Source organism: Adiantum capillus-veneris, chromosome 11 (assembly GCF_014529385.1).
Source record: "Adiantum capillus-veneris isolate H3 chromosome 11, ASM1452938v2, whole genome shotgun sequence".
Lineage (NCBI taxonomy): Eukaryota > Viridiplantae > Streptophyta > Polypodiopsida > Polypodiales > Pteridaceae > Adiantum > Adiantum capillus-veneris.
In genome coordinates this window covers 13,072,438-13,360,795 of record NC_140941.1, presented here as the reverse complement: position 1 = coordinate 13,360,795, position 288,358 = coordinate 13,072,438, and the positions used below count along the sequence as shown (strand labels likewise).

General features: G+C 43.4%; 1 protein-coding gene across 2 annotated transcripts; it reads left to right on the top strand.

The window, feature by feature from the left end:
* Nucleotides 1-84,568: 84,568 nt before the first annotated feature.
* On the top strand, nucleotides 84,569-230,960 carry LOC147446904 (callose synthase 9-like). Of its 2 annotated transcripts, XM_086522848.1 has the most exons (51): nucleotides 84,569-85,183; nucleotides 106,786-106,883; nucleotides 107,319-107,482; nucleotides 107,589-107,688; nucleotides 108,200-108,310; nucleotides 109,252-109,374; nucleotides 109,536-109,628; nucleotides 109,719-109,840; nucleotides 109,951-110,062; nucleotides 110,198-110,323; nucleotides 151,301-151,386; nucleotides 151,520-151,598; nucleotides 151,898-152,020; nucleotides 152,107-152,209; nucleotides 152,478-152,601; nucleotides 157,564-157,753; nucleotides 157,830-157,882; nucleotides 157,997-158,057; nucleotides 158,167-158,248; nucleotides 177,194-177,243; nucleotides 177,394-177,480; nucleotides 178,497-178,585; nucleotides 178,691-178,721; nucleotides 178,809-178,909; nucleotides 179,434-179,512; nucleotides 179,593-179,753; nucleotides 179,846-179,966; nucleotides 181,741-181,838; nucleotides 182,073-182,160; nucleotides 215,807-215,967; nucleotides 216,877-216,986; nucleotides 217,425-217,562; nucleotides 217,647-217,715; nucleotides 217,805-217,982; nucleotides 218,085-218,199; nucleotides 218,293-218,412; nucleotides 218,533-218,648; nucleotides 218,726-218,809; nucleotides 218,915-219,027; nucleotides 219,119-219,171; nucleotides 228,156-228,332; nucleotides 228,441-228,488; nucleotides 228,579-228,737; nucleotides 228,815-228,928; nucleotides 229,071-229,159; nucleotides 229,241-229,396; nucleotides 229,481-229,583; nucleotides 229,824-229,943; nucleotides 230,027-230,077; nucleotides 230,171-230,353; nucleotides 230,513-230,960. In XM_086522848.1, exons 1-51 carry the CDS (start codon nucleotides 84,937-84,939, stop codon nucleotides 230,744-230,746), a joined length of 5,793 nt encoding a protein of 1,930 aa, XP_086378974.1. In that variant the 5' UTR covers nucleotides 84,569-84,936; the 3' UTR covers nucleotides 230,747-230,960. The 2 variants fall into 2 exon arrangements, with proteins under 2 accessions (XP_086378974.1, XP_086378975.1); XM_086522849.1 differs by lacking the exon at nucleotides 217,647-217,715 and having other exon boundaries at nucleotides 84,571-85,183.
* The last annotated feature ends 57,398 nt before the right edge of the window (nucleotides 230,961-288,358 follow it).

The following is a 288,358-nucleotide window of genomic DNA, read 5'->3' as shown; positions in this document are numbered from 1 at the left end:
ATCCAATGCATACTGTCTCTGAGACAACCATATGCCCTCTGTCGTACAAATCACCTCAAGTCCAAGAAAGTAGCGCAGCTTTCCCAAATCCTTCATCTCAAACTCCTTCTTGAGAAGACCCTTAACATGCTCAATCTCTGTCTCATTGTCACCCACAATAATCAAGTCATCTACATAGATGGTAATAAGCACAAATCCAACATCACTCTGACGTACATAGAGTGAGTGATCAACATGTGACATACGAAATCCAAATGCGCAAAAGAAATTGTGTAATTCTGTCATGCCACACTCTAGGTGCTTGCTTCAGCCCATACAAGGCCTTACGAAGATGCAAACATAATCTGGATGCTTACCATCTTCATAACTAGGTGGCTGCTCCACATACACTTCTTCTTTGTAGCTTCCCCTCGCAAGAATGCATTCTTGACATCCATTTGATGCATAAACCATCCTTTTGCTGCAGCCACCGCAATGACAGTGCGTACTGTAGCCATCTTTGCTACTGGAGCAAAGGTTTTCTCATAATCTATACCATAAGTCTATGCATACCCTTTTGCGACCAGCCTTGCCTTATATCTTTCACTTGTACCATCAGCCTTATGCTTTACTTTATACACCCATTTGCACCCAATCGCTTTCTTGCCCTCTGGTAATGGCACCAACTCCCAAGTTTGATTTACATCAAGCGCACCCATTTCTTCTTCCATGGCATTTTCCCAATTCTCATTGCCAATTGCATCCTCAAAACATGCGGGTTCTACATCTTGAACAACCTTTGCCATATAAGCATAATGATGAGTAACATACCCATCATAAGTCAACCTGTCCACAGAAAATCCGACCCTATTAGACCTGCGTGGTCCTGAATCACTGCCAGGTGTCCTTGTAATCTGTTTTCTAACACCTAGGGTCCTGACTACTAGTATACCAAGCTCCTCATCAAGACTCTGATCTGAACCATCAAAATCTGCATCAATGTGTGAGGAACCTGAAGACACACTAGTCATACATGGGGGCTCACCTATCTTCTCTTTCCCTTTGCGAGAGACCTGTGGTGCACTTTGTGGTGTAACCTGCGTGCGTAATCTACCACTCCATGGCCTGTAAATAGAACCACTAGAAGAGGACTCTCTTGGTCCACTTAAAGTATGTGACTCTTGCTTCCCACTTGAAGCATCCACAGGCTCTTTTACATTGATTGCCGTTTTTCGGCTCTCTGTAATTGCCATAGTGAGTTATCTCACCCTATCAAATCACTCAAACACTGTGGTTACCCTCACCCTTTCACTGTATATAGGTGCGTGTGAGTTAGGAGACTTTTCCCATATCTCCTTACTGAAATAAAAAACCCTCAATTAGCTAGTCATTGGGCTAGTTGAGCCAAAAAAATACAAAATATAAAAAATATAAGTATATTATGGCCCATGCATATGTAAATATTTCTTTGTATATAGGGCCTAAATAAAAGATTTTTTTATAATTATTTTGGTATTTATTTAAATATTTCTACCTAGGTGTGTGTTATTTATGCTCTGTACATTGCCTCACCGTTACCACAAGTTTTCTTACCATTTTTCATACTCTTTATTCCATATAGAAATATTTTCATGTAAGCTTCTCTTATATTTGGTGTAACTCCACCCCGACAAAAATCCAAAAAAACTAGTTTTATTTATGTGCATATTTTTTCACTATTGTGATTTTTCCCTTCCTACATCTATTTTGTTTTTTTTTTTAATTAGAACACCAAAAATTTTATCTTAGCCTCATAATGAGAGAGATTTCTTTTGACCCCTTTATATTTTTTCCACTTATATTATTTATATTTGACATGTACATATTTTTTAGACCCCTCAATATTTGATTTTCTTAGTTGTACTATTCACTTATATCATGATCTCAACAATATCTTCAATTATAGACCTACCAAATAAGATCAAGGGTAGGTGGCTTGCATACATGCACTATAGAGGGCCCACTCTTGGAGGTATTCAAAAGAATCATCCAAAGAAGGACCCCACAAGGACTTTGTGCAGTGGAAAAAAACAGTCGGTTTTGCTGAATTTTTAAAGTTCACTTGCTCTCCGAATTTGAAAAGGTGATACAAAAAAAGTTGTAGCTCGTGGGCTGAACTTTTGCCTCAAATTTTTTCATATTTTTTTGAGCTACGAGCTGTGAGCTATGATTTTATTAGTGGACCCCAGTTTTCCCATGCTATGCAGCCACACACTCTCTTCCACTTTATCATTTTCCTCTTTCACACACACTTCTCCACTCATCATCCCCACCTCTCTCACCACTCCTCTCTGCACCCTACTCACCTTCTCCTCAACCTTGAAGAATAAGAGAAACCATGGTGAACTCATACCTCCCACACACAATTCCATTCCAAAATTGACCACCTAGTCTCATTTTTCCTCCTCCAATTTACCCATATCTATCAAAAAAAACACAAAATTCAGCCTCTTCTCTTAAAAGACAGCATCATGTTGGTTGATTACTCAGCTTCAATTACCTTGTCTCTCAAGGAAGGTCAAGAGTGGAGAAAAAATGTATCGTCAAAGCTAGTGGACCGTCAACAAGCGTCAAAATTGGCCCTACTCAAGACACTTGGAGCATCAACCTTGTAAGAAATCCACCTTTTCTTACCTCTTAAGAGTTTTTCTTCCTTATTTGTATCCTACATGGATACTCCCATTGTAAATATCCAATTCCATTTGTAAATTAATACTAACTCTACTAACTCTAACCCACTATGAAAAGTCCTATCACCTCCATTTCTCTCCTCTCTCTTTCCCCACCAACTTCTTGATAATTCCAAGCAAAAGAAATTAGATAAATTGCTGAAAATCTAACCCAACCATGGTTAGAGGAGTAACCCTAGCCTTCAAAATTGCTATAAAAGGAGGGTGTAGCTAGCACAAAAGGGGGAGCCATAAGCAAGAGCACTATGCTATAGCTTTAGAAGCCAAGCTCAACCTCTCTAGAAGGAGCTCTTGAGTGGAAGCTCATTGTCTTATGCATGTGCATGTGTTGTAATAGGGGATTAGCAAGGGAACTCTATGCCATTGTAAGAGAGAGAGTGATCATTCAATTGAGAGTAGGAAATCTATCATTTCTCCTACTAGTGTAAGCCCAACATTTTTTGAATCAAGGAGGGTGGATTTGGACTAAGCTTGGATACTTTGTCTCCCTTCCAACGTGAAGTAATGGACAACAATGATGCGTAAGTGTCTTGGTGTTTTTTGTTATGTTCCTGATAGCTTGTCTCTGGTGTTGTCATCAATCTAGCCATAAATCCCACATATTGTAAGAGGGCGACAGGGTGGAGAGGACTCCCCTGGCTTTAAGACAGTGATTGGGGTGGCTTCTCTTGTGATGTGTTGTGGTGAAATTTACGCAAGCTATGTTGAACAAATACTAATCTCACTTTGATTTGTCATGACAGATTTGTAAGAAGGTATTAATGCAACAAGCACCCCCTCCCCCTTTCTCTCTCTTTCTTAAATATATAGTTGTGTTTGCTTGATCATTGCCGATACGTTTCAAAGCAGCCCGAGCACTATCTCTCTCCCTCTCTCTCTCTCTCTCTCTCTCTCTCTCTCTCTCTCTCTCTCTCTCTCTCTCTCTCTCTCTCTCTCTCTCTCTCTCTCTCTCTCGTGTTTTAGTATGTGAGTGTGTTCCATTGGTGTTAGGGTTAGTGTAAATTCCTTGCTTGTTTGTGGGTTGCTCTAACGATTCTCCTCTTTTGCGTCCTAGTTCGCTCTTAAACTAGGTGGTGCCCCTTGTGTAGTTGGGATTTGGCTGTGGGTTTGTTGTTTTGGTTTGTGTTGTGTTGTGCCCCAGCCCCATTGAGCAGCACGGGAGCCTTGAAGGGTGTCTAGAGGTTGCTCTTCTTGTTGCCCGCCCCGGACCGCCTCAAATTGGTGCCCCCACTGAGGACGGCTTGTGTATTTTTGTGTAGAATCAACCTTTAGCATAGTCAAGTAATTTACATGAATCATGAAAATTTGTATGATCCCTTCATTCCCATGGCAAGCCAAAAGGTACACATAATTGTTAGTACTAAGTTGCAATTTCAACGTGTCATTCGTATAATTTTAGGTCCTCTTAGGTTGGCCGAGATAAACGCTTCAGTAAATCCTTTTATTTTGCCTCTCATTAGGTACGACCTTAGTTTGGACGTCTATATTTTTGTTTTGTTTTAAGCATTAGGTCATGCATAGACCATGGATAATGGCCCAGGAATAGAGGTTTTTCCCTTCCATTTCACTCCACACATTAGAATAAACATTGCAATTAGTAGGAAAATCCATTTTCAACAACGTATGGTGTTCATGTTTGGTGCCCAAAGAGTAGGAGAAATTCTCGCATCACCAAACCCTATCATCCTACCTCTTAATTATTATCATAGGTCATTTGATGTGAATATCTTTATTTTGTTGTAGAATAGATTGCAAGCTAGAAAACATTATTGTGTAAATCTTTTTAAGAAAGAAAAACAAAAACGGGTGTCACTTTGAAATCAATTCAATGGAAAGCCAACGCCAAATGTCTGGGTATCCTCTTTTCTTTGGAGAGCCTTGAGAGGATGCAGAATTATTTTTAGCGAATTTCAAGATGTCTTGCCGTATCAAGAGGATAATAACTGATCAAGAACGTGTAGAAATGTTTGAGGTGGTCCTTAGGAAAGATGCTAGCACTTGGTTTGACTCTTTGCCTGAGGAAGTTAAGGGGAATTACGCAGAAGTTTTGAATCGTTTCAAGAAATACTTCTTTGATCCCCAAAACACTCAAAAATTATGGCAAGACATTGTTTCTCATAAGCAAAAAGACTTAGATGACTACTACTTGTACAAGTAAGAGTTTCTACGTCTTTGGGCTCTATGGATACGAAATGTTGCTAACCCTGGTGATGGTGCAGAATTTCTAAATAAGGAGAGGTTCATAGCCGGACTCTTTCCTGACCTTAAGGTAAAAGTTGAGGCGGGTGCACCTGCTACCTTTGATGCAGCTGAAACTAGGGCTGCTGAGAAATATAGGAAACTCAAGTGCTTAAGGGGAGAGGTTCCAATAGAAGGTCTTAGACCCAAAGGTAAGTCACAAGCATCGACATCGAGGGAGCTTCCTGAGGTAACGGCGGAAGTAATTGAGAAATTAAACGAATCTTTAAGCAGCCTGTCAATTCACCTTGCACAAGCTATAGGTCTAAAGGGAGAAGCAAAGAAGTCTGAAGAGCGAGATCCACGACCTAGGAGAGTCTTGCAATGTTGGAATTGCGGAGAGTCTGGACATGGGATGTATAATTGTCCTTGGCCCGGTGGGGAGCCAGGGAGACCTAACTTGAATTACCCAGTGATGAATGCAGGTGAAGGAACTGGTCAACAACCAAGGCTTCTACAAAGACCAAATGGACCAAGACCACCTCCACAAGGGGTAGAAGGAGTTCCACCTTTGCCAGATCCAAATGTGCATGTGGTAGAGGTGACAAACTCAAATGAGGTTGACATGGAAGCAAATGGCATTAAGCGTGGCCGAGGAAAAGGTAAAGAGAAAGAGGGTGTCCCATCACAGAGTGACCATGGACAAGGCAAGAAGGCAAAGGAGACCAAGGAAGCTAAGAGGACTCGACGTCGTATCAATCTCCAAGACTTCCCTCTTGGACATGGTATGGCTCCATACAACCTGTTGGAAGACATGCGACGTAAGGTTCCTGATATCTCATGGCCTCATTTTCTTGCATTATGCCCACAAGTTAGGAGGGATTTAACAAAGGCAGTTAGCACTAGGAGAAAGGTAAAAGAGAGTTTTCCTGATGTAAAAATTGCACATGCTGAAATGAACGAGGATATTACACCTGTGCTAGATTGTTACATAAAAGGAAGATTGGTTAGGAAAGGTCTAGTGGATGGGGGTGCACAAATTTGCATCATGACAGAAGGGCTCATGCAAAGACTAGGCATGCACATCCATGAGACACCTGAAATCAAAGTGAAAATGGCAAACAATAGCAAGGCTAGGTGCGTAGGCATTTGTAAAAATGTTTTTGTGGAGGCCTTTGGCATTAAGAAGGCAGTGGATTTCTATGTCATGTCTACCAAGGGAAATGGTTACCCATTTATCCTAGGAAGACCATGGCTAATGAAAATGTGAGCTTTGCAAGATTGGGAGAGTGGAAAGCTAATTTGCAGGAATGACAATCACAAGAAGGTTGTCTTTGACATGAAGGAGCAACGCCAAGAGGAGCTCCATGAAGAATCATCTCAAAGTGAGACGAAAGAAGGTTGGACCGATAGCACTTCAGAAGAAGAAAGTAGCGGCAGCATTACTGAAGAGGAGTCTTCCATCGAAGTCATGGGGGTAAGGTTTAAGCCAAGCAACCAAGAGACCTCTTGTCAAGGCTTGGAGGAGGTAGGTCCTCAAGAGAACGAAGGTGTTCAACTTGAAGGGATGCTGGAAGGTATGCTATCAACAACACTTACAGAGGATGAAAGAGAGGAGTTCAAATGTGTGCTAAGGAAGTTTCCTAGGCTTTTTGCTAAAGACTACACCGACGTGCGTGGGGTAGATGTTGTTCAACACAAGATTGAGTTAAAGACTGAGGCCACACCTAAAGCTCAGAAGCTACGAAGGGTAGGAGTTATAAAGGAGCAGGCTCTACTCAAGGAGGTAAGAAAGCTTCTAGCAGCAGGTTTCATTTATCCAGTGGAGAATTCAGAGTGGGTCTCTCCTGTTGTTATCAGTCCTAAGAAAAATGGCAAGTGGAGGGTGTGTGTGGATTACCGTCCCCTCAATGAGGCAACAAAGAGAGATCACTTTCCCCTCCCATTCCAGGATGAGATACTAAATGAGGTAGCTGGTCATGAGCAGTACACTGTGTGCGATGGTTACTCAGGTTACTTTCAAATAGGGATTGTATTGGAGGATCAATTGAAAACAACCTTTATCACTCCTTGGGGTTGTTATGCTTTTAAAGTCATGCCATTTGGTCTGACAAATGCTCCTGCAACATTCCAACGTTTCATGAATATGGTGTTTCAAGCATTCTTTGGAAAGTCAATTAGGGTGTTCATTGATGATTTCTGTATTTATAGCTCAAAATCATTGCATCTACAAAGGGTAGAAGAAGGTTTAAAGAAGCTCTACGACATGGGAGGTCAACTCAACCCCGACAAGTGCCATATAGGTGAGGATGAAGTAATCTTGCTTGGTCATAAAGTTTCTTACAAAGGCATTGAAGTGAATCCTTCAAAGGCAAAGGCTCTTATTGAGCTACCATCACCCAAGAGTCTTAAGGAGGTCATCTCATTCATTCAAAAGGTGAAGTATATGTCACGCTTCATTCACTTAGCCTCGGAGTTACTTCACCCTTTGCAAAAGTTGACACAACAGTAGAATTTGCATGGTCTGATGAGCTTGAAGAGTACTTTTGTAACATTAAAGTCATTTTGTCAGAGCTACCAACACTCATGCCTCCTTGTTGGGAGTACACATTCTTTGTTAGCTCTAGTGTTGGGAAGGAAACAATTGGTGCAGTTTTATTACAACAAGATCCCCATAGTACCAGGATGCGACCCATCTACTTTGCTAGTAGGGTCATGAATGCCTTGGAGAGAAGCTACACAGAAGCAGAACTCATGATGCTTTCTCTCATGTTTGCGGTGAGAAAGTTTAGATCCTACCTGCTACCAAAACCTTTTGTAATCCTCACTGCAGAAAATTTGTTCCCTTGGGTGTCATCTCAAATGAATCTTAGTACTAGGATCTCAAAGTGGATTATGGAGTTGCAAGAGTTCCAATACTCTTTCAAGGTAGAAGATAGTGTGCGTGCACAATTGGCAGGGATTCTCACTTATAGGGTACATGAGAAGGAAATTAAGGTGCCTCAAGTAAAGACCCTACCATTGCCACCACCAAAAAGTATATTTAATGCTTTTACCTTGTTCTTTGATGGAGCTTTTTGTCGAGCCACAGGAAAAGCAGGGGGAGGGCTAGTGTTGCTCAACCCAAGTGGGGAGGTGGTCATGAAAGAGAAGGTCAATCTACCAGGTTCAACTAGCAACAATGAAGCAGAATACGACACACTACTTCATGGTTTGAAGATGTGCATTGGCCAAGGGATAAAACGTCTCATGGTAAAAGGAGATGCACTTCTCATTGTTAAACAGATTTTAGGCATTTGGGCATGCAAGAATGAAAGCTTAAGGACAAAAGTTCATGCCATTCGTAGGATGTTTAATCAGTTTGAAGAAATGCAACTATATCATATTCCGAGGAAACAAAATGAAGATGTCGATTTACTTGCACAACAAGCAGTTACATGTATTGAGAGAGAAGTGCAAGTCATCATGGTGGCAGCAGCTGTCAAGCAACCGAGATACCAGGGATTGGAGTCATTGGCTCCCATTATTGGCTACATTTTGGAGGGTGAGTTTCCACAAGACTTCACGAAGGCTCAGAAGAGGAGACTCATGAAGAAGGCAAGTTTCTATCTCCTTCTAGAAGGCTCCCTCTATCAAAAAGGGAAGGATCAAGTGTACCAACTATCGAGGAAATTCCAGCCATTCTAAAAGTTTTGCATGAAGAGGCATGTGGTGGTCATTTTGCCCAAGAATCAACTGTGAAGAAGATTTTGCTTCTGGGGTATGTTTGGCCAAGCTTGCATGTGGACGTTCAACATTGGTGTAAAAGCTGTCACAATTGTCAGATAAATGGAAATAGAAGGTTGGTTTATTGTCCAAGGCAAATCGTTCTTGCAAATGGACCCTTTGAAAAGTGGGGCATTGATGCTATGGGTCCTCTGCCTAGGACAAAAAATGGTAAACTCTACATTCTAGTGGCTGTAGACTATATGACTAGGTGGGTGGAAGCACAAAGTGTGGCAAAGGTAAATGAGAGGACAGTGAGCAAATTCGTCTACACTCACATTTGTTGTAGATTTGACACACCTTTGGAGATTGTTTCTGATAATGGTCCAGGGTTTAGAAAGGGATTGCTCACAGAAGTCTGTGAAGAACTTCGCATTCTACATCGTCACAGTACACCCTACTATCCCCAATCAAATGGTTTGGTAGAAAAAGCTAATGGTGTCATTGCAGGCATCATTAGAAAGATGGTGAAAAACAAGACAAAGTTCTGGGATGACTTCTTGGATGGTGCCTTGTGGGCGTATCGAACCACATATAGGGAAGCCACGGAGTTCACACCATTTCACTTGGTCTATGGTCAAGAGGCTTTACAGCCAATTGAGCTAAACATTCCAACAATGCGACTTCATGGCAAATCAGCACAAGATGATCAAGAAGCATGGATGGATCGACTTCTTACCTTAGCTGAGCTTGAGTGGAAAAGAGAAGCAGCATACGAGTGCTATAAGAGGAAAGCCACACAGACAAAGGAGAAGCTTGACAAGAAACTGAAGGACAAAGGCATCAATGAAGGAGATCTTGTGCTAAGGTATGACAATCGACTCGATAATCGTTTTGATGCCAAATTTGAAACAAGATGGCAGGGGCCATACATAGTCAAGAAGGCTTTCAATTCAAGTTACTATCAACTTATGGACTTGAATGGGAAAGAGCACTCCAGGAAGGTAAACGGCTATCGCTTGAAGCCTTACTTGAGTCGCCTTCTACCAAAGGATCTACCAGAGCAAAAGGAAACTATCCCATGTAAGTATTGTTCCATGAAGCATGAGTGTAAATCAAACCAAAATTCCAAGGGGCCAAACAATGAAGATCTTGTCAAAAACTCTGAAGCACTCTCTTTGAAAAAGATTCTTTATGATGGTACATGAATATACCATCATCCTGGGGGAGGGCTAATGATGGCCGTTTTTCGGCTCTCTGTAATTGCCATAGTGAGTTATCTCACCCTATCAAATCACTCAAACACTGTGGTTACCCTCACCCTTTCACGGTATATAGGTGCGTGTGAGTTAGGGGACTTTTCCCATATCTCCTTACTGAAATAAAAAACCCTCAATTAGCTAGTCATTGGGCTAGTTAAGCCAAAAAAATAAAAAATATAAAAAATATAAGTATATTATGGCCCATGCGTATGTAAATATTTCTTTGTATATAGGGCCTAAATAAAAGATTTTTTCATAATTATTTTGGTATTTATTTAAATATTTCTACTTAGGTGTGTGTTATTTATGCTCTGTACATTGCCTCACCGTTACCACAAGTTTTCTTACCATTTTTCATACTCTTTATTCCATATAGAAATATTTTCATGTAAGCTTCTCTTATATTTGGTGTAACTCCACCCCGACAAAAATCCAAAAAAACTAGTTTTATTTATGTGCATATTTTTTCACTATTGTGATTTTTCCCTTCCTACATCTATTTTGTTTTTTTCTTTTTAATTAGAACACCAAAAATTTTATCTTAGCCTCATAATGAGAGAGATTTCTTTTGACCCCTTTATATTTTTTCCACTTATATTATTTATATTTGACATGTACATATTTTTTAGACCCCTCAATATTTGATTTTCTTAGTTGTACTATTCACTTATATCATGATCTCAACAATATCTTCAATTATAGACCTACCAAATAAGGTCAAGGGTAGGTGGCATGCATACATGCACTATGGAGGGCCCACTCTTGGAGGTATTCAAAAGAATCATCCAAAGAAGGACCCCACAAGGACTTTGTGCAGAGGAAAAAAACAGTCGGTTTTGCTGAATTTTTAAAGTTCACTTGCTCTCCGAATTTGAAAAGGTGATACAAAAAAAGTTGTAGCTCGTGGGCTGAACTTTTGCCTCAAATTTTTTCATATTTTTTTGAGCTACGAGCTGTGAGCTATGATTTTATTAGTGGACCCCAGTTTTCCCATGCTATGAAGCCACACTCTCTCTTCCACTTTATCATTTTCCTCTTTCACACACACTTCTCCACTCATCATCCCCACCTCTCTCACCACTCCTCTCTGCACCCTACTCACCTTCTCCTCAACCTTGAAGAATAAGAGAAACCATGGTGAACTCATACCTCCCACACACAATTCCATTCCAAAATTGACCACCTAGTCTCATTTTTCCTCCTCCAATTTACCCATATCTATCAAAAAAGCCACAAAATTCAGCCTCTTCTCTTAAAAGACAACATCATGTTGGTTGATTACTCAGCTTCAATTACCTTGTCTCTCAAGGAAGGTCAAGAGTGGAGAAAAAATGTACCGTCAAAGCTAGTGGACCGTCAACAAGCGTCAAAATTGGCCCTACTCAAGACACTTGGAGCATCAACCTTGTAAGAAATCCACCTTTTCTTACCTCTTAAGAGTTTTTCTTCCTTATTTGTATCCTACATGGATACTCCCATTGTAAATATCCAATTCCATTTGTAAATTAATACTAGCTCTACTAACTCTAACCCACTATGAAAAGTCCTATCACCTCCATTTCTCTCCTCTCTCTTTCCCCACCAACTTCTTGATAATTCCAAGCAAAAGAAATTAGATAAATTGTTGAAAATCTAACCCAACCATGGTTAGAGGAGTAACCCTAGCCTTCAAAATTGCTATAAAAGGAGGGTGTAGCTAGCACAAAAGGGGGAGCCACAAGCAAGAGCACTATGCTATAGCTTGAGAAGCCAAGCTCAACCTCTCTAGAAGGAGCTCTTGAGTGGAAGCTCATTGTCTTATGCATGTGCATGTGTTGTAATAGGGGATTAGCAAGGGAACTCTATGCCATTGTAAGAGAGAGAGTGATCATTCAATTGAGAGTAGGAAATCTATCATTTCTCCTACTAGTGAAAGCCCAACATTTGCTGAATCAAGGAGGGTGAATTTGGACTAAGCTTGGATACTTTGTCTCCCTTCCAACGTGAAGTAATGGACAACAATGATGTGTAAGTGTCTTGGTGTTTTTTGTTAAGTTCTTGATAGCTTGTCTCTGGTGTTGTCATCAATCTAGCCATAAATCCCACATATTGTAAGAGGGCGACAGGGTGGAGAGGACTCCCCTGGCTTTAAGACAGTGATTGGGGTGGCTTTTCTTGTGATGTGTTGTGGTGAAATTTACGCAAGCTATGTTGAACAAATACTAATCTCACTTTGATTTGCCATGACAGATTTGTAAGAAGGTATTAATGCAACAAGCACCCCCTCCCCCTTTCTCTCTCTTTCTTAAATATATAGTTGTGTTTGCTTGATCATTGCCGATACGTTTCAAAGCAGCCCGAGCACTATCTCTCTCCCTCTCTCTCTCTCTCTCTCTCTCTCTCTCTCTCTCTCTCTCTCTCTCTCTCTCTCTCTCTCTCTCTCTCTCGTGTTTTAGTGTGTGAGAGTGTTCCATTGGTGTTAGGGTTAGTGTAAATTCCTTGCTTGTTTGTGGGTTGCTCTAACGATTCTCCTCTTTTGCGTCCTAGTTCGCTCTTAAACTAGGTGGTGCCCCTTGTGTAGTTGGGATTTGGCTGTGGGTTTGTTGTTTTGGTTTGTGTTGTGTTGTTCCCCAGCCCCATTGAGCAGCACGGGAGCTTTGAAGGGTGTCTAGAGGTTGCTCTTCTTGTTGCCCGCCCCGGACCGCCTCAACATCAGACCCAATATTGTCCTTTACATCACTGTACTAGCCCACCATCTCATCAAAGACAACATCCCTGTTTATACACAATTCACGAGTACCAGGATTGTAACACCTGTACCCTTTTTTCTCATTTGCGTAACCCATAAAAATAACATTTTTCAGTCTTGGGATCTAGCTTTGTGTGCAACTCATCTGGAATGTGCACATACGCAATGCACTCAAACACTTCTAAATGTGACAAATCTGGTTTCTTGCCACTGTACTTTTCCTCAGTTCCTATTCATAATGTAAACACCTGTATGTACTACCTCAGCCCAAAAATGATGAGGCATATCCTTTTCAAGGCTAGAAGCACCTAAATCCACATACCATACACTGTCAACTGGCATGTACATCTCCATTCATAGCATTTACCATATGCTGCATAACAAATAACTGCTCGGACCAATCATCATCATTGTTGTTCCTGTTTGTTGCAGCATAGTTGTTTTGCTGCCTTCTCCCTCTACCTCTGTTATTTGGCCTCCTTCGTGTTGTTGGACATTCATTTGAGTAGTGACCCTGCTCACCACATGTCCAACATTCAAGATCAGATGCATTATTTTGATCTCTGTTTGCATTCTGATTTCCACCTCTCCCCCTGCCTCTACAATTTTGTCTTCCTCTTCCACGACCTTGACTCTGATTTTGCTGCAAATTCTAATAATGAACGCCGCGACCACCACTTGTGCCACGACCTTTTCCTCTACCTCTATTTGAATAGAAGGCTTGCTGATCAGAACTGATATTACTCTGAGAAGAGGATGCACCAAGACCAAGACTCTTCTCTTCACGAATTAACATGGTTGTCAATTTTGTAAAGTTAGGAACATCTGCTCTAGTATTCATAGAGGACTTGAAGTTTTTGTATTCTGTTCCAAGCCCTTCTAATGTTGCAGCAACAACATCATCATCATCAACTGTGACACCAATAGATCCAAGAGAATTTGTTATTTTCTTGATCTTTGAGTCATAGTCATTGATAGACATGTTGCCTCGCTTCACTGTATTTAGCTCTGTTTTGAGTTGTAACTTCCTGACTCTGCTATGGTCTTCATTGAGCTTTTCTAAGCTCTTCCATGCTTTGGCAGGAGAGGGTGCAATCTCTAAGTAACCCATCATACTAGCTGAGACACTCATCGATAGCCAATACATGACTTTGCTTTTGCCTTGCTTCCAATCTTTCAAGGCTTTCTTCTCGTCTGGAGTAGCATTCTCTTCGGGACACCATGGAGCTTCATCATTTTCACCTTCAATGTAATCCCAATAGCCCTTTCCTTGTGGGAAGTTTGTCATCCGAAACCTCCATGTAGGGAAATTATTATTGTCCAACTTCTCACTAACGATTTGGTTGAACTTGTTTGCCATATTCCTACACAGCTCCAAAAATTTGCAACTTGCACAAAACCTGCAACCTTGCTGTACCGGTACCTGTGATCTACTAAACACTCAACAAGAGTGACCACAGCTCGTATACATGTATCCAAAATCAGGCATACATGTACTACCTCTGTTTGCGCACAATTTTGCATGCAAATCTTCAACCTACACATAAACCAGAAAACTGCAAATCTGGTCGTCTCTGTTTGATTACCTATACCAGAACTCTATCTCTCAGATAGAGCCTAGATTGAACCTAGTATCAAACTTTGTGAGAATTAGCCCAATTTCTTTTTTCATAGACTGCTAGGGATCAGCGTGTCAGTACAGTGTGCATTAGCTATAACTTGGCTCTGATACCATGAAAAGAAAGAGGAGAGAAGAGAGAGACCTTCTCCCAAGCTACACACAGAGACACACAGAGAAGAAGATACACATGGTAGAGGGCTGAACTTTCTTCTTAATCTACTTCACAAAATGAGTGTGTATATACATAATGAAAAAATGACTACATAAGTAGTACAACCAAAAGAGAGATGCGGTCCATAATGTGAACTGGCTAAGTAGCTATGCTGGCTAGATAGATATGCCAGCTATGGAATCCTTGCAGAGGATACGCCATGTCGAACACCAACCATATCAGTGATGTAAATGTGGCCAACGGTCACCAAGTCCTACCAAGAGTGCCAACTCATGGAAAGCTCGACATCTCAACACACAAGCATCACATTGGACCTCAAGTGGCTTCGAGAGATCCGGAAGTGTAAGCACATGTTGAGAGATAAGCTTCTTTTGTAGCTTTTTGAAAGCATTATTCTCCTTGGTGGACCATATATACCTAACATTTTTCTTTGTTAGTTCATGCAATGGTCTTGCAATTTGTGAGAAATTTTCTATGAAGCATCTATAGTATTATGCACACATACCTATAAAGCTTCTTAGTTCATGCGGATTCCTTGGATTAGGCCATCCCTTTATTACCTCTAGCTTTGATGGATCCATTTGGATGCCATCTTGAGAGATAATGTGACCTAAATATTGAATCTCATTAAGAAAATTTCACTTTTCTTTTGATTAATATAAAGTTCATACTCTCGTAAAACTTGAAATATTACCTGAAGGTGTTGCTTGTGTTCGTCTAATGAATTAGAGTAGATGAGTATATCATCAAAGAACACTCCAGTAAAGATTTGGTGAGGCATGAATAGCTTCTCCATCAAGCGGTTAAGTGTGGCTGGTGCATTGGTCAAGCCAAAAGGGATGACAATGTACTCATAAAGACCAAATGTAGTGTGAAATACGGTCTTTACAATGTCTTGATCAACTATCCTTATTTAACGGTAGCCACTTTTTAGGTCACTGCTACTGAAGTAGGTCGACCCCTGTAGCTTATCAAATAGGTCTTCTACCCGTGGAATAGGAAACATGTTCTTGATAGTGATCCTATTTAGTGCTCTGTAGTCGACACACATACGATATGTGCCAAATTTCTTTTGCACTAATAACACTGGTCAACAAAATGGAGATGAGCTAGGCCTAACCATGCCTTTCTCAACCAACTCATGCACTTGCCGCATAATCTCCTCTTGTTGAGCTTGAGAAACTCGATAAGGAGGTTTATTAGGCAGTGAGCTTCCCGGAAGAAGTTTAATTGCATGGTCGTCTCATTGCCTACTTTGGGAGGTAGTACACAAGGGATATCGTCAAATAAAACCATCTTGAAACCCCTTGAGAAAATTGGATAACTCTAATTCCTTTTGATTTTTTTTATTTTCTTTTGCTAAATCATTAGGTTCATTTTGAAAATCTTTATTAAAAATCATGTACACCGAAAGAGAGCTCTTTATTGAGTTATTGAAAGCTCACTTATGTACAAGGGGTATGGTACTACACGACTCCTTAGCATCTATGTACATATATTTTTCCCTGAACCTAAAGTAGATTTGCCTTCAGGGAATTTGACATTGGCATCCATGCGATCAAACCAATGCCCCTAGGATTGCATCCTCATGCTTGAGAGGAGAGATGAAGAAATCCTCCTTGTCCACATAGCTTTGGACATGGAGCCTCAATTTTCCAATCAAGGGAGTGATTGAGGCTTCTTGCCCCTTGAAAGCACCATGAGCAGGTAGGACATCTCCCATCTCATAGGTTTGGATGCCTAGCTTGGTGGCCAACCCTGTGGATATGAAATTGTGAGTAGAACCAGGGTCAAAGAAAATAAAAGCATCATGTTCTCTTACCTTTCCCCAAGCATGGCATAGAGGAGATCCTTTGTGCTGAGCACCTTCTTAAATTTCAACCAAGGTAGCCCTAGGAGGCTCATTACGTGTATTGTTGTGGGGGCAAGCACGATAGGCATGCCCTTCCTCCCCGCCCTTGAAACAATGGTTATCTTTACGATAATGCTCTAGCTCTTCAGGAGAGAGTATATTTTTTCCTTTATAAACTCCCTTCTCCTTAGCTTTATTGTTGTTGGGGTTGCCTTTGGGAGACTTTTGGACGTTGTCCTTTCCCTTAGGCTCATTACGGTCCTTGTTTTCCATGGGCCTAAGATTTCTCTTAGCCCCTTTTTGGAAGTTGATTCTTGAAGCCACAATGGTATGGTATATGACCGCATATATGGTGCGTGGCTTTTGGGAGTTAACATACTCCTCCATATCCTCAGTTAAACCCGCAACCTCTAAAGTCCGTCTTTTTGAAGACAGTGGCTTTGAGGTGTACATCCCAAAACTTGTCTACATATTTGTGAATAGATTCATAGGGAGAGAGCTTTAAGCCTTGCCACTTGGTGAGTACTTTGTCTTTGGCATCGGTAGCCAAAAACTACTCATAATAGAGGCTCTTAAAGCTTTCTATGTTGATGGAGCTTCACCATTTGCTCGTAGGCTAGACCACCATTGCCTGGCGGGATTTTGAAAATGCATGGCTACATGACGTAGCTTCGAGGACTTCGTGAAGCCCTCATCTCAAAACACCGCATCAAGTTGTTGGATATAGGCCAAGACTTTGTCCGTAGCACCAAAAGTGCCATCGTAGGTAAGGAAAGAGATGTTCTTTCCTCCCTCTTTGAACTTTTTGAGCTTGGATGACCTCTTCTAGGTAGCATAGGATTTCCTATGGCCTCTTCTTTTAGATGGTTCGGGAGCTGCACCATCACTTTCTTCAGAAGAGGAAGAGTATTAGGAGGATGCAGAAGAGGGCGACCTCTTTCTCATCTTTTTCTTTCCTTGTTCCTCCTTGTCTGCATGTTGGTTCTACCCAGCATCTCTGCATATTTTCTCATCTCCTGAAGAATGTCCAGTCCCTATTTCAAAAAGCAACATTGTGACGCAACTCTGAAAATGTTGAGCTCACATGCAGTTGCAGATTGTCATTTGAACATGGCTAGGCTTCATCAATATACTCAAATCCAACAGCAAAAATACTTAGGCTGCAATTGTCACTTCTCACTTATGAAACTCTCGGGTGTTATTTTATTTTATTTTATTGACCAATAAAATTTTAAAGACATAGTGGCCTTGGACGAGAACTCAAAAGAAAAAAAATTAGCAACTATCTCATATATTTATCTACCAATTTTGATGGACCTTATTTGATCATTTTAAGTTGTCATTTTACTTAAGAATAGTGATTTATTATGGCATGATTTTCACAATTTATTTTAAAAAGACAAATCGGGAAGGATGCTCAACGACTCTGTGAGAGGGGCATGAAAAGGGCTCGCTACTATGGCAGGGCTACTGCTCGAAGTTTAAATCACTTGATATTGCATTGAGCCTAAAATAAAACCATTGATGAGTGTATTATTGTGTAGGTACCATCCATTGCCTTGTACACTACCACAGGCGTCCTCAAGCTCAACTTATAAAAGAAATTTCCAAAATTGAACTCGGATAAGCTAACGTCACCCCAATTAATTAATCCTTATCCTAATGCTAATAGAACTAATTCATAATTCAAAGGTATTTATGTGTATGCGTGTGCGTGTGCATGTGCATGTGTATGCATGTCCATGAATGGCCATAGGATGACCCATAGCCATGGCCCCATCTCTTTTGGAAAGAACTGCTCTAAGCATGGGGTTATATGAGTTGTACCCCAAGTTGGCATGGATGGCCTAGGGAGTGGTCACTTGACACCTTTCTTAGCAAGAAAGGGTACACTTGACACCTCTACAAGTGAGAATAGCAAGAGGGGGTTCCTTAAGAAGGAGGGGGCTAGCTTGAGAAGCAAGGGGACACCTTAAGCATAGCCCCAACTTACCAAAAAGGTGTAAAAAGGACCCTTCTCTCTCTTATTTTTGGACACACGTGTGGGAGAAGAAGATCCTGCTACTCCTATTAGTAACCTTGGTGATTACATCTTTGATGCTTTGAGGGATCAATAACTCTAATGCATAAATGCTAATGGAATCTATTTCTTTTATTTTACCATCACTTTTGACTCTCCTTCATTTGGAATCCTCTCCAAATGTTGCTATACTATCCTATTCTTATTTGCCAATTGGAATCATACAAAAATATACCTATACTATGATGATTCCTTTACATTACACTCTATGAAAGTAATAATGGACTCATTGCTCAATTTCACAACCGCTTGTGTATAACCATATATGCAATTTCTCACCAATGTAGTCTAGATATTTGAAAAATAAGCTAATCTCGTTGGAATTCGTGGTTCAACTAAAGTAATGGAAGTGCTTGCAAGAAATTTATATAAGCTAAACCCATGACTAGTGCAAGTAGCAACAATGGATGGTATGGATGTGAATGTCCTTCAAGATTTACATAATCAATTTTTTCTATGCCATAAAATTGAATTATTCAAAAGGAAGCCTTGAAAATTGATGTAATAATTTTCTTTACCACAACCTTATGGTCAAATGGTTTTTGTCAAATTAGTTCTTACGTAAGTTTAAATTAACTAAGTAGTGATAGATGGTGCCAAAAATGACCCGTGTTAGCGAGACTCATGACGATGAGACTCTGGCACTAGTCAAGAAATTGATTAGGGAAAAATGATTGCAACGGAAGATGTGCCACCAAACTCGTGAAGCATCGATCTTGCAATAGACAAGGTTAAATTAACCTAATTAAATATTGCATGCATTGCATAGACGATAGAGTTGGAAAGGAAAAGAGAAAAAATTATCAAATGGGATTAAATCCATTGTAAACTACAACATATAATTTCATAATTTTCTCTTGTAGGAGAAGATTTTTTGAAAAATAGATCGTTAGTTGTAGGAAAGAAATGTTTTCTCGGGAGAAAAACCCTCAAACATTCTTCATTCAAACTCCTTTACTGATATAGTCAAAACTCCCTTGGATATCCAGGAAGGAGGGCTTAGTAGAGTGAATGCTAAAGCGGTGCATATGGGTGCCCATATCTTGCGCGTTTGTGCCCAAATTGCAAGACAATCTTGCGGGTTTGTGCTTAGATTGTAAGGCAATTTGGTTGTATGGGCATCCAAAGACATAGGGGGTAACAAAACCTCACCAAGAGGAGTAAACTCTTGGGGTTTGGATATTTTAGTGACGAAGGATCATTATTAAAAAAAAATTCTATGTAAGAATGTTTTGGTTCCGATTGATAATGTTTGAAGGGCTATTTGAAGGATCTATGAATCATAAGAAAGGAACTATTTGTTATGAACAAGCAAGTGGTAGTTATTAGGAAAAAAGAATAAAGCGTGAGTGTGGGTGTGGGGGTGGGGGTGGGGGTGGGGGGTGGGGGTGGGGGTGGGAAGTGGAGATTGGCTCAGGTTGCCATGTCTATGAATGGGTGGTCTCGATTGGTCGGGAAACGATGTGGTCCCCTTCATTTAGGAAAAGTGAAATTAAAATGTCATTGTGCCAAGAGCCAAAAAAGTCTCAAATGTTTGTGTCTATGAATGCTATGGGGAAAACGGCATTTGATATTCTCTCTTTTGGAAGAGATCTAGGAACGTTTAAATTCTCTTACTAGTTCATGATTCCCCTGTGAGACAAAGCTAGGAAAACTCTCTAATGGCTCAAACTCAAGTAAAAAAACCACATATTTATCATGAGAAACTTACAATGTCACGTAGAGCTTTCACATGAATATAATGGAGCACACAATGGTCCAAACAGACTATTCATGAAGAGTTACATGCTTGATAAGAAAGAGGAGAATATTATACTCATTCCAAATTAAGGGTTTTTTTACAAAAGTTGGCTTTTATACCTTAGCCAAACATTCCAAAATGTGAAACAGACTCAAATATGGGTATATAGAGGCTAGAGATAACATAGGAATAACTAGAAACTGGAAGCTCTTGGCCCCTGACTATCGACTTTATATTCTCATAGTAAAAATCTAAAATACATCTTTGGACATGATAGGATTTTTATATAAAAAATGACAAAGATTGTAAAATTGGGCTAAAAAATGTGTTGTTGTGTTGAATAACTACAAAGTGGAAGCTCTTGGCCCCGCTATCGACTTTATATTCTCATAGTAATAATCAAAAATACATCTTTGGACATGATAGGATTTTCATACAGAAAATGATAGGAATTGCAAAATTGGGCTAAAAATTGTGTTGTTGTGCTAACTTGCTGGTAACATTCCCCCCCCTCCTATTTTGTGTCATCACGACATAGCATCTATAATGGCCAAGTAATACTTGGGCTTGTGGGTTGTGAGCTACTCTTTGAGAGTGTCAAGGACTTCATAATACTTTATCATGAGCTTCTTGTCACCTTCTATGAGAAATTGAAGGTCAATAGGCGTTTTGAGCTCCATTGCAAAATTAAAATAACCAACAAACCTTGCCCGTAGATTTCTTTGATTGGGCCAAATATCTTGGTTCTAAAAGTGAATAAGCCAATGTGGAAGCTTCTTCAAAGGTTTTCATATTGTAGGATGGAAGAAACATTACGTGTGCATAAAATCCATAAAGTACTTCATCAAGCAGTTGATTTGAAAGGCCATAGCACAATTCTTGGTTGCCTTTGAGGAAGGACATACATGGAGCATCTATCATCTCAGCCTAATGAAAATTCTACATGCATGTTAGAATCATTTTGGCTATTTTGATAAACATGATGCAAGCTACATCCAAAATCCTCTTCCAGATCTCTATGGCATTTGTCACAATGTCTTTAGCACATAGTTTTTGGTAGCCTTTCCTTTGGGTGGAGAGAGTCTAGGGTAATTGAGCCATGTTGGATGTTTCTTTAAGATAAGTAGGTGGCTATCCCAATTCCTCACTGTTGCCACTGGGCAGATAGTTGGATCTTCCCTTATCTCTAGAGGAGCTTGTGTGTATCAAATCATATACCTTGGATGTCTTTAAGATAAGTAGGTGGCTATCCCAACTTCTCACTCTTGGCAGTGGGCAGATAGTTGGATCTTCCCTCATCTCTGGAGGAGCTAGTGTGTACAAAATCATATATGTTAGATGTATTCTTAGCCAAAATCTCCTCCAATCCGGATGCGGTTCTTGAGGACATCATACTTCCTAGAGGGTATGGAAGGAATTGCCAGTGCCATGTTTTTATGATTTGTTGGGAGTTCAGCTATGCAACACTTGTTGAGTTTAATATTTGATGCACCCAAGCCATTGCCTCCTTCCATATTTCCTGTATCTCTTGTTCTATGCTCACCTTCAGATACTTTTCTACTTCTCCTATGAAGTTATCTATCGGCCTTGGCTCTACCGCAAGCTATAGTGGAGCCGTCTCTGGGAATGAAGCAGTGGCTTATGTTTCCTTAATATATTGTAGAAACTACAAGGCTTCAACTTCCTTAGGGAGAGGCTCAGAGGTGTCTTCCTCTTTGAACTTTTGCTTGCCCTTGAGCTTCTCCTTGGCTGCCTTGAGATCCTCTTGTATCTTGGCAATTTGATTTTGGTATTCTTCCTCTTTTTTAATCATAAAGTTAAGGAAAATTTCCCTTCTTTGCATTTGTTCAAGCTTCAGCTCGGTTTCCAAGTCTTTACCTCTCTTTTCCATGGCCTGGGAGGCAAGATCTGATCCTAGGAGAGTCAAGAGAGTGGGATTTGTCTTCAATTCAACTAGCTGTTACTTTTGGTCTTTGAATCAATCCTTTGCTTGTGTTGCCTAGTGTTAGCCAGGTCTAGCTACAACTAAATTCATTGAGTATGAGAATTTGTGTCCGATATTGTAGCACTAAGCTCGTAGATCTTCTTTTCCTGGCTCTCACTTGCTAAAATAAGCTTCTCCACAAGAGTGTTCATTTTTGTGAGCTCTGCCATTTGTTTCGTGTTGGCCTCTTGTTGCCAACTCTTGATCTTAGCTTGAGATTTCTCATATAGTGCACTAAATTCTTCCAAGAAGGCATCTGCTAATTCTAGCCTTGTAGTCAAGTGTTGGTTTGAAGCTTCCACCTTTTTAATCTTGCCTTCTCAAGGATATACATCAGCGTTCATCTTTTCAATGATGTGATTGCAAATTGAGTATATTCTTCTATCTATTTTATGTCATTTGGTCGAGATGTGATTGTCTCGCTAGTCTCTTTCTTTGCTTCCTCCTTCTAGTTATCTATCTTTGGTATATCTTCTTCTTCTTTCTTTTCTCCCTTGCATGTCTCTAAGCATTTTGCTTTGGATCTTGGTCTTCTTGCCGGCTTCCATCTTTGTAGGTACTTGTTCCTCTTGCTTTCCTTTGACTTGGGTGAATTTTGGTACATCCATCATCGTAGTTGGAAGCTCTTGTGTAGCCTCTTTTGGCATCCTCTCTTAGGTTTCTTCTTGGATGTGTGTGTGTGTGTGTGTAGCAGTTTTAAATCTATATAAATATACGCAAACGAACACTAGCTGTTCACAGACCAAACATTCTAGAAAAGTACAGTGGCATTGCACAATAATTTATTTGCAGTTGAAAATAAATTTTGTACAAGGTAATGAAGATAACAAGATATAGTTCAAGAATCCATAAACCCAAAGTCTGGGATAATTTGCGTCACACTAAGATATCCTCCATTTGTTAAGAACTGGACAATTTAATCAAGGAAGGTAGCCCTCACCTGCACCCATAGCCACAAGAAAACAATTCGTTAGCACGTGATTGTACGCAGGTGATGCAGGGCATCCCAGTTGTTATCCATGTCACCTTAAAAAAACATATAGTTCTTAACAAGTATATTGTTCAGTTTTGAAATAAACCTTTCCTTGGCATTTTTGCCAATCTGATAAAGGAAATTGAACACCCATAAAGCAGCTATGTATCTGTTTATTCCTCAATTTAATATATATATATCTCTTTTTTTGAAACATCTTTTGCTACACTAAAGTTTTTTGGAGAAACGAAAAACTTCTTTTTTGATCTGATAGGAGAGAATTTCACTCATTGTCGGTAGGTAAAGTTAATCTCAAGCCAAAACCCAGCTCAATTAGGGACAACCTCATCCTTGTGGTTTGAAAACATTTAGAACAGATCCTACTTTAAGAACCACTTTTAAAATCACCCTGAGATATCTTCAAAAAGGATCATTTAAGATTTTTACAAATTTATAAATCTGAGTACACTCCCCCTGTTAAGATTTATATATAATTTTTTTTTTTAATATAAAAAGACTATATTTCTCAAGAAATATCAATGCTTATCATGTCATGTATGTTATATTGTATCCCTAGCCAGAAATAAACTGTTGTTTTTATTAAAAAACATAAAGCCCTAGGTGAGTCAGTCCTTCGATCAGACTCGGACCTGGTCCGAGACAAATACGACATAAGAAAAACCAGAAAAGATCAGTATAAAGGGAGTTTATATGACTTTCCTTATAATACCGAGGCCTTTATAACCAACTTCTAGAAGCACTATTGTATATACTGCAAGATGCTAGGTTAGAGTCAGCTCATATATACTTTGAGTGTTTTTTGGAAGCCAGCAAATGAAGACCAACAAATTTTATAGAATAGCCGAGGTTCAAACCCGGCCAAGCCCTATATAACTCAATCTCCCTGTTGAAGTAATGGTAAGTCACCAAACATTATCAAAAAACATCATCGCATGTGAAAAAAAACAAGTATCTTGGAACCAGCTTAATCAATCCAGTATGTGCTGCCATACTTTAGCTCCATATACAATCCGAGTATGTATTGCCACTCATATTCAATACCGGATGTGTAGCAACTCTTAGCATTATCACGAATAAGAAAAAGAGCAACATAATAGAAGCTAGTACGAAGTAAATATAAAATAGCTTTTTAGCCGATTCAGTGAGATAAGTATCAGCTCAAAAAACAAGTTCTATCTTACAAGTAGGAGATGTAGTATGGTAAAAAATGGTTAAGTCAATTTCCAAAATTAAACCTTTACTCCTTCACATGGTTATGAGATACTACATACTACCAACTAAATAACAGAAGTCAGGACACCTTTTCCGAAACCTGTATTAAGTGCCCTCAAACAAGTGTACCGTTGATCTAATGGAATAGGAACCCAAACTAGAGAGTAAATTATTCAAGTGACTGTCATTTTACCCAATGGACAACAGTAAATTAGTGAAGCCATAAACCAAAATATCTAATCAACATTATATGATCATTACAACTCATATCTTTTGTGAATTTCTGGTTTTTTTTAATTTACAAGAGTTCATTTCATCTATTGAGCAGTTTTTTAACCGAATCATAACATCATCACCCCAATATACAATTCCTTTCTAATAAGTACCATACAGTACTCTTTCCTCAGTAGCAAAATAGCCTCTTACCTGGCAGTCTCCCCCCCTTTTTTTTTTAACAGATTTTTCATCAGAGAACCAGTTTTACAGCACTGTATACAGCAACCACGCATACTACTACCATCATTCACAAGAATCCAAGCAGTACTTAGTTTAACTGAGCCATTCACTCAGTTTCCAGAACCAGGTTACGACTCAATTTTTTGTTTATTTTACGACAATGACCATCATTAGTCACAAAAGTATATAAATTCCAAACTGTCACAGATCAGAAATGTACTCGCACTTACAATAACTCCCAAAGACCTGTAAGTAAAGTATCCGGAAAAATTTCTATTTTTCCTAACTCTATATTACTGGTTTTTTTTAAAAAAAACCCATTCAAATCTTTTTATCAGCAAAGCTTCATAATAATACATGACATAATAGCTTTAGGTTTAATATCCAGAAACAAAATACCTGGTTTTTTTTAAAAAAATCCAAAAACCGGTCATAGCGAAGCTACACAGAGATTCCAAATGCAAGACAAAGAATTTTTTATATAACCTGTAGATTGGGAGACGACGAGGCGTCCACAGTCTCCTTCCCGTTCTTTTTCGGCATGATTGAGCACACGGTAAAAAATATCTACTAACCCACATAGTATAGAATGCACACAAGTGAATACAGCACGATGCCAAGTGAGTAAGAGTACTCACAATTTTAGGGGGCATTTATACTTTGCTGAAGCAAATCGGGAGCAGATCCGCCACTGACACGGACCAGCTACAGAATTAGACGACACCCATATGGGCCAGATACTCAGGGATAATCCGAGCTGAAGATCCGGTCTAACCTTGATTAACTCACCTCAGTATTTGCAACTACACTCACCTGCCACCTCAACCCTAGCGTAGGCAAAAGCGTGTTGCAGGCAGCCCGACACAACAGAGAGGCAGTAAAAAATACGCTACAGAGTGTACATAGAGAGAGAGAGAGAGATGCTATTTACCTTAAATCAAGGTCAAGTCATAAAATATATAGTCTCATAATGTATACCAACTAGACACACCAATGCCGTCGATACCCGGTTCGAATCGACTATCGAGCTTTTTGAACCTGGCTCAGGTTTAACCACACATCCCAATACAAAATCCACAAACCCTAATACTCGGCATATGTCATGCACCCAACAACTGGGGTACATTATATAGAGATGTTTATTTACCTTAAAGCAAGGTCAAGTCAAATATATATCTAGTCACATAATGTATAGCAACTAGAAACACCAATGCAGTCGATACCTGGTTCGAATCGACTATCGAGCTTTTTGAACTTGGCTCAGGTTTATCCCACACATCCCAATACAAAATCCACCAACCCTTATACTCGGCTTAAGTCATGCATCCCACAACTGGGGTACAGTATACCAGCAAGGAACTCAACAGTGTACGATATACTGCATATTAACAACACTTTTTTGTGATTAATTCATACTTCCAATTCCGATTCAAAGTCAAAAAGTGAGTCTATAAAAGCCAGAAGACACTAATATATAAACCAATCCAAGGTAACAATAAGGAGTAACTGTACAAAAGTAATATACATATCCGCATGTTTGCATATCAGGAGTGTTAAAAAATGGCCTACAATCGAGAACTGGTTTTTTCCATAGCAAAAGCACACCTTTATCAAACAGGTGACTCTACACGGAGAGCAACTTTACTCCGTTATGAACTATATCTATTCCCACAATTAGGAACCTCTGTTTCCCAGACTAAATGGTGGTCATGCAAAAATCGAGTGACTCGTGTAACCCTTTGGGGTCGCGAGCATTTTAGGAATAATATCAAATTGGCGATGGTTACAGAGGCTCTGGGCCTAGGGCCACAGTATTATTACATAGAACATTCAATGAAGCCAGGTTTTTCAAAGCGGTTATACCTGCTAGCCCAATTCCTTCCATCTCAAAAGATCTATTTGTATCGAAGTTATGGTCATCACTTAAGAGGTTATTTTAATTGTACTCCACGCACACGGGAGTATGGGTTAGTCTTGGCGACTCGTATCTTGCCTTTAATAGAGCGCCCAAACACCTGCTATTACTGCGATAGCTGTTTGTGTGATCACGTAATGGACAGTTTAATAGAGATGTAGATGAGGTGCTCCAAAAATACTTATTAGCCCTGCTTCTTTTTGTCCCTTGTGATAGAAGAGTCAGAAGAAAGAACTCAAGCTATTTGTGTGTGTGTGTGTGTGTGTGTGTGTGTGTGTGTGTGTGTGTGTGTGTGTGTGTGTGTGTGTGTGTGTGTGTGTGTGTGTGTGTGTGTGTGTGTGTGTGTGTGTGAGAGAGAGAGAGAGAGAGAGAGAGAGAGACTTTGTTGAGTTTGTGGGGCTTCTATAGTTGTAGAGGTACCCACATCAGGTTTGCATGTATCTACTATTTCACATTCACCCTCTATTATGGGCCATAAATGTGCTTTAAATCTCCAAGTGGGTCCTCACCTTGTCTATACGTGGGGTTCGTGGTGTGGAGCTTGCGAGGGTTTGGTTGCCAAACCTCCTCAAAGTCACCCTGAAGATCTCTATCTTTCTTAAAGGCATTTTTTTTCTCTCTCAAGCCTAGCAGCTCTCTAGGAAAGCTCTTCAATAATAACGAGTGGAGGTACTTTTTTTCTCTTTGAACTTCATTCTCCTACTTTTTTTCCCCTTTTGTGTCTCTTTTCTATTATTCTTCGGTGTCAAAATGGCTCTAGAGAACTCTCAACTAACAATTGATCTTCAAAAAATGGTTCCTCCATCTGAACCTCATTGCTTCCTTTGTATTCATCCTTTAATGGTTGTACAAACTTTCTCTTTGATCTTCTTGTGATAAGAGGGGTAACATCATTTTCTTCCTCCTCCTGCTCTTCATTTTTGACACCAACTATCAACCAGGTATTTTGGTCAAGGGCAAGTGGTAGGTTGTCCTCCATCCTACTACATAGTATGCAATCCAAGTAAGTACTTATGGGGCTCCCCAGTAGGTAATTCCATTTGTTTTATTTGTGATTTTTAGAGTGTTAAGCACATATGAGGCGTGGTCTATTGGAATTAGTAGCTTTGTTTTTAGAGTGATGGTGAAGGCAGATGCCATTGCATGGTTTGGACATGTAAATCAAGGTGTCTCTTTGCAAAGAACTAGAATTGTTGATGGAGGAGGTGGTTGGGTTTCTTAGCTGGCTTATGGATGATGGCGTGAAATGTAGCAACAACCATGTTTATGTGCAGATACCTATCCTCTTCTTCTCCTAGGATCTCAATGACTCCCCTTCAATAGGCAACTTCAATGCTTCTTCCACAATATCCTTTGTGATACTAGCTTAGATATCTTGGTCTATGGAATCTATGATTTTGGTCGTACCATCCTCCTGAATATTGCTAAGCAGCTCATAATCTCTTTGCAAGTCTACTCTGCATGGATCCATTCAAAAGAAAGGTAGAAATCCGAGCTTGCGGTGTGATTCTTTGACTTCTAGAGTCTGGGTTGTATCATCAATTTTTTTAAGAAGCATTTGCAGCTCCACAGTTTGGCTATTAGCACTTCTAAATCTGCCATGGAATATGACTATATTGTGCTTTTCGAGATGTACTTCGCTAGCATAGGTCTTCTTTGCCACTCGTATAGATTCCTCTCTGAGCTGGTATGGTAGTAGTTCCTGATTGCCTAATAGTCTTTTTCTTTGGTACAACACGCAAACTTTGCATTGATCTTGGAGTCAATTACATAGGATTTTGCCATTAAGTACACTTCAAAGTAAAAACTTCTTTTTGATATCCCATTTAAGCTGTGATGAGTCTAATTCTTTGTGATATCCCATTTAAGTTGTGATGAGTCTAATTCAAGTTTAAAGCCAAAAAATTACGTCTCAAACCCATAAAAACAAAATGCAATCACCAAAAAATCAATCTGGCAAAAAAATTACATCTAGGATAATAAGCGTGCTTATTATCTAGGGTTTGACTTTGGAATCACAAATGAACTTTGGATCTGCATATGGGTTGTATGCATTGAAAATATGTCAGATTTGGCTTTTGGGAACTTTGAATAAACACCAAGTTAAGGGTCATTTTTTGCCTAGAAGGCTTTTGAAAATGCCTAACTATTGGTGCAAATTCTTGGGATGTCCACTTCCAAAATTGATATGTAGGCTTGTGATAACATGCTAAAGCCGGTGATAACAAGATTTTGGAAAAATGGGCTCATTTTGACATAAGAGATTATAATCTTGCATGAGAGATAGTTATGTTGCAAATTTCAGGACCTTGATCATGATGGATAGCGATTTTGGTACCTTGCCGGATTGCAACCAGACCATGTAGGATAGTGCCCTTAATACTATTACACTTCCTCCTAAAGTTTAGTTGATTTCACGTCCGTTCGAGTGTTGAAATGGTGTGACGACCGAGATCGATGAGACAAAACATAGACCCATTTTCTTGAGTAGAGAGTGATAGATTTGCTAGTGTTGAGATGATAGCTTAGTTTCATAGGTTCACTTCTTCAGGATCGACAACTTCAAAGAGTCTTCGTGCCCCATCCTAAGTATTGGCATATTATGTTAGTGCCAGATAGCTATGCTACAGACGTCCGTCATCACGGCAACCCGCTATTATTGGCATCGTTGTCGAGGATAGTGATCCTTAGGTGGTGAGTGACCTAATCATATTTGTAGCCTTCTTGTCTTTAGATATTGATACCCATTCCGTTTACACCTTTAGCAATCAAGCAGCTAGATGCGGGGTTTAGTGATTTGTAGAGGTTGGAAGTTGAGGATTTGCTAGATCTACTCCTGGGAGGCATAGAGAGTTGTGAGGAAAAGAATTTCATTTGCATTTTTCTAAGTGCTTTGAAAGTACCGTTTCATTATCCATTTCACCTTCAAATTTGCATTGTTTGTCTATTGTTGTTCTCAGATTCATTTCAGCACATAAGAGTAGGTTAAGTAGCAACCGTTATCATCGAATTGAGCTAAAAGGTTCAGGGCAAAAACTACAGAAAACCATATTTTTGTAACTGAGACCATAACTTTAAACATTGGCAAATTTCATGGTTAGAATTTGAAAGCTAATCAAAACCAAAAAATTGGTGCAAAAAGGGGACTACCAAACCGATAAGAAGCAAACTATAAAGTTTCATCATGTTTGGTGCAAGAACATGGATCGCGATCCATGTACCTCTGTGACATTTTGACCAGAGACTGATACCAGTGGCTCAAGGATAGTTTCTAGCAACTGAATGCACCACTTCATAGTGAAATTGACATTGAAAACACACTCAAATTCAAGAAATTGGACAAAACCTGCAAAAGCTTGAAAAATAGACCAAAATTTGGGGTTTTCCAACTTTTAGAAATCCAAATTCAAAAGGGTTGAAAATTGAATCACCTCTCTACACGGTATAAGCACTCCACTAACCAAGTTTCATGCTAAAATGCTGTCAAACATGGATCGTGATCCATGTTCCTTTTGATCATGTGAGGATGAAATTTGATCAATAGATAGCTGATACCATTTGAAACAACTTTCCCAAAAGGCACCATAGCAAAAAATTACAAAAAGTTGGTCAAATAATCAAAAGACCATTACCTAGTCAAAAAAAACCACACGGTAGACACAATAATTTGCTTTTGATTGACAAAAAGTTATTCAAATCCAAAACAAAGTTGTGGAGTAGACTACTGACACTGCAAGTAACCAACATGCCAAATTTGGGGTCCAGATTTGATGGAACATAGATCGCGATCCATGTACCTTTTTTGATGTTTTGAAAAGAGACCATACCAGCTTATAGTAGAGAACATTACAAGCAAAACTTCCAAAGCAAAGTAACCAAAAAAGTTCAAGAAGTGGATCAAAAGAGGTCAAAATCTCTTCAAGACCAAAAACCACCAAACAGGCCTAGGGTTTGACTTTTGGCTAACCTAAACTGATCCAAATCACACAAGAAGCATATAGCTGAGATCAATAGACCAAGAGCAACCAAGTTTCAGCAAGTTCTAACACAACACTACATGAATCACAATCCATGTTCCTTTATCATAGATTGAGATCAAGCTTGTGCCATAGCTAGAACTAGTCACAAGAAGCATGATAGTCTTTTCAAAATTGAATTTGGAGTTCATTTGTGGATTTTACAAGCAAAATAAACTTTTTTGCCAAAAGTGCAATAAAATTTTGTTGTATTCAGATTTTGACTAATAGAGCAGCTGCAAACTCATATCCACTAAGTGCTTTTTGTATAGATTTCAAGAGCTAGAGTGTGCACCTCAAAGTGCTACCAATCATTGAAGGATTTGGGTGTATCAAGTAAAGTAATAGGTCAAGGTTTTGCAAGAGTGTTTTCTTGATGTATTTGCGATCAGGTAGACTATATCATAGTAAAAACCCCTGCTGCTGTTAGAGATCAATCTAGTCGCATTTTGATTAAAGAGAGTGTCAATCAAGGCCCTTTGCCAACCTTAGAGCCCATGTTATAGAGGAAATCCTTTTTGATACTTCTTCAAAGATCCTACACCTACATGGCTGAAGGGTTCAAGAGCATGAGTTTCAAAGAGGGAACAACCATGGGAGCAGGACCATTCCAACTAGCACCAACCATGAAACTATTGCACTTGAAATTTCAATTTGAAAATGAACAAGGTGTAAAAGTTTACAAAGACGGTATGGATCACTATTGTGTTAAACTAGAAGAGAGTTCAAGCGAGTTCAAGGACATATTTCCTTTGGACTATAGTAGTGATAGATACTTTGGTAACAAAAGGACAAAGTACTTAGTTGCGCAGAATCCCTATATTGGGGACAAGTGGGGATTAATAGGCACCAAGGATAAGGTTAATATCGAGTCAGAAGAAAAACCACCAAAGCTAGACATTCCTAATGCCAATCTTAGGCGAGTGAATATGGCGACTCGAGTCAACACAGACAATACACATGTGGGTTTGTACAAATATGAAAATGGAGAGAAAATGCTCTACTATAAGTGTGACGAGGCCAACATTGGGAAATTATTGGAGCATAAATGCTTATATATCTTTACATACGAAGAAGGTAGAGATACCCAAGTGATCATGCTTAATAAGTATGGACGACGATACTTTGTTGTAAACCGCAAGAAGCTAGAGAGGTATACGTACTTTGGAGGACCTCTTCATCAGTACTATGTCACTCCTAGCACTTATAGATTAGCTATCTCTGAGACAAGACCAAAAACCACAACAGCGAGTCCATGAGATTATGGAGGTGACTAACATTTTGACATATAGATGCATGCTATGTGTGCAAGAATGGTGGGTGTGTAAGAGATCCTTTTTCCCAAAAAAGAGATGAAAAAATTTATGATTTTTGGTCTTCCATTACTTCTACATACGATCTCTCATTTGAGCAAAGATTATAGATTTGTAATCTACACGTTGAGCTCTTTTCATAGATATATTAGCTGATATGGTTTTGCTTGCTAGATTTTAAATTTCATTTTGGGAGGAAAATTTGAATTCAAATGAACTAGCCATTTTTCCTGTCTGAATTCAAAAAGTTGTCCTTAGATTGTTTTCTTAATATGAGAGGTTTGACTCCCTTAAACTGCCAACTAAAGAGGACCTCCTAGACCCCATTCTCTTCCTAATGCAAGCAATATATTGAGAAATATCTTGCAAGAGAGTTACCGCAAGATAAACGATGGTCAGTTCTCTCATAGAGGGCCCGAGAAACGAAACTCTCAAGAAGTATTTGCACTTAAAGTTAAGGAGAGATATCAGAGGATACCGAGACAACCACCAGTAGTGCCTGTTCAACCATTAGCGAGTCATCTACAAAACGCAATGCTTCTACTTCAATCACACAAAATGTGGATCAAGTGGGCAAGGAAGTGATACGAAGAATGAACCAAGCTTATCGACAAAATCCGAATCTACGACAATCACCATAGACAGCAAATGTACCAACAACATAGAAGTGGTTCCTAATCGATAAAAAATATACCAACAACTGGACGAAAGAGTGTTTTCACAATCAAAATTATGTGAAGAAAAGGCCATATGGACCACCAGGGGTGCCCTTTACCACCACCCCCGAGGTACCAAATAGGACCCATGAGGATAGGCCTTCACTAAGTGGCCCATCTGTCTACAAATAAAGCATTGGTTCGAGAGTCTCGAATACTCCACCCTCTAGTATAGCCACTCACCACTCACCCTAGGGAGAAGGATCACCTTCGGGAGGATATGAGTGTCTCGAACCAAAATGCGTACAGTAGGAATACTTGCAACATTGGCAGCAACTAAAGCTGTCGTGCACGGGGTCTGTAAGACTGTCATGACCTCGAAACCAATCCTAGAAATAAGCGGGAGGTACTCTCTCCTCGAGCAATGGAAACACACCGAAATCAGTAGTCCTTGACAAGAACATCAAAAATTGGGTTGAAACCATGGTGCCACTATCGAAAATGAGCCCTGACCGCTCGAATGGCCAACGGGCTCATCAATATGACCTTGGCAACCATCTCAAGAGTCTCAAACCCAATCTGGTAGTATCCTCGTCCGAAAAGTTTTATGTTGATAATTTTTCCCATCTCTGCTAGGAGACGGGCCTGTAGGAGGTCGTCTGTAGGAGGTCGTGCACCGAGCCTGGGTCGACTGCAAATGATCTTGCAAATAATAAAGGTGGCTTGGAGGCACTCCACCTCTGATGAAAGACTTGCTTGCTCTGTTGGCGACAGAGCAAGTATGATCCTCTAAGACAAAGGACGAGCCTCAATTTGTGTCTGCTTTCGTTGGGAGGTGGGGGTGTCGACACTTCGCTTGCTCTTGAGAGCCCTTTCATCGAGGATTTTCGAGCAACAAAAATCAATGCTGGGGAAGAATGGAAAGCGAAAGATGCGCCAAGGGGAGGCAAGCCGAGCAGCTCAAGCGAGGTGGGCAACGAAAGGGAAGCACAAGGGGCAACGATGGCAAGGCGCGAGGGAAGCAGCGGGTGGCAAGACGAGGGGATGGGCTAGCGAGAGGGGGGAGCGGGTTGAGTAGGGGATGCGCAAGCAGGGACAAGGTGAGGATTAGCGCAAGCGAGGAGAGTGTGGGGGTTTTGCAGTGATGGCGTGCAGCAAAGCAACGAGCTTCTTTCAACTGTATCAACATGTACTTATCGCTGTTTTTGAACAACTTGGAGTCCTATCCTAACAAAAACACTACAAAACAAAGACAATCTCATGGGTCTTCTCACCACACCTCTTCTTCCCTCGTCACTATATGGCACGGCTCTAGGTCACAGGGGATCTAGAGCCCTATCCTAACACAAACACTACAAAACAAAGACAATCTCATGGGTCTTCTCACCACGCCTCTTCTTCCCTCGTCACTATATAGCACGGCTCTAGGTCAAAGGAGATCTAAGGCCCAAATTTGGAGGCACGAGGCGGCTTTAATCTCAGCCGTCGGATCGCGCAGTGAACTAGGGGTGGGTGAACTGGGGATGAACTAAGGGTGAACTAAGAGCGGGTAAGCTAGGAGGGGTGGGTGAACTAGGGTATGATCATGTGCCATGCCAACATGGACAACGACGTGCGCTAGCGTGGTGGTAGGACATTCGTGTGGCAACCGAGACGTTCCAAATTCGATCCGCACCCCACGAGGCAGGAGAACTAGGGGTGAACTAGGAGTGAACTCGAGCGCCATTTTTGCCCAGAGTTCACCCCCTAGTTCACCTCGAGTTCACCCCCAGTTCATTGCGTGATCCGACGGTCGAGATCGAAGCCACCTCGCGCCCCCAAATTTGGGCCCTAGATCCCCCCTGGCCAAAGCCGTGCCATATAGTGACGAGGCTCTGCTTCCTCCATAAGACACTTCAAAAGAAAGACAATCTTGTGGACCTTTACACCAAGCCTCTGTATTTAGGCTGCATATCATGGTTGCACGACCATTTTCAAGCCTGTTTTGTCTATAAAAATTGTGTTAGGTGGTCACTTTACTATCATTACCTGGGTGCCTAGTTTTTCATCTGATCGTTTCATTATGCTAGTAATGAGGGTGCACACCTCCATTTGGTGCTCCTCTAGCAAAATATATGCTCACCCCTTGGAGCTCTCTCTAATCTATCTAATAAGGAGAAGGGACATTAACTAAGTCGAGAAAGGGGAGTTTGCTTGTGTGTAACAAGGTATTTGCCACATTTTTTAGCACGCTCATGTACCATAATAATAACCACCTTACCATAGGTTTTATGGTAAGGTTCCCAAATAACATTTTTCTAGACATATCAAAAACATTGGGATATTAAAAACTCGTAGCTGGTTGCTACGAGTTCTCTCCGTCGTTCCCAGCATGTGGTGCATCAATTAGGTGGCCATGGTGATGCCTACGCGTGGCTCTTGCCCGATGGTACGCGGCCCTTGCCCGACCATGTAACATGGCTAATATTTGGAAGGGATAAGCACCTCCCCCTGTGGGCCCTCTGGTGTGTCGGAAAAAAAAAAACATTGGGATATTAAAAATATAGTTTTTCCATAACTTTGCACAAAAAAATATTGACGATTATGCAAAACTTTTCAAATCTTCTGAATTGCATACTTCTAATTCACAGTAAAAGCAAAGCTCAGAAGGTACATCGAAGTTATTTACAGGTTTGCTATGACACCACCCTACAGATCCACTAAAGACACGCCGAAACACATTTCCTTCACCAGCATATTTCCTCTACATATATTGATGCCTTGGAACATTGTCACAAAGTGCTAAAATCTTGCTAGATACCACTCTACACGGCAATGTATGGACAAGAGTACCTTTTTTATGTATGATAAGAAATCCGGCCATTGATTGGTTATAATACAAATCCACATTGACTTACACGTTCACAAAAGCCTTGCTAATATGGAGGTCTTATAGTAAACCTTGGGATTTAACCCTTGCCTATTACCAAGCAGCAGAGTACATGAGGGCATGCCGAAAATAATGTACTTTCTAGCATAGAATATTGTGTAGCTGGACAGATTCACCAGAGTACAACAAACAGAAGCTCAGCCAGTTGGGTGAGTGTGTGAATTGTGTCCGTGTATGGGTTCAACCCCACCTGGGCGTCTCTGCAGTGCTTGACCTTCAGGTCCGTATACCTACATGCGTAATGGCTATTAAAAACAAAACATGACTTCTCTCTTTAGCCTATCTACCAAGGTAGTGGCCTGTAAACTCTTGCTAACTTGATTCCACTTGTACATGATGAAGAATGATTAATATTCTACATGGGTCGAACACCGGTTGAGACTTTTCAAAGCTGTGTACTCGGCAAGTTGATGGAACTTCGCTGGACACTACATCAACAGTAGTCATCCTATGTATATGCCCGAGATCTCAAGCACCTCAAACACATGTACATATCTGGTGTCCTGTAAAAACTGCAAAGCAAGGCCCAAAAGCTGTCATCGGCTACTTAGGATGCCCACCGACAAATGCACTTGCACATGAGATACTCGCTCATGGCATCCGTTCATCCTCGTCGGTTGCCTGTCCAAACGAATTCATGCGCTCACCACAAATAGGCTCAAACTCTTGTTGGGGAGTAAGACTGCTGGCAAAGACAAGAACAAGCTAAAATTACGTAGTAGGAAGATGCAGAAGAGGAGAAAACTGTTGACACTAATGCACAAATGTGACCTCGAAGATGCTTAAATCCTCAGTATTTAAAACAGAGGCCATCACCATACAATTTCAACTTAATTCCACGCAAGCTCTTATCCAAGCACAAACTATACTCATAAATAACCTCCAATCTTATTTGGATGGGTACCACTCTCTTGTTGAAGAGCGCTTCAATGATCTCAACAATAGGTTGCTCTTAATTTCCATCCCCCTATTGTCAAAAGAAGATTGGAGTCTCAAGCTTACAGAATGGAAAACCCACTCTCTCAACCTCTTCCTCTTCGAAATCCAAACTTACATTTTGAATGCCCATCTGAATGCTACCAAGGAAGAAGAAGTCCTTTCGCTCCCTCAAGAGCAAACTATTAAAGAGCTTGTGGAGCAAGTGGTAACGGAGCACTTAAGTTCAAATCACACTAAACCTCGCTTTCCCTCCCCCCCTTTACCAAACAAGCCCTATCCCCCTCCCAAAAAAGCATTTTTATCTCCACATAGAAACTTCTACCCCCCTTCCAAAAAACCCTTCCTATCCCCTAGACCCGCTATCCACCCCACCCCCTTCCCATCAAAACATCAATCCTTAGCTTCTAAAACATCTCAAGCCTTAACCTATAAACGACCTTTAGAATCTCCCCATAAAGACTCTTCTCCTTGCAAGAAAAAACCCAACTTCGTCCACAAGCTCAACACACCTATCAATCCAGCCTACCCTCTTAAACCTCGTAGCCCCCAACACCCCACCACTTTCCACCCCGCTCTACCGCCGGTTTCCTCCTCCTCCCTCAAGAAAGCCTCATCTCAACATCGCACCTCCCACTACAACTCAAAGCACTCGGGAAAAGTGAAAGGGAGGAGGGACTAGGGCTACAACACCCCACCACATGGGTTCATCTTTTCTTCTCCAAGCCCCCCCTCCTCCCTAACCTTTGGATCTCCAACACTGCCTCTACAATACCTTTTGACAAAGAATACCTTGAGCCCCCAACCTCCAAAGGGAGAGTGAGAAGAAAGTTTTGGCTACCCCTCACAAACCCTCATGGCTACAAGCTTCTCCTCTTTGGTAATCTTAAAGCCTTTTCATTTGATAATGGGGTTTCTAATTTTAAAGTACACAACCTTACGCCTAAGGTACTCTCTCTCTCTCGGAAAAGCGGTGTCTAGCTTTAGGATTAAAGTACATCCCCCCCCCTCCTAATCCTTCCCCCTCTTCACTTCTTAAGGCACATGGCGTCATGGCAAGAATTCTCAACCTAAAACTTTTTTTCAAGGATCATCCAACCCCTCTACCTTCCCCTTTCAAGATACCTAATCCTTTTTGGAAACCCCCTTTTGAAAACCCCGCTCTCAATCTAATCTTGCACAATAACTTTCTTAACCTTAGCCGCCTTCTCTACTCTAATTTCTTCCCACCTTCAAAGCCCCCCCGATTTGTTGCACAAGCCTTATGTAGCCTCAAATTGGACCCTTCAATTGTAATAAAACCCGCGGACAAGAACTTGGGCTTGGCCATCTTACCCTTGGATTGGTATGAAAGTAATGCCCTCACCCACCTCAATGATACCTCCACTTATGAGCCTTGCGCTACCATCCCCTTTCCCTTTATTGCCTCCCTCCTCTCCTCCCTTTCCATCCAATTTTCGGCATTACCGGCATTAGAACGTAACTTCATCCTCTCACCCCTTAACAAGCAGCTTAAACCATGCCCCATCTACTTCATCCCAAAGCTCCACAAACCCTCCCTTATCACACGGCCTATTTGCTCCTACAAAGGCTATATTTTTTAAAAAGCCTCCATATGGCTTCACTTTGTACTTTTCCCTATCCTCCTCACGTATAAGCAAAACCTTAAAAACTCTCTCACCCTCATCCAAGACCTTAACAATCTCCCCCTCCCACCCAATACCCTCCTTTTCACTTTTGATGTTGAGGCTCTATATCCCAGTATCCCTATCAACCAAGGACTCTTAGCCCTCAAAGTCTCCATAGCTACCCATTTCGACCCCTCTAAAACTCGCTTTATCCTCTCTCTGGCGGCTCTCATCTTATCGCACCACTACATTACCTTCAAAGGAAAATTTTGGAAGCAAGTTAAGGGCACGGCTATGGGTTCCAATTTTGCCGTAGTGTATGCATGCCTTTTTCTTTGCCATTTAGAAGCCTCTTCCTCTCTTTTGCACAATCCCAACCTTCTTTACTTCAAACGCTATGTAGACGATGCTTTTGGTTTATGGGTTGGCTCTTTGACTTCCCTCACCTCTCTTTTGAAAGATTATGGGAAACCACTTCAAGAACACATTAAAATCTCAAGCCACATTTCTCCCTACCACGCCACTATCCTCGACATAGAATTTTATAAAGGTACAAATTTTGCCTCCTCATGCCTGTTGGACTCCCATTGCCACCAAAAACCCCTAAACGCCTATAACTACATCCCTTGGATCTCTTGGCACCCTACTCATCAAAAAGTGTCCTTCATCATCAATGAACTCAAAAGATATATCATTAGGGAAATCTCCCTGGATGGCTACCTCATTATCCGCAGCCTCTTCTACAAACACCTTAGGACAAAAGGCTACCCACAAGGGTTTTTGCATAATGTGTTCAACAAGGTCACTTATCAGATCCGTACTTCCCTCTTGGAACCATCACTCCGACTTAAGAAAACACCTCCCATGACCTTCAAGCTACCTTTCACGCCTTCCACAAGAAAGCTATTACCCTCTCACTGTATCAGTAACCCCATTGCTCGGGCTTGCCAGTGCAACCCCACACTCTCGCACCTACCTAGATCCACCATTTGTTGGACTTCGGGGCCCAGCATCCATAAACTCCTTGTACATGCCTTGCACCACCCCGATGAACACCCTAACCCTTGATATAGCAGCCCTCTATAATGGTTTTACTCATAGTGGGAAGTAGTCGTTGGTACCTACCTTCCACGCTATCACTTAACTTCTTTCCTCCTATTTTTTCCTTTCTCCATCAAATCCTCACAAATTGCTTTCCCCACCCTAATATAGCTCTCTATACTCCCCACATTTTTGGCATACCCTCTTTAACTCATATCCAATGATCCCCTGTCTTTCTCTCGCTTTAGCAAAGCCTCGCTTACCAAATACATCGTTTGCTTGCTTACTTAAATTCTCCCCCCTACATTGGTTGGCATCAAATCATACCCCCACCCCCCCCCCCCCCCTCCCCTCTTTAATTTTGGCATCTAATCACACCCTCACCATTCTCTGCAAGAAATTAAAGTCTTTGGGTGCAACTTGTCTACCTCTTACCATTAAAGCAAGTACCACCCCTTCTACCTTGCTCATTCCCTATGTACTCGAGTACATTGCCATTAACTTCCCTTTTTTTCTCCCCAAAAAAAACATCCCACCTCAAATTGCCCCTCTATAAAGCCTTGCTCACCCCCTCCATATGTATCTAAACCCACACCACTGATGAGCTCATTATGAGCGAAACGCGTTTGGTGTCCCACCCCCTTGTTCCCTAATCACCCCTTAATGCCCTCGTTAACCAGTCTTCTTTATGGTACTTCAACGTCTCATCGTTTTTTATCCTTTTATATTTGGAGTCGTTTCGCACGCTTGCTTACCGTTTTTTGATCGCAGACGATTATGCAAAACTTTTCAAATCTTCTGAATTGCATACTTCTAATTCACAGTAAAAGCAAAAGCTCAGAAGGTACATCGAAGTTATTTACAGGTTTGCTATGACACCACCCTACAGATCCACTAAAGACACGCCGAAACACATTTCCTTCACCAGCATATTTCCTCTACATATATTGATGCCTTGGAACATTGTCACAAAGTGCTAAAATCTTGCTAGATACCACTCTACACGGCAATGTATGGACAAGAGTACCTTTTTTATGTATGATAAGAAATCCGGCCATTGATTGGTTATAATACAAATCCACATTGACTTACACGTTCACAAAAGCCTTGCTAATATGGAGGTCTTATAGTAAACCTTGGGATTTAACCCTTGCCTATTACCAAGCAGCAGAGTACATGAGGGCATGCCGAAAATAATGTACTTTCTAGCATAGAATATTGTGTAGCTGGACAGATTCACCAGAGTACAACAAACAGAAGCTCAGCCAGTTGGGTGAGTGTGTGAATTGTGTCCGTGTATGGGTTCAACCCCACCTGGGCGTCTCTGCAGTGCTTGACCTTCAGGTCCGTATACCTACATGCGTAATGGCTATTAAAAACAAAACATGACTTCTCTCTTTAGCCTATCTACCAAGGTAGTGGCCTGTAAACTCTTGCTAACTTGATTCCACTTGTACATGATGAAGAATGATTAATATTCTACATGGGTCGAACACCGGTTGAGACTTTTCAAAGCTGTGTACTCGGCAAGTTGATGGAACTTCGCTGGACACTACATCAACAGTAGTCATCCTATGTATATGCCCGAGATCTCAAGCACCTCAAACACATGTACATATCTGGTGTCCTGTAAAAACTGCAAAGCAAGGCCCAAAAGCTGTCATCGGCTACTTAGGATGCCCACCGACAAATGCACTTGCACATGAGATACTCGCTCATGGCATCCGTTCATCCTCGTCGGTTGCCTGTCCAAACGAATTCATGCGCTCACCACAAATAGGCTCAAACTCTTGTTGGGGAGTAAGACTGCTGGCAAAGACAAGAACAAGCTAAAATTACGTAGTAGGAAGATGCAGAAGAGGAGAAAACTGTTGACACTAATGCACAAATGTGACCTCGAAGATGCTTAAATCCTCAGTATTTAAAACAGAGGCCATCACCAACACCAAGATGTTTCAAGGAGTCCTGTTTACACACTAAAAAGGTGTCCACAGATTCGTCAGATGCGCCGCTAATAAAACCTCCATGTTTCACAACAGCTTTCAAGTAATTCACCGCCTCTTTGGAGATCCTCTCTCCAGGAACAAGCACAGGAATGCCTGGCGGGTATGGGCAAATAAGTTCACAGCAGACTCTATCACACGCAGCCTCTGAGTGAACCCTTTCTGAAGCCGCAAAGTATGCCTCCCTTGGAGCAAGCCTCCTGTTTCGCCACTTGTCAGTGCAAAATACACTAGCAAGGGACCTTTCCCTCTTGTTTGCGTCTGAACACAACCCCAACCGTCTACTCTTGGCAAGGACTTTGAATGCTGCAACCAGAGAGTCTACGTCCTCAAGTGTCGTCCCTAAGCTCACTGCAAAAGTAATGGATTGAAGCAAGGGGAGCTCCGCAATGACCTGATGATCATGTCGAAGAATATCATCGGCTTCAAACCCAGATATACCTAATTCCCACAAACCTAGAGTAATACGCAACGGATCCATGGCCTCCACACCTCTTAGGCCTCTATCTCGAAGTCCATTGAAGCTTAAAACCTTCAAACCCTCCACCTGCTCCAGCAATTCTCTCGCTTGCTTTGCAAGTCGAATAGCGTCAGTGAATGCAGCTGTGCCATTTTCAGCTGCATGCTCTGTTGCAGCATCCAGGGAGGCCAATAGCAGATAGCTAGGGCTGGAGCTCTGAAGAGTCTGCAAGCATTTTCCCAAGAAAGCAGAGTCTACCATGTTACCTTGCACATGAAGCATTGCAGACTGGGTGAGGGAAGTCAAAACCTTATGGGTTGATTGAATGACAATGTCTGCACCTTGCTGTAAAGCAGTTGCTGGAAGCTCTTCATGAAACCGAAAATGAGCCCCGTGAGCTTCATCAACAATAAGAGGCACATTGTGCTTATGGCAAGCGTCGGCTATGCCCCTGATGTCACTGCAGACTCCAAAGTAGGTAGGTGACGTTATAAGAAGAGCACCAATCTTCAAATGCTCTCCTTGCCGCTCGGCCTCTGCAAAGGCTTCCTCTACATGAGCAGTATCAACCCCATGTGCAATATCCCACTCAGTGTCATGATTAGGCATCACATAGAAAGGCTTTGCGCCGGATAGAACCAAACCTGAAAAAGCAGAAATGTGGCAGTTGCGAGATAGGATGAGGGTATGGCCAGGGGGGCATGTGGACATGATGGCAGCCTGGACGCCACAAGTGGATCCATTGACAAGGAAGAAAGTAGAGTCTGCCCCAAAGAGGGCAGCCGCGCGAGACTGAGCTTGGGCTATGGCATCGTGTGGGGCGAAGAGGTTGTCAAGCTCGGGAAGCTCGGGGAGGTCATGAGCGAAGGGGGGGAGACCCAACAAGCGAGCCAATGCCGGAGGAGCAGCGGCGCCCCGTCGATGACCTGGAAAATGGAAGGAAGCAACAGTATCCTGCGATGCACAAGCTGCCAAGGCGTCCACCAAGGGCACCCTGCTCGCAGCGGCTGAAGGTGTTCTGCCTGTGCTAGGAGAAGACGCGGGTGCTCCGTCTCTGCCACTCGTTGCTCCAGCATAGCAGAAGGCATGACGAGGGAGGAGCGCCATTGCTGTTGAATTACTGTTACGGTTTAATGACATGATTTTTGGACGAGGCCTCCCCTGTTTAAGTGCCTGGTCGCATGCAGTGGTACCCGGTTGAGTAGAGAGAATGCACCCATTAACTCTCCGTCAAATCGCATAAAAAGGCGAACCTTTTGGTTTGCATTCCCATATAATGATGTGATCGTGGTTTCATTACAGTGATCACCTTCGATGCGATGTAGCCGCCGGGCAGCAGCCCTGTTAGCCTCGTTTATAAGTGACACGGGGTCCAACTCGCGGATCTACGGCAGGGGCGAGTTCACTGTCGGGCGCGAGTTTTGGGCCGTCGGATCTCCGCAGCAGGGGGGGCAGGATTTATATAGACACGGAGTCGCATTGCTTTCAACTAGTCGCGGTAGGGGAGCTGGATAGGGTGTGGGAGCGCGACGGGGCAGGTCGGGAGTTCGAGATGCAGCGGAGCAGGTGGGGAGCCTACTTTTTTTATCCACCGTAGAAGGGATCAACGGTGGATGAAACCGTGACCGTAGATCCCATGAGTTTGGGCGTGTCACTTATAAACAAGGCCCTGCCACTAGTGGCCACAATAGCAAGCCCTTTTCACGCCCCTCTCACAGAGCCATTGAGCAGCCCTTTCGATTGTAATGATGGTTCGTAATGGACCATATTGGTCACCGAGAAACGGGGCAGTAGGGCTGCTTCGAAGCTGCACACGACCAGGCTCTAAGTCTGGACACTCTGTTAGGGTTACTAGTACGACCGGCCGCCGAAGCTCCCCCTTTATCGCGTGAACTGGGCTTTTTTTCTTTTTGGACTTTAGCAATCAGGTCGCAGATTGCGACACGTGTAAAGGGGTGCCCTTCCGCCATATTATGTTAGTAGATGTGGTGCGCCTTTGGCCTCGCCCTCTGCCTCAAAGGGGGGGGTCCTTGGAGGAGAGTGATGCGAGGGACGGTATGCGCAAGCTTCACCGGATTGTTGCGGTGCGGAGGGTGCTGTGTTGCGAAGGGCGGGGTTTTGCTTCGTAGTGGGCACCTGGCTACCCAATCTTCGTCCTTGGGCAATTCCTCAGACAGTCCCTCTCTTTTTGGACATGGTGGAAGGCGCCCCTCCTGGCTTTGGGCAAAAGGTGTGCATGTGCATGCATGTGGAGTTGAGGTCACTCTGGATGTTGGAACTCTTGGTTGGAGCTTGGCCCTCCAAAATGGCCTATGGTGATGCTTATCCGACGATGATTGTTCGCGGTCTGTTGTTGTTCGCTACTGGCTACGACGCATGTCAACTTGGATACAGGGGAGGTGAGGGTATTGGTTATGTTTGTGCTTGGGCTTTCTTGGATCTGGAGTTGTTGCTATTTGGTGATGCATGGAAGCCGGTGGTGGATGACCTAGCTGTGGCAGCCCGCTGTTGTGTTGTGGCACGTCCATACTGAGAAAGCATGCTCGCTAACTAACTCAAATGGTTTCATATACATGGGCATGCTATTAGTGATGTACATGTTATACATATGGCTTGTAGTGTCATCTTTTTGTGAATACTTGAAAGGGTGCATACTGTTTTGAGTTTAATTTTGTGTTGACAAATGCCTAACAGTAGCATTGAGGTTTTGGGTGGACATTTAGAATAATGGGCAATTGACAATGTGATGGCCATCGATAGAATTTTCTCCAGATGTAGTGACATACACTTCAGTGGTTATTGGTTATTGAGGTCTAGGAGATGTGGGTCAAGCACTTTTTGTGACTATTATGTGAGTACCTCGAGTAAAGTGGAAAATCATGTCTAGAGTGCTATAGCGATAAGGTTCAACTCTTGGGGCACATGCTTCTGACTTGTTGTTCTTTTCTTTTGGCCATCCTTGATTGTTACTGAAGCTGCTAGTGATCGTGATGATCTGAGTTGTTTGTAGCGGTGTTGTACAAATCATCACTATTGTTGCTATCCTCAACAAGGTTGCATCTAGCACTTGATGAAATTAGGGTTGCAGAGAATCGCACACAGCTTGGAGAAGACAAAGGAAGCTCAAGGCACACAACAGAGAGTGTGTTACTTAGTGTGAAAATGGAAGTATAGATAGCCCTAGAGTAAATGGGTGTATATACAATGCACGGGGGGAGAAACCTCCTAAAAAGAGGGAAAAAATGTCCCAATGGTCCTAGTGTGTATATGGTAACAAATCCCCCATGGAGTGATGCGGTGAATGAGAGCTAGCACAAGAGTAAAGGGAAGTGCCATGCCCTGAGGACATGATCAATCCACAAAGGGGAGTAAGCCCAAAGCTTTGCGGAAAGCTTCGAACTTCTCACGAGACAATGCCTTTGTGAAAAGATCTGCAAGGTTGTCCTGTGTTGACAAATAAGCCAAGCTGATCTCTCCTGTTGAGAGCCTCTCCCTGACATAGTGGTAATGCATCTCAATGTGCTTTCTGCGAGCATGGGTTCCTCGCAACTGCCAATGCACTCTAATTGTTAGTGTAGATAGTGTTGGCAGTGTCCTGTCCAACATCCAAATCATCCATAAGGCATCTGAGCCATACACACTCAACCATAGCTATGAAGATTGCCCTGTACTCAGCCTCACAACTCAAAGTAGCCACAGTAGGTTGCTTCTTGCTCAACCGTGATATACACAAACTGACAAGCATGAAACAAAAACCACTCATGGACACTCGCGTGTCAAAACAACCAGCCCAATCTGAGTCCGAAAAAGCATGTAAGTCTGTCGGCAATGATCCCCCCTTGGGATAAAAGAAGCCAAGGTGTAAAGTGCCACTAAGGTAGCGGAAAATCCTCTTGACAGCCTACCAATGCTTATACCCTAGGCTATGCATAAATTTTATGACTTGTGAGACTGCAAACTAAATATCTGGCCTTGTGTTGCATACTTAAATGAGGCAGCCAACAGCAGTTTGATAAAGAGCGACATCAACAAGATATCTGGCCTTGTGTTTCATACTTAAATGAGGCAGACAACAGCAGTTTGATAAAGAGCGACATCAGCAAGATCGCCAACATCATGTAGACTTAACTTCAGAACTGTTTCCATGGGAGTGGCAATAGGTTTTCAATCCTCCAGTCCAAACTTACATAGCAATGTCTCTATGTAACTTTTCTGACACAAGGAAATACCACCATCACACTGCTTAAACTGTATTCCCAAGTAATGATGCAACATCCCCAAATATTTCATCTTGAAAGTGGCATTCAAATCAGCCTTACATTCAGCAATATGTTCCTCATTGGGACCAGTATTAGCAAATCATCCACATAAAGAACAACAATGAGAAGTACATCACCCTCACGCTTTACATACAATGTGCTTTCTGTTGGACTGTTGCGAAAGCCTCGTTTGACCAAATGAGTGTGAGATTTCTCATACCAAGCACGAGGAGATTGATTCAACCATACAAAGCCTTCTTACATCTACACACTTTGTCCTCTTGTCCTTTCTTGACAAAATTGTGAGGCTGTGTTTCATAAACTTCCTCAAATATGTCACCATTCAAGAAAGCAGTAACAATGTCTGATTGATGTACATCCCAACCTAAATGAGATGCCAATGCACATAAAGTTTCTTCATAATCTATGCCTTTCTGATGTGCATAACCCTTTGCAACAAGTTGAGCCTTATGATTGAATATCAAGTTGGATTGGCCGATGAGAACTTATGCACTCATTGAGTGTATATGCAATGTGAAATAACCAATTGATAGGTTTTAATGTCAAATTGGTGCATAGAATAATTACTCTCAATCAAGAGAGTATGTCCAAAAGAGAATAAATTGAATTATTATTGAATCAAATTTTTGGATGTATTGATGGAATGATTTTGAGAGATGTTTTGGTGTAGTGATCCAAATGCCAAATGACAGCAATGGTAGTTTAAATTGAAATAGATCAATGCATTACTAAGACCTTATCTAAGGAGCTTAGATGATACCATTGGGATACACTCACGCTTCGTTCTCGGTCATGAATAGAACTCAATTTGTAATTTCATTGATGCCTAGTGATGCAAGACTCATCATACACACATATACTTGTTCTTCGACATACATTGCTTGCCGTGGCTCAAACTCACTCATGCCGACATATAATCAAACACCTTGTCATGGGAAGCTTCCCTTTTAAAAAAACAAAAAACAAAAACAAAAGAAAAGCCTTTGCATGCCAATTGGTCGCCTTGGCGGGATTCCTATTCCTACGGAGTCGCCCCACCACTTGCCATTTTTTGCTCTGCCAACTTTGACGCACCCCGTCCACACGCACACACCCCTTGGGCCCTATCCATTCTCAATCACACACGAGCTCATACCCTGCACTGTCAGCGTTGATAGTTTTTTCGAGGCAACACCCAATATGCCGAGCTTGCGCTGCTAACTCACTTTCTGTGCCATTCAATAGCTTGAGCCTTGGTTCACTTTTGACTATTGGCCCATCATCAGCATTACCCTCGACTTCTCGCAAAGGCCTAGCATTTTACAGCACTAGCTTGGCACGCACACACACTCAAGTCCACTTACCAGCATAACTCCAAACACTCCCCTGATCCTCCAGCCTCGTCCCTCTCTACCTCCCATGTCTACCTTCAATACGCCATACTGCTAAACCACTCACCTGTGCCTGGCTTGGTGACGCACCCCACTCTCTCTGTCTTTGGCGGCCCTACACTGAGTCCTCCTGCTTACGCCTGCGTACCCAAAATGTTGACACATGCTCTAGACAGTCCTCTTGCAAACTGCCAATGATGGCTGTGTATTGCACCTTCCTTGGACCCATTTTAGGCTCCCTCGCTTCAGCCACACAGCATTCAATAGTTGCCAACCATTCTCTGTCTTGTTGTCAATTTTTTTGCAAGTTTCTCCCCACATACACGCTGCACACCGTTATCTCCTCATCGCATGCAGGATTTGTGCCCAACATCCGCGGATTCAGAACTGAATAGGGTGCTCTTGCCCGTGTTGTGCTCTGGAGTCCTGGTTTCCTACTGGTCCCGTGGCTCCCGCCCTGGTCGTCGGACCCTACGCACACACACATGCCTATAAGCTCTCCATGGCCCCCACACAGGTGTATATTTATTGGCATGGACAACAGGGATAACAAGTTTGAGAAAGCATTGGACTTAAAGACGGCCTGGCCTAAATTTCGGACTCTCTGCCGACGTGGCAATGAGTCACGTGTACCGGTAACCGGCAGTGTGGCACCTTTTTAAAAGGGTTAAACAAGAACCCCCCCCCCCCCCCCCCCCCCCCCCCCCGATTTAATCATCATTCATGTTTGAACTCAGGCTGTTGCCAACCGTGGTCTTTACCCTAATGGTTTGACTCATGATTCTCTTCGCGGGCGCATGGGTTCAATACCTGCTAGGAATAAACCAACAACATGTTTAATCAATTTTGGTGATTGAACATATCGCCCTTTGTGCAAATGCAGGGCCTTGCGAAAAATTCAAGTGTCGAGAAGTGACCTGCTGGACCGGATGAATAGGTAAACATAAACGCCACATGGACGACTCTCAAGGATGCCACATCCTTGAGAGTCCGTTATTTAGAGAGAGCCCTCTCTCTCTCTCTCTCTCTCTCTCACACACACACACACACACACACACACAGAGTACAAGGTTTGCAGTTAGCAGGTATATATAGAGGGATTGATCACCTAATGAAAATTTCAACAAGTCCGCAACGCGGGTTTGCAATGACTATATGAGTCATGACGAGGAAATCTAATAGGCGTCTCTCTCATCAAAGCTCCCTCGCCTCCTCACCCTCAGGGTTTGTAGCGAGCAGATAAAGAGATCAACTAAATGGAGATTTTAACAAGTTGGCAATATAGGTTTGGGATGAGCAGAAGGCAAAGAAATTTAATAGGCCATCAAAGCTCCCTCACAAGGTGTTGGCAACTCACAGCAAGCAGGGCTAAAGCAGAGTAGAAAGTGGTCGATCTCGCCGACTGGCGGACAGAATGGCCCTGTCAATGAGACGTAGCAATGATTGATTTAGACTGTGGGGATTTTGCATGTTATGACGATGACAGATCAGTAATTAAGGGTCGTAGAAAATGCTGGGGATGAGCATATGAAGGAGTGCTAGAATTTTATTTTTATTTTTCAAAAACTTGGAAAACGTAAGTAAAAGAGAGTTATTGGAGATAAATTGATAAGGTTTTACACCAAGGCTCTGTAGGTTTTCTCATCCTTAAAATGCACACTTTGTGAAAAGGGCTCAAATGAAAGATTGGTGAAGGTGACTAATTGAAGTATTTCTAGCTAGATACCCCCGCCTATGCTTCCTAGATCTTGATCATATATTTTCATGTTGATGTTCTACCACCCTACCACTATTATGCATCATGATGGCCTTGGGTAGGACACCCATGCTCATATGTAACTACTATTAGAAATACTTAGTAGCCAAGAACAAAACGCAAATCCATGTTAGAAGATGTCTTGAAGCCAAATATGTTCAACTTCTCTCTCTCTCTCTCTCTCTCTCTCTCTCTCTCTCTCTCTCAACCCCTCACATCGACTTCCTACAATTGCATGGGAAGCAAGCAAAAAAGTTCAAAAGCAAGATCTTGAGCATGGGATGGATGCAAGACATAAAGAAGTGGTTTGGGAGATGGGATGCATTACACTTGCTACATGATGCTTCAATTGACTCTCAAGTGAATGAAGCTTGTCTACAACGCCAATGTATTACGGCTTGGCAGAAATCCGGTGGGTCACGTTTCATACATTACACCACCCATATTGCCCCCAACTACAAAACCATGTTCTTTGTTGAAAGTGGAAATCGTACTCACACTTACATGCTTGAGCTATCCCCTTGTCGGTCATACGCACTATCGCAGTCATTCGGCTTAGCTCCCATTTCTTTCAATGCGAGATAGGGCGTTGGGGCAATGGAGAAGAGTCAAATCAACTATGCACATTATGCTCACTGCAAGTTTGAGAGTCTGAGTACCACACACTACTAGAGTGCTCAGCTTTTGTCACATCCGAACTTGCTTCTCTCACATTTTCAGCCATAACTTAGACCTACACAATTTCCTCTCCCAGCCACAATGTGGGCTCTCCATTGCGACTCTCATCACCACGATTTTGGAGCATCGAGAGCCACTCATCAGCCATACACATACTACATCACATGTAACTTTGGTCCTAGAGGTCATATTTGACCTCGGAGGACGATAACAAAATCTCTCTCTCTCTCTCTCTCTCTCTCTACATGTTCAAGGCAACACTATATGCTCGAGCACGGAAGCCAAGTTCACCATCAACTATCTCCCTCTCATTTTTCAATGTGGTGCTCTATATACTTGTAGCTGGTTGAGAACACCTCTTCATGCTCATTGTTCAAGGTGGTGCTCTCTCTACTTGCAATTGGTCAAGACCACTTCTTGATGCAATCTACACTTCCTTTGCTCAGTGTAGTCAAAGTTTGAAAATTGAACTCTCTCTCTCTCTCTCTCTCTCTCTCTCTCTCTCTCTCTCTCCAAATCATGGGCTGATATATGTAAGGATAATGTGGTTTCTACATCTCCTATCACGCAAACCGTTGTCCAAGCAAATAATGTAGAGAATGTGGACACTCAAGGATTGCAAGAATGGCAAAAACGCTCAAAGAACATCGTCATTCGTGGAATCAAGGAAGAAAGCATGGAAACACCCCAATCTCTTGCGGTTGCTATTGAAGAGTTTTTTGCTACACACTTTGGCATGTCTAAAATCATGGCTTATGGTGCACATCGAGTTGGAAAACAAGAAATCCCTTTGTCGGGAGAAAGACCTATTGTATGTACCATGGCTGATGAGGTAAAGAGAAAGATCATCATTGACAATAGTTGGATCTACCTCAAAGGAGCGGGTTGTAATGTATATGAGGATCGCACTCTTATGCAACAAAATGTACGTCGCAAAGCAGATGAGGAAAGAACCAAGAAGGTCGAGGTGTCATCTCAAGAAGAAAAGTCACTTGAGGAGGATGCAAGTCCACCCGACAAATAGGGATACATGATCTATGAGACCAACTCACGCTTGCGAATAAGCTTTTGGAATTGTAACGGCTATCCATGGAATGCGGGAATTGGCATTGATGAGATTACCAATGACTCCGATGTGATACTTCTTGTCGAAACATGGGATCATGATGCGCAATGAATTCTTGGATTTGACAAATATGATGTGCATTCTTTGATGTGGACCAAAAATGCAAAGCAACGTAGAGGCCAAGGAGGTGTAGCATGTATGATCAAAAAGGGTTTGAAGATGTTTCCATTGTCAAAGAAGATAAGTATAAACGCTACTTATGACTGAAAATCAGTCCACCCAATCGTCAAGTCATGTTTGTGGTTGGTTGCTACATTCCTCACTATGACTCCAACTTTTATGCTCGTTTGGATATGAATAGAGATCAGCCCTTTGTTGAACTAGAGGAAGACATTGCTCATTACAAGGACCAAGGTGAGGTCATTGTCTTTGGAGACATGAATGCTCGTACAAATACGTTACAACATGATACACAACAAGTTGACATGCCGCATGTTTCAAGAAGAATGGATGACTCATACATGTATAATCGAAGTTCTAATGATGCAAAATAATTGGATCACTATGGAAATTCACTTCTACATATGTGCAATAGTACCAGAATGCTCATTGCAAATGGTGTATCTTTATTGCAAGGCACCAATGACTTTACATGTAGAAAGCATAATGGTGATACTGTGATCGACTATATGTTGTTTTCAGAAGCCACTCTAGAATGCATACAAAGATTTACATTTGGTGAATGGAATCTGGAATCGGATCATAGGATGCTATGTATTGACCTCAAGTGTGGTAAAAGACCCTAGCATGTAGCCTCCAATCATGATGTGAATAATTTGTACCTACATCTAGACTTCAAACGAGCACTTATAAATGCTGATATGGTGGAGCAAATGTTAAGCATTACAGAGCATCAAGAGAGCCCAACATTAGAATGCAAGTGGAAAGTTTTCAAAGAAGTAATTTTCTCTTGTGTGAGGGAATGCTTTTCGGTGAAACACATGTCTTGCAAAAGATCTAAGAAGGAATGGTTTGACATGGAATGTAGTCAAGCCCGAAAACACTTACTAAGGTTGGATGCAAGCAAAGACAAGGAAAGTTACTTGGAACATTCACACACATACAAAGCACTTGTTCAAAAAAAGAGAAGAAGGTGGGAAGTCAAAAAACAACTTCTTTTAGTGCAAGAGAAAGCACATGCATGTGGCAAGTTTTGGTAAAATCTAAAAGGCAAGCGTGTTGAGAGCTTTGGTGACTTGACTCTTGAGGATATGTATATGCATTGCAAGAACCTCTATGAGCAACCCAATGTTGATAAGATGGAGTGTTGTAGATCCCTTCCGTTTATGCCTCCCTTCTTTACCATTGAAGATGTATCCCGCGCGCTTGAGAAACTCGCTACCCGCAAGGCAGGGGACCTTCAAGGTGTCAAGGCTGAAATGATTAAATGGACAAGCAAGAAAACACGATATTGGATATGCGATATGTTTAACCTTGCACTTCAGCATGGCATGCCTCATGATTGGAGTGGAAATTGGATCAAACCTTTGCACAAAGGAGGAGATGTAAACAATGTGAACAACTATCGCACTATAATGGTTGGTTCTTTGATGGCAAAGTTATTTGGATGTATCATGGAGATAAAGATAAGTGAATGGGCTGAAAAGAACGGCAAACGTGTGCTAGGCCAAGCAGGTTTTCGAAAGCATCATAGCACAATAGATCACCTTGTCACTCTTTGAGTTCTTATGGAAGCGTCTCGATTGAAAGGAAAAAAGTTGTATTGTTGCTTTGTGGATTTCAAGAAAGCTTTTGAAATGGTACCACGAGGAAATCTTTGGAGACGTATGCAAAGCCTTCAAGTGCCGAGAGAATTTATGCATGCAGTCTTTTGCATCTACCAAAAAGTGATATGTCGACTACGTATAGGAGATGGAATTTCAGAATTTTTTGCAAGCACCATTGGTGTCAAACAAGGATGCCCACTTTCCCCAACCCTCTTTGGGCTACTCATTGATGAATTGGAATGCATGGTTCTTGATTTTATGCAACAAGAAGGCATAGAAGAGGTTAATATCGGAAATGCGGTGATTATGCTTTTGCTTTATGCGGATGATGTAGTGCTCTTGGCACATACCTTAGAAGATGCACAAAAGCTTATGAGTGTCTTGGAACGCTTTTGCCTACATAGCGGGCTGATCGTGAATGGATCCAAAACCAAGGTTATGCTTGTAAAGACCCTCAATGATGAAAATCCATGTATTGGTTACAACAATGAGCAACTTGAAGTGGTAGATAGCTTCAAGTACCTTGGCCTTGAGGTTCCATCCAATCATAGATGGAAGGATTGCGCAATGCGTCGCTTGGAAGCCGGAAAGAGGGCTTATTATGCATTTGAGAGCATGTGCAATGCTGGAGAGATCAAGTGTTGGGCTCTCAAAAAGTACCTCTTTGACACATTGGTGACATCGGTGCTTCTTTATGGAGTGGAGGTGTGGGGTGGTAGCATCAGGAAGTCTACTTGGAAAGAGTTTGAGAATGTCCAAAAGCATTTTCTCACCAACTTTCTCCAAGTCAAGACACAAACACCCTACATGCTCTTACTTCTTGAGTCCGGATCGCTTCCCATTGAGGTCTTGGGCATGCAAAGGGTTGTGGTGTACATGCTTAAGACACAATGTAGCCCTTTGTATCGACTTCCTAGAATCTCATATGAAGCAAGTCAAAAGGTCCAAAAGACATGCAAGAGCAAAATACTAAGTTCGGGGTGGATGCTTGACATCAAGAAATGGTTTGGAAGATGGGATGCATATCACTTGGTCAAGGATGCGTCGATCGACTCCCAAGTTAATGAGGCCTTCTTACAACGCCAATGTATCACGGCTTGGGAGAAATCCAGAGGTTCTCGCTTCAGCCATTACACCGCACACATTGCCCCAAACTACAAATCTTTCTTCTTCTCTGAACGCGGTAACCGAACCCATCCCTATATCCTTGAGCCCATCCCATTAAGTGCAATCTGTACCATTGCCTCCATTCGTCTTAGCTCCCATTCTCTACGTTGCGAGATAGGACGTGGGGCACTGGCGAGGAGTCTCATCGACTTTGCACCTTATGCCCTCGTCAAGTGCGAGAGAGTGAGTACCACACACTACTTGAGTGCTCAGCTTTTGACCACATTAGGTCCTCTTTTCCCCATATATTCAACCATGAGCTCTCCCTACATACCTTCCTCTCCCAACCACGATGTGGATTCTCTATTGCGACGGTCATTTCAACCATTTTTGAGCATCCAGAGTCACTTATGACCTCCATTCACACCATGTGACATGTTCATTTGGTCCCATAGGTCATATTTGACCTCCGAGGACAATAATAGAACTATCTCTCTCTCTCTCTCTCTCTCTCTCTCTCTCTCTCTCTCTCTCTCTCTCTTCAGGTACGGGGGGGGGGGAGAGAGAGAGAGAGAGACGGGGGGGAGGGAGTCACACACATTACAGTTCTATGTAGGTAGAGTATGGTATTTTGGAGAGTATCTACATTGAGCATCAAAAGATAGAAGGCAGAGTACCTAGGTAGTTCTACGTAGGCACAGTATGGTAAATTGGAACATATTAAAAGGTCATTAAAAGGTGAGTATCTACAGTGAGCATAAAAAATAAGAAGGGTAGAGACAAAGAGTCATAAATTAGAGGAGTGAGATTCTCCAATCTATGACTTGAGAATTGAAATTCCCATATTTACAAGAGATTTACCTAAGTATTTGTGAATATTTTTGAATAACTTCTCTCTTTTTGACATCCTATGCTAAACAAGTGGCACTGGCATTAGAGGTAGTGCGTCCCACTCATATCATTATTAAAACCTTAGGAGTGAAGTCCACGTGGTTGCAAATCCATGCAGCCATATTGGACCACTCATGTAGGAGCCTACCTAGTCATCGTTTACCTGACCCACATGGGAGCCTCTTGCTCACCAGTACAAGTCCACGCCATCCCTGAATTTTAATGGTGGATTGGTAGGACCTGTACACTCCACCAGCTGCCCATGGAAGATTAATTAGCACTTAGGGCTTGAAACTTTAGGCCACAATTCTCTCTCTCTCTCTCTCTCTCTCTCTCTCTCTCTCTCTCTCTCTCTCTCTCTCTCTCTCTCTCTCTCTCTCTCTCTCTCTCTCTCTCTCTCTCTTCTCAGAGACAGAGCTACACTACACATGTCATTGCCCGACGTACTATGAGATACGCGGCCGCTTCCACTGCTTGTTCAGAGAAGGCTTCATACCTTTTTCTAGATTCATGAGATACAAGGATCAGAGGTGTCTCGGATTGTTCCTACTAGAGTTGCGCAGACTTAGGGAGAGTTTACTGAGGACATCAAGGGAAAGACGGTCTCAGAGATGGATCATAGATTTCTTTACACCGGCACGGGGAGAGCCAGAGGAGCAGTCAGTATAGTAGATCTTAGAGCCCACCCATACCAGAGGTATGTTGCTTGATCAAGCCACTGAGCTAGGCAAATCCAGACGCCCACGACCTCGAAGGGTCTCTTACCGTCACGAAGGCTGCAACAAAAGATACAAATCACTCTAGCTCAACATGCAAGACGCCCAACTAGAGTACTGACCATGGAGGAGGTTGATGAGATTCGACAGCGACCGATGAGGGATTTCATTTGAACCCACCAACCCCTCGCCCCCCTGTATCTCGTCTCAATCCCGAATCAGCTTCAGATTTATTTCCTTCCTCAGTGTTCTAGTGTTTAGTTCTTAGTTAGTTTAGTTCTTTTAGTTTCGTACTCATACATGATATCAGATTCACCAATTGTAACTTTTTGGTCTCATAGGTTATTTTGGCCTTTTGAAGACGTTAATATAACATTTCATTTCATTTTTCATCTCTCTCTCTCTCTCTCTCTCTCTCTCTCTCTCTCTCTCTCTCTCTCTCTCTCTCTCTCTCTCTCTCTCTCTCTCTCGCTCTCGCTCGGAGAGCCATTATGTTTGTCTTTTATCTTGTGGGTGTGGTGCAGTTAGTGAATATGCTACCAAGCATACCCTCATTGAGTAGTAATAAATTGAGAGTGTTGAAGAGCATTGGCACAAAAAAAGTTAATGTGTGATATCTCCACATTTTGAGAGCAAGTTGCCATGGCCAAGCCCATGAGCAAGTAAAAGATAGAGAAGATGGAAGAAGCAGCCATAGCTGCAGTGAAAAAGAGGCCAGTTGAAGGATCATAATTGTCATGTGTAGAGCACCGTGCATGTATGTATTACACATCTAGGTAAACACTTCTTTATTCTTACACACATACACGCACATGCATATCCATGCCTATCCCAGTCTAATCAAAGAAAAGAGAATTCTTGGAGAGTGGTCCCCCCCCTCTCTCTCTCTCTCTCTCTCTCTCTCTCTCTCTCTCTCTCTCTCTCTCTCTATCTATCTATTTATCTCTCCACTCTCTCTCTACCTATCTATCTATCTCTTCAATCACACATATCGTTAACCACACACCAAAATGTGTCCATAAATCTCTCTCTCTCTCTCTCTCTCTCTCTCTCTCTCTCTCTCTCTCTCTCTCTCTCTCTCTCTATATATATATATATATATATATATATATATATATATATATATATATATATATATATATATATATACACACACACACACACACACACCAAAAATTTGTTTTTGAACTGCTTGCATATGCAGCAGTCATGGACCCATCATAACATTTGGGAAGCCAAAAGAACATGGAAGACAAAGCATCCCAAAATTGTATCCTCCCAACTTTCTTACTACTCCTTCACACTACCCCCCTTCACGCCATATGGCTTTGTGGCCATGTTAACATCTCCATCCCCCTCCTCTCCTTTCTTATTCAAGTCACCCCCCCCCCCCCCCCCCCCCCCCCCAAACACACACACACCATGTAGTCCACCTCCGCCTGATAGGCTTCCACATGTAGAGAGTGGACCAAGCCCAAACACTCCTGTCATAAATCTGCTAAAGGTGTACAAACCCATCCAAGAAGAAAGCTTTACACTTGGGTGGCGAGGATATGCAAGAGATTGCACCGACAGCTCCATTAAAGAAGGCAAGGATGTTCAAGAAGAAGGGCATTGTGGAATTTGAAGATGACGAGGAAAACACTCAAAAATCCAAGAGTCAATGGAAGGACTTCTGGGTTGACCGAATTATCCATGTGAGGGAAAGTATGCATGAGGAATTTAACAATCCTCAAAAGCAGGGGTCAATCTATGGGCGAAGTGGTTGCACAGTTCGCCTCCATATACCATGATGTTGATAAAAATAGCGAGGCATGCTGCAAAAAGTGGGGCTCTGTGCTTGGAAAATATAGGTTAAATAAATCACACAATGCTACATTCACAATGATGGGAAACGCACATGTAAATGGTATGATGCGGTAGATGAGTACTACCATGATAGAGCCTTTGTGTATTGTGTTAGACATGCCTCCTCTACCACCCAAGAAAATACTAACACGAGTGAGGCACCAAGCGAAGAAGACTCCAAAGCCTCCCAAATAAAAAGTCAAGCCACATCCGCCACCAGTGGTGGCAAGCGGTCCGTTCTAAAGGTTGAGGAGTCATTAGCACAAATGGCTTGCGAGCTTTGCTTGACCACTTGAAAGACAACGCGAACTGGCAAGAGGCATTTGAAAACAAGCCATTGGATTTGTTGGCTAGCTTTTGCGACACCATGGCAGGGTTCTTAAAGTATGCTAACAATGACAACAACTAACGAGCTACTAACTAATAAAATCTATCGTCTTCAAAGCTTTTGTCACATCTTTTTTCTATCTTATTGATTTTAGAGTTGGATGCTACTCTATCTATATACTATATTAAAAAGGGATGCAAATGCCCCTACCTACAATTTTGAGGCCTTAACCTCCTACCATCACTTGCTCCCCTTGAATATTTTGGTTTGACGCTCCCCTCGATAGGCGGGCAAGTGTGGGCTTCTCTCTCTCTCTCTCTCTCTCTCTCTCTCTCTCTCTCTCTCTCTCTCTCTCTCTCTCTCTCTCTCTCTCTCTCTCTCTCTCTCTCTCTCTCTCGTGGGCAGATAGGCTTTTCCAAACATAGAAGAAGCTGGACGAAGCGGAGATGTGGATTGAGACTGCAAAGGAAGGAAAAGGAGGAATATCTACTACCGCACCCCCATCTACCATCATTAACTTGACCTTGGAGGAGGAGCAAAAGAGGAAGACGAGAGCTCTTCATGTACGTGTCACCGGTCTCAAAGACACTAACAAACACTATTGGGGTGAAACAAGGTTATCCACTTTCCCCTACTTTATTTTTCATTTCATTTCATCCCATTTCAATTCATTCCATTTCACTTTAGCTCAATTCCGTTTTAATTTGTTAGTTTTCAATTTCTTAATCTTTTACACAAACATTGTATTAGATTCACCATTTGTAAACTCTTTTGTTTCGTAGGTCACTGACCTTTTGAAGACGTTAATATATCATTTCATCTCTCTCTCTCTCTCTCTCTCTCTCTCTCTCTCTCTCTCTCTCTCTCTCTCTCTCTCTCTCTCTCTCTCTCTCCCCGTTTTTGACCTAGTAGACAACAGTTCACTCTTTTTATCATAACTTCTTCATCGGAACTCCGATTTGGGTGACCTATAGCCTCAATCAAAGAGCACAAAACCCTCTACGTAATGATGTAAATATAAATAAAATTATATTTATTAAAGGTGTTTCTATAGCATCATTTATAAAGTAAATAGGTTCAAGAAAGGTGCTCCAATGTCGTATTTTACTTTCAATATCTTACCGCACTTGCAAGGGTTCTTCTTCTTCAACAAGGTCCATAATCATTGTAGAAGATAATCCAAAATCTCCTACGTGTGGAGATAGCAACACAACCACTCAACCAATAACATTGAAAGCCATGACCATCATACTTAGTATGGTTGCAAGAGATCGTAAACAAATGACAAGGTGAAGACTTAAGAGCAGTTGTAATGGAGAGTGGCACACTAAGGGTTCTTGTGGTTAAGAATGAGAATCTCAAGAGGACACTTGATATGCAAACAACACGTTTGATGCAACTTGAAGAGGAAGTCAAGGAATGTAAACGCTCTCTTGTGAACTTGAATGCTTTGAAGGAGCTCACGAGCAAAGTAGAGCATGACCATGTATTGAAAGAGAAGAAATTTGACACCATGAGCCGAGATGTATGCGACATGAAAAATGTATGCACAAACAAGTCTTGAGAGGATGTATGTGGTAGCCATGTGGTTCCTAATTCCTCCCTCATGCAAGCTATGGCTCAAACAAAGAATGTTGAGAATGTGGATGTAGAGGAGTTGAAGGAATGGGAGCAACATTCCAAGAACATTGTTATTCATGGAATTTTGGGAAAAGAAGCTAGAGACACCTCCTTCTCTTGCCATTGTTATTGAAGATTTCTTCAACCACTTTGGGTCCAGAGTTATGGTCTATGGAGAACATAGAGTGGGTAAGCAAGGAGCTCCTCGCTCGAGAGAACGGCCAACTGTATGCACCATGCCGGATGAGGCCAAACAAAAGATTATCCTTGACAATAGTTGGATCTATTTGAGGGATACAAAATTTTTTGTATGTGAAGATCGCACTATTAAGCGACAAAATATGCGTCCCAAGGCATACGAGGAGAGGAATAAGAAAAATAAGGAGATCTCTCACAAAGAAAATGTGTCCAAGGAGAAGGCAAGTCCCTCGAGCAAATAGGAATGCGCGACCTATGAGGTCGAGTTACAATTGGAAATATGTTTCTGGAATTGCAATGGATACCCATGGAATGCGGGGGTTGGCATTGATGAACTAACAAGCAAAGCAGATGTTGTACTTCTCGTTGGAACTTGGGAGCATGATAAAGGATTAATGGCTTGGAGGATTACAATGTACATTCATTGATGTGGTCAAAGAATCTCAAGCAACAAAAAGGGCAAGGAGGGGTAGCATGTATGGTTAAGAAAGGATTTGAAGATTTTGTATCAATTGTGAAAGATAACAAGTACAAACGTCATGTATGGCTAAAAATTATGACACCAAAAAGAGCACCCATTTTTGTAGCCGGTTGCTACATTCCTCATCATGATTCCCCTTTTATGCTTGCATGGATAGAGATGAGCCATGTTTTGATCTAGAAGAGGACATTTCTTATTTCAAAGGCGAAGGTGATGTTATTATATGGGGATATGAATGCTCGGGCTAAACAAGGATGTCCATTGTCACCAACTCTCTTTGGTCTATGCATCGATCAATTAGAACAAATGGTACTTGACTTTATGCAAGAAGAAGGCATTGAAGAGGTCACTATTTGCAATGCGATAATCATGCTTTTGTTGTATGCAGATGATGTAATGCTTCTAGCACACACTTTAGAAGATGCACAAAAGCTTATGGTTGTCCTTGAGAACTTTTGCTTGCATAGTGGGCTCATTTTGAATGAATCCAAAACAAAGGTTATACTTGTGAAAACCAACCATAAGGAGAAGTCATGCATTGTGTACAACAATAATATACTTGAAGTTTTTGAGAGCTTTAAGTACCTTGGCCTTGAGCCTTGAGGTTTCGTCCAATCACAAGTGGCATGAATGTGCTATGTGTTGTTTGGAAGTGGGAAAGAGAGCATATTATGCATTTGAGAACATGTGTAATGCGGGAAACATTAAGTGTTTGGTTCTCAAGAAGTATCTTTTTGACACATTGGTGACAGTTCTTTTTTATGGAGTTGAAGTGTGGGGTGGGAGCATCTCAAAGTCTACTCGGAGAGAGTTTGAGAATGTCTAAAAGCGTTTTCTTACAAGCTTTCTCCAAATTAAGACACAAACACCATGTATGCTCCTACTTCTTGAGTTAAGATCTCTTCCAATTGAGGTTATGGGCATGGAAAGGGTTTGTGGAGTACATGGTAAAGATGTGTCAAAACCCCTCACATCGACTTCCTACAATTGCATGGAAAGCAAGCACAAGAGTTCAAAAGATGCATAAAAGCAAGATCTTGAGCACGGGATGGATGCAAGACATAAAGAAGTGCTTTGGGAGATAGGATGTATTACACTTGCTACATGATGCCTCAAGTATTTTGCAAGTGAATGATGCTTTTCTACAATGCCAACATATTACAACTTGGGAGGAATCCGGTGGGTGATGCTTCATACATTACACCAGCCATATTGCCCCCATCTACAAAACCATGTTCTTTGTTGAAAGAGGAAACCGTACTCACACTTACATGCTTGAGCCTATCCCCTTGTCAGTGATACACACTATCACAACCATTCATCTTAGCTCCCACTCCCTTAAGAGTCTCAATCTCGCTACCAACGTGAATCAGTGAGAACTCTCTCTCCTCAATTTGAGATCAAGTTTGTCTAAATCGGTGACATGAAAGGGTTGCTATCCTTGAGGTTCATGGTTGAGAGGGAGCCATCTTGAGGTGCGAGAAAAGGAGGCGAAAAATACAGTCACCGACTATTGGAAGCTAGAACATTCTCTCTCTTGTTCTCACTCACACAATCCATGACACGCACACCTGCAGGGGCTCCCATTCTGATTTTTCAAAGGGCTTATACACGTTTGTTTGCCAACACAAGCCCACGTTGATGTCGGAGGTAGTCGAAGCAACAACTTAACTCATGCGCATGCAACACCCACTTTTGCCACATCTTTTATTCTCTCTCTTATATCTTCAAGAAGAATGCAAAGCAAATGATCTCACACACAATCGAGAGGTTTTTCATGGATGCCTAACCCTCTCTCTCTCTCTCTTTCTCTCTCTCTCTCTCTCTCTCTCTCTCATGAGAATGAGAATCTCAAGAGGACACTTGAGATGCAAACAACACGTTTGATGCAACTTGAAGAGGAAGTCAAGGCATGTAATTGCTCTCTTGTGGACTTGAATGCTTTGAAGGAGCACATGAGCAAAGTAGAGCATGACCATGTATTGAAAGAGGAGAAATTTAACACCATGAGCCGGGATGTATGCAACATGAAAAATGTATGCACAAACAAGTCTTGGGCTGATGTATGTGGTAACAATGTGGTTCCTAATTCCCCACTCATGCAAGCTATGGTTCAAACAAAGAATGTCGAGAATGTGGATGTGGAGGAGTTGAAGGAACAAGAGCGACGTTTCAAAAATATTGTTATTCTTTGGAATTCCCAAAGAGAAGTTAGAGACACCTCCTTCTCTTGCCATTGTTATCGAAGATTTTTCAAAACCCACTTTGACATGTCCGGAGTTATGGTCTATGGAGCACATAGAGTGGAGAAGCAAAGAGCTCCTTGCTCAGAGCACGGCCAATTGTATGCACCATGCTAGATTAGACAAAACAAAAGATTATCCTTGATAATAGCTAGATCTATTTGAGGGATAAAAAATGTTTTGTATGTGAAGATCGCACTATTAAGCAACGAAATATGCGTTGCAAGGTATATGAGGAAAAGAATAAGAAAAACAAAGAGATCTCTCATGAAGAAAATGTGCACAAGAAGGAGACAAGTCCCTCAAGCAAATAGGGATGCGTGACCTATGAGACCGAGTTACAATTGAAAATATGCTTTTGGAATTGTAATGGATACCCATGGAATGCGGGGGTTGGCATTGATGAACTAACAAGCAAAGCCAATGTTGTACTTCTTGTTGAAACTTGGGAGCATGATACACAAAGGATTAATGGCTTGGAGGATTACAATGTACATTCATTTATGCAAAGAATCTCAAGCAACGAAGAGGGCAAGGAGGGGTAGCATGTATGGTTAAGAAAGGATTAAAAGATTTTGTATCAATTGTGAAAGATAACAAGTACAAACGTTATGTATGGCTGAAAATTATGACACAGAAAAGAGCACCCATTTTTGTAGCCGGTTGCTACATTCTTCATCATGATTCCCCTTTTATGCTTGCATAGATAGAGATCAGCCCTTTTTGGATTTAGAAGAGGACAATGCTTATGTCAAAGGCGAAGGTGATATTATTTTGGGGATATGAATGCTCATATAAAAACATTGCAACATGATACTCAACAATTTGATATGCCATACTTTCAAGGGAGTTGGAGGAAGTTCACTTGTATGATCGTACTTCAATGGATGAGAAAGAGCCGGATCACTATGGAAAGTTACTTTTACACATGTGTAATAGCACAGGTATGCTCATTGCCAATGATATATCTTTCACTACAAGAGGCTATTCATATTAGCGACGCTCACACAGCGATGCTCAAAAAAAAAAATATCCCGGCATCGCTATGAGCGTCGCAAATTTACAAGTAAATTTGCGACGCTCATAGTGACGCCGGCTGGGCTAAAAAAAATAACAGAGAGCGCCCAAAAACTCAGATCTCAGATCTCATATCTGAGTTTTTCGACGCCCTCAAGCAAGGAGCAGGTAACGCTCTCCCTCTCTCTCTCTCTCTCTCTCTTTCTTCTCCACACACACACACACACACGAGGAGAGGAAGGAGAGCCAGGTATGCTCCTTCCCTCTCCTCACTCTCATGTTCCCTTCCCCTCTTTCTCTCTCCCTCTCTCTCTCTCTCTCACACACACACACATAGTGTTTTTGAGAGAGAGAGAGAGAGAGAGAGAGAGAGAGAGAGAGAGAGAAAGAGTACAAACATAAACAAAAACGCACACACACATACATAAACAAAGAATGCACACACACATTGAGAGAGGAAAAGAGAGAGAGAGCATGCATAAACAAAAAACGCACACATTGAGAGAGGAAAAGAGAGAGAGAACATGCATAAACAAAAAACGCACACATTGAGAGAGGAAAAGAGAGAGAAAACATGCATAAACAAAAAAACGCACATACATTGAGAGAGAAAGAGAGAGAAACTAATTTAACGTCATATGAAACTAATTAAAATTAAAAGACCTAAAGATCTAGCCGACGAGGAGTTGAACTCAAGACCTATTATTCAAGAGGGAAATGGCATAACCAATCTATCATACTTGGCATGGGTGATAGAAAGGTTATACCATTTATCTCTTTTTATTGGCACACACATCCACACACGCGCACACACACAAGAAGAAGAGAGTTATAACGTCGTAGGAAACTATCCTAAAAGACGTTAAAGATTAGGTTAGATGTAGACTTACGTTAAATTAAATTTAGGTTTATTTAAGTTAAATTAGATTAGATTTAGGTTTATTTTTAGTTAGATTTACGTTTATTTACGCTAGATTTAGATTTACGTATATTAGATTAGATTTAGGTCTCCATAGACTGCGATGCCTGCATGAAGCAGGTGAAGAAAGCCCTCAATGGAATATAGGGTATTGCTGCCTTCACTCAGGTGGGCTCCGTCGATCCAAAAGTATTGGTGGAATGTCTTCAGAAGATAGGGAAGAAGGTGGATCTTCAGGGCGGCAAGAGTCACTACATCCCCGACAATGACCATCTAGACAACCTCTAGTCATTCAACAGCAACTTCAAAGTTAGTAACAAGAGCAAGAACGGTCCAAAGGGCCAATTGCTGTCGTCAGATGTGGATGGAGATGAGGCAGCGTCACCGCTGGAAGTTAACTCTCACATCTTTAGTGATGAGAATGCCAACTCTTGCCGAGTTATGTGAAAAATTATGTGTTAAATCAGTTTTAAGGTTCTTATAATCCCTGTTAGTTTAGTTCTTTGTTTTTAATATAACATAATTTACGTTAGATTTAGATTTATGTTATATTAGATTAGACTTAGGTTTATTTAGGTTTACCCACACACACACACACACAAGAAGAAGAGAGTTTTAACGTCGTAGGAAACTATCCCAAAAGACGTTAAAGATTAGGTTAGATGTAGACTTACGTTAAATTAGATTTAGGTTTATTTTTAGTTAAATTTACGTTTATTTAGATTTACGCTTATTCACGTTAGATCGAGTCCACGCAAGAATTAGTTACGGTTTAGGGTTTAGAGTTAGACGAACAGTGAAAAGATCTACTGTGAAAAGATGTTAAGATGCTGTGAAGTGCTACAGCTAGAGAAGAGGCAAAGGGGTTTTGTCCACTACATGCAGTATCATGTAGACGTGGGTATGTAGATTTCTTGTACCCACAAATATAGGTATTGACCAATAAAGACGAGATTATAACCCGGTGGTTCTGATCTCCGTGCACCTCTAGACCGAGGTGTGCGGGGATTGTACATGACTAGAGAATGTGAGGTAGAGAGAGAGAGAGAGAGAGAGAGAGAGAGAGAGAGAGAGAGAGAGATAAGACAAAGAATGCCAATAGAATATTAAATTTGTTGTCCAGGTTATAAGATTTTTATCCTCATTATGAGTAGTGACGAGGATGTGAGACCGTCCAACCGAAACACCTATCTCTCAACGAGGGTCTTATGTCCTTGTAATCAATGCAAGCATGTTGTGCGACGGACAAGACGTGTTTCTTTGCAGCACGTTCGCGAATTTGGCGAGTTCGATCCATCTATTATAGATCGAGTTGTTGCCAATTATAACTCGTCGGACTCTGACGCTGGCCAACAAGCAGCAATCTTGCAACCCAATAGACGTGTTCGCAGGCGCTTTGGTCAAGCAGCATATGTGAGGCCACAAGATGTAGCCTCTGACAGCTCGGGGGATGATCATGCAGAGCACATTCCCAACGAGGCAATGTTTGAGCCCGAGATTGATGAAATGATCGAGACGATCATGGATTCAGAAAGGCTTATCTATGATGATATGAAAAGTGAAGCCGATACGCCATTGTATAATGGAGCACGTATGTCTAGATTGAAAGCACTCCTGGTTCTTCTCAACATGCAGGCAAAGTTTGGATGGAGTGACACTAGCGTCACAGCGCTTTTCAGGTGATCTATTACAATTAGTTTACTTTAATAAACTCTAAATGTATAATGATCTGATAGATTTTTACACGACTGTATCGTATTTTTATGTTGTGTAGATTGCTTAAAGAGCACATACTACCAGCTGACAATGTGATGCCAGATTCCCGAGATGAAGCAAGAAAGATTTTGCGAACTTGGGGATGGATTACAATTCTATCCACGCTTGTCCTAATGACTGCATTCTTTTCAGAGAGGAATACATAGACATGGAGAAGTGTCTGAAATGTGATTCCAAAAGATATCGAGTAGATCTCCACGGGACAAAAATTCCACAAAAGGTTTCGCGACATTTTCCTCTGCTTCCTCGCATCAAGCATTTCTTTGAATGTAAGTCCATGGCCGCCCTAGCATCATGGCATGAGGAGAATAAATCTTCGGATGGTGTGCTATGAATTCCTGCAGATTGCGCAGCCTGGAAACATATAGATGGAACATGGTCGGATTTTGCCTGGGAAGCTCAAAATTTGCGCTTAGGCCTGGCTATGGATGGCGTAAATCCATTTGGTCAAAGATCAACATCTTACAGTGTATGGCCCGTTGTCATCGTCAACTACAACATTCCCCCGTGGTTGACTACGAAGAAGGGGCACCTATGGCTAAGCTTGATTGTGCCAGGGCGATATAAAGTGGAGAATATGGATGTGTATCTTCGTCCACTATTGGAAGAGCTACAACAATTGTGGATTGGCATAGAGGTGGTGGATATGAGCCGACACACAGGACAACGGAATGCTTTGATCAGAGGCATTCTAATGTGGACCATGCATGACTATCCCGGGCTAACAGAATGCTCAGGTGATCTATTGACACTCCTCACTCAGACACTGTAAATCTTGTTTTTTTCCCATAGTTGATCTATTATCATGTGTATACATGCAGGGCTTCAAACAAGCGGATACAGAGCATGTGTCACATGTGGACCTAAACAGAATGCACGTAGGGTGCCCTCACTGAAGAAGCAAATCTACGAAGGTCATCAAGCGTATCTTCCAGAGAATCATGTGTTACGCGACGGCTTTTTGGGAAGAGAGCCACCAAGGATGTCTGCACAAGCATGGTTAGAGCAGAAGGAGATGTGCGATGATGGATTGCCTCCAGGGATGAAGAGACTATCTCTATGGTACGAGTTACCATACTGGCCCCGACTCATGATCAATCACTTGCTCGATCCAATGCACATATTCAAGAATGTGTGGGACCATCTGACCGGCAAGAAAGATACTTTGGGAGCCAGAGTTGACCTTAGAAATGTGGATCGTATGGAGCAATATTGGCCGCAAACAGCGTCTGATGGATCGATAAAACTCCCTAAAGCAATGGATTTTCACAGGAGCCCAAGAACGCAAAGTAAAAGAGATCATTCGATCTTTGCGGACCCCCATTGGCGTAATGCACTCGCTCCAAACGTGTTTTACTAAAGAAGGAAAGCTTACTGGTTTGAAGTCACACGATTGGCATAAAATGTGTCAGGTACGTTCATAGTGGACTTTAATATCATTGCATAAAATGTGGACTTTAATATCATTGCTGCACATACTTTACAGTTTATTTTACCGGTTGCCATTGAGGGATGTTTGTCTCTCGACATCCATAACACAATCTACAAACTTGCAAAGCTGGTGCAATGGATCTCACAAAAGGAGATCAACGTAGACTCCATACCATTCGCCAAACTAAATGCTGCGGAGCTTGTGTGCATGTTTGAGAAACATTTTCCTACTACCATGCTAACCATTCAGGTGCATCTTCTTGTTCACATAGTTGATGAGGTGGAAATAGCTGGCACAGTTCATTCCAGATGGATGTTCTTCTTAGAACGTTTCATGAAAACGCTTAAGGGATATGTGCGTCAAAAGGCACGTCCGGAGGGTAGCATGGCAGAAGGTTGGTTGGTATCAGAGTCCCTAGTGTACATTGGAGAGTGGCTAGACGGATTTGATAAAGCCCGGGACACGCTATGGCGAACCATAGATGATGAGCGCATATATGGGATTGTCATGTGCAATCTCGGTGTTGAGAAGAAGATGACGGAAGATCTAGAGGCTAAAATCAACCGATTTTGCATGCTTCACAATCCAGTGATGCAAAAGTGGATTTCACAATATGAGGATGCAAAGCAAGAGCGACAAAGGGCACGAATCGAGTGGAGACGGGGAAGACGACCACCGATGCACTATCCGACGGGTCTGGAGAGCCTGCCAACATTCATGAGCTTAAGATGGTTGCACAACCAATTGAAAAGCGCACAACAATGCGGTGACGAAGTGACTGAGGAAGAGTGGGAGTACTCTCGGGGTTGCGCGACCAAGGTAAGTTTGCAATGTACGACTAGCTAGTGACTTTATTTCTAAACGTTTGAACGGCCACTCATAATCTTTGTTCGTTGTAGTATAAGTCATACACAGTAGCATGGTGTAAAGGTCGACATTTTAGTGTGGAACGGATCAACAAAAAGCGTTTTACTCAAGATTGTGGAATCATGGCAAAATTTGAACAGTCTAGTCGACGACGTTCCTCTGATGCAGATCCTATGGTGGCGGAACTCACTTACTTCGGCACGCTACAAGAGATTTTGAGGATTGATTACAGAGGATTTTTTGTCGACTTGTTCGACGTGCAATGGTTCAAGATAATCATGGAGAGTCGCAACGCTACTGTGCGTAGAGGAGAGTCTGGTTTTCTTGAGGTGGATTCTACTAAGAAATGGACTGACCTAAGAGACACTTTCATACTACCCGAGCATTGTGAACAAGTAAGTATGTAAATAGTTAACATCCCCCTTTTACAAGTTATGTGCTTGAAAGCTCTCATGTAAGTTATGTGGCTCTGGCAGGTAATATTTCATCCTACAAAGTCTATATCAAACTGGTGGTACGTCATAGAGGTAGCCCCTCGTAGTGCAAGGACGTATGAAGGCTACCATGTGCCAATCACAACGGCATCAATGGAGGAGATCAGAGAAGATGCTCAATCAGAAGCCGCTGCGGTGGTGCCAGACGAGCATCAAGATGCTACTACTCTATATGGGGTGCATGCAGAGGAGCTACAAAATGAAATAGAGGATATGTGTTTAAACGGAGAGCTCTATATAGATATAGGAAGTTATGCTGAGTTATGCGAGGATGAGAGAGAGATCTCTTAAAGCCACAAATATTGTATTTGAACAATTTTGCTCCGTGTTGTAAAAGCTCTGGCTCTCTAAGTACCTTCCATGGTGTATAACGCTCTTTTCTACTCGCGCTCACATCTTTTGATTGAAAATTCTGAGTTTTCGACTTGCCTCTTCTATCACTCAATTCATTGCGTCATTGTATTTATATGCGTCATTACGTCATTGTATTTAATGGTCTTTGCGTCATTGTCTACTCTATTCATTCAATATTAAGTTTAAATATTCGTGTGTTTAATGCAGGTATGGATGATGAGGAGTTTATTTCTTCTTTGTCACCGTAGTAGAGACAGTGGTACGTGGAGCTTCATCGCTCTGGCGCATCATCGCACGTTCCTATTCCATCCGCATCTCCCTCTCTTTCGGAGCATTCGGCGCGCTTCGAAGCTTCGGTGTCGACGAGACGATATTCACACTCGTCTAGACACCGGCGCTCTAGTGGTGGCGGTGGCGGTTGTTGTGGGGATTCCGCCGCCGATGCATCCACACCGCCTCGTGTTCGACGAGGCTCTTTACCCTCCCCTTCTTTGCCCGCCCCCACACCAGCCACAGCATCGCCATCTACGCCAGGTTCTGCGCGGCTGACTGTTCCTAGCAGCTACACACCTCTACCTACTCCGCCAGGAGCCACCCCACTCGACACTCCTCGCTTCGGGGCCCAGACGCCGGTGGAGACACCTGACGTCCGTACCCCCATCGACACGCCGCAAGAGACCCCTGCCGGGACACCCAGGTTCACGCGTCACCGGCCAGAGGGCTTGCCTTACTCCGTCGACTTCAGCGGCGGCATCATCATGGATGATGACGGCAAGAAGGTGATCTCACACATGCGTGGTCTTTGCTCTCAGCTGTTTAGACACTACATACTAAACAAATGGAGTGAAGTACCAAGTGATTTAAAAGACAGAGTCATCAGGATACTTCATGATGAGTTTCCCGTTCCAACACGGGATCAACGCTTCAATGAAGACCTGATGAAGATTCGAATGCGCGAATACTGCAAACACAAGCGTTCCGAAGTGCAAAAAGCAATCAAGCATGGGTGGAACAGGCCAGATTGGCTGGCCAAAGAAGATTGGAAGAATGCGAAGAAAGCAGCGCGCGAGAATCCCGACAAGTGGAAGCAACAAAAGGATGCAGCCAGAGCGCGAGTAGAGGCAGGGAGCTCGCACCACTTGGGAAGCGGTGGATGGGCATCATTTGAGGCTGATTTTGTAAGTGTTTTTGCATTGCTCTTTATGTTCGATAGTTTAGGGTTTATGAGTTTTTTAATTCTAACATAATGAAATCTTTGTATGTTTTGATAGTGGTCGATGACAGGACGTGATCCCACACCGTACGAGCGCGAGTACGCAGGCAGGAAGGGCTTAAACGCCCTGATGGACATTCTCAGTTCTCGCGGCGGCATGGTTAGTATTAGGGTTTACTCTTTTCTATTTTTTGTATTGTTTTATAAATGTCGTTGTATGTTTATACTTACTGAAAGCTGTCTTATTGTCTTTTTTTGCAGAATTCGACAGATACGCCGCTTGGACGCGATGAGACGTCTGACTAAACGACGTCAGTTTAGCGGTAGCTAGATAGCATTAGTTTAGGGTTTCTCATAGCTTATGTATCATGAGACGGATTTTATACGTCTTTTTAAACCATGTATATTATTACATTTGTCACCGCAGTTCATTTTGCCAATCAATTCTTTATGCCTATGATGTTGTACAATTGTCATTATTACATTTGCCAATCAATTCATTTTGCCTATGATGTGTACAATTGTCAATTTTACGCTTGTCAATTTTGCAAACAATGCGTCTTGTGGGTGACTATTTTGGGTCTATTATCTACCCTTGCACTTTTTTTTAAAAGTGAATCAAGTACAATATGGTTGATGGGTGGCAGGGCATTCAATGCCCTGTCACCAAAAAAAAAATCTCTCGGGCGTCGCTATAACCGTCGCTATTTATGGCTCTGGAGCGTCGATATAAGCGTCGCTATAGATTTCTGTGTAAACGTCGCTATAACCGTCGCTATGAGCGTCTCTATATAGCGACGCATATAGAGACGCCTATAGCGTCGCATATAGCGACGCTATTAGCGACGCCGGGGGTTATAAAAACCCAATGTATTTTCGTCGCTAACAGCGTCACAAGAGCACACAACCTCTTGTAGTGTTTGTGGAGTGGAACCAGTGGATTTACATGTAGGAAACATAATGGAGACAATGTGATTGAGTATATGCTACTCTCCAAATTCATCATGTATCACATAAAGAGTTTTATGTTTGGCCAATGGACTCCGGAAACATAAAACTCTTTATGTGATACATGATGGATTCGGAGAGTAGCATATAGTTATCTTGGAAGCTTTCAAAAAAGCTCTTTGTTCTTGTGCCAAAGAATGCTTTGCCATAAAGCATCTCCATGGTATCAAAAAAGATAGATCACACAAAAGGTGGTTTGATAAAGAATGTCAAGACGCTCCAAAGTCCTTTTGATAAACCTTGATGCAACTATGGATAAAGACAACTATCAAAGTCATTTTGCATACATACAAAGCATTGATTCAAAAGAAGAAAAGAAGATGGGAAGTAAAGCAACAACTTTTTCAAGTCCAAGAAAAGACACATGCATGTGGAAGATTTTGGAGAAACTTGAGGGGCAAGCGGGTTGATAATTTTGATAACTTGAGTCTTGTAGATATGTACACACATTGTAGGCAATTATATGAGCAAGCAAATGCTGAAAAAAATGCCATTTTGTGGTTCACTCCCATGTATGTCCTGTTTTTTTTACTATTGAGGATGTATGCGATGGGCTTGAAAAGTTGGCCACTCGTCGCAAGCGGGAGATCTTCAAAGGATCAAGCCGGAGATGATAAAATGGACGGGATATTCTACCCATGAGTGGATGTGTGATATGTTCAACCTTGCACTTCAACATGGTATGCCTTATGAATGGAGTATTAATTGGGTTAAGCCTTTGCATAAAGGAGGGGATGTAAAGAATGTAAACAACTACCGCACTATAACAATTGGGTCTCTTAAGGCAAAGTTGTTTGTGTGCATAATGGAGATGAAATTGAGTGGTTGGGCCAAAGACAATGACAAGCGTGCAAAAGGACAAGCGGGTTTTTGTCGATGCCATAACACCATTGATCATCTTGTCACTCTTCGTGTTCTCATGGAGAAAAATCGGTTGAAAAGCAAGCGATTGTATTATTGTTTTGTGTACTTTAAGAAAGCCTTTGATATGATTCCACGTAACAATTTGCGGAGAAGGATGGAAGAACTCCAAGTGGCAAGTGAGTTTATGCTTGCGGTTTCTCGAATCTATGAGAAGGTGATTCGTCAATTGCGCATGGAAAGAGAAATTTCAAAAAACATTGTAAGCACTATTGGGGTCAAACATGGATATTTGTTGTCACCAACGCTCTTTGGTCTATGCATCGATCAATTGGAACGAATGGTACTTGACTTTATGCAAGAAGAAGGCATTGAAGAGGTGTCAGGACACCGGCAAGGCCGGACTAGACAAGGGCAGGGCCGGGCTAGGCAGTGTGGAAAGGGAGTCCAACTAGGGCAAAGGGCCAGAGGCTATGCTATATAGTGGGTGGTTGGGTGGTGGACTCCTAGGTTCTAGTTCCCCTTGTCTAACATTGGTATCAAGAGCTTGGTTCTTTTTTTGGAAAGGCATAGCCGTGGAGGAGGGGAGCCACACAACCTTGCATGAGCAAGTTGCATGTCGAGGTCACCAAGCCGTGGAACACCTCTCTTGTGAGGAGGACGACAAGGCAAGCAGCCCGTGGGCAACCTCCCTTGCAAGGAGGAGCCGTTGAGGCAGACCTGCGTCAAAATCGCCCCTTGCGGGCTCTACGGCCGCGCCCCGGGCGACGGGGGAGCACTTCACGACATTGGGCCGAAGCCCCTAGCTCACCACAATGACCGCCATGGTGGATTTCCTTCCTCGCACGCTGCTCTGAGTGGCCATAGCCATTGTGTGTGTGTTTATTTCCCACTACACGGGCGCCCAACCCCCTTGGGGGTTAGAGGCTGCACCCTATTTTCAACAACAAGGGGCGGTACCCACAGTGGGGTACCCCACCCCCTTCCTCGTGTGCGGATTCCGCAAGGCCCGGAGAGGTGAGGCATCTCGACACGGCCAGCACAAACTTCGAGCACCAAATTCTCTGCGTATTATTGGTAGAAACTCAAAGATTTAAGAAAACCATTCCGAAGGGAGTTCAAAGTACAATTACCTTTCAAAATCAATTAACGATTGCAAGTATAATTGATTCGGCTACCAAGGAATTGCAGAATTCCCTATACGGCGGACAATTCGAATCGATTTCCACCGGGATACTATCGATTTTGACGGAATTAGCAAGGCTAATTACACTTTGCGAGTGCTCTCAATCTCATGTATTTTTTCTGACTACTCCTTGCACCGCATTGTGTCGCCATGGATTCGGATATCAATATGACATTTGATTTTGAGCAAAGTACGCCTGATCCTGCCAATGATGGCCTGCGGCTGGATCCTCTCAAGGAGAGTACCCGCGATGCTATGGCAGATGATGACACTTATGAATTGTTCGATATTCAAGAATTTCGTGCACTTCTGACACGCATGACAGACATGGATGAAAATTTTAAAGCTTTAAATGCAAATGTTACTAAACTATCCACGTTAGTAATTCAATTAATGCAACAACAGTCCAAGGGTCCTGCTGACATGCACATGCATGAGCACGTTGCTACACAAGGGCAAGGCCTTCTAATCTAGGGCAAGGCCCAAATGCTGATACGTTGCGTACTCTCACTGCAAAAGAGGTGGATGAATTGTTGAAAAACACCAAACCACCGATTCTTAAGGGAGAAGACCCAGACCGCAATAAGGACGAGGTGAATATTTTTCTCAGCAAGTGGGATGGAATTCACGCCTTACGGCATACTCCGGACGCAGTCAGAGCTCTGCAAACAAGCTTAACTTTGGAAGGCAAGGCCTACAAATGGTGGATGTCTCTCAAGGAGAAGAACATCATACCATAGAGTTGGGTAGCTTTTGAAGCTATGTTTAGCAAAGAATTTTTGCATACAAATGAGGCATATCGGAATTGGACGGCTTGGGACACATGTTCCATGCACCAATACCCATCATTGCTTGAATATATCTCTCACTATCGGGATGTTATCCTCAAATTGGAAGGCTTAGATAACTTTCAACAAGTACGGGGGTTTGTACGAGGTCTGACACAATAGCTTAAGAAGTACGTCAAGACCTAAGAGCCTAAAATACTTGAGAAAGCCATAGTGAAAGCACATATTCATGATGATCAAAATGAAAAGAAAGCACATAATAGTCACGTGCCTGCTAATACACATGGTAATACACGCACTCAGTATGGGTACAATAAAAGGAAATTTATAGTTGCCAATTCAGATGCATCTAGAAAAACCAAGGGGTCCAGGGGTCCTCTCTCTCCTGAGGACTTTGATAAAGCTAAGAAAGAAAAATTATGTTTTCAATGTTTAAGAAGCGATCATGGCAAAAAGGATTGTCCCAAGGGGAAATATGCTGCTCATGGCAAGGAGAAAGCAGTGCACACGGTGCAACTACTACCTCTTGAGTCTTCCTCACGCTTCTCTATAGTGGAAGTAACACACACATAGGTGATACATGAATGTTGTCTCACAGCTTCCATGTGGCAACAAACCTTTGGACCAATTGAGTTAGTACGTATGCACGGATCTCTGCAAGGCCACAAGGTGCGCATCTGGGTAGATGACGGTGCTACTCACAATTTTATCAATTATGGATTGGTGAAAACACTCAAATTGCCTCAAACTCCGAGTACCCACCGCTACAAGGTAGCAATGATGAATGGACATGATACCGAAATCTGGGATACTCAATGCCGAGTTGTTCCGTTGGAAGTACAAGGTTACTCCACATGCTTGGACTTTCAGGTTATGAACATGGAAAGGACAGATGTGGTTCTTGGTAGGGAGTGGTTGCATAGCCTAGGACCATCACTGAAGCGTAGCTATGAGCACAACAGCTTGATGTTTGAATCCCATGGCGCACATGTGTTGTTGTTAGGAGAGAAGGATATACCTTCATCACCATTGATTTATACCGCTGAGCTTATGCAGCTCGTTTCTGATAATGAAATAGATCAAGTTTTCTTGTGTTACTCACTGTCTCATTTTCTTTCTAACATTGAAACTGTTGAACATTCCTCAACGCCACATGCTTCTCTTTCATCTCTTCCACCAATGGCTAGTTCTAAACAAGCAAACATTGCTAGTGAGTTACAGAAATTACTAAAGGAATTTCAAGATGTTTTTTCTAATGATTTGCCACCAGGATTACCACCGACACGATCGGTGCAACATAGCATCGACGTGGTTACAGGCTGTAAAACTGTCAGTAAACCGCCTTACCGTATGAGTTATTTTGAAGCTGCTGAGGTGGAACGTCAACTTGCTGACTACCTTAGCAAAGGGTATATACAACCCAGTTCTTCACCATGGGCCTCTCCTATCCTATTAGTGAAGAAAAAAGATGACAGTATGCGCATGTGCGTAGACTACCGTGGCTTAAAAGCGGTTACAGTTAAGAACAAATACCCATTACTCCGAGTAGATGAGTTATTTGACAAACTCACTCATGCTCGCATTTTTACGAAAATAGACTTGCGGTCAGGATATCACCAAGTCCGTATTCGACTTGCCGATATACCCAAAATTGCATTCCGAACACAGTTTGGACACTACGAGTTCTTGGTGATGCCCTTTGGGTTAACCAATGCGCCCGCAACATTCATGACACTTATGGATAGTGTCTTGAAGCCGTACTTGGACAAATTTGTCATTGTTTCCCTCGATGACATTCTAGTCTACAATGCTTCTGAAGAAGAACACTTACACCATCTCAGGCAGGTGTTTGAGTTGTTATGAACAAACAAATTAAATGCCCTAAGTGTGATTTTCTAAAAGACTAAATTCACTATTTAGGGCATGTCATTTCAGCTAATGGGCTATATGTGGATCAATCCAAAGTGGATACCATCCGCAAATGGCCTTCTCCTAAAAATCTGAAAGAGTTACAGATTTTTTTGGGATTTGCAAGTTTTTATCGAAGGTTCGTTAAAAACTATGCTCATATTGTTGTTCCCATGACGGATCAACTAAAAGGCAAAGGCAAAGCTTTTCGGTGGGGATCCGCTCAACATCATAGCTTTGATACGCTCAAGGATGCATTAGCTACAGCTCCCATACTGGCTATTGTAGATCCTTTGAAACCATTCATTTTGGAACCGGATGCCAGTGACCGTGCTATTGGAGCAATCCTGTTACAAGACGGCCGACCGATTGCATTTGAAAGCAAGAAGCTTGATGCAGTTTAGCAGAACTACTCTGCTTATGAGCGCGAACTCTATGCAATAGTGTCTGCCTTAAAAACCTGGCGGCATTATCTGTATGGTGCTCAGTTTGAGATTGTGTTTGACCATGAAAGCATCAAATGGTTTACACAACAAACGGATTTGAAGGGTCGGAAAGCCAGGTGGGCCGAGATTCTTCAGGAATAAGATGCCAAGCTAAGGTATCGTAAAGGTAGAAAATGTGGTGGCTGACGCTCTAAGTTGTATGCCATATATCAATTCTCTCTTGTTCACGAAACTTCGTAGTGAATTTTTAGATTCTCTCAAAGGAAAATATGAGCATGATGAAGCATATTCCAAAGTATGGAGCCATGTTCAAATGAGGGATCCTTCTCACTCCAATGATGGTAGTGTAACGTTAACCTCCACACCTAGTTCTCCTCTATCGAGTGATGAACTACAATGATGGAAGCATTTCACCATCGACAATGGGTACCTATTCCATAAGAGGAGAGTTTGTGTACTGACGGACACAGACATTCGGCGCCAAATTCTTTATGAATGTCATGATAGTCCAAGTGCAGGGCATCCGGGTATTAGAAAAACTTATTTTCTCCTACGATGACAGTTTTACTGGCCAGATATACATGGCTTTGTTCAAGCTTATGTCTTGCATTGCCAAAAATGTCAAGTTAACAAAGCAGAGCGTCTGAAAGCAGGAGGACTCTTACATCCTTTGGAGATTCCCAATGGAAAATGGGAAAGCATCTCTATGGACTTTATTGTGGGGTTACCAACCACTATACGAGGTCATGACTCGGTATGGGTGGTCGTAGACCGATTGACTAGACTATGTAAGTTTATTCCAACCAAATCAACTGTTAAGACACTAGAACTAGCCAAGTTATTTGTGGACAATCTATACAAACTGTATGGTTTGCTAAGTAACATTGTCAGCGACCGTGATCTCAAGTTTAATAGTCACTTTTGGAGAGTTGTGTTTAACGATTGGGTACACAACTGAACCTCAGTACAGCCGATCATCCAAAAACAGATGGTCAGACTGAACAAGTTAACCAGGTGCTAGAGGATATGCTAAGAGCATACGTCAGCAAAAAACAGTCAGACTAGGAAGAACCTATTCTCGAGTTTGCCTACAACAGTGCTAAGCATGTCACAACGTGATTTAGTCCTTTCATGCTCATGTATGGATTTCAACCTAGGTCACTAGTTGGGGTTGGCAATCGAAAAACTCCAACAGGTTAAGGATTTTCTTCAAGACCACATGGATATGCTGAAACTTGCTTGTCAGAATGTCCAACAAGCATAGGATCGGTATAAGAAGTACGCTGATGAGAAACGTCGACAAGTTACCTTCGAAGAAGGGGAGGAAGTATTTTTACGTGTGCCAGAACATTCAGAAAGTCTGAAAACTGGGCCAACACATAAATTATCTCCCCGATATTGTGGGCCTTTCAAAATACTCAAGCGAGTAGGTGATCGTGCCTACAAATTATTGCTACCTTCACATTCTCGTATTCATCCGTTGTTTCATGTAAGCCGTTTACGTAAGCAGTTACATGGGGACGACAATGTCATTGACCAACAGATTTTGGTTGATTTCATTGAACCTCCTACCTTACCGCATGAACTTGAATGTGTTCTTGATTATCATGAGTTGCGTACACGTCATCATGTACGTCAACAAGCCTTAATCAAGTGGAAAGACCGACCTGAGGAAGGTGCCACTTGGGAAAACATTAGTGTTCTTAAAAAGAAGTTCCCCACTTTTGTTTTCGAGGACAAAAACTCTTCTTAAGGGGGGAGTAATGTCAGGACACCGGCATGGCCGGACTAGACAAGGGCAGGGTCAGGGGCTATGCAGTGTGGAAAGGGAGTTTAACTAGGGCAAAGGGTCAGGGGCTATGCTCTATAGTGGGTGGTTGGGTGGTGGACTCCTAAGTTCTAGTTCCCCTTCTCTAACAAGAGGTCACTATTTGCAATGTGATAATCATGCTTTTGTTGTATGTGTATGATGTAGTGCTTCTAGCACACACTTTAGAAGATGCACAAAAGCTTATGGTTGTCCTTGAGAACTTTTGGTTGCATAGTGGGCTGATTGTGAATGAATCCAAAATAAAGGTTATGCTTGTGAAAACCAACCATAAGGAGAAGCCATGCATTGTGTACAACAATGAGACACTTGAAGTTATTGAGAGCTTTAAGTACCTTGGCCTTGAGGTTCCGTCCAATCACAAGTGGCATGAATGTGCTATGCGCCGTTTGGAAGTGGGAAAGAGAGCATATTATGCATTTGAGAACATGTGTAATGCGGGAAACATCAAGTGTTGGATTCTCAAGAAGTATCTTTTCGATGCATTAGTGACACCGGTTATTCTTTATGCAATTGAAGTGTAAGACAGGAGCATCTCAAAGTCTACTTGGAAAGAGTTTTAGAATGTCTAAAAGAATTTTCTTACAAAATTTCTCTAAGTTAAGACACAAACACCATATATGCTCCTACTTCTTGGGTCGGGATCTCTTCCAATTGAGGTTATGGGCATAGAAAGGGTTGTTTACATGATAAAGATGAGTCAAAACCCCCCACATAGACTTCCTACAATTGCATGGGAAGCAAGCAAAGAAAGTTCAAAAGACGCACAAAAGCAAGATCTTGAGCACGGGATGGATGCAAGACATAAAGAAGTGGTTTGGGAGATGGGATGCATTGCACTTGCTATATGATGCTTCAATTGACTCCCAAGTGAATGAAGCTTTTCTACAACGCCAATGTATTACGGCTTGGGAGAAATCTGGTGGGTCACGCTTCATACATTACACCACCCATATTGTCCCCAACTACAAAACCATGTTCTTCGTTGAAAGAGGAAACCGTACTCACACTTACATGTTTGAGCTTATCCCCTTGTCGCGGTGATACGCAGTATTGCACCATTCGGCTTAGCTCCCATTTTCTACGATGCGAGACAGGGCGTTGGGGCAATGGAGGAGTCAAATTGATTGTGCACATTATGCTCGCTGCAAGTTCAAGAGTCTGAGTACCACACACTATTAGAGTGCTCAGCTTTTGGTCAAATCCAAACTTGCTGTTAAGTATGGAGCCTGATTTACCCTTGTAATCTTCTGTGGTAAAAGCGCACATTTGTAAGGCCCCCATTATGAGGAGAAGCCATCGTGCGTGAAGGAAAATCACTCACCGGAAACCAAAATTTTCACGGACAAAAATCAGGGGCAACTTTAAAGGCCTCGGGGGCGGAGGCCCCCGAGACTTTTTTTTCGCCGGAATATTCTTTTTCGCTGGAATATTATGGCCGGTAGTCAATGGCCGATGGCCGGTGGTCGGAAGTCAATGGCCGGTGGCCGGTGGCCGAATTCAAAAGCGGACTTGTCTTCTCAAGGGCCGCCACACATGGGCGGATTGGAGGGTCCGATTTGGACTTATTCGCACAAGGGCGGCTACACATGGCTGTCTCTCATAAGAGAGGGCAGCTCTTTTGGCCTATAAAAGGAGGCCATTTCTACACACATTTCATAGTGTGAAGTTGATGCAACAAGGTGAGTGTGAGGTGGTGAGAGTGAAGCAAGGCGGGAGCTCCATTAAGGGTATAATCCCTTTGTAAACTACTTCTTGTTTTGAAGTACTAAAGCCATTGAGTGGCTGCTTTCCCGTGGAAGTAGCCCACATTGGGTGAACCACGTATATCGTGTGTACTCTCTCTCTCTCTCTACTCTATAATCTCGTGTATATAAATCTGTCTCTCTCCATTAAGTAATCTACTCAATTATCTATTTAGCTACGTCTTATTTCCTAACACTTGCTTCTCTCACACTTTTAGCCATGACTTAGGCCTACACTCTTCCTCTCCCAGCCACAGTGTGGGCTCTCCATTGCGACTCTCATCACCACAATTTTGGAGCATTGAGAGTCACTCATCATCCATACACATACTACATCACGTGTAATTTTGGTCCCATAGGTCATATTTGAACTCCAAGGACGATAATAAAATCTCTCTCTGTCTCTCTCTCTCTCTCTCTCTCTCTCTCTCTCTCTGTGTGTGTGTGTGTGTAAGGCAACATCGAGCAATCAAGATGTCGATGTTATTGTTGCATGGATGGGTGTGTGTGTGTGTGTGTGTTGAAAGGTGAGGACTCAGGCTGTTGGACGTGATATTGGAGAGGAGAATCAAGAATCTTGGCACTTAGCGTAGATTAGTACACCTACTGATTGCTTTTACTTGCCCATTTTCCTTGCTCAAAACTCGCTATCTTAAGAATCTGACAAATTGATATCATCCTCCAAGTCGTGAGAATGTAATATTTGGGGACATTGAGTGAGAGAGAAATTGTAGATGGTAATAATTGTGCGCTGATTGAGAATAAAGAGTTGAAGTATTTTTCAGTTTCATTTTTCTCAAGTTTATGATAAGGTGTTCTTATACAGAGGAAATAAAATTAAATGACATAAATGGCAAGATATACCAAATGTTAGGCATCTTTGGGTTTAATCATAGACAAAAAATGTAACAAATCAAACTCAACTGAGTTATTGGTAGTTTTTTCAAGCCTTACATCTTTAAAAGTCTCGAATAAGCGGTGGCTTCCACTCATACCTTGGCTCAACGTGAATAGCGCATGCTTCTCCTATTTCTGCTTTAGTATACCCAAGTAACCCTCTCTTTCTCTCTCTCAATCACACACACACACACATGCACACACACACACACACGTACACGTACACGCACACATGCATGCTCAACGTTTAAGCTCGCGTTTAAGGGTGTATGTATGTGTTTGGGAAGGTTTCTCTTCAGATTGCAGGGATTTTGGCAAAACCACAATTATGTAGCACAATGGGTTGACTATCTTGAATGGATGTCTGTAGTCTGTCAGAGAGAGAGAGAGAGAGAGAGAGAGAGAGAGAGAGAGAGAGAGCAAGGGAGAGCATATATGTGAGAGATAAAGAGTGGACCACCATGAGCAATCGGCCATCTAGGCCCTTGGCACCGTTAGTGAGATGCACTTCAGGTGCATGCCTCATCTCTATAGCTTTTAGGGGCAAGTGGATCTCTGATTTCTAGGCAAACTTCTCATAATATGGATTGTGGTTTAGGCACTTCAACATCTTCTGCAAAATCTACCCCAACCAGTGATCCAACTTCTCATAACACTATTCATGTTCATGCAACAAGTAATAAAGAAAAATTTATATTTATGAAGTAAAATGACAAAGAGTAATAAGAGATATAAAAAAACAACTCTCTTTGAAACAATATACTTGATAGTCTTCATCAGATAACGAAGAATTGACCTTAATGGGCACTTTGGAGCTATTTTTTGGGTCTCAAAAAAGCAAACAAATACCAATCAATAACATTGGTCATAGAAATAGCAACGAACAATAACTACCAATCAATAACAAAAAGTGAAATCGCCAAATGGAAACTGGGCAAATGGCGCATGAGTATGGACGTAAAATAACTCAGGCATCACACATCAGGCCTAAGAAAATCGTCCAGCATATTCTATATGCAAGCCTATTTTAGTAATTTTCTGATTGTGGAGATATCAACGGGTGGTATGTTGCTTGCATGCTTGTTAGTTAACCTGTGGAATCCCAAGAGTCCTAGGCATGGACCGGAAGCAGAGAGAGAGAGAGAGAGAGAGAGAGAGAGAGAGAGAGAGAGAGAGAGAGAGAGAGAGAGAGAGAGAGAGAGAGAGAGAGAGAGAGAGAGAGAGAGAGTCCACGAGCCAGTTATGAGACATGCTCCAATGGAAACTTTCCCAACCCCAATTTAAAAACTAATATTTGGAATATGCCCAAGATTTTGATATGTGCCCTTCTCTGATTTGCTTAAAAGTGCTATTACTAGGCCATTGTCTCTAATGCCCAAAGAAGTGGACCAAAAGTAAATTTTATCAAATATAACATCTATTCCACCCTATGGGATCCATGTACTTTTTTCTAAACTTTCTCAATCTAAATTTAACACTCCAAAAGAAACCTCCTTTGTAACGATAGTATTGTGATGCAGGGCTTGCCTTTTGGTTTTGGGGGTCTGTTGGCGAGGTGCCCAATGATAGCATTCTCCCTTTCTTGCTTCTCGACTAATCGAGCATCTGGACATATTATAAAGCTATGTTTATCCCATGCTCATGCTCAACAACTTCCTCTAACAATCTTGATGACGTGATATACACCGTCTCTAAATTTCTGTCTCTCTTGCTTCTATCCATGGTACCTCTGCTCATACACCACCATACATGTGCATGTAGCATGTAGCTTAATAACTTCTCCTTTTTGCTGCCGAAGGCGGCCACTCCGTCGGAGGCGGAGAGAGTCTCATTTGTATGTATATATATATATATAAGTGATAATATTGTGTACATGTGTCTTTTTTGTTGACAAGTTACATTGCTTGTGCAAACCTAGTTTGCAAGACCAATGTTTGGAGAGACGGCAATGCGTTGTGCTTGGCTATGCTCTAGCAATTGAAAAATTGCTAAAGGATGGCCCCAACCAGGATGATGTGGCCTTCTTGCAAACATGGTTGCATTTAGTCCAATGTATGGGCCGATTGATCAACATCAACATTGGCAAAAGAAGAGGTCACGAGCATAGGAAGCTTGGGATTATGCTCGTGGCCCCAAAATATTCTTAACGACTTTCTTCTAAAGTCTTACTCAGATAGCATGCTTAAGAGACACCTTCGAGTAAGCAAGGGCATCTATTGTTATGTTTGTGGAAAGGTGTCCCCGTTTATGTCAAAGCACATCACGAACATGCGCAAAACGATCGACCTTCCTACGCGTGCGACGATGCTATGCTACGATTAAATTCTGGCACACAATTAGAAGTCTTGGTGACTTGAATGGGTGTGCAAAGAGCACAACATGTGGAATAATCCTTGATTTTTGCAAGGCCATCATGAAATCAGGGCTAAGAGATCTGTACATTTGTTGGCCTTCTTCATTGCGCTTTGAGAGGCTAGATGGTGAATTTGAAGCCCTTTGAGGAATACCTTTGTGTTGTTGGTGCTATTGATGGTTCACATATTCCAATCAGTGCACCGAAGGAGAGCCTTGTGGATTACTTTAACCAAAAAGTCTTCCATACAATCTTGTTGCAGTTTACAGGAGCAACAGATTGTTCCATATGGAACTATGATGTTGGATGGGCAAGATCAATCCATGACTCCTTGAACTTCATTTGTAGTGAATTGGGTTGAAAATGTGCTAGAGACGAGCTTGGCAATTATAATTTGGTGGGAGATTGCGCTTATCCAGTTCGACCATTTATGTTGGTGCCCTTCAAAGGGTGCAAGGAAGGCTTATCATGCAAGGTCCATTGGAATTTAATACAATCTAGCCTCAGAATGCCAGTGGAGCGAGCATTTGGCCTACATCATGTGGCAACGTGCCTCGAGCTACACAATTGTAAACGACACAATGCTGCTTTTGACATGGAATGGGTGCGTCATGCCGAAGCCAACTTACTGGTTGGTAATTCACTTGAAGAGAGCCAAAGAACCACAACAAGCTCTATGATAGAAATTCTAGCTCTTCTTTCCACAAGGGTGGAGGATGCAATTGAGTGAGTTCAAAGAGGTGATGAAGGAGGTGTTCAAGGAGGAGTGGCCAATGACCTTGGTTCAGGTGCTATTCGCCACGACAATCTTGCAAGATCATTGTACCAAGAATATGCAAAGAACAAGGTACAACAAGTTTTTCGTGATGCTATGTCTGATGAGTCATCGCCACCAACTTCCACTTGAGCTATTGTAATATGGGTTGGGATTTACACCATGGTTTTTATGTTTTGATGTTTGCAATCTGGAATCAATTTATCAATCTGAATTTATTGAGTCTTATTCCTTAGTATAATCAAAACAAATTTTTAAAACAATTGGATGATTAGGAGTTCCTTTGGTTAATAGATAAGTCGAACTCGAAGCTATCATGTGAACTTTTCGCAAGTAAATCTCTTTTGCCGCCTCCGTGTGAACGGGGCGACAAAAATCCCTCACACGGAGGCGGCGGAAATTCCTCCAAGTTTGCTTCCGTAAGGGTGGCAGAAATTGCCTTTTTGTAATGCTTCCACCTGGAAAGTCCCTTTGCAACCATTTATTTCCGCCGCCATTGTGTGAATCCAGCCTAAATCAATGTAGAAAAGATAAAACCAAAATGTCTAATGTGTTTTTTTTTGAGCTGGAATGTGTCAAATTTTTTTCCCGTTTTCCTCAAGAGACGCTTTATACTGAAAAAGTCCCTCGGAACCCTACCTTTGAGGTCTTGTACACCTTTTTTGTTTAATTAAAATTCTGTTTATCTAAAAAAAAAAGCAATGTGTGTATTGTTTTGCAGATCAAAGACTCACAACTTCACAAGTATCCGCGTTAAGACCCACACAAACTTGCGAAATGGCGGGGAAAGGCTACTGGCTCCCGTAAACGTGTGAGAAGAACTTTCTGCTGCGCTCTGATTCCCGCCATCGCGCCCCCCACCGTCCGCCCCCCCACCCAAAGAGAGGCACTTACTCTTGTACAGGGGTGTGCGCGGATATCTTCCTCAGGTTGGAGATCTAGTTATAGCAGCTCACTCTACTTTTGCGCAATGGGGAGCTAGAAGAGCGATCCACACAAGGAAGATTAGCTGAAGAAGCCACGCAGGAAGGGTAGCTGCAGCTGTCTGCACAACGAATTTTAGAGAGAGTTAGAGAGAGAGAGAGAGAGAGAGAGAGAGAGAGAGAGCAGATGGCTTCTTCACGGGCCTTACCCACTTCCCGGCAAACTCCCAGACCCATTGGGAATTGGGAGCGACTTTTTACTGCCCTTAATTATCGTGACCAGCGTCGCGGATATTCATCCCTTGGCCGTCTAGACAGCAATTCGGCAATTGGAGGTTTCGTTCCCCCGTCACTTGGTCAAGCCTCCAACATCGATTCTATCTTGCAGGTCGCCAACGAGATTCAGGCTGAAAATCCAAATGTCTCTCGAATTCGTGAGTCTACTATCCAAGGAAACTGTTATGTTAAATCTAGGAATCTTAACATGAGCTTGATTTTTAAAAAGTTTGTAGGGCCAGACTGCTGTAATGTTGCGTAAGCTGCTCGATCAAAAAGGTTTAGCTTGTGATTTGTTTGGACTGCTTCAGGGTGTTGAAATTGGTTTTTGGAAATTTATGTTGTTATTTATTCTGATATTTAATGTGATGTTGTAGTCTGAAATACCGGAAAAGACATAATCTACTGCCATTGTAGGACCTGTTTTTGGCTGCAGTATGTGCAGTGAAAACAGTATATTTTGTGTGTTCTTGGCTATGTTGGACACATGTTACTTATCAAAAGGTCAAGGTCTGTGTGGCAAGAGAAGTTTTTTTTTAGTGCAGTCGAATGATGGGTTTGCTTTAGATAGAGGTAGGCAATTGAGTGATGTGTGTTTCGGAAGATGAAAATCAGCCAAGGCAAAAAGTTGACATGGTGCATCTAGTATATTTCAGATGATCTACTATGTAACAGCAGCGGAGGCTTGATTCGTGATTGAGTCTCACATGACTTTTGAGGCATCTAGGTAGCTTGGAGCGGTGGGTGATAGGGTATCATGGTAGACCTATGATGTAGGCACTCACTTTACATGGACTAGATGTAGAGCCCCCTCTCTTGCCACCATCCAAGGTAGGAATATGGACTCATCATCTGTGATGAGTGCTTTGGATTTTGAGAACAATGCGACTCTTGCGGTTGCAAATTAGAAGAGAAAGACTGCATACAATACAACCAAGTTCTTGATAACCAGGAGCCACAACAGAGAGATTTCTTCTATCAATGACTTCCAAATAGACTCCCAAGACCTTTAGCAGCTGCTTTTGAGATGGAGAAGAGGCCAGTTGACAGCCTAGGCACATGAATTACATCACTTGAGACTGAATCACAAGGAGAGATATTGCCAACACCAACCGCAGGCAATATAGAAACCATCACCTGAACTAGTTAAGAGATAGTCGGATAGCTCTTGTGAGAGACAATCAGAGAGTTTGAAAGGAGAGAGTATCTGACAAAAACACAAAGTGTGTATAGGGTGAAAACTGAGTATACCTCCTGGAGAGAGCCTTCAAGGAGAGATCCAATGAGATCAGCTGTAGGGGGAGAGAAACCGCTAGAGTAGAGGAGTCTTTCGTGAAGGAGAGGGGGCTGACCAACTTGTTTGGTCAAGAGGATCGGTATTTAGCTTTTGGCTCACCCACCTCCCTGTTACTCTAACTTCTGATTTCTAGTCAGAAACACAATGCTTTACACTGATGGAGAGCTTCTTTCACAACTAGCATAAGTTTTTGAAGGGTGTTGGAAGTCGTGGCTGAAGATTAAAAGTATCACTTTTTAGTAACCCAAGGCCATCTATTGGGCCACACTGTATCTGCTAGAGGTCTTGCCCTGGGATCCGGACAAGGTGGTTACCATTTTGCGCTTGCCCTCTCTTGTTAGCTGTAATGGAGTACAAATCTTTCTTGGCCATACAAGATATCATCGCGTGTTCATTCCCATATGTGCAGATATTGCCTCACCTCTGTCTAGGCATTTGTACCTTTCAAATGGTAGGAGACAAAAGCAAAAGCATTTGCCTACTGAAAGAGCCATGTAAGGTGCAGCGGAAGTGAATGTTGAACTTTGCTCAAGATGAGTGCTCTGAACTGAGCTCAAGGTTCCTTTTTCTTAGGGAAGGGAGAGCCTTCCGTGCTTTAATGAGAGAGTGCAAGTGATCACAAACAAAATGAATAGACACTGTGCGTGAAGGTGTTGAGACTGAGAGATAGAGAGAGAAGAATACGACACCATAATGTTGTCAAACCCTCCTTCGAAGGCCCCACTCTCTATGGTGAGAGCGGTCTACTTATGATTGCACAATCTCTACAATGCTTGGACTTGCCGACGATGTCGACGACGATGAGAACGACGACGTGACGGGCTGAAATCTGAGAATGCTAAGGGCTGAAATCTGCAAATCTTTATCTGCTGAATTCTGACTCTATGTCGAAGACGACAATGCGACAATACGCGCTGAAAACGCAGATGCTGAAATCTGCGTTTTCCGGGCTGAATCTGCAAACTTCGTGGGATCTGACCGTGTGGCGAGGATTTGCTGCAGGAAGGTGAGATCTGCGAGGTTCGGGACTTCTTCTGCGAGTGCTAAAGGCTGAAAACTGAAAACGCTGATGCTTCTTGGTGTTCCATCGCGGTGGTGAATCTGCAAAACGCCAGGGCTGATCTGCAAACCAAAAACGCTAGGGCTGAAAACTGTTCTACTGCTGCCGGTTGTCGTGCAAATGCAAAACGCTAGGCTTCTTGATTGGTCTTGCTCTTGCCGGGGCTGATCTGTTGTGCACAAAACGCTAGGCTGTCTGTGGATGAAAACGCTAGGTCCTTGCAGATGCAAAAACGCTAGCTCTGTTGATTGGGGGGTCTTGCTGAGAAGGTGCCTGTTGAACGCGAGGTTCCTGCTGCCTCTTCTGCCAGAAAGTGCTAGCGCTAGGTTTCTATTTATACAAACTTAGCAAATTTGCCCTACCTACTTTCCAACAAAAGTCACTTAAAAATAATAAGTGAAAAATGTCAAAAATAGGGAAAATAGGTCTACTGTCTTGTAAAATGATCCTGACGGAATTAAATGAAAATTTGATGATCATGCTGTGTGCAACCAAAGGATATGCATCTAATCTAAGTGTCTGGACATGCACGGTTTGCGAACAGACTCATAAAAGTGCCAGATCACTTCCTATTCTAGACTAACTTCACTGAACGACATCCCCTCCTTTTCAAAGTGAGGTACTGGTACCAAATTGTATGGCTTCGAGGGAGATCGCCAACAACATCCGGAATCCTCGAAAGTACTCTTCGTCGGCTCAATCTGAGGTATGGGTCGTGCGATACTTGAACTTTATAAAGGTTTGCAACGCTTGCTTCTTTGGGCCGCGCCGAAAGCGACACAAAATCATCTGTAGCTCCTTCAATGCTTCAACTTTGTCTATGGACGTAGGTCCATCTTCTTCAAGAATCTCCAAGGCTGAAAATTCCTAAAACCACTTTCAACACAAAAACATGAACATACCTATTCCATGTAAGGTGACTAGAAAAAATCTCGTCTTCCTAAAAGAGTGTGCATGCAATGTAGATGAACAAATAGACGGAGTGTCAAAGTGTTCACCACACACACGCAAACAATAGATTGAATCTTGTCTTGTTGATCTAAATCAATCAACTGTGGCAATTCACAACGGAGTGCCCATACTTGGTGCTCATACTTTCTCGTGCTCTTTCTGCAACTGTGTCGTGCCAAAGAAGAGACATGGAATGGGACTTCCTTGAATGTATACTTTTCAGCTTTTCATGAATAATCCGCATACATCTGTGCTCATTCATGAGTGAAACGTGCTCAACGTACAATATGTCATGCTTAGGAAAAGGAATCACATAAAGACGTTGACTAAAATACAGGAAATGATCACGAATGAAACACTCGAACAATGCGTGCTCACTAATCATGCGAACACACAATACTTCTTGTGAGGGTTCTTTGGACCTAGGCTCGAGAGCCAAGATCGGATCTTCGGAATCTAGCGAATCTTCCTGTGGGGGTTCTATGGACCTCGACTCGAAAGCGAAGATCGGTTCTTCGTGATTGATCGAATCTACAATGAGGTTAGCTTAAAAGTGTCAACCAAACCATCATCCTTGTGAATAATCACATCTTCTTCATGCAAATCATCATGCTTTTCATTGTCATTCAAATCATCATGCTTATCATCATGCAAATCTTGGGTGTCATGCTTTGGAGAAGACGAGACTGAGAGAGTCTCCTTCTCGTGAATCCGTTCAATCTTCGTCTGTACATTAGCAATGAGAGATGGAGAATGGACAACTTGCTCTCTACGAATGACAATAGGAGAGTCACTTTTGGCATTGAAAGTGAACGTATTTTCTGCCCAATCAATGAGAGGGTTATGCTCACGAAACCATCGAATGCCCAAAATCATATCACATCCGGAAAGAGGAGAGACTAAAATTTTTCCTTGGAAAGCAGCTTGTTGAACTATAAACAACACATCGAGGCACTCTTTCGTGATGAGAGAGTCCATACCGGGAGCAAAGCCAGAGACCTCGAGAGGAGATTTTTGACTAACCTCTAGGCGGGCTCTCTCAACAAGAGAGGGACTAATCACAGGGACTAATCACATCATGCATACTGCCTGGGTTAAACAATATGACAAAACGCTGCCCCGTCATATGATTGTAACATTTAATGAGAGACTCATCAATGGGAGGGTCATGAGAAACTTGGGGCACACTTGTGTTGTCATTGATTGCATTGATAGAGGAAGTGGGTTCTGTGGATTCTTTAGATTCATTAGAGTCAAGCTTAGGACATGTTCTTTTTATGTCACGTGACACATCCAACCCTATGTGTCCGTGGACAATCTACAGCATGATCAGGGTTCAGTCAGTCTAGATTAGAAGTGATCTGACACTTTTGTGAGTCTATTCGTAGACCATGCATGCCCAGTCACTTAGCAATAGATGCATATCCTCCGGTTGCACACAGCATGATCATCAGTATTCCCTTCAGAATCCATCAGATTTAGTTAGGGAATTATCCAGTGCATTTAGCCTATTTTCCCTATTTTTGGTATTTTCACTTATTATTTTTAAGTGACTTTCCAACAAAAGTAGGTAGGGCAATTTTGCTAAGTTAATATATAAGCAAACCCAAGCTAGCACTTTCTGGCAGGAGGCAGCAGGAGCTCCCCGCTCAACAGGTACCTTCTCAGCAGGAATCTTCAAGAACTCATCAAGCACCCCTCAGCACTCACCCTAGCCTAGCGTTTTGGGCTTTTCCCAGATCCTTGGCATTTCTTCAGTTGTTTGCAGACCATCGCCATCACCACAGTTGTGTAGCGTTTTTGCAGATCATCGCCAGCATCACATCAGGCACTTCAGCGTTTTACTAACGCTAGGCACACCTACAGCCAGATAGCGTTTTTCAGCCAAAACGCAGCCCAGACAAGCTAGCGTTTTTTCGAGCGTTTTGCCCTTGCTGCAGCGACTTCATTTTCAGCCACAAACGAAGCAGAGCAGCAGCGTTTTCAGCCTATAGCAGAGCATCAGATTCAGCCCAAGTTGGTTGCAGAAGTTCCCCCATTTTCAGCCATAAAAACGCAGCCGAAACAGTCATTTTCAGCCACCGAAACAGTCCCGAAAATCAGTAGTTAGAAGACCACAGATTTCAGCCATCAAGTCGTCGTCGTCATCACCGTCGTCGTCATCGGCATAGTCCAAGTTGCATCAATCCATTGCATACGCATTGTACCACTTTGTGCAATCAAAAAGTAGACCACTCTCACCGACGAGAGTGGGGCCTTCGGAGGAGGGTTTTACAACGTCTCTGGTGTTGTATCTCTCTTCTCTCTCTATCTCTCAGTCTCATACACTTGCATGCACAGTGTCCATTCACTTTGTTTGTGATCATAGCATTCTCTCATTAAGAACGGAAGGCTCTCCCTTCCATAAGAACAAAAGGAACCTTGAGCACAATTCGGAGCACTCATCTTGAGCAAAGCGCAAACAATCATTCCGCTGCACCTAACATTGGTATCAGAGCTTTGGCAGTGTTCTGTATCACTCAAGGAAAGAACCACAAGAACCACAAGAATTTTTTTTGCTTGTTGACATCGCACGAACCCAAGTTCGCTTGGGCGTGTCGATTCCTAATCGTGTTTTTTTGAAGAGTGAGAGGAATCCCAAGAAAGAAGGGCTTGTCTAGCCTCCCCTTGTGTCTCTTTTCACTCATTGAGAGCGGACCGTGCACTTAGCGGCCGGCCAATCGACATGAGGTGGGAAAAAGCAACCTTGGTGTGAGCGCAAGGCCGCCAAGGGGTGCGCTCGCAGAAAGGAGTAGAACTCGGGTGAAGAGAAGATCCTTCTCAAACGCGATTTGCAAGCGAAAGAAAACCTCAAGAACCTCAAGACCCCAAGTTCGTCGTGAACTTAAGAACCCAAGACCCACAAGAACCCACGACTTCAGAATGATCATCACTCGAAGCGGAATGGATACTTCGCTTGGAGGTGATGAGCATGAGGGAGGCGAAGAAGAATTTTTCCCACCAGGAGGCTTTTCCGACCCTCTCCCTTTTCCATCTACGACACCGATTGCACTAACTCCTATGGAGGCTTTCGACAAGAGGATGATGGACAAGAAGTTAAAAGACAAAGCAAGAGATGCCGAACGAGAAGCAGAAAAAAAAAGCCTATGAAGAAGACATGGCAGCCATAGAGCGTCAATACCAAGAAAGAATGGCAGCCATAGCGTGTGAGAGCGAGTAAGCACTCTTGGAAGCCAAAGCAAGACAAGCAGAATATGACCGCGAGACCACGACAAGAATGCAAGCGATGTTGCGACTCTTTTCTCAAATGCAGGCACAGATTCAATAGGATCGAGAAAAGGAGACTCTCAGTCTCTTCTTCTCCAAAGCATGACACACAGAACTTGCATGATTATGAGAAGCATGATGATTTGAATGATAATGATTTGCATGATGGTTTGGATGACAATGACAAGTATGATGTTTTGCATGATCAAGATGTGATTTCTCACAAGCATGATGAGTTGCATGAAAGAGATTGTTCTCAAGGATGATGTGTTAGTGGATGCTTTTTCTAGGGAAGCTAACCTTGTTGTAGATTCGATCAATCACGAAGAACAGATCTTGGCTTTCGAGTCGAGGTCCAAAGAACCCCCACAGGACGATTCGATCATTCAGGAAGAACCGATCTTGGCTCTCGAGCCTAGGTCCAAAGAACCCTCACAGGAAGTATTATGTGTACGCATGATTGATACGCACACATTGTTCGAGTGTTTTATTCGTGATCGTTTCCTGTATTTTAGTCAGCATCTTTATGTGATTCCTTTTATTAGGCATGACATATTGTATGTTGAGCACGTTTCTCTCATGGATGAGCACGAATGTATGCGGATTTTTCATGAAAAGCTGAAAAGTATGTATGTCAGGAAGTCACATTCCATGTCTCTTCCTTGGCATGACACAGTACCCGAAAGAGCGCATGAAAGTATGAGCACCAAGCATGGGCATTTCCATTGTGAATTGCCACAGTTGATTGCTCTAGATCATAAGAGAAAGATTCGATCTCATTGTTTGCATGTGTTTGATGAACGGATTGGCATTCTGTCTCTATGTTCATCTACATTGCATACACAGTCTTTTAGGACGACAAGATTTTTTCCACTCACTTTACATGGAATAGGTATGTTCATGGTTTTGTGTTGGAAATGGTTTCAGGATTTTTCAGCCATGGAGATTCTTGAAGAAGAACAAAGCATGACTCTAGACGCAGTAGAAGCATTGAAGGAGCCACAAAAGACTTTGCGTCGCTTTCGGCGTAGCCCAAAGAAGCAAGCGTTGTAGACCTTTATGAAGTTCAAGTACCACACGACCCACACATCAGAGTGGGCCGGCGAAGAGTCCCTTCCAGGATTCCGGATGCTATTGGCGATCTCCCTCGACGCCATACAGTTCGGTACCAGTACCTCACTTTGAAAAGGAGGGGATGTCACGTGACACATCCAACCCTATGTGTTCGTGGACAAGCTACAACATGATCAGGGTTCAGTCATTTTAGATTAGAAGTGATCTGACACTTTTGTGAGTCTATTCGTAGATTGTGCATGCCCAATCACTTAGCAATAGATGCATATCCTTCGGTTGCACACAACATGATCATCAGTATTCCCTTTAGAATCCATCAAATTCAGTTAGGAGAATTATCCAGTGCATGTAGCCTATTTTCCCTATTTTTGGTATTTTCACTTATTATTTTTAAGTGACTTTTCAACAAAAGTAGGTAGGGCAATTTTGCTAAGTTAATATATAAGCAAACCCAAGTTAGCACTTTCTGGCAGAAGAGGCAGCAAGAGCTCCCCGCTCAACAGGCACCTTCTCAATAGGAATCTTCAAGAACTCATCAAGCACACCTCAACACTCACCCTAGCCTAGCGTTTTGGGCTTTTCCCAGATCCTTGGCGTTTCCTCGGTTGCAGACCATCGCCATCACCACAGTTGTGTAGCCTTTTTGCAGATCATCGCCAGCATCACATCAGGCACTTCAGCGTTTTACTAACGCTAGGCACACCTACAACTAGATAGCGTTTTTCAGCCAAAACACAGCCCAGACAAGCTAGCGTTTTTTCTAGCCTTTTGCCCTTGCTGCAGCGATGTCATTTTCAGCCACAAACGGAGCAGAGCAGCAGCGTTTTCAGCCTATAGCAGAGCATCAGATTCAACCCAAGTTGGTTGCAGAAGTTCCCCCATTTTCAGCCACCTAAACAGTCCCGAAAATCAATAGTTAGAAGACCACAGATTTCAACCATCAAGTCGTCGTCGTCATCACCGTTGTCGTCATCGGCATAGTCCAAGTTGCATCAGTCCATTGCATACGCATTGTACCACTTTGTGCAATCAAAAAGTACACCAATCTCACCGACGAGAGTGGGGCCTTTGAAGGAGGGTTTTACAACGTCTCTGATATCGTATTTCTCTTCTCTCTCTATCTCTCAGTCTCAAACACTTGCACGCATAGTGTCCATTCACTTTGTTTGTGATCATAGCATTCTCTCATTAAGAACGGAAGGCTCTCCCTTCCATAAGAACAAAAGGAACCTTGAGCATAGTTCGGAGCACTCATCTTGAGCAAAGCGCAAACAATCATTCCGCTACACCTAACATTTTATGTGACCCTTAATGTGACAATGAAAATGACCTTCCTTAGAATAAGTGCTTTGCTCTTCCGACCTGATGTATCCTCCGAAAATTCCTTGTGCTGCCTTTTCATATGGAGTGAGCTTAGGTTTAGCAATTGTGCTAGCTTTATCCTTAGGTTCACTTTGAAAGTTCTTTTCTGAGAGACTATTGGAAGATTGGTTAGAAAAGTTACCGTTCTTACCACTCTTACCGTTCTTACCGTTCTGAGGGTTCTGCGAAGTCTGAGAGGTACTTGTCGAAGTCTTGTTTTCCTTAGGCTTTCCCTTATTGTGCTTCATCTCCTGTGCGAGAGCAATCGCTACCGCCTTGTTGAGATCGATTGGATCGAGCACCTCGACATCATACTTGATATACTCGTCCAATCCATAAAGGAATGCCTCTTTGCGCTCATCATCCGACTTGCGTAATTTGGTACCTAGCTGCAAAACACGATTAGAGAAAGACATAACTGGCATATCATTTTGCTTGAGACCACGCCAATCGTCCTTTAAACGTGCGAGGTACTGAGGTGGCATAAACCGTGCCTTGAGCTTGTTTTGGAAATCAACCCAATTGAAGGAAAGGGATGTGAATTCGTCGGCTTCCTCTAGGTGCGCGGCTAATTGTGCCTCTTGCCATGCGTGGTACCAATTGATGGCATCACCGGCAAGGTACATAGCTGCCGTCAAAACCTTGCTATTTCTTGTCTTGTTAGTTGTCGCAAATAAGTATTAAATTGATGCAACCAAGAATGAATAACCGTAGCATCAATCTTACTATCATACTTACTGAACTGGATCTTCTCTGTGACTGGGTTGTTGGAGTCCGAATCACGGCTTGCGCCACTTGAGGAACTACCAACATCTTTGGTTGGTTCGGACTTCGAGGCAAAAACATGTCGAATGTAAGGTGCAGCGGAATGAATGTTTGAACTTTGCTCAAGATGAGTGCTCCATAATGTGCTCAAGGTTCCTTTTTGTTCTTATAGAAGGAAGAGCCTTCCGTTCTTAATGAGAGAGTGCAATGATCACAATGAAAGTGAATGGACACTGTGCGTGCAAGTGTATGAGACTGAGAGATAGAGAGAGAAGAGAATACGACACCAGAAACGTTGTAAAACCCTCCTCCGAAGGCCCCACTCTCTATGGCGAGAGCAGTCTACTTATGATTGCACAAATCTCTACAATGCTTTGGACTTGCCGACTATGTCGACGACGATGAGGACGACGACGAGACGGGCTAAAATTTGAAAACGCTAATGGCTGAAATCTGCAAATCTTTATCTGCCGAATTCTGACTCTGTCGGTGACGATGTTGATGACGACGATGCGACGACGACGCGCTGAAAACGCAGATGCTGAAATCTGCGTTTTCCGGGCTGAAACTGTAAACCTTGCGGAAACTGACCGTGCGGCGAGGAGCTGCTGTGGGAAGGTGAGATGTAAGGTGCAGCGGAATGAATGTTGTATTTTCTCAAGATTAGTGATCTTTATTGCTCAAGGTTCCTTTTAGTTCTTAGGGAAAGAGAGAGCTTTCCGTCTTGTGGAGAGTGCTATGATCACAAACAAAGTGAGTGGATTGTGCGTGCAAGTGAATGAGACTGAGAGAGGGAGAGAGAAGAGATACGACACCGAGAGGTTGTAAAACCCTCCTCCGAAGGCCCCACTCTCGTCGGCGAGAGTGGTCTACTTGATTGCACAAATGTGTACAATGCAAATGCAATGGACTGATGCAACGGAAACTATGTCGGTGAAGATTTCGGGGCTGAAATAGATGCTTCTTTTATCTGCTGTCCGCAAAGGGCAAAAGCTGAAAACCTGTGCCACTTCCGGGGCTGAATTGGCTGGTTTTTCTCTGCTGTATATGGCTGAATTTGACTGCTTTGTCGGCTGAAATTCTGAGGGAAAAACGCTGTGGAAACCCTACTCCTTTAAGCTTGTTTTTGGTGTTGACAACTTGGCTGAAAATGCTGCCACAGCAGGAGGTCTCAGGCTGAAAACGCTGCCCCAATGATGGTCCAAAAACGCTGCAAGGGCTGATCCTTAACGATCCCAAAGACACTGGCTGCTGTAAGCTTGAAGGGGGAAAACGCTGCTCCTGATGATTGCTGGCTGGCGTTAGTACTTCTTGGGGGGGGGGGCTGTTGCCAGGGAATGATGGAAACGCCAGGCTTGAGGGTGGAGGGATGGCGATGTTGATCCTGGAAACGCCAAGGGAAGGGAGGGCCTCACCAAGGGATTGGAGAGGGTCTTGCTGAGAGAGGGTGGGACACCTGTTGCTTGGGGAAGCCTGCTGTGTCTTTGCTCATCTGCCAATTAGTGCTAACTTGGGTTTGCTTATAAATTAACTTACCCAATTTGCCCTACTGAGTACCCAATAAAAGTCACTTAATAAATAAGTGAAAAATGTCAAAAATAGGGAAAAATGGGATAAAGTCATCTGAAAAATCCCCAAACTGACTCTGATGGAATCTGATGGAAATGCTTATGCTTATGCAAGGTGCAACCAAAGGATATGCATCTACACTGAGTGAGTGGGCATGCACGGAGACTCACAAAAGTGCCAGATCACTCCTAATCTAACTTGACTGGACTTGACGGAAACCCTGTTATGGTGTAGCTTATCCACGGACACATAGGGTTGGGATGTGTCACGTGACATCCCCTCCTTTTTAAAGTGAGGTACTGGTACCGAGCTGCATGGCTTCCTTGTAGTCTGCCAACAACTCTGGATAATCCTTGAAGAACTCTTCGTCTACCTACACCGCTTCATGGGTTCCTCGATCTATGAACTTCAAAAAATAATGTCGTACTTGTTTCTTCGAACCATGGCGAAACCGATGCAACAAGACTTGCTGCGGCTCCATGACTTCTGCTTCATCGATGATCTCTGGTTCTTCTGCTTCCGAAATGTCCTTTGGAGGTGTTCCGTGAAACACTTTCAACCAAGAAACATGGAAAACGTTGTGCATTGACCATGAGTTAGGCAACTTGAATTTCATTGAAACCTCATTAATCTTTTTGATGACTGGAAATGGACCATACATACGGAAAGATAACTTAGGACATTTCTTTCCAACTTGCTTAAGACGCTGTTTCATAATCCGTAGATACACCCAATCTCCTTCCTTGATCGAGACCTCCTGACGATGCTTGTTAGCCTGTCGAGAATAAGATTCGTGAGCCTTGCTTAGCCGAAGCTTCACACTCTCAGAAATCTCATCCAATGACTGACTCTCAGCATTGGCATCAGGCATTTGACTGACCGATCGAGTCAACAATGACTGGAATCGGCGGCCAAAAGCTGCCTCATACGGAGTTCAACCAATAGCAGAAGAGAAGGAATCATTGAGAATAGCCTGTACCAATGGGAGATAGAGCTTCCATTGAGACTGGTGATCATGAACATAAGACTTCAACACATCAAAAGCCAACTGATTATAAATTTCCGTTTGACCATCTGACTGTGGATGAAAAGCGGATGAAAAATTCAACTTTGTGCCAAAATTTTCAAAGAGTGCACGCCAAAAGTTGGACGTAAACTTGACATCCCTATCTGAAACAGTGGACTTTGGCAAACCACAGAGGGGGTACCAATGCTTTATGAACAATCGTGCAACATCTTGTGCAGTAACTGTGGCCTTACAAGGAATCAACATGCAAAATTTGCTGAAACGATCAACAATAGTTAAACATTGAGTGTTCCTTGAATGTTGACTTGGTGGTAAGTTAGTCACAAAATCCATAGAGATATCCTGAAAAGGTCCCTCGGGAATAGGCAACGGAAGCAAAAGGCCTTGCTGCTTACCTCGAGGAGCTTTTACTTTTTGACATATAGTGCAATGTGTGACATAACTAAACACATCTTTTCGCATTTTAGGCCAATAGAAAAATCGTTCAATCTTTTCCAATGTGGTGTTCATACCCCTGTGCCCACCCGTGAGAGAGTCATGTGCATCATGTAATATGGCTGGCCTGAGAGAGGGCAACACACATAGATGCTGACCAAAATATAACAATCCATCATGAATGAGATAGTTGCTGGGCCCTTGGGAAGCAAGAGCCTGCAACCAATACTTACCAAACTCCGAATCTGCATATTGGTTCTTCATGCTGTCAAAAGACTCACCCTGTATAGAAAATGTGGTTCTTGACTCAAGAGCCAAAATCTGTCCTTTGCGACTCAACGCATCTGCAACAGGGTTAGCTTTTCCAGGCACATACTCAATCGAACCGCCAAATTGCTCAAAAAATTGTGACCACCGCGCTTGGCGATCACTCCAATGTGCACTAGGCATAGACTGTAGCCACTTGAGGGCTTGATGATCTGTGCGCATTGTAAACTCTCTACCATACAAAAAATGCTTCCAATGCTTAAGAGAGTGAATGACAGACAAAAGTTCTTTATCATAAACTGAATAATTCTTTTCCGCACTATTGAGCTTCCGGCTAAGGAAAGCTGCTGGGCGACCATGCTGCTGGAGCACAGCGCCTATGGCGACATTGCTCGCATCCGTCCATACCTCAAAGGGGTCATCCCAAGAAGCAAGGATAAGACACGGTGCTTCTGTCACCGCAACCTTGAGAGTTGCGAAAGCCTCAATGGTTGCCTTGGGCAAGTCTACGCGCTGACGGCAAGTCTTTACCCCTTTCAAAACATCAGTCATAGGTGCAGCAATGCGTGCAAAATTCTTTATGTGCGAACTATATGCTTGACATAAACCAAGAAAAGGACGCACATCATATGCAGCTTTGGGCAAATCCCAATTACGAACCTGTTTCACCTTCGCGGGGTCTAGCTTTACGCCATCTGCAGAAATGATATAACCCAAATAAGTGACTTCAGTAAGAAAAATTCAGACTTCTTAGATGCAATGTACAATTGACACTCATCCAAACGAGTTAGTACCCTTTCAACATCTCTTTCATGTTGTTCCCACGATGCAGAAAAAATGAGAATATCATCTAGAAAGATGAACACACATACACCTACCATGTCGCCGGAACGACCTACCATGAGATGATTGAACGTACCCACGGCTCCTGTCAATCCAAAAGGCATAACAATATACTCCCATTGCCCTCGCTCGGTGCGAAAGGCGGTCTTGAAAATGTCGCCTTTGAATACCCGTACCTGATGGTATCCACTTTTGAGATCGACCTTGTTGAAAACCTTTGCCCCATTGAGCCTATCGAGGATATACTCAATGCGAGGCATCGGAAACTTGTTCTTGACGGTCATCTTGTTTAATGCCCTGTAATCAACACACAAATGAGACGAAGCATCCTTCTTGCGAACGAACAAAATAGGGGCAGCAAAAGGACTTACACTAGGACGTATGTATCCTCTAGCCACCAACTCCGTGAGTTGTCGCTCTAACTCTAACTCTGTGACTTGTTCAAACGGTAGGGAGCCTTACTGACAAGCTGCGCTCCCTCTATAAGCTCGATGCGATGGTCCTCCGACCCATCCGGTGGGAGACGAGGTGGAGATCATCGTGCGAAAAAGAGATGTTTAAATTTCGTAAACAACTCCGAATACTTACCTGGAGCCTGAATGCTCTGGGAAACTGGGGCAGCATAAATGAATGCCACTTGTGCTCCTCGTCGTAATTCACGCTTTACCTGTACATGCGAGATGAGAGGCAAAGAATGCAAGCCCTCCTCAACACGAATGATGAGGGGGGAATTCGTTTTGGCATGCAAAGTGAGAGTGAGAGCCTCCCAATCAACGAGAGGGTTCAGTTCACGAAACCACTTCATGCCTAAAATCATATCACATCTTGAGAGAGGAGACACAAGAAATTTCCTACGAAAAGAAGCTTGTTGAACGGTAAACATCACATCAAGGCACTCCTTCGTGATGAGAGAGTCCATACCAGGAGCGAAGCTAGAAACCTCGATAGGAGATTTCTGACTAACCTCTAGGCGGGCTCTCTCAACAAGAGGGGGACTAATCACATCATGCATACTGCCTGGATCAAACAATATGATGAAACGTTGTCCGTTGACATGACCATAACACTTCATGAGAGATTCATCAATGTGTGTGTCAAGATGCAGGTTGTGTTGTGACAGAGTTTGTGGTAGTTGCGGGTGCCTTTGGTCTTAGGACAATTTTTCTTAATGTGACCCTTAATGTGACATTGAAAACGTAGTGTCTTAGGACAGTTTTTCTTAATGTGACCCTTAATGTGACATTGAAAACGTCTACCTTCTTTAGCATAAATCACTTGTTCTTCAGTCGTGATGTATCCTCCTATAATTCCTTGAGAAGCTTTTTCATCAGGGGTTAGCTTAGGTTTTGCAGGTGCTTTAGCTTTACCCTTAGATTCATTGTTAGAGTTCTTTTCCGAGGAATTAGAGGAAGAAGGGCTAGAAGAATTACTATTCTTACCATTCTTACCGTTCTTACCATTCTGTGTGTACTGAGAATTCTGCGGGGCTCCTTTAGAAGTCTTGTTTTCCTTAGGCTTTCCTTTGTTGTGTTTCATCTCGTGGGCGAGAGCAATGGCTACTGCTTTGTTGAGATTGGGTGGATCGAGTACCTCGATATCATCCTTGATATACTCGTCCAATCCGTAAAGAAACGACTCCTTGCGCTTCTTATCCGATTTGCGTAATTGAGTGCCGAGCTGCAAACCCGATTAGAGAAAGACATAACCGGCGTACCGTTTTGCTTGAGAGCTCGCCAATCGTCCTTCAGTCGTGCAAGGTAATGAGGTGGCATAAACCGCGCCTTGAGCTTGTCTTGGAAATCAGCCCAACTAAAAGAGAAGGGCGTGAGATCGTCGGTTGCCTCTAGGTACGCGGCTAGCTGTGCCTCTTGCCAAGCCTGATACCAATTTATGGTATCACTGGCAAGGTACATAGCTGCCATCAAAACTTTGCTATTGCCTGTTTTCTTAGTTGTCGCAAAATAAGTATTAAATTGATGTAACCAAGAATGAATAGCAGTAGCATCCATCTTACCGTCATACTTACTGAAAGTCAACTTCTCTGTGACTGGATTGTGTGAATCCGCATCGTGGCTTGCGCCACTTGACGAACTCCCACGATCTTTGGGTGATTCGGTCTTCGAGGCTAGGACTTGGGAAATAAATTCTTGATGACGAATCTCCCTTTGAGCTTCTCGCTCGGCGTCCCTTTCTGCTTTGCGTTCTTTTCGTTTAGCGCGCTCGCGTTCAAGAGCAAGTCGCTGTTCTTGTCTTGCGGCAAGAGCAAGGCGCTCACGTTCCTGAGCAAGGCGCTCACGTTCCTAAGCAAGTCGATTCTCTTCTTGTTGTGCAACAAGTTTGTCGTTTCTTTCATCGCGCTCGCGGTCCTTGGCTTCTTGTGCACGGTCCTTTGCTGCTTGTTCATCTGCTTTGCTTGCGAGTTGTGCCAAGGCAACTCGATTCGTTACTTGTTGTTGTGCCATCATGTCCAACATTGACTTGACCATCATCTCCATAGGAGTGAGGACAACTCGTGGTGTAGATGGCGAAGGGGGAGGGTTGGAAAAATCTCCTGGTGGGGAGAATCCTTCGTCGCCTCTCTCATGCTCATCACTTGAATGCGAAGTATCCATGCCGCTTCGGGTGACGACCATGCACTAGGATCTTTGGTTCTTAAGTTCACGAGGAACTTGGGTCTTGAGGTCTTGAAGTTCTTGAGGGTTTCTTTCGCTTGCAAATTGCGTTGGAGAAGGATCTTCTCTTCACCCGAGTTCTACCCTTTTCTGCGGGCGCACCCCTTGGCGGCCTTGCACTCACACCAAGGTTACTTTTTCCCACCTCACGTCGATTGGCCGGCCGCTAAGTGCACGGTCCGCTCTCAATGAGTGAAAAGAGACACAAGGGGAGGTTGGACAAGCCCTTCTTTCTTGGGATTCCTGTCACTCTTCAACAAAACACGATTAGGAATCGCCACGCCCAAGTAAACTTGGGTTCGTGCGACCGCAACAAGCAAAAAAATTCTTGTGGTTCTTTCCTTGAGTAATGCAGAACACTCTCAAAGCTCTGATACCAATGTAAGGTGCAGCGGAATGAATGTTGTATTTTCTCAAGATTAGTGATCTTTATTGCTCAAGGTTCCTTTTAGTTCTTAGGGAAAGAGAGAGCTTTCCGTCTTGTGAAGAGTGCTATGATCACGAACAAAGTGAGTGGATTGTGCGTGCAAGTGAATGAGACTGAGAGAGGGAGAGAGAAGAGATACGACACCGAGAGGTTGTAAACCCCCCACTCTCGTCGGCGAGAGTGGTCTACTTGATTGCACAAATGCGTACAATGCAAATGCAATGGACTGATGCAACGGAAACTATGTCGGTGAAGACGATGAAGATTTCGGGGCTGAAATAGATGCTTCTTTTATCTGCTGTCCGCAAAGGGCAAAAGCTGAAAACCTGTGCCACTTCCGGGGCTGAATTGGCTGGTTTTTCTCTGCTGTATATGGCTGAATTTGACTGATTTGTCGGCTGAAATTCTGAGGGAAAAACGCTGTGGAAACCCTACTCCTTTAAGCTGGTTTTTGGTGTTGACAACTTGGCTGAAAACGCTGCCACAACAGGAGGTCTCAGGCTGAAAACGCTGCCCCAATGATGGTCCAAAAACGCTGCAAGGGCTGATCCTTAACGATCCCAAAAATGCTGGCTGCTGTAAGCTTGAAGGGGGAAAACGCTGCTCCTCATGATTGCTGGCTGGCGTTAGTACTTCTTGGGGGGGGGCTGCTGCCAGGGAATGATGGAAACGCTTGGCTTGAGGGTAGAGGGATGGCGATGCTGATCCTGGGAACGCCAAGAGAAGGGAGGGCCTCACCAAGGGATTGGAGAGGGTCTTGCTGAGAGAGGGTGGGACACCTGTTGCTTGGGGAAGCCTGCCGTGTCTTTGCTCATCTGCCAATTAGTGCTAACTTGGGTTTGCTTATAAATTAAGTTGCCCAATTTGCCCTACTGAGTACCCAACAAAAGTCAATAAATAAGTGAAAAATGTCAAAAATAGGGAAAAATGGGATAAAGTCATCTGAAAAATCCCCAAACTGACTCTGATGGAATCTGATGGAAATGCTTATGCTTATGCAAGGTGCAACCAAAGGATATGCATCTAGACTGAGTGAGTGGGCATGCACGGAGACTCACAAAAGTGCAAGATCACTCCTAATCTAACTTGACTGGACTTGACGGAAACCCTGTTATTGTGTAGCTTGTCCACGGACACATAGGGTTGGGATGTGTCACGTGACATGAGATTTGCGAGGTTCGGGACTTCATCTGCGGTGTCTAAGGGCTGAAATTTGAAAACGTTGATGGTTCTTGATGTTCCGTCGCGGTGAATCTGTAAAACGTTGGGGCTGATCTGCAAATTAAAAACGCTAGGGCTGAATTCTGTGCTTCTGCAAAAACGCTAGGCTTCTGTTGTGTCTTGCTGTCGCCGGGTTGGTTTGCAATGCAAAACGATGGGGCTGAACTGCAATGGAGAAAAACGCTGGCTGTCCTTGGCTGAAAACGCTAAGTCTCCTGCCCGGGGGGTCTTGCTGAGAAGTTGCTTGCTGAGCAAGGTGCTCCTGCTGCCTCTTCTGCCAATTAGTGCTAGTATAGGTTTGCTTATATACAAACTTACTCAATTTGCCCTATCTACTTTCCGACAAAAGTCACTTAAAAATAATAAGTGAAAAATGTCAAAAAATAGGCTAAATGCACCGGAAATTCCCCTGAAGGATTCTGATGGGAATGCTTATGATCATGTTGTGTGCAACCAAAGGATATGCATCTACACTAAGTGACTGGGCATGCACAGTTTGCGAACAAACTCACAAAAGTGGCACATCACTACTAAATCTAGATTGACCGGACTGATTGAACCCTTGTTATGCTGTAGCTTGTCCACGGACACATAGGGTTGGATGTGTAATGTGACACGAACCAATTCTTGAGTGTGAAGGTCCCTTCGAACCTCACGATCGGCCCCCAAGGCCGCTCGTCTTGCTTCGGCTTCCTCCTTTCTTTGTGCTTTTCTTTCTTTTCGTGCATCGCGCTCACATTCCAAAGTAATGCGAGTCGCTTCTTGTTGTTCTGCTTTTCTTTCTAGTTGTGCCATCGCAATGCGATTCGTTTCTTGTTGTTGTGCCATCATGTCCAATATCGACTTGACCATCGCCTCCATAGGATTTGGTACAACTCGTGGCGTCAATCTGATGGGGAAGGGGGAGGGTTGAGAAAGCCTCCTGGTGGGGAAAACTCTTCTTCGCCACTCCCATGCTCACCACCTCCATGCGAAGTATCCATTCCGCTTCGGGTGATGACCATGCACTGTGATCTTTGGTACTTAAGTTCACGAGGAACTTAGGTTCTTGTGGGTCTTGGGTTCTTGGGTTCTTGAGGTTCTTGAGGGTCTTCTTTTGCTTGCAATCTGTGTTAGAGAAGGATCTTCTCTTCACCCAAGTTCTGCTCTTTTCCGCAGGTGCACCCCTTGACGGCCTTGCGCTCACACCAAGGTTGCTTTTGCCCACCTCACGTCGACTGGCCGGCCGCTAAGTGCACGGTCCGCTTTCAATAAGTGAAAAGAGGCCCAAGGGGAGGCTGGACAAGCCCTTCTTTCTTGGGATTGGTGTCACTCTTCAAAAACACGATTAGTAATCGACACGCGCAAGGAATCTTGGGTTACGTGCGACCGTAACAAGCAAAAAAAATTCTTGTGATTCTTGTGGTTCTTTCCTTGAGTGATACAGAACACTGCCAAAGCTCTGATACCAATGGAAGGTGCAACGGAATGAATGTTGAACTTTGCTCAAGATGAGTGCTCCGAACTGAGCTCAAGGTTCCTTTTTCTTAGGGAAGGGAGAGCCTTCCGTGCTTTAATGAGAGAGTGCAAGTGATCACAAACAAAGTGAATAGACACTGTGCGTGAAGGTGTTGAGACTGAGAGATAGAGAGAGAAGAATACGACACGAGAATGTTGTCAAACCCTCCTCCAAAGGCCCCACTCTCTATGGCGAGAGCAGTCTACTTATGGTTGCACAAATCTCTACAATGCTTGGACTTGCCGACAATGAGGACGACGACGAGACGAGTTGAAATATGAGAATGCTAAGGGCTGAAATCTGCAAATCTTTATCTGCTGAATTCTGACTCTATGTCGACAGTCGATGACGATGATGCGACGACAACGCGCTGAAAATGCAGATGCTGAAATCTGCGTTTTCCGGGCTGAATCTGCAAACTTCGCGGGATCTGACCGTGCGACGAGGATTTGCTTCGGGAAGGTGAGATCTGCGAGGTTCGGGACTTCTTCTGCGAGTGCTAAAGGCTGAAAACTGAAAACGCTGATGCTTCTTGGTGTTCCGTCTCGATGAATCTGCAAAACGTCAGGGCTGATCTGCAAACCAAAAACGCTAGGGCTGAAAACTGTTCTGCTGCTGCCGGTTGTCGTGCAAATGCAATACGCTAGGCTTCTTGATTGGTCTTGCTGCTTCTGCCGGGGCTGATCTGCTGTGCACAAAACGCTAGGCTGCCTGTGGATGAAACGCTAGGTCCTTGCAGATGCAAAAACGTTAGCTCTGCTGATGTGGGGGGTCTTGTTGAGAATGTGCCTGTTGAACGTGAGGTTCCTGCTGCCTCTTCTGCCAGAAAGTGCTAGCGCTAGGTTTTATTTTATACAAACTTAGTAAATTTGCCCTACCTACTTCCAACAAGTCACTTAAAATAATAAGTGAAAAATGTCAAAAATAGGAAAAATAGGTCTACTGTCCCGTAAAATGATCCCGATGGAATCTGATGAAAATATGATGATCATGCTGTGTGCAACCAGAGGATATGCATCTAATCTTAAGTGTCTGGACATGCACGGTTTGCGAACAGACTCACAAAAGTGCCAGATTACTTCCTATTCTAGACTGACTTCACTGAATTGAACCCTGGTCATGCTGTAGCTTGTCCACGGACACATAGGGTTGGATGTGTCACGTGACAAGCCCCTTTCTGAGGCTTCGATTTTAGTTGCCCTAGATAAGTCAGCCACCTTCCCTGTTCATACTGATGCTAGCCTCATTGATGTTGGGGCTGTTCTAGCCCAGCCTAGTACTGAGTACAAGTTGAACTGCTTGGTCTACTATGGAAGTCGCCCTCTAACCAAAGGTGAGAGGGAAGGGTTGGCAAGTCGTTTTCCATGGCCTTTTATGGCCGTTTTTGCTTTAAAAAGCATGAAAGGCAAGCCCTTTGATGCTGTTTTGTGTTTTCGAAACTTCTAGAAATCTCTGAAATGGTTGAGAATTGGAAAAAGTCAACATTTATCCTCTTGACGAGTCTATCCATTAAGGTGAATCAATTCTAGTTTTCACTAGCCAAAAAAATTAGGGTTTTCAGCATGGGTGTGATTTCTATTACTCGATGCTCGTGATCTAGAGCATGCCACAGTGGAGACCTATGACGTTTTTCTTGGTTCTTGTTGGGTTTGATGGCCTCATATATAGAAAGCCAAGTTAAGCAAGAATTGCTTGGATTCCAAGCGCTTTTAGAATGGCTGTTTTTAATTTGTAGGCACAGTCTCAGTGTTCCATCTTCCAACTTCTAAGGCTGTTTCATTTGGGAATCGAAGCACTTTGGTTTTGAGTTGGACCTAAAAAAACGGAGCTCAGCTTACGGTAGAGTTTATTAGCATACTGGAAGTAACTGATGGCTGCTCTATCAGAGTCTATCTTGTGCATTGTACATTACATGCATTATGTGATGAGAAGGCTGCCGAATGCATTAATTCATCGCCCCATATAATTGACTTGATGTTACCTGCTCGAGTATTGACCACCAGGTTTTTGTGTTTTAATGTGCAGTCTGCGAACATGCTTATTCTTTATCTCAAGATCTTGATCCAAATAGTGAAGGCAGAGGAGTTTTACAATTCAAGACAGGGCTCATGTCGGTTATCAAGGTACTAGACATGTTGGATTAGACATAGTTCATCTTTGTCTGCTTTGGTTTTCGAAATTTTTGTTCATTTGTGTGTGTATGTGTGTGTGTGTGCAAAATTCGCAGGCACATGGGAATATAATAGTTATTAAATCCTTGACATCCCATATTATGGACGTGTGTTGCCTAAAATATCATTCTCAGGATGATCAAGGTTTTAATTTTTTTGTCTTGATTGTGTGTTTTGTGCAACTGTACTAGCTCCTCTCATTGTTTGTAAGGTCATTCTTTCCTGAACTGATGAAGTTATGTGTATATGCTGTAAATTAGTATAAATGTTTTGCTTTCTTTCTCTCTCTGCATGTGTTGAAATTGACATGCACTGTAAAGAACAAGAACACTTGGTTTAGGAGCTAACAGTGGCTCTATCTTAAATTTGGACCTCTGTTTTCTGCAGCAAAAGCTGGCAAAAAGGGAGGGTGAAAGTATTGATAGAACACAAGATATTGCACAATTAGAAGCATTCTATAGGGGTTACAGGATGAGACACAACATTGATGAGCTTCGAGAGCAAGAGCGGCTTCGTAGAAGCTCCGGTGCTGGTGGCATTGATCCAAATGAGTAAGGGTGGTTACATTTCTGATTTAAAGGCTTATCTTCTGCTCTCAAAGTGCACTATTTCTTTTTTGAATTAGGCTCTCATACTTCATAAGAAACCTTTTGACAGATTGGAGCGAAGGAGTTTGAAGATGAAGAAAGTCTATGCAACTTTGGGCGTTTTGAAGGGTGTCATTGATTCCCTGCCTCCAGAGCTGATCTCTGAAGATGTATATATACTGAGCCTTGACTGCTTGCCTTTGGCAGCTGATATTGAAGTTTTGAATGACGCTTAATTTGTTGTGTGATGACACTTCTTATCATGTCAAATTTTTAGTGCTGCTAAAACAATTAGTTTTTCCATACTCGAACCACACGGCAATGCCACACGGGTATGGAAGTACGGACCGGCCCTGCCTTCCGAATCATATGTGATCCTAATTTTATAGACAAATATGCTCAAACTAGTCAACTACTAAACATTGAGAACATCTTTGTGAAAGATACTTGAGGCTTGAGAACTAAACTCAACACTTCAAAATCGGACTTGAAAGCTTTAACAATACGCATATCTCACTATCAAGAAAAGGACAAGTATGGTTAATGTTTTTACCCTTTTTCATGTGGGTATGGAATTGAGCCATACGGATAGAATCCAACAATGGTCTGGAGATTGTGCACTTTTAAATGACTGAGGTTAAATTTTTTGAATCTAGCAGTAACGTAAATCTTTCATTGCAGTTCAAGAAGATGCTAGAAGCAGATGCTGCAAAGATTGAAGAATTTAAAGCTTACAACATTTTACCCTTGGATGCTCCAGGAATAGCAGATGTTATCCTTGATACCTTGGAGGTAAGGATGTGGAATAATTTGATCTATTGTTATCAGGATTTTGCCCATGCCATCCAGTCAGGCCACTATGGATGTGTTGAGCTTCTTTAGCTTTCTACTCTTGAACCTAGAGCAAAGGGTGACTGTTGTTGGTGATAAGGTTGCTAACCATCAACCCAAACAGCTAGCTAAGTAACCAATTGTTAAGTTAATTTGACCATTAGCTTTTCAGGTCTTTGAACACAAATAATTTTACAGGGTCACCCACAGCTTTTCAGCTAACATGTGGATGTAGTATCTGATCAATGTCTGCAGTTGCTTATTTCGCCTGTTTATGAGTTAAACCTCCCTTTTATGTCAAGGATTGTCAGCAATGTGTATGTTTTGCCTAGTCATAAAGGGCCATAAGCTCAACAGGACACTTGCTTAAGTGTTTTAAGGGCAAGCGCCCTGACAATTTGAACACATGAACTGAAGGTAGGTGTCCCTTTTACTGTGAAAGTCCAGAAGAGCTTGAACGTACCATTTTTTAAGCACAAGCCTTTATCATGGGTGCATTCATTTCAGACTTCTGCATTGAAGATCTGTTCAATATGCCAATGATGGCCCTGTCCCCTTGTCCTCCCTTTGGGAGGTGATTTGTACCTTTTGAACTTCTCTGTATTCTGATGTTTATGAATGCTTAGTAAGCACTGAACATTTCTCATGTTCTTTTCACAAAATTTCCTCAGTCAGGATGATTGTAGTCTTCAAAAATCCTTGATAGTTGTTTACAGCTACTGATGTAAGACTGTGCCGTCATACTACTCCATTTTCTTCACGTAAAAGCTAAGTTTGTTGTTTCTCTAGTGTCATCTTATTGAAAGTGAGTGCTGTGGAACTGTAATTTCCTTTTGTAAAATACGGTCAGTGAGGGAGGGAGCAAGAGAATTTTTGGTGGGATATTAAACAGTTTTATGCAGATCAAAGCTGCGGTGAACTCATTGGAGGCACGTGGCCTGGCTTCCTTACCGGAGGATTTTGAGATTCCACACTATAGACGAATCGATATGTTTGATCTTCTGGAGTACATTTTTGGATTTCAAGTAAGTTCTTAGGGCCATTTAAATATCACTCTTCTATAGCATGTGCAAGGGAGTTAATACTTATTAAAAAGCAGGCTGTGCTTTTATTCAACTTCTGTTGAATTGAAGTCCGCTTCTTTTATTAGTAGTCAGTATCTCATCAACATACACCTGGATTTCAGAAAGACAATGCAAGCAATCAACGGGAGCATTTTGTCTTGTTGCTTGCGAATGCCCAATCGCGTCTCAATGTACCTCAGGGAGATCCAAATCAAGTCAGTTTTCAATGGCACATTCGGTCTGGTTTGAAATTTTCAACTGCCTCATTTTCTTTCTTATACAATTCTGGTTTAAATGGCTTGAAGATGCCTGAAGAAGAGGGTCTTCAGCAACTTGATGAGAATGCCATAAACAAAGTTTGCGAAAAAGTTTTGGACAATTATTTTAAGTGGTGTGATTATTTGCAGCAAAGCTCATTTTATCTGAGGTAAACATCTTTAGGCATTGTTCAGAAAAGGAGTTTTGTTGGAATAACTGAATTTAAATCTGAAACATGCTTCTCATAGGGTTTTTGTCATTTTACTTTGATTATTGCAGCAATGCAGATAAGCAGACCAAACTTTTGCTAGCCTCTTTGTACTTGTTGATATGGGGAGAAGCTGCCAATGTTCGATTTCTTCCTGAATGCCTGTGCTACATTTTCCACCAAGTAAGTTCGATGGTAGGAAATATTTTATTTTTTTCCTTGATGAGAAAATACCATTCTAACTGCAAGATGGCAGCAAATTTCAAGGGCAGAGGAACTTTAAACTGTAGTGACATATGTGATTCCACAATTCTGCAGATGGCAGGAGAGCTGCGTGTAGTTTTGAACGAGTCTCCAATACAGCGGGCCAAAAGCTGCAAGGAAGAGATTGGTTCATCATTTCTAAACAGAATCATTTCGCCCATATACTCTTCATTAGCAGCGGTAAACAAAGTTGTAATTGTTTGTTTCTCTGTGTGACATTGATAGTGATGATCATTCTCTTTTAAGTGGTTTTTCTTGGTGTTGCTTAAGCTTTTTTTTGTGTGCACTTAAGTGCTAATTCAAAGCAACAAGAGTGCTTCTAAGAGTATACATTATATTTCCATGCCCTGAAATTGCTAAAAAGAATGATGTGGAACACAGCGTTGTTGAAGTTTGATTGGCTGAAGACAAAGAAACTAATGATGCCACGTATTCAACCCAATATAAAATGTTTTGAAATCCTATGCTCTATATTGTATTTACTTTTATAAGAAATACCTAATGTGACCATTCAAACTTGATAAGTGCAATCAATGCATGAGCCCACGCATCTTAAGCATTCGAACGTGCCTGCTTATAGTAAGCGAAACAACTCTAGTAGTAGAATTGCTAAAAGATCCTCCATAAACGTATCGGCGATACAGATTGCGGGGATACCCGTAATACTGCATTCTTTGAGGGCAATAGATATTCGTGTTGATTGGTAGTTATTGCAATATCGGGTGAATCTGACATACATGTTGACATTTTTAACACTAGTCAGATGCCTTCCTTGCCTACCTAAGAACTCATTACATGTAACGGGAGGGCACTACGTGCCAACAGGAAAGAACAAACTGAACAACTTTAAGCAATTCAAATAACCATTGAACTGAAAGAGATGCACAACTCACACTGACCCCAAACCCACACTGGCCCCAAACCCAGGCACCCCTTTTGGTATTTCTTTATATTGCTTCAACTCAGACACAGTACAAGCCGGTACTCTATCCTCTGCACTCCCACGCGGAGATGTGTTAGAGACTGAGCCGATGGCACATATTTAAAGATCGTGGGCCTATCCAAAAGCAGTAAATGAAAAGCATCTAATCCTAAAAGCATCTGGCCTCCCAAAAGCAGTCAGCGCAATTTCAGTGAATTATGTACAACCTGCCATCCCATCAGCCACCAGTGTCAAATGTAGAATTCCGCACACGTTGCCGCGTGGCACTTTCAACGCAAATTGTGGGCGTCCATAGAACTGCCACATCATCATTTTTTATGCAACATATTATGCGTGTGTGGGTAGTGCTTGATTATTTTAATGCCCTTAGGTCCCCATTGGAGGGGGTCCTATAAGTTGGTGGGAGCTTTCTTTAAAAAATGGACCACACGGCAAGACTTTGTAAGTTGGTAAAACTTCTTCTGCTTCTTTTTGTCACGTGCACATCTAACCCTATGTGTACGTGGACAAGCTACTTCATGACCGGGGTTCAGCTTAGCCAAGTCAGTCTAGAATAGGAAGTGATCTTGCACTTTTGTGAGTCTGTTCGCAGACCGTGCATGTCCAGACACTTAGATTAGATGCATATCCTCTGGTTGCTCACAACATGATCATTAGATTACCATCACAACCCATTAGGAGCATTTTTACAGTGCATATGTCAGGTGACACATCCAACCCTAAGTGTCCGTGGACAAGCTACACCATAACAGGGTTTCCGTCAGTCCAGTCAGTTTAGATTAGAAGTGATCTGGCACTTTTGTGAGTCTATTCGTAGACCGTGCATGCCCAGTCACTTAGTATAGATGCATATCCTCTGGTTGCACACAGCATGATCATCAGTATTTCCATCAGAATCCATTAGAATCAGTTAGGGGATTTTTCCAGTGCATTTAGCCTATTTTCCCTATTTTTGACATTTTTCACTTATTAATTTAAGTGACTTTTCAACAAAAGTAGGTAGGGCAATTTCGGTAAGAAAATATATAAGCAAACCGAAGTTAGCACTAAATAGCATATAAGCAAGGAGAACAGCAGGCCATTGGCGACAGGTTCCCCCCTCTCAGTAAGACTCCCCCAAGAACCTCTTGGCGTTTTTCCTCACCCAAGACCTAGCGTTTGCAGCATCGCCAGCAACGCCCCTGGCCTTGGCGTTTTCAGCAGTTACATGGCCGAACCCCAACTTTGCACTTAGCATTTTGCATCATTGATAGCAGGCTCTATAATCTGGCGTTTTCAGCATCAATTCGCAGCAGATACAGCAGCGTTTTCAGCATTAAAACGCAGCACCAGGCCAGCGTTTTCGTCAGGCAATTTCAGCGTTTTTCTTGCAGCCTAAAGTCAGCCCCGAATTTCAGCGTTTTACTTGCAGCAGATTTCAGCATTGAGCGTTTTTGGACAGCAGTCAGAAGCTTCCAGTTTCAGCCCCGTTGTCGGTCTCGTCATTCCCGTCACCACCGTCGACATAGCCTAGATTTGCATCAGCCACATGCATCAACATTGTACCACTTTGTGCAATCAATCGTAGACCACTCTCGCCAACGAGAGTGGGGCCTTCGGAGGAGGGTTTTACGTCTCTGGTGTCATATCTCTCTTCTCTCTATCTCTGAGTCTCATATACTTGCACGCACAGTGTCCACTCACTTTGTTCGTGATCATAGCACTCTCCATTAAGAACGGAAGGCTCTCCGTTCCATAAGAACTAAAAGGAACCTTGAGCAAATATGGATCACTCATCCTGAGAAAGAACAACATTCATTCCGTTGCACCTTACATTGGTATCAGAGCTTTGACAGTGTTCTATATCACTTAAGGAAAGAACCACAAGAATCACAAGAATTTTTTTGCTTGTTGAGGTCGCACGAACCCAAGTTCGCTTGGGCGTGTCGATTCCTAATCGTGTTTTTTGAAGAGTGACAGGAATCCCAAGAAAGAAGGGCTTGTCCAGCCTCCCCTTGTGTCTCTTTTCACTCATTGAGAGCGGACCGTGCACTTAGCGGCCGGCCAATCAACGTGAGGTGGAAAAAAGGAACCTTGGTGTGAGCGCAAGGCCGCCAAGGGGTGCGCCTGCAGAAAGGAGTAGAACTCGGGTGAAGAGAAGATCCTTCTCAAACACGGTTTGCAAGCGAAAGAAAACCTCAAGAACCTCAGATCCTCTAGAACCCAAGATCCTCAAGAACCCAAGTTCCTCGTGAACTTAAAAACCAAAGATCAAGCTTGGTCGTCACCCGAAGCGGAATGGATACTTCGTATATAGGTGATGAGCATGAGAGAGGCGACGAAGAGTTCTCCCTACCAAGAGATTTTTTTGAACCTTCCCCTTCGCCATGTACGCCATGAGTTGGACCAACTTCTATGGAGGCGATGGTCAAGTCGATGTTGGACATGATGGCACAATAGCAAGAAACGAATCGAGTTGCGTTGGTACAACTAGCAAGCAAAGCAGAACAACAGGAAGCTAAGGACCGCGAGCGCGACGAAAGTAACGAAAGAATTGCCGCACAACAAGAAGCAAATCGCATTGCTAAGGACCGCGAGCGCGACGAAAGAAACGAAAGAATTGTCCCACAAGAAGAAGCAAACCGCATTGCTTTAGAACGCGAGCGCAACGAACGAAAAGAACGAAAAGAAGAAAGAAAGGAGGAAGGGGTAGCATGAAGCGCGGCCTTGGAGATCGAGCGAGAGACTCAAAGAGAACTACGCCCTCAAGAGTTGATTCAACAAGTACTTGCCTCGAAATCCGAACCAGCCAAAGATCGTGGGAGTTCCTCAAGTGGCGCAAGCCACGATGCGGATTCCAACCATCCAGTCACAAAGAAGTTGACTTTCAGTAAGTATAATGGTAAGATGGATGCTATGGTTATTCATTCTTGGTTGCATCAATTTAATGCTTATTTTGCGACAACTAAGAAGACAGGAAATAGCAAAGTTTTGACGGTAGCTATGTACCTTGCCGATGATGCCATCAATTGGTATCACGCATGGCAAGAGACACAGCTAGCCGCACACCTAGAGGAAGCCGACGAACGCACGCCCCTGTCCTTCAGTTCGGCTGATTTTCAAGACAAGCTCAAGGCGCGGTTTATGCCACCTCAGTACCTCGCACGATTGGCGCGCTCTCAAGCAAAATGGTATGCCGGTTATGTCTTTTTCTAATCGTGTTTTGCAGCTAGGTACCCAATTACGCAAGTCGGATGATGAACGCAAGGAGGCATTCCTTTATGGATTGGACGAGTATATCAAGTACGATGTCGAGGTGCTTGATCCAATTTATCTCAACAAGGCGGTAGTGATTGCTCTCGCACAGGAGATGAAGCACAACAAGGGAAAGCTTAAGGAGAACAAGACTTCCACAAGTACCTCGCAGACTTCTCATAACCCTCAGAACGGTAAGAATGGTAAGAATGGTAACTCTTCTAACCAATCTTCCAACAGTCTCTCAGAAAAGAATTCTTCCAATGAATCTAAGGATAAGGCTAACACAATTGCTAAACCTAAGCTTACTCTAGATGAAAAGGTAGCACAAAGAATTGTAGGAGGATACATCACGTCGGAAGAGCAAAGCACTTATTCTAAGAGGTCGTTTTTCATTGTCACATTAAGGGTCACATAAAAAGAACATGTCCTAAGCTTGAATCGAATGACTCTAAAGAATGCACAGAACCCACTTCCTCTGTCCTTGCAATTAATGATAACACGAGTGTGCCCCGAGTTTCTCATGACCCTCCCATTGATGATTCTCTCATTAAATGTTATGGTCATATGATGGGGCAGCGTTTTGTCATATTGTTTGACCCAGGTAGTATGCATGATGTGATCAGTCCCTCTCTTGTTGAGAGAGCTCGCCTAGAAGTTAGTCAGAGATCTCCCATCAAGGTCTCTGGCTTTGTTCTCGGTATGGACGCTCTCATCACGGAGGAGTGCCTTGATGTGTTGTTTGCAATTCAAAAAGCTGCCTTCACTAGAAGATTTGTTGTCTCTCCTCTCTCAGGATGTGATATGATTTTGGGCAGTCGATGGTTTCGTGATGCTAACTCTCTCATTGATTGGGAGGTTAACACTTTCACTCTCAATGCCAAAAGTGATTCTCCCATTGTCATTCATGGAGAGGACATTGTTCATTCTCCATCTCTCATTGCTAAAATGCAGGACAAGATTGAACGGATTCATTAGAAGGAGACTCTCTGAGTCTCTTTTTCTCCAAAGCATGACATACAGGGTTTGCATGATTGAGAGACAAGCATGATGATTTGCATGATCAAGATGTGACTTCTCACGAGCATGATGAGTTGCATGAAGAAGATGTGATTGTTCAGGAGGATGATGTGTTAGTTGATGGTTTTTTTAGCGAAGCTAACCTGGTTGCAGATTCGATCAATCATGAAGGATCGATCTTGGCTCTCGACGAGCCTAGGTCCAAAGAACCCTCACTGGAAGTATTATGTGTTCGCATGATTAGTACGCACGCATTGTTCCAATGTTTCATTCGTGGTCGTTTCTTGTATTTTAGTTAGCATCTTTATGTGATCCCTTTTCCTAGGCATGACATATTGTATGTTGAGCACGTTTCTCTCATGGATGAGCACAATTCTATGCGGATTTCTCATGAAAAGCTGAAAAGTATGCACTCAAGGAAGTCACATTTCATGTCTCTTCCTTGGCATGACATATTCGTAGAGAGAGCACATGACAGTATGAGCACCAAGCATGGGCATTTCCGTTCTGAATTGCCACAGTTGATTGCTCTATATCATAAGAGAAAGATTCGATCTCATTGTTTGCGTGTATGTGGTGAACGGTTTGGCATTCCGTCTATATGTTCATCTACATTGCATACACCGTCTTTAGCGAAGACAAGATTTTTTCCACTCACTTTACATGGAATGGATATGTTCATGGTTTTGTGTTGGAAACGGTTTCAGGAAATTTCAGCCATGGAGATTCTTGAGGAAGGAAGAAGCACGACTCTAGACGAAGTTGAAGCATCGAAGGAGCCACATAAGGCTTTGTGTCGCTTTCGGCGCGGCCCAAAGAAGCAAGCGTTGCAGACCTTTATGAAGTTCAAATACCGCACGATCCACACAACAGAGTGGGATGGTGAAGAGTCCCTTCCAGGATTCCGGATGTCGTTAGCGATCTCCCTCGACGCCATACAGTTCGGTACTAGTACCTCACTTTGAAAAGGAGGGGATGTCACGTGATACATTTAACCCTATGTGTCCGTGGACAAGCTACACCATAACAGGGTTTCCGTCAGTCCAGTCAGTTTAGATTAGAAGTGATCTGGCACTTTTGTGAGTCTATTCGTAGACCGTGCATGCCCAGTCACTTAGTATAGATGCATATCCTCTTGTTGCACACAGCATGATCATCAGTATTTCCATCAGAATCCATTAGAATCAGTTAGGGGATTTTTCCAGTGCATTTAGCCTATTTTCCCTATTTTTGACATTTTTCACTTATTAATTTAAGTGACTTTTCAACAAAAGTAGGTAGGGCAATTTCGGTAAGAAAATATATAAGCAAACCGAAGTTAGCACTAAATAGCATATAAGCAAGGAGAACAGCAGGCCATTGGCGACAGGTTCCCCCCTCTCAGTAAGACTCCCCCAAGAACCTCTTGGCGTTTTTCCTCACCCAAGACCTAGCGTTTGCAGCATCGCCAGCAACGCCCCTGGCCTTGGCGTTTTCAGCAGTTACATGGCCGAACCCCAACCTTGCACTTAGCATTTTGCATCATTGATAGCAGGCTCTGTACTCTGGCGTTTTCAGCATCAATTCGCAGCAGATACAGCAGCGTTTTCAGCATTAAAACGCAGCACCAGGCTAGCGTTTTCGTCATGCAATTTCAGCGTTTTTCTTGCAGCCTAAAATCAGCCCCGAATTTCAGCGTTTTACTTGCAGCAGATTTCAGCATTGAGCGTTTTTGGACAGCAGTCAGAAGCTTCCAGTTTCAGCCCCGTTGTTGGTCTCGTCATTCCCGTCACCACCGTCGACATAGCCTAGATTTGCATCAGCCACATGCATCAACATTGTACCACTTTGTGCAATCAATCGTAGACCACTCTCGCCAACGAGAGTGGGGCCTTCGGAGGAGGGTTTTACGTCTCTGGTGTCGTATCTCTCTTCTCTCTATCTCTCAGTCTTATACACTTGCACGCATAGTGTCCACTCACTTTGTTCGTGATCATAGCACTCTCCATTAAGAACGGAAGGCTCTCCCTTCCATAAGAACTAAAAGGAACCTTGAGCAAATATGGATCACTCATCTTGAGAAAGAACAACATTCATTCTGTTGCACCTTACAGCATAGACCTATTTTCCCTATTTTTGACATTGTTTTTTGTTGGGAACTATGTAGGGTAATTTGACTAAGTGAATATATAAGCAGAGTCCACAACAGACAACAGATTTTCCTAGCGTTAGTAGATTTTCACCGCAAGATCAGTTTTCAGCCCTAGTCATTTTGCATCACCTTGGCGTCCCGGTGTTTCTGCAGATCTACCGCGACAAATCCAACGAGAAGAATTTTCAGTTTTCAGCATAGATCCACAGCAGAACAATTCCCGAACCTCGCAGATCTCATCTTCCCGCAGCACATCCTCGCCGCACGGTCAGATCCCGCAAAGTTCGCAGTTTCAGCCCGGAAAACGCAGATTTCAGCATATGCGTTTTCAATGCGTCGTCGTCGCATCGTCGCCATCGACATCGTCACCGACATAGAGTCAGAATTCAGCAAATAAAGATTTGTAGATTTCAGCCCTTAGCATTTTCAAATTTCAGCCTCTCTCGTCGTTGTCCTCATCGTCGTTGACATCGTCGGCAAGTCCAAGCATTGTAGAGATTTGTGCAATCAATAGTAGACTGCCCTCGCCATAGAGAGTGGGGCCTTCGGAGGAGGGTTTGACAACATTCTGGTGTCGTATTCTTCTCTCTATCTCTCAATCTCATGCACCTTCATTCACAGTGTTCATCCACTTTGTTTGTGTCCATTGCACTCTCTCACTAAAGGAACAGAAGGGTCTCCCTTCCGTAAGTAAAAGGAATGAGCACAATTCGGAGCACTCATCTTGAGCAAAGTTCAACATTCACTTCCGCTGCACCTCACACTTTTGCTGCTTCTTCTCCTAGGGTTTACCCCTCGGCCAAGATCTGCAAGTTTACTCAGTTCTTTAGTGGCTTGACACGTTAGCAGTTTGTAACATTACACTTATACAAAAGGAGGGAGATCACACACTGCTTTGGCATTCGCATCCCATGACTCTCCTCTCTTCTATGTAATATCCTCATCTGTGAGATTAGTGCTTGACATTGGCCTTTCTTACCATATTTGATACATGCGTCTCGAAGGGGTTTTGTGCATGATTGATGCATTTTGGACAACATCTACACATTTTATAAGGCTGTCACAAGTTGGTGACGTGGCATGCCCAACTTGAAGAGCTGGCCGTGAGTACAAGGGGTTAGAGCTTAAAAACTCTAATCTAGAAGAGCTGTAACGATATGGCTGAGGAGCCTAAAGGGGTTAGGGGGTGTAAGGTGCAGCGGAAATGAATGTTGAACTTTGCTCAAGATGAGTACTCCTAACTGTGCTCAAGGGGCTCAAGGGTTCCTTTTACTTAAGGTGTCACGTGACACATCCAACCCTATGTGTCCGTGGACAAGCTACATCATGACAAGGGTTTAGTCAGTCCAGTCAGTCTAGCTTAGGAAGTGTCAGTCTAGCTTAGGAAGTGTTCTGGCACTTTTGTGAGTTTGTTCGCAGACCTTGCATGACCAGACACTTAGATTAGATGCATATCCTCCGGTTGCACACAACATGATCATCAGCATTCCCATTAGAAACCATCAGAATCCATCAGGGGAATTTTCCAGCGCATTAAAACCTATTTTCCCTATATTTGACATTTTTCACTTATTTATTAAGTGACTTTTGTTGGGAACTAGGTAGGGCAATTTTGCTAAGATAATATAAGGTTAGCACTCTCTGGGAGAAGAAGAAGGAGAGCATCAGACACTCAAGTGCAGCAGGCCTCTGGAGACCCTTCTCAAGCAAAGACCTCCCCAACCAAGCTGGCGTTTTCTCTCTGGCAAGCATTAGTATTTTCAGACCTTCAGCCTTGGCGTTTTCCTCAACAAGAACCCCAAGCAGATTCCCAACGTTTTCTTCAACCAAAACGCCAACACATCAATAGCGTGTTCAGCCTCAATAGACTAGTGTTTTCAGCTTCAGTAGACCAGCGTTTTCAGCGTCAGAAAACCAGCGTTTTCAGCCTCATCATACCAGTGTTTCAGCAACCCATAATCAACGTTTTCAGCAACCCTTAGCCAGCGTTTCTAGCCCCGGTTGGACAACGATTTCAGCCATCGATAGCCATCCAAAACAGCCATCAGATTCATCGATTATCAGCCGTCAGATTCAGTTTTCAGTCATAGTCTCGTCCTCGTCGTCTACCCCGCCGGCATCGACATAGCCATTAGACTTGCATCAGCATCATTGGATCAGATTGTGCAATCAATAGTAGACCACTCTCGCCATCGAGAGTGGGGCCCTTGGAGGAGGGGTTTACAACTCCCTGGTGTTTTATTCTCTTCTCTCTCTATCTCTCAGTCTCATGCACTTCCATTCACAGTGTCCATTCACTTTGTTTGTGTCCATTGCTCTCTCTCATTAAGAACAAAAGGCTCTCCTTTCCATAAGTAAAAGGATCCTTGAGCACAGTTCGGAGCAGTCATCTTGAGCAAAGTTCAACATTCATTCCGCTGCACCTTACATACGGAATGGAGAGCCTTCCGTTCCTTTAATGAGAGAGTGCAATGATCACAAACAAAGTGAATGACACTGTGAATAAGGGTGCTGAGAGAGAGAGAAATGAAATGTTATATTAACGTCTTCAAAAGGCCAAAATGACCTATGAGACCAATCAGTTACAAAATAGTGAATCTAATACCATGTCTGGGTACAAAAGAACTAGAAAAGAACTAGAAGTGGAACAAAATACTACTACTACTACTACAATCTAAAACTACGTGGGTGTAGCAGCTGATACAATAGGTACCCGGTAAACTGGATGTAACAGTGTGTGAAACAAAGATGGAAGAAATGGTGAGGATCCATCCTCATCTGCACTCTGGATGTCGAGAGAGTATGGCTCGAATCTTCTGTTGTAGTCTCCGTCGATGCTGTGTAGCTCCTCTCCTCAGTCGCGGTCGTCTGTATCTCTGTAGCTCCAATGCTCGGTCGATGAGAGTGCCAATAGTGGTCGAATGAGTGTGGGACGAGCTCTGTAGTGGTGGCTGCTCCTCTGGCTGTCCCATATCTAGTGAAAAGAAATCTGTAATGTGTCTCTGGGACTGCCTCTCTCTAGCTCTCCCCAGTAAAGTGTCTATACCTGTGTAACTCAAGTAGATATAGTCCAAGACATCTCTGATCCTCATAACTCATGACCCTAGATAGAGGACCAAAACCCTCTCTGAATAAGCAGTGGAAACGCCCCCGTATCTCATAGAACACTGTGCAATGACATATGTAGTGCAACTCTGTCTCTGGCTCTCTCTGGCATAATCGGCATATCCTGTTGTCTGCTGGTATCCCTCTGAATCTACCAGTCTCAATCTCGAGCTGATGTGAGGATGTGCGTATCTGACCAATGGCACAACGCAAACCATGAGACATATGTGTGTCCATGTAGCTGGGTCGAATCACAAACCCATCTCCTGTGAGGTGGAGAAGATGCTCTCTATAGAAAGCCATCTTCGTGCTCAACTCCTGAGGCGGCTCTATCCATGTCCTCCTGGTGTCGAGCTGGATCAGGTCCTGACGAATGAGTCTAGTGATCTCCGCCCGTGTAAGAGACAGCGAGGGTGCCTGAAGAGAATACTGGAAAGGGGGCAACCTGTCCATGGTGAAGCCATGCGTCTGAAACCATGAAGTCATCTGTGCATACCAGCATGAAGTGTCCCCCTGTAGAGCTAACTGTCTGGAAGACTCAAGAGCCAATCTAGCATATCTGTCTCTAGTAGTATCCCATAGGCTGTGCACAAAGGACACTGATCTGGTAAGCGCCTCAATCTCCATGGGGGGGGCAGTTAGCTCTGCTCGAATGATCGCGTGAGGTACGGAGGCCTTGGCTCTAATCAATCGGGAGATCATAGATACCAAGGGCCTCTCCATACGTCTCCAACCATCCTGGCCTACAGAAGGTCCCCATACCTGTACCCCATACATCATAGCTGAGGCTACTAAAGTATCAAAGAGCCATAACTTTGTCCGAGGTTCCTGGAACTGAACCTGCGAACACATCCTCTCCAAGCCTCCCAAGGCCGCATAAGCTCTGGTCAGTCTAGTCTTTGCTGCTCTCCCCAAAGAAAACCTCGGCCCAGTGAAGACTATCCCAAGGTAAGTGTATGCATCTGTATACTCCACAATCTCTTGACCATACGTGAAGGTCGGTGCCGATCTCCTGATCCACTGCGGTGTGGTGTTAAACACCATGACCTTGGTTTTACCAAGGTTTACAGACAATCCACTATCCTCTGCAAAACTGTGTAATGCATCCAACTGTCGCTGCATACCCTCTGGTGAGTCAGAGATCAAGACAATATCATCAGCATATAACAACAATGGGATCCACGTCCCTGCCAGCTGGGCACCTCTATCACCCTCTCTGTCAATGTAATCAGACACCTCATCAACATACATACCAAATAGAGTAGGAGACAATGGGCAACCCTGTTTCACCCCGATAGTGGAGTGAACTAAGTCAGATATCCCCTCTGGGGTGCGTACATGTCCCATCACTGATCTGTATAACGCCATAATCCCCCAAATCAACACTGTGGGCACCCCCATCTCCTGTAGTCTGCGCATCAGTCGAGCTCTCGGTACCATGTCAAATGCTTTGCGGAAATCCACAAAGCTACAATAAATCCGTCTCCCATGTGACCTGCCCTCCTCAATGATAGCTCTGAGTGTCAGAATATGGTCAAGAGTGGAGAAACCCCTCCTGAAACCTGCCTGTCCCTTTGCCCGTACAGCCTCACCCTCTGCCCAGTTACTCAACTGCTGCTCAATAATGGATGCATACAATCGTGCCAGTGTGTTTCCAACCATAATAGTGCGGTAATGTCCAGGCTCTGTAGGATCACCTGCCTTGAATATAGGCACAATAGTAGACAACCTCCAAGTCTCAGGTAATCCCTCACACATGGCACGATTGAACAACACTGCAAGAACCTCCATCAGCATATCCCTAGCATGTATAAAGTGCTCCGCTACTAGACCGTCATGATCGTAAGCCCTCCTGGTCCTCATCCTGTCAATGGCTCTCTTTACCATCTCAGTGGTAAAGAAGGTGCTCGTAGGTGGACATGGCTCTGTAGGATCTGGAAGGGGATCCTGCCCAGGAACCGTATATAACGATGTCGCATACTGGCCCCACACATCAGGAGAAGTAATCACTGGGGGAGGGGAGTGCTCATGGAAGAGTCGCCATGCCTCGCCTGAGTCTCTACTCAAGAACAACTGATACAAGTCTCGCTCCATCTGGGCCAGGTAAGCTCGTTTCTTCTTTCGCACAAGGCGCCGGAAAGCAATCCGCGACTGTCTGTAGGTGATGACTCCTAAATGAAGATCCCTCTGAAGCTGGGCTCTCATCTCTCTGCACTCCTCATCATACCAACTATTCTGGGGCATGCTCCCAGAATGTCGCCTCCGATCCGGTTGAGTGTGTGGGTATGCCTCTGATGCTGCATCATGTAGTGTCTCAGTCAATAAAGTAGTGCACTCCTCTACTGAGAGGCCTGGAGCAACTGTGCATAGACGATCCCAGATCGCCTCTGTATAAACCGAGTCAGTCTCTGGTGTAAATGTATAACGGGTGTGTGACCTGCCTCCTGATTTCTGGGCTGTACTAAACTGAAAAGATACGGATAGTGTCAAGAGAGCATGATCCACTGCTACGCCCACTGGTCTGGCTCCCACTGTGAAATCCTGAATACAAGGAATAAAGCTCGGCTGTGTCATAACATAGTCCACTGTACTGGCCCCATGTCTGTGTGGAAAGCATGTGAAGCCTGTTGCTCCAGGAAACCGCTGTAATGAGAGAGAGAGAGAGAGAGAGAGAGAGAGAGAGAGAGAGAGAGAGAGAGAGAGAGAGAGAGAGAGAGAGAGAGAGAGAGAGAGAGAGAGAGAGAGAGAGAGAGAGAGAGAGAGAGAGAGAGAGAGAGAGAGAGAGAGAGAGAGAGAGAGAGAGAGAGAGAGAGAGAGAGAGAGAGAGAGAGAGAGAGAGAGAGAGAGAGAGAGAGAGAGAGAGAGAGAGAGAGAGAGAGAGAGAGAGAGAGAGAGAGAGAGAGAGAGAGAGAGAGAGAGAGAGATGAAATGAAATGTTATATTAACGTCTTCAAAAGGCCAAACTGACATATGAGACCAGAAAGTTACAATGTGGTGGATTTGATACAAAGTCAGAGTCAGAGTAACAAGATGACAAATGTCACAATAAAATACTATGGAATCCTAAACTACTAGGTGTGAACTAAGCAGCTAGCTGGGATAGCTAGATCACAAGAGATCCAACATCGGCTCGTTGGCAGATCTCATCAATCTCCTCCATGGTCAGTAGTCTGACCAGGCGTCGTGCATGTCGAGCCAAAGTGATCCGAATCCTTTGATGCAACCTCCGCCGATGTTGTGTAGTCCTCCGCAGTCGTGGGCGTCTGGATCTCCCCAGCTCAGTCGCTCGGTCAATCAGTGTGCCTCTGGTGTGAGACGACGAGCTCTGCTGTGGTAGTAACTCCTCCGGGTGTCTAGTGGCAGCTCTAAAGAAATCCGTGATCTGTCTCTGAGACTGGCTAGTCTCTACTCTCATCAGGCTCTCTCTGTGTCTGCGTAGCTCGAGCAAAAACAAACCCAAGCATCATTGATCCTCCTACTGCATGACTCTGGAGAATGGTCCAAAGCCCTCTCTGAACAAGCAATGGAAGCGGCCTCGTATCTCGTAGTAGACGGGGCAGTGGCATGTGTAGTGCAACTCTATCTCAGGCTCGATGTCACACAGGGGGCATGTCTTGGCCTCTCCTAGTACTCCGCTGTATCTCCCAGTCTCGATCCGCAGTTGGTGTGAAGATGTGCATATCTGGCCGATAGCACATCGTATCCCATGAGACAAGTGGGTGTCCATGTATCTGGGCCTCGTCATCAAAACACCATCAACCGTAAGCTGGAGGAGATGCTCTCTGTAGAAAGCCATCTTCGTGCCCAGCTCCTGTGTTGGCTGTATCCGTGTCCTCCTGGTGATCTCGGACTGTGTAAGAGTCAGAGAGGGTGCATCCAGTGAGTACTGGAAGGGAGGCAATTTGTTTATGCTGAACCCATGCGCCTGAAACCATGATGTCATCTCCCCATACCAGCATGCTGTATCTCCCTGCATGGCTAACTGTCGAGAGGACTCAAGTGCAAGGCGGACATATCTATCTCTGGGAAGTTCCCACATGTGGTGTATGAAGGAGACAGACCTGGTGAGCGCCTCAACCACTAGTGGGGGGGCAGCTAGCTCTGCTCGAACAATAGCACGTGGTACTGAGGCCTTGGCTCTAATGAGCCGCGAGATCATAGAGACCAGAGGCTTCTCCATGTTCCCCCATCCATCACTGCGGCCTGTCCTCCCGTGATGATCCAATGAAGGTCCCCAAATCTCAGCTCCATAAAGCAATGCAGAAGCACCCGAGTGTCAAAGAGCCAGAGCTTCGTCCGAGGCTCCTGAAACTGAACCTGTGAACACATCCTTTCCAATCTACCCAATGCTGCATGGGCTCTGGTCAGTCTAGTCTCTGCTGCCCTCCTCAATGAAAATGCTGGCCCACTAAAAACCACTTCGAGGTAAGTGTATGTATTAGTATACTCCACAGTCTCCTGGCCGTATGTGAATGCTGGCGCTGACCTCCTGATCCACTGTGGGGTGGTATTAAATACCATGACCTTGGTTTTACCAAGGTTGACGGACAAACCACTTTCCTGAGCAAACCTATTCAAAGCATCCAAGTGACGTTGCATCCCCTCCGGAGAGTCGGAGATCAACACAATATCATTAGCATATAACAATAATGGAATCCATGTCCCTGCTAGCTGTGCACCTCTATCACCATCTCTCTCAATGTAGTCAGAAACCTCATCCACATACATACCAAATAGAGTAGGAGAGAGCGGGCAGCCCCGCTTCACCCCAAATCGGTGTGGATAGACCCTCTGAGGTGCGTACCTGCTCCAATACTGACCTGTATAATGCCATGACCCCCCAAAGGAGCTCTGTGTGTACTCCCATCTGCTGTAATCTGCGAGGCTAGGGGCGGGATCTGCTGTGTCTTAAATGCTGAAAACTGAAAATGCTGATGCAATGGCTGATCTGACGTAGGGAAACTGCAAAACGCTGATGCTATCTGCAAAAACTGCCAAGTCTGATCTGTTGAAAAACGCTAGGCTGATTCTGTTGCAAAAATGCTATGCTGATCTGGAACGCAAGGGCTGGGATATAGAAAATACTGGCTGATCTGGAGTCCAAACACCAAGCTGTCTTGTTGGCTGAAAACGCTAGTGTCTCGTGCCAGTCTTGCTGAGAAGGTGCACTGCAAGTTGTGAAAACTTCTGCTGCGTCTTCTGCCAGTAAGTGCTAGCGCTAGGTTACTTTTATAGATGCTTAGCAAAATTGCCCTACCCAGTTTTCCAACAAAGTCACTTATTAATAATAAGTGAAAAATGGATAAAATAGGGAAAAGGGGTTCTTTGCATCGTAAAATGCTCATGATGGGTACTGACTATCATGCTGATGATTATGTTGTGTGCAATCAGAGGATATGCAACTACTCTAAGTGCTTGATGACAAACAAAAGTTCTTTATCATAAATTGAATAGTTCTTCTCTGCACTATTTAGCTTCCGACTAAGGAATGCAACTGGATGGCCGTGCTGCTGAAGCACAGTGCCTATAGCGACATTACTCGCATCCGTCCGTATCTCAAAGGGGTCATCCCAAGAGGCAAGGATAACACATGGCGCTTGTGTCACCGGAACCTTGAGAGCTACGAAAGCCTCAATGGTTGTCTCTGGCAAATCCACGCGCTGTCGATGAGTCTTTACTCCTTTCAAAACATCTGTCATTGGTACAACAATGCGTGCAAAATTCTCTATGTGTGAACTATATTGCTTGACATAAACCAAGAAAAAGAACGCACATCATATGCAATTTTGGGCAAATCCCAATTACGTACCTGTTCCACCTTCGTGGGATCTAGCTTGACGCCTTCTGCACAAATGATATAACCAAGATAAGTAACTTCAGTGAGAAAAAACTCAGATTTCTTAGCTGCAATGTCACAAAGTGATGATGTGGCTGCCCAGAAACTGAAACCCTAAATGTTGCTGAAAATCCTAATTCTGGAAACCCCAACCCTAAAACCTACAAACCCTAAAACTTGCCAGAAACCCTAATCCTAAATTCTGCCCCGACCTAACCCTAACCCTAACGCTAAAAGGCAGCAAGGGTTGAACCCGAAAAAAGCGTTGAGATGTTGACGTGGCACCGTATGGCAGGGCTCGGAAAAAGCGGTGCAATTCACGACGGCCAGCAGCTAGCTTTTTCTACGCAATTGGAGAAAGAGAGAGAGAATACCTTTTGCTTTATTTTTCTAAAGCTCAAGAGAGCTCGAGAGAGGGAAAGAGACTTTGCTTTTATTTTTAGGCTTTTGATCTAAAGCTTTTCGGGCTCTGCTTTTGGCATCCCTTGTGAACATTAAAGAAGTGGTTTGGGCTCCCACTCTGCGGAGTATTTGAATGTAGAGTTTGAGAGTGAGACCCAAACCACTCTTGTACTATGAACTGATTAATAAATTGATTAATACATAAAGAAATACCGAGAGGAGTGCCAGTCTTTTGGGGCCAATATCTCTAGGCACGGAACTCCGCTGGGCCAGCGTAAATCTATTGTGAACTGTGAACTGTTTTGAAGTGGTTATTTGGTGCTGTCGTGATTGATTCTTGACTTGGAGTGTCCAAGTCTGTTACAATGGTGTCAGAGCACGGCCGATTTCTCTTCTATGGGAAATCTGATCCCAAATTTCTTTCCGCGGCACCTATGGTTTTACGCAAGGATCAATCGACTCCCTCTGCATCCGGAGATGCGGGCAGGGATCACAACGAAGATTCCGGCAGAGAGTATGGCCCGCCTCGGCCTACTCAGGGGGAGCAACGAGAGATGAAGCGTCGTCAATTGATCGGCGATGCAACAAAGATGATGCTCAGTTTTGCAAAGGACCCAAAATTGGCAAAATATATGAGCGAGACTTCTTTTCAGGAAGTGCACGAGCAGTGGCAAAAAACCACAACACCACCCCTGAAACCCGCTCTCAAGAAAGCTTCTGCTCACAAGCAATATTCAGAGAAGGAATTAGAAGAGGTGGTTGATGCACGGATTGCTCAGCTTTTTGACGTGCAGAACAAAGCGCAAAAAGCAGAAGAAAAGCATTGACTTTCCGGGTTATTTGGGTCGTCTGTCGACATTTGATAAGGCAAAGAAACAAAAGAAGCGTGTTCGATTTGAAGGAGTACCCAGTTCTTCTTCTTCTTCGGACAGTTCTTCTAGCTCTTCAAATTCGAGCGAAGAAGACAGAAAAGGTGAAAAACGAAGCAAGAAATAACGCTTCGAAAAGGGCAAGAAAAAGGCAAAGAAGTCTAAATCTCGCCAATCAGTGACAGTTCTACAGAGGACTCGTCTACAGACAGTTCGGACTCTGATGACGGAAATTTTTATGCGAACAAGAAGAATTTTTATAAAGCCAACTAGTATGACTTTCTGGAAGATAAAAGCAAGAAAGTCCGAGAGTTTAAGAAAGGTGGACAATTGATCAAATTTGACACTTTTTCAGGATATAAAGTTGCTTCGAAGGCTTTGTCTTTTATACAGCAGTTTGACATCGCTTTCGCGGGAGGATGCTACTCAGAGCACTCCAAGATTCCGAGAGCTGCCTCTTATTTTAAGGGGAAACTCGAACTTGGTAGTCCACGCTTCTTTTAAACAAGACTGCACCAGTTAAATGGCTGAAATTTACGAAGCTTTTTATTTCTTCTTGGTTGACTCAAGAGTATGAACGCGACATACGAACTGCTTGGAACCATCTTCGGATGACCAAGAGAGATACAATGGATGCTTATTGCGAGAGATTTTGGAGCTCTTTTCTACCCGCCTCTTCATTCAAGAAGATCTCGTGTAGAGAACAGATTGAGCGGTTTACCGTGGGTCTACCTACAGAGATCCGAGATCACTGCTTGGAATAGAAGTCAACTTCTATTCAGGTGTTGATGAGTCATGCGAAGCGGGGTTTTGCCATTCACTCTGGCAGTCCGACCTACCCCACCGATGAGGTCATGACACAATGAGTCGAACAGACGTTCTACTCGAAATCCCTTGGTTCCACAAGAGCTATGCCGTGGTTGACTACCTGGCCGAGAAAGCGACTTTGACAAATGAAGGGCTCAAAGATTGTACTTGATGAACTTCAGTTTCTTTACTCATTGTTTTGGGAGAGAACTGAACGATGGATAAAGGTTAAATATGTTTTGACCTGAACAAAAGAACGCCAAGATTTTTCTCCACTCATGCCGATCGCTTTCTGGAGGGCTTGAAGATCATACCATTGATCTGATACTTGGAAGCACACCATCGAACTGGCCACCTTACCGTGTAAGCCGAACACAGAATGAAGAGATTATGAACCAAGTGAAAGACCTCTTGGAAAAGGGTCTTGTCCAGCATAGTACTTCAACGTATTGCTCTCCAGTGTTGTTGGTTTTGAAGAAAGACGGATCTTGGTGAATATGCATCGATTATAGAGCTCTCAACAAATCACCATCGAGAACAGATTTCCGATTCCTAGGATCGATGATATACTCCACAGATTACAGGGATCCTCGTGCTTTAGCAAGATTGATGTGAAGAGTGGATATCATCAGATCAGAATCGCTTTTGGGTTATTTAAGTTTTTGGTTATGGCTTTTGGCTTAACCAATGCTCCTGCGACATTTAACCGGATCACGGACTGGATTTTTCAAGAGTATAGGCTATTTGTTGGCACTTTCTTTGACGATGTCATTGTTTTCTCCAAGAATGAGGCAGAACACAGAGATCATCTGCTTCAGGTCTTTCAGGCATTACGAGATCACAAGTTAGTGATTAATGCAAAGAAAAGTGAATTTTTCCTACAAGAGATATACTTTTTGCGACACATTGTCTCAGCAGCAGGAGTGCAAATGGATATGGCCAAGATAGAGACTATCCGTGATTGGCCCGATTTGAAGAATGTCCATGAAGTTAGAAGCTTCTTGGGACTGTGTTCGTACTACAGGCGGTTCATTCGAAAGTTTGCAGAGGTTGCTTCCCCTTTGCATATCTTGACACAGAAAGGAGTCTCTTTCTCGTGGGGATCCACAGAGGTGACTGCTTTTCAGACATTGAAAGAGAAATTGACTACAGGACCAGTTTTGACTTTGCTGGACTTGCAGAAGTCATTTGAAGTATATTGTGATGCTTGTGGTCGTAGTTTGGGTGCAGTCTTAATGCAAGAAGGCCATGTCATTGCTTACGAGAGCCGATTGTTCTCAAGGCCAGAGATGACAACATAGATTTATGAGAAAGAGCTTTTGGCGGATATCCATGCTCTTACTTAGTGGCGCTGTCAGGCATTTTTTGGGTGGAAATGAAGTTGCTAATCCATGCTAAAAAGCTTGCTCACTAGCCCGGGTACATAGATGTACATAATGCTTTGAGTTTTTGGAGTGCTCTTGTAGAATTTATGTACAAAGGCTTGGTTTTGGTCAAGCTGTTGGTTGAGTTTTGGGTTGGTCGAGTTTTCAAAAAATAGTTTTTAATGAGCATTCCTAGCCGTGCTTGATAGCTTGAAAATCGGACTTCGATATCACGAGTTACACGCACTCGAAGTGGATGGTTTTTTCACTTAAAAAGTGGCGGTGGATGCACGTGGGAAGACGGCAAGTGGGCCGACTTGATGGTTTTTTTTATAGCAATGGTATGTTTAGAAATTTCTGGAGTTAGCCGGGGTAATAAGCTCCAAGCCATGCTTTACGGCGCTATATTTGGTGGTCGGGGTCACCCGCTACGTCTCCGAGAAAATGGCTCAGGTTGGGGGCAAAACAGAAATTTCAGGTTTGGACATGGGGAAGTTAGGGAAGTTGGGGAGAACATGCCAAGTGGCAATGGAATAACCCCACATGAGAGGGAGCATGTGAAAATTGGAGTGTATAAGGGGGGGAGTGGGTATCCCCTAAGGGTGTATCACAGGAGTTAATGGAGCTTTTTGGCCTTGCTTGAGAGGGCTCGTGGGCTTTGGGGAGAGGAGGGGGCGCCCAAATTGTGTTCCCACTGCCTGGACAGGCGCCCTTACCATTTTTTGGTCCCCGGACACTGTTCCCCCCACTTGCCTTGGTCAAAAAGTGGCCGACAGTCCATTTTTTACCCAAAAAGGGCTCAAAATGGACCAATAAAAAGGTGCCTAAAGGGGGAAATGAAGTCGGCTAAGAGGGGAGAGAAAATCCCTTGGGATAAGAGCCAAAAAATCCCCCTTTAATAGTTGCATTTCTCTGCACACCTGCAGACACTTTCCAGAGACCTCTTTTTTGGAGCTTTTTGAAAACCCCCGAACTTCAAATGCTTGTAATTTGCTCATTCCTTATCGGAATCAAGCATATGGATGCTCTATGGACATCTACGCGAGCCAATCTATACACTCATGTTCTCTAATTCTTCTAATTCCAAGTGTGGTTTTCGTTAGAGCTGTTTTTCTCCAAGCTTTACAAGTGTTTAACACAGGTGAATTCGACGGTGCAGCTGTTGTTCTTTCCGACGGTGTGATCGGTGCAAGGCCATAGGGGCATTCATTTTCATTGTCGTTTGCACTTCACATCGTTTTGGTGCCCCCACTGAGGAGAAATCCTCATGTTCTCCAATTTTCGCAAAATTTGTCCACTATGCAGGCAGAGAATGTAAAGGGGATGTGGGTCCTTATGGACAACCGCTTATGTATGTGCTATTTGTGGATAGTATTTGAGGCGGTCATTTAATTTGGATTGCAGCCTTTGTGAGGGTCGTGAGGTTTTGTGAAGCCGAGCACTGGGGGCCGGGTTACCCAGTGTGAGGTGGATTAGGTACTGGAGCGATCCATCGACATTCCTTGAGTTTTCGACGTCACATGTAAGTGTTTTTGTGGCAATCAAACATGGCAGATGAGTTCCCACAGTTTCATGGATTGCCTAATGAAAATGCACAGACGTTTATTGAAAAGTTGGAAGTCAATTGCTTATTGCGCAATATACTAGACCAAGCTATAATGTTGCGGCTGCTGCAATATAATTTACAGGATGAGGCAAAAGTTTGGTTACACAATTTTGAGGAGTTGATGCAAGCACCAAACCGAGGGGTGGTTTTGGACTACAATCGTGTGAAGCAAGCTTTCCTGGCACAATATCGATCCATTGAAGCACCTGACGAAGTTTGGCATGAAATTTTGGGGTACACTCAGAAGGCTAATCAAAGCGTGGATGATTTTGTCATGCAGTTTACCCGTTTATGGGATAAATGGGCTCGAGCTTTGGGAAATGAAATTCCGCCGGCCATGTTAAAGAAGGACCGTTTTGTTGCCAACCTCAAGGACGGTCTGAAGTTCAAAGTTGAGCTGAAAAGGCCCGTTTCTTTCGAAGAGGCAATCGCGATTGCCAGGGAGAAAGAATGGAAGGCTCAACGACTCCATGAGTACGGCAAGGCGGTACCTGTGTAAGCTAATGGTGGCCAAGGTGAAGGAAATCAGGCAGAGACTGGAGTCCCACCCACTCAAAGGGTTGTAGACCTCGAGCAATTACAACGTAATATGCATGACATGATGAACATGATGCAGGAATTACGGCTCAATGTCCTTGGAGGTGGAGGTGGTTGTGGTCGCGGTCGGGGCCGTGGTAGAGGAATGGCCTAGCCATATGAAGCTCAATCTAATGCTAATGCAGGTCATGGACAGGGTGGCTTTGAGCCACGAGGAAGGTTCATTCCAACTTGTTATAATTGTGGGGAACTTGGTTATATCAGCACTCATTGTCCAGGACCAATAAGGATGGGAGGTGATATGTTTCCACTTCCTCAACAGATCCCTAACAGGGCCAATGATTATGCATTGGATATACGGGGAGATCAAGGTACTGGACAGGAAAATCAAGCCTCAACCTCTGGTGGTTATATGGGTATTGTGCGGGTAGAAAAGAAAGACGCAGATGTGTTGCCAGTAGGCAAAAGAGAAAGGGAAGGCTATGAAGCACCAAGACCTAGTCGAAAGAAAGGGAAGGAGAAGGAGGGTAAAGATGCGAAAGCCAAGAGAAAGAGAAAGCCTCGTAGACGATTTGAAGTGGCAGATTTGCCTTTGGGAGAAGGCCAAACAGCTTACAATTTAAAGGAAGACTTGATTGGGAGGAAAGTAGATTGTACTTTTGGACAGTTGATGAATATGGTGCCCAAACTTAAAAGGCAGTGGAAGTCATTAGTAAATCCAGAAAAAGAGCTGAAGCATGGACAAGTTAGAGTGTTGTCCGTGGGAGAGTTACCCGACATCTGTCCTGTGGTGAACGCTTGGCACAAACATGTGGGCATGGGAGAAGCCTACATTGATGGAGGTGCTCAAGTTTGTGTGATCACATAGTCTTGTGTCGAGAGACTGGGTCTCATCACATGCGGAAGCTCTGGGTTTAGGATTCGACTAGCAAACCATGCTAAGGTGAAATGTTTGGGGATGATCAAGAATTTGGAAGTTGAAGTCTTTAACGTGAAAGTTATGGTGAACTTTCATGTTATGCCAGTCGGTCTGGGAGCCTTTTCTCTTATTTTGAGACGACCTTGGTTGAGAGCCGTTGGTGCCGTGCAAGATTGGGGCAAGGGCACAATCGGTGTGCATGGCAAGAAGTGTTTGATATGACTACCAAACAACCTATGGCACTTGAAGATGTGAGTGAGAATGATGAGTCCGGAACTACGAGTGATGATAGTTCTGAAGACTCAGAAAGTAGCACTACTTCAAGTTCCAGTGATGAGGGTGAAGTGTCATTCTTGTTGTTGGACGAGGAACAAAGAGAAGTTAGTGAAGTGCTACAATTATCAGGGAATATAAATGCTTCAAGCCGTTTAGAGCAACTTGAAGAGTTGATGCAACCTAAACAGGAACTGCCAGTGAAGAAAGAGTTGATTCAAAATATGCTGAGTACTGATCTGACACAAAGAGAAAGAAGGGAGTACTTAGCAATGTTGGACAGGTTTCCAAATCTTTTTATTACCTCATATCAGGAAATAAGGGGTTTTGTTGGGAATCTTGTGAAGATCGAGCTAGTTGAAGGGGCAAAATCAATTAGACAGAAGTTAAGGAGGATGGGCAAGGAGCAGATGAATGCTTTAAAGGAAGAAGTGGATAAGCTTTTGGATGCAGGGTTCATTGTGCCAGTGGATAATGTTGAATGGGTAAGCTGTGTAGTAGTCACCCCCAAAAAAGATGGGCGTCGGAGAGTATGTGTTGATTACAAGCCACTAAATGCGGTGACCAAGAAAGATGCTTACCCTCTGCCTTTTATTGATCAATTGCTAGATGCACCTTTTATTGATCAATTGCTAGATGCAGTGGCTGGTTTTGAGAGATAGTGTCTGTGATGGGTATTCAGGATACTTTCAGCTTATCCTTGCTCCTGAAGATAGGAAAAAGACCACTTTTATCATGCCATGGGGTTGTTTTTGCTTTTGTTGTCTTCCTTTTGGGTTGACAAATGGGCCAGGAGCCTTTGAAAGAAAAGTAGATTGGATCCTTGCCCCATTTCTCGGGAAGTTTGTCAAAGGATTCATAGATGTTTTTTGTGTATACAGTTCAAGGAAAGAGCATGTTCAGAAGCTTGAAATGACGTTTTCAAGGTATGATGAATGCGGGGGTCAGTTAAACCCCAAAAAATGTCATTTGGCGCAGCCAAGGGTGAAGCTTCTTGGACATGTGATTTCAGAAAATGGGATTGAGGCAGATCCAGAGAAAGTGGAAGCCTTATCATCCCCAAAGGATACAAGACAATTGGCTACTTTCATTCAGAAGGTTAAATATTTGTCTCGATTCATACCTTTGGCATCACAGTTATTGTACCCACTGCAGCAAGTGGTTAAAAATGATCCATTGGAGTGGACACAAGACTGTGAACAAGTTTTCGATAAGGTCAAAGAAGTTTTGAGCACACTGCCTATTATGCAAGCTCCTGACAAGGAGAAAGAATTTTATGTTAACCCGTTAGTTGGAGATGATGCCATTCGGGCTATGCTATTGCAAAGAGGGAAGGAGTTTATTATGCTAGCCGAGTTAAAACCCCTCATGAAAGAGAGTACTCAAAGATTGAGTTGGTGATGATCAGTATCGTCTATGCTTGCAGACGATTCAGGCATTACCTATTGCAAAAGTCGTTCACTTTTCTCACCAGCTATTCATTGCTGCCTCAGTTGTTTAATAACTCAAATATATCAAAGACAGTGATGAAATGGGTTATAGAACTGCACGAATTTCAATTCACTTTTTTGGTTGAAGAGAGTACTCGGGCTACCCTGGTAGATTTACTCACTTCCAAAGAGACTCCTGTTTTGGTTAAACAAGAGGTGGTGCAAAGGAAGAAGGTCGAAACTCTTGCTATATCCAATGCTTCACTGTTATATTTTGATGGCTCTTATCGAAGAAGTCGTGAAGCTGCTTCTGGAGGGATTGTTGTCTATGATGCGCAAGGAAATCTTGTGAGGAAACAAGGGTTGAAGCTTGATGCGAAAAATAATAATGAAGCAGAGTATATGGCCCTTGAGGGCGGTCTGCACATTTGCTCACAATTGGGAATTAAACGCCTACAAGTCAAAGGAGATGCCTTGTTGGTTGTGAAGCAGGTATTGGGGGTGTGGAAGAATAAGAATCCTAAGTTGAAAAATTTGTGTTTCAAAGTGAAATCTTTGCTTAAAAAGTTTGAGGCATGGAGTTTACAGCATATTGAGAGGTCTTAGAATGAAGAAGCTCATGATGCTGTCCAAGAAATGATCACTCGTGTGTTTGTGTTGAAGGCTGATGCTACTCTATATCATGGGAGAGAAGTGCTATCAAAGGAAGCGGATTTTTTGCTTCTAGGTGTTTTACCTGAAGATTTGCCATCATCCAAAAAGTATGCTTTTATGAGAATAGTCAAAAAGTACAAAATGCTTGATGACGTGCTTTACATGAAAGGAAGTGATTTGATATTGCGACGTGTGCCTTGGAAAGAAGAAATCTATAAGATTTTGGAAGAGAACCATGAAGGATCCTGTGGAGGACATTTTGCCATGAAAATTATGCTACATAAGATTTTACAAGAAGGCTTTGTGTGGCCGAGTGTCCAGCGGGATGTGAACCATTGGTGCAAGTCTTGTTTGTCTTGCCAAAAGATGGGGAAGAGAATTTTGAAGCTTGAATTGCGAAAGACGATTTTAGCTTTTGATGTATTTGAAAAATGGGGTCTTGATGCTATTGGACCTAGTATTTGTCACGTTGGGCAGAAGCTAAGGCTGTCAAACAAATTATCAGTAAAGAAATGGGGAAGTTGGTGTACGAAGGTATATGTTGCAAGTTTGGTGTGCCTTTGGAACTACTTTCTGATCGGGGACCAGGGTTTAGAGGAGAGTTGCTTGATTTCCTTTGTGGAAAGCTTAATATACAACATAGGTATAATTCTCCTTATTATCCACAATGCAATGGTCTTAATGAGAGATTCAATGGAGAGTTCGTGAATATCTTGACAAAAATGACTCAGACACATGGGAAGACTTGGGATTCAGAGTTGCCTTGTGTACTATGGACTTATAGAACCGCTATCGAAACAAGCACAGGGTTTTCTCCTTATCACTTGATTTATGGCAAGGAAGCTTTATGGCCTATTGAAGTGGAAATCCCTGCACTTAAGTGGTTGTCATTGGAAGGAGAAGAGCAGCGAGATGCTTGGCGGAAAAGGTTGTTGGATTTACAATGCTTGCAGTTAGACAGAATTTTGGCCTTGAGTCATTATGAAGAAGTGTCAAAGAAGGCTCAGATGAAGGCCAATGAATGCATCAAGGATAAAGGAATTGAAAAAGGTGATCTTGTGTTGCGGTACAATAGTAAACTGAACAATACTTTCTAGAAAAAGTTTCAGATTAAGTGGGAAGGTCCTTTTACTATTGTAAATAAATTTGAAAATGGCACATATCAATTGGCAAACTTAAATGGTGTAGAGCATAAATACCGTGTTAATGGTTACAGATTAAAGAAGTATCTGGCACGTTTGATGACAATTGTGACTGATGAAATGCTATCAATAGAAGGAGACAATGCGGAAACATCTGAAAACGTGGACGAGGTTTCTGGGGTTGAAATGCAGCAGTTATTCACCCTAGGGACCTCTGCTTGTCATGAATGACTAAGCAGGCAAGGGGGGGTTGGCAAGCTATGTCAGACATTTTTTGGGTGGAAATGAAGTTGCTAATCCATGCTAAAAAGCTTGCTCACTAGCCCCGGGTACATAGATGTACATAATGCTTTGAGTTTTTGGAGTGCTCTTGTAGAATTTATGTACAAAGGTTTGGTTTTGATCAAGCTGTTGGTTGAGTTTTGGGTTGGTTGAGTTTTCAAAAAATAGTTTTTAATGAGCATTCCTAGCCGTGCTTGATAGCTTGCAAATCGGACTCCGACATCATGAGTTACACGCACTCAAAGTGGACGGTTTTTTCACTTAAAAAGTGGCGGCGGATGCACGTGGGAAGACGGCAAGTGGGCCGACCTGATGGTTTTTTTTAGCAATGATATGTTTAGAAATTTCTGGAGTTAGTTGGGGTAATAAGCTCTAAGCCATGCTTTACGGCGCTATATTTGGTGGTCGGGGTCACCCGCTACGCCTCCGAGAAAATGGCTCAGGTCAGGGGCAAAACAGAAATTTCAGGTTTCGACATGGGGAAGTTGGGGAGAGCATGCCAAGTGGCTATGGAATAACCCCACATGGGGGGGAGCATGTGAAAATTGGAGGGTATAAGGGGGGGAGTGGGTACCCCCTAAGGATGTATCACAGGAGTTAATGGAGCTTTTTGGCCTTGCTTGAGAGGGCTCGTGGGCTTTGGGGAGAGGAGGGGGCGCCCAAATTGTGTTCCCACTGCCTGGACAGGCGCCCTTACCATTTTTTGGTCCCCGGACACTGTTCCCCCCACTTGCCTTGGTCAAAAAGTGGCCGACAGTCCATTTTTTACCCAAAAAGGGCTCAAAATGGACCAATAAAAAGGTGCCTAAAGGGGGAAATGAAGTCGGCTAAGAGGGGAGAGAAAATCCCTTGGGATAAGAGCCAAAAAATCCCCCTTTAATAGTTGCATTTCTCTGCACACCTGCAGACACTTTCCAGAGACCTCTTTTTTGGAGCTTTTTGAAAACCCCCGAACTTCAAATGCTTGTAATTTGCTCATTCCTTATCGGAATCAAGCATATGGATGCTCTATGGACATCTACGCGAGCCAATCTATACACTCATGTTCTCTAATTCTTCTAATTCCAAGTGTGGTTTTCGTTAGAGCTGTTTTTCTCCAAGCTTTACAAGTGTTTAACACAGGTGAATTCGACGGTGCAGCTGTTGTTCTTTCCGACGGTGTGATCGGTGCAAGGCCATAGGGGCATTCATTTTCATTGTCGTTTGCACTCCACAGCGCCATTACCTAGTCGGAGCGGATTTTACTGTCTTTACAGACCATCAAAGTTTGCGCTACTTCTTGTCACAGAAGCAGCTATCGGAAAAGCAGATGTGGTTGGCGAACATCTTGTCACAGTTTCACTTCCAGATTCTCCTTGTTCAGGGACATAAGAATGTGGTGGCAGATGCTTTGTCTCGGAAGCCGTTGGTTCTGGCTATTTCCGCGATACATCATAGGAGCTTCGAGGATATGGTCGACCAGTATGCCCCATATACAAATTTTGCAGACGTTTTCACACGGATACGGGATGGGGAGACAGTAGCGGGATATTCCATTTGGGAAGGCTACTTGATGAGAAAAACCATGTTGTGTGTTACACAGCCGTTGAGGGAAAAGGTTATGACTGAATGCCAGTGTCCACCTTTTACGGGTCACCGCGGCATTGCTACCACCATGAAAGGGGTAGAGAGATACTTCTATTGGCCGAGACTCAAAAAGGATGTGGAAGAGTTTGTGCGCAGTTGCTTAGTATGCCAGAAGGTCAAGTTTGACAAGCATAAAGCACAGGGATTGTTACAGCCTTTACCCATACCCACCCGCCCCTAGGCAAGTATTGCAATGGATTTCATTTTTGATCTCCCAAGAACACATAGTGGTCACGATGGTATCTAGACTGTTATTGACAGATTATGCTCATTTCATTCCAATGAAGAAAACAGTTAAGCTGGATCACTTAGCGAGACTGTTTGTGGCCCAGATTTTCAGATTACATGGCATGCCTGAGACGATTGTCTCCGACAGGGACCCCGGATTTACGAGTTGTTTTGGAAGGCAATTTGGGAGAACATTGGCACCCGGTTGCAGTTCTCGTCATCGTTCCACCCGCAGACTGACGGGCAATCTGAGATTGCCAATTCAATGGTTTTAGATTTATTGAAGTCTTATATCTCGGATTAGAAGACTCAGAGGGAGAAGTACCTACCTTTGTTGGAATTTTCCTACAATAACACGATACACTCTTCGACGAAGAAGGCGCCATTTGAGATTGTTGAAGGTGCTGCGAAGTTTCTACCCTTCCTAAGCACGAAAGATAAGATTTTTGAAGCGGATGAATATACGCGAGACTTAGATATGGCTTTTGCCAAGGTTCGTGAGACTTTGCAGAAATCTCAAGAACGATAGAAAAAGGCAGCGGATCGCCATCGTCGCGACTTGAAATTGAAGGAGGATGTTTGGGTGCTCTTACGTTTCGACAGGAGTTGTCTGGCTAACCTCTAGGTGGGCTCCCTCTACAAGAGGCACCAATCACATCATGCATACTGCTTTAATCAAACAATATGACAAAACGCTGATCCTTCACATGACCGTAACATTTAAAGAGAGACTCATCAATGTGTGTGTCAGAAACATGTGGAGGCTCAGATTGGTTCATTAAAGTGTTTGTGGTAGCTGTTGGTGCTTTGGGTTCTTTAGGTGGGGCTATCTTAGGACAAGCCGCTTTAATGTGACCTTTGACATGACATTGATAACAACGACCTTCCTTAGCATAAATGACTTGTTATGTATCCTCCTATAATTCCTTTTGGGGCTTTTTCATCAGGGGTTAGCTTAGGTTTAGCAGGTGTTTTAGCTTTATCCTTAGATTCATTTTGAGAGTTCTTTTCCAAAGGATTAGAGGAAGATTGGCTAGAAGAGTTACCGTTCTTACCATTCTTACCATTCTGTGCATTCTGAGGAGTCTGAGAGGTATGGTGAGAAGACTTGTTCTCCTTAGGCTTTCCTTTGTTGTGCTTTATCTCCTGTGCGAGAGCAATCGCTACCGCCTTGTTGAGATCTATTGGATCGAGTACTTCGACATCATACTTGATATACTCGTCCAATCCGTAAAGGAATGCCTCTTTGCGCTCATCATCCGATTTGCGTAATTGGGCGCCGAGTTGCAAAACACGATTAGAGAAAGACATAACTGGCATACCATTTTGTTGAGACGCGCCAATCGTCTTTCAACCGTGCTAGGTACTGAGGTGGCATAAATCGCGCCTTGAGCTTGTCTTGGAAGTCGGCCCAATTGAAGGAAAGGGGCGCGCCTTCTTCGACTTCCTCTAGGTGTGTGGTCAACTGTGCCTCTTGTCATGCGTGGTACCAATTAATGGCATCACTGGCAAGGTACATGGTTGCCGTTAAAACCTTGCTATTTCCTGTTTTCTTAGTTGTCGCAAAGTAAGCATTAAGTTGATGCAACTAGAAATGAATAATAGTAGCATCCATTTGACCGTCATACTTATTGAATGTCAACTTCTCAGTGACGGGGTTGTTGGAGTCCGAATCTCTGCTTGTGCTACTTGATGAACTACCAACATCTTTGACCGGCTCGGGCTTCGAGGTGAGTACCTATAGGACCAACTCTTGCATGCGTTGATCTCTCTGCGCCTCACGCTCTAACTCCAAGGCCGCTCGTCTTTCTTCGGCTGCTAAGCGCGCTTGCTCACGCTCACGCTCACGCTCCAAGGCTACCCTTCTTTCTTCACGCTCGCGATCCAAGTTTGCCTTGCTTTCTTCGCGCTCGCGATCCAAGGTTGCCTTTCTTTCTTCGCGCTTGCGGTCCAAGACTGCCTTTCTTTCTTCGGCCGCAAAGCGCGCTTGATCACGCTTGCGATCCAAGGTGGCGCGTTGCGTCTCTTGTTGTAGCATCATGTACATCATCGTCTTGACTAAAGCCTCGATAGGATTTGGTGCAAACCGTGGAGTAGATGGGGAAGGGGGAGGGTCGGCAAAACCTCGTGGTGGGGAAAATTCTTCACCACCTCCATGCTATAACCGGCCTGTACAACGTATAGGGCGGTACTATTGTACAGGCCGGTACTATTTCAATTACGTGTTAATTTTACACAGAGCATTGAGCAGGAAAGAGAGCACAGTTGTGTCCAGCGACTAGAATGTCACTGCGCACACGAGACCGACACCCTGTAGGCCCCAAAGACTGGCGCCCCTTTCGGTATTTCTTTATTCAATTTAAGGTAGACGATCTGACCACTTAGTACAAGCTTTCACAAAGCTGTCCAAACTTGGCGAGGGCTGAAACGTAGGTTTCCGACTTGATTTCGGCAGCATAATGGCTCAGAAACTCCTATAGGTCAAAAGTACCTGTCTAGGGCGGATTCCCTCACTATCTGGAAGCTTTCTGGTGAGCTGTCACAGAAATTCAGCGGGCTGTAATTCTCTGTTTTTCATTGCCGGGTGCCCAAAAGCCTGTACACGCATCCCAAGGCTCTCACGAGGCTCCCCTGGTGTTCCCTTGCAGTTTAGGTGCAAAACCCTAAACCAGCAAAAAAACACAGTAGGCTGTAATTCTCTGTTGCGGATTGTTTTTAGCGGAGCTACGCGTGTCCAAGGGCTCCCGGACGCAATGAGACAGTCCCCCTGTGAATTGGACGAGTTTTCACGCAAGAAAACTCTCCAAACTTGCAATCTTTCGCGATGGAACTGTGCGTACCTGTGGGGGATTAGCAATTAGCTAATCCAATTCCTGTTCAGAAGGCTCTTGCCTTGGCAAATGCACATAAACCCCCAGAATTGTACATATTCATCTCAGTAGCCCAGCTAGTGGGGCATTACCATATGTGCCAAAGGAGAGAGAGATGCACGAGAGCAAGTCATCGCGCGCTACATGAGACAGAGGAGAAGGCAAGCTTTCCATTAAAGGTGTAGACCTGCACCCACTACTCACACACACACTGTGTAGGTCACTTCTATGAGCAAAAATCAGCCCCAACCTCAAAATGGGCGTGTGCGCCAAATGAAGTCTGGGCCACTCGAAAAGTTTCTTGCAACTTTATAAGTCAGTGGGAACTAGGGAATTAACTCAAAGGGGCAAACTGGACACTTGGTAGAAGGAGAGCAGCCTGCAGGACACAGGCTTCCATACTCATCAGAATTTAGTGCTAATTGGCCCTACCAGTCCCAGACCGACCGACCCAGACTCCCGATGTGAGAAACGCAGTCGTTTCGCACTGGCCATGCAATGTCCACTTGCACCTTTTCAAGGGTTCCAAGGAAAACAAGTAAAAATAAAAATATATAGTACTTATTTATGGAAGGCAACAGGAAAAATACACCTCCTGGTGACACACCCCACCCTTGAAATACTGCAAGCGACCTCGTTTGCATGCCAATAATACATGCGGTATCTCCTGATATCACATATACTCTATGATGGGAATCCAAGATATATATGCGTTGGACGATTAAACAATCCCACCAACCTGGCTACGACACATATATCAAGCATAGAAGTCTTCTAGTGTACTCTCAAGCACAAACTTCTCTAGCTAAATTCTGTATGGAAAGTGTAGATACAAATGCTTAACTACTCTCTTGAGCATCATGAACCATGCTCTCGCCTTGCTTTAAAAAGGCTACATCAAGTCACTGTGGGTTCCATTTGAAAGGCTTTAAGATATAATTGCAATAGCTGAGGCGAATCAACCAATCCAGACTCTTCCATCCATTTGGCATCCAAAGATGGATAGTTCTTGAACTTCACCAAGTAGCGTCTTGCAACCTTTCCTCTAACCTTCCTTCCCTCATGTGCCAATATCTGTTCAGGAAGAAGGATCTCATCCAATTCTTCCACTTTGGGTTGTTCCTCATCAAGCATATTCTCGGGCACATCACCAACAAAGGGTCTTAGAAGACTGACATGAAAAGCATTATGTATTTTCTAGCCTTCTGGTAGCTTCAACCTGTAAGCTACATCGCTGATCTTTTCCGAAATCCGAAAACGACCATAATATAGCATACTGAGCTTAGGAAACAAATGTTCCTTGCCTTTCCTTTTCCTTAACCCGGCCTTTTCAAAGCGCAAAAGCACCCAATCACCAAGTGAAAATACAAGTTCACGACGGTGACGATCAACAACTTTCTTTTGCTTAGCATGAGTCTTCTCAAGAGCAATCTTTATCTTCTTGTATGTTTCATCCATATTTTGCACATACTTGTCTGCCTCAAATATCTTGTTCCTAGTCTGTAAAATGGGCGGGACTTTCTTCCCTCCTTCCACTCTCTCAAATGGTGCCTTACCTGTTGATGTACGCACAGTGTTATTGTACGCATATTCAACCAATGGGAGATGGTGTTCCCAAGTTGCCTTGTGCTCTGACACATAACATTTGAGCAGATCCATGATAGTAGAATTTGCCTCTTCTGATTCCATCAGTTTGCGGATGAAACGAAGATGGGAATTTTAGCGTAGTGCCCATATTCTCAAACAATGCCTTCCAGAAAAGACTCGTCACACGTGGATCCCTGTCACTGACAATTGACTGAGGCATCCAGTGAGATTTAAAGATATTGCTCATGAATATCTTGACCATTTGTTCAGGCTTTATCTTCTTCCTAACAGGAATGAAATGGTCCTGCTTACTGAACCTACAAATGATAGTCCAAATTCCATCATTGCCTGTTTGCGTCCTTGGAAGATCAAAGATAAAGTCCATCGCTATGCTTTCCCATGGCCTATCAGGGATTGGCAATGGCTTCAACAATCCCGGTTGCTTTTGCCTGTCAAATTTGACTTTTTGGCAAACTAAGCATGACTTACAAATGTGTCAACATCTTGACGCAAAGCTGGCCAATAGAATAATGCCTCAACCCCTTTTCACTATCGCATCAATTCCACGATGCCCAGCATAAGGTGGAGCATGACTTTCCATCAAAATCTTTGGCCGTAATTGCTTAGTAACGCATAACTTTCCATGCATCATGAGAAAGTCATTCTTAAGCATATAGTGCTCATGATGTTGCCCATCAACAAGCTGGTCATAGATCCTTGCAAAATCTGAATCTTCAGCATATTGTGTTTTCATTTCATATAGTTCACAATGATACATAATTGACACTGCTGAAATTTGGGGCTTTCGTGACAACGCATCAGCCACCACGTTCATTTTCCCTTGCACATGCACAATCTGAAAATGGAACATTGACAAGATTTTCGCCCATCGCATGTGCTTCTCAGACAACTTCGTCTGTGTGAGAAAATATCGCAAGGTTTCATGATCCGTTTGGACAACAAAATCAGCCCCTAGCAGATAGTGTTTCCAACTAGTGAGAGCATGAATTACTGCCAACAATTCTTTCTCATAGACTTGCAAGTTGCTTTCAGTCTTCAAAAGAATTCTGCTCTCCTATGCGACTACTTGGCCATTCCAGTGTCACCATGAAACGCGTTTCGACAAGTCGGGACAGGTGAAACGTTTCGGGCGTTGAAACGTTTCACTCACCAAGTGAAACACAAGCCGTTTCACTAACAATAAGTTACCATAGTTTTAGTTTCAAAGTCGCTAAACGCACGCTTCGGTCTCACGTTTCACTGTGCTCTCATTTTGGACTGAAATGTTTTGTCGTGAAACGTCGCTTTTCAGGGTGAAATGTTTCAACCTTGAAACGTTTCGCGGTTACACTGGGCCGCCGCCATTCTACATTAGAACTGCACCAAGACTATGGCCACACCCATCACATTGAACCACAAAAGGTTTCGAAGATTTGGCAAAATGATTACCAGAGCTGAAGTCAGCTTCTCTTTTAATTGTCTGAAGGCTAAAATTTCCTTGGTTGTCCACCTGATAGTAACTCCTTTTCCTTGCAGTGCATGGAGTGGAGAAGCAATCTCAACAAAATTTCGGATGAACCTCCTGTAGTAGGAACATAAGCTTAGAAAGCTTCAAAATGTCATGTACGGACTTCAAGTCTGTCCATGACTTGATTGCTTCCACTTTGGCGGGATCCATGCGTACCTCATCCTTTGAAACAATATGCCCAAGGAAGTAAATCTCTTGCAAAAAGAATTCACTCTTCTTCGCATTAATGAGTAGCCTGTTCTTACGTAACTCATTGAAAACTGCAGTTAAGTGATCCCTATGCTCCTCTTCAGACTTTGAATAGACAATCACGTCATCAAAGAAGGTACCCACGAAGTTCTATGTGGTCTGAAAATTTTATCCATCATTCTATTAAACGTGGCTGGAGCATTTGTGAGACCAAATGGCATGACAAGAAACTTATAGAGACCAAATGTTGTCCTGAACGCAGTCTTATGGACATCTGCTGGCCTAATGCGTATCTGATGGTACCCACTCTCTAGGTCTATCCTTGTACACAATGACGCTCCCTCAAGCCGATCAAGAATGTCATCTATCCTCGGTATGGGGAACCTCTTCTTGATGGTATTCTTATTCAAGGCGCGATAGTCAATGCACATGCGCCATGAACCACCCTTCTTCTGCACTAGGAGTACAGGCAAACAAAAAGGAGATGAACTGGGATGAATCAGCCCCTTCTCTAAAAGCTCGTTGACCTGACTCATAATCTCTTTCTGCTAGGCTGCACTAACCCTGTATGGTGGTCTATTCGGTGGACTAGAACCTGGCACAAGATCTATGGTATGATCCTCAGGTCTCTCAGGAGGTAACTCCCTTGGCAAAGAGTCCGAAAAAACAATCACTGAAACCACTCAAAAAAGTTGACATGTCTTTATCTGAGGTAGGCATGAACCTGTAACACCATGGGATACCCAGTAACACATCACAGCCCTCAAGTGGCATAATATGAAATTCTTCCGCATCCACATAGCTTTGAATGTGCAGACGAAGCTTCTGCAAAATGGGAGTAACAGGCTCTGAATGACCTGGGCATGCCAAACCTGCTTCCCCTACCCATCTCCTCTGCATGAATGCCCAACTTTGATGCCAATTCTGGTGATATGAAATTTGCACAGGCTCTTGGATCAAAGAAAACCAACACTGTCTGGTCTCTAACTTCGCCCCAAGCTCTGCACAGTTCCGTGGCATCTATGTTTGGCTGGTCACCAACCAAATTTGGGACAAGTCGTGCACTCGGCTTTGGCTTGTTCCCTTTATGGTTTGACTTGTCATCCTTATCCTGTGAGTTCTTCTGTGGGCATTCATTTGCAAAATGTCCTTCCGGTTCACAAATGTAGCATTTCTTGGCCTCTCTAAGAGCTTTTCTTTCTTCAAAGGTTTTGCCAGAAAAATGCCTTTTTGTCCTTGTCCTCGTCCCGAAGGAGATTTAGACTGCTTCTTGGACGTATCAGCTTCTTCATTGGAGGGCTTCTTTATGGGAGGCTCAGAAGGCTTTGCTGCAACATTGCCCTTGGTTGAAAACTGTTTGCCTTGGGACCCTTTCTTGTGGCTATTAAATCCAACGGAATCTCCCTTCGACAGATTGCTGGCTACTCTTGCATTCTCAATGAACTGGAACATATTTATGACAGTAGTCTTTGTGCAGTAGTCCTTGATTTTCTTGGGCAATCCGCAATAGTACTTCTCAATCTGTTTTGACAATGGCACAAACCTGTAAGAGGTGACTGGCAACAGTGCGGCCCAAAAATTGTACTCCTCTAGATTGGTACACTGTTTAGCATTCAACTCGTGCTATTCTGTCATCACATCCACTTCAAAAGTGTTTGTCAGCCATGCAGACGCAAAAAGCTGTTTGAATTGGACCCACGTTGTTGGGGCTTGACCTTGGTTCAACAATGCGGTCCACCATTGAAGCGCATTCCCTTTCAAAAAAGTGGAAGCCTTGCGTATCTTTGAAGATTCCGTGAAGTTTCCTCCAACATAAGCTACATCAAACTATTGTATGAAGGTCAAAGCCTTCAATTGATCTTCAGTTCCTTTGAAAGTTTCAAACTTCACTCCCTATCCACCTTCCTTGTAATCCTTTGGCTGACTCAAAGGAGCCACATTATCATAAACAGGTGCCTGCAAAAGTGGTGGTCCACGATTGGCCATTCAAGCACTCGCATCACCTATTTTACCTGTCATATATGTATTTTGGGCGTATGGCTGCGAAAAATCAGCCGTACCAACTTGTGTTCCAGGCACTCTAAATTGACTATAGGCATCTTGAAATCTTGGTTGGACACCCATGTTCGCGTACATAGGATTACCCATGCCTATTTGCATTGTCCGGAACACATTCCCACCTGTGGAAGGTCCAGCCATAGCTTGAAACGCTGAACCACCTCCAAAATAACCAGGATAAGTATTAGGTAATGGAAGTGTCACGTGACACATCTAGCCCTATGTGTAAGTGGACAGGCTACTTCATGACAATGGTTCAGTTCAGTTCAGTTCACTCAGTCTAGAATAGGAAGTGATCTGGCACTTTTGTGAGTCTGTTCGCAAACCGTGCATGTCCAGACACTTAGAGTAGATGCATATCCTCTGGTTGCACACAACATGACCATCAGATTTCCATAAGAACCCATCAGGAGCATTTTTACAGTGCATAGGCCTATTTTCCCTACTTTAGCCATTTTTCACTTATTATTTTTAAGTGACTTTTGTTGGGAACTGGGTATGGCAATTTGACTAGCCAAGTATATACAGAAACCTAGCGCTAGCATTCCACAACAGGGACTTCGCGTTCAGCAGACACCTTCTCAACAAGACCCCTCACCGGCAGTTTACCTAGCGTTTTTTGGATCAAGACCCCAGATCCAGCCTAGCGTTTTTGGACAAGATCAGCCCCTTGCGTTTTTGCATTGCAGATCAGCTCGGCACCAGAGAACACAGATCAGCCTAGCATTAGCAGTTTGCACTAGCAGATCAGTCCTAGTGTTAGCAGATTTCCACAGCAGGATCCCAATTCAGCCTAGCGTTTTGCATCAGCCAGAGACCTAGCGTTTTTGCAGATCTTCGCGATAGAACCACAAGAGGAGCCAGCGTTTTCAGTTTTCAGCAGTCAGACACCGCAGTAGAAGTCCCAAACCTCGCAGATCTCACCTTCCCGCAGCAGATCCTCGCCGCACGGTCATATCCAACGTAGTTTGCAGTTTCAGCCCGGAAAACGCAGATTTCAGCATCTGCATTTTCAGCGCGTCGTCGTTGCATCGTCGCCATCGACATAGAGTCAGAATTCAACTGATAAAGATTTGCAGATTTCAGCCATTAGCGTTTTCAGATTTCAGCCTCGTCTCGTCCTCATCCTCATTGTTGTCGACATTGTCGGCAAGTCCAAAGCATTGTAGACATTTGTGCAATTAATAGTAGACTGCTCTCGCCATAGAGAGTGGGGCCTTCGGAGGAGGGTTTGACAACATTCTGGTGTCGTATTCTTCTCTCTCTATCTCTCAGTCTTATGCACCTTCATTCACAGTGTTCACCACTCTGTTTGTGTCCTTTGCACTCTCTCTCCTATCCAGCTAAAGCAAGTGGCTTTGGATCATTGGACACCGCTAGTTGCTCAACCACATGGGCTTTCTCTCGAGCATCGTGAGTCCTCTGCGCATTGGAAATCTCCTTTTCCTGCAACGGCTCAGTCATTCCTTGAAAACCCTGTGTCGGAGTTTGTAAGAACTCTTGCATCCTTGGGTAGCAGCCAACTGCTGAAACATGTCCATGCAGCAACGCAGTTGAGCTCTAAACAATCTGTCTCTTCTTGAACAGTTGAAGGAATTGTCTCTGTGCCATGTGAGGAAGATCCCTCTTCAGGTACTTGGTCTCTCTACTCTACCATAACGACAAGCTCTGTGTTGCTTTCACTCACAACAATCCACGTTGCACTTTTTGAAGAAAAAGTGATTGTCCTGTCGATGGAACCATATAATCGGCCTGTACAACCTATAGGGCGATACTATTTCAATTACCTGTTAATTTTACACAGAGCAATGAGAAGGAAAGAGAGCACAATTGCGTCCAGCGACTAGAATGTCACTGTGCATTCGAGATCGACACCTTGTAGGCCCCAAAGATTGGTGCCCCTTTTGGTATTTCTTTATTCAATTTAAGGTAGACGATCCGACCACTTAGTACAACCTTTCTCAAAGCTGTCTAAACCTGGCGAGGGCTGAAAACGTAGGTTTTCGACCTGATTTTGGCAACATAAGGGCGCAAAAATCCTTGTAGGTCAAAAGTACCTGTCTAGGGCGGATTCCCTTGCTATCTGGAAGCTTTCTGGTGAGCTGTCACAGAAATTCAGCGGGCTGTAATTCTCTGTTTTTCATTGGCGGGTGCCTAGACCCCAAAAGCCTGTACACGCATCTCAAGGCTCTCACGAGGCTCCCCTGGTGTTCCCTTGCAGTTTAGGTGCGAAACCCTAAACCTGCAGAAAAACAAAGCAGGCTGTAATTCCTTGTTTCGAATCGTTTTTAGCGGAGCGAACACGCCTACGCGTGCCCCAAGGGCTCCCGCACGCAATGGTACATTCTCCCTGTGAATTGGACGAGTTTTCACGCGAGAAAACTCTCCAAACTTGCAATCTTTCGCGATGGAACTGGGCGTACCTATGGGGGATTAGCAATTAGTCGATCCGGTTCTTGTTCAGAAGGCTCTCGCCTTGGCAAACGCGCATAAACCCCCAGAGCTGTACATATTCATCTAAGTAGCCCAATTAGTGGGACATTACCATATGTGCCAAAGGGGAGAGAGAGATGTACGAGAGCAAGTCATCGCGCTACATGAGACAGAGGAGAAGGCAAGCTTTCCGTTAAAGTTGTAGACCTGCACCCATTACTCACACACACACTGTAGGTCACTTCTATGAGCAAAAAATCAGGCCCAGCCTCAAAATGGACGCCCCCTCTTGCTGAGGTGTCCTGCAAACTACCCTCCTTCTGCTAAGTGTCCAGTTTGCCCCTTTTGAGTTAATTCCCCAGTTCCCATTGACCTATAAAGTTGTAAGTGACTTTCCGAGTGGCCCAGACTTCATTTGGCGCACACAGGCTTCCATACTCATCAGAATTCAGTGCTAGCTGGCCCGACCAGTCCTAGACCGTAGTTCTAGACCGACCGACCCAGACTCCCGATGTGAGAAACCTATTCGACTGTAGCCGTTTCACACTGGCCATGCAATGTCCACCTTTTCAAGGGTTCTGGGGAAAACAAGTAAAAATAAAAATAAATAAAAATATATATTACTTATTTACGGAAGGCAACAGGAAAAATACACCTCTTAGTGACACATGCTCATCATCTTCACACAAAGTATCCATTCCGCATCGGGTGATGACCATACGCTGAGATCTTGGGTACTCAAGTCCACGAGGAACTTGGGTTCTTGAAGTTCTTGGTCCTTGAGGTTCTTGAGTTGTTGAGGTTCTGGAGGTTCTTGTGGTCTTTCTGTAGCTTGCAATCTGTGTTAGAGAAGGCTTTTCTCTTACCCGAGCTCTACTCTTCCCTCCGGGCACTCTTGGTGGCCTTGCGCTCACACCAAGGTTGCTTTTCCCCACCTCATGTCGATTGGCCGGCTGCTAAGTGCACGGTCCGCTCAATGCGTGAAAAAAGGATCAAGGGGAGGCCAGACAAGCCCTTCTTTCTTGGGTTACTTGTCACTCTTCAAAAACACGATTACGAATTGACACGTCTAAGCGGACTTGGGTTACATGCGACCGTAACAAACAAAAAATTTCTTGTGGTTCTTTCCTTGAGTGATACAGAAACACTGCCAAAGCTCTGATACCAATGTAAGCTGCAACGGAAATGAATGTTGAACTTTGCTCAAGATGAGTGCTCCGAAGTGCTTCAAACTACCGTGCTCAAAGTTTCCTCATCCTTGGTTTTCTTGCCCACTTTATGTGGATTTTTGGATGGTGTGATTTAGCCCACATTGTTGTTAGGATCATGCAAAAGTTCTCTTGTAAGATATGGGAAACTAACACATGCTCTTTTCCACCCAATTGTGCCATATATAGGCCCTTGGCCGTGCTAAATATAGGCCTCTGTACCGCATGGTGTCATGGCCCTTGGCCTACTCAGTCCTACCTTAGGCACGACATTACTCTCCGCTTCGAGAAGCGTTTCTATCCTCAAAAACAAAAGTGATGAGATCTTTGTAAGAACACTAATGTTTTCCACAGTGGCATTCCTTGTGGATCTAGCTATTCATTCAACCGATATACGATTTATTAGGAGGTTTAATGAAACCAAGAAAAGCATCTTGAAGAGGTGTCTAAATGAATGACCACGTTAAAGATTTTTGAAGGTACTAGAACATGCTCTTCTCAACTTTCCATGGGAGCAACGTGCTTACCTAACTTTTTAGCAAAGATTAAGTCCTCGACTTGCTACCATTTCTCATAAGTAAACAACCCCATCATAACTGGTGATCAAGGTAGAAAACCTGACATAAACATGAAGGGGCTAAACCTAGTTGCAACATGATTTGCATCATGGTAGGCCACTCCAAACTAGAGAGGTAATATTTCCAATCAGTTAAAAGGATTATTGGAAGTGTCTTAGGGGATTAAGATGCTGTTTTAAATGCTTCTGTCCTTGGGACTACCTTTTAGACAAGGAGCTATTACTGGAGGCAGTGTTTCATAGTAGGTGTAAATCTCATAGTATTTGTTTCATCAGCTATTATTGAATTTTTTTTGCAGGAAGCTGCCAAGGTTGGTGGCTATGGAGGCAAAAGACTTCCTCATTCCAAGTGGCGCAACTACGACGATTTCAATGAGTTCTTTTGGTATGATTCAGTTGCTTTTGTGTAGCAAAGACGCTTAAAATTTGATGTTTATTTTTTGTTTGTTGGCGTTGTTTTGGTTGAAGTTGAGAAGGGCCTTGCTTAGGCTAGTTCTCTCTTGACATGGTTTTGGCAGGTCCTCAACTTGCTTTGAGCTTGGGTGGCCTTTAAATCTCGACTCACCATTTTTCTCTAAAAGCAAGATTTATACTGAAGTAAGATTTTGGTGCATATGCATTTGAATTTTCAGGGTCAATTGTATATTATTGTCATGTTGAACTAGTGCATAGTCTTGAGGCTTGAACCTTACACAGTCATAACATCTTATTATATAAGCTCTCATAAGCATATCAATCTCAGATGCTTCAACTTTCATAAGCATATGAATCACAGATGATTTAGCTCTCATAAGTTCATCATTTACAAATGATTTGAGAATATCTAGTTTGACAGTTGAATATCAGGGTTCATACTTCTCAAACTTCTGAGGGATGATGTGCTTATTCATGTACAGGCTGGCAAGCCCTCGCCAATGAGACGAAGGATTGGGAAAAGCTCCTTTGTAGAGCACCGTACCTTCTTTCACATTTATCACAGTTTTCATCGACTTTGGATGTTCCTAGTGTTAGCTTTTCAGGTTGAAAGCCATGTTTCTGATTCCAATTGTTACAAGAGAATTGGACGGGATAAGATTGTGTAGATGACCTTTTTTGTATCATGTAGGGGTTGACAGTGATTGCATTTGCGAGCAATTTCGCCAGCTTGACTACAGTGAAGGGATTGCTTAGTCTTGGCCCTACATTTGTAGTGATGAAGTTCATTCAGTGTACGTTGAAAGAATATGATTTGATCTTAGCCTTAGTTATATAGTTTTTGATTATTGGCGAATTGGTGAATAATTGTGAGAATATGAGAATTTAAGATCTGTAATCCTTCACCACAAATAATATGGCGGAAATTAAAGAATTTAAGTGTTGTTTTTAAAGTGAGTGATTATCGTACCTTTCAATTTAGTCCGAACTGAAAGTTCTAATGATTATCGATGAATGAGTTAGAATCCAGTGCTAATATATTGAACTCTGTTTTTCTGCCAGCTATTCTAGATATTTTCCTCATGATTGGAGCCTACAGGAATGCACAGGGCAATGCTGTTGCAAGGATATTTATAAGATTTTTTTGGTTTGGAGCATTGTCGGGAGCTCTTACGTTTTTGTACCTGTAAGTTCTTTGTTTAAATGTCAAGCTTTGTATTGCTTGCAAGCCGTGAACTTTATACACAGACTAAACTTGGTAAAAGACTTCTGTGCTTAATTTTCAGGGTAGGACTAATGTTCAAGGCTTCACATTGTCTAATAGGACGGTTAATGGTCTTAAGGAAAATGGTTAGCTAAAAGGCTCCGCTCTGAGACAAACTGCAAAAAAAATTAGAGGAGGTCACTTGACACACCTGTGGCCAAATTCCATGGCTAGGTGGCACTCACTCTTTTTTAGGTCTAACACTTTGAGGCACAAAGCCCAGGACAAAAGGATAAAAAGATAAATGCAGGTTACTTAGAGGAAAAATTCCAGAAAATTCAAAAAGGATAAACCATGTAAGTAGCTCTTGCTGATCTAACATTCTTTTGACACGATTCCATTGGGTGCCCTACCTATTACTTCTACCCGTTGGGTCGAGCAAGTCGCTTTCTGAGAGAGAAATCTCTTGATTTCTCAATACTGCACATTGAGCCGGAAGCAGAAGAAAACAGTTGCACAATCTCAGGCGCTCTTCTTAGCATTTCTGAGTTGGCTTTGAGAAAGAGCAAAGAGTCACTTCGTGGAGATTGTTGGATATCCTTAAGACTACCTTTAAACTATTCAACAAGAATGAGATAGATATAAGGATTATGGTCAGGAGAAGCATTATTGAGCCTTTCAAGGAAGGTCATGAGGTTTTTAAGGAAATAGGGTTTTGGCCAACATTATGCTTGGTAAGCTTTTTTCTATAAGTTGATGTTTTGTTGCTTGGTATCGGTTATTTAGTAGCTTGCTAATCACATCATCAAGGGTTGCCACAATGGTAGGAATGGTAAGACTCTGGCTAATGTAACCACCTTTCATCTACCACCATTTGTTGCAAATCATCGTTTCATTTCCTCAAGATGTACATTAAACTTAAGGTGAGCTTTAAAGATACTAAATTTTTTCATTAAAAAATGAACATTTGAACTTCACACCAGTCTTAAAATTGGAGATTCAAAGAATAGAAAAATCTTGGGAAGCTTACCGGCAAAGACAAGAAAGATGTAGCAAAATCAGATCTTCACTCACTTCTTGAGAGCCCATTTGCAATGGGTAATGAACAACCCTATACACCATGTGCCAATTGAAACAACAGGTCGAGACAGACGTTTAGCACTTCAAACAATTGAACAGATAGAGAAAATCCACACGACACGGAGTGGTGGAGTTCCACTCTTAAACGGCAATGGCCCCAAACAATGGCGCCCCTTTTGGTATTTCTTTATATTGCTTCAACAAGTTACAACTCTATGGCTGTGCTCTTGATCTCTTGCAGGTAGCATACCAGAGAGAAGAAGAAGCAGAAGAGAATTTTAACGTCGTAGGAAACTATCCCAAGAGAGAGCCCACAACACGTATTTAAAGGCATTTGGCTTGTATAAAAGCAGTTACATGAAAGCAGCAAGTCTAAAAGCATCTGGTCCAAAAGCAAGTGCCTAGAGGGTTGTTCGTACGTTGCTGCCATGCCATCGGTTGCTAGCGCAATTCGTGGATTTTGTACAGCAAGCCACGTCATTAGCTTTATGCAATTTGTGTGGTGTGAGTGTGCGATGTGCTTTATTTAAAGTTTTGCCCCTCAACTAGAGTTCTGTAAGTTAGTGAGGGCTTCTTCTGCTTTTGCTAGGATTTAGGCCTCTTGGGATCTGCAGGTTGGCCACGGTTAAGATCCGGGCCCCCCTTTGTGTCACAAACTGGTGATGTGGCTGCCCTGTACACCCTCCCTTGGCATGGACAACCCAATATGCCATTGTAAGGACAGTTTGTTGCGCCGTTTGGCACGCTTTCCAAAACCTGTCAGAAAATTACAGCAAGCTTTAATTCTCTGTTTTGCCCTGTACCTGCTGCCTAAACTCTGTGGTACACTCGGGACTTTTGCTCAAGCTCTAGGGCACCTGTATGAGCAAATAGCACCAAAACCTAAGCCCTTCAATTTTTGTATTGCAGCTTGTTTTGCCCTAATTTCGGACTTGTACCTGTCTATGAGGGCTTCTACACGATCCTCTCACTATTTCCCATGCACAGGTTCCTCGCAATTCCACAGCCTGAAATGCGAGAAATCAGCATAAAACAGTGGGGAGAATTCCTATACTTGTTTGGGGGTTGCAGTTAGCTACCTGAGGTACCTGTTCAAGAGGCTCTTGCCTTAGCAATCGAGCATAAAACCCACACAACTGTACATGTTCAGCTGCGAAAGCCCTCTTGTGGGGCATTATGGTACGTATTTATGTGGGAGAGAGAGAGACCAGAGGGAACGGATCACCTCCGTACATAAAGCACGGAAGAGGGAAGCACACCACACTGCTCGTGCACCTGAAAATCCACCATGTGGCTGAAATGCAGCTGAGCGTTCAATTTCAACGCCCTCTCTCTCTCTCAAGCTGGAAAGTACCCAAAAAATGTGCCAAGTGGCACTCATGCATGGTTTTCCCGCTTTGTACCTTACGACCCAAAAATATCTCAACCGGTTGCTTAGTTGACTTAGCGGCAGAGTAATAAAATGTTTCTCTCGTCATTCGGAATTAATGACGCGAACATGTTTTCAAGGTCTAAAAATAGTAACTCCCTAAATTTCAGAGATCACTTCCATTGCATTCCCTCGGGTCTTCCGACCATCTTTCAACACTGTGACCGCATCTAAAAATGCAATGTGGCTCAGATACAGTGACTTCCAATCAGTGTCCACTCACAGGAGTGCACATTCATTTCCGGCCAGACACTCTATCGTGCACCTTTTCCAGTGGCCAAGCACATAGTCCCGATCCTCTGTCATTCTATTCTTCAATGCCAATTCTAAGGCTCAGACAAACCATTAGTCCAATGTCCCAATGGCCGTCTTCTCTGGCCATGCAATGGTCCAAGCTTAATCCAAGAAAATTGGGGGAAAGCAACAACAAAAGAAGAAGAAAAAGATATATCTATATATATAGATAGAGAGAGCAATTGCAAAAATATAACCATCTGGTAACATCAATAACTACAAATGAGGCCTTTGTCTCCCTTTTATAATAGTGGCCGTGTTCACACTGCGTCCGTCGGGACACCGGACACCCATCCCGAGGATCCCCTCTCTTGTGAATGGGACATAGCAGAGGTCATTTAACTTCGTGCAAAAGAAAGCTTGCCAAGTCCTGGAGCATTCGATTGGGTAGCGATTGAACTCCACCATTGCATAGCATTATGTTTTAGAAATCCTGCATCTCCAGAGATCTTTGATTGTTTGGTGTAGTTTTCTAGTGCATAAGTGTTGTAGGAATTGCAAGGCTTTCTTTCTATCTTTCGCTCCAAAAAAGTAAAATTTTTTACTGTGGTTCCACCATCCTTAAAATCTTTAGGTTGGTTTGGTGCAAACCCCGGATGTGGATAGTAGGGATGTCCATGAGGGCTCCAACCATTATACCTAGGAGGAGGTGGTGGTGGGGGAGGTGATGGCAATAGCGGTGGCAGAGGCGGTTGCTTAGGATCAACGTCATACTGTTGTACCATGTTCCTAAAAACTCGCCCAATTGGAATAGAAGGCTGAGTAGGTTGTTGGTTAGAAGCTCTTGTACTTTTTGGTGCCAGAGGAGGTGGTACCACCTGGGGCATGCTAGGGGTCAACATGTAATTTAGGAATTGTTGAAAACTTTGCAGCATCGGAAGATTCTGTTGAGGATGCTGCGAAAGTATGTCACGGAGCTCGTCGAGAAGAAACTGCACGTACTCTGTGGAATCTAGAAACGCCATCTTGCTCGGTCTATTCTTTTAAGGACTGGTATGCTTCCAGAAAACCACACGATTGGAGCTCTGACACCACTATAACAGGATAGTACCACGTGCCAACGGAAAAGAACAGACTAAACAGATTTTAGGTGCTTCGAAACAACCGAACTGAAAGAGAGACACTTCACACGAGACATGGAGTGGCGTAGTTCCACCCCCAGAGAGCACTGGCCCCAAATTGTGGCACCGCTTTCGGTATTTCTTTATATTGCTTCAACATGGTACAACACTTGCCGCGTTGCTCCGTATCTCCTGCGAAAAGGATGCCAGAGAGTGAGCTCTTGGTTCGTATATAAAGGCTCTAGGCCATCCGAAAGTAGTTACATGAAAAGCTTAGAGTCTAAAAGCATCTGATCTCCAAAAGCTAGCGCCCCACGGGCTGTCCATACAAAGTGCCATGTTAGCACCTGTCAACGCACTTTGCAGAGGCATCCATACAGCTTGTCACGTCATCAAGGATCGCGGAAATTCGTACTGCAAGCCATGTCATCATCTTTTACATAAGTTAGATTGTGTGTGTGTGTGTGTTTGACTCTTAGGCCCCGTCAGACGGGGGTCCCTTAAGTTGTTGGGGGTTAGGTTTTTTAATCCTAACCCATTGGCCACCTGGCGAGGCTTTGTAAGTTGGTGGTGACTTCTTCTTCTTGTGCTTCTGCTAGGATTTAGGCCCCTCGGCCATTATTTACCAGGCTAAAGTTAGGGCTAGGGAGTCCTAGCCCTTTGGGTCTTCAATGGCTTGACACGCCAGCAGTTTGTGACACAGACCCACCCATGCCTGACATGATGCATTCTACACGCTCATTTTGATATCGGATGGAGCTATCTAGATACACACATCGCATGATTGTACTCCTTGAGCATATAGCTTCTCACCCCTAGATTTAGAGCTGCATCCCTCCCATCACTCAGATTCTTGTGTACTACAACGTTTGATATTATCATGTGTTTTGTGGTGTCTCATATAGTTTTAGCGAGCTCTTAGTGCATCTTGAGCCTCTGGATATTGTTGGCAACAGTTTGTATTTAAGCATCTTTACCAAACAGGAGTCCACATAAATTGCACTTCTTGGTTCAAGGGTACATAACATCTCTCTCGCTTCGATTGGTTTTGGAGGTAATTCCCAATCTTTTATTCTGCAGGCTGGTTCTCAATCAGAGCAATGGAAATTTTTCAGACTCTTCTCTGTTACAGTTGTATACAGCCATTCTAGGTCTATATCTGGTTCTCCATCTTGTTGTAACTCTCCTTCTTCGAGTTCCTGTATTTCGAGCATGGACCCAAATGAGCAGTCGTTGGGGAGTGGTACGGTTTGTCAAATGGATGCATCAGGTATTCACACACACCACTTTGACCACCTGCTAACTGTGGGCTTTTTTTGTTAAACCCATTTGCATGAATTTTGCAGGAGCAGTACTATGTTGGACGTGGACTATATGAAAAAACAGGAGATTATTTACAGTAAGCTTTTCCTGACTTGGATGCCTTCTTTGAATTTGTCTTTGGAGATACTTTTGTTTGCCAACAGTAATTTGACATGTCATACTGTGTTCGATGTTTATGGCCATTGAGCAGATATGTGTTATTTTGGGCTCTTGTTCTGGGCTGTAAGTTTCCTTTCACCTATTTTCTTCAGGTAACTATTATGGCTTGTTTTCTTTCATTCAAATAGGTGTATTAGCCTTTATTGAAGAAACCAGTGAAAAGAGCTGTTAAAACCCTTTCTTGTTATGCTTATCCTGTAGATCAAGCCATTGGTCGAACCAACTCAAATTATAATTGGCTTCAATGATCTTACTTACACTTGGCATGACTTTGTGTCACAAGGTATGCTATTTGGTGACTACATGTTCTAATAAGTAACGTGCTCTCAGTTTCAAGAATTTTCTTGGTTTCTTTCCACACAATGTGCCAATATACATTTGAAATGGTGTATGACATTACATTAGTGGCACACCTGATCTATGAGTCGTTTTTTTTAGTTCTTCCATAACAAACCATGCATTTTAATAATTCTAAAGAACACACACACACACAGAGGTACTGCTATTTACTTTAAGTAACTACATCTTTTTCCACACCTTCACACACACTCACATACACATGCATTGCTTTCGGCTATAACCATCCCCGCACAACTTCAAAAAAAAGATGTAATTGTAAGATCATCGTGACCACTGTGTGGTCTCGGGAGATAAAAAAAATTGAAATCCATTGCAATACTTTCCGAGGGGCGGGTGGGTATGGGTAAAGGCTGTAACAATCCCTGTGCTTTATGCCTGTCAAACTTGACCTTCTGACATACTAAGCAACTGCGCACAAACTCTTCCACATCCTTTTTGAGTCTTGGCCAAAAGAAGTATCTCTCTACCCCTTTCATGGTGGTAGCAATGCTGCGGTGACTCGTAAAAAGGTGGACAGTGGCATTTAGTCATAACCTTTTCCCTCAACGGCTGTGTAATGCACAACATGGTTTTTCTCATCAAGTAGCCATCCCGAATGGAATATCCCGCTACTTTCTCCCCATCCCGTATCCGTGTGAAAACGTCTGTAAAATTTGTATGTGGCATATTGGTCGACCATATCCTCGAAGCTCCTATGATGTATCGCGGAAATAGCCAGAACCAACGGCTTTCGAGACAAAGCATCTGCCACCACATTCTTCTATCCCTGCACATGGACAATCTGGAAGTGAAACTGTGACAAGAAGTTCGTCCACCGCATTTGCTTTTCCGAAAGCTGCTTCTGTGACAAGAAGTAGCGCAAACTCTGATGGTCTGTAAAGACAATAAAATCCGCTCCGAGTAGGTAATGCCGCCACTGAGTAAGATTATGGATAACCGCCAAAAGCTCTTTCTCATAAATCTGTGCTGTGATCTCCGGCCTTGAGAACAATCGGTTGTCGTAAGCAATGACATGGCCTTCTTGCATTAAGACCGCACCCAGACTACGACCACAAGCATCACAATATACTTCAAATGAGTTCTGCAAGTCCGGCAAAGTCAAAACTGGTCCCGTAGTCAAGTTCTCTTTCAATGTCTGAAAGGCAGTCACCTCTGTGGATCCCCACGAGAAAGGGACTCCTTTCTGTGTCAAGATATGCAAAGGGGAAGCAACCTCTGCAAACTTTCGAATGAACCACTTGTAGTACGAACACAGTCCCAAGAAGCTTCTAGCTTCATGGACATTCTTCAAATCGGGCCAATCACGGATAGTCTCTATCTTGGCTGGATCCATTTGCACTCCTGTTGCTGAGACAATATGTCCCAAAAAGTGTATCTCTGGTAGGAAAAATTCACTTTTCTTTGCATTAATCACTATCTTGTGATCTCGTAATGCTTGAAAGACCTGAAACAAATGATCTCTGTGTTTTGCCTCATTCTTGGAGAAAACAATGATATCGTCAAAGAAAGTGCCAACAAATAGCCTGTACTCTCGAAAAATCGTGTCCATCATCCGGTTAAATGTCGCAGGAGCATTGGTTAAGCCAAAAGGCTTCACCAAAAACTCAAATAACCCAAAAGTCGTCTGAAAAGCTGTCTTGTAGACGTCTCCCGGCGCGATCCTCATCTGATTATATCCACTCTTCAGATCAATCTTGCTAAAACACGAGGATCCCTGTAATCAGTGGAGTATATCATCGATCCTAGGAATCGAAAATCTGTTCTTGATGGTGATTTTGTTGAGAGCTCTATAATCGATGCACATTCTCCAAGATCCGTCTTTCTTTTAAACCAACGACACTGGAGAGCAGTATGGTGAAGTACTTGGCTGGACAAGACCCTTTTCCAAGAGGTCTTTCACTTGGTTAATAATCTCTTCATTCTCTGCTCGGCTCACACGGTAAGGTGGCCGGTTCTGTGGTGTGCTTCCAGTTCTCAGATCAATTGTATGATCTTCAGCCCCTCTAAAAAGCAATCGGCATGAGTGGAGAAAAATCTTGGCGTTCTTTTGTTCAGGTCAAAACATATTCGACCTTTATCTATTGTTCAGTTCTCTCCCAAAAGGATGAGTAAAGAAACTGAAGGTCATCAAGTACAATCTCTGAGCCCTTCATTTGTCAAAGTCGCTTTTTCGGCCCGGTAGTCAACCACGGTGTAGCTCTTGTGGTACCAAGGGATTTCAAGTAGATGTCACTCGCATGTCCTGAACACCCTTGTCATTGCAAACGAAGTTTGCCAATGCTCGGTGTAATGGCAACATCCCGTCTGGGTGCCACACGAACTACCTCCGCGTGTGGCCTCAGCCTGTCGGGCGTAGTTCCAAATCGAGCCGTCAATTCTAAGTGAAAAGAAGCTGACCTTGGCTCCTTCATAAGAGCTTCCCGATCCTTCACTTTGCCCCAAAAACGGCAAAGTTTGTTCTTTCATTCATTTGATTCGATTCAGGTCCCACGCCATGTGGTACCAATTCTGCTTTTTATCTACCTTTTTAGCCACGTCTCTCAGCTGCTTTAGAACTTTGTGGCCTTTCTTCATCTTGTTCATTCGGTGCCTTGTTAGGGCACTTCACGGAGATATGTCCATGTTCCCCGCATCCAAAGCACTTCCCTTCCCTGATGAAGCGAGCTCTCTCCTCGGGAGTAAGCTTGGGTCGTGCATCCTTCTTTTCTAGGTTGCTCTCTCTCTTTCTACTTTCATTCGCTAAAGTCTGTTCGGCTTGTTGTGTCATGACCTCATCGATGGGGTAGGTCAGACTGCCAGATTGAATGGGAAAGCCCCGCTTCGCATGACTCATCAACTCCTGAATAGAAGCTGACTTCTGTTTCAAGCATTGATCTCGGATCTCTGTAGGTAGACCCAAGGTGAACCGCTCAATCTGTTCTCTGAACGAGATCTTCTTGAATGAAGAGGCGGGTAGAAAAGAGCTCAAGAATCTCTCACAGTAAGCATCCACTGTATCTCTCTTGGTCATCCGAAGATGGTTCCAAGCAGCTCGTATATCGCGTTCATACTCTTGCGTCAACCAAGAAGAAATAAAAAGCTTCTTAAATTTCAGCCATTTAATTGGCGCAGTCTCGTTTAAAAGAAGCGTGGACCACCAAGTTCGAGCATTCCCCTTAGAGTAAGAGGCAGCTCTCCGAATCTTGGAGTGCTTTGAGTAGCGTCCTCCCTCAAAAGCGATGTCAAACTGCTGTATAAAAGACAAAGCCTTTGAAGCATCTTTGTATCCTGAAAAAGTGTCAAATTTGATGGACTGTCCACCCTCCTTAAACTCTCGGACTTTCTTGCTTTTATCTTCCAGAAAGTCGTACTGGTTGGCTTTATAAAAATTCTTCTTGTTCGCATAAAATTTTCTGTCATCGGAGTCTGGATTGTGTGTAGACGAGTCCTCTGTAGAACTGTCACTCACTGGGCGAGATTTAGACTTCTTTGCCTTTTTCTTGCCCTTTTCGAAGCGTTGTTTCTTGCTTCGCTTTTTGTTTTTTTCTGTCTTCTTCGCTCGAATCTGAAGAGCTAGAAGAACTGTCAGAAGAAGAAGAAGAAGAACTGGGTACTTCTTCAAATCGAACACGCTTCTTTTATTTCTTTGCTTTGTCAAAAGTCGATTGACGATCCAAATAACCCGGGAAGTTAGTGCCTTTCTTTTGCTTTTTGCCGTGCTTTTTAGCTTTATTCTGCGCATCAAAAAGCTGAGCAATCCGTGCATCAACCACCTCTTCTAATTCCTTCTCTGAATATTGCTTGTGAGCAGAAGGTTTCTTGAGAGTGGGTTTCGGAGGTGGTGGTGTGGTTTTCTGCCATTGCTCGTGCGCTTCCTGAAAAGAAGTCTCACTAATATATTTTACTAATTTCGGGTCCTTCACAAAACTGAGCATCATCTTTGTTGTATCGCTGATCAATTGACGATGCTTCATCTGTCTTTGCTCCGCCTGAATAGGCCGAGGCGGGCCATACTCTTTGCCAGAATCTTCGTTGTGATCCCCGCTCGCATCTCTGGATGCAGATGGAGTCGATTGATCCTTGCGGGAAGCCATAGGTGTCGGGGAAAAAGAAATTGGGGATCGGATTTCTCGTAGAAGAGAAATCGGCCGTGCTCTGATACCACTGTAATAGACTTGGACACTCCAAGTCAAGAATCAATCACAACAACACCAAAAAACCACTTTAAAACAGTTCACAGTTCACAATAGATTTGCATTGGCCCGGCGGAGTTCCGTGCCTAGAGATATGGGCCCCAAAGACTGGTGCTCCTTTCGGTATTTCTGTATGTATTAATCAGTTTCAAAGTACAAGAGAGCGGCTAGGGTTTCACTCTCAGATTCTGCGTCGAGATGCCCTGCAGAGTGAGCCCAAACCGCTTATTTATTGTTTACAAGGGATGCCATAAGCAGAGCCCCAAAAGCTTCCAATCAAAAGAAAACTCTGTTTTTCTCACAAGCCCACTCTAGGGCTTTAGTAAAATAAAGCAATGGAACTCTCTCTCTCTCTCTCTCTCTCTCTCTCTCTCTCTCTCTCTCTCTCATGGCAATTGCGTAGAAAAATAAAGCAACTGCCGCCAAAAGCTACTGAAAAAGCTACCACAAATTCAGCTCGAAATTCCGCCGCATTTTACGAAAATCTTGCCACGTCATTAGCTGGGAAATCAGCGTTGCTGCACTTTTAGGGATAGGGTTAGGGTTAGGGTCTTTGCTGTTTTTAGTGTTTCTGGCAGATTTTAGGATTTGCAGATTTAGGGTTGTCAGCAGTAGTCATGGTTTCGGCTCCCGGTGTCACCAGGAGGTGTATTTTTCCTGTTGCGTTCAATAAATAAGTACTATATATTTTTATATATTTTTATTTTTACTCGTTTCCCCGGGGCCCTTGAAAAGGTGCATGTGGACATTGCATGGCCAGTGTGAAACGACTGCGGCCGAATAGGTTTCTCACATCGGGAGTCTGGGTCGGTCAGTCGGGAACTGGTCGGGCCAGTTAGCACTGAATTCTGATGAGTAGGGAAGCCTGTGCCCGCCAAATGAAATCTGGGCCACTCGGAAAGTCACTTACAACTTTATAAGTGAGTGGGAGCTAGGGAATTAACTCAAAGGGGCAAACTGGACGCTTGGCAATTGTAGAGCCATTTGCAGGACACCTCAGCTGGAGGGGGCGCCCATTTGAGGCTGGGGCTGATTTTTGCTCATGCAAGTGACCTACAGTGTGTGTGTGAGTAGTGGGTGCAGATCTACAGCTTTAATGGAAAGCTTGCCTTCTCCTCTGTCTCATGTAGCGCGATGACTTGCTCTCGTGCATCTCTCTCCCCCATTTGGCACATATGGTAATGCCCCATTAGTTGGGCTACTCAGATGAACATGTACAGTTTTGGGGGTTTATGCGCGTTTGCTAAGGCAAGCGCCTTTTGAACAGGAACCGGATTAGCTAATTGCTAATCCCCCACAGGTACGCACAGTTCCATCGTGAAAGATTGCGAGTTCGGAGAGTTTTCTCGCGTTAAAACTCGTCCAATTCACAGGGGAACTGTCCCATTGTGTGCGGGAGCCCTTGGGACACACGTAGGTGTGTTTGCTCTGCTAAAAACGATCGGAAACAGCGAATTACAGCCTGCTGTGTTTTTCTGCAGGTTTAGGGTTTCGCACCTAAACTGCAAGGGAACACCGGGGGAGCCTCGTGAGAGCCTTGGGATGCGTGTACAGGCTTTTGTGCACCCGGAAGTGAAAAGCAGGGAATTACAGCCCGTTGAATTCTTGTGACAGCTCACCAGAAAGCTTCCAGATAGCGATGGAATCTGTCCTAGACAGGTGCTTTTGACCTACAGGGGTTTTTGCGCCGTTATGTTGCCAAAATCAGGTCGAAAACCTGCGTTTTCAGCCCTCGCCAGGTTTGGACAGCTTTGTGAAAGCTTGTGCTAAGTGGTCGGATCGTCTACCTTAATTTGAATAAAGAAATACCGAACGGGGCGCCAGTCTTTGGGGCCTACAGGGTGTCGGTCTCGTGTGCGCCGTGACATTCTAGTCGTTGGACGCAATTGTGTTCTCTTCCCTTCTCAGTGCTCTGTGTAAAGTTAACAGGTAATTGAAGTAGTACCGCCCTCTACGTTGTACATGCCGGTTATATGGTTCCATCGACGGGATAGTCACTTTTTCTTCAAAAAGTGCAACGTGGATTGTTGTGGGTGAAAGCAACACAGAGCTTGTCGATATGGCAGAGAAGAGAGACCAAGTACCTGAAGAGGGATCTTCCTGACATGGCTCAGAGAAAATTCCTTCAACTCTTCAAAAAGAGGACAGGTTGTTTAGAACTCAACTGCGTTGCTACATGGACATGTTTCAGCAGTTGGCTAACAACCCAAGGATGCAGGAGTTCTTACAGGCTCCGACACAGGGTTTTCGGCCTCCTACACAGGGCATGACTGAGCCGTTCCAGGAAAAGGAGATTTCCAATGTGCAGAGGACTCATGATGCTCGAAGGAAAGCCCATGTGGTTGAGCAACTAGCGGTGTCCAATGATCCAAAGCAACTTGCTTTAGCTGGACAGGAACGTTTGTGAATGGTCAAGGGAGTAATGAACACGCTATGCGTAAGACCCTTCCATTACCTATTACTTATCCTGGTTATTTTGGAGGTGGTTCAATGTTTCAAGCTATGGTTGGACCTTCCACAGGTTATATGCCAGGGAATGTGTTCGGGACAATGCAAACAGGCATGGGTAACTCTATGTACGCGAACATGGGTGTCCAACCAGGTTTTCAGGGTGCCTATGGCCAGTTTCGAGTGCTTGGAACACAATTTGGTATGGCTGGTTTTTCGCAGCCATACGTACAAAATGCAGATACGACAGGGAAAACAATTGATGCGAGTGCTGGAATGAACACTTATGGAGCACCATTGTTTCAGGCACCTGTTCATGATAATGTGGCTCCTTTGAGTCAGCCCAAGGATAGGTGGGCAGGGAATGAAGTTTGAAACTTTCAGAGGAACTGAGGATCAATTAAAGGCTTTGACCTTCATACAACAGTTCGGTGCAGCTTATGCTGGAGGAAACTTCATGGAATCTTCAAAGATACGCAAGGCTGCCACTTTCTTGAAAGGGAATGCGCTTCAATGGTGGACCGCATTGTTGAACCAGGGTCAAGCCCCAACAATGTGGGTCCAATTCAAACAGCTTTTTGCGCCTGCATGGTTGACAAACACTTTTGAAGTGGATGTGATAGCAGAATGGCACGAGTTGAATGCTAAACAGTGTGCGAATCTGGAAGAGTACAATAAACAGTTTTGGGCCGCACTGTTGCCAGTCACCTCTTACAGGTTTGTGCCATTGTCAGAAGAGATTGAGAAGTAGTGTTGCGGATTGCCCAAGAAAATCAGGGACTACTGCACAAAGACTACTGTCATGAATATGTTTCAGTTGATAGAGAATGCAAGAGTGGCCAGCAATCTGTCAAAGGGAGACTCCGATGGATTTAATAGCCACAAGAAAGGGTCCCAAGGCAAACAGTTTTCAGCCAAGGGCAATGTTGTAGCAAAGCCTTCTGAGCCTCCCAGAAAGAAGCCCTCCACTGAAGAAGGTGACACGTCCAAGAAGCAGTCTAAGTCTTCTTCGGGACGAGGACAAGGACAAAAAAGGCATTTTTCTGGCAAAACTTTTGAAGAAAGGAAAGCTCTTAGGGAGGCCAAGAAATGCTACATTTGTGAACAGGAAGGATATTTTGCAAATGAATGCCCACAGAAGAAGTCACAGCATAAGGATGACAAGTCAGACCATAAAGGGAAGAAGCCAAAGCCAAGTGCAGGACTTGTTCCAGATTTGGTTGGAGACCAGCCAAACACAGATGCCACGGAGCTGTGCAGAGCTTGGAGCAAAGTTAGAGACCAAACAGTGCTGGTTTTCTTTGATCCAGGAGCCCGTGCAAATTTGTTATCACCAGAATTGGCATCAAAGTTGGGCATTCATGCAGAGGAGATGGGTATGACAGGGGAAGCAGGTTTGGCATGCCTACGTCATTCAGAGCCTGTTACTCCCATTTTGGGAAAGCTTCGTCTGCACATTCAGAGTTATGTGGATGCGGAAGAATTTCATATTATGCTACTTGAGGGCTGTGATTTGTTACTGGGTATCCCATGGTGTTACAGGTTGCATGCTATGGTGGATACTTACAACAAAAAGATTACCCTTGTACATAGAGGAAAGACTCATGTCCTTGATGTAAAGCTTAAAGGCGAGTCTGTTCCAGTTGTTTCTGCTTCTGCTATTTCATCTGTAATAAAGAATCATCTTTCTGCGTACTTGATCTTTGCAAAAGAAGTACCTCAAGTTGTATCTAATTTGTCTACCTTAGATAAAGACGGGTCAACTTTTTTTGAGTGGTTTCAGTGATTGTTTTTCGGTCTCTTTGCTAGGGGAGTTACCTCCTGAGAGACCTGAGGATCATACCATAGATCTTGTACCAGGTTCTAGTCCACCGAATAGACCACCATACAGGGTTAGTGCAGCCCAGCAGAAAGAGATTGAGTCAGGTCATCCCCTTTTTGTTCGCCTGTACTCTTAGTGCAGAAGAAGGATGGTTCATGGCGCATGTGCATTGACTATCGCGCCTTGAATAAGAGTACTATCAAGAACAGGTTCCCCATACCGAGGATAGATGATATTCTTGATCGGCTTGAGGGAGCGTCATTGTTTACAAGGATAGACCTAAAGAGTGGCTACCATCCGATACGCATTAGTGCAGAAGATGTCCATAAGACTTCGTTCAGGACAACATTTGGTCTCTATGAGTTTCTTGTCATGGCATTCGTTCTCACAAATGCTCTTGCCACGTTTAATAGAATGATGGACATAATTTTTAGACCACATAGAAACTTCGTGGGTAGCTTCTTCGATGACATGATTGTCTATTCGAAGTCCGAAGAGGAGCATAGGGATTAGTTGACTGCGTTCAGGACAACATTTGGTCTCTATGAGTTTCTTGTCATGCCATTCGGTCTCACAAATGCTCCTGCCACGTTTAATAGAATGATGGACAGAATTTTTAGACCACATAGAAACTTCGTGGGTACCTTCTTTGATGACATGATTGTCTATTCGAAGTCCGAAGAGGAGCATAGGGATCACTTGACTGCAGTTTTCAATGAGTTACGTAAGAACAGGCTACTCATTAATGCGAAGAAGAGTGAATTCTTTTTGCAAGAGATTCACTTCCTTGGGCACATTGTTTCAAAGGATGGGGTACACATGGATCCCGCTGAAGTGGAAGCAATTAGATCATGGCCAGACTTGAAGTCCGTACATGACATCCGAAGCTTTCTAGGCTTATGTTCTTACTACAGGAGGTCATCCGAAATTTTGTTGAGATTGCTTCTCCACTCGATGCACTACAAGGAAAAGGAGTTGCTTTCAAGTGGACAGCCAAGGAAATTTTAGCGTTCAAACACTTGAAAGAGAAGCTGACTTCAGATCCGGTAATCATTTTGCCAAAGCTTTCGAAACCTTTTGTGGCTCAGTCTGATGCGTGTGGCCATAGTCTTGGTGCAGTTCTAATGCAGAATGGCCAAGTAGTCGCATATGAGAGCAGAATTCTCTTGAAGACTGAAAGGAACTTGCAAGTCTATGAGAAAGAATTGCTGGCAGTAATTTATGCTCTCACTAGTTGGAAACACTATCTGCTAGGGGCTGATTTTGTTGTCCAAATGGATGATCAAACCTTGCGATAGACGAAGCTGTCTGAGAAGCACATGCGATGGGTAAACATCTTGTCAATGTTCCATTTTCAGATTGTGCATGTGCAAGGGAAAAAGAACGTGGTGGTTGATGCGTTGTCACGAAAGCCCCAAATTTCAGCAGTGTCAATTCCGTACCATTGTGAACTAGAAGAAATGAAGAGACAATATGCTGAAGATTCAGATTTTGCAAGGATCTATGACCAACTTGTTGATGGGCACCATAATGAGCACTATATGCTTAAGAATGACTTTCTCATGATGTATGGAAAGTTATGCGTTACTAAACAGTTACGGCCAAAGATTTTGATGGAAAGTCATGCTCCACCTTATGCTAGGCATCGTGGAATTGATGCGACAGTGAAAGGGGTTGAGGCATTCTTCTATTGGCCAGCTTTGCGTCAATATGTTGACACATTTGTAAGATCATGCTTAGTATGCCAAAAAGTCAAATTTGACAGACAAAAGCAACCGGGATTGTTGCAGCCATTGCCGATCCCTGATAGGCCATGGGAAAGCATAGCAATGGACTTTATCTTTGATCTTCGAAGGACGCAAACATGCAATGATGGGATTTGGACTATCATTTGTAGGTGCAGTAAGCAGGCCCATCTCATTCCTGTGAGGAAGAAGATAAAGCGAGAACACATGTTCAAGATATTCATGAGCAATATCTTTAAATATCACGGGATGCCTCAGTCAATTGTCAGTGACAGGGATCCATGTATGACGAGTCTTTTCTAGAAGGCATTGTTTGAGAACATGGGCACTACGCTAAAGTTCTCTTCTTCGTTTTATCCGCAAACTGATGGACAGTCAGAAGAGGCAAATTCTACTGTTCTGGACCTGCTCAAATGTTATGTGTCAGAGCACAAGGCAACTTGGGAACACCATCTTCCATTGGTTGAATATGCTTACAATAACACTGTGCATACGTCAACAGGTAAGGCACCATTTGAGATAGTGGAAGGAGAGAAGAAAGTCCCCCCCATTTTGCAGACTAAGGACAAGATATTTGAGGCAGACAAGTATGTGCAAGATATGGATGAAACATACAGGAAGATAAAGATTGCTCTTGAGAAGACTCAAGCTAAACAAAAGAAAGCTGCTGATCGTCACCATCGTGAACTTGTATTTTCACTTGGTGATTGGGTGCTTTTGCGCTTTGAAAAGGCTAGGTTAAGGAAAAGGAAAGGCAAGGAACGCTTGTTTCCTAAGTTCAGTATGCGATATCATGGTCCTTTTCAGATTTCAGAAAAGATCAACGATGTGGCTTACAGGTTGAAGCTACCCGAAGGCTGGAAAATACATAATGCTTTTCATCTCAGCCTTCTAAGACCCTTTGTTGGTGATGTGCTAGAGAATATGCTTGATGAGAAACAACCCGAAGTGGAAGAATTGGATGAAATGCTGGTTCCTGAACAGATATTGGCACATAAAGAAAGAAAGGTTAGAGGAAAGGTTGCATGACGCTATTTGATGAAGTTCAAGAACTATCCATCGTTGGATGCCAAATGGATGAAAGAGTCTGAATTGGTTGATTCACCTCAGCTATTGCAATTGTATCTTGAAGCCTTTCAGATGGAACCCACAAGGACTTCATGTAGCCTTTTCTGGAGCAAGGCAAGAGAATGGTTCATGATGCTCAAGAGAGTAGTTAAGCATTTGTATCTACACTTTCCATACAGAATTTAGCTAGAGAAGTTTGTGCTTGAGAGTACACTCGAGTTCTTCTATGCTTGATATATATGTCGTAGCCAGATTGGTGGGATTGTTTAATCATCCAACGCTACATTTCCGGAAGCATGTATATCTTGGATTCCCATCATAGAATATATGTGATATCAGGAGATACCGCATGTATTATTGGCATGCAAGCGAGGTCGCTTGCAGTATTTCAAGGGTGGGGTGTGTCACCAGGAGGTGTATTTTTCTTGTTGCCTTCAATAAATAAGTACTATATATTTTTATTTTTACTTGTTCCCCGGGACCCTTGAAAAGGTGCAAGTGGACATTGCATGGCTAGTGTGAAACGGCTGTGTTTCTAACATCGGGAGCCTGGGTCGGTCGGTCTGGGACTGGTAGGGCCAGTTAGCACTAAATTCTGATGAGTATGGAAGCCTGTGTGCGCCAAATGAAGTCTGGGCCACTCGAAAAGTTTCTTACATCTTTATAAGTCAGTGGGAACTAGGGAATTAACTCAAAGGGGCAAACTGGACACTTGGCAGAAGAAGAGCAGCCTGCAGGACACCTCAACAAGAGGGGGCGCCCATTTTGAGGCTGGGGCTGATTTTTGCTCATGCAAGTGACCTACAGTGTGTTTGTGAGTAGTGGGTGCAGGTCTACAGCTTTAATGGAAAGCTTGCCTTCTCCTCTGTTTCATGTAGCGCGATGACTTGCTCTCGTGCATCTCTCTCTCCCCTTTGGCACATATGGTAATGCCCCACTAGTTGGGCTACTCATATGAACATGTACAGTTCTGGGGGTTTATGCGCATTTGCCAAGGCAAGAGCCTTCTGAACAGGAACCGGATTAGCTAATTGCTAATCCCCCACAGGTACGCACAGTTCCATCGCGAAAGATTGCGAGTTCGGAGAGTTTTCTCGCGTGAAAACTCGTCCAATTCAGAGGGGAACTGTCCCATTTTGTGCGGGAGTCCTTGGGACACGTGTAGGCGTGTTCGCTCCGCTAAAAACGATCCGAAACAGCGAATTACAGCCTGCTGTGTTTTTCTGCAGGTTTAGGGTTTCGCACCTAAACTGCAAGGGAATACCGGGGGAGCATCGTGAGAGCCTTGGGATGCGTGTACAGGCTTTTGGGCACTCGGCAGTGAAAAACAGGGAATTACAGCCCGCTGAATTTCTGTGACAGCTCACCAGAAAGCTTCCAGATAGCGAGGGAATCCGTCTTAGACAGATACTTTTGACCTACAGGGGTTGTTGCGCTGTTATGTCGCCAAAATCAGGTCGAAAACCTGCATTTTCAGCCCTCGCCAGGTTTGGACAGCTTTGTGAAAGCTTGTGCTAAGTGGTCGGATCGTCTACCTTAATTTGAATAAAGAAATATCGAAAGGGGCGCCAGTCTTTGGGGCCTACAGAGTGTCGGTCTCGTGTGCGCCGTGACATTCTAGTCACTGGGACGCAACTGTGTTCTCTTCCCTTCAGAGTGCTCTGTGTAAAGTTAACAGGTAATTGAAGTAGTACCGCCCTCTACGTTGTACAGGCCGGTTATACCCGGGCAGACACGTCATCACTATGTGACAGTAGGTCTTGAATTTAACCAAGAACCGTCAGTTCGCTTTACCTTCTTTCTTTCTTTTTGTGCCAATTTCTATTCTGGAAGGAGTATCTGCTCGTTTTTGTGCAATTCGGGTTGCACATCTGGCTTCCCATCATCGGGCACATCGCCTTCAAAAGGCTTCAAGAGAGTTACATGAAAAACATTGTGAATCCTCTAAGTATTCTGGCAGCTTCAGTCCAAAGGAGACATCTTTTTTCTTTTCGGAAAAATCTGGAAAGGTCCACACTATCTCATGCTAAGCTTTCAAAGAAGCCGTTCCTTTCCCTTTTTTCTTTCTCGGGCGTGCCTTCCCATAAAGTCAGAGCACCAAATCATTCTCCTTCAATTTCAAATCGCAACAATTGCGATCTTCTGCCTTTTTCTGTCTTTCCTGAAATTTCTTCAAAGCCTTCTGGACCAAGTCCCTCGTGATTTGGTCGGCTTCAAAGAAAATTTCACGTGACACATCCAACCCTATGTGTCCGTGGACAAGCTATAGCATGACCAGGGTTCAGTTCAGTCAGTCAAATCTAGAATAGGAAGTGATTTGGCACTTTTGTGAGTCTGTTCGCAGATCGTTTATGACCAGTCACTTAGATTAGATGCATATCCTTCAGTTGCACATAGCATGATCATCAAATTTCCATTAGAACCCATCAGGAGCATTTTAATAGTGCATAGACATATTTTTCCTATTTTTGACATTTTTCACTTGTGACTTTTTGTTGGAAAGTAGGTAGGCCAAATTTTCTAAGTTTGTTTAAACAGAAACCTAGCGGTAGCACTTTCTGGCAGAAGAGGCAGTAGGAGCATTGCTCACATGCAACTTCTCAGCAGGACCCCAAGGACCTCTAGCGTTTTTGCTCCACAGCAGATTAGCTAGTTTTTGGACAAGAACTGAGATCAGCCAGTGTTTCGCTTCTGCATCAGCTTGGCGACAGAACCACAGCAGCAAGACAGATCAAGAAGCCTAGCGTTTTGCATTTGCAGGATATTCGGCCGCAGCAGACGATTTCAGCCCTAGCGTTTTTGCATCAAAATAGCATTTTGCAGATTCACCGCGATGGGAACACCAAGAAGCATCAGCGTTTTCAGTTTTCAGCCCTTAGACACAGCAGAACAACCCCCGAACCTCACAGATCTCACCTTCCCGTTGTAGATCCTCGCCGCACGGTCAGATTCCGCAAGGTTACAGATTCAGCCCCGGAAAATGCAGATTTCAGCATCTGCGTTTTCAGTGCGTCGTCGTCGCACCGTCGCCATCGACATCGTCATTGACATCGAGTCAGAATTCAGCAGCCTCCAAAGAGGTCTTGCTCATATATTTTGCCATTTTCGGGTCCTTGGCAAAATTAAGCATCATCTTTGTTGCATCAACGATCAATCGTTGACGCTCCATCTTTCGACGCTCCGCCTTAGTAGGCTGAGGCGAGCCATACTCCTCGCGTGAATCTTCGTTGTGATCACTTCCCACATCTTCGAATGCAGAGGGAGTCGACTGATCCTTACTTGAAGCCATAGGTGCGGCGGAAAAAGAATTTGGATCGGATTTCCCGTAGAAGAGAAATCAGCCGTGCTCTGATACCACTGTAACAGACTTGGACACTCCAAGTCAAGAATCTACCGCGACAACACCAAATAACCACTTCAAAAAAGTTCACAGTTCACAATTGATTCAACATTGGCCCGACGGAGTTCAGTGCCTAGAGATATTGGCCCCAAAGACTGGCGCCCCTTTCACTATTTCTTTTTGTATTAATTTGAGTTCAAAGTACAAGAGTGCGGGCAAGCGCTCACACTCAGACTCTGCGTCGAGATGCTCTGAGTTGTGAGAGACTTGCTCACATATTTAAAGGTACAAGGGTTGCCAAAAGCAGAGCCCCAAAAGCTGAAAATCAAAAGCCTAAAAATAAAGCAAAGGCTCTTTCTCTCTCTTGCTTGTAAAAATAAAGCAAGTCCCAAAAAGCTGTCCCTTTTAAGATAAAGCAGAAAAGTTCTCTCTCTTGTTTAATCCAATAAAGCAAAGAGGCTTTCTATATTAAAATAAAGCTCTCTCTCTCTCTCTCTCTCTCTCTCTCTCTCTCTCTCTCTCTCTCTCTCTCCCCCCTAGCAGTTATGTTTAACCGTGCCATGTGTGAGGGCTTGCCTGATACTTGGAGCCTATCTACTATTGTACCTATCTTCAAGTCAGGAGACTATATGGAGCCTGGGAATTATCGCACTATCATGATCGGACACACACTGGCACGGTTGTACGCATCCATTCTTGAGCAGCAGTTGAGTAGATGGGCAGAGAGGGAAGGGATACGCGCAGCCAGGCAGGCAGGATTCAGGAGAGGTTTTTCTACTCTTGACCATATCTTGACACTTAGAGCTATCATTGAGGAGGGCAGATCACATGGGAGACGGATCTATTGCAGCTTTGTGGACTTCCGCAAAGCATTTGACACCGTACCCAGAGCTAGATTGATGCGCAGTTTAAAGGAGATGGGAGTACCCACAGAGCTCATTTGGGGGGTCATGGCGCTGTACAGGTCAGTAGTGGGGCATGTACGCACCTCAGAGGGCCTATCTACAGCGGTTCACTCCACTATTGGGGTGAAGCAGGGTTGCCCGCTCTCTCCTACTCTGTTTGGTATGTATGTGGCATAGTAACACGGAATGGCCGTTTTCAGGTCTCCATTCCCCGTTCCCATTCCAAGTTCCCGTTCCGAATCCCCGTTCCGTGTTTCGAACGTGAGTACCCGTAACAGGGAATGGCATTTTGTTCCGCGTTCCCGTTCCGGTTTCCCGTTCCGGTTTCCCGTTCCTGGTAACTATGGTATGTGGATGAGGTTTCTGACTACATTGAGAGGGATGGTGATAGAGGTGCACAACTGGCAGGAACATGGATCCCACTATTGTTATATGTTGATGATATTGTGTTGATCTCTGACTCTCCAAAGGGGATGCAACGTCACTTGGATGCTTTGCATAGCTTTGCCCATGAAAGTGGTTTGTCTGTCAACCTTGGTAAAACCAAGGTCATGGTATTTAATACGACCCCACAGTGGATCAGGAGGTCAGCGCCCGCATTCACATACGGCCAGGAGACGGTGGAGTATACATATGCGTACACCTACCTTGGAGTGGTTTTTAGTGGACCAGCATTTTCGTTGAGAAGAGCAGCAAAGACTAGATTGACCAGAGCCCATGCAGCATTGGGTAGATTGGAGAGGATGTGTTCACATGTTCAGTTTCAGGAGCCTCGGACGAAGCTCTGGCTCTTTGATACCCTGGTGGCTTTTACATTGCTCTATAGAGCTGAGATTTGGGGACCTTCATTGGACCATCATGGGAGGACAGGTCGCATTGATGGATGGGGGGACATGGAGAAGCCACTAGTTTCTATGATCTCACGACTCATTAGAGCCAAGGCTTCAGTACCAAGTGCCATTATACGAGCAGAGCTAGCTGCCCCTCCACTAGTGTTTGAGGCGCTCACCAGATCCGTCTGCTTCATACACCGCATCTAGGAACTTCCCAGAAACAGATATGCCCGCCTTGCACTTGAGTCTTCTCGACAGTTAGCCACGCAGGGAGATACAGCATGCTGGTATGGGGAGATGACATCATGGTTTCAAGCGCATGGGTTCAACATAGACAGACTGCCACCCTTCCAGTACTCACTGGATGCACCCTCTCTGACTCTCACACAGTCCGAGATTATCAGGCTCATCCGCTTGGACCTGACTCAGCTAGACATCAGGAGGACAGGGATACAGCCAGCACAGGAGCCGGGCACGAAGATGGCTTTCTACAGAGAGCATCTTCTCCAGCTTACAGAGGACGGTTTTGTGACGAGACCTAGATACATGGACACCCACTTGTCTCATGGGATACGATGTGCTATTGGACAGATACACACATCTTCACACCAGCTTCTGCGGATCGAGACTGGGAGATACAGCAGAGTACCAGCAGAGGCCAGGACATGTCTCCTATGTGACCTGGAGCCTGAGACAGAGTTGCACTACACATGCCACTGCCCCGTCTACTACGAGATACGCGGCCGCTTCCACTGCTTGTTCACAGAGGGCTTCGGACCACTCTCCAGAGTCGTGTGGTACGAGGCTTAGAGATGCTTGGGTCTGTTTTTGGTCGAGCTGCAGAGACGCAGAGAGAGCTTGATGAGAGGAGAGATCAGCCAATCTCAGAGACGGATCACAGACTTCTTTAGAGCAGACATTGGACACCCGAAGGAGCTACTACCACTGTAGAGCTCGCTGCCTGACACTGGAGGCACACTGATCGACCGAGCGACCGAGCTAGGGAGATCCAGACGCCCACGACTGTGGAGGACTACACAGCATCGACGGAGGTTGCATCAGAGGATTCGGATCACTTTGGCCCAGCATGCACGACACCCGGTCAGGCTATTGACCATGGAGGAGATTGATGAGACCCGCCAACGACCGATGCTGGATCTTTTGTGTCATTTTTGTTTTGTCATTTTTGTTACTCTGACTTTGTATCAGATCCACCACATTGTAACTTTCTGGTCTCATAGGTCATTCTGGCCTACTGAAGATGTTAATATAACATTTCATTTCATTTGATTTCTCTGTCTGCTTTTCCCAGCGTAGAATAAAGCAAAAAGCCTAGCTGCTTTTTATGTGAAATGCGGGGATCCATACAGCTCTGCCACGTGTCAGCATGCCACGTCAGCAAATCAGGGTTAGGGTTAGGGTTAGGGCAGAATTAGGGTTTCTGATTTTAGGGTTAGGGTTTTAGCAGAATTAGGGTTTCGGATTTTAGGGTTAGGGTTTCTTGCAGATCGGGCAGCCACTTCATCACTTTGTGACATAATCCAACCCCAATGTAATGACCATTATGCCCTCTCCTTGATGGGAGAAGACACCCTTTGTACGTATGTTTTTGGTCCCATGGGTCATATGTGACCTTTCGAGGACATCTCTCTGTCTCTCTCTCTCTCTCTCTCTCTCTCTCTCTAGTAAAGTTTATGTTCACGTGTTACTATTGATTTTATGCTTGGAGTGTCCAAGCTTGTAGCAATAAAAAAGAAATTTGAAAAAATATAAAAAATTATATAGATATGTATCTTTTTGCTTACTAGCCACATATGCATTCAGTGTTTCCTTGTGTTGTTTTACTATATTGGTCCATGGCTAAGAATTTTCTTGCTTTCCACATGTTGTTTGACTAGACTGGTCCCTATTCTCATTCCATCTCTACATGTGATTGCAATTCATATTTTTCTCCCGTGTCCAATTGGTGCCCATCATACACGCTTGAACCTTTCCTTTTCTACGATCATCACACTGCTAGAGTCACATGGTACTATTATAACTTCAGAAATGAGCTAGAGTCTATCTACAGCTATAGTATTACATAGGGCTGACTTCACATCCATAATGACCATAGAAGTCTCCACTTTGTTGCATTTAGCTGTCTTGGAGAGCTTCTTTACCATCACCTGCACACCAGATTTCGTTAGGACGGAGACTATGTCCCAGAACAGGTGGTTTGGTGATGAGTACAGAGAACATTACAAAGGCCCAAGAGAGCAAAGATTGCATGTGGAGCTTGTAGCCACAACCTCCTAGTTCTAGAATGGTTATGAACGTTTATGAGGACGACAGTTTTAGGGGTGATTGAAGAGTGAGCCCTACTGCATTATTTGAAGTGCAGTGCACAACTTCATTAGTTTATATTGACTTATTTTTTTTGGGTTCCAAAGTTAAGATATTCTTTTGCTCCATAGTTATGTTCTAAGGTTAACCTACCAAACATTGTTTATACCTTGAAGAGAATCTTATTGGAAGATAAATCTCTTGGTACAGATAATCATAACGCTCTGACAATTGCCTCGCTGTGGGCTCCTGTGGTATTGGTGAGCACTTCTAACTATTACCATGTGAAGCATTATGAAGATTTTTTAAACACAGTGTTTGTAGGGCTCCTTTTGTGCAGCTAAATGGAATTGCAAGGCCTTTATGGGAAGGTATGAACACAAACCTGATCGTGGGTTTTTCTTTGCTAGATATATCTGCTTGATATACAGATATGGTACACTATCTGGTCATCTGTGGTGGGTGGTCTTATTGGAACTCGCGACAGGCTTGGAGAGGTATCTGCTTTTGTGCAATCCTTGCCTCTGCAAGGATGTGCGTGTCTCTTGTTTTGAGGCTTTTTAAGTGTCATGCTTCCATTATGCATGGTCTAGAATTTTAAAATTCTTTCTTTTAAGATTGTTAACTTAGTTATAGCTATAGCATTTTGAAGAAGTGGCTTAATATTTATCAGTCTCTCCATATTATATAAAAGGTCTCTTACGGCTTGAAATGATCTGCTGCTATGGTAAGGCTTAGCCAGTGGTCATCCATCATCATAAGTTTGCTCACGAGAGACTGTTCTGAGAGATGCGAAAAAGCCGCCAACACGAGCACTCATAGACTTCTGAAGACACCCATACCGAGCAATGTCCAGCTCCTAGATAGTTCACAAACAATCGATTTTAGAGGTGCTCCTCAGAGCAAGTGACAAGGATGAGTAGGAATCCTAGTGTGCATTATGCGCATCTCGATGAAATCACTGGTTTTGGACACTCTTTCTTGGTATCAATACCACTGTGGGCAGAGGGTGCCTCAATAACTATCTTTGGGGGTGGTATAACAACGATGCATGCGGAAGCGATCACTGAGTGCCACAATAGCGAGCCTTGGAGGAGGTACAAGCTTATTGCAAAGTATAAAATTGTTCTTTCTTTCTTTCTTTTTCTCTTCTTGCAAGGGAACAACCAGAGTATCTGCCAACATTTCTTCTGAAGTATAACAGCTGCGTCTCTCTATTCTTGTGGAGCTGGCCTGAGTGGCTGGCCTAGCCTTTCATTGCGCCAAATGAATATTTTGCTTAGTGCAACTTGTGATTCAACAAGTTATGAAATGCTTCCAAAGCAATGAGTCACGCTGCATGCTTTCATGCGAAGTTTTTGTTATTGCTATGTATGCACATGTGGGTACCTTGAGCTTCCCTTTAGTAATGTTGCATGTATATATGTTTTCAATTTCTGTCAATTGCCATTAATTTGTGTTTCATTGAGGTTGCTTAATTTCAGTGGCATTGTGTTGATGTTGTAATGCCTAGATACGCTCCCTTGAAACCCTACGGGTCCAGTTTGACAGTTATCCAAACGAATTTGTGAAGAATCTCGAAGCATCTAAATCTTTAAAAATGTGAGTGTGCACTATTCTACTTTTGTGATAGAGTGAAGCACATTACTTGGATTATGATAAGTTCAACTTAACCTGAACGGCCTTTATTTTTTCTGTGAGGCATAGATTACGAGGTCCTCAAACAAATGTTGGTGAGGTGGAAATCTGCATTTGTAACCCAAGAGTTTGCCTTTAACAAAAGTACTGTTTAATTATCCATTCTCAAGAATGTCATTTTTGACAGGCTCTGAATGTTTCAACGGAAAAAGCTAACGCTGCCAGATTTGCTCCTTACTGGAACGAGTTCATTACATCTCTTAGAGAAGAAGATTACATCAGTAACCGGTAGGTGTTTATAACAACCAAGCTGTACCAAAGCAACAAGAAGGATAGCTCCGTCATCGTCATGTATCTAGTCTTTGTGGATGTTTGCTGGTTTTATCATGTTTTGGCTGGTCTTATAATCTTAATGTGATTGCCAGGAAAAGGGGCTTTGTTCCAATCTTTTGTTTTATGTACACTGAAATAAACTTTCATGTAGTCCAAATAACAATCTGGGCTGGAGTAACATGCTTAGCTTATCCTCGTCCTTGTTAGTACGAACGTAGTAAAGGGTTAACATATCTAGCCGGAGTAACTTGCCGAGCCCTGTAAATCTCCCTTTTTGCGGGAAAACAGTTTTGTTCATTCTTTACTGCACTGAGTGTACAATGTGTGGTGAGGTTTCTGGATCTGACTTGTGGTAGCGAAAGGAGGCAAGTGCATGCACTCATTACCAGCGAGAAACTGTACAACTTGGCACAACATGTCTAAGCACATTGACAGTTTATCAATCCTGTGCTTAACAAATCGTGGCTGTTTTTTATTAGTGAGAAGGAGCTCCTTGTTATGCCTTCCAATGCAAAGAATCAGTTTGTACAGTGGCCTTTATTTCTTCTAGTCAGTAAGGTAGGGCCTATTTTAATTTTTTTTTTCCCATATTAAGTGGCTTCACTGGTCACTTACGCCTTATCTTATCTATTATTCAGATATTTCTGGCAGTGAACCTTGTAGAGGAACATCAAGGCAATCACAGAGAATTGTTGGAGAAGGTCCAAAAAGATGATTATATGTGCCATGCTGTTCAGGAAGTTTATAAGAGCTTTGCAATCATCTTGAGCAACATGTTTACAGAAGAAGAGCATGGATGGTAACGGATTTTTCACCTGATTTTTTTGTGTAGTTATTTCTGAGATTCTTTCCAAACTAACTTTAATGACTGTTTGATGTATGTATGCACAGGGTCCTGAATGTAATAGAGAAGATCAACAAAAGCAGAGAGGAAGAGGCACTTTCGAAAAATTTCCAGCTTAAGAGTCTGAAAGTGGTTCAGACACGAGTGACAGCACTTCTAGGCGTTCTGGTAGGTTTGGCTTCTAGCAGTTGTTTGGTTTCTTTTTTAAGTTCTTAGGAAGGCTGTTTTGAAGTTGTTTTGAGGACATCACTGTGATAAAAACAAGTGCTTTGCTTTAGTGCATTCGAGCACCAACCAAATGTCAAAACCTTTAGTGTTAGAAGTAGTGTTGATCTAGATGTGGTAGCGTAAGTAGTGTTTGCCTAAAACACTAGATGTGGTGGTTTACTGTTGGACTAGTCTCTAGTGTAATTAGTTTCATTTTACTTGGAGTACTTTTTCCAAATGCACTATAAAATGCTACTTGCATTCACAACCAAATGGCAAAACCTTAAAATAGGGAGTAGTGTTAAGCACGTCTGTTATTTACAAGAGTGGTAAAAAGCACGTAATTATCTTCTATTTAGGAAATAAGCCAAAAAAGAAACTCTGGCCATTATCCCAACGTAGAAATTGCCACGTCAGCAATTGCCACATCATCAGATGTAGAGTCCTGGATTTTACACCGTGGTTTTCTGGCTGCCACATCGGTACTTCTCTTTGCTGCAGGTACTAGATCAATATCTTGCATGCATGGCTTGTGGGAACTTCCAGGTCATCGTCGTGCTAGATTAGCCCTCCAGCCATCTCGACAGCTAGCTATGGCGGGAGATTGTAGATGTTGGTATGCATAGATATCCGTTTGGTTTCAACCGCATGGCTTTAGTGTGGACAGACTGCTACTCTTTCGGTACTCCTTGGATGCACCATCACTCACATTTTCATGTACAGAGAGAATAGGATCATTGAACAGGATCTCACACGGATTTATACAGGAGGACATGGATGACGATTCCTTGGGAGTTGGGGGAGAAAAAGGCTTTTTAAAAAATAATTTTCTTCACATTACTGAGGATGGATTCATGTTACGGCCGAAATACATGGATTCACACCTCTCGCATGTGCTTCAATATGTCATAGGACAGCTTTGGACATTCTCCCATCAGTTGCAAGTGAGAAAGGTAGATACACTTTGTACCTTGAGAGCAGTGGTATCCCTATGGGACTTCATGTCTCTCTTGATCCACACTAGACTATGTGGATTAGCTTACAGCTTTCTCAGGATAGGGTAGCTCTACGATACTTCTCCAGTACGATCCTTATGTGCCATATGAGAGGATGTAGCCAGAGAGATGGGAGGATATGGGGCCATCACCATATACATGCATATCTGAGGATATCATGTACTATTCAAACCTGGGTGAGGTCTTCCTCATGGGCGACTTCAATGTTCACATACAAAGCGAACAGTGCTATACATATGACTATGAGGATATAGAGACACTACACTTAGTGGAGGTGGAGGTGGCGGTGGCTACTTGCATTTCCGATGACTCATGAGTGGATAGAAGGGCACTTGGGACACTATGGGGGGCATGCTGCTGTCTTGTTATATATAATGGGATGACATAGTGGTCAGGGTCAGGAGGACTTACATGTTTCCCACATGGGGGATATGTTGGGATGGGTGGTGCAATAGTGGGCTATGTTATGGGATTGTTGGAGGCCACCAGCATGATCCCCCTCGTCCTAGTGGAATTAACATTTCTAGCACTCTCGTTGGCAGGCTTTATACATACATATATGTATATATGTAGATATGTATATCTATATACATATGTACATGTGTACATACGTATACGTGTACATGTATGGTTGTTTGTTTGTGTATGCATATAAATGTATAAACTCTTTTTAAGAACACTGGTTCTGGTTGCTTATTCTGTGAATTTTTTAATGAAAGGGTAACGAGGAGACTCCCGAACTGAGAAAAGAGGCTGTAAAGGCCATGCTTGATCTCTATGATGTGCTCACCCACGATTTTATGGATCCAGAATTGAGGTACGATATAGTTGCTGAATTGTTTGTTTGCAATGTGTCATTTGCTGCTATTGTAGCACACCTGGAGCATGAGGAATTTTAGATCACAGTATCTATAACTTAGAATGATTTGTGATTTGATGGCAAAACAGACCCGACTCTAACAACCCAAGCGATGATTCGACTGTATGACATACAGTTGGTTATGATATCTTTATATCTGCTATTTTGATTGTAGAGAACATGTTGATGCAGGGAATCTATTGATACTGAAGCTCTACTGCGTAGGAGGTCAGAAGGGAAGCTCTTCAACAATCTCAGTTGGCCTGCATCGGATGAAGATGTAAGCGTTTGAACAATTGCATAACAGCAAGTGCAAGTTGCTTGTTTTCAAGTTTCAGCTCTTGGAGTCGTGTGTCAGTTAATGTAGAGTCACATGTGGGTTTAAGTAACTGTCAACAGCAAGATTCCAGGTAAGTCTCATGGCTGGGAATGAGTGTCCTGAAACACACTTGTGCACGCATACAGCCTTTTTACTGGTGAAAACCAGAGTAGTGTAGACCAAAAAGACAATGGGAGCAACAATGTCAATAACAGATATGGAGGCAGAGGTGGAGACAAAGACAGGCAGCTAAACGACCTATCCTTATGCACTGTGGGAGGGCGGCCACTTGGAAATAGTGTGGAGCAGCATCCTAATATGCCACCTTTTACAACCTGGTAACATGGCAGGGTTTCACCAAATGGAAGAATCCAGAGCAGAGGAAGAGGGGTAGAGAATTTGCACTTTGATTTGCAAGGAGACTGTACGAATCTGCTCGCAAATATTGGCAGTATTACAGATGGATGCATGGCATATTGTTTGGACCAGCTGATGTGGCAGTTTACTATGCATGGTTTTGTTTGCATTTCCTCCATGTAGAATTTTTAGCTTAGTTGCTTTTGCGGCTCAAAGTTGTAAATAGCAGATTGCATTTAGTTGCTTTTGGGCCTTAAGAGTGTGTGGCCAATGCCCCAGCTTTATCTTGGATGAATGTGAGTGGTCTCACTCGACAATTATTCACAGAGTTTTGAGGTGCTCATATTTAGGGGCCAATGCTCTCCAAGAAGGACTCCTATCGCCGTCTCTTCTATAGAATTCAAGTGTGGAGCATCATTTGGCTTAGCTGTGTTACTCTTTGTCAGCGATTTTCCCGCTTGGCACGTGGTGCTGGCTGGTTACAATGGTACCAGATTTTAGAAGTTGCTTTTCCGGCAAGCAAACGGGTCCTCCATCGCAGAAAACTTGCAACAGGCGTGTTATGAATGATGAAGAATGCACAAAGTTTCTTGTGGGTGAGACGTTTGCCTTCCTTTCCACTTTGTCATGGGAAGATGGTGGAAAAGGGCCCACAATTGGCTCTAAAAGCAACAACGTGTGCCCATCCTAAAGTTGATAGCATTACAGGATTTATGTGCTAAGCAAGGCTTCTAACTGCAAGGCAGTTCACCACATTTACAGAACGTGCAGTGGTTTTTTGAAGTATGTTTACTTGCCGGTTACTCTAAACCATGCCACCACAAAAACTCACATGGCATTTCGAGAGCTTCCGCTCAGACTTTAGATTTTCCCTGACCCCTGCTGACTCTGAGTATCTTTGCTCTCTGGAGGGTGACTCCCTACTGTGTGGGTGTGTGGGGTCGGGTGGATCTTTGAAAGAATGTGATGATCTGTGTCTTGATACCTCCCATCTGGTACTCTCGGGAAAGAGATATCTCTGTGTCGCTAAATCTCCCGTTTATACTATAAGCATCCCTAGCGTGTGCTGGTCTGCTGACTCTAAGAGCTGGTGGAGACAACACTGCTCTCGGAACAGGGTGGGTTATTCTCTCTGATGGCAGTGTAGGCTGTGCAACCGTATACATAGTGCTCCTCATTGTCCACCTCCCCTGCTGCTCACCATCTACCTCCTCTCTCCATTATCTGCAAGATATTGGCCGCTGAAGTGCTCCTTTTGGACTTGGAGATTTGGAGTTTGAAATTCGAGATCCTTTGCTGGCTGCTAGACTGTAACCCTTCGGTGGCTTGTTTTCACTGCAGCTCTCTTGTACGGTCCTCTTTTTTTCTTAAAGAAAAAGAAAAGGAGGGCGCACACCCTTTTCTATTACATAAGCAAATAACCAGGCCTGTAGGCATTAGATAAGCCCATAGGCAGCACATGATAAACGGAACTTGTAGTGAAAAAACCCATGAGATATAACAATGACAACAAACCGAAGGGGAAAAACCATGAGTGATATAGAGTTACAAAAGATGGGTGATACAACAAATGCGAGGGACAAAGGAGTGAAGGACCAATGTAGCAAAGAGCTAAGGTAGAAGTAGATCACCTGGACTTACAACGAAAATGCCGAAAACTCGACCAAAGAGTCTCCAATATCAGACTCTGGATCTTTAAGGCTAAAAGGCGCACACTAGCAGAAGAGGCATCACCATTGCACATCCACTTTGCATCAAAACTCTAGGAGAGAGGTATCCTTTAGACATCGCTGGCCGGCAATTAGCAATGCTATAATGCTCTATAACCTGCAAAACATCAATAAGGAGGGGTGTACAGCCATAGACAAGGCTAACAAACCACCCACCATACTCACACACCATCCATCACACCTGCATGACCAACACCAGGGGCCCACCAAATAAGTAAAACAAACAAAACAACATGCAGCAAAACAGGCAGAATAGACAAGCCCCCACACACATGCAAGCACGTAGAGACACCACACCCGGAGCACTTGTAGAACCCACAAGCGCGTGCAACACCCATAAAATAAACAAATTTTCAAGCAACCTGGTAAACAAGGAAGTAGTAAACATGGAATCACAAGGAACAAAGCCTGCATAAAAATAAAAAATAGAAGAGAATATTTGTTGCGGGCTGCACAGGCAACAAGCAAAGGAGGGAGGGTGGGAGTGGAACAGGGTTGACAAACCGGCGCAAGCAGCGAGAGGTAGGATGACAAGTTGGCGAGCGGCAGTAGAGGCAACCCAAATAGAGGAGAGTGCGTTGCTCACCATAGGAGAGGGAGAGCATGGAGAGCAGTCGTGTAGCAGATAAGTAGAAGGGTGGCCTAGCCCGATCCCTCTTCTCTCCTCTCCTCCCCTTTGCCTCCAGCCTTCTGATGTATCCCCCAAGTGGAACCTTCCCGGCGGAGGGGCTTAAACTCCAATTAAAAAAAAAAAACGTTATTTTGGTACCTGTACGGCTCTCAGCGCGTTTTGAGGAGCTGGCTACTGACGTGGCAAACTGTATGGATGTAGTAGGGCTACAATGTCACTTGCACTGGATAGGCAGTTACTGTTGGTCTTGGGTTCTGTAGCAGGCTACAATGTCACTTTCATAGGACACACAATTATTACAGTTGGCTGGCCTAGTTCACACTCGACGGACTCTTTGGGCTGGGTAGTGACACGTGGCAGGGATACAGACGGTGGTCTAGTGGACATCGTGGCCAGTTCACCACCACCACTCAGACCACTCAGTTTGGAGATAGACTTAGACGGATGACATTTATGAGCCGTTGGTGGCTCTTTATGGTGGGACATATGAGTAGTAGCTGTTGGGTTAGGATTATCATCTTCTTCATATATGGTCTAGCGTCGTCGTCTAGAGTAGCGAGTCTATACACAGCACGTCTGCACCATCCCTGCACATCTAAGCCTCGACACCCCCATTGTATTTGTGAGTTCTGGGCTGGAGCTGAGTATGTTGCCACGCCTGATTTTGTATCAGCTCTTTGAGATAGTCGAGTCCATATGTTCTGGTCTGTTGCTGTGTCTCTGTGTTGATCAGCTGTTAGCTATTGTTTCCTTTGTTTACATTCTGTTTTGAGTGAGATGTCACGCACATTGCATTGAGGAGCACCCACTGTAGAGAGCATGACACACTATCCGCGCTATAGGTGCTCTCATTTTTGGCATGCCCAGTGGGACCTCAACTGAAGTCTCACTCTCTGTTGAGTTACAAATCGAGGAGCTAGCTGGGTTTACCTAGCCTCGCCTACCTCACCTTGCATAGTGCAGCCTACTGGTCTGATCCAGTTTCACCCTAGACAGCCTAGTCTAGCTGACCTAGTCTCTTGCCTTGTTGGGCTGGTCCAGTTTCACCTTAGATAGCTTAGTCTAGCTGACCTAGTCTCTCACCCTGTTGGTCTGGTCCTCTCTCGCCCTGGATCATCCTGGTCTAGTCTTCCTTGTCCCTGGTCCAGCAAGGTGGTCTAGTCACTCGTCTAGTCACTCGCCTTGGTCTAGTACATTCTAGACCGGTGTTCACTAGTTAAAAGTCTTCTTGCCCAAAGCTTGGTTGGGTTTGTGGTTACTGCATGACACATACAAGGGGTCATTAGAGCGTCAAAGCGCATTACTGAGTCCTTTGAAGCACTACCACAGAAGGCATCAACCCTTGGTACCTAGTAGAAGTCCACCAACCTCATCACCCATACCTCCATATACGGCATCATCCATTCCTCCATCTGGTTCTACATCTTCCAGGTAACCTTCCCTAGTAAAGCTTTCTCCCATTTTGTTACAACAAGCTAATGAGCAAGAGTTATGGAGGCATTGACTAGTGTTTTGGCCAAGGTAAACATCAAGTTTCCTACTTTCAAGGGACTCTCCTTAGAAGATGCAGACGACCATGTGAGGAGGTTTGTATCTCTCTGTAGAGGTCGTGGTCTTAATAGAGAAGATGCTTATTTGGTGCTGTTTCTATCAACATTGGATGGTTTAGCAGACAAGTGGTACAGTCAGTTTGCAGAGAATCACTTTTCAACTTGGGCAGCTTAAGACAACAGTTTTGTGAAGCTTTTAGACCAAGGGACTTCCAAGAAAGGGTTTTGGATGAGTTGGCCAACCTGATGCTTCAGCCCAAAGAGACTTTTGTAGAACTCATGACCCAAACAAAGTCTCTGGTAGCCAAGCTTCCTCAACCACCAGGCGAGTTCATGGTCAAGAAATGGGTAGAGAAGGCTCTGCCAAAGACTTCTCAACAAAAACTGAGGAAGAATCTCCGGCCTGATGCCACCTTGGAGGAGTTTGTTGCGGCTGCTACTAGGATAGAGGGGGCAAGGAAGCTGTTTACCGTCTCTTCTCAGGTAGAGACTTCCTCTGTACTCTTGGAGAGTCCATCTGACCCTTTGACTTCTTTATGTAGGGAACTTGAAGCCCTAAAACCGCAACGCGCTCTTCAAGAGGAGAAATCAATCTCTCTTAGACAGGAGAAGCCCCCACATCACAACGCTTTGGATCAAATCAAGAGAGAGCTAGAAGAGCTTAGGTCTCAGCAGGAGACTAAGGCTATGGTATGGTGCAACTCATGTCGCTCTCCAAGACACCCTCCACAGGACTGTCCCCTTCGTGCTTATTGCCATTTCTGTGAGAAGTCTGGGCATGAAGACAAGGATTGCTAATATATCAAGGGATTACGGCAAATACAACAAAGTCTAGGTCCTTCTTTTCAGCAAGGGCTAGCACCAATATCCAATATGGTTTCCCCCTATGGCCATCCAAATTACATGCCACCTTTGCTCAATACCCCTACTGTCCAAGGTATGTTAAGTACTTTTCTGTCTCAAAGTTTTTATCATACTCATGCTCCCTCAGCCCCTCAGAGTTTTTACACCTCAGCTTCCAACTCCATGCAACAAGAACAGAGACCACCTCGTCCCCCGTTTCGTCCATCAAATTGGCCCATCTTATGCTACAAATGTGGAGAATATGGGCATTACCAAAGCAAGTGTCCTTTATCCGAAGCTCCTTTCCTTGCCGTCATTGTCCGGAGTCTAAAGACCACTACAGTAAGGATTGTCCCAAGCAAAGGGCATCCTTATCTTCAGGCCCAACTCAGAACCAACAAGAATTTACATTTTCGAAGATCAATCTGATCACAGTGAACACCACCCCATAGCCATCACCTGCTACTCATACAGTTCGGCCACAACAAGTGGGGGAGCCCGCTGGCGTACTCACTCGGACACAAAGAGCAGCTTTGGGTCTCAGCTTGTCAACAACAGGTCCATCTCGTCCATCTCCACTTCCACAACTTGACCAGAGGAAGCCCGGATTGAAGGAGCTAAGCCCACAGCGGAAGCAATCTTGAAGAACACCTCTCATCAAGTGTCCCTTTATGAGATGCTCTGGCTAGATGTAACCCTCAGAAGTGACACCCTCTCAGTCATTCAGTCTCTGTACTCGAGTGTAGGGCGTAGTGGCGGGCACCTCCTTGTAGTAGAGCCCTCAGAGTCTTACATGATTTCTTATCCAGCAGCTGCTTTCAGCGACTACAAAAGTCCTCGTCTCACTGTATCTATTCTTGGGCATCATTTCTTATGTGTCATAGTGGATGGTAGATCCGGATCAATCTGATGCCAGAGTTTACTATGTTGGCTTTAGGTCTGCAACCTACCCACCCCGCTCCATTCACTGTTACATTGGTTGACCAGAGGACAATCTATCCAGTGGGCATAGTAGATAAGGTGCCTCTGAAGGTACAAGACTTCACATTTAGCTTGGATTTTGTGGTGGTCAGTCTTCCCCAGGTGGAGGAGGATTTCCTTTGCTTATTGGTAGACCATGGTTGCGGCATACTAAGGCACCTCATGATTGGGGAAACGACGCCATGTGGATACATACTCTTGCTCCCCCATGCAACCAATTCGACTCGAAGGAGGTACATATCCAATGGTTCATCACAGCTCGTTGTCACTACAGTCCAACCTCGACCCCGAGCAGCCTATCCCACCTGACGGGTCTGACGAAGACTTGCTGCAGTGGTTGGAAGCTACCACATCGATGCCTTGCTATGTGGTCTCTATTCAAGCCTCACCGCCTGTAACACACTCTCTCCCGGCTCCTCAGGCTGACACCAGTGACCCAAGTCCTACAGCAGAAAGGGTGCTAGTCAAAGAAGCAAGTGTGTTAGTCCATGATGACCATTATTCAAATGTTCCTTTGATGGAAGTCGTCGGCCTTGGTGAACCTATAACACATCATTGAAGGGGAAAGAAATCTCCTCTACATGAGTTCGCCAACGTTCCACCTCTTCCTCTAATATCGCCCGGGTCTGACGCCCCGCCCACACAAAAGCACTTTGTTGTGTCTAGAGACTTGCCCTTCCAGGAGCTTCCACCAGGATGGTTACAAGAAGAGTATGCAGAGTTTCCAATCGACCAAACACCAGCCCATGATGTCTCGAAGCTCCCAGAGGCAGCTAACTCTTCATCTTCTGATGCACCCTCTCCAGCTACACCTCCTAACCCAGTCAAAGAAGTCAACTTGGGCGACCCTGACAACCCTTAGCACGTCCTCTTAGCAGCTTGGTTATGGGATCATCCCGCGTTACTGGATCGGGTAGTTTCTTATACACACTCTTTTAAAGATGGTTTTGCTTGGTCCTACAAGGATTTGAAAGGGATCCGACCAGAATTGGGGGTCCATACACAGGTCGAGCTTACAAGCTCAACCCAAAGTATGCAGAGGCTGTCAAGTCAGAGTAAGAAAAAATGCAAGAGGCAGGGATCATTGTACCTATGGAGCACTCTGAGTGGTTATCACCCATGGTGATAGCGCCTAAGAAGCAGCCCAATAAAATCCGTGTGCGTAGATTACCGTGCTCTGAACAAGGTAACTATCCAGATGGTTTTCCCACACCTTTCACCGAGCGTGTGCTAGAAGATGTAGAAGGGTATGTATTGTACAGTTTCATGGATGGGTTCAGTGGATACAATCAGTTGGGCATCCATCCAGGTGATCAGAAGAAAACGGCTTTCGTGACTGCCTGGGGTATTTTTATCCACACTAGAATGTCGTTTGGGTTGAAAAACGCTCCACCTTCCTTCAATCGAGCAGTATATCTCATATTCTGTCCTTTACTTACGGATCCTCTTGGCATCTTCATGGACGATTTTTCGACCTTCTCAGGTGCTCAATGTTCAACCCCAGTGGAAAATCTAGAGGAGCACCTCGCTCAGCTCTTTGCTGTCTTCCTCAGGTGCAGAGAGGCACGCCTAAATCTCAATCCTAACAAATGTCATTTTTTGGTCACTGAACGCACACTTCTAGGCCATGTGGTGTCTGCTAAAGGTTTAGCGCTTGACCCAGAGAAGATCGTGGCCATCTTGAAGTTACCGCCTCCCATCAACCCGAAAGGTGTTCAGAGCTTTGTAGGCCACACAAGATATCATCGCAGGTTTATACGAATGTATGCATAGGTAGTGCTGACATAATGACGTGGTAGGCTGTGCGGATTTTCGTAAATTGCGTTGGCAGCTTTTTGGCTTTGCTTTTGGACCAGGTACTTTTGAGTTTTAAAGGCTTTTTACTGTAACTACTTTTCAGGCCAAGGGCCTTTAAATATAAGGCTAGGGCTCATTCTCTGGCAGGCTTCTTGGAGAAGGTGAAGAGTCTGGAGTACCGGCTTGTATTGTGTTGATGCAATATAAAGAAATACCGAAAGGGACGCCAAGGTTTGGGGCCATTACTCTCTGGGGTGGAATTCCGTCACTCCGTGTCGTGTGTCGTCTCTCGCTTTTAGTTGAGTTGTTATTGAACTGCTAAAAGTCTGTTCAGTCTGTTCTTTTCTATTGGCGCGTGGTGCCCGTCTTGTGACAGACCCTATGTTTTTTGGGATGCAATCGCATATGTAAAAGTCTGTGATGTGTGTCAACGTTGCGGACCTAAACCAAGCAAGCAGTCCAACTGTCCTCTGCAGGTCTCTATGGCATGGCAGCCCTTTGAGAGATGGGGCATGGATTTTATGGGTCCAATTGCTCCCCCCGCCCAACCAGGTAACCGAAAGTATCTGTTGGTGGCTACTGATTATGCAACCAAGTGGGCAGAGGTACTGGCAACAACTGATTAGACTGGCAATACTGTAGCCAAGTTTCTATATGAAAATATTTTGTGTAGGTTTGGATGTCCCCTGGAGATCACCAGTGATAAGGGCAGTCACTTTGTTAATGAAATGATTTCAACCTTGCTCGCCAACTACAAGATTTTTCACCGTAAGTCTTGTTTCTATTACCCTAGAGCAAATGGACAGGCCGAGAGCACCAATAAGGTTTTGATAGCCCTTTTGCGGAAAGCATGTCATCTCTATCTAGCGTCTTGGGCTCAAGATATCCATGGCAACCTTTGGGCATACCGAACTTCTTTCAAAGTCACAACCAATCACACCCCATTTCAATTAGCTTTCGGTTTGGAAGCGATAGCACCCTTCGAATTCAACTTAGGATCTCCGCGAGTAGGCAGTCTGCGTGCCAATGGGGATTTGGGGTCGGCATCTCTCGTCTCTACCTTTTGGAAGAAAGCCGAAGATTGGCTTCTCTGGCTCTGCAAGCAGAGCAGCTTCGTCGCAAAGCATGGCATGATCGCCGTCTCCGTAAACCAAAAATCATGCAAGGATCACTTGTGCTACTTTATCAAGCTTGTTATCAGAAAAAAAGCAAAGAAGTTGGTTCCAACCTGGCAAGGACCGTACAAGGTGCAGGAGATTCTACCCTAAGGGGCTGTACAATTATCCACCCTAGCAGGAGTTCAGTTGCCCTTAGTCAATGGGTCTAGGATCAAATGCTATCATTGTGTAAGCTGCAGTCAAGGTTCATGAATCAAGTGTTGATCTTACTTGCTGCGTCCTCAACCCTAAAGTTGATCTTGATGTTCCCCATCACTATCTCATACACCCTCTCCTTCTGCTGCTTTGGTTGGCCCGATTCTCGATTTTGTGAAACTCTCTCCTTCACTCTGTGTTAGTATCTCATGTACCCTCTCCTCCTCTCCTTCCGTTGCTTTGGTGAGCATGGTTCTAGATTTTGTAGGACTCTTTCTTTGGTCGTATTATAGTTGATCACTCTTGTGGTGGTTCACTTTGAGGTCCTCAATTGTAGTTGGTTGTTCTTCGATTAACTCTGCTCGCTTCGTTGACTTTTGTTTGTCCTACCCACTATCTCAACCTGACTAATGCCTTATTAAAGCTTCTGATGATCTCTAGCGCCCCTCACATGGCAATAAGTTCTTTTGCTATTTATATAAGTCTCTGTGCTCTTCATTTGGCTATCTTGTGGGTCATGATAGAAACTCAGTACGCTGAACTTCGTGTTGATGTATGCTCATATGTGTGTGTGTGTGTGTGTGTGGTGTGTGTTTTGTTTGGGAGCATATGTTAGTACCTAGTTCTACACCCACTATTGGGCACTGACGACGTTAGTGGGGATGTCGTGGTATTTAGTCAATACTATGCATGATGGAGCTGATGGTTATATTGTCTTGTGGGTGACTACCATGGGTCTGTACCTTGCACTTTCCTTTTAAGGGTGAATCTGGGCCTATCCTGGATTCATCTAGGTATATTTTTTAGTCGTATAGCGGACATGCAGACTTCACATTGTGAAGTTTTTGTCCGAGTTACGACCAGTTGATATTGTGCTAATTCTTTCAATCTTTTGCGGTGCGTATGCCCTATCAACTACCTCATTTTTGTGCTAATTTTTTCGATTTAATGCTTCTTTTAGTGCTAGGCTTCATTATGGCTGAGTCTGCCCTTGATCTCCTGAGTCATGATAGAAACTCAGTATGCTGAACTTTGTGTTGATGTATGCTCATGTGTGTGTGTGTGTGTGTGTGTGTGTGGTGTGTGTTGTGTTTGGGAGCATATGTTAGTACCTAGTTCTACATCCACTATTGGGCACTGACGACGTTAGTGGGGATGTCGTGGTATTTAGTCAATACTATGCATGATGGAGCTGATGGTTATATTGTCTTGTGGGCGACTACCATGGGTCTGTACCTTGCACTTTCCTTTTAAGGGTGAATCTGGGCCTATCCTGGATTCATCTAAGTATATTTTTTAGTCGTATAGCGGACATGCAGACTTCACATTGTGAAGTTTTCGTCCGAGTTACGACCAATTGATATTGTGCTAATTCTTTCAATCTTTTGCAGTGCGTATGCCCTATCAACTACCTCATTTTTGTGCTAATTTTTTCGATTTAATGCTTCTTTTAGTGCTAGGCTTCATTATGGCCGAGTCTGCCCTTGATCTCCGGATTCATGATAGAAACTTAGTACGCTGAACTTTGTGTTGATGTATGCTCATGTGTGTGTGTGTGTGTGTGTGTGTGTGTGTGTGTGGTGTGTGTTGTGTTTGGGAACATATGTTAGTACCTAGTTCCACACCCACTATTGGGCACTGATGACGTTAGTGGGGATGTCGTGGTATTTAGTCAATACTATGCATGATGGAGCTGATGGTTATATTGTCTTGTGGGTGACTATCATGGGTCTGTACCTTGCACTTTCCTTTTAAGGGTGAATCTGGGCCTATCCTGGATTCATCTAGGTATATTTTTTAGTCGTATAGCGGACATGTCACATTGTGAAGTTTTTGTCCGAGTTACGACCAGTTGATATTGTGCTAATTCTTTCAATCTTTTGCGGTGCGTATGCCCTATCAACTACCTCATTTTTGTGCTAATTTTTTCGATTTAATGCTTCTTTTAGTGCTAGGCTTCATGATGGCTGAGTCTGCCCTTGATCTCCGGTGTCATGATAGAAACTCAGTACGCTGAACTTTGTGTTGATGTATGCTCGTGTGTGTGTGGTGTGTGTTGTGTTTGGAGCATATGTTAGTACCTAGTTCTACACCCACTATTGGGCACTGACGACGTTAGTGGGGATGTCGTGGTATTTAGTCAATACTATGCATGATGGAGCTGATGGTTATATTGTCTTGTGGGTGACTACCATGGGTCTGTACCTTGCACTTTCCTTTTAAGGGTGAATCTGGGCCTATCCTGGATTCATCTAGGTATATATATCTTGTGGGTGTGCCATTTACATGTTCATTAGCAATTTAACTTCGCATTTTCATCGACCACGGATTCTTTCAATGAGTTAGATTACCTTATTCTCTGCATTCCTGTTAATCTTCCCATGCTGTTGCTAGTCCCTTTACCTGCTTGATGCTTCTGGTGTACTGACACATGCCCTCGCCCTCGCCCACGACTTCTGGTTTCCTCCTCGCCCTTGTCTCGAACCAGTCCTCGACCTCGCCTCTGCTGGCCTCGCCCTCGCCCTCGCCCTCGCCCTTGTTGGCCTCACCCTTAGTTCACCCTGCTGGCCTCTCCTCGCACCTGATGGCCTCGCCCTTGGGTCGCTCACATGCTGGCCTCGCCTTCGCCCATGCTGGCCTAGCCCTTGGTTCGCCCTTGCAGTGCTGGACCTCGCCCTTGCTGGCCTCGCCCTCGCCCCCGCCCCTGCTTGGCCTCGCCCACGTCCTTCTCATCCTTTGCCTTTGCAAGCCACGTAAGTTTTAAAACTGACCTGGCATTATTTTTTACCTCAGCTAAAGTAAGCCATCAGCGTATTAAGTTCAGCCCGTCAAATTCAGCCACATCCCAAAGTCACGCACTTTCTATGCAAACCGCTTTCAGCCCAGGCGTGCATCTCACGAAAAGAACCCAACTTCCATCGCCGTGCCTCCTCTCTGTGTGCTCCTTGGCCCACCCAAGCGCTGAATAGTATTTGAAGATGGCAGCTTGTGAATAGAGTTAAATTCAAGCTCGACCTTGCTACAGTTATTGGGCACTTGTACGATGTATTTGGGTGTGGTTGAGAACATGCATCTGGGTGTGGTTTAGGGTCTACTCAATTGCGGAAACTTGTTGTCTATGTATCAGGTGTGGATTGAGCAGCACAGGTTTTGAAGGATTCATCAATTGCAGACTTGAGTACAAATAAATTCTCTGGTACATTTCATCAATATGGTTCGTACTCGAAATCGAGAGCAACACCTCCAATTGGATCAAGAGTCCTCTGCCTCCTTTGGGGATAGCAGTGAGAGTAAATCAGACTATGCCCCGAGTTCAGAGCAACTGTTCGAGGAAGATTCACCCCAATTAGTCACTCCTGGCAAGGTCACCACTCTCCAGGAGCCACGTCCTTCTGGTGCCATCTCGAAGGCACCCTTACTAATGATCTATCCACTTACAGGTGCCCAACCCAGTACTCAAAGATGTGTTCTCTCAGCAGCAGTTACTACACCTTGGTCTCCAAAATCTGGCTCAGGCTGATGTGTCCTGCACCATTTCCAATGCCAAGCTGAGTGCTCTTTTACTTACTTTTCTGAAACTAAATGGAGTTACTCTTACAGTGGAGGATATTGGACATGCGACGGGGATACTGAATGTGCTTGCACCTTTGCCTACCACGAAAACCTTCTCCAATCTCTCCCCCGAAGACACTTGCTAATGCGTGCCAAGAGCTATTGCTTCGCTCACATGCGGACTATCACAGGAATCAGCAGCTGTACTCCATTTTACAATATTACGTTTTACTGCGCGCACCGAACAAATTCAGTGGTTCCTTCCTCTCTAGTAATATGTGATGCATTTTTTTTTTTGTCTCAACCACTGTCTACCGTATCCGTTTCACCATCTGTATTTAAGGCGCTGCGGGACATGGCAAAGCGATTTTGGACTCAACGGAAAGGAAAAGCGGAGAGGTTCAATTGCTATGCAGCCCCTATTATGTATTGGGTAGTGCAAACTATGTAGCAGAAAACAGATGCTACTGCTGTTATCACTCTGCAAGATGATGCCAAAGAACAAGGCCGATTTAAAATGTCCAAAGGGAAAGGGAAGTTACTCAAGAGAGCTAAAGTACAAAGGGATTCGATGGAAGAGCTAGCAACACCATCATTCTCTGAATCACAGGTTAAAATCTCTGACGTCAATACCGCAAACCCAAAAATTGTGAGCATGACCACTTCCGTGGCCATCTCTACATTTACATCACCTATTGTTAGTAGTGTTGCAAGCGAGCAAACACGCTCCAGTTGAGTCTGCAGTACCACCTACTACGACTCATACTACTACTACTAGTGGAGGGGCATATAGGAGTACTGCAGGGACACCTAGCTTTGGGCAATCTGACATGTTTGCCAACTTTTTACCTTAGGTTGATAGACTTCTAGATGCGGACAGAAGAGCTATTTCAACTATTATAGATGCAGCCATCTCCTTGCAAGGTACTAACGGCCTGCATCGTGGTGTATATGACAGTATACAAAGGGAAGTGCGCATCCACCTTCAACGATCGATGGATAGGGATATGTTAATTGCACAGGCTCAAGATCGCATAAGGATTCTCACTCAATAGGTACAGGACCTCAAACACATAGTCCACACTTCACAAATCTTGCTAAAAGAGGCAAATGATATGGCCGCAATTCAGGAACTTTCTCGTGTGGTAAATTCTGTGTGTCCGTCATGTGCCCCTCATGTGCCCAACATCAGTCTATAGCCGTTTCACAAACAGCTACAACTACAACGCCAAGTTTTACGCAAGTTCCTGCTATGGCACTACAAATAGACGCTTCCAAAGCTCATTCGGGGGATTTTCAAGCAACCGAAAAAACACAACCTACTATGGAGTCTAAGCAAGCAGGAACGGTTTCCTCACAGTTTTATGGACCCTCCATGGCCTCCCCCTCCCAGTCTGGGTTTCCACCAATTGTCCCACCTTCTCACCCTACTCAATCTTTCCCTGGGTTTCAACCAACTGTCCCACCTTCTCACCCTACTCAGTTTGCTGCTCATGGGGTTGCTACTCCATATGCAATGTAACCTCATGGCCACTACCCTCCACCATACACGTGGCCTCCATTTCCTTACCCACCTTTCTACCAGCCTCCCCCTCCCCCTCCATCAACCGACCACTAGTAGATATCACCTCTTGGAGTCTTCACAAGTAGTAGACCTGGTTGCAGATCTTTTAGTTCTTCACTCTCCGGGACCGGGAGCGGTCTTGTGGCGGGCAACCTGTAGCAGTCTACGGTGTCACTTTCATAGGACACACAGTTAGTACAGTTGGTCTGGCTTGGTTCATAGTGGACGGACTCTCTTGGTTGTGCAGTGACACGTGGCAGGGATACAGACAGTGGTCTAGTGGACATCGTGGCCAGGTCACCACCACCACTCAGACCACTCAGTTTGGAGATAGACTTAGATGGATGACATTTATGAGCCGTTGGTGGCTCTTTATGGCGGGACATATGAGTAGTAGCTGTTGGGTTAGGATTATCTTCTTTATATATGGTCCAACGTTGTCGTGTAGAGTAGCGAGTCTATACACAGCACGTCTGCACCATCCTTGCACATCTGAGCCTCAACACCCCCATTATACCTGGGAGTTCTGGGTTGGAGTTGAGTGTGCTGCCACGCCGGAGTCTGTATCCTTTCTTTGAGATAGTCGAGTCCATATGTTCTGGTATGTTGCTGTGTCTCTGTGTTGATCAGCTGTTATCTATTGTTCCCTTTGTTTTCATTCTGTTTTGAGTGAGATGTCACGCACATTGCACTGAGGAGCACCCGCACCCACTGTAGAGAGCACGACACACTATCCGCGCTAGAGGTTCACATTGGGTTTAATCTCCTGTGGGCAGTGACACGTGGTAGACATAGGGAGTGGTGGTCTAGTGGACACCATGGCGAGTTCACGGCTACCACAGTTTGAAGATAAGACGTAGGTGGACTGTCATGGATATTTATTAGCCGTTGGCTACTTTTTATGATTGTATATATGGTCAATTGGTTTTAGTCGTTGTATGCATCTTAAACGTCTTATGAGTCTAGAGTCTTTAGTCTTATGTTCAGTCTAGCACCTCACATCTGCACTCTCCGTGCACAATTGGAACCTTGACACCCCCATTGTACGTGCGAGTCCTGGGTTTGGAGTTGAGTGTGCTTCCAGCGAGAGTCTGTACTGGTTCCATGCGTTTGGTGAATTCCATGCGTTAGGAGTCTATTGTTGTGTCTTTTGAGTTTACTTTGCTCCATCGCTCTATTGCTCTATTGAGTGTGCTGCTAGCCAGAGTCTGTACTGGTTCCATGAGTTAGTTGAGTTCCATTGAGTTCAAACTTCAACTTCAAAGTCCGCTGTTGTGTCTTTTGAGTTTTCTTTGTTGTATTGTTCTATTGTGTTTTCATTCTGTTGGAGTGAGGTTTCTTGCACAATGCACTGAGGAGCATTGACAATAGAGAGCACAACACACTTTTCTTGCTATAGGTGCTCCCATTTTTAGGCACACCCAATGGGACCTCAAGTGAAGTCTCACTCCGCTAAGTGACATGGTCGAGGAGCTAGCTCGTTCACTCTCTTGTTTGGCCTAGTCTACTGGTCTGGTCTAGCTTGGCCTAGGCCTGGCCTAGTCCACCTTCGCCCTCATCTAGCTTGGTCTAGCTGGTCTTCTCTCTCCCCTTGGTCTAGACTGGTCTTGTCTAGCTTGGTCTAGTCCACCTTTGCCCTTGTCTAGCTCGTCTAGTCTCTCGCCCTAATCTAACCTGGTCAAGCCGAGTCTAATCCTGTGGGTCTAGACTGTCCAGCAAGTTCAAGCGTCTTCTTGCCCAGAGGTTGGGTGCGTCTGTTGCTACTACTGCATGACACATACAAAGCAGCCTAATGATCAACGAAGGCCACTATGGAGTCCCCTGCAGTACTACCATAGGAAGAGGTAGCCTTTCTTACCGAGCAGAAGTCCTTCACCCCTGCTTCCACTACCCTCTCTGGCATCCCTCAACCAGCTCTCCACCACCCGTATGCCCTTCCCAATACACTTTCCACCAAGTGTCTTACAACAGACTCCTGAGAGCAGGCAACAAGGGAAGAGCTAGCAAGCATACTAGCCAAGGTGAACATAAAGTTTTTGACCTTCAAGGGATTCTCCACAGAGGATGCAGATGGCCACGCTAGGAGATTTGTATCTTTCTGTAGAGTTCGTGGCCTCAACATAGAAGATGCCTACCTAGTGCTCTTTCCATCAACCTTGGATGGCTTAGCAGACAAATGGTATAGTCGGATCGCAGAGAACCACTTTACGACTTGGGCAACATTAAGGCGACATTTCTGCGAAGCTTTCAGATCAGGTGATTTTCAAGAGAAGGCTTTCGATGAGCTGGCAAACTTAGTGCTTCAACCAAATGAGACTTTTGCAGAACTCATAACAAGAACAAAAGTCTCTGGTCGCCAAGATTCTCCAGCAACCAGGAGATTTCATGGTCAAGAAGTGGATGGAGAAAGCTCTTTCCAAGACATCTCAACAGATGCTACGACTCTCTGACCTGAGAGGAGTTTGCCACTACCACTACCAAGATAGAGGGAGCAAGGAGGCTATTGAAAGACCCCCCTCAGGTAGAGACCGCCTCAGTTCTCATGGAACGTGCCTCTGGCCCCTTGATTTCTATTCGCACGGTACTCAAAGCATTGAAATTTCAACGAGCTCTTCAAGATGAGAGGTCCTTCTCTCTTCGACATGAGAAGTCTCCACATCAAGACGCTTTGGACCAAATCAAGAGAGCATTACCAGAGCTCCGACTCAACAGGAGTCTAAGCTTGTGGTCTGGTGTAGCTCATGTTGCTCTCGATGGCATCCTCCAGAAGAATGCTGCTCCCTTCGGGCTTATTGCCACTTCTGTGAAAAGTTTGAAGATGAAGACAAAGATTGCGACTACGCAAAATGATTGCAACAACTACAAGAGAGCCTCACCCCTACTCTTCAACAAGGGTTGGCATAGCCTCCAACATGGTTTTTCGCTATGGCCATCCAAATCACATGCCCCCTTTGCTGACTACCCCGCCTATGCAAGGTATTTTCTATCTTAGAGCTTTATCATGCTAACACTCTGTTAGCCCCTCAGAGCTTCTACACATCAACGTCCAACTCCATGCAACAACAATAGAGACCACCTCGCCCTTGTCTCAACCATCCAATCGACCCATTTTGTGCTACAGATGCAGGGAAACTACCAAAGTAAATGTCCTCTTCCCGAAGGGTCTCCCCCTTGCAGACATTGCCATGATGGGAAGGATCACTATAGTAAGGATTGTGATGGTTTGTCCAAAACAACGTGCATCCACATCTTTGTTGCTCCCCTCACTTATTATGGAAGCCCTCGTCTCACTGTGTCCATCTTGGGGTAGAAATTTTGAGGTGTGATAGTGGATGGTGGATCCGTCATCGACGTGATGCCTAAGTTCACTATGTTGGCATTAGGTATGCAACCTACATGGCTCGCTCCATTCATAGTTACTTTGGCAGATTAGAGGAAAGTCTACCCCGTGGACATAGTGGACAAGGTGCCTCTACAGGTACAAGACTTCACCGCTAGCTTGGCTTTTGTTGTGGGTCTTCTCTAGGTCGAGGGCGGCTTCCCTTCCTCATTGGCAGACCATGGCTATGGCACATCAAAGCGCTACATGATTGGAAAAATGACGCGATGTGGATTCATACTCTTGGATCTCCAATTAAACCCATTCGCCTTGAAGGAGGGATATATCTAGTGATCTTTGTCAGTGGAGTACCGGAATTACCTACCTCACCTGACGGGCCAAGGGACGACCTGCTTGAGTGGTTGGAAGCTACGAAGTCTATGCCTTGCTATACAGTTTCTATTCAGTCTTTGCCTAAGGATATACCATCTTCCAATGTTCCTACAGGAGCTGACCCCTGTGTGCTGCCTAGCCTAGCAACAGTTTCGAGGTCACAGAGGCTAATAACTCAGCTGCTCCTTAAGTGGAAGCCTTTGGACTTTGTGACCCTATAAACAACTATAGAATGGGAAAGATATCTCCTTTATAAGATTTCATTCAACCTTGAAAGTCCCCCTTAACCTCCTCTGTGTTTTACTCTTCGACCAAGGCAAAGGTTTGCTCTGTGTCTGATAAACTACCCTTTGACCAGCTTCCACAAGGATGTTTACAAGAAGAGCATGTTGATTTCAATATTAAATCAAGTACCAGCTCATGATGTCTCGAAGCTCCAAGAAGCGATGACGTCTTCATCTGTTGAGACATCCTCGTCAGTACCATTTCTTCACCCAGTCAAGGAAGTCAACCTTTGTGACCGTGATAACCCTCAACCCATTCTTTTAATTGCTTAATTGTGGAATCACCTTGTGCTGCTTGACTAAGTAATTTCTTTTATGCACTCTTTCAAGGACGTTTTTGCTTGGTCTTATTAAGATTTGGAAGGGATTCCACTAGAACAAGGAGTCCACATTGTCCCTGTCACCAGGAGGTGTATTTTTCCTGTTGCCTTCCGTAAATAAGTACGTGCAAAATGCAGATATGACAGGGAAAACAGTTGATGCGAGTGCTGGAATGAACACTCATGGAGCACCACTGCTACAGGCACCTGTTTATGATAATGTGGCTCCTTTGAGTCAGCCGAAGGATTACAAGGAAGGTGGGCAGGGAGTGAAGTTTGAAACTTTCAGAGGAACTGAGGACCAATTAAAGGCTTTGACCTTTATACAGCAGTTCGATGCAGCTTATGCTAGAGGCAACTTCACGGAATCTTCAAAGATACGCAAGGCTGCCACTTTCTTGAAAGGGAATGTGCTTCAATGGTGGACCGCATTGTTGAACCAAGGTCAAGCCCCAACAACGTGGGTCCAATTCAAACAACTTTTTGCGCTTGCATGGTTGACAAACACTTTTGAAGTGGATGTGATGACGGAATGGCACGAGTTGAATGCTAAACAGTGTGCAGATCTGGAAGAGTACAATAAATGGTTTTGGGCCGCACTGTTGCCAGTCACCTCTTACAGGTTTGTGCCTTTGTCAGAACAAATTGAGAAGTACTGTTGCGGATTGCCCAAGAAGATCAGGGACTATTGCACAAAGACTACTGTCATGAATATGTTTCAGTTGATAGAGAATGTAAGAGTGGCCAACAATCTGTCGAAGGGAGATTCCGATGGATTTAATAGCCACAAGAAAGGGGCCCAGGGCAAACAGTTTTCAGCCAAGGGCAATGTTGCAGCAAAGCCTTCTGAGTCTCCTGCAAAGAAGCCCTCCACTCAAGAAGCTGATACGTCCAAGAAGCAGTCTAAATCTTCTTCGGAATGAGGACAAGGACAAAAAAGGCATTTTTCTGGCAAAACTTTTCAAGAACGGAAAGCTCTTAGGGAGGCCAAGAAATGCTACATTTGTGAACAGGAAGGACACTTTGCAAATGAGTGGCCACAGAAGAAGTCACAGGATAAGGATGACAAGTCAGACCATAAAGGGAAGAAGCCAAAGCCGAGTGCAGGACTTGTTCCAGATTTGGTTGGAGATCAGCCAAACACAGATGCCACGGAGCTGTGCAGAGCTTGGGGCAAAGTTAGAGACAAGACAGTGCTGGTTTTCTTTGATCGAGGAGCCCGTGCAAATTTCATATCACCAGAATTGGCATCAAAGGTGGGCATTCGTGCAGAGGAGATGGGTATGACAGGCGAAGCAGGTTTGGCATGCCCATGACATTCAGACCGTGTTACTCCCCTTCTGGGAAAGCTTCGTCTGCACATTCAGAGCTATGTGGATGCGGAAGAATTTCATATTATGCCGCTTGAGGGCTGTGATGTGTTATTTGGTATCCCATGGTGTTACAGGTTGCATGCTATGGCGGATACTTACAACAAAAAGATTACCCTTGTACATAGAGGAAAGACTCATGTCCTTGATGTAAAGCTTAAAGGCGAGTCTGTTCCAGTTGTTTCTGCTTCTGCTATTTCATCTGTAATAAAGAATCATCTTTCTGTGTACTTGAGGTTTGCAAAAGAAGTACCTCAAGTCGTATCTAATTTGTCTACCTTAGATATAGACAAGTCAACTTTTTTGAGTGGTTTCAGTGATTGTTTTTCGGACTCTTTGCTAGGGGAGTTACCTCCTGAGAGACCTGAGGATCATACTATAGATCTTGTGCCAGGTTCTAGTCCACCGAATAGACCACCATACAGGGTTAGTGCAGCCCAGCAGAAAGAGATTATGAGTCAGGTCAACGAGCTTTTAGAGAAGGGGCTGATTCAGCCCAATTCATCCCCTTTTTGTTCGCCTGTACTCTTAGTGCAGAAGAAGGATGGTTCATGGCGCATGTGCATTGACTATCGCGCCTTGAATAAGAATACTATCAAGAACAGGTTCCCCATACCGAGGATAGATGACATTCTTGATCGGCTTGAGGGAGCGTCATTGTTTACAAGAATAGACCTAAAGAGCGGGTATCATCAGATACGCATTAGACCAGAAGATGTCCATAAGACTGCGTTTAGGACAACATTTGGTCTCTATGAGTTTCTTGTCATGCCATTTGGTCTCACAAATGCTCCTGCCACATTTAATAGAATAATGGACATAATTTTTAGACCACATAGAAACTTCGTGGGTACGTTCTTTGATGACATGATTGTCTACTCAAAGTCTGAAGAGGAGCATAGGGATCACTTGACCGCAGTTTTCAATGAGCACTATATGCTTAAGAATGACTTTCTCATGATGCATGTAAAGTTATGCGTTACTAAACAATTACGGCCAAAGATTTTGATGGAAAGTCATGCTCCACCTTATGCTAGGCATCGTGGAATTGATGCGACAGTGAAAGGGGTTGAGGCATTCTTCTATTGGCCAGCTTTGCGTCAATATGTTGACACATTTGTAAGATCATGCTTAGTATGCCAAAAAGTCAAATTTGACAGACAAAAGCAACCGGGATTGTTGCAGCCATTGCCGATCCGTGATAGGCCATGGGAAAGCATAGCAATGGACTTTATCTTTGATCTTCGAAGGACGCAAACATGCAATGATGGGATTTGGACTATCATTTGTAGGTGCAGTAAGCAGGCCCATCTCATTCCTGTGAGGAAGAAGATAAAGCCAGAACACATGGTTAAGATATTCATGAGCAATATCTTTAAATATCACGGGATGCCTCAGTCAATTGTCAGTGACAGGGAGCCACGTATGACGAGTCTTTTCTGGAAGGCATTGTTTGAGAACATGGGCACTATGGTCAAGTTCTCTTCTTCGTTTCATCCGCAAACTGATGGACAGTCAGAAGAGGCAAATTCTACTGTCTTGGACCTACTCAAATGTTGTCTCAGAGCACAAGGCAACTTGGGAACACCATCTCCCATTGGTTGAATATGCTTACAATAACACTGTGCATACATCAACAGGTAAGGCACCATTTGAGATAGTGGAAGGAGGAAAGAAAGTCCCACCCATTTTGCAGACTAAGGACAAGATATTTGAGGCTGACAAGTATGTGCAAGATATGGAGGAAACATATAGGAAGATAAAGATTGCTCTTGAGAAGACTTAGGCTAAGCAAAAGAAAGCTGCTGACTGTCACCGTCGTGAACTTGTATTTTCACTTGGTGATTGGGTACTATTGCGCTTTGAAAAGGCCAAGTTAAGGAAAAGGAAAGGCAAGGAACGCTTGTTTCCTAAGCTTAGTATGCGATATTATGGTCCTTTTCAGATTTCAGAAAAGATCAGCGATGTAGCTTACATGTTAAAGCTACCAGAAGGCTGGAAAATACATAATTCTTTTCATGTCAGCCTTCTAAGGCCCTTTGTTGGTGATGCGCCAGAGAATATGCTTGATGAGGAACAACCCGAAGTGGAAGAATTGGATGAAATCCTTGTTCTTGAACAGATATTGGCACAGAAAGAAAGAAAGGTTGCAAGACGCTATTTGGTGAAGTTCAAGAACTATCCATCATTAGATGCCAAATGGATGGAAGAGTCTGAATTGCTTGATTCACCTCAGCTATTGCAATTGTATCTTTAAGCTTTCAAATGGAACCCACAGTGACTTGATGCAGCCTTTTTGGAGCAAGGAAAGAGCATGGTTCATAATGCTCAAGAGAGTAGTTAAGCAATTGTATCTACTCTTTCCATACAGAATTTAGCTAGAGAAGTTTGTGCTCAAGAGTACACTAGAAGACTTCTATGCTTGATATATGTGTCGTAGCCAGGTTGGTGGGATTGTTTAATCGTCCAATGCTACATTTTCGGAAGCATGTATATCTTGGATTTCCCATCATAGAATATATGTGATATCAGGAGATATCTGCATGTATTATTGGCATGCAAGCGAGGTCGCTTGCAGTATTTCAAGGGTGGGGTGTGTCACCAGGAGCTGTATTTTTCCTGTTGCCTTTCGTAAATAAGTATTAGATTTATTTATTTTATTTTTACTTGTTTGTCCCAAAACCCTTGAAAAGGTGCAAGTGGACATTGCATGGCCAATGTGAAACGGTTGCAGCCAAATGGGTTTCTCACATCGGGGATCTAGGTTGGTCAGGCAGGGACTGCCCGGGCGAGTTAGCACTGAATTCTGATGAGTATGGAAGCTCGTGTGCGCCAAACTGGAATTTGGGCCACTCGTCAAGTCACTGCAACTTTTTAAGTTGAAAGGGGCCAGTGAATTAACCCACATTATAGATGTTGGTCAAATGGTAGTCTTCAATGATGGTCAGGAGACCGATAGGGACGCCATGGAAGCATCTCCTAAAATTTATGAAACTGCTATTTTTGATCGGAAAATGTGTTCGCGTCATTAGCTCTGGAATGACAAGGGGAACATTTTATTGCTCTGCTGCCAAGTCAACTGACGCACCAGTTGAGATATTTTTAGCAGGGAAAGCCCAAACTCGGAAACTGGGCGACGTGTTAGCCTGTGAGCGATTCGGCCACTCTGGGAGGCAAAAACGAGCTGCATATCAACAAAGGGGGCGCCATTTTCAGCCTGAGGTGGATTGTAGCAGGTACAGAAGCTATCGAATGCTTACCTTGCCTTCTATGCACAGTATGGTGACGGGAGTGATGCCCCGCACGCTACATAATGCTCTCTTTCTCCCCTACGTACAGTATGTTATGCCCCAATAGTGGGCTTCTCATTTGACCTATGTACAGTTCTGGGGGTTTATGCGCGTTTGCCAAGGCAAGAGCCTTCTGAACAGGAACCGGATTAGCTAACTTATCCCCCACAGGTACGCACAGTTCCATCACGAAAGATTGCGAGTTTGGAGAGTTTTCTCGCGTGAAAACTCGTCCAATTCACAGGGGAACTGTCCCATTGCGTGCGGGAGCCCTTGGGACACGCGTAGGCGTGTTCGCTCCGCTAAAAACGATCCGAAACAGGGAATTACAGCCTGCTGTGTTTTTTTGCGGGTTTAGGCTTAAACACCTAAACTGCAAGGGAACATCGGGGGAGCCTCGTGAGAGCCTTGGGATGCGTGTATAGGCTTTTGGGCTCCCGGCAGTGAAAAACAGAGAATTACAGCCCGGTGAATTTCTGTGACAGCTCACCAGAAAGCTTCCAGATATCGAGGGAATCCGTCCTAGACAGGTGTTTTTGACATACAGGGGTTTTTGCACCGTTATGCTGTCGAAATCCGGTCGAAAACCTGCGTTTTCAGCCCTCGCCAGGTTTGAAAAGCTTGGTGAAAGCTTGTGCTAAGTGGTCGGATCGTCTACCTTAATTTGAATAAAGAAATACCGAAAGGGGTGCCAGTCTTTGGGGCCTACAGGGTGTCGGTCTCGTGTGTGCAGTGACATTCTAGTCGCTGGACGCAACTGTGTTCTCTTCCCTTCTCAGTGCTTTGTGTAAAGTTAACAGGTAATTGAAATAGTACCGCCCTCTACGTTGTATAGGCCGGTTATCTCCCTAGATCACTATCATCGTGCTGGTGGAAGATAGCTCAAACTGGAGCGCACGGCCCGTGAGGGTGGACTAGGCAGCAACACCCAAAGTGTACTATCGCGATGTGGAAAGAGCTGGCATCAGCCGAAGAACCCGAAGCCGAACCTGCTGTGCCATGGGGCAGTCCCACAGACATTGACGCTGACTCTCCAAAGGATGGTCGCAAGCTGCATAGGCTGTCGAAAGGCCAATATGTACCAGCCAGCTCCCCACTGTTGTAGATCTGTGTGCAACTAGCCACTAGAACAAGGTGACTCGCCTCGATTGTCTGGAGTCCCACAACCGCTCCCAAAAGCCTGACAAGAACTTAGCTGTGAGACCCTCGTCTTGCCAATGAAGTGCTGCAGCAGGACGAGGCTCTCTCCGTGCTACAAGTATGTGTCTCCCCAGTCGAACAGTGTATTGAAAGAAAGGGATCCTGGGTGGTCGGTTGAAGAGAGGAGCTCTCTCCAAAACCACTCTCCAAGGTCCCACTGCACTCGTGCCGGAGGGCAGCTCTCCCAAGCCCAAAACCTCTAGTGGCTTGTCTCAAGGTCTGTTGGGTTAGCATCTGTGACACAAGTCCTCCCACAGAGGCCCACTACTCGTATCATGTGAAAACAACACTCTGCAACCTGTGGAGCCTCTATTGAGACTATGTGTAGTTGACCCTCACTCTGGATCTCAAAGAACATGGGGGGTACGGACTTGGAGGAAGCACAAACTGTGATGAGGACCTCAAGTTGCGTGAAGGCCCCCATCCATCTGGGCTGTCTCTAGAGGGGTGAGCCACTCAGCTGGTACAACCTTTGTAATGTCGTGGCACATGCTCTGCACCCCTCTCATGCCCCGTAGTTGGATGCTTTGTACCTCCTTTGGCAAACTTGAAAACTGAAGCTAGTCGCCTAGAGTGCAGGTTGGCCCCTCTGCCATGGGACCCTAAGGAACATGAGGCCTACTACCAGCCAAGTGGCCTCTCTGAGTGCTAACCATGGGGTTCCAAACAAGGGACCGACTCCAGCGCTCCTCTGTGCAAGTGGACTGGTGCTGCTCCAAGCCACTCCGTCGCTGCTCCCAAGAGCAAAGCAAGCTGGCACAAAATTGATCCTCTAGTCTCCTGCTCAGACCAACTCTGCGCATCTTTGTAAAGATCCGCCTGATGGAAGGTCTCCAAGGGCCTCTTGCATGAGGCACCCAAGCTCTAAGCCGCTGAAGCAACAACTCCTTCTAGGACTCCTCCCTTGGAAGCAGTCCTTTGACAATAAACTTTCCAAGAAGGGCTCTACTATGCTGTGTTGGGTGTATGATCCCAGCCCCCCCTGAGAACATGGTAGAGTGATGACTTGCAAGCAGAGTTACCGGGGAACGCCCCCTAGCCTCCGTTCCGGCGTTCCGGGGGGCAGTTCCCTTCCCGAACGTTCCGAACGTTCCGAAACGTCCTGGAACGTCTGACGTTTCGGGTGGCCAGTGCAAACCGGAACGGCCGTTCCGGAACGTTCCGGAATGCCCCTGGAACGGCCAACGGCTACAAACAAATTTGGCAAAAATTGAAAAAATTGAAGTAAATGTTTGGGCTTCTGTTTGAAGTGTGCAAGGCCTCAAGGACTCATAAAATGCACCCCTCTCCCCCTTTCTCTCCACAAGCTAATCCTCAAGGCTCAAGCTCTCTCCCTCTCACACTCTGAAGACTCACTCTCTCTCAAGACTCACTCTCTCAAGGCTCAAGGCTTCAAGCCTTCAAGCTCTCTTCCTCTCCCTCCCACTCTCTCAAATCTCTCCGTCTCCCTCTCACTCTCTCTCGTCTCTCTCTCTCTCTCTCTCTCATCATCTAGTCATAGCAAGGTTGAATGGTCTTTAGAACGAGTTTTTTGTGAGTATTAGAGTCAAAGCACTCTAATACTCCTTGTATTTAAACACAAGGAGCTAAAAAATGCACTATTTGGGTGTTTTTTATACCTCCCGTTCCGCGCCGTTCCCGTTCCGGACCCCTAGCCGTTCCCCCGTTCCGCGGGGATCCCGTCGCCGTTCTCGTTCCGCGTAACTATGCTTGCAAGGTTACTTTGGTCCGGGCTAACTGAGTGTCGCGCCTTGACCAAAGAAAGTTCCTGATCAGCCTTTCTAACTGGCTGATGCAGGAGCTCGAGAATATCCAGCAAGAAGTGATGTACCACATAGTTGCCAACAACACTTGGTTGGCCACTACAACTCTGCTTGTCAAAGGGAGCCGTGCTGAACTCCAATGTAGCAACTTCTCTTGATGGAGAGGAGGAGGGGAGCAGTCTGCTGTGCAGGGGACAAGTCCAAGCCAACATGACAACCCAAGTAACGAAATGCAATCCATGGGGAATCCATCCGAAACCCTCACCTGGCAACCAATCATGTGTAGGAGCACTGCCAACCTAGAAAGCAACTGTCTTTCTCCAGTTGATGAATGCGTCCGATGCACAACATAACACCTCAAGAGCATGCTCACATCTGTGCAGATTGGCCTCTTGGCTCTCCAACTTCAAAGCTGAGTCGTCGGCAAACGCAGCGTCAAGAAGGTCATCTGCCCTAATAGGGAGCTCAAGACCTCGCAGGCCAACCTGCTGAGAAGTCAAAATCTGCTCATCGCCTCAGCATAGAACAGAAAGCGGAAGGGGGCAAGAGAGCAATCTTGTCTGACCTAACGCGTGAGCAAGAAACGCTCCCCTTTCCCCCTGCCAAGAGCACCTAACTGTGCTTACGCTTGCAGAGAGCTGACACACCTTTGATTCAAGCATCTTTGAAACCCATCATGCGTAGAGTGTCCTTCAGGAAGTCCCAGTCAACTGTGTCGTAGGCCTTCTCAAAGTCGAGAAGGAGTATCACCAAATCCTCTCCTCGGAGACGCGCAAGGGCAGACGCCTTCCAAAAAGTGAAGATGTTGTCAAGGATACTGCGCTTCTTGAGAAAACCTGTCTATGTCCTTGTATAATGCTCTCTAGTAGTGGTTGAATCCTTAACTTAGAGCCTTTGCTAGAATCAGCGTCACCATGGAACGCGTTTCGGCAGGTAAGGACAGGTGAAACGTTTCGGGCCTTGAAACGTTTCGCTCACCAAGTGAAACACAAACCGTTTCATTAACAACAAGTTACCGTAGTTTTAGTTTCAAAGTCGGTAAACGCACGTTTCGGTTTCACGTTTCACTGTGCTCTCATTTTGGACTTAAACGTTTCGTGGTGAAACGCCGCGTTTCAGGATGAAATGTTTCGGTCTTGAAACGTTTCGCGGTTACGTTGGCTAGAATTTGTAGGATGAGTTGAGAATGGTCGCCACTGTAGAATCTCATCCAAGGAGCCTCCCTCCTTGGGGATTAGGTAGATCAAGCTCTCACTCATGCTGTCATGCATCTCACCAGTGTGCAAAATGTATTGGAATGCGTTGCAAAGATCTGAACCAAGCAAGTCCCAATTCTCCAAGAAAAAGCTGGGAGTCAAACCATCCTCCCCTGGACAACTACCTCGGGGGAGTGCTCTGAGGGCCTCATAGAGCTCATCTAGGTGGAGGGAAAGCTCAAGACTTTGTCACATCTCCTCGGTAATGAGGCAAGACATCTGTGCCCAAACCTGCTCTTTGCATGCATCCTGGCGCTCTGACTGAGGCTTATTTGACAACAGATCGTGTCAGTAGCAACTGCACGCATATCCTTAGGCTCTGAAGCAACTGATCCGTTGGGTCTCTTCAACTGACTAACACTGGTGTGCGTATGGCGAGGCCCCACTCTCTCAAAAAACTCCTCGGTAACTTTGTCACCCACGTGGGTCTGCTAAGATGTGTGTTGATGAAAGGCAAACTCATGACGCCGCTCCTCAATGCTAGTCAACTCCTGCCTAGATTGCTGCATCTGCTCCTCCAACCATGGACTGTCTGGATGTTGCTCTTGCATCCTATGTAAGGAGACAATGCCCCGTGGAAGACGCTTCTCCTCCTTCCTGGCTACAGCCAAGCGAGCTGTAGACTCCGGAAGGAAGAAGCGACTAAGCTCTGCCAGCCATGAGGCCACTATACCAGCAGGGGTGTCCTGCATGTCCGGGCCCTTTGTCCAAAGTGCCTTGCCCCCCCCCCCCCCCCCCCCCCCCCCCCCCTCTTTCTGTCTGTGTGTCACAGTGAGAATCATTGACGCGTGGATAGAAAAAGTAGTCCCTGCCAGGATGCCAACAGACTTCCCCATGTCAGAAATATGGTCAATGACGATCTATCCGTGATGGATTCACTCCTCCTGCCTTGCTGTCAAAGTGAGAGAAAGATAGGGTTGTTTGGGGTCTCAGAAAACCTGAGTGCTGCCAAACATCAGAAACCCTCATAGTCATGACTCATACATAGCCGCTTCCAAGCTGCCAACTCAGCCCCGTGCATTGTAGCATGGCTAAATCTTGTGAGAAGGGTCCTCCAACATGTTGAAGTCTCCCCCAACACCACTGCTCTGCATGCGGCAAAGACTCAACAACATGAGTCCAAAGCTCTGTATGTGCACTTGCCACATTGGGCGCACTGAGCTCTGCCTGGCACAATAATACTTGTACCCACAATGGCTTGCTGCCAAGAATCCGCAATAGTCATACATACCCCTTCCTGGATACCTCAAGGTCAAATGCAGCTGACCAAAACCTCTCAAACCGACCACGCGAAATCTGACCACATCGTCTAGTGTGGCTCTCGCACAGATGATGCTCCTGTAGCATAAGAATATCAATCTCACCACCCACAAGGCACATCACTGAAGCTCCCGATGTAACCGACCCCTCTGACACTGGAACTGGAGCCCTAATCCTTGCACATTCCATGAGACGATCCTCATGGAGTCAGTAAGAGAAAGCATATGTTGCAACAGGAGCCAACCTTGCTATCTTTGAGGCTGGTTTGGATGGGGAGTAATCCGCATCCGAGTGACCTCTAAACAAGCGAATCTGAAGTGATTGTCCCACCTAGGCCTAGGCTGAGCGTGCAACCCGTAGGGCTACATCTTTTGTTCAAGAATCCTCATGTACAAATACATAGCAAGGGGGGCTCTGAGTATCAACAAACAAATGCACCACAATGTGCCTGCAATGTGCTGCATCCGACGGCATCACACTGAACTTGGCTAAAGGCCAAAGTGTCTGTACCAGGTATGTCACCCCTAGGTCCCCCGTGTGGTGTGAGAACTCAGTGACCTGGACGGAGCCAGTCAAGAAATGTGTGTAGAGTCCACTTTGTAGGATCCTTGCCACACACAGCAGAAAGGAGAAACCTACCGCTCCGTCGAGAGCATGAGTGCCTCGGGCTGCTAGAAAGAGGATGTGGACTCCAAAGCAAACCTCCTCCAGGTTGGGAGAAGAATCACCTAGGAAGCATGTGAAGCTGTAGTTGAAGAAGTCCCATCGGCTACAAATGTCAAAGCTAGTCAAACCCCGAGGGATTGTTGCAAAAGGAGAGGTCTGAACCAGAAGAGGTGACCTCAGATGGGGCTGTCCCTCCCGAGCCATGCGACTCATAGCGAAAGCACCACCGTAGATTGTGTCGCTGAAGATGTGTGCCCTGTAGGCCCCACCAAGCGACACCCTGTAGGCACCAAAGACTGTTGCTCCTTTCGGTATTTCTTTTTTCCTATTGCAAATAGATGATCCGAACACTTTCACCTCACTGTCACCAAGCTGTCCAAACCTGTCCATGGCTGTAATTGCAGGTTTTTGACCCAATTTCGCCAGCGTAACGACGCAAATCCTCTGTAGGTCAAAAGTACACATCAAGGACACTTTCTCTTGCCATTTGGAAGCTTTCCAGTGGGCTGCATGTCAATTTCAGCGTGCAGTAATTCCCTGTTTTGTCACTGTCAGGTGCCAAAAGCCCTGTTTAAGCTTCCCAAGGCTTTCTCGAGGCTCCCCTGCCGATATCTTGCTGTCTAGGCGTGAAACCCTAAACTTGCAAAAAAACACAACAGGCTGTAATTTCTGTTTTGGATTGTTTTGGGCAGAGCGAGCACGTCTACGCGTGTCTCAGATGCTCTCGCATGCAATGTGACATTTCCTCTTTGAAACAGATGTGCGTACCTGTGGGGGATTAACAATTAGCTAATCTTGTTCCTGTACAGAAGGCTCTTGCCTTGGCAAACACGCATAAAACCATTGTACATGGTCATTTGAGAAGCCCAACTAGTGGGACATTACCATATGTGCAAACGGGAGAGAGAGATGCGCAAGAGCAAATCGTTGCGCTACATGAGGCAAGGGAGAAGGCAAGCTTTCCCTTAAAGCTGTGATCATCTGCACCCACTACTCACACACATTGTAGTCACTTCCTTCAAAAATCAGGCGCCTCTTCTTGATGCAAACTTGGAAATTTCATCAGGAGCTGCCAAGTGTCCACTTTGCCTCTTTTGAGTTAACTCTTAGTATCCACCGGCTTATAAAGTGTAGCGAGGGGCCTAAATGACTAGACACCCTTTTACTGCTCGGATTCCAGTGCCGACTGGCCCGACCATCTTGTGGCGACCTGCCCTTCCCAACTACCGATGAAACTCTCGGCCGTCGGCCGTTTCATGATGGCCCCACAATGTCTGGCCATTTGTGACTTCAAAAAGAGGGTCCAAAAAATGAATAAAACTCAAGGGAAAGAAACCAACAACTAAGGTTAGTGGTTGCCGCAGCATCGTGACAATGCCCAATCCATGTGGAGTCCCCATGTCTGTCAAATATCTCGCATACTCATTATGCACCCCATCCTGTGAGCACTTGGCCAATCCCATATCAGTGACATCCAACTCTCTTAATATCTCCTCTAAGGTATCATAGAAGGTTGTTTGAGAATGGCTTGTCTTGGCATTGGAATCGTGTAGGAGGATGACATCTTTATCCCTAGAGAACTCTCATATGTCCTTTTCTAAAATCATGTATGGTGACTGCCCCTTGGGCAATGCATGCTCGGGGGTAAATAGCACATTGTAATATAAAGTGGCCTCCATGTTTCTACTTCACTCTGACTCTTAGGTACCTAGCATGCTCATCACTGTGAACAATACACAACTTTTCCTTGAATAAAATTGCTACACCTGACCACGTCCTCTATGCTTCGAGCTCACCTCTTGTCTACAAGTGGTCTCCTGATGGTATCTTGTCACTCTAGGCCATATTTTTTCCATACCTCAAGAGACGCACATGGGTACGGAATTACGGAATGATTACGGATCAGACTACTCGGAAATTTCACACGTCAGATAGACTACTACATAGGATGCTTAAAAGCCTACATACTACAACACCATGTTTAAAACTTACAAGCACAAAAGCATAGAAACTTTAGAAACTAGAATTTAGAGACTAGCTTGTTGGTCAATCTGCACATGGTACACCAATCAGTCAGAGCTTGAAGGTGAGCTGATTCGCAGCTCGTAGCTCACTAGCTGATTCGCAGCTCGTAGCTCACTGATGTGCCCAAATCTCACGCCTTTGTACGTTCAGTGCAATGCGTGCATAACAGAGTCAACAGCCCAACTCGCACGGCCAAAAAAGTGCAGGGTGAATTTTTTTTTGCCCCAAAATTAATGCCCGGTGATTGGCGGTACGGAATTAGTTTCCATACTCATCCGTACTTGGACCCGTATGGAAGTATAGCTGGGCATTCGTACGCGTGTGAAAAAAATTATGCTCAAGGCAATGTGGCACTGGGAGTTTGATGTGTCTTAGAGTAGAAAATAATGTCTCTTCCCCTGAAGCTATCCTCAAATACACCAACATCTAGCTTCATTGATCCATTACAGTTCCATACTTCCATTTTAAGGTTGGTCCATAGGTCTTGCGCCGTCATGCAGTGCGCCTTTCCAAGATGAGCACTCTCCCCCCTCCCTTCTCCCTCACATCCTTGATTTCTGGCATTACCTCTTGCATGTGTGCAATTTGTGCTCAAGTGAGGTCATCCCAGTTTGTTTAAAAGTTGGCTTCCTCTTCAAGAACTCTCTCTCCTAGTTTCCATAGTTGGGAAACGTAAAATGAGTGCTGTTTTTGTGGAACTTCCTTCCCCACCGTTTCCTTTCTTCCCTACTCTCCATGCACCTGTGTATGGCAACTCGCTTCAGAAATTCCCATGCCTTTCAAGAGTTCTTTCAATTCTTCTTCCACATTTCCAATGTCCTTAAGTCCTGTGACACGCACGTGAAGGGTTCTAGTCTTCCTCTTCTGCTCTTCCTCAATGGTCATGTTGATAGTGGTGGCTGTCGGTTTAGCTTCAGCCATGTTGGCTTTTCCCTTCTTTGCAACCTCAATCCACCCTTTAGCTTCAGAAACCTTCTTTTGTGTTTTGGTGAGGACATCCACCCATGAAATGGTTGTTCTCGACATCTGTTCTTCCTCTTCCTGAAGAGTTTTCACGTGTTCTCTACTCTTCTCAAGTTCCTTATCACTGAGGGCTGAATTTATTCCTCCTTACCTGGAATATTTTCACTCTTACAAGCTGCCAGTTCTCCCTTAAGTTCTTCAATCAATGTATCTTCTGCACTTTTGCGTTTTTCCTTATTTGATTCGTAGGGCTCACTAGCAGCGAAAGCCTCATCTAGCCTTTTTTGCATCACAACTTCCATTACTTGCACCTTTACCCTCACGATGGCTTGCATCTCCTCTTTCAGTGCCATGTACATCTCATCATGCTTATCAAGCATCTCTTTTTCCATCTCTTTCCTCATATGTGCATACATAGCATATTATAAAGTTGTATACATCTCTTTCTCAAGGTGTCCCCTCATAAGGTTCAACTCCGTCTTAATCATCACCTGTACCTTCTCAAATATTAGGTTACCCTTTACCCTAGAAAGTTTTTCGGTCTGAAAGAACCAGGTGACAATGTGCTGTCCCGACTTTTCCGCTTGAATGTGATCTTTGAGTTGGGTGGGGTTTGAAATGCATCTGGATCAAAAGTATTGTCTGGTTGGTCCATTATCTATGATATTTGCAACCTACAGGACTGCCTGCAAGAACCTCCCTTGCCTCTGTGCCCTTAGTGCTTCTGCACCCTTATGCTGCCCGTTCCATGCTACCTGTGTGCTGCCAGCTGGCTGTGACCTGCGCGTTGCAGAGAGAGGCCTTCACTTCGCGCTGCCAGCAAGATTGCACCAAGTTGGTAGACCTAGGTTGCAACCTTGCATTTGCGAGTCACTCCTCTGAATCTCCGGAGTTGCCTGCAATCGAGCCAAGACTTCCGTATGGTGTTGTTGCCCACACCCTTCACCTGGCCTTTCCGCCCCTCGTGCTGCAGCTCCTTGTCGCTATTGGTCTGTGCGCTACACATCAGCTTCGCCACAAGTTTGACCTTGCTCCGCAGAAGCCTCGAGTACCCCTTGGTGTGGTTTTATGGAATTAGGACACAATGTTTTGAGACTTTTCCTTTTATATTATTTTCGTTATTAAAGGATGAAGGGACCCGTACGCACTGATGTTGCATTTGTTTTCTTTTTTAAAACAGAGGAACCAGATCAAGAGACTATACAAGCTTTTGACAATCAAAGAGTCTGCTGCAACTGTTCCCAAAAACTTAGAAGCTCGTCGCCGACTACTGTTCTTTGCAAACTCCTTGTTCATGAACATGCCAAAGGCCAAGCCTGTGCAAGAAATGAGATCATTCAGGTTTGCTTAGAGCTGCTTTTTTTTTTTTGTCTGTGATAAGCTAGTAATAATTCAATATTCGACGGCGCACTTTCTTTGGGTATAATTTTTTTTCACTATGCTTCAGATGTTGAAAGAAGGCGTAAGTATGATAGACCATAAAAACATTCAATGATGCTTACAAAGAATGTAGTAGTGGTGTTTCCTTGCTAATGTCTAAGCACAAGAGGATTCTACATATTTTGAATCTGACAAAAGAATGCCAATGAAAGGAACACATCATTTAGGGCTTCACTAATTGCAACATTAACGGGAACATAAAGATTTTAGAGAAGCCATAGTAAACAAGTTTTTAAGGAGCCAAGTGTGCTAAGAAAATTTATTTCTGATCAGATCGTAAGACTGGGCTTGTGTGTTAAACAATGATTTTTTAAGGGGACGGCAAACTGGTGGGCATACTTCTGCCCTCCTTCCCCTGTCTCACGTTGCTTAGCAAGGTGAACAAAAGCACATCTTTATATCAATCAGGTAGATGAACTCTGTCATGTAACTGTCCATTTTAATGACAGATAAAGCTAGTTTAAGCCTTCTTGATCATAACAAATAATTCGTGTCAGTCACTGATTGTGAGTAATCAAAATAAAGCATTTAACAGGAGGCGATGTACCAGTCTTTGGCAGTAGCACCCAATTAGTGTCTATGGCCCCGCTGGCTAGTAATCCTTAATGAGGGGCTTCTGTATGAACCACGAAGGTCCCCTCTGTATGAACCATGAAGGTGCCCATTCTGCATGCATGTCTAGTTGGCCAAACAATTATTTGTTTCTTATTTTTATGCTGATGGGAGTTCACAGTTAAATATTTGTGCATTAATAAAGTTGCTATTGTGTACTCTCAGAATTCTTTAAGCTTTGTTTGTTCGTTATGACAGTGTTTTCACTCCATATTACGAAGAGGATGTGATATACACAAATGAGCAGCTTCAGAAAAAGAACAAGGATGGGATATCAACTCTATTCTATCTTCAAAAAATTTTTAAAGGTATCAAGCATGCGGTAACCCATAAATAAGCAGGGAGTGTTTAAGAATTAGTCATAAGCTCTGTTATTGGTCAGGTCAATCTAGCTACATTGGACAAAAACTGCTAAGAAAAGTGGACAGGACTCCTAGTTCTCATGAAACAGTACCATCTCTGTAAATTTTTCTGTTTAATGATAGATTAGTTTCCTGAAGAGTGGCAGTGGTCCTGATCTCTGGGTGTGTGGCTAGAGAGCAGGACTCATAGTTTCATAATGAAATCCCTATGAAAAACCGACATGCAGGCTAGCGGATATTTCATTTCACAGAGTTGATACTATTTTACACAGTAGTAAACTTTCTGATCTGCACACAAACATATCCAGTCAATGGTTATGCCAGTAAGCTGCATAATGCCAAAGTGCTTTTCTGTACTAACTATTTGTTGATTTCTAATTGTAGATGAGTGGGGCAACTTTCTGGAGAGGATTAATTGTGATGAGCTCACCTTAATGGAAAAGATAGAGAAGAAAGACCCAGAAGCCACCTTGGAATTGCGCTTATGGGCATCTTACCGTGGACAAACATTGGCACGGACAGGTATCATTCTCTCTAAAACACAAATCTACTTGCATCGTCTGCTCTTGGGAAATCCATCAATTGACTCTTCAATTGCCTTTATAGTCCGTGGGATGATGTATTATAGAAGGGCTCTCATGCTTCAGAGTTTTCTTGAGCGACCAGATGCAGCAGGTGTTATAGGTTCTGTTATAATTTCGGTAAAAACAGGTGGATTGCTGCTCGGAGAAAGCCTTTCTTAAATCTGCTTTTGGCTTTTACAGTGGTTGATAAAGATGCTGAAGCGGTTCCATACCTCAACCCAAAGGGTTACCTTGATTCACGTGCAGCTCGTGCTCAATCGGATATCAAATTCACATATGTCGTGACATGCCAGATCTATGGGCAGCAAAAGCAGAAACAAGATCATCGTGCAGCAGATATCTTGTACCTAATGCAGAAGTATGATCTTGCTGTAGCTCCTGGTTCTAACTGTCTAGTCACCAGTGTTTTGTGGATTATTGTTGTTTCATTTGTGGATCATATCAAAGTTTTGCTGTACAGAAATGAAGCATTGAGGGTGGCATTTATTGACACGGTTGAAGTCCTAAAGGATCAGAAGACTCACAAGGAATTTTTCTCGAAGCTTGTAAAAGCTGATATAAACGGCAAAGATCAGGTTAGTTCTCTAATATAACCTTGTTACTTTGTTGAACAGTTTTCCTGCTCTCTACGGGCCATGGATTGCCGTTATTTTTCCTTGGAACTGCAGGAGATTTATAAGATCAAGCTTCCTGGAAATCCAAAGTTGGGGGAAGGAAAGCCGGAAAATCAGAACCATGCAATTGTTTTCACTCGTGGGGAGGCTGTTCAAACTATTGATATGAATCAGGTGACAGCCCAGGGTTCCTACCCAGTGGTAGTGCAAAAGGGGATACTTGTTTGTAGACTGCTTCTATTAATTAGCTCACAGATTTTGTCTAAGGATTTTCTTTTTGCCAAAAAAATGAAGGACAACTATTTTGAAGAGGCGTTGAAGATGCGCAATCTTCTTGAGGAGTTTGTGCAGAACCATGGTTTGCGTCCACCAACTATTCTTGGTGTTCGAGAACATGTGTTTACTGGAAGGTGCATCTTGGACTATAAAGTTAGTACTTGTAGTCTGCTCATTTTCATTCAGTTATTTCATTGTTTGAATGTTTCAGTGTCTCTTCGCTTGCTTGGTTTATGTCGAATCAAGAAGGAAGCTTTGTTACACTTGGCCAGCGTGTGTTAGCTACAGCTCTAAAGTAAGTAAGCTGAAATGAGGATTGGACACTTTGAGCAAGTTGTTACAAGGTAGAGCTGAGCAGCTTTAGCATGTATACAGGCTGACTCTTTTGTTGAAAATTCAGGGTCAGAATGCACTACGGGCACCCTGATGTTTTTGACCGAGTGTTTCATATAACAAGGGGTGGCATAAGTAAAGCATCGCAGATTATCAACATCAGTGAGGATATTTATGCAGGTAAGAACAAAGATGGAGATTGCTACGCACAATCTTTAGTTCACATGAAAAATGAAAAAGTGAATTCACTGATAATTCTTGTGCCTTGAAGGATTCAACTCCACCTTACGACAAGGGAACATCACTCACCATGAGTATATACAGGTAAGATTGTCAGGTTCGTTGTACATTGCAGGAGTTATTTTTTTCAAATATTTCTTTTGGAGGCTTTTCTTTGTGTCGGGGTGTTCTTGCATGCCACCATATCTGTTTAGTTTTATCTGACAAAGCGTCTGTTTACTGTTCATCTGTTTATATTTGCAGTTTTCATTTCAAATTTTGCTATGCTTGATTAAGGAGATTTTTGAATCTTTAATGAGATTTTATCTGTCAAGTACTCAAAGAACTGGAGGGAAAATTCATGGATAAGTTATCAGAATGCGCCGATTTTTATCAAATGGTCTTCTCATGGTGTGAAGCAATCAGCCATCAGTATCATCTATTATTGCTGTTTAACATCCTGCGAACATAATTTTTCAAATGACATCAAGTTTTTTTAGTCCTAATAGATAGCTACCGAGTTCTGTGGATTTCTAGTTTGTCCTCTCCTGTTGTAACATTCATGAAGCTTCTGAAAAGCTTTTGGCACTCTGATTTTTTTCAGCATTGACTTGGTTGTTTTTCTTATGTTTTGGAGTCATACAAGAAAAATTATGTTAATGTCTACCTAGGTTCTACACCAATCTCTCTTTTCACATGTTTTCGGAAATTTTTCATTATGAGATCTTCCTTCTGTCTTTAAAGGCGTTTGTGTGTCTCATTGCCCAGCAAATAGACACGAGTACCTAGAAAATTTTTAGGAGAATTTTTTCAGAATTTTCAAATTTTGCAAATTTCTTAGGAGATTTTATCCTTTTGGCTCTTTTGATCAAGGAGTTAGCTTCTCCTTTCGTCCAGATCGGAACTCTTGATATTCCAGCGTACTAATTAACCATCACACCCAGACCGTACTAATCTTCCACGGGTGTCTTGATGCACTATAATTACATACCCATGCAATCTCATCCAATTAGGAATATTCAGTGGTTGGCACATCAAAATGCAACACAAATGCTCACATATGCATGTTACAAGACTCCCCCCGCAAATAACCATCCAGGTCCGGGCCATGAGCTGTTCAACGACTCCCCCATAACTCCTCTCGCAAATAACCTAAAAAGGTCCGGGCCATGAGTTATAGAGGCCTTTTACAACCAAACGCCCAACAGACTGCAGCTTGCGTCGTTTGGAGGTGCTGAGAGTAACCACTACTAAGACTTCTTAATACTCCTCCCGTAAATAACCACAAGGGTCCGGGCCATGAGTAAAAACAACACTTTTCAATCATTCAATACTCCCCCCGCAAATAATCACAAGGGTCCGGGCCATGAGTATGACGAAGCATTCTCAAACATCTTTTTTCACCCTCCACTCGGAGTAAAATCACCAATCATTGAAACCAGTATTAAAACTAGAGTCAAACAATTCAAATTGGCACCAAGACAAATTTAAAACAGATAGAATCCATTTCAAACAAATTCCAAACAGGATCACAGAACAAGTTCTCAAACAGATTCTCAGACAAAATTCAAACTTAAAAAGCAATCTCGACATTAGCCGAGCTTGAAAAGTCGACCGACTTTCCATCCTAAAACCTGCACCAAAAATTAGGATTAGGTTCCATCCATGAGGTTGTAGCCGAGCATAGAATGGTCCTTCAGCTCTTGGACAGACAGTGTTTCTTTGGCGGTGATCGTAGTCCCAAGAGATAGCAATCACAATGAACCTCCAAGGTCATCTGCTCGTGAAAGGACATCTATTAAGAGATGTCGAGAAATTTCAAGTTATAATCTTCTAGGGTTTCCATGGCAAGCATTTCATGATAACTTGGGGCAAATTTTTTTCTTGAAAGCTTGCCAAGTACTTGGAGTATGTTGCTTGGTAGCTATCAACATCTGCATGACACTGCCTCTGAGAAAAAGAGCAGCCTGAAACAAATCTTGGTTCCTTCTCTTGCAAGTGATCTTAATGGCTTATGCCCTGTAAGACATGAGCGGTGAAGACGGGAGCGCGCCTGATGCACAATGAAGTAAGGGTGACAGTGCCTAATAGGTTCGGGGTCTGAGAGTGCCTAATAGGTTCGGGGTCAGGGAGTGCCTAATAGGTTCGGGGTCAGAGCAGGAAGCCAAAATCTCCAATAAACTTTAGAAGTGCGATCTTGCTCTGTCTTCTCTTTAGTCGGACCGGTATGCTTTCAGAAAAGCACACGCCTGATGCTCTAATACCACTGTCACGAGACTTGCACCACGTGCCAATAGAAAAGAACAGACTGAACAGACTTTTAGCACTTCAATAACAACTAAACTGAGAGAGCGTGAGTGTTGCTAAATTGGCTTTATTTGATAGAAAAATAAATCTAAATGAATTATTGGATTTATAAGTGAGAGGGTTTTCTCACTTGGAACACCAAGGACAAATAATTCTAAATGAATTATTGGAATTTTAAGTGAGAGGGTTTTTCTCACTGGAGACATCCGAGTACAGAGTATTCCTAGTACGTCATTCAAAGTAATGACGAGAACACTGTGAACGGGAATATCTGTAAGTCCACCAGGAACGGGTACTTCTGATGCGTCACATCGGATGGGTGATAGGGAGCATCGCGAAGAAGTATCCGACCATCTGGGAACGGCATCTATGATGCGTCATAGGATGGGTGACATAGAGCATCGTGAAGGAGATTGTACCGTAGGTTTGGTAGGAAAAGACTAGGTGTTAGGTATTCCTAATGCGTCACAAGGTGGGTGACACGTGCATCGGAAAGGAGGTATCCATACTCAAGAGGAAATTTCGAATTGTGTTAGAAATATGCACAAGGAAAAGCAAGCACTTGAATGAAGATGGGTTCAAAGGAAACTTTGAGGAAAAACGGATGCTTTCTGAGAAAGCGGAATTGCTTTTCGGCAAAGCAGATGCTTTCCCGTGAGGAAGTCTATGTCTGCATTGCAACTCTGCATGTGATTGCATCCAGGGACGTCTGGGAAGTGCTGTGAAAGCATTGTTTTTAACTTATAAGGTTTTATTGAGTTTTTGGGCAGATTCAGACTATTTTTACATATGCCGGCCGCCCACTTAATAAGTGGGCAGCCATTTGATAAATAAGGCAACAGATCAGCCAACTTTTTCTCCCTCTCTTTTTCTAGCAGAACAACGCAGAGGATCAGTTTTTGCAAGAAGGAGAGGATCAGTGTCTACAAGAAGGAGATGCTGCTGCAGAGTTCACCCGCAAAGAAGGCGTTTGCTGGTGATGCCCATGACTGTCCCAAGTGTACCCGATGTTGCCAGGACCCAGTGCGCGAGTTCCCTCGCTAAGAAGTGCCTACGGAGCGTGTTTCCATCGCGACAAGCTGCTGTTTTTCTCTGTTTTCAGCCCATAAACGTTGTAGACGGGATTGATTTACGAGAAGGAAGTCGAGAACACACCTCTTTTGTGTGTAGGATTGGAAGAGAGGATTTTCTATGTAGAGATCTCTTCCGGGGAATTGCTTTCTAAGAACCGAGTTGCGTTCCGAGTGTCAAGATTGTGAAGGTAATGATTTTCATGTTATGATCTCTGAGTATTTGATTGCAGATGTACTTCCTCTTCGTGAGGGAGTAGGAACATAAGAAGGCATGAGCCTCTGCATGATAAAAGCGCTCTGAGGAACTAGAGCCAGATCAGCCCAAGGGTTTCGTACCCAAGATTGGGAAGTAGATGCACGTATTTGAGAGTGGTAGTCTCTCGAGTTGGGAAACAGGAACTTGAAATTTCCAAGTAAGGACTTTGTGTCCGGGAAAGCAGAGTTGTTCTTCGGGAAGAGGACTCTGGAAACAGAGTTGGAAAAGAGAGTTGCAGGGATGTCATGCCCTGAGTCTGGAAGGTGAGATCCAGAGGCGAGAACCTTGATTCTCGAGGATTTAAAATAAGGAACGGAAGTTCCTTGGAAGAGGGTTTTGCCCTAGGAATAGGAAGTCGAGGCTTCCAGGAACCATCAAGTCCTATTCTAGAATGAATGTGGTAATACGTTCGGTTCAAGTGCTTGTATAGACTTCTCCTCAGTAATAAAGATACTATTACGAAGGGGGACCAGCCCATCTTCTGGTCCCTAGTGCTGTGTCGATCTTCTCACTCTGTATCTCTCTCTATCTATTTCTCTCTATATCCTCTAGCTTTAGTAATAAGTGATAAATCCTATTTATCCGAATGTATTTTATATTGCTATGCGCTCCCGTTTGTGACAGTGGTATCAGAGCATGGTCTCCTCTCTTTCTCTATAAAGGAGGACGACTCTTGGAAGATACGGGAAGAAGTCATGACAAGCCAAGAGAGAAGTAAGCAGGCAGAACCCTAAGTCGTGTAAGGAAAAGCTCGTAGAGTTGGGAAAATTTCTCTCTGCAAGAAGTCGACACAAGACTTGGAATTCTTTGAGAAGGTGACAAGAGCATGATGCTCAAGAACCTAGAGAATCCAAGGAGCGGAATGCTCAAGATCCTTCAAAACCTAGAAGATATCCACGAACATCAATCTTGAACCATAGCCAAGAAATCCCGTCATTTCGGGAAGGATATGAAGAAGGTCTCTAGGCTAGTCAAGTTTGATACTTGTAACGGAAGGGAAGATGTCGTGAAAGCTACTGCTTTCATTCGACAGTTCGAAGTTGCCTTTGCATACGGCAATTTCTGAGAAGTGTCGAAGGTGAGGCATGTGACCAAACACCTCAAGGGGGATTGCAAGTACTTGGTGGTATACCAAAGCTCTGCAAGGAACTTACAACAAGACTTGGATTCAATTCAAGGCTGAATTTTTTTGACAAATTTTTTTTCCTCTACGCTTTGAGGAAGGCATCCAAGAAGATTGGGACCGGTTTGTCCAATAGAAATACGAGCAAGTCCAAGCTAGTAGTGGTTCACTCTTGCCAAGGTAGCTCCACTTTTGATCCTCTTTGAGGAAGGAAAGATAATGAAATTTAACGAAGGACTTTTGCCCGAATTTTGTAGACGTATCTGCAAGATACTTTGCAGCAGATGGTGGAGTCAACAATACAAGCTGAAGGTGTAGACCTCAGTGTACATAGAATCTAATACCCACAGTGGGATGGGAACCATTGAACACAGAAACAACGAACTTTTGTTACCTCTTCTCGAAGGATACATTGCTATCTGGAGAAAGTTTGGAGTAAGGGAATTCAATTTAAACAATGAGTTCTTGAATAGAAGACCCTCGAACTTCAAGTGAGAGGGCAAGTCTTTGATCAAAGTTAAATCTTTGAGGAACTCCTAAAGTGCGTATTGCTTTTATGTACGAGATATGCATGTGTCTAACCAAGACAATCACTCTTGAGTGTTTATGAGAGTAGAATCGAGTTGAAACATTGCTTTATACGATGAACTGCTTTGCTTAACCATCCGGAAGGTCCATGATTGATCTGGTATCCGGTAATTCTCGAAGAGATTACCTGGTACTGCGGGTAGGAAATTATGAAGGAACCATTCTGAGCTTTCACGCAAAGATTTCACCCATAGATGGGAAGTTGGTCGGCATTGGAATTCCAGTAGTAAAAGGGTGTTTAGGCTCAGTTCAAAGGCATCTCGGTCCCCTCACCGCACTTAATAAGTTGGTGGATACTAGGAAATTAACTACATAGAGGCACAATGACAAGGTGGGGTCACCCAGAGATAATCACTCGAGAACTGGGCAACATTGTATTTTTGGACGTGGTCCCAATGGTGAAAGATGGTCAGATGACGAGTGAGAGTCCAATCGAAGCATCTCCTAAAATTTAGGGAATTGCTATTTTGGGCCATGAAATTTGTTAGCGTCATTAGCTCCAGAATGACAAGAGGAACATTTCACTATTTTGCCGCTAAGTCAACTGAGGAACCGGTTGAGATTTTTAGATCAAAAGATCCAGAGTGGGGAATTAATGGATGAGTGCCACTTGGCACATTTTTGGGTATTTTTCAACTTTAGAGACAGAAGCGCCATATTGTGGATTGTTGCAGGTACAAAAGCTATTGTGTGCAAGCTTTCTCTCTCATGTACAATTAGTGCAAGAAGTGATGTCCTGTACACTCTACACTGCTCTCTCTCTCTCCCCCCTCCGTGCAGTTATGTGATGCCCCACAAGAGGGCTCTTCATTTAACCTATGTAAAGTTGTGTAGTCTTATGCTTCTATGTCGAGGCAAGAGCCTCTTTGAGCAAGAACATGAGTAGCTAATTGCTACTCCAAAAGCAGGCACCGAGAGGGTGATAACTTCATTACAGGTGCATTTTCAGTGCTGGTTATGCCTTGTTTTTGGATTGTTTTGCAGCCGTATGGATGCCAGAAGTATTGGGAACAGTGCCCCACTGTTAGAGGACAGATCTAGGACTGTGAAGGGCTTAAAACAGAGTAAAAACCAGTAAATACAGCGAGTTGTAATTGCTTTTTTTTAGGGGGCTGAAAACAGAGGGTTTATGTCATTGGAAGGGAGTTCCAACAGGGGGATTTGTTTAGGGCAAGTTTTTGGGACCGTTTTGTTGCCGAAATTTTACTAGAACATGTGTGATCTTGTTGGATATAGGTTAAGATCCCCAGAACTCTAGTTTTGTAACTTTACCCTCTAAAGGAATAAAGAAATACCGAAAGGGGCGCCAATTTTTGGACCTACAGGTTGTCGGCGTCTCCTCGGAGCATTCTAGCTTCCGAGCCATGTGTGCTTTGAAGTGTTAATTCCCGTTATAGGTTTTTATTTGCAAAGTTTCTCTGTGTATTATAGTAAAGTAAAGTTTCGGGTGAAAGCCTAAGTCTACCGCCCCTACGGCCGGTTTCATGGTTCCGTCGCCGGGACAGAATCACTTTTTCCTCAAGAAGTGAGCCTTGGTTGGTTTGGTGAAGACACATGGTATAGGAACGCGGGATTACACTATGGCCGACAAAGGGAAGAGCATTATGGAAGAGGGCTCGTCTGCGAAGGACAGGCAGGAAATTTCTACAGTGTTTGAGGTTGGCAAGAGTTCATGGCCACGTTTTCTGTACCTCCTGCCGATGTGAATTCTCCTGCAGTGCAAGACTTTATGACTGGGCAACTTGAAGATGATGGCGTTCAAGACTGAGTTAGTTGCTGCTGTGAACGTGTTTTCTCGACTAGTGCAGAACCGAAGGCATACCCACACACTCAATTGGAGCATAACCTTTATTTATAATCACGAGACGGTGGACTATACAGATGGGTGTTTAGTGGCCTAGTGTGTTCCTTGAGGAGAGCAGCAGAGACTAGATTGACTAGAGTGTATGCAACTATGTGGAGACTAGAGATGATGAGTTTGCAGGCTGAGTTCCAAGAACCTCGAACGAAGCTTTGGCTTTTTGATCTTTTGGTGACTCCTCCTGTGCTTTATGGAGTGCAGATATGGGGGCCATTATCTCGTAGCACTAAGGGATGGAGATGTATAGAAAGGCCGTTGGTTTTTATGATATCTCGGATGATTAGAGCCAAAGGTTTAGTACCACATGTGATTATTCGGGCAGAGCTAGCTGCCCCACCGTTGACGGTAAGAGGCACTGATATGGCCGACTAGCCTTGGAGTCGTCTTGCCAACTTGCGTCATAGGGAGATGCATCTTGTTGGTATGCATAGATGACCTCTTGGTTTCAATTAGATGATTTCAGTATGGACAGACTTCCCCCCTTCAAGTATTCTTTGGATGCATCCTCCTTGTCTCTCACGTGGACAAAGATCACCAAACTCATCAGAGAGGACTTGATTTAGTTAGACACCAGACTGACATGGATACAGCCGACACATGAGTTGGACACGAAGATGGCTTTCTAAAGAGAGCATCTTCTCCAGCTTACGGAGGACGGGTTTGTGACTAGACCTAGCTACATGGACATTCATTTCATTTATCTCATGGGATACGATATGCTATTGGTCAAATGTGCACATCCTCACACCAGCTCGAGATGGAGGCCGATAGATTTAGAGGAGTACCAGCGGAGGCTATGACATATTAGCTATGTCATATGGAGCCAGAGACAGAGATACATTATATATATCATTGTCCAATGTAGTACGAGATACAGGCCATTCTCACTGTCTTTTCAGAGAGGGTTTTGGACCATTGTTATGAGATATCAGGATCAGAGATGCCTTGGTTTGTATCTTTTAGAGCTGCGTAGACACAGAGAGGGTATACTCAGAGAGAGATAGTCCAAGAGACAGATCACAAACTTCTTCAGACTAGCTATTGTATAGCCAGAGGAGCAGCCATCACAACAGATTTCAGAGTCTACCCGTACAAGAGGTACATTAATTGACCGAGCCCTTGAGCTCGAGAGATCCAGACGCGCATGACTACGAGGGGCACATCGACGGAGATTACAAAAGAAGATCATTTGATGTTGGACATCTTGGGACACCGACGACGATGATGATGTTTTTACCCTTGTGATCCCCCTCATAGTGCCCTATAGTTTTATTTTAGCTTTTTTGCTTTCAGTTACAAGCTCTCTTAGTTTCTTCCGGACACTGGATCAGATTCTCCCGAGATGTAACTTTTGGGTCTCATAGGTCATTTTGGCCTTTTGAAGACTTTTAGTATTACATTTTATAAATATCCCCATTGCTATTGTGGCAATTGTTACATCAGTTTTCTGTGAAGGGGTACATGCTTCTGCTGGTTTAAACTCTGGTCGCGACTGCTGAAACTAAGTGCCTCCATTATTGAGGTGATTATTATAAATTGACTTTTTCATGAAAAAAAAAACCCACACTGATTTGCAACTATGCACATCACATCCTACCCCTCTCTGCCGACTTCAACTTACATAAGTACCAAATTGTAGTGTACATGTGGCTACCATTCATGCTCATGGTGCTCACTGTTCGGTTTGAAGACCTGCTGAACTTGTGTAAGTGCTTAAATGGATTTGTAGCTGTTTTTGGACACGAGGTTTATGTGTCATGCTTTGCTACTTTTTGTCCTTAGACCATAAAAAGACAGGATGTTAAAGGCCTGCAATGAGGCAGTATATCCATGAACAATACGTTAAGTTTGACTAGGTGCTGAAATGCTGAATCTTTGCAGGTAGGGAAGGGTAGGGATGTGGGTTTGAATCAGATAGCCATGTTTGAAGGAAAAGTTGCTGGAGGAAATGGAGAGCAGACTTTAAGTCGAGATGTGTATCGGTTAGGACAGCTTTTCGACTTCTTCAGGATGCTTTCCTTCTATGTAACATCAGTGGGCTTCTATGTGTGTACTATGGTAAGGGATTTCTTGTGAGTAATATCTGCTGCTAAACATTGTTTAAAGGTTTAAAGAGAAAACACTAAATTGCTTAGCAATGATAACCTTGCTTGTATTGGGAAACAGATGACGGTCCTTGTAGTTTATGCTTTTCTCTATGGAAAAGCTTACTTGGTAAGTAGAATGAGAACAAGTCATATTTTGTTTTGCATGTGTGCTGTGGTAACGTTCAGGAAAATGCTGATGTGTTTATGATTTATGAAGGCTCTGTCTGGAATTGGAGCTCAATTGGAGGACAGGGCACAAATTAGGGGTAATACTGCTCTGCAGAGTGCTCTAGAAACACAGTTTTTGTTTCAAATTGGTATCTTTACTGCCATACCGATGATAATGGGATTTATTCTAGAGCAAGGAGTCCTCAAGGTAAGCTTTGACTCCGGAGACCAGTGATATATTTATATTGAGATATGTAGCTCTAATCATTCTCTAGTTGTGTTCAGGCCATTGTAAATTTTGTCACGATGCAACTTCAGCTCTGCTCCGTGTTTTTCACTTTTTCATTGGGAACGAGAACGCATTATTTTGGGCGCTCTATCTTGCATGGCGGTGCAAAGGTGATCATCTAAGAGCTTTGCATGTTTCCTGCTTGCTGAAAGTAATTTGCAATCATCACTCATTTTGCCCAATTTGGCGACAACCAGGATTGCGTTTCATAGAAAAGTAAAAAGTGATATTTTGTTTGCTATCTCCTTGCAGTATCGAGCAACTGGAAGAGGGTTTGTTGTGGAACACATAAAATTTGCAGAAAACTATAGGCTTTACTCACGCAGCCACTTTGTAAAAGGGTGAGTCCATGGTATTTTCGTTACATTACATGTCGAAAGTAAGGGTAAGGCTTGATAGAATCTATACATTATTGTTTGCAGGCTAGAAATTGCGATGCTCTTGGTGATTTATCTTGTCTATGGCTTTGAAGACTCAACTCTTGGATATGTCCTTCTTAGCTTTAGCAGCTGGTTCCTTGCTATATCATGGCTTTATGCCCCATTTCTTTTCAATCCAGCCGGCTTTGAATGGCAAAAGTAATGATACGTGCTATGTGGAGAGTTTTTCTAATTACAATACCTGGTTATTTATAAGCTGACATGGGTGCATCTGTCTGGAAGGACCGTGGAAGACTTTGGAGACTGGACAAACTGGCTGCTGTACAAGGGGGGTGTAGGTGTGAAAGGAGAAGAAAGCTGGGAAACATGGTGGGATGAAGAGCAGGCAAGTGCTCTACTTTTTACAACGTAGCAACCTGCTTTAGCAAGCAAAATTCTGCATGTTTGAGCTTCAGCTCTGCGTTTGCACGAGCATGTGGCTACCAGTGTCACTCTTTGCTTAATGCTCCATGAATGTTCATGCAAAGAAGTTTGAAGTGCTTTGCTGCTCAAGATAATCATGTAAAGAAGTCTTTTCATCACTCCTATGGTGGTCCTCTTACTGTAGAATTTTCGTCTGCTGCAGGCACATATTCAAACACTGCGTGGGCAAATTCTGGAGACTTTATTGAGTTTACGCTTCCTCTTCTTTCAATATGGTGTAGTATATAAGTTGAATGCTGCAAATCGTAGCACAAGCTTGGCGGTAATGACTTGGATACAAACAATGCTGTTCCACTGACTGCTGGTTTCAATTGTTATCTTCATGACTTTGTACGGTTATGGCAGGTGTACGGTGTATCCTGGTTGGTTCTAGTAGGAATCGTGCTCCTATTCAAGGTAAGAATTCAATGGTAATTTCATTTTTGTTGAGGTGTCAGTGATTTTTCTTTTTAAAACAAATCTCATGTTTTGGTTCTTTGTAAAAAACAGATTTTTACTTTTAGCCAAAAGACCTCAGTAAACTTTCAAATGTTTCTGCGACTCTTTCAAGGCACCGTTTTTGTGCTTTTGCTGGCGGCTCTTGCTCTTCTGATCGTCTTAACAACCTTCTCCATTGGGGATATATTTTCGAGCTTGCTAGCTCTGGTTCCAACTGGCTGGGCCATTCTGTCGGTAAGTCTTAAGTCTCTTGTCTTTTGCAGTGGGTAATGTCTGCATGATTGTAGTCATGCACATGCACATACAGATGTACATGCATGTATACTTCATGCTCATTTGACATTGCCATGATATGTGAAGTCAAGTCTTTTCTTACAAAGGTGTTTTCTGCAGATCGCCATTGCATGGAGGTCAGTCGTAAAGCGGTTGGGTTTATGGAAGTCCATTCGCACAATTGCTCGATTTTATGATGCTGCCATGGGCTTGGTGGTTTTCTTTCCCATTGCTGTACTCTCATGGTTTCCGTTTGTGTCTACCTTCCAAAACCGCCTTCTCTTCAACCAAGCCTTCAGCCGAGGTCTTGAAATATCTCTCATTCTGGCTGGAAACCAGCCAAATGCTCAGTAGAAAGGGGAGAGTCACCCATTTCTTGTAACATCACAGCATCGCACTTGGATGCATCAGTTTTGAGTTGAGTGTACCATTCTGTAAATGTTGTAAGCTAACGGCAAGTGGCAGTCCCATTATTTAGTACGTAACATGGGAGCCCCTATCACCAAACATGAGGAAGAGTTTTGTACTGTAGGTGTTAGTCATCAAAAGATTGAATTTAGTTTGCCTTGATTGCTCTACTGTGCAGATGGTAAGAAAGCAAAGCGGCAGTAGTGTGGCTTTTACCTCATGGCATTGCTTGCTGTAAAGGCTTTGTAGCATCTCTCCTTGAAGCTTTTGCCAAAAGCTCTACTAACTCCCAACACAAAAGTTTGCTTTAAATGATGTGCGAAGTAGAAAATTTGTACATTGTAATATTTAAAAATTAAAGGGGATGCACGTTAGGATAATTTTGCCCATTAGAAAAAGAAAAGACCATACATACATATGGTGTGTGTGGAGTTGACATTGCTCTCCATATTGACAATAATATTGTAGGGAACGTGCCCTTTCCCTGCCACTTTTATCCCTTTCCACGTTGATGGGGGACTTATGCTTCTCCTCCAGTGGAATTTTTGTCCCCTTCATGTCCAATCTTTTCAATGAAGATGATGTAAATATTTGGCATTAATGTGCACATGTAGAATCTAATCTGAATACTTTTGAGATCACAGAGGAAATTGAAAAACTGGTATTAGTGTACCCTTGGCATTGATCGTCTGCAGCAAGCACAGCCTTGGATGGACCAGCCCATAAACATTTTTTTTTGTTCCATCGCGGACCACTAGTATGTGCTTTGATGATATATCCCATTAAAGCACAAACTTGGATGGGTTGACTTGTAAATCTTCCATTCACTATTATATCACTTGGAGACATTGAGAGTAATGTTAGAGTAGTAATGTCAGTCGAATTAAGGGTGTACCCCTCAAAGGCACTACCGTGGGTTTTTGCTTAGATGTTGGAAGTGAAGAAAAAATATGCACTATTTTTGTAAACTATTGGCATACATTTATATGTACTACGAAGATTGATACAATGCGGTATGTGGGGAGGATGGTGAGTGACCTTACATGATGACAATGCCGCTAGGAGCTTCGGTGCACGGAGAGACAAGGCACTCGGGCAGGGCGGGGATTGTTGAGTGGGTGTGGGCTTGGGCACATTTGACGGCGGTGCTGTAGTGTTGCGAACCCACGGTATGTAGAGGATGAAGTCTTGAGAAACCCGTCGACGTTCACCTCAATGGATGTGTTGTTGCTGGGGTTGATGGATTGTCAACAAGTCCCAAGGAGTTCCTCATTGCTATCAAAGTCCTCGAAGTGGCGGGAGAAAGATGGACGTGTCGGCGAGATAGTTGTCCTTGCCGCGTCGCCGTTGTGGAAGAAGATATCTTTGTATGCAGAAAGAAGCTCAAAAGCATCAATGTCTATTTACATAAGAGTACACTTGAAGTCGAGGGATGCGAATTTATGTACCATTTGTCGTCAAGGCTCACATTGGTCAGCTCCTTCATGCATACCTAGATGGGCATAGCACTCTTAACTCCATTTTCGAGCCGGATTTTGGCATTACCCATGTAATGCCACGTTGCGGCTGAGTAGTATTGTCCAATGGCCGACATACGTAGGAGAATGTGTGCAAGCTCACTCCCCTTGTCTGCGACGAAGTTCTCCATGTATACATAGTGGTCAAGCATGTTAATGGACGTGAGCCACACGATGCATCAGCTCACCTTGGCCGTACCGAGCGTGTAATGCATGGCCCTCTGGATCTCTTCTCTTTGACTCCCTCCATGAACAATTGGGAGTTTGGTTTTTGTAGGTTTTTCATGTAGTACTTGGCCAATGCTCGTGAATGTGTACATTTTGACTTCTCAGAGGGACCTACATATGACAACATTGCCTTGTGGCTTCATGATATGATGTGTCATCCTAGCTATGCTTTAAACAAATTGTAGGTAGCCTTGATGTAGGTCGAGATGATAATAACAACCATTCAGAAGTGGAGATAATTAAGCACTCCTCCCTTCTGAAGTGCAAACAAACCCCTCACCGCTATCTATGTGTCATTATCACTTGTTGAAATTGAATGTGATGGAGAGTTGCTGCTCTGTCGCTTTGTTAGAGGAGGGGCTTGCTTCGTCGACGCAAACCTTGCAGCGACACGTTCCTCTCGACCCTTCCCTGTTGACCACTCCATTGACAGTGGTGTCAATGCGTTGCGGCTCGCAAGCCTTGCTATTCGTAGTGTCCAATTGCTGTTGTTCATATAGGCATTTTGCTTCATATCTTTTAATTGTCCTTGGCTCAATCCATGACGATCATGCAAGACATTCGCGAACAAGCGCTTTTGAGACCTTCCTCTCCATTGCAAGCTTCTAGAGCGTCTTAAACAAACTTGGGTACTCCAAGTCTAGATTTTGTTGCAACACGAGAGAGATTCACTTAAAATACTTCACAACTTTAAAATCACAGTTCAATTTGGTCGACACGGCCCAATGTAGTTTTGCCCCCATAGAGATTGGTCCCAAAGATTGACGCCCTTTTCGGTATTTCTTTTATATTAATCTTTGAGCAAAGTGCAACTCCCGTAGGATACTCCACTCTCAGGCACTGCGTCTAGATGCTTTGAAGAGTGAGGCCCTTAGGTCTCTTTTATTCTTACAAGGGATGCCAAAAGTAGAGCCCCAAACTGAGTATAGCTCAAAAGCAAAAGTTGCAAAAGCTTTAGGCTCAAAAATATTCATCTCCTAAAAGCATGTGGCCAAAAAACTGCCCAAAAAAGCAACCAGCGCAAAATACTAAATTTTGTACAGTTGTCAGTGCAAAAAGCGGCCCTGTCCGTTTAGAACTGCCACATCAACATGTTAGCGGAATTTTCGGGGTTTCGTACTGTGACAAGGCGAGTGCCACGTGCGAATAGAAAAGAATAGATTGAACAAACTTTTAGGATTTCAATAACAACTGAACTGAGAGAGAGAGAGAGAGAGAGAGAGAGAGAGAGAGAGAGAGAGAGAGAGAGAGAGAGAGAGAGGCGACGAGATGTGGTGGAATTCCACCTTAGAGAGTGTTGGCTCCAAACCTTGGCGTCCCTTTCGGTATTTCTTTATATTGTATCAACACAATACAAGCCAGTACTCCAGACTCTGTACCTTCTCCAGGAAGCGTGCGAGAGAATGAGTCAATGGCCTCATATTTAAAGGCCCTTGGCTTGAAAAGCACATACAGTGGAAAGCTTCAAACTCAAAATCAATTGGTTCAAGCAACACCAAAATGCCATCGCTATTTGTGAAAATCCGTACAACTGCCACGACAACAGTGTGAGGGCGTTTTGCGGAAATCTACCACTTTAGCACTGTCAGCGTGAAACACAAAAAATTGTATAGTTCTACCACGTCAGCAATCAACGGAAATTACAGACTATGTGTTGGTGGGTCTTACTTTATTTCAATCCTTTGTCTCTTGGGCCCCATCGGACGGGGTCCCATAAGTTGGTAGGACTTATTCTTCTGTTGTTGTTGGTTCTTCTTAGGGTTTAGGCCTCTCGGCTGTGATCTGAAGGTTGGGTACAACCAAATGCTCCATAGATTGCAGTCTGCGTCGCTTGGAGGTTCAAGCATAGAACTGAACACTCCCTAGACATTGGTCTGCGTGGTTTGGAGGTTTTATAGCATACATTAGTATGTTCCCCAAATATCGGCTTGTGTCGTTCCGAGGGTTTCAAACATGCAAGAAAACGCTCTCCATCGGCATGCATTGTTCCGAGGTTTTCAAACATACAATGAAAGGCTCACGAGACATCAGCCTGCATCGTTCGGAGGTTCAAACAATACCAAAACAATATTTCTCACTTCTCCATCCGGGAGAGAAATCACCAATGAATGAAACCAATATTAAAAGCAAAGTCAAACAATTCAAATCGGCACCAAGACAGGTTCAAAACAGATGTTATTCATTTCAAACAAATTCCACACAGGATCACTAAAGAAGTTCTGCAACAGAACTCAAACTTAAAAAGAAATCTTGACATCAATTGAGCTCGAAAACTCGAATGACTTTCCATCCCAGAACCTGCACCAAAAAAATTTGAGGGTTAGGTTTTTTCCAGAGGGTCGAAGCTGACAACACCATGGTCCATAAGCTCTTGGACAAACAATGGTCCTATGGCGGTGATGGTAGTCCTAAGACATATGAGTCACATCGGACCTCCAAGGTCATCAGCACGTGAAGACAAATCTACTGAGAGATGTCGAGAAATTTCAAGTTATAATCTATTGGGGTTTCCATGGCAAGCATTTCAAGATATCCCTCTCTGTAGAAGTTTCACTCCGAAGGAAGATGTCAGAAGCCGTGTAACTTCATGAAAAATCTCAAAAGCTTGCCAAGTCCTCGGAGTGTGCAGCTTGGTAGCTATAGACTTCCACCATTGCATGGCATTGCCTATGAGAAAAACATTAGCTCGAAACAAATCTTGGATCATCCTCTTGCAAGGCTTATGCCTTGTAAGACATGAGCGGTGAAGACGAGAGCGTGCCCGATGCACGATGAAGTAAGGGTGGGAGTGGCTTATAAGTCGAGGTCGGAGCACAAAGCTACTCCAAATAAGATACCAATAGACTTTGGAAGCGTCGGCTTGCTCTGTCTGCTCTTTTGTAGGACCGGTATGCTTTTTGAAAAGCACACGCCTGATGGTCTGATACTATGCCACAAGGTGGGCACCACGTGCCATTAGAAAAGAATAAAATGAACAGAATTTTAGCACTTCAATGAAGTGAGAGAGAGAGAGAGAGAGAGAGAGAGAGAGAGAGAGAGAGAGAGAGAGACATGCGACACGGAGTGGCAAAATTTCACCCCAGAGAGTATTGGCCCCAAACCTTGGCGCCCCTTTCGGTGTTTCTTTATATTGCATCAACACAATACAAGCCAGTACTCCAAATTGTGCACCTTCTCGCGGAAGCATGCCAAAGAATGAGTCCTAACCTCATATTTAAAGGCCCTTGGCTTGAAAAGCTTCAAACTCAAAAGCAACTAGTCCAAAAAGCTTAAAAATCTGCCAACGCTATTTGCACAAATCCGTACAACTGCCACGTCAACACGTTTTGCGAAAATTTTCCACGTCAGCACTATCAACGTGAAACGCAAAAATCCGTACAGTTTAACCACGTCAGCAATCACCGAAATTTTTTGAATTGTGTGCTGGTGGGTCTCGCTTTATTGTACCTTTGTCTCTTAGGCCCCATCGGACGGGGTCCCATAAGTTAGTAGGACTTCTTCTTCTATTGTTGCTTGTTCTTCTTAGGGTTTAGGTCCCTCGGCCGTGATCTGAAGGTTGGCTCTAGCCCTTTACTGACTTGACACGTCAACAGTTTGTGACACATATTCCTGCCACATCACTTTCTCTACAGCTAGTAGACGTGTGTCTCAGTAGAACTGCCACATATCAATTTGTGACATACCTCGCTCTTGAAAGAATTGTAATCACCCTTGATTATGCTTGCAAAGTAGACAGAAGCCATAAACTGTCTTAGTAGACACTGACTGTTAGTACTACGCACTAAACACAACACATCTAGCACAAGTACAAAGACGACAGTCACATCATTGCACATGACAATCAATCACATAAATATTCATTCCAAATATCAAATAATGAATGCCAGCACGTATTTAGTTACCACATCTAGATCCATTCTAGACCTCATTGATGCTGGGTTAACTAATCCCATATCGCGATCATGTCTATAGAGATTTTTCGACTCAAGCATTGTCGTGTGCAAGTAGTCATTCTCCTCGAGCACTCTCCTGTGCAAGAATCGTTCGCCCTATTGTATGTGAGAATTTGTCGCTTCAAGCATCGTCGTGTGCGAGAATTGTTTCCGGGGATCCCAATCCATCACTAAGTTCATACCGAACAGAGTGGTCCAGTCATTCATTCCATTGAATTAGTCATGATGCAGGATTTATTATCAGGTTCATTCGGGAGCCGTCAATGTTCCATCTCATTTTTGACTCTGCTCTTTTTTTTTCCTCTAGAATTAACGGATTCTTTCATAAAACATTAGTTTTATTCAAAATTTTAAAATCATCTTCCAAAAAAGTATTGTTTCTTAAATTCATAAAGCAAAATAATGCTAATTCAAAAATCTGTTCTGGAACTAGTATTGCCTCGTCTTGCTATCTTTTCAATCTACCAGTCATCTTGATTCTTGTGCCCTTTTGGGGCATCGTGTAGCGATATGTCCTTGTTATCCACATTCAAAAAATTTTCCTGCTTTGAAATATTCATCTCTTTGGTCTTCTGTGAGAGAAGGTCGTCTATCTCTTCGTCGATTGTTTCTGCTATGACTTGTTGAAGGTTCATATGATGTGTAAGTCAATTTACCCGAATGTATAGCAAATTCTTGCTTCGCGTGTCCCATCAATTGTTGTATACACTAGGAGTTCCTTTCGAGACAATAGTCTTGAATTTCTTTGGGAAGCCCACCACAAAATTGTTCAATCTGCTCCTTAAAGCTGATCTTCTTAAAGGATGAAACAAGTAGAAAATTTCCTCATAATCTTTCACAGTAAGAATCCAAAGATTTTGTCTTGACCATCCAAACATGGTTCTAGTCAGTAATCACGTCTCGTTCGTATTCTTGTGTGAGCCATGAAGAAATAAAGAGTTTCTTAAATTTCAACCACTTTGTTGGCGCTTGTTTCCTTAACAACAGAGTGGACCACCATGTCCGTGCATTGCCTTTCAGAAGGATGCCACCTGTCTAATCTTAAAGGGCTTTGTATAGCGGCCTCCAGAAAATGCCATGTCAAACTACTAGACAAAGGCTAAAGCCTTGGGAGCATGTCGAAAGCATGAAAAGTGCTCAAACTTTATTGCCTGTCCTCCCTCTTTGAATTCTTTGGGCTTTTTGCCCTTGTCATCGAGGAAATCATATTGATTGGCTCTATAAAAATGCTTTCTTTTTGCATAAAACATGTTGTCTTTTCATCGTTTCTTGCCCTTTCTGTCCTCATCACTCGAGTTGCAAGAAGATGAGAAGGAATTGGGCAATCCTTCAAAGTGTACATGCTTCTTCTGCTTTTGGCGTTTTCAAAAGTGGATTTTTGACCCAAATAATCGGGAAATTAGTTCCCTTGTTACGTTGCTCCAGTTGCTTTTCGGACAGCTTCTTCATGTCCAGAAGCCGATTCATTTGGGCTTGGACCGCAGCATGGAGTTCTTCTTTAGTAAACAAGCTCGAAGTAGGAGTCTTCTTGATCGCTCGTTTGATTGGTGGTTCGGTGGTTTTTTGTGCACTTTTGCGATGGATTGCTGAGACAAAAATTTTGCAAATTTTGAATCCTTCGCAATTTTAATCATCTGCTTCGTTGCCTCATTAACCAGTTGTCGACGTTCCATCTCTTCAATCTCGAACTGAGTAAGCCGAGGTGGGCCGTACTCTTTATCTGTTTGATCATGAGAATCTTCTTCGTGAACTCCTCCTGCATTAGCAGATGCAGAAGAAGCCGACTGATTCTTGTTGGAATCCATACGTAATGTGGGATTCTTTATGGATTTATGTCCTGTAAGAGAGATCGATGAAGACGGGAGCGTGCCCGATACACGATGTATGAAGGGTGGGAGTGGCTAAAAAGTCTGGGGTCGGGACCCGAAGATACCTCAAATAACAATTTCCAAGAGTGCCTTGTCTGCAATTTGATAGGAGCGGTATGCTTGAGAAAAGCAACACGTGATGCTCTGATACAGCTGTAATAAACTTGGGCACTCCAAGTCTAGATTTTGTTGTGACACGAGAGAGATTCACTTAAAATACTTCATAATTTTAAAATCACAGTTCAATTTGGTCGACACGGCCCGACGTAGTTTTGTGCCCAGAGAGATGGGCCCCAAAGATTGGCGCCCCTTTTAGTATTTCTTTTATATTAATCTTTGAGCAAAGTACAACTCCCGCAAGGTCCTCCGCTCTCAGACTCTGCGTCCAAATGCTCTGAAGAGTGAGGTCCTTAGGAATCTTTTATTCTTACAAGGGATGCCAAAAGCAAAGCCCCAAAATAAGTATAACTGAAAAGCAAAAGTTCCAAAAGCTTTAAGCTCAAAAGTATTCATCTCCTAAAAGCATGTGGCCTAAAAACTGCCCCAAAAAGCAACCAGCATAAAATATGGAATTCTGTATAGCTGTCAGCGCAAAAAGTGGCCCTGTCCGTATAGAGCTGCCACATTAGCATGTTAGTAGAATTTCTGGGGATCCATACTGTTGCCACATCAACATCCGTACAACCAACTCCCGTCTGTGTGTTCGGACAAAACTGCCACGTCATCAATTTGTGACACTGTCTTGAATTTTGCCATCACTAGGGCAAATAGAAGTCTTGCCTTAAATGTAAGAGGTATCATCACTCATCGAGAGAGGTGGAAGTGACTACAAGTAAACCTAACGGCACGGGTGTAATATACAAGAGGTGGAAATGAGTTTTCTAGCCACCTTTTGACTAACATTTTCACGGTTTCGAGAAGCACATATTTTATTGAGTCTCTATTTGCAAAGCAATTAAAAAGTTGACTATCTAAATATTAAACTATTATTGTTATGTAGATACATTTAACTGAGGCAAAAGGTCATATTCTTCTCTTTTTGCCAACTCAAGAAGACATTGATACAACGTGCGAGTTGGTGTATTAAAGAAGGAATTGGGTCCAAATGTTCCTTGTACTCTCAATTTATAGTGCCCTCCATAGTGAAATGTAGACAAGAATTTTTGACCAAACTCCACCATAAACATGGAAAGTGGTGGTTGCAAACAACATTGCAAAGACATCTTTAACCATTGATCCAATCTAGTACGTAGTAGATCCAAGTTTTGTTGAACAAAATGTCTATAATCCCAAGCTTGGTCACATCCACATGTCATCATGCTTATTTCTCAAGCTTCTTCTACAAAGCAAGGAAAATTGGACTAGGAAAGCGATATCGCTTCTACATGGAGGAGTGCGTAGAGGAATGAAATGTTGCCGCCATTGGTTGAAATTCTTTGGAATGCTTGGATCTTTTGTTGTTTCTACTGAACCATATGATGAACAAACACTACTTCAAAGTTGAGAAAAAAATGGAATGTAAGTAAGGATGAAGTTCATAGTCAATGTAAGATTAGCTTTATATATGAGGAGAAGAGATATGACACCTAATAGGGTACCCACATGCTAAAGCTGGATTATTAAAAAAGAATGAAGCTTGTATTATTTTAAAAAATCATCATTCAACATTGTCCGGGATCGTGAAGAATGTGTGGCCGCGCCCACGGGTGAGTTGGAGGCTGCAACTTGCAGAAAGAAAGAGGTTCCACTATTCCACAACATGAGTACCACTTGGAGGTTGCTGTAGGGTGACACTCAAAAATTGCTTTCGAAGCGTGTGGAGCCGGTAGCGAAAGGAGACTATTTATGTACCTCCAACAGAAAACTTGCATGTGTGCACAAGGCAGAGCTTGTGCAAGTTGTCGTGCTACTATAGGCTCACCTCCTACAAAGAGTGGGCACGCACTGGACGTCCCCTACACTCCCTCTGCTAGGTTATTCAACAGCCCAAATGTTCATTCATCAAGCATGATATCTGAATAAGTTAAAACAATCCTCATCGCGGGACCAGCCTCTTCTTTTAGGAACCCTCTTCGGTTGTTGACATTGTTGAAGCTACATTTCAAGGTTGTGTGCATCCAATCTTTCGTTCTTGTGTGTACTTGTGTGTACTACTTTCTCCAATCACAACTAAAATTTGGATCTCACGGATGTCTCTTAAGCAGCTCATTTTTCAGCTTGTAAATAGGATTTGCTTTCGTTTTAATAGCTTTGATTGCTGGCAAAATGTAGGCCATCTTTCTTTCACTCCAACATAAAGTTCTTGAGCGCTCTCTTATTTTTGGCATGGTATCTTTCAAGGATTATTCAGATGGAATCAAGCATTGGCCCTTTCCTCTTGATCTCACAACTCTCTCCTCTTTGTGTCATTAAGAGTTCTAAGTGTTTCTTATTACATAAAGTGTGGTGTTAGCTTTTGAGCTGACGTAAGGACTCCTACAAACACATATACAAGTGATAGTAGTATTTTTTTTTTTTTTTTTTCCTTCAAAATCTTGAATAGCCACTTTTATGTCTTAAAAACTCAAGTTCTTATGATTGATGCCTTTTGAAAAGCTAAGAATCATTGTGAATGGATCGTAAACAAACCATATGTATTTCTCATTACATTGAGTTAAAAAATAATACACAATCGTACCCACATGAGGCCATACTAGGCAACACAACAAGTGCCAATAGATGCGTTTCGATCCTTTTGGCAATTGGCGTTGGGCATCAATGATCCAAATTCAAGGACTCCTAGTCTTCCCATAGGCCTTTGATAGGTAGACCTGGCAATAAGCATATGGTCAATGTTGATTCTGCCCGTAATAAAGATTCTCTTTAATGAGGGGGTTGGGGGTTGGGGGTGGGGGCTGGGGAGAGAGGAAGACCAGCCAATCTTCTCATCCCCAATAATATGTCGATCTTCTCCCTTTTATCTCTCTGCCAAGTTCTATTTATTTTCAACTTATCAATTGTCCATGTGCACTCCCGTTTGTGACAGTGAATGTCACAAGACGGGCACCATGGCCAATAGCAAAGAACATACTGAACAGATTCTTAGCACTTCAATAATAACTGAACTGAGAGAGAGAGAGAGAGAGAGAGAGAGAGAGAGAGAGAGCACGTGACATGGAGTGACGGAATTCCACCTCAGAGAGGATTGGCCCCAAACCCTGGCGTCCCATTCGGTATTTCTTTATATTGCATCAACACAGTACAAGTTGATACTCCAGACTTTGCACCTTCTCCAGGAAGCATGGCATAGAATGAGCCCATGGCCTCATATTTAAAGGCCCTAGGCCCCAAAAGCAGTTTACATGAAAAGCCTTCAAACTCAAAAGCATTTGGTCCAAAAGCAATGCCCAAAAGCTCTGCTCCTATTGGTATAGCTTGCAATCTCATTGTGGATTCTCATTTGTATGAAGGCATTGGGTAAGGCCACACACTTTCAAAGAGATGAGTGAATTGGAGGAAGTGTTTGGGGAGAGACATTCCCTTAAACCAGCCTAGAACTTTATTGTAATAGCCCAAGAGACTTTGTTTGACGATAACCCCTCACCTCGCTTTCGGTAGAAACAACCCAGAGCTTCCTTCCATAGAGAAGTGTGGCATGTCTTGGAATCAACACACTCCATGAGATGACGATCCATGTCCACATCTTGCACAAGGCCTAGGTGATTGGTGAAGACATTCCTAATATTAGGAAGGGCATCAAGAAATCTTTGTGCTTTCTTGAGGGTACCACATGAGAAGAAGAACAATAGAGAAAGGCCAAGCTATTGATCAGAGCATTACCAAGCACAATATATTTCTCCAACGACCCTGACTTGCAATATCATCGTGAATTCTCTCACCTATGTGAAGGTGCAAGCATAGGTGATCGCATCTGGAGAGAGGTCTTCCCTTCGCATCCATTGAAAAAAGCCCACAACTTCCATACCACTGCCATGTTGGGCATATCCTATCAACACATTCCAAGTGATGACATTCCTGACATGCTGGCCATCAAGAACTTTGGGTACAATTAGCTCGTCTGAGCACACAATTTTAGATTGTTCTAAAAAGAAAAACTGGTTGCTCATCACGGACTAGCAACCTCATCATAAATCCTCTCACCCTTGTAATTTTTTTGCAAAATCCCTCATATCTTCAAGATGCATGCATCGGTGAATGCATTTAGAGAAAGAACTTTGCTGGCCACAACCACATTATGCATAATTTGTAGCCTACAATCAATGCGTTCCAAGTGACATTAGGAACTTTTCATACCTTCACAATAAAAACCACATTTGGGATGCATATCAACCAAAGTATTGCCAAGCACATCATTTGCATAGTAAACATAGATGATTACCTTAGAAGAAAGTACTTCCCTTCGCATTTGGTTGAAACAACACCAAGATTTTTTGCCAAAACTATGTGAGGCATATCCTAGAATCATGGCGCTCCAAGAAGTATAGAAAGCTCATTAAGAACTTCTATTGATTTTGTAAGGGCACCACATTTGGAAAACATATCAAGAAAATCCATGCCAAGAACAACATTTTTTCGAAGAGCGCTTCACTAGCGCTCTCATCATGAATTCTCACACCCATCTCTCATCAATAATTCTCTCTTATCCAGCAAACCCACATGACTACATGCATTGAGCACACTATGAAAAGTGCTTACCATTGGGGAGGTGTTAGTATTTCGTGTGTGTGTGTGTGTGGTGTGGGGGGAGGGCCGGGGGACTATGTATATATTGCTTGTGTTCAAGGACTATTTATAAAAATTCTTATCTATGAATTCTTTACAAATAAAATACACCCTTTTTCTATTCAATTTGTAGATTTTTTTCCAATTCCATTTTATAATATCCTTTTGCATGTGAAAATGTGAGAAAAAATGAATCTAATAACCCCTTCTATTGCACTCACGTGATAGTCACATAATTATTAAGTGATGCCCCCCCCCCCCCCCCCCCCCCCCCCACCCATTAGTAGCTAGTAGAGGGCTTCGTTTGTTGTGAAGAAATAGTATAGGCTTTGTTGGCAAGCCTTTGCTAGGCATATCCTCCTATAAGAGCACTCCAAGAGACTTTTGTATGGAGAGATACCCTCACTTCACAATTGGTTGAAACAATGATGAGCTTCCTTGCCATAGCCATGTTGGGCATATCGTGCAATCAACGCACTCCAAGAGACAACATTTTGCATAGAGTGGTTATTAAGAACTTTTTTGGGTTTTGTAAGGGCACCACATTTGTTATAAATATCAAGAAAATCCATGCCAAGAACATAATTGTTACCATATACATGTGGTAGTGATGTGTGTGAACACACTTAGAACCACCGAGACATTTTTTCACTCACTAGGAGGTCTTTCCCTCCGTGAATTGTATATATGTCCATCACTCTAGGGCTATCTTACCTTTCCATTTCACACTAAGTAATACTACTCTCTGTTGTGTGCCTTAAGCTTCCTTCATCTTCTCCAAGATGTGTGCATTTTCCCTGCAACCCTATTTCCAACAATTGGTATCAGAGCAGGTTGCATCCTCCTGGGCTTTGGTGAGCATGAGTAGTTTGAAAAATACTTTGGGAAAACTCATAGATCTTAATCTGCTTTGATTTTTGATTCGGGCTCATTTCGGTCTCCGTTTCCACTACATGTAGTACTGCACATGCAATTTCATGTTTTTGTGCAATTTTTTTATCAGTGTTGTTGTTTGTATAACAAGCCCCTTACAATCTTCTTTGGGTTGTGATATATAGCATGTGTTAGTCCCACTTTGTTTTTCCCCTTTTCAGGAAGTTTCACATCAGCTGGCAGGCATTCGCCATGGCTGACAACAACATTGATGTGTTCAAGATGTTTGTTGCTAGGGATAAATTGGATGGGGACAATTACCCAATGTGGGCTTACATGATGCAACATGTTCTTGTGTAAAAGGGAGTATGGAATGTTGTGTAGGGCATTGATGTACATCTTCGTTCTGAGGATACAGGGGATGTTGAGGATATTGCAGGTTTTGGTGGCAGGATTGTTGCTGCTAGAGCTGTTTTGCCTACAGCTGAGCAGGCTCATTTTGGGATGTAAGAGATGCACATGCTTCTTATGACCAAAGGAAATCTTGAAGTTGTCAAGTTTTATGCATAATGCACATTGCTGTTGTAAGAGTCACTTTTTAGAAAAAACAGGGCTAAACAGTGTGCAGTTGAACATGCCTTTACTGCTGCTCAAAGAAAAAGTGGTAACAACAATGTAACCACTTCTCATGGTTGCTTTGCGAGTGGTAAATCACATGTTTCTAATGCTTCTGATGGCAGTACTTCGTCTAGGAATTTTTGTGAAAAGGGCAAAAAGAAAACATGTTTATATTTATTGTAAAGCTAATGATCAATTGCTCAAGTAGTGTTCGAAATTGAAGGCAAAAGAGGTTAAAAATAAAGAGGATGATTCCACTACAAGTGATCCTTTTGTCCATGATGCATGTATGTCAATTGATGCAGATACTCATGTGTGGTACTTTGAGAGTGGTACTACAAAGCACATTAGCTCTCATCATGACTTGTTTACCTCTCTCGAGGATGTTCCTCACGAATATAGTCACTTGTGCAAACAATGCGTCTTATCCGGCCAAGGGAGTTGGAAAGATTGTATTGACTGCTGTAAATGGTGGTTCTTTTACACTTGTTGATGCATTGTATCTACTGGGATAAAAAAGAACCTTTTGTTTGTATTTGCACTTGCTAGACTTGGTCTTGTTGTCAAATTTGTGGATGAAAGATGTACAATTCCTGATCTCAATTTTGGTGATGAAATTGTTGCATCTAGAATTTTATGCCGTGGGCTATATAAACTCACTTTGTATGACAAGTGTGGGTAGAATTTTGCAAATGAAGTTGTGGATTCAAAGGTTGTTTCAACTACAAAACTTTGGTGTGCACGTTTTGGGCATCTGAATTTTGCCAGTTTGCTGCATTTGTAGAAATTTGATATGGTTGCTTCTTTGCCACCTCTTGAAGCACCTGTGAAGCATGTTTGTGAAGGCTGTATTTTGGGTAAGATGCAATGTTTGAAGTTTCCAAAGGACGGTTTGGTTAGGGCTACATGCAGGTGCAGCTTGTGCATAGTGATGTTTGTGGGTTTATGCTTTGGTGCTACAAATGCAGTGCAAAAAATTGGGTGATAAGGATGTTAAATGCAATTTTTTTTGTTATAGTACTGAAAGCAAAGGTTTCAGTTTGTACCATCTGCGTGACAATACATTGAATGCACCTTTGTCTAGTCGTACTTGTTCAGGTTCTCGCCATGCATCTTATGGATCGGATTGTTATGCGTTGGCTATGTCTAGCTTATGTGATCTTGAAGAACCTCTGTCTTTTGATGAAGCAAAAAATTCAAAAAATTGGATGGCTGCCATGCAATTAGAAATTAGAATATGATGCACTTATAGAAAATGAAACATGGACTTTATGTGATTTGCCTCCTGGCAAATAACTCATGGGTTCGAAGTGGGTTTACAAGTTGAAACTCAAGCCGGATGGTGAGATTGATCGCTATAAGACTCAAATTGTTGCAAAGGGTTATGCATAGCAAAAAGGCATAGATTATGAAGAGACTTTTTCTCCCACTTGTCATATTCTCTCTAGGACGTCATCTCTTGGAGCACATTGATTGCAAGATATGTTCCACATGGCTATGGAAAGGATGCTCTAGGCTCATATACCTCAAATGCAAAGGAAATGTATCTTGCAGATATTGTATACGCTTGCATGATAGAGATGTTTGGCTATGATTTAGTCGTTATATATCCAAATGCAAAGGAAAATCTCCAGACGCAATCATCTCCGCTGGACCTACACAAGAAAATGAAGCTCTATGATGTAGTTCACCGGATTCGGAGGAAAGGCATGTAGTCACCTACTTGTACCTTGAAGTTCTAAGCCCTTCCACACAACGTTGACATGGATGAGAGCATATATTCTCGATATATATGCCGAATGGGGTGCCCTCACAAAAGCACGTAAGTTCTTGATGGGCATTGATGGGAGCTATGGTGGGTGGTACCGTGGAACTACCATGGTGTGGAGGAGAGATGCAACAGAACGAGAGTGAGAGAGAGACTCGACACAACAAGAGAAAAAAACAACATGCTATTCTTAATAATTGTATGTAAAAACAAACCTTACAATATGTATATGAAGCAAAACTTGCCATGCACAACTCCTCAATTCTAATTGAACCTTAACTGCATGCCTTATGAGGCTTGTTCCCACGGCTTTGAAACCTAACAATCCCCCCCTCAAGCTCAAACTAGAAATACCACTCTCATGATACCTCGAGTTTTTGGTGTACTCCTCAACCGTGAGTTTTAGGTTCTCTCACAACCAAGGATTTCTGGTGTATCCATAACCTGGTGCTATGATAGGAAAAACCCCCTTGAACAGATAGGGTGTAGGTCAAAAAATTAGCTACCAATGAGTGGAGTTTTTGGTTCACTGCCAAACCTTGGGTTTAAGGTGTACCCAATAACCTCATGAAAAGTAGGACAAAAGAGACTTGAGCAAAAAACTGATAATGTGGGAGGTCTTACCACTCATGTGTGGCAGTGTCTATAGCCCATACAATTTATTTTGACTAAAAAGCATGAAAAGAGTTGAACTAAAAAGCTTAATTTTCAACAGAATATATTGGAGGTTCGATGTCTCCCTCAATCATATGAACTTGATTTTTACCCTTTTGAAAGAATCTGTTTGACGGATGATTTGTTTTACCACAATGAACACACGGATTCTTCTTGAAACAATCTTCTGTCTGATGATTGTTGCGCCCACAAATGGCACAAGATATGGAACCACTGAATGGTTGAGATGAAGCTGAGGTAGCAGCACAACTAATGACTGCATAGGCACTTGAAGTATCAGAAGAACTGATGGGCGATACTGCATTGGAGACTGTATATACACCAGGAATAATAGGAGAATTGGTACATGGGGTACCCTTCGTTCTTCTTCTTGCAATGAATTGATAATACCATCCAAGGAGGGCAACGGATCTTTCTCCTTAAAACAATAACAATCCGATGAAAAATTTTCGGCAAAATTTTTAACACAATGGCTATGAGATCTTCTTTTGGTACTGGGGCTTCGACATAAACAAGTTGAGTTTTAATACTCTTCAGTCGGTTAACTAAAGATGTAATATTTTCATCAGCACGCATAGTAAGAGAGTACAACTCCATCTTTAGACTCATCATTGAATACCTAGCTTTAGCACCAAAAACCTTCTCTAGTTGTATCCAGGCAGTGTTGGCAGATTGCATGTCATCAAGATAATGAATAAAATCTTTTGAGAGATGTCAAAATAATACCTAATGCTTGCTCGTACTTGTGTTGTTGCTCGACAGATAATGCTCTGGTAATTGCAGCCGATGTGCCAGCTTCGTCAGTTGACAAAGGCTTAACGACGCACTACAGATTCTTTCGCATCAGATATCCCTTTATTTTAATTATCCAGGTGTGGAAATTGGATTCGTTGAATTTATCCACCTTGGAGGCCATATTTGATATGCCAAGGATAGCTTGGTCCTTTTTCTATGCTGGTGAAGGCAAGTAATGCCTGTCGATCTTAGTTATAGAATTTTGAAATTCTTTTTAACACATCAGTGGATCCGTAGCATAAAATAATCAAACTTTAACACCGCTTTAAAGAGGTGACTGCAACTGCATTTCATTCAATAGCTCATTTACAACAGCTTCAACTTGAACATAAGCCTCCAAAAGCATGTATGAGCACTGAGCACTGAGTACGGAACTGGAGGGTGTGACTTTCCACTGGCTTAAAGGGTTATTTAGGTTAGCTAATTTAAAGGAAAGTGGGAAATAAAAACAGTTGATGGGTTTTTATAGCAAACAATGTGCGATGGAAAACTCTCTTTTATGTAGCCTGTAGAGGCCGAGTTGGAGGGTCCTCATTGTCGATAGTTCATCAGCATGCCAGGCCGCTTTGTTTGATTGTGTGTGTGCTCGGTTTGCTGGAGGTCGTGATGATTTTGCCCCCCTCTGCAAGTGGCCCCGTGAAGTGTCTCGAGCACAAGCCCTTGAGGCTGTGATACCAAGTGTTGAGAGACTATGGAGGATGGTGAAGCCTTGCAGCCATGTCTAGGAGCAGAGATACAGCAGAACGAGAGCAAGAGAGAGACTCGACACAGCAAGAGAAAAAAACAAACATGCTATTCTTAATAATTGTATGTAAAAACAAACCTTACAATATGTATATGAAGAAAACTTGCCATGCACAACTCCTCAACTCTAACTGAATCTTAATTGCATGCCTTATGAGGCTTGTTCGCACGAGCTTGGAAACCTAACATGCATCCTTTCTTCAATTTCTCTTGGAGCATGTTGACTGTAGGATATGACCAACTGGGTTCTTTTAACCAAATTCAAAGCAAATACCTCTTTATACATGCAAGCACCATGAAAGCCTCACCCTTCCTAAGATGTTGACATGGGTGATGATGAGAGTGCTAGTTATGGGTTGCTCTATAAATATTTTTGTTGGAAATAAGGTTTTAGGGAAACACACACAGCTTGGGGAAGAAGAAGTAAGCTCAAGGAACACAACAGAGAGTAGTATTATTTAGTGTGCAATGGAAAGATAAGATATCCCTAGAGTGATGGGTGTATATACAATGCACGGGGGGAAAAACCTCCTAGTGAGGGAAAAAATGCCATGGATATCTTAAGTGTGCTCACACACATCACTACCACATGTAACAAATCCCCCTTGGGAGTGATGTGGTGAGCAAGAGGTGCCACATAAAGTATGGGGAAGTGCCATGCCCTGAGGACATGATCGGTCCACAAAGGGGAGTAAACCCAAAGCTTTGCGGAAATCCTTGAACTTCTCTCAAGACAATTCCTTTGTGAAAAGATCTGCAAGGTTGTCCTATGTTGGCACATAAGCCAAGATGATCTATCCTGTTGAGAGCCTCTCCCTCACATAATGGTAATGCACCTCAATGTGCTTTGCGCAAGCATTAGAAACAGGGTTCCTTGCAATTGCCAATGTGCTATGACTGTCAATGTAGATGGTGTTGGCATTGTTTTGTCCAACACCCAAATCGGCCGCCGTAAGGCGTCTGAACCATACACACTCAACAACAGCTGTGATGACTGCCCTGTATTCAGCCTCACAACTGGAAGTGGCCACAATAGGTTTCTTCTTGCTCAACCATGATATGCATGAAGTGTCGAGCATCAAATAGAAACCACTCGTGCGTCATAACAACCATATGAGTCCAAAAAATCATGTAAATCTGGCGACAATGATCCCCCCTTGGGATAAAACAACCCAAGATGTCAAGTGCCACTCAAGTAGCAAAAGATGTGATTTTCTAAGCATTGAAAACCTGCCAATGATTAGACCTTGGGCTATGCATAAATCTATTGACCTTTGAGACTGCAAACTGAATATCCGGTGTCGTGGCCTCGTGTTGCATACATAAATAAGGTATCCCAACAGCTGTTTGGTAAATAATGACATTGATAGGATCATTAGCATCATGAAGATTCAATTTCAAACCTATTTTTATGGGAGTGGCAATAAATTTGCAATCCTCAAGTCCAAATATACATAGCAACGTCTCTATGTAACTTGTTTGACACAAGGCAAGACAACCATCATACTGCTCAAATTATATTCCCACGTAATGATGCAACATCCCAAAATCTTTCATCTTTGAAAGTAGAATTCAAATCAACCTTAAATTCAAAAAATTGTGCCTCATTTGGACCAGTGATCAGCAAATCATCCACTTATAGAACAATAATGAGAAGTACATCACCCTCACGCTTTACATACAATGTTTTTTCTACTGGACTATTATGAAAGCCTCGTTTGACCAAATGAGTGTCAAATTTTTCATACTAAGCACGAGGATATTGCTTCAACACATAAAAAACTTTCTTATATTTTCACACTTCATCTTCTTGCCCTTTAGTGACAAAATCACGATGCTGTGTTCCATAAACTTCCTTGAACATGTCACCATTCAAGAAAGTAGTAACAATATTTGATTGATGTACATCTCATCCAAAATGATCCGCCAATGCACAAAGAAAATTCTATTCTAGGTTGGTCAGTTAGAGTTAGGTCAAATCACACAAGAAAAATCAGATAAAAACTTTAGATATATCAAAATAGACATATTGAAATGAAGGACAAGACTAGAACTAAAATGAGAATTGGAATTGGAACATTTATACAAATTAGTATAATTGGAGTACAATAGCATGAGCCAAATTTGGGTTTAATGAAAAAAGTGTACAAGAGTAGAAGACCATAATGAGCTCCAAGACACCACACTTTGTGGTAGTAGAACAATGTAGCAGTGTAGCCCATAAAACGAATAGTGGGTCCTATTTATAGTCGTCAAACTGGTCCTTTGATTGATTGTCTCCTATATAATTTCACCACAATAACTGTATTTGTTATTGACCTGTCCTTTGCTGACTTTTTGACCACCAATTGCTTTCACCATCTACATTTCCTTCCCCCTTTTCTTTGAATTTTGGAATATTTCTAAATTTTTTGATGAATCCAATATGAATTAAGCACTCTCATTCCACCTAAATGTCTTCCTTTGATTTGGAGCCTTCTTATTTGGAGATTTCCAGACTACCCATTGAGAATTGGAATCCCCTTGAGCACTAGAACCAACATTCTCCTTCTACATTAGGCGATAAAGAGCTGCTCCAATTTCTCCTTGTGGATAGTCTTCATCTCCATATCATATGGAGTTAAATAATTCCAAGTCTTTGTGTTAGAATTATACAATTTTTGTCTGCCTCTGGTCAATCGGACTCTAGCAAGCTCATGCCAAAAAAATGCTGTGTGAATCCACCCTTTAAGAAGTGTCTGGTTGACTTTGATTATGGCCTCTAATAGTATTTCAGCCATTTCTCTAAACTAGATTTTTGCTTGCCAGTTATTTCTCTGGAATCTTGGAGGTCTTGACTGTTAGCTGAAGAAGTTCATTGGTAATTTTTATCAACTCTCTAATCTGAATACGCCATTGACCCATCTTCAACTGAAATGTTTGCAAAGCATCTTGCAATTTATCAACCTTATCCTTCTTGAGGGCTTCATTTAGAACATCTTGCCAAGATGTCCATTTTACTGTGGTTCTCTCATATTAGTCTCTCAACTCATCTACTATCTTAATATATTGTTGCTGCTGATTATCCAACTCAATGTACTTTTGGGTACAAGGCCAAGAGATTCTTTAGGAGGCAATGCATACACTAGGACCGGGAAATTTGGAACAAACCCTATAAAGTTCATTACAATTTGGTTCTCCTACTGCGTAATTCCAACAAAATGGTAAAGACTCTTGAGATGCAGCTCCTACTCTCTAAGAGCCATCTTGGTCTTTGGTCCTTTGCTACTAGTAGCATTGATTTTCAGCAACATCTTTACCGTTTGATCGAGCACTCCTCTGGAAATTTGAGTCGTCATATCTTTTGTACACCTGTATGCAGGTTTGTCTCCGAGTAACATATCTGTTGAAATATTCCAACAACACAATGAAGACCAACTATGCTCTTAGGAGGATTTATTTTTTGGTTGAGGGTTTCCTTGGGTCATAAGTCCCTAAGTACTAGCAAAAGTCTATTAAGAATTTGACAATACATCAAGAACATAAAAAATGACTTCGCTTGTAGAAATGCGTTGCTCATTAATATCCTTGATACCAATAAGAAAAGTGTCCATGTCATCCTCCTCTTGCATAATCTGCGACTCCAGCTCTTATGGAGCAATGTAATTTTAGCCCCATTACAACTTGCATAAAGAGAAGACAAAATATTCTAAGCCAATTTTGGTGATTTAGCTAAGCAAAGGTGAGGATTAATAGTGCGCTTCATTGTTAATGCATATAATCCATATATTATAATCAATGACCACCCTCGAGCAAGTGTGGAATTTCAAGTGATCTTTATCTTGCAGGATCGAAGTATTGTATAGTAGCCAACATGATGACGTAATCCACAAATTTGGAGTGACATCAACCAAAATCATGAGATATCATGTATGTACTTTCCATAATACCTTACTCTCCTCCCTGGAGGACCCATTTATCATACAACAATTGTATATTCTTACATATAAATTCGGTTCAACACATTACAGATGAGTAATCTTGCATCTAAACCCTTTTAACACAGTACAAGTGATTGAGCTATAAACATTAATTATTTTTAAAAAGGAAGCATTTACTACAATTGGTGGGGAATTGATTCACTTGGTGGACCATCCTCCACCAAGCGGATCTCTCCTTTGTGATGGGGGAGTGCCACACACGCACACGCACACGCACACGCACACGCACACGCACACGCACACGCACACGCACACGCACACGCACACGCACACGCACACGCACGCACGCACGCACGCACGCACACACACACACACACACACACACACACACACACACACACACACACACACACACACACACACACACACACACACACACACACACACACACACACACACACACACACACACACTTATCTAGCTGACAATTCTTTCGCTAACCCTTGGCTGATGGCTTACCTCTTTGGTGATCTCACTCTCGCTATTCGGATGGCAGTAACTTTGTTAAACCTTAGCTGGATACAGATAAAGCTTGAATGCATTGGTATACTTTATCCATAATCTGTTCAGTTTGAAAAATAATGGCGCATAAAACACACACACACAAACACACGCACACATTATCTGGTTAACAGACAGTGGTCGGATTCTAATTGATAGGATCTGAAAGAAACTAATGCCCATTCTCTCAGACATAATGACATGCTTCACTCTCCCTTGCAACTTCATACCCTTATCTCACAGAGATATGGCTTTAGACCAATGTCAGTCCTGGACATGGGTTCATGCCTACATCTTTTAGAGTGGCCTCTGTTATACACATAACCTTCAAGGTTTAGACAATGGATCTGGTTTTGGACAAAGCGCCTCACTTTTCGGAGTTATACCTACACGCACATTCACTCAGAAGCTAATCTTAGATGTCATCTATGAGAGCTAATATATAGCCACTCATAATTACCAACTACACACCTGCTTCAACACACCTAGTTGTGTTTGATAAAAGGCAACTCAGTTACACACACACACGCACACACACACACACACACGCACACGCACACGCACACACACATAAATATATGCATAGCCTCGCTTGTTTTTATCTCTTAAAGCATCGAAATTCTTGGCTTGCTTGTGTTTATTTGCTCCCTTGTTCTAAACTCTTAAAACACCGGAATTCTTGGCTCACCTACCTACTCTTCTCACACCTAACCCCCTCTTTTTCGTTGGCTTGGATTTTCACTTGCACTCCAGATAAAAGATCCAATTTTTTGAAGTTGTCTCCACATTCTCACTTAGTACAACCTAATGGTCTTGCGTGGCATATTTCCTCGCCCCCATAACCCATACGAACACCCATATACTCACACATCACATACATCATTCATTCACTCTCTCTCTCTCTCTCTCTCTCTCTCACTCTCTCTCTCTCTCCCCCCAATATCTATATGAGCTGGCAAAACACCTTCTATTTTTGGGCTGCATTAGGTGGAGTACCATACATCGGGCAGTTCTAGGTGAACACTATTTACCCTTTCTCATTTCTAAATATCTGAAGCGTAATCTCTTTCTCTCTCACTCGGGTATCATCTAAGGAGCCCGTCTACGTACTGAATCTGTGAGCACTACCTGCGTGAACCTCAAAGCACCCTGCATGGGTTAGGTGTTGTAGCCCTTGGTGTGTCGTTACGGCCTGGGTGTGTCGCCCTTCATACCCGCTTCCATACATTTGCAACTTCTTTGCAGATATAGATCAGGTGGCAGTTATACACGCTACGCTTCACAGACAGTTATCAAACACCCATCTACCCACACACACACACACACACACACACACACACACACACACACACACACACACACACACACACACACACACACGTAACATGCAAAACTTCAGAGGGATATGGTAGCGGAGGCTGCACATCAGCAGGCGACTGTTGCTGTAAACATTTAAGAGGACTCAGGCAATGAAAACTGTTGCAAGAATCTGTTTTGTCTACTGATGCTTGTCGAGGTAGACTCCCCATACTTGATCGATAGCACTCTCCATTCTACAACTTCATAGCAAGGACTTCAGGTAGGTGCTCTTGCACCTATTCAATATTTAAGCATTGCATGATGGTCAAGGTATTGCTTTTTTAACACATGTATAACTGTTTTTCATCTATGATCAAGTATGTGTCAGTAATCATGCATTAGATAATACACCTGCTCAATACATATAGCATTTGCTCAATATGTATAACATTTGAACTAACGATCGAAAAGTGGAACTAGTATTGTGAATTGAAAATTATATTATATGACAAATCTGGGTGTTTCTTCTGATTAATTTGTACATTGAAAATAACCTACATGGTTAAGGCTTCCTCATGCATGCACATCATGGTGTGCCATAATACCTACCTACTTTTTTTTGGCTTCGATAACGTATAACCTGAATAGATATTGATAGGCTCAGTAAGATATTGGTACTGGTCTTTTTTGGTATTCAGTACATTTAAATTTTTGGATTCTCTAAAAATAGGTCTATCTGCATTATTAAGCCTACATGTATGTTTTCTAGAAACGTTTGTGGCAACAGTTGAGGAACTCTGACTGTTATATGATTGCATTTACCTAGCTACCTACCTATACATAGTTCATAGCATAGATTCCATGCCATGGTATTGAGCTTGTGGTTATTCTACCAGACTTTAGGGTTTCGAAGCGGATTCGTGTAACATTTGAATTCATTTTTTAATGCATTTTCTGGTCCTATAATGCATTTGGAGGATGTTCTACTGTTATTTTTTCAGAAAAGGTCAAATACACAAGAAAATTGATGGCATAATTCGTGCGCAACTGAAAATTAGTGAAAATGGTTTTTTAGTTACTCTTTTGGATCTACATTCAGTCATAGAAGAATATAAGAAGTCTCAGCGAAAAGTTACGGAAAATGTTTTTTTACTCATTTGGCTGTATAGTTAGTCATAGGAGGCATATTCCCATTATCGGTGTGTATCCCCTCTAAACCAGAAATGGTATAGGATAATGATAAAGCTTGCATATTTATACTCATGATGCACTTATTGGGTCCTATAATTCCACCTTTCTTTGGTTTTAATAACAATTGCAGGCTTTATACTGTACATAACAATTTAAATATCCACCTCACAACATGGGTTTGGTAGACCTGAGTTGGGAATCCATTAGCAGTGATATCTTCCTGGGTTGCTACGTTAGTCATTTAGTTATTGAAAGATCTTGAGCAAAATAATACTACCTGGTTCAAACTTTACTACATGGTTTTTGGCAGTTGATGCTGGTCTTTTCACATTTTTGGTGGTAGGTGTATGAGTATAGCGTATGGAGGTAGCTGAGTATATTCACCTTTAAATTTAGTAACGGGAACTGCTTTTCAAAACTTTTTCATCTTGTTGAATAGATGCATAAATTTTGCATTTAGTGTTAGTGCTTTAACTCAAACATACTCCAATGTTGTTTTAAAAAAGAGCCTTAATCCTCATGTGAGGGTCTTGAATGAGATGGCAGTGGACTGGACTGATTTAAAATACAAAGGAGATGCTGTCCAATTTTTCCTAGAATTAAAAGATGAAATATAGTATCATAAATTAATGGCTCAGCCTTTAAACTTAATATTTGATCTATGCTATGATGTTAGTTTTTGTTGTAATTTTTGACACCAATAACAAGGGGAGGGAGTCATTGACACCTGTCTTCCCAAGTAATGCCAGTTCTGATAGCTTGTGTTTCTTGGATGGTGACAGGTAAGAGATTTTTTCCTTGGGATTACAATAAAAACTGTAGCAGTAATAACAGAAGATCGTCTAATGTTCCAGCTCGATCCTTCTCCATGTGGATGTAGTGGAAGCTCATCCCAAAGGGTGGGCACATAGAGATACAACACTAAGATATTATATTGTACTGATCAAAGATCATATTTTTGATCCAAATGATTGTATTATCCATCAGATACAGAATGTTATATTGGTGTATAAGAAATGATAATTGAGGGTGATGACATCTTGTTTTAAAATATTGTTATTTAATATATTATTTAATACAATTATCTAAGTATGGTTAATTATGAGGGGATTTTCATATTTAAACACACACACACACACACACACACACACACACACACACACACACACACACAAAGTGGATCAAGGAACACCCAACACGCCCGATCAGGGTCCTATATATATTATGTTGCGAGCGCACCGGGCATCTTGTTTTTCTCAGTGGGCCCATAGAGAAATTTTCTGGATTTCTAGGGTGCTCTTGACCGGCTTGTTTGTGATCATGTTAAGTGTGATTATGTAAATATGTCAATAAGAACTTGTGGTCACACAAATTTTTTGGTAATTACATAAATATTAAACCTATGGTGATAGGACAAAGCAAAGTCAAATTTGGTGGACAAATACAAAAGTCAAATGTTGTGTTTGGAGAACATCTTCAATATCAAATGCTTCTAGTATGTTTGTGTACTAGGAGGAATGGTCCCCCGGCCTTTGCTTACTTTGGTTTTGTTGTCAATTTTTTTGTTGTAGTCAAATGTGTCTTCTTGGTCTTTATTTTTGTTTTCATCTCCTCCCCTCGAACTGGAGCTATCCAAGCGAGTTGTTTGTGTTGATGCTTGTGTTGTAGGCATGGCATACATATCAATCATTGTGCTAGTGATGAATGCCTACAAGAGAGGTCTTACCATATTTTCAATGGAAGTGTCTTACTCTTTTACAATTGGTATATGCATTGTGTCCATAGTGCACAAAAAACTCAATTGTGTGTTTACAAAAGGTGTGACAAAGAGCAAGTGCATTCTTTCACACAATGGTTTGCGCAAAACAATTTTTTTGATTAGCTTGAAGTGATGAAGCTGAAGCTTTGACCTTGGAGCCCTTTTGAATGATTTAACTTCTACATAACCTGGTCTCCCAAAAATATTCAAGCATTTTTTTTCTTGCAAGTGGCCGATGTGAATGACAACTTGTATAGGGCCAAAATGATGGTTAATTGGCCCTTTTGTGTGGTAAGGGTGCCTTGTGTAGGCAAAGATTTGGTCAAAGAGCGTGGGACTTGGTGCCTGTGAAGTCGGATCCTAAAAAAGTTTGGATTTTATGCTTTTGGAGTCCGCTCACGATTGCTACACAACATGTGTGGGATCACGCTTTGTCAGATCCGCCTTGCATCACCTAGCCAAATTTGAAACCTTTTGAAGTCCACCACAAAACCCAAAATTAGGCAATGAGGATTGACCTCGCCACCTCTTGCTTCCAAAGATGGTATGCATTGCCTAGCCGGCCTGCCAAACCCACTTACTTGTCAAGTAAGCCCAAGTGCCAAGTGTTATCTCTACTATGGCAGCTTGGACGAGACTGTCAAGCTCAAATGAGCTCCAAATTGAGCAAGAGTAAGATCATTTGGAAGCTATGACTGAGGAGCTTATTGCACAAATGATACTTTTAGAGATTAGGCAAGGAAATATCTTAACTATTCAAGCACAAAAACTCAAACAAATCAATCCTACTCTTTACCCTAGATGCAATGCAAGGAAGCTAATCAGCAATCATCATAAGCATGAGAGGGAAGTTTATATGACCTAGCACATAGGATTATGCACCTACACACACACACACACACACACACACACACACACACACACACACACACACACACACACACACACACACACACACACACACAACAACAACAACAACAACAACAACAACAACAACAAAGATCTAATAAAGCTAGGAAATGCTAGCCCTTATTAGGCTCTGATACCACTTGTAGATATATATCTATGTGAGAGTGTCTATGTATGTATCTATGCGAGTGTGTATGTCTGTATATACATGTATGTAGGCACTAAGTATGCTTGTATGTACATATCAATGTAAATGTGTGTATGTATGTACACACACACACACACACACACACACACACATATATATCTATCTATATATATATATATATATATATATATATATATATATATATATAGATAGATAGATATGTGTGTGTGTGTGTATGAATAGCATATATATTGAAGGTGGGGGTGTGTGTGTAGCATTCATGGTGTGTGCATAATGAAGGTGATTAGCAATTGTTGAAAGGACGCCCTTTCAACAACGTTTCCACAAAGATTCCATTAAGATTCTTCAAAGATTCTATAAAGATTCCACATGAAGATGGTGATGAAGTAATGAAGATGAAGATGGATGCTGCAACATGAAGATACGAGTTCATGGTGGACGTCATCGAATATCCCGTTATTATTATTTTGAGCCATTACGGCGGCCACTTTTGTAATGTTTACGGGAACCTCATATTTTAAGTCGGCACTTGTATTTTGGCCGCAGATGCTTGTATAATGAGTAAAGCCAACTCAGTTTCTTGTAATTAAGCTCTGTAGAAGCCTAGGGACAATTCAGGTCATTTGGCTGAACATTAGGTTTGAAGGCTTGGTATATAAGCTAAAACCTAAGGCTTTGTAAAACACACATTACGTTATCTCAATTGATATACAGTCGTGGGTTCTGCAGCACACAGTAGTGAGCTTCAAGGACACACACCGTCGTGCACACTAATCACATTGCAGATATGAGAGTAGGAGCGTGTTAGCATCGAGGAGCTCTCCGTGTCGACGCAAGCAATGCAAGCCGAGGACCACATCGCGAGCCCGCCTGCTACGAGCTATATTTGGTCGTAAGTACCTCAAACGACATCCGTTTTGAATGATCGAGTAGCTGTTAGAATCAGGGTGAGAAGCTCTTCGTGTTGATGTCTTTGTAGATCAGTTCCGGACACTTTGAAAATTGATGTTTTGAGTCTATCGCGATAGCGATTAGAGGTCTTACAGTTATGGTTTTCAGGGTTTAGGTGTTTGGCCATATAGGATATGTCCTTGTGAGTCTTATCCTCCGATTTCGAGTCATTCCGATATGATTTGAGACTGTTTTGAGGTTGTAGTGTTTCGTAGGATGCGTTGTCTGTTTCTTTGCTTTATGGTAGTGTTGTGGTAGGATTAGTGACTGTAGAGTCTTGTTCGTGTCTAGCTCAGGGTTGACAACCCAGAGATTGCCTCCATGCCATAGTCGGGTCAGCTACGTCCTCGGATTGACAGTTTGTTGGTCTGTGTTCTTGGTGTGCTCCATCGTCCGTCGCGGCGTACCCGCTAACATTGGCACCGTTGCCGGGGACGAAGCGCCTAAACTAGCGTAGACCGCATCACTCGTGTTTGATAGTATAGCGTTTCTCTAGAGTTTTCTAGAGTGTTGTCACCATTTGCCTTCTTAGTGGGAAGTCAGAGAGCGGATCTCTTGACTGAGGGATAGCCAGGGAGCCTGCGTCTCGCCGAGGTGGTTCACCATGAGGTCGAGGTATGGTTATATTATTTTGTTGTGTGTTTAGATTAGGTTTTATGGTTTGTGTGTTTGGTTGTGACTTATGGTTGTGAAGAACTTGAAAGAGAAAAAACGCAAAGAAAAACGCAAAAGGTAAGCCAAAGGCTGTTTGCTTGCCAGAAAGCAAAAACAACCATTCAACCATCCAAAGTAGGACTTTAGGTAGTGTACGACATCTGATGTTGATCTAGAGCAATTTTGACATGAAAATGTGCTTAAAAACACAAAAGGCGAAATTGTGTTGATTATGGTAAAAGTGCTCTAAAATGGTTGTTTGAAAGCCGATTTGAGTGCTTGTTTTTGCATTGGAGACCTTAAGGTAGGGGGAAAACACATATTTGGTCCAATCAAAAAAAAAAAAACTCTAAAAAACCCAAAAAACAAAAATCTGAAACCAAATATGCAATTTTCAAAAAAGTTTGACCTCAAGACCTTGTTTGGCATATGCTCTAGAGCTTCTAGAGCTTGTACGTGAAATTTCAAAGCATTTGCATCAGTGCTTGTGCATCTAAGTGGGAATTTGCTTTTTCTGAGTGTAAGGAAGTGAACTGTGAAATGCTTGAATCCAAAGGAAAAGAATTCCAAATTGAATGAAACTTTGGGGATAGGCTTCTAAGGGCATTGGGAACCAAACTGCTCAAAAACAGAGAAAAAAATCACTTCCCAGTGGCTCTGCTCAGTCTATCGCGATAGACTGGAGAATTGGAGATAGACTCACAATCAGGAAAAACCCCTCATACCATAGGTAAAACACATCAATACAAGGCTGCTCCCAAAAATTGAGTATACTTGGACACCTGCTTGACCACTAAACCTCAAGTCTGGTGTTTAGAGTCTAAGTTCAGAGACAAATTGGGTAAAGGGACTTGACCAAATTTCCAAACCTTGTGAAACTTGGTATACATGATCTACAGAGGGTAGAGAACACATCTGTGAAGAGAAAATTTGAAAAAAGTGTCATTTTAGCATACTTGGCGAGTCTATCGTGATAGACTAAGAACCCAGTGATAGAAACTGATTTTTTCAAAAATCTATGTGGCATAGCTTGGAAAGGTGCTATCAAGGACACATAAAAATTTTGAAGTCATTTGGGCATCAAAAAGTGGGTCTAAGACCATTTGAGAGGATTCAGCTTGTAGAAAACACCAGATCTGGTCTAACTGACAAAGTAAAAGTCCAAACCACTTGAAAATTGGTAGGAGGACTAAGGAGAGGTGTTGGAACACAGTGGTATAGTCAAAGTTCAAGTTTGACCTATAAAAGGGGTACTTGCTGAGTCTATCGCGATAGACTCAAAGCAGAGCCAAAGAAATTGAAAATTTCAAAACCCTCTGGAGCATAGCTTGTTTAGCCTCTCAGGAGGTTACACACAAAATTTGGTGCATTTTGGACATTGGGAAGTCATCCTAAGTCTATTTTCTAGTGATCAGATAGACTCACAATTCTAGAGTTGGAGTTAGAGACCTAAGAAAAAGTCCAAAACAAGTGGAAATTGGTGAGCAAGGTGTACAGAGCATAGGGAACACATTGGTGAAGAGAAATCTGGAAAATTTTCAAAACTGAAGAACTTGCTGAGTCTATCGCGATAGACTAAGGCTTTTTCACAGAAATTAAAATTTTTAAAAACTGACCTTAGGGCCTTGTTCTACATGTTGTTGTGAGCCTATGGTTAAAATTTGAGTAAATTTGGAGCATTGGAAGTGTACCTAAGTGGATTACTTCACAAGATCAGAAAAGAGACTGTTGTTTGATGCAAGTTACAAAGGAAACGTATTCCAAATTGGTTGAAACTTGGTGAGTAGTATCTCAAGAGAAGGGGGAACTCAAATCTGTAAAAACAGTTGAAAAACTGTATCCCAGTAACACTCTAGTGAGTCTATCGCGATAGACTCAGAAATTCACTGTAGAAAAGTCAAAATTCAAATTTGACTTCATATTTGGGTTCAGAAAGCCCATTATACCCTGTACACAAAGTTTGAGTGCATTTGGACATCTGCAAGGGGTACTTGGTGAGTCTATCGCAATAGACAACTGAGGAAAAGATTTTGAGAACATTTTTGAAACCAAGTATACCACTGGGTTTATCATTGCCTAAGGAGTGCACACACCAATTTTGGGCTCAAACTGATCACTTGCAAAAACATCAGATAGAGCAACTTTCCAAATTACATCTCACTGTTTTGGTCATAAATTTCACATACGGACTCCGATTTCAAAACTTTTTTTTATCAAAACGTAGCTTGAGAGCAGCACTACAGATCTTAGAGCAGCACCACCTGGATTTCCTCCTAGAGCAATAACGAGAGATGAAACGATACCAGAGAGGAGTATGGTTCCATACTTTGCACCTCAAAGTATAAGACCATCTCAGCTAAGAAAATGGGTAAATAGAAAGTACAATGGCAAAGGAGACCCATACCCCATGTCTCGGCTTTCAAGCAAGTCCTACAAGCAGAACGAGTAGAGGACTTCCACACGTAGTATGAGGGTTTTGGACTTACATTGGAGGACAATGCACAAGCATGGTTTGAACTATTGAACCGGAGAGAGTTCACAACCATTGAGAAAATGTTGGATGAATTTGTTCAAGAATTCACCAAGAGGGGCATAAAACATAACACCCTTCCTAAGATTCAAGAATTTAAACAAGGCGAAACAGAAACATTGCGACATGCAATACTGCGTTTCAAGCAATATGTTGCTAGATGTCCTACCCAAGAGTTACCCACGCCAGAACGTCAGATCCTATGCTTCATCAGAGGGCTTAGGAATGAGAATCTCAAAAAGGACCTATACGTGAAAAGATACCAAACCTTAGAGGAGGTGACCAAAGCGGCAGTTGACCTAGTTGACAATTGCAAATTCTATGACGATGGTCATAAGAAGATGAATGATGCGACGAAGAAAAAGAAAATCGCTGATCTTGAGGATCAAAGAGGGAATCTAGGACAAAAACAAGTAAATGTTGAGGAGAAAATCATAGAGAATGTGATGCAACGCATGAACCACTCTGACAGAGTACCAGCCTATAGAGTTCCTCAACAACGCAGGTGCATGACATGTGGAGGGGACCAACCGACGCAACATTGTCCTGACTATAGACCTAAGACTCCACCAGGGTTTGAGCATGTTATGTCTCAACCGCCTAGATATCATCCTGTAGCGTAACAAGTGTTCTTAAGTGAAAGACCCATTGTTGGGGTATAAAGCCCAATGTGGTCGCGCAGGTAAGTGGGCGGGCCACCAGGTATGTACACATATTCTTTTGTAAAAACCTAATAAGAACTCACTATGCTCTACACATTAGAGTAGAGCGAGTTCACCATATCGTCGTGCTCTTCTTCTCGCACTCTCTCTCGCGTCGCACTTCCGCTCGTACTCCTTCAACTGGTATTAGAGCTTAGATCGAGGCTCGAGGCAGCACTGCAGGAGGCTAGAGTCACCAACTCAGATTGGAGTGAAATTCGACAGGCGAAGACACGGCCCCAAATCTCGTGGGAGAGGCCGAAGGGCTTGGAGTTGTCAGAATTTCATTCTGAGGTCATCTCGGCCACCGTTCGGCTTCGACAAAGGTCCGCGCAGGCCATTTTCGACTACGTGGTCTCGACGGGTGCAGATCCGACTTTGCAAATTTGGGGTTTTCGGCCTACGACTGTAGGTGCTGAGGATATCGACACTCCCAGAGTGTTGATTTGTGGTTGTCTACACATCGAAGGACGGCTCACAGTTCTTGGAGGCGTGTCAGATACGACACAGGCGCATCTACACACAGACTGTAGGCGACATCCACTAGTTCATCAGGTAGCTTGTGTTTGCTGCTTGATATTCCAGATTTCATCCTGACATTGCAGGTGCTTCCACATGGGATGTATTGTCAGAGATGATGTATGTCTGTTGAGGGTTTGCTGGGTGGTTGTGAGTCACGCAACAAACAACCGCCGCAACGATTACAGCATACAGTGGGAAATTTGTGGATGTATGACTTTGTGGGAAGTCTATGTATTGTCAGATTTACTGCAGCCTTTGTTGAGGGTCGAGTGAGGTTTTATTGAGCTGGGGGATTCTCGAATGTTGAGATCCTTTCAGTGATACAGGTCTTGGAGCGATCCCTCAAGCACCCTTAGATAGGTAGCTAGGATGTATTGACTGTGAGTTAGACAGTTGGGATTGCATCTTTGCTTTACTGTTGTTGAGGCATTGTCACAGTCTATGCTTACAGGACAGTGACAGGACAGTCAGAGAGAGTACAGGTGCAGGACAGTCAGAGACAGTACAGGTGCAGGACAGGTTTACCCGCAGCTTACAGTGTCAGAGAGACAGTGTTTTTGAGTTGTTTTTGGTCTGTTTTTAGTACACCAGAGCCATTTTACAAAGGAGACTCTGCCAAAATTTATGCAAAATCTTAAGCTTTCTTGGTTCATTTGACAGGTTGATATTGGTTCAGAGGTCAGTTTACAAGGGAAACTCTGTCGAATTTTTCCCAGGAAAGTAAACTACTGTGAAGCGTAGCTATGGCTGGATCACAGGACACTGCTCTTTACAATATCAAGAAGCTGGATGGAACCAATTTCCCATTGTGGAAGAAGCAGATTTGGCACGTGTTGGTACAAAAGAAGCAGATAAAACCTATAAAGCTCAAGGGGATAAAACCGGAAGATATGGACGAAGATGAATGGAGCGAAATGGATGAATTGGCACTTTCTACCATTATGCTGACTTTGGCAGAAAGCGTTTACTTCAATGTAGCAGACGAGATGTCGGCTTATCAAGCATGGTTAAAGCTGAGTGATCTTTATGAGAAGCAGAGTGCAGCTTCACAGGTATACTGGCTTAAGAAGCTTGTTGACTTGAAGATGAAAGAAGGGACACCTATGTCCAATCATCTGAATGAATGCAACACCATCTACAGTCAGTTGTCAGCTCAAGGTGTCATGTTTGATGAACCTGTTAGACCTATGTTCCTGTTGATCACATTGCCAAAAAGTTGGGACACTTTTCGCACAACTTTGAGTAATTCTGCACCTCCAGATGGTTTGAACATAGCAGGTGTAGAAGGAAGTCTGCTTACTGAAGAAACCAATAGAAAGACAATGGACAAAAGCAAAGGAACAGCCTTAGTTGTCAGGGGAAGGACCAAAGAAAAGTACAAAGGTGGAAAGAGGAATCAGTCTCGTAGCAAGTCCCGCAGTGCTAAAGGCAAGAGTGACATAGAATGCTACCATTGTGGCAAGAAGGGTCACATGAAAAGAGACTGCAGAGAATGGAAAGCAGAAAAAGGCAAAGAGAAAGCTGAAGACCATGGTGAGAAGAACAAGTCCTCAGTGAAGATTCAAGAAATAAATGTGACAAACACTGTTGCAGAGGATGACAGTCTAGTGTCAGGAGACATCTACTTCTTGAAGAATACCATGGACTCAGCTCTTCTTACAGCATCTGATGGAAATGCACTGAGTGACTGGATTATAGACTCAAGGGCATCACTTCATGTGTCTCCAAACAAGGAGTGGTTTACTTCTTATGTGACCACTAAAGATCATGTTCGGCTAGGCAATGGGCAGACATGTGAGATCTTAGGTGTTGGAGATGTTCAATTGAAGTTTCAGAATGGCTCTTCTTTCACGCTGAAGAATGTGAGACATGTTCCCGCAATTACAAAGAGCTTGATCAGCACAGGTTTACTTGATGATGCTGGCTACGTCACCATTTTTGGACAGAACATGTGGAAGATATCCAAGGGTTCTATGACAGTAGCACATGGAGTAAAGTCTAGAGGAATTTACATGATTTATGTATCAAATGTCTCTAAAAATGTAATCAATGTAACCGAGCAGCCGAACGTTTCTTTGTGGCATAGCCAGTTAGGACATATGTCCAAGAAGGGAATGGAAATCTTGTCTCGTTTTGGTTATTTACCTAGCTTTTCATTTAATGATTTTGAATTCTGTTAACATTGTCTGTATGGTAAGCAAACACAACAGCCACATAAGCATAGAAGCAGTAGAAGAGATACACAGTTGGCACTTGTTCATAGTGATTTGTGTGGACCTATGCCTAACCTATCTCTAGGGGGAGCTTCTTACTTTATGACATTTATAGATGATTACTCGAGGAAAGTATGGGTTTACTTTCTCAAGCACAAGGATGAAGCGTTTAGTGTTTTCAAAACGTTTGTGACACTTGTGGAGAATCAGAGTGGCAAGAAACTTAAATGATTACGCACTGACAATGGTGGAGAGTATGTTTCAAAGGCCTTTCAGGACTTTTGTGAGTCAAAAGGTATAAAACGTGAACTTACTGCTCCTTACAATCCTCCTCAAAATGGTGTTGCTGAGAGGATGAATAGGACCATACAAGAGAAGGTCAGAAGTATGTTGTCTAATGCACAACTGCCAAATGGGTTTTGGGCTGAAGGTGTATCAATAGCTGTTCATCTTGTAAATAGATCTCCTAGCAAGGTTTTGAAGAAGGATTCAGTGCCAGAGATGGTATGGTCAGGCAAAATGCCCTCATACAAACATCTCAGAGTCTTTGGCTATGAGGCATATACTCACGTTCCAAAGGAATTTAGGAACAAACTTGAGCCAAAGAGTAGAAAGTGCATCTTTCTAGGCTATTGTTAACCCTCTTGGCTCACGGACACCCTATCGCCTACGACGGACACTGTAACCGTATTATTTATTTAAGTAGAGTCAGGCACCGGGCTTGTCGGTCCAATAGGGAAAGGTAGAGTGATTGCCGATGAGAGGCGCACTCTAACACGAACATGCTAGGGTTAGTTGGCTAAGCATGGGCGCCCAAGTGTGAATGGGGTGAGCTCACATAAAAGCCAATTAAACCTAAAATTGAGTCATTCTCTCATTGTGCAATAGAAGCTGCTCTTGCTCCATCTCCACCTTCTCCTTCACCATCTCCTTGTGTGTGTGCGCGCGCGCGCGCGTGTGTGTGTGTGTGTGTGTGTGTGTGTGTGTGTGTGTGTGTGTGTGTGTGTGAGAGAGAGAGAGAGAGAGAGAGAGAGAGAGAGAGAGAGAGAGAGAGAGAGAGAGAGAGAGAGAGAGAGTGTGTGTGCGATCGAGCGTTGCGGCGGCACGACGGCGGCGAGGCGGTTGAGCGCGGCGTAGCGGCGTCTCCCTCTTCTTCGCGGCGAGGAATCCTCTACGGAAGGAGCATAAGACGGTGAGTGACACACCATTGCCCTCTTTGAGCTTACTAGTTAAACTAGTTGTGTGCTTGGAGCCGTCTGCAGCTCGTACACGGTGTATCGGCAAGTCCCTTGCTTCGACAGTGCGGCAAGAAACGCACATTTTTGGCGCCGCTGCCGGGGAATAGCCCTGCAGCACTACTATAATTGGAATTACAGATGAAGGATTACAATGGAGATGATGTGGCTTATGAACAAAAGGATGAACAAAGTACACCCGAAAACAACTGCCAATGATTGCCAACCCGAGTACAATTGCCAACAAATGCCAACCCGATTACAATGTAATGGGCCCTATTTATATGCCTTGGGTTTACCATGGTAATTATCGTAGTAATTATTGATTGATTCATTGCCCGTCTCACAGGAGTCGGTTCCCACCTAGTGAAACTGTCTCAGCCATCTACATCCTTCCCTCCTTTCTCCAATTTTGGCAAGATTCTAGAATTTCTAAAAAAGAAAAATTCCCCCATCTGATTCTGGTTTGAAGAGAAAAAATCCACTATCTGATTTTGATTCTGGAGACCGGACTTGACCAATGATCGAGATCCATCTGAAAAGGCCAGTGTAGAGCTCTCATCATCTACACAGACTGATATCAACCTTCCAGAGAAGGAAAAGCCTCCGACTGAATTCTGAGATGGAACTACCCAGTATCCTTCCACTGAACCAGCTTCCGTTTACCCTTTGGCCTAGATGGCGTCTGAGAAGTCCCAGTGCCATCATTCTCCTTCTGAATGAGTCTGTAAATGGCCTCCTGCTCAAGCTGATCCCACCTTTCCGTGGTCATCTCCACTTCATAAGGTGTAAGATAATGATAGGTTTTGGTTTCAGGATCATAGAGCGTGCGTCTACCTTTAGTGATCCTAGTTCTGGCCAGTTTGTGACAATGCGAAGCTGTATGGATCCATCCTTCTAGGAGAGGCTGATTGGTTTTGACCCGAGCTTCAAAAAGAATTTCCGCCATCTCTCTATACTGTGGTCCTAGGCCTGTCCTAGGCCTGGCTTATCTGCAATATCCTTTTCAGGCAGTTTAGAGGACTCAACAGTAAGTTGCAACAATTGATTGGTGATCTTGGTGAGGCCTCTGATCTGAATCTTCCACTGACCCATGCACAGTTTGATCCTCTGCACCTCCTGTTTCAGCTCCTAAATATCATTGAGTTGGAGAGCATCATTGATCAGTGTTTGCCAAGTTTTCCATTCCACAGTCGATCGCTTATACCAGTCCTGGAGATCATCAATAATCTTGAAATATGTAAGGCGATCGACTGGTTCTGAATGTTGAGGATAAAGTGCTGGAAAAAATCTTGGCAATTCTATCTCTCTTTCTGGTAAAGCATACAAGAGAACCGGGGAATCAGGCACAAATTCTAAGAAATTGAGAATAGCTTGGTTCTCTTGTTGCATCATTTTTCTAGTTACTCTCACCAGCTGAAACAGTTTCTAGAGAGCAATTGCATGTTCTCCGACTGACATTCTAGTCTGAGGTCCTTTACTGGTGGCCGTCTGATCTTCAAGAATGGCCCGCACCCTTTGATCCAAGACTCCTCTAGCAATTTGCATCTGCACCAAAATCTCTTTCAGCTGATTCCTTACATCCTTCATACATTTGTATGTTGGCTTGTTTCCCAGTAGAAGTTCTAATTCTATAGCCAAAGATTGACAATTTGCAGTAGATTGTCGTTGCGAGTGTGGATTGGTCACTCTGTCTTCAACAGTGATTATCCATTCAAGTACCCTTTCCAATAGTTGGACTATGCTGGGATGCGCAGGTAAATGGCAAGTCTCTTGATCATGAAAAGCAACTGATTTCCAGTGCTCAACCATATCCCTTGCTCCGACATACAGTCCATTGAAAGCATTCCAGATCAGATAGGAGATCATCATCCTCCAGATATTGCCTGGTTATGGGAGCCTGCTTATGTCTCAATCTCCTATTTAGTGTGATAAGCTGTAATGAGCACTGCCATCTTCAACATTGAAAGAGTCTAGAACCTGCTTGATGATGGCTGTGTCAAAATTGATTCTTGTGGCTTGCAGAACCACACGTAAATCCCACAGTTGCAGCAAAGCCATATCTTGGTCAGTGAACACGTAATACTGAATCTTGTTGTAAGGGATGAGAGGAAGGCTTGCCTTTGCAGCAATGACAATAGCTTGGGTTTCATTGAGAGATTCCTGCATCTTTTCTGACCTTTTTCTCCTACCCATACACTGTGAAGATGACGAAATAGGTGAGGAAGAGGAAGACTTACTTGATGCTTCAAAGCCGTACCCAGGTGTTGCTGGCAAAGCTAGACGACAGTCCACTGTCTCCTCAGAAGACGAAGTCTGCGGGTATAGCAAAGATACCTCAGAGCTTGGCAATGGTGAAAGGACAACAGAAGGGAATCGTCACGCAAGAGATTTGTGAGAAAAAAATCCAACTTTCCTTACTGTTATACGTGTTTATGTCATAAAAGCTCCATCACTTGTCGTTCCTAGACTTTTGTGCTTCACTGCTATCGTGGCAGACATGCATTGGACAAGACTTCTACCCATCCTTGAAATGATTACTACTAGAGTACCATCTGATCGTTGGGTGCTTAAAAATGTATAATTATGTTCCCACTGATACTGGGCTGGGCCCCAGTCTGGCTTGATCACACTGGTACTAGTCCTGGTACCCGTTTGGCTTGGTCCCATTGGCACTAGTTCTGAAACTAGAACTGGCTGCACATGAAAAAGCCCAAAAATATTTGATTCTAGTATCTCTTGATCTTTAGTTCCCATCTCCCTAGTACCTTGTTCCTAGCCAGGCTCTCTAGGTCTGGAATAGTAGAGCTTGATCTTCGCACCATTATACACCCCTGGCAGCAATAATCCAGATATGTCTTTCAATCTTACCGTGCCATTGGAGAAAACCCAGTCTACTTCAAATGGTCCTGCCTAGGCAATCTTTAGGTTTGGCTTCTTAGGACCCAATCTTGACTGATAGAGGAGCACCAAATCCCCTTTCTAAAACTCTCGGACCTTAATTCTGCGATCATGCCAGTGCTTCCTTAGTTGCTAAACAATCTCTTGTTCTAGCATAGCCTGTTGCCTGAGTTCATCTACCTGCATAGCTCATCTAGGCGCTTTTTCATATTGTGGTTGAAGTCTAACCCATATTTCACAGCCATTCTTAGACTTGGGATAACAAAATCCATAGGAACAACAACTTCAGTGCCATATACCATTTTGAATGGTGTCAACCCTGTAGTGACCTTGTAAGCTGTCCTATGGGCCCATAAAGCAGTCTGGAGCTTCAAATCCCCATAGTCTGGCTTCTTCTACACAACCTTGGTGAGAATAGTCTTAAGTGTCTTGTTACTACTTTCATCGTGTCCATTGCATCTTGGATAATAAGGGGTAGATTTCCGATGCTTGACTAAAAGTATATCCAGTAGAATCTCCATGGTTTCATTGATAAAATGTGTCCCTTGGTCCGACACAATCTCCACAGGACATCCATAGCGACAGACAATATTCTCAAATAGAAACCTTGCAGTTGACTTGGTTGTGTTGTCAGGAAGAGCCTTAGCTTCAACCCACTTAGTGACATAGCAAGTAGCCATCACTATGTACTTTTTCTTCCTGGGGGTAACCTTCTTAAAAGGTCCCATAAAATTCAAGCCCCATTTCATGAAAACACCCACTGGCTGTACTGGCGTTAAAGGAGTCATGTCTGCAGCTGTAGGTCTACCCATTCTTTGGCATATGTCACAAGTTTTGCAAAAACTTCTAGCATCAGCTATCAATGTTTGCCACCATAAACCAGCTTGTTAAATCTTCTTATAGGTAACCTCATTGGAAAAATGTCCACCAGATTCGCCATTATGTGCCTCTGAGATTACTTGCATTCTCCCTTCAATAGGCACACAACGCTGAAGAATACCATCAACACCTAATCGATAGAGTGAACCCCCAATGATGGTAAACTTCAAGCTCCTGATGACCAAAGCCTTCTTCTGGTTCTACTTCCAGTCATCTGGGAAAGCACCCTTAGAAAGAAACTGATAAACATCATACCATTCAGGGTCAAGTGATCTCCTGCTTCCAGCTGAAATAATTCAGCATCCACTGGTTCGTCCCTCAAGGATGTTTCTGAATAACCCTCTGTACTTCTGGATAGAAAATCAGCTCCACAGTGATTCTTGCCAGGCTTATGAAAAATTCAAAATTCAAACTCCATGAGCAACATCATCCACCATATCAGCCTGCCTTGAATAATGACTTTATTAATCAAGAATAAAAGGGCCTGATGATCCACATAGGAATGAAATAGTTTCCCTAGTAGGTAGTTCCTGAACTTTGTAGCATTAAAAAACATTCCTAGGGCTTCTCGTTGAGTGTTCATATAACCTTGTTCAGCCTGACTGAATCTGCGCGACTGGAAAAATAAACAGGATAATCAGTCCTTCCATATGGTTGAGCCAATATCTCCCCCATTGCCAGTCCCAAAGCGTCCACATGTACATGGAAGATAACATCCCAGTTTGGTTGCCTGAGGAATGGTTTACTGATAATGGCCTTTTTCAGGTTCTAAAAGCTTTCCTCACAGTCAACAGTCTAATTAAACTTACTAGTCTTCTTTGTGAGCTCATACAATGGTACTGCTTTGAGAGGAAAACTTATGCACAAACCTTCTGTAGATATGGATATAACCCAAGAAAGAGTCTTACCATACACCGAGCGAACTTCACCGAGCAAAGAGAAAAACCGAGTGAAACTTTGTGTGTGTGTGTGTGTGTGTTTGCTGCAACGTGTTAACAGAGAAATCTCTGACACCTTTGTATCAATTTTTGTTAGCCTGGTGTATGTTTCTTTGATGACTGCTTGCCAATCCATAGTTCTATGATTCCCCTCCCAAATGAACATCTTTTGAGAAAGAAACTCCAACTAAGGGTGTGCAACAAGCTCTTCTTGATACTCATGGTAAATCCCACTCCTCCATAATGGCATTTTAATATAAAAAAAGCAATAATCTACTATTGTATTGAGCAAAGAGAGCAGTGATATCAAAAGACTATTTAGGGTACCTGTCACTTGTGCCTTCCCCTTTGACATGTGTTCAAAGAAACAATGAATGCTCCCTACCCTTTGATATATCCTTCACTAGAAAATGTAGACTTTAAAGCACTGACTACATCATATCTGAAGCCCCAAACTCTCGCATGTGGAATGAGCCTTCTTAGTGGCACATGATGATACTCGAGGCAACTAAAAACTCTAGTTTTGGACAATATATCCTCCCTATTTTAACTCATACAGAGACCCTAAACCTATATCTTGACTATCATTTCCATGTTGAATCTCTGTCTCTGCGACCAAACTAACACGTTGTGTGATCAAACTAACATGCTCACTCCACATAGGCAAGGAATTTGATGCATTCTCACCACATCTTCTTGAATAACCTTTAGATAAATAAAGCTTGGTACGTAAAATGTAATATATAATTAAGTTGTGAAATTATTTTGCATGAGATAAACACACGTCAATGTTATCAAATTGAGTGATTGTAATGATGCAATTACAAAAAGACAATTAAATATGATCTCCAGATGCTATCTTGTTTTATGCTTGAAACACACCGCATAAGCACACACCGTGTTTACGCGGTATGCGCGTACGGGATGAGAGCGCAAAGGATTCCTAATGAGGATCAAGATAGGAGGAGCATCCCCCTCATCCTCCATTTGGTGCTCAAAACCTTACTACACCAATGTGACATGCTTTCGATTATTGTATGAGCAAAGAACACATGATGAGAGGAGGTGTGGAATGAATCCCTCTCGTTTGGCGCTCGATTTACCGTATCCCACCAATGCGGGATGCATAAAGACACTTTGGTTGACACAATCAGATACTGAAAGCTAGCACCATAGCAAATTTGCATGCTTAATGACGGTGGTGCTTGAAACCTTATCTCACCAATGAGACAAGTATAATGGCACATTGGTTTGCACAATCAAATATTGTTGTAGCTGCCATTATTGGGTTTCTCATCGCACTTAGGGCTGGCCAGTAGCAAGCTTTTGCATTGAGCTACACACATGTTGACTAGCAAGGTGGAGAAGACAAGTGTCGTTATCATCATCACATATTATGCAAGTGCCATTGCAACAAATTATGCAAATTTCGGCACTCGGTAGGTCTCTTGGGATTGATCCTACGACGTTAAAAAACCTCCTCCCCCCCCCCCCCCCCCCCCCCCCCCCCCTCTCTCTCTCTCTCTCTCTCTCTCTCTCTCTCTCTCTCTCTCTCTCTCTCTCTCTCTCTCTCTCTCTCTCTCTCTCTCTCTCTCTCTCTCTCTCTCTCTCTCTCTCTCTCTCTCTCTCAAATAGAGACACACAGTGACAAACACGCACATATGAGAGCTTTATTTACGCGGACAATATGGGGATCGATTTGAGGCATAATCAAAATTATGCAAAGCATCCTGGTGAACAGAGGATCACGAGGCATCGAGGCTGCTTAGAGGCTGAGCTTCGTACAGCTGCTCGCTATAGTTTCTCCCATTTTCTCTGAGAGTAAGTCTCTAGGCCTCCTTCCGAGCGTTCAAAAATTGCAGATGAACCAGGAAACGAGAAGATAAGAGTAGCGGAAGATGTATAACAGTTTGTGAAGACCCTCTGCTCACTCGCTCGCTCTCTAGGCCTGGTATTTGTCGACCATTCAAGGGCTAAGGCAAAGCGAGAAACTTGCAGGGGCCAAAATTAGAGAGTATGAGTGTTGAAGTCATGGGAGGAGCCATCACCACTACTGCTACACAAGAAGTTTTGGAAAAATTCTCACAATAATTCCCACATTGTGACTTACTTCAACATCATGAGGTTTTGTGAGGGAGGCACCACATACCTAGCTAGGTACGATTGGAGGCAGGGGACCGGCGGCCCGGTTGGGGGGACCAGGTTCCCTTGCCCCCATTCATACCTAGCTAGGTATGCGGTGCCTCTCGAGCAGATGCTCATGATGTTATGCATTGCATGAAAAACACTGGAAAAGACTTCGTTTTCCTACATGAGAAATTTCTAAATCTTCTTGTGAGCTACTGGGTGCACTTTCAAAAACCCCATTAATTAAGCATGGAGATTCCCTTGCCAATTCGAAGGGAAAAGGGAAACCCCCCCCCTCCGTTGTCGCCTTTGTCATGTCGGTCATCGTGCTTGTCCCCTCTCTCAACGCCTCCTCAGCTTGTCCATCTTGTCCCTCCCCCAACTCGTCGTAATGTGCCTCCCCTTCTTGACCATAGTCTGCGCATAAAGTCGGGCAGTACCTCCTTGTCATGAGAGAGAGAGACAAAAAGAGACCATCGTTCAAATGGTATCTCCCCCCATCAGAGCTGCCCTCCTCTAAATTCAGACGATCGCTCCCTCGCCATGGCTGGCTGAGTGAAATATTGGCCACTTCTTCTTGCATGCTCCTGCCTACAGGGTACCACCAAATGCAAGAGAGCTCGACTGCCAGCTACGTTCGACTGCCTCCATACTCCAAAAAGCGGATTAATTTTCTCTCAAGATTGTTTGTGAATCGTCCAATTTGAAGGACAAGACCATCTGTATGCCCCCGCCTACCATCACTGAGTCTGCATCCCCGTCCATTGTCGTACAGTACACCCTCACCATCACGAAAGCACCCCTGCAGCTGCCTCCCAGCTTGTTAAGGAGAAGAAGTCACTGAATGCCGGTGCCGAGCTGAGATGAAGTCTCTCTCTCTCTCTCTCTCTCTCTCTCTCTCTCTCTCTCTCTCTCTCTCTCTCTCTCTCTCTCTCTCTCTCTCTCTCTCTCTCTCTCTCTCTCTCTCTCAAAGTCTCAGAAAGAACGCGCGCCGGCGCGCGCTCCTTCAGAGAGGTTAGTTTTGGAGACTCCCCCCCCCCCCCTCTCCCTCTCTCTCTACCGCCATGGCAAGGACTTGATATACACTAAAACAAAAAGGGTACCCATACACATTTACTCTTCTACTTGTTTTAAGCCAAGTACCCTACGTCAGCTTATTTTGTGCATGACTTATGTGACTTGCATGGTACATTTTTGCATCCATCGACGCGTCTCGAACAGACAATCGGCCCCGTTGGTGCTATCGGCTTCGTCAAGCACCCAATTAATCCAATAATCACTGTAATGTTTCAGACCGAGTCCCCATCCATGCACGCCCACACCAAAGGTAAATACCACTTGCCTCTTTTCATATGAAGTGGGGGACGTTTCTTCTTGCCTCAATACTCCTCTAAAAATAACCTCTCTGAAGGAGTACGTCGGCGCACACTTTTTCAGAGACTTTTAGAGAGAGAGAGAGAGAGAGAGAGAGAGAGAGAGAGAGAGAGAGAGAGAGAGAGAGAGAGAGAGAGAGAGAGAGAGAGAGAGAGAGAGAGAGAGAGAGAGAGAGAGAGAGAGAGAGAGAGAGAGAGAGAAAGAGAGAGCTAGATCTTTGACCGCTATGAAAACTCAAAATCAAATTGAGGACTTAAAATTCTCTGAAAGAGGCCTTTGGAGGGGGGGGGAGAGAGAGAGAGAGAGAGAGAGAGAGAGAGAGAGAGAGAGAGAGAGAGAGAGAGAGAGAGAGAGAGAGAGAGAGAGAGAGAGATCTCATGATAGACAATGCCAGGCCAAGAGAGATAATAGAGAGATTGCATTGACGAAGAGGCATGTGCGTAAGTGGTAGGCATTAGGTAGTACTCGTCCATCGCAAAAACTCGTCCTATGATCCTCGACCCATTGTCAGGGTTTGAACTTTGAGCGCCTCCCCATTCATTCAAAAGAAGTCTCAGAGCCATTCCTCTCTCTCTCTCTCTCTCTATATATATATATATATAAATAACCTCTCTGAAAGAGCGTACACCGGTGCAGACTCTTTTGACAGTTTTGAGAGAGAGAGAGAGAGAGAGAGAGAGAGAGAGAGAGAGAGAGAGAGAGAGAGAGAGAGAGAGAGAGAGAGAGAGAGAGAGAGAGAGAGAGAGAGAGAGAGAGAGAGAGAGAGAGAGAGAGATCTCATGATAGACAATGCCAGGCCAAGAGAGATAATAGAGAGATTGCATTGACGAAGAGGCATGTGCGTAAGTGGTAGGCATTAGGTAGTACTCGTCCATCGCAAAAACTCGTCCTATGATCCTCGACCCATTGTCAGGGTTTGAACTTTGAGCGCCTCCCCATTCATTCAAAAGAAGTCTCAGAGCCATTCCTCTCTCTCTCTCTCTCTCTATATATATATATAAATAACCTCTCTGAAAGAGCGTACACCGGTGCAGACTCTTTTGACAGTTTTGAGAGAGAGAGAGAGAGAGAGAGAGAGAGAGAGAGAGAGAGAGAGAGAGAGAGAGAGAGAGAGAGAGAGAGAGAGAGAGAGAGAGAGAGAGAGAGAGAGAGAGACTTCATCTCTGTTCTAGCTGAGTCCCTTCTTCCATGCAACACTTTTGCAATTAGCTTGGCACCATCTTTACCTTTCATGTCAGCTGCAGTACCCCCATGATCTTCATCGCCTCCCCCTCCCTTGCCCACGAAGCCTTTGTTGAGAAGGATCTCCTCTTTGCAGCTCGCCCTAAAAACTAACTCCAAAAGCTCTCAAAAAGAGTATGCGCTAACGTAGCCTCATTTGGAGAGCTTTGCGACGAACACTAGATGCGCCTTTCTTTATATGTGGTAGCTCGTCCAAGGTTATTTTTCTCGCTATGTAGGCGGCTCATACACCCCGCAGCTTCTTGCACTATGTGCTTTCCCCAACATGCTACTTGTCTCTCTTTCCTCCATGCACATGGTGCTCTGTCTCCCACAACCTGCACACATGCTTTAAAGGTTTCTCTTTATATTTGGTGAAAATGATTAAGAGGGTTGACCTTCTTGCCTCAGCTAGTGTGCCTCCAACATCCAGCAGGCTTCTATGAATAGGGAGTCCTAATGTTTAGAATCATTTTTACGAATGTACAAAATTCCCTTTAGGATGAATTGAAAGAGGATTTTTTTCTAAATAATTGGTATTTTTAACAATTTAACTCTATTTATTAAAATTTCTAAGGTAGATTTTCTCCTTCTTCACTTCCCTTCAATCCTTTGTTGTTTTGAGTTTTCAACCGTTCTAAGACAAAGCTTAGGCACACTTTTCCCTAGCACTAATAGGGACCCTCATATTTGCCTTTCCTAGCCAACACCGTCGTGTCAAAGTTTTTGGTTGTAGTCGCCAACAATCCAGCCACCCTTTGGAGAGAGGTACCCTATGGGGTGCTCAGGTAGGTGCGCAATGGGATTTCAATTTGTTCAGAATTTGCAAAACAGAGCACCGTCTAATAGGGGTGGGACAAGTCCACAAGGTAGTGCCAGAGACGCTCCAGCATGAGGACAACAAACAAGTTAAAGGAAGCCAGAGGAGCGGATTTAAGTTGTTGCTTATATTGGGGTCACGATCTTGTAAGAGTCTCATCTAGAGATGGCAGATTATCCTATGGTCAAGAATGTAGAGATTTTAACGATGGTGAATTAGTCGATCGAATTACCGCAGATGTTGTGGCATCCAACTGATTGAACCTATTGATTGCACACATTGGGTTTGTGTCGTTGTTGGTGGAGGGCCTCTTAGTTTGATTTTGCAGCTTATCAAAACCTTCCTGTGGAATTCACATTAAATGTGGTGCTCTTTCATTTCTTCAGGTTGGGCCAGGTGCATTGGTAGATGGAATGATGCAGTAGACACCTTACATAAGCGTAATTTATTTTTAAATTAATCAAAGCATCATTGAGTGTGTGTGTGTGTGTGTGTGAGTGAGAGAGAGAGAGAGAGAGAGAGAGAGAGAGAGAGAGAGAGAGAAGGGTAGAAGATGCAAAACTTTAAATAAGAACAAGCCAAAAAGAGCTCAAAAATGTAACCAATATTGTAAAACTTTGCATCCTCTCATTCGAACATTCCATATTGGGTAAATGAACAATTGCTTTTCGTATGTCCACTTAGACTCCACCAAAAACTATGTCTTGTATAACTTCCTTAGACTAGGCATTTCATTTTTTCTAAAAAAACAAGGCTCTCTTCTTACAAGCACTTTCCATAATATTATGTATTGAGACACCCCCCCCCCCCCCCCCCTCCCCCAAACCCCCCAACAATAGAGTGCACACACACACACACACACACACACACACACACTCACACACACACTTGCCCAAGCATCTACCATGACTTGACTATCTATGACCACGAGCTGTGCTTCGGAGGAGGGAGCATAACCTCCAAGGAGTTAATATAAGGGTGGATGAGTGAAGTTTCCATAAGGTGTTTTGGGACAATATAATATGTAATTTGATACTAAATGTTTCCTAATATGATCTAAGTTCTATATGTATCTTGTTGGGTTCGCTCTTTTTTATGATTGCTCGGAGTTTGAAATTCCCCTTGCTCTTTTTTATGATTGCTTGAAAAGATTTTCTTGGAGTTTGAAATTCCTCATCCTGCAGTCAACCATGGCTAGGCACATAACCATTTATGGATGACAATGTGGTCACCAGATTGTTCTTATGTTTGACGATAGCATCTATGCAGTTTCTATCTCTTTTGTGATACAACATTATAAAATATATAATGCATTCAATTTTCATCCATTAACTCTAATGGGGGAGCAGATGAAGATAAAGGCTACTGAACTTGCTAGTGGTGAACAAATCTTCCTTCTCAATCATGGCCAATTTTAATTCTAGAAGGTTCACATTGCTATTGAAAGCACACAAGGCATTGGAATGAAGGACACACTAGTAATAGTCCGATTGTCCCTCCAGAGTAGGTGGTATACTACATGCAATGACTTCACAAAGCAGCCTACACATGGCACTCAAGCAATCAAAGGATATCATTCAAGTTCAAAAGCTACATATGTATTATGATGGACATGTGGCATTTGAGTTACCATCTTTTGATCTATTTGTGCATGAACTTATGACAATTGCAACATGTGAATTTACCGTGGAGACTAAGTTTGCACAAATAGAGTTTTGGAATATGCTCAAGAAGATGGTTCAGAAGCAAGGATATGACTATGTATCAATGTGTGTGTGAACACATTAAAGGAAGAGTATGGCTCTTTTGTTTGAGACTATTTTAATGTGTATGAACACATTAAAGGAAGAGTATGGATTTTTTGTTTGAGACTATTTGAGATGCAACATGGTTACTTTGCTACACTATACTCTATAGAGTAACTATTGAGATCTTGATCTAATCTTTTTCATTGCTTATGCTCGCTCGGTTTCTTGTTCGCTCGAAAGTACTCGCTCGAGGATTGGGATTCCTCCCCAAGAAAGAGATTAACTCAGATGCTTTTTTGGGCGCTTTGGCTTGCTGAACACTCTGGATCTTATTGTTGGCCATTTATATTCCATTACGGGATATTACATGTCCCAGTAGCTGTCCCTTCCAGACTAGGAAAACGGATTTAAATGGATTCAGACAAATCCGCTTTTCCTAGCAGCGTTTGAAAACCTTCTCTAGGAATAGTAAGTGTTGTTCCTCATCTAAATATACAGTAAAATCATCCATGAATATGGCGAGGAGCAGATGAAGAAACTCATTGAACATTTCCATCATACACCGCTCAAAAGTAGCTGGTGCATTGCACAGGCCAAAAGGCATCACCAGATACACTATGGGAGAATGTTGTTGTTACCGCACAACATTACCGCACAAGAGGAGAGAGAGAGGTTTAAGAAAGAGAGAGATTGTATGTTGCAGCCTTGCTGGAGGGTTTTCCGATTTTTCCGTGATTATTATCTCATGTATTACCACGCATATAGCCGCGTAGATTACCGCCATAAAGAATCCACTTGGCCGGCCGCCCCCATTTCTCTCCCACTTTTCCCTTTCTATAAATTTTATTCTATTTTGTTACTTTTCAGAAATTGGTACCCCCTTTTTTCATGGAGTGTAAGAAGTCCCATTCTCATTGGGATTTTTAGTGCCTCTCTTCTCTTTGCTTGCCTCATCTATTGTTATGATTCTCCTACTCTACTCATTTGTACTCCATGAGATTCTATATCAAAAAATATTTTGTTTCCACCTCAAAATCTTATGTCAAATATGCATTCATATGGAAATGGCAAGCGAACGATGATCAAAATTGTATTGTCTTGCGTTCATAAACAAATAGTCCTTTTGTACAGCATAAGTAGAGAAAGAAGACAAAATCCAAAAAATATTTATTAATTTTCATCCTCCAAGAGATCTCTACAAGTGCTTACATCCATGTCCAACCCCATGGTAACTAAATCAACAAATAAATCTATTGATTCATCCTCTACAACCTCTCCTATTGAATCATCATCATCCTCTCCATCCTCGTCCTCCTCCTCACTATGGTTGGTTATTGGGAATGGTTGGTTCTCCTCGACCTCAACTGCATCATCGTCATTGGCATCTTCTTGAGATGGTATGGTGGGATCTGCCAAAGTCTCTATGTTCGTATCTACAAAGATAGATCTACTCCGTGGTGTGACTGGAATAACATACCAAAGTCGTCTTCGATACATACAAGGTACATAAAACACCTGTAGGTCATAGAGAAAACAACAACATGAATGTAGTTTTATAGGTATCATATAATGTTTTAATGAGTTGCATATGGACTTTACCTGCTCACAACTACTAGGTTTCACCAAGTTGTTGGTCTTCCCGCGATGAAATTGCCCGGAGTCTACCATATAGAGCCCATTCTCATGTCTCTTAACCTCACCCGCAAACCATCGGCAGTCAAAGAGATATTTGTGAAATGTTCTGAAATCCACTTTGATTATCCTTTCTATTGTTCCACATTACCTCACCTCTTGTGTTGTCGTGTCAAAGTTGCCCATAACTCCACTATCGTAAGTGGTTCGACGCTCATCTATCTTGTGGGTTCAAAAATGACATCCTTCGGACCACATAGAGTTGAACGTGAAGGCCTGCAAAAACCAATCAGGATAGATGAGAGAGAGAGAGAGAGAGAGAGAGAGAGAGAGAGAGAGAGAGAGAGAGAGAGAGAGATGACACACATACACACACACACACACACACACACACTAAACACATTGAGTATATTACCCTTGGTAGACATCCTCGTGCGTACTCCCATTCTTTAGGGCTTATTTGTTCTCTTTGTGCCTTGGCCTTGGTCATGGCATTGTGTATCCACCCAACTAGAATTAGATCAGGGTATTTGGCAAGCTCTTTAGGAAAGGGAGGTGTTCGCCTACCGCCATGAGACATCTTCCATGCTTCCCTGTCCCTTTCTCTTGTTGTACGCACCTCCACAAACATATCCACCCATTTGCCCATGATGGGAGCATTGAGTAGACAATGGTTGTTGACTATGGCTTGAAATTCCCTATCCAAAATCAAGAGAGAACCTTTCCCACTTGGAATGTTTGCATGTTTTTTTGGATCTTCTTCCTCCGTCTTTAAACGAGGCAATGATGGGTTTATTGTGAAAAGATATTGAGAGACATACACAAAAGCCTCTTGTACAATCCAACCCTGTGCCATGCTTGCCTGAACACATGAAACCATTAGTGATTAAAGTAACCAACAAAAAGAACTGTGAATACAATCCAATACTAATAAAGTTTAAGGCTTAAGATCGATGAATACCTCTAGTTGTGATCGTAGCCTTACAAAGTCTTTCAAGGTCCTTAGGAACCTCTCAAGAAAGAACATCCACCTGGAGTGAACTACGCCACAAATGGCTATCTCCTCAACAAGATGGAGCAATAGGTGAACTTGGCTAACAAGGATAGAATGTGGGAATGCATCCTCAATAGCACAAGTTGCTTCAATCACTAGAAGTCGAACTGTTGGAATGGCTGAAACTTCGATTTCTTTGAACTCACAAACCTGTAACCAAAAAACCCTTCATAATCTTCATAGTAAAGTTAGTCTTCAAAGTAAAGTTTAGGAGGGAGGATCAAATATGCTATACCTGACAACTTCTCCCACCTTGAATATTGCAGCCTTTACCTTCGTGTCCGCAAATCCACTAATGCTAATTGGAAGCACAAACAAAAAGACTTATTAGTAGCTAGAACCCTAAACCACATACACACACTCACATACACACACATACACACACACACACAAATTACCTAAGAATCTTGTGCCAATCATGGGATTTGAGCCCATACAGTTGTGTGGATCCTCCTTTCTTAGTTTTAGTGAAGGCACCCTTGAGCGAACGCATATAACCTGTTGGAGTATGGATGGATGCAATGACTTGTTTCATCCGCTCTTGATCCCATACAGTTGTGTGGATCCTCCTTTCTTAGTTTTAGTGAAGGCACCCTTGAGCGAACGCATATAACCTGTTGGAGTATGGATGGATGCAATGACTTGTTTCATCCGCTCTTGATCCACCCTTGATAGAATCCAAGGTGCCTTTGGAAGAACCATCTTCCCCCAAGGACCCATGCAAAGTGTGTCCAAAGGAGGGAGCCTCCTTATGGCCCTCATGTCCTCTCTAGCCCCCAATGAATCTTTCTTGCCTACTATGTGATCCCATATAGCTTGCCCAACTTTTTTGAACACATGCATTGGATCCAATAGGTGTTGAATTTTCAATGAAGCCCAATAAGGTAGTGATAAGAAAATAGAGTACTTAGACATACCCCTAAGTGGATCATTGGGAGGAGGCAATGTGTTGTGATGCTCATTCCAATGTCTTGCCCAATCGGCCATGGTCCAATGGAGTGGCTCCATCCCATTGCACGGTGGAGCATAAGATTGATGTGTGGGCGGCAAGAAGCGATGGTTATTGGGGTAGATCACCTTACCAAGTAGAGCAGGTCTCTTTGTCACGAGTGAGGGTCCACAAGTTGGGCATGCACTATGTCCAAATGTCGATAGTCCTACAAAAACCAAAGACATAACCGCATATAAGTGACCAATGCAAAGACATTAAATAGCGTCACAAAGTATAAGCTTACCAGAAATCTCTCCAAGCCCGGGGTAATCATGCATGGTCCACATGAGAATGCACTTGATCATTGTGCGCAGATCACGAAGTGGTCTTGATACATCAAAAACATCTATGCCGTTCCATAGCTCTTGAAGCTCTTCAATCAAAGGTGCTAAATATACATCCATGTTCTTCACCTTGTGTTTTCTTGGGACTAGAAGAGAGAGAAAAATGTTCCCCTTCTTGGTTGACTCCCATGGTGGAATGTTGTATTTCACAACAACCAATGGCCAAGTACTCCATGAGGTAGACCGATGCCCAAATGGGTTTACCCCATCACTAGCTAGACCAAGCCTCAAGTGACGAGGCTCTTCTCTAAACTCCGGCCATGTCTGCTCTATGTGTTTCCATGCCGGCGAGTCAGCCGGCACTCTCATAACCCCATCGGTGGAGTGATTTGTCATATGCCATGTAAGAAGCTCGCTTGTTCCTTTGGTACTGAACATGTGCTTGATGCGGGAATGAGGGGGAAATGACGAAGAACCTTGCGAGGTATTGTGGTTCCTTGCATTCCCTCCTTGTACCTTGATTCTCCACACTTGGGGCAAGCATCAAGCCCTACATGTTCATTGCGGAATAGCACACAATCATTGACACATGCATGTATGCGATCATAGTCCATCCCAAGCCCTATCACCACCTGTCATGCCTTCCTTCGATTTTTTGGAAGATGATTGCCTTTAGGCATCATCTTGCCTAATAGCCTATGGCATAGTTAAAGAACACTCGTTATTGCATATAACCACACAAAAAAATCACAAATAACACTTATTACACTTAAACGTACCTCAATAGTTCATCGACCCTTGCATTGCTCCATCCAAACATAGCTTGAATATTCAAGATCTCAAGGGATGCTCATAATATGGAGAAGGAGCATCCCTCGTAAAGAGCGGTGTGTGCTGCCTCTAGCAATGAATCTTTGGTTTTTTGGGCGGCTTCTTCACATGCACACTCATGCTCACACTCATTCGCCGTCTCACGTGCAAGAATATCCTCAACCATATTGTGCAAATGATCTTCCTCCATCTCCATGTGGAGCGGGGTGGTTGGGAGATCCCCATATGTGGTGGATGTAGGATGCGCATGCACTTGTGTGGACCCACCCACATCAGACGGCGCGTGTGACCCCCCTCCCATGACTACTTCCTAGCACAATCGCTCTTCCGTCCTCCTCCCACCTCCGCCCCTGATCACACTCCAATGGGGAGCGACATCAATGGATGCCAAAACCCTTGGATCGCTAGTTTCCATTCGAGCGCGTTTTCTTGGATCGTCTCATAGTCCATAATCATCCATGTGAGCCAAGCATATACGCCGAAGCCGTGCAATCGCACGCTTACATCACGTACATGGACATGGTAGTCGCTCGCTCAACCATCGAGTTCGTTCCACGCCAACCGGCAGATCCACGTCATCCCAATCGACCTGCACACACGACCACACACTAAATAAGAAAAAGAAGAATCAAGAATGTTGGTACTGACATGACTGACACTCATTAAAGATAGAGGGGACTGTAAGGTAAAGAGGTGGGTTCAAGAGGTCATCCAGTCGAGGTAACCTTAATGTCTCATCAGAGATTTTCACGATAATGCACGCGGTAATACGCGTGGGAAACGATGTGGTAATCGACACGGTAAAATTTACAGCAAAGTTTTTTATATAAAGGGGGCACCTACGTGCCTTCGCAAAATTGAATGCCAAAAATTCAAAATCTAGATCCTTCTCTGCGCGGGCCTGTTTCCCTCTCCATCTCCAAGCTCTATTACTCTCTTCATCTCCATCCCCACCATATCCAAGCGATCGAGGTCACGACTGTAAGTGCTCGAATTCTCTCTCTTTCTTCTCGTTCTTCTACACACACACACACACACACACACACACACACACATACACACACACACACACATACATGCATAAGCACACTAATACATGCATGCACAAGCACACTAATGTATGCACAAGCACACACTAATGCAAGCATTAGTGTGTGCATGCATTAGTGTGTTTTCACACACTAATTTGTGCCCAAGCACACACTAATGCAAGCATTAGTGTGTGCCTGCATTAGTGCGTGCATGCGTTACAAGCACATACTAATGCTTGCCTTAGTGTGTGCTTGTGCATGCATTAGTGTGTTTACACACTAATGCATGCACAAGCACACCCTAATGTGAGCATTAGTGTGTGCATGCATTATACACACACACTAATGCTTGCATTAGTGTGTGCATGCGTTACAAGCATTAGTGTGTGTGTGTGTGAATAATGCATTAGTGTGTTTCCACACACTAATGCAACCATTAGTGTGTGCATACCTCTCTAGCACACACTAATGCTTGCATTAGTGTGTGCTTGTGCACAAATTAGTGTGTCTACACACTAATGCATGCACAAGCACACACTATTGTGAGCATTGGTGTGTGAAAAAATTGCACACACTAATGCAAGCATTAGTGTGTGCATGCGTTACAAGCACACACTAACGCTTGCATTAGTGTGCATGCGTTACAAGCATACCAAAACATACCTCCATGTGGGTGTGCGATGATGTTGATTGAGACCCCAATGGTCACCGAGAAGCCAAACGGTAGATTAAGGTCCAACACACACACTAGATTAATTTCTTTTCCACACACTAACGCACACACACAATAGATTAATTAGAAGCACACACACACACACTCTAAATGGATGCAAAAAAAAATAAGTACAAAAACCATTTCTTAAATAGGAGATAAAAGGAATCCTATGCAGGGAGGAATCCTATGCAAGGAGGAATGCTATGCAATAAAGAATCTCACTTTGACTGGAATCCAATGTTAATTAGGGTCCCTTCTTTTTGTAAAATTGTAGGATATGGCATCCTCTTCCATGCCCGGCTATCGAACCATGGAGGACTTTCTCGCCGACGGCCTCTCTTACGAGGACGCTTGTGATGCTTACTACTCGCAATCTTCATCCCACCAGCCACAATCGTCCTTTGGCTTTCGATGGTTCCGAGATGCAGTACATGAACCCGACCTTGAGAGGGCATACCGCGCCCAGGAAGAGTGGCTATCCATGCAGAAGAGTCTTCTAGGGTGGTACACACCCGCACAGGTTGCTACCTATGGGCTCTCACCGCTTGCGACACCGGGCGTCGGCACTCCGATCGTGTAGAGTGTGCCTCCCACAGCGCCTCCCTCCACCTTACCCTCGACTTTCCCGTCACCCGCACCTCCCTCCACCTTGCATTCGTAGAGATCCACGCTTGCATCGTCGAGTTATCCTTCGTTTACACCACCCAGTGGTTCGGACTAGAGCCAGCGCTCTTCCCATAGTGGTGGCTCACGCTCTCGTCGAGGTAGTGGCTCGTGCTGCTTTGGTGGTGGAGGGGGCAGTTCTACAGATTCACCTCCTCTTACACCCCGACCTCCTCGCTCACCCCTTGCAGCTCCACATGAGGATGAGGACCGCGATGCGCCTGCCCCGGACGCTCGTGGCTACTACTATTATATACATCAAGGGGGGTAGGTGGATCTAGGTTCCTCTTTGGGGAGGACATTTCGAGGGCACCTTAACCACCTGATCCACTCGACGTACCAATATTGCTTTAAATCTTTCAAAGATCAGGACCCAGCCAACTTGACATACATTCACACGACATTGCTCATGCGGTTCCTAATTCGGAAGTGGAAGAGTTCTCCAGGCAGTGGATCGAGGAGTACGTCAAGAATTTCTTGAAAAATAAGAAGTCCAGTGTGCGGAGGGCGGCAAAGCGAACATTTGAATCTGAGGGTCACAACTATCGTCCTGGAAATGTTCACGACGAGGAGTGGGAGAAAGCCGAGGGCGAGCTGGAGGACGAGAGAGCGGTAGGTGCTAGGGCGCACACTCGGCAGGTGGAGGCGAGGGCACAGCAAACGCCCACGCATTACGTCTCAGGCGGAAAAGCAACATGGAAAGATAAATTTGTGAGTGCGCATATTTTCATTTGAATTGATTTAATTTGTGGTAATAAGGTTAGGTTTGTGATATTTTTTAATTGATATATAGCAAAATATTACTATGACCCTCCCAAGCCGAGAGATCCAAAGATACAAAGAGAGCCACTCCAAATATCAGACATGGTGTTGGCTATATGAAAACAACAAAATCAATCGCGAAGAATTTGAAAATGCATGTTGTACACTATAGCCTGTAAGTGTGAATTTTTTTAAAAAATGAGTGCATACAGAATTATATATCCATTTGTATTAGTTAAAGGTTTTGTTGTTTTTTTCTTTTCCAGAGTCAGGGAGTCCCTCGAGAGGTCCCAAGATCCGAGTAGCTCAATCCTCCGAGTGTTTTTGGGCCCGTCTTCTTTTGGCCACAGTTGTATAGCCCCCATGTATCGCCTATTTGGGCAATTTTGTAATATCCAATATAATTAAACACTTGATTTGGCCCAAAGTCTTCTTTTGGCCACAGTTGTATAGCCACCATGCATCGCCTATTTGGGAAATTTTGTAATGAACAGTTTCTCCAATATAATTAAACATTTGATTTTGGCCCAAAGTTTTTGTGCAATGAAATTGTTGTTTTTTTATTTCTTAAATGTATAGGAAAAAAAAAGGAAAATGACCATTTGGATGGGTCCTACCAAGGACCATCCAAATGGTCATCTGCTTTTTTTAAAAAATACTAGCGTGTGCGGTAATGCTTGCGGTAATTCGTGCTATAACGCCCGCAGAAATAAGCGCGGAAATATAGCCCGGCCAATTACCGCGTGCATTGCTGAAGGACCATTACCGCGAGCATTGACTCTAGCATTACCGCCTCCGAGATTTTTTGACTTGAACTTTTCCTTTGTTTTTGTGTGTCTATCTCAGCGGTAATGTGCTCCAATTGTCATAGTGATACATGAAAGCTCCCCACTCTGTGATGAAAGTGGTCTTTGCTATATCCTCACGATCGATGTGTAACTGGTTATAGCCACTGTAACAGTCCATAAAACTATACATTTCATATCATGCAATCTCATCAAGCAACATGTCAGTAAAAGGAAATGGAAATGGATCTTTGATAGTTTGGGCGTTGAGCTTCCTATAGTCAACACAGACTCTCAATTTTCCATTCTTCTTGGGAACTACCACTATGGAAAATTGCCAATCACTACTGGCCACTTTTGTGATTAACCCAGCCTTGAGAAGATTGTCAATCTCCTCCTTGAACTTCTTAGCATAGTTGGGGTTCAT

Coding starts and splice junctions, on each gene's coding strand:
- LOC147446904 (XM_086522848.1), top strand. CDS start 84,937: ATGGCTTCTTCACGGGCCTTACCCACTTCCCGGCAAACTCCCAGACCC. Junction 108,311..109,251: donor TTATCCTTGATACCTTGGAG/GTAAGGATGTGG, acceptor AGTTTTATGCAG/ATCAAAGCTGCGGTGAACTC. Junction 157,754..157,829: donor TTGTCAAATGGATGCATCAG/GTATTCACACAC, acceptor TGAATTTTGCAG/GAGCAGTACTATGTTGGACG.